The sequence below is a fragment of the Oryx dammah genome, unplaced genomic scaffold (genome assembly GCF_014754425.2).
Source record: "Oryx dammah isolate SB20612 unplaced genomic scaffold, SCBI_Odam_1.1 HiC_scaffold_29, whole genome shotgun sequence".
NCBI classification, from domain to species: Eukaryota; Metazoa; Chordata; class Mammalia; order Artiodactyla; family Bovidae; genus Oryx; species Oryx dammah.
Window position 1 is genome coordinate 38223350 of NW_024070213.1, and position 234611 is coordinate 38457960.

The 234611-nt window shown below is 39.3% G+C and overlaps 2 protein-coding genes and 1 pseudogene across 3 annotated transcripts; 2 read left to right on the forward strand and 1 right to left on the reverse strand.

The window, feature by feature from the left end:
- Window positions 1-51663: 51663 nt before the first annotated feature.
- Window positions 51664-229719, forward strand: LOC120858522 (fatty acyl-CoA reductase 2). 2 transcript variants are annotated; one of them, XM_040234625.1, is made up of 12 exons: window positions 51664-52081; window positions 172718-172947; window positions 192563-192738; window positions 197366-197545; window positions 207584-207761; window positions 209034-209078; window positions 211019-211137; window positions 212238-212305; window positions 214973-215144; window positions 219894-220023; window positions 226424-226551; window positions 227729-229719. In XM_040234625.1, the coding sequence occupies exons 2-12, from the start codon at window positions 172759-172761 to the stop codon at window positions 227889-227891; spliced, it is 1548 nt and encodes a 515-aa protein (XP_040090559.1). In that variant the 5' UTR covers window positions 51664-52081; window positions 172718-172758; the 3' UTR covers window positions 227892-229719. The 2 variants fall into 2 exon arrangements, with proteins under 2 accessions (XP_040090559.1, XP_040090558.1); XM_040234624.1 differs by lacking the exon at window positions 51664-52081 and adding an exon at window positions 138924-139110.
- On the reverse strand, window positions 103308-111874 carry LOC120858006 (annotated as a pseudogene).
- Window positions 126693-128216, forward strand: LOC120858523 (solute carrier family 25 member 39-like). Its single transcript, XM_040234626.1, has one exon. The coding sequence runs from the start codon at window positions 126793-126795 to the stop codon at window positions 127846-127848; it is 1056 nt and encodes a 351-aa protein (XP_040090560.1). The 5' UTR covers window positions 126693-126792; the 3' UTR covers window positions 127849-128216.
- Window positions 229720-234611: the final 4892 nt, after the last annotated feature.

A 234611-nucleotide genomic window follows, 5' to 3' on the forward strand; every position in this document is an offset into this window, starting at 1 on the left:
CCCATTTTTTGAAGAGTTTTAATCATAAATGGGTGCTGAATTCTGTCAAAGGCTTCTTTTGCATCCACTAAAATTATCATATGGTTTTTATCTTTCAATTTGTTAATATGGTGTATCACATTGATTGATTTGCTTAGATTGAAGAATCCTTGCATCCCTGGAATAAACCCATCTTGATCATGGTACAAGAACTTTTTAATGTGTTGTTGAATTCTGTTTGCTAAAATTTTGTAAAGGATTTTTGCATCTATGTTCATCGGTGATGCTGGTCTGTAGTTTTTTTTTGTGTGTGTGTGTTGTCTTTGTCTGGTTTTGGTATCAGAGTGATGGTGGCCTTGTAGAATGAGTTTGGAAGTGTTGCTTCCCCTGCAATTTTTTGAAACAGTTTCAGAAGGATAGGCATTAGCTCTTCTCTAAATGTTTGATAGAATTCACCTGTGAAGACTTCTGGTCCTGGGCTTTTGTTTGTTGGGAGATTTTTTATAACAGATTTGACTGCAGTTCTTGTCATTGGATTGTTCATAATTTCTATTTCTTCCTGGTTCAGTTTTGGAAGATTAAACTTTCAAAGTAGAGGATTAGGACTCCAACTTTCTTTGGCTTTCCCTTTGCATTGAATATATTTTCCATCCTCTCACTTTCAGTCTATATGTGTCTTTAGGTCTGAAGTGGGTTTCTTGTAGACAGCATATATATGGGTCTTGTTTTTGTATCCATTCAGCCAGTCTGTGTCTTTTGGCTGGAGCATTTAATCCACTTACATTTAAAGGAATTATTGATATATGTGTTCCTATTGCCATTTTCTTAATTGCTTGGGGTTTGTTTATGTAGATCTTTTTTTCTCTTGTATTTCCTGATTATATAAGCCCCTTTAACATTTGTTGTAAACCTAATTCGGTGGTACTGAATTCTCTTAACTTTTGCTTGTCTGAAAAGCTGTTGAGTTCTCCATCAATTTTGATTGAGGTCCTTGCCAGGTAGAAAAATACTGGTTTTAGATTTTTCCCTGTCAGTACTTTAAATATAACCTATCATTCCCTTCTGGCCTGCAGAGTTTCTGCTGAAAGATCAGCTGTTAAAGGTACGGGGTTTCCCTTGTATGTTACTTGTTGCTTTTACCATACTGCTTTTATTATTCTTTCTTTGTGTTTCATCTTTGATAGTTTGATTAGTATGTGTCTTGGCACATTTCTCCTAGGATTTATCTTGTATGGGACTCTTTGCACTTCTTGTACTTGATTGATTATTTCCTTTTCCATATTGGGGAAATTTTCAGCTATAATCTCTTAAAAAATGGTCTCATACCCTTTCTTTTTCTCTTCTTCTGGAATCTCTACAATTCAAATTTTGGTGCATTTAATATTGTCCCAGAGGTCTCTGAAACTATCCTCACTTCTTTTCATTCTTTTTACTTTATTCTGCTCTTCAGCAGTTATTTTCACCATTTTATCTTCCAGCTCACTGATCCATTCTTCTGCTTCAGACATTCTGCTACTGATTCCTTCTAGAGTATTTTCAATTTCAGTAATTGTGTTGTTTGTCTCTGTATGTTTATTCTTTAATTCTGCTTGGTCTTTGTCAATTTTCTTGCATTTTCTCCATTCTGTTTTCAAGGTTTTTTAGTATCTTTACTATCATTATTCTGGATGCTTTTTCAGGCAGTTTGCCTATTTCCTCTTCAATTACTTGGACTTCTGTGTTTCTAGTTTTTTTCTTTCATTTGTGCAGTATTTCTCTGCCCTTTATTATTTCTTTTAAGCTTATTGTGTTTGAGGTCTCCTTTTCCCAGGCTTCAAGGTTGAATTCTTTCTTCCTTTTGGTTTTTGCTCTCCTAAGGTTAGTCCAGTGGTTTGTGTAAGCTTCGTATAAGGTGAGATTTGTGCTGAGTTTTGTTTTGTTTTTCTTCTGATGGACAGGGCTGAGTGAGGTGGTGATCCTACCTGCTGATGATTGGGTTTGTACTTTTGTCTTGTTTGTTGTTTGAGTGAGGCATTCTGCATGGGGTGCTAGGAGTTCTCTGGTAGTCTGTGGTCTTGGAGTCAGTGCTCCCACTCCAAAGGCTCAAGGCTTGATCTATTTTGCAGACATTTCCTCCACAAAAACCTATGGGATATTCACAGAAGATTGGGGAAAATTCAAGAGAATTTCTTCTTGTGGTGGTGGAGGGGAAAACCAGCTAATGTGGAAATTTGCAGAGAAGAGTTTCTCTGTCATCCCTTCAGATAACAAACCTTAATTAGGCCCAGTACTTCAGTTCTAAGAGGGTATATAGGATATGTGAAATCTACAGCTATGGAGATGCAGAGACCCATTTCAGCCCAAGACTGAGGTTAACTCAGAACAAAGAATGCCCCCACCTCCCCAAAACACTTTTAACTGGTGAGGATATAGAGAAATTGGAACTCTCATTCATTGCTGATTGGAGTGAAAAATGGCACAGCCATTTTAGAAAACAAATTGATAGCTTCTCACAAAATTAAACATATACTTACTTTGCAATCTAGCAATCATGCTCCTTGGTATTTACCCAAATGAGCTGCAAGCCTAAATACACACAAAAAAACTAAATACACACAAGCCTAAATACACACAAAAAGGAATATTTACAGAAGCTTTATTTTTATTTGCCAAAATTTGTAAGCAATCACTATGTACTTCAGTATTAGGACAGTAGAATATTATTTGGCACCAGCAAAGAAACCATCTATCAAGGCATAGAAAGACATGGAGGAACCCTAAAATCAGATTCATAAGTGAAAAACTGTTATATACTATCTAATTTCAAGTGTATATATAAAAAGTCAAAATTATGTAGACTAAAAAATTCTGTGATTGACAGAGGACAGGGGACAGAAGGGATGAATATGCAGAGCAAATAGTATTTTAATGGCTATGAAACTATTCTGTTGGATATTATAATGATGGATATATATCATTCAGCTCAGTTCAGTTCAGTCGCTCAGTCGTGTCCGACTCTTTGTGACCCCACGAATCGCAGCAGGCCAGGCCTCCCTGTCCATCACCAACTTCCAGAGTTTACCCAAACTCATGTCCATCAAGTCGGTGATACCATCCAGCCATCTCATCGTCTGTTGTACCCTTCTCCCCCTGCCCCCAATCCCTCCTAGCATCAAGATCTTTTCCAATAAGTCAACTCTTCACATGTAAAGAAAAGTATTGGAGTTTCAGCTTCAGCATCAGTCCTTCCAATGAAAACCCAGGATGATCTCCTTTAGGATGGACTAGTTGGATCTCCTTGCAGTCCAAGGGACTCTCAAGAGTCTTCTCCAACACCACAGTTCAAAAGCATCAATTCTTTGGCACTCAGCTTTCTTCACAGTCCAACTCTCACATCCATACATGACCACAGGGAAAACCATAGCCTGGACTAAATGGACCTTTGTTGGCAAAGTAATGTCTCTGCTTTTCAATATGCTGTCTGGGTTGGTCATAACTTTTCTTCCAAGAAGTAAGCGTCTTTTAATTTTATGGCTGCAATCACCATCTGCAGTGATTTCAGAGCCCCCCAAAATAAATAAAGTCTGACACTGTTTCCACTGTTTCCCCATCTATTTCCCATGAAGTGATGGGACCAGATGCCATGATCTTCATTTTCTGAATGTTGAGCTTTAAGCCAACTTTTTCACTCTTCTCTTTCACTTTCATCAAGAGGCTTTTTAGTTCCTCTTCACTTTCTGCCATAAGGGTGGTGTCATCTGCATATCTGAGGTTATTGATATTTCTCCCGGCAATCTGGATTCCAGCTTGTGCTTCTTCCAGCCCCGCGTTTCTCATGATGTGCTCTGCATATAAGTTAAATAAGCAGGGTGACAATATATAGCCTTGACATACTCCTTTTCCTATTTGGAACCAGTCTGTTTTTCCATGTCCTGTTCTAACTGTTGCTTTCTGACCTGCATTTAGGTTTCTACCTTGACAAAACACATGGAATGCACAGCAAGAGTGAACCCTGGAGTAATGATGATAATGATGTGGTGATAATGATGTGTCAATGTAAGTTCATCAGTTATAACAAATGTGCCACTCTTGTGCAGGGTGTTGGCAGTAGGATAGGCTGAGAGGAAGAGCACAGGAGGAATATGAGAATTCAATACTTTGCCCTAGCTTTTTCTGTGATCACCAACCATCCTAAAAATAGAGTCTATTAAGAAAAAAAAGAAAAATACTTTGATGCCTGCTACAACATATGAACCTTGAAAACATTATGCTCTGTGAAATAAGCCAGACAAAAAGAACAAATAATGTATGATTCCACTTATAAGAAGTACCTAGAACAAATAAATTCATAGAGACAGAAAATGCAGCAGTGATTACCAGGGGTCAGGGGAAATAAGAAATTGTTATTCAATGTGTACAGAGTTTCAGAGAGCCAACTCATTGGAAAAGACTGTGATGGAAATACTGAAGGCAGAAGGAGAAGTGGACAAGAGGATGAGATTGTTGGATGGCATCACCGACTCAATTGACATGAGTTTGAACATACTCCAGGAGATGGGGAAGAACAGGGAAGCCTGGCATGTTTCAGTCCATGGAGTTGCAAAGAATCAGACATGAGGGACTGAACAACAACGGAGTTTCAGTTTGAGAGGATATAAAAATTCTGAAGGTGGACAATGGTGATGATTATGCAACAATGTGAAACTTCTCAGTAACAATGACTTGCACATTTAAACTTGTTAAAATAATAACATTATTGTTGAATATATATATTATCAAATTTTTAAAAAGCAAAGAAAGGAAAATCTTTGTTTATATGTATTTTTAGAGTACTTTTAATTCAGTAATTGTGTTGTTGTCTCTGTATCTTTATTCTTTAATTCTGCTAGGTCTTTGTTAATTTATTCTTGCATTTTCTCCATTCTGTTTTCAAGGTTTTTGATCATCTTTACTATCTATCATTATTCTGAATTCTTTTTCAGGTAGTTTGCCTATTTCCTCTTCAATTATTTGGACTTCTGTGTTTCTAGTTTTTTCCTTCATTTGTGCAGTATTTCTCTGCCTTTTCATTATTATTTTTTTAAGCTTATTGTCTTTTTGGTCTCCTTTTCCCAGGCTTCAAGGTTGAATTCTTTCTTCCTTTTGGTTTTTGCCCTCCTAAGGTTGGTCCAGTGGTTTGTGTAAGTTTTGTATGACAGTGAATTCGCTCAGTCGTGTCCGACCCATGGGGTATAGCCCACCAGGCTCCTCTGTCCATGGAATTCCTCAGGCAAGAATACTGGAGTGGGTTGCCATTTCCTTCTCCAGGGGATCTTCCCAACCCAGGGATCAAACCCGGGTCTCCTGCATTGCAAGCAGATGCTTTACCCTCTGAGCCATCAGGGAAGCTGTGCTGAGTTTTGTTTTGTTTTGTTTTTCTTCTGATAGACAGGGCTGAGTGAGGTGGTAATCCTATCTGCTGATAATTGGGTTTGTACTTTTGTCTTATTTGTTGTTTGGGTGAGGCATTCTGCACAGGGTACTACTGGTGTTTGGGTGGTGCTTCAGACATTCTGCTACTGATTCCTTCTAGATTTAGCTGAGTTTCCAATATGGGCTTCCCTGGGTGGCTCAGATGGTAAAGAATCTGCCTGCAATGCAAGAGACCCAGGTTCAATCCATGGGTCAGGGAGATCCCATGGAGAAGGGAATGGCAACTCACTCCAGTATTCTTTCCTGAAGAATTCCATAGATGAGGATCCTGGTGGGCTATAGTCCATGGGGTCACAAAGAATCAGACATGATTTGACTCTTTGTTTCGAATTGTGTTTCCAATGAAGTTAATTCACAACCAAGTTGAACAATTTACTGAATGATCCTTGTCCGAGAGTATTATGGTTGCATCTGACTTAAGATTAGGCAAATAATTGGACTTTCTCTTTTTCTCAGTTTTTATTTGTTCTTAGTGAGGTAGGATACAGTGGGCCTCTGGGCCAGACACCTGGTATTTGTCAAGTGGAGTAAAATTCAAACTTTGTTCTCACTCAGACAATCCAAATTTAGTGGTAAAAGCTGAGCTCTGCCAAAAGAATGAAATAAGGTGCCCTGTCTGCACATGCACAGGAAGGTTTCTTGGGGATCGAAAAGGGAGGGGGCAACATCCCATAATCTGTGGACACGCACCCATAGGCCTCTGTGGTGGGATCAGTTCAGTTCAGTCACTCAATCGTGTCCGACTCTGCGACCCCATGGACTGCAGCATGCCAGGCCTCCCTGTCCATCACCAAATCCTGGAGCTTACTCAAACCGATGTCCATTGAGTTGGTGATGCCATCCAACCATCTTCTCATCCTCTGTTGTCCCCTTCTCCTGCCTTCAATCTTTCCCAGCATCAGGGTCTTTTCCAATGAGTCAGTTCTTCGCATCAGGGGCCAAAGTATTGGAGTTTCAGCTTCAGCATCAGTCCTTCCAATGAATATTTGAAGGGATCGGAAAGGGAGGGTGCCCCATCCCATAATCGGTGGACACGTACCCATAGCTTCTGTGGTGCCCTGAAAGGACTGTCTTATATAAGGGATTTACGAACCTTCTTACTGTGCCTCTCCTCATTCAGGATGCCAGCACTCCTCTCTGGCTATTTGTCTCTGCCTAGTTTCTGCTCCTCCTCATCCAAGATGCCCACATTTCTTTCTGGATGTGTATTTCTTCTCCACTTCTGAGTTGGATAACAAAATGTTTTCCTGTATATGCTCTCCCCTACATTGTGCTGCGTATCTAATAATAAATTTTGTGCTTGTTTCTATATTTTTTTCCCTCCTTTGAAACATTCTTGCTTTCAAACAGGGGCAAAAGCCAGGGCCACTTTGACTCTAACCTCTAGCCCCTGGTGGTCTAGTTGCGAGGATTCTTCATTTTAATCCAGGTTACCCAGGTTGAATTCCTAGGAAGGGAACTAAAATTTCTCTCAGGGACTGCTCACTGCTCTCCCTCTGAGATCAAAAGGCCTAAGATTCTACATGAGATGTTTTCTATCACTGGACAACCTGCAACTCTCTTAACATGCTTCACGGGTTTAAAGCTGGAAAGTTCAAAAGACATCATATTATGTAACAGAATTTATGTTGCTCCTGGGATAATTGGGTCCACAGTAATATTTATAAGACTAGGGATAAGATTATACTAACTTCAGTACAATATCATGTGATCAGCTTTTCCTCAAACTAGAACTACTTTCCTTGTTCTGACACATTAAAAATTAACTCATCCTCCAATAATAGAAAGAAGTTGGAGCACCCTAATGTATTAGCCAGGCCTCTTTAGATTCTAGAGTGCAGAACCATGAGTGAATAAAATGTTATACAAATTTTGCTTTGTCTTCAGATTTAAAAAGAACCTGTGTTTCTATACTTTCTTCATAGGTGAAGAAACCAGTGCATACATAACTAGCTGAAGTCACATTTAAATATTTTCCCTAAAAGCTGATGTATCTTTCCCTCCATTCTGTATAGCCTAAGTGTAGAAATATAGCATTCAAAAGTCATTTTAAGTACATTCAAGATATTAGTGATAGAGGATGGTGATAAATAAATAATGTATTATTTAACAGTATTTTTTATGTACTTATTATATGACAGGCACTGGAGTAAACATTTTACTCCATTTTAGAAATGCCACATTTACTCCAGGGATTACCTGCCAAGATGGTTACATGGCAGGCTCCTGAATTTCCCTTCTCCCATGAATCCACCAAAGGTACACCTGTATATGAAGCAATTACATATGAGAGAATTCCAGAAACTAGATGTTGCTCATACACATCAGGTGACTAAGAAAATTCCCACAGCAAAATGAACAGGAAAGGCTGAGACACACTCTCACCATAAATCCAGCACCCACATAGCACTGTACAATGTAAAGGCATTACCTAACTTCCAGCTTATACCTGACATGGGTAGGGTTTGGACCACACATCTTACATCTTAATGCCCAACTTTTAAGACTCCTACTCAAAGGATGTGCCCCCAAAACATCTGGCTCTGAAGACTAGCGGGTCTTTATGTAAAATGTAAAGGAGTCATTTTATCAAGATGTGAATACAAAGACTTGAATGTAAGACCTGAAATCATAAAACTCCTAGAAAAAACAGATAGTGAGATCCTTGTCATTGGTTCTACTGATGATCTTCTGGATGTGACTTCAAAAGCAAGGCAACAAAAACAAAAACAAACAAGTGAGACTATATCAAACTAAAAAGTATCTGCGCAGAAAAGGGGGTCATATGCAAAATGACAAGAAAACCACTAAATGGGAGAGACTATTTGCAAATTATATAAATATATGATAAGAGGCTAATACCCAAAATATATAAATAACTAATACAGTTCAAAACAAACAAAAAATAACCCAATTTAAAAAGTGGACAAAGGATCTGAATAGATATATTTCCAAAGAAGATATGTAGATGGTCAACAGGTACATGAAAAGATATCTGATGTCACCAATCATCACAGAAATGCAAATCAAAACTACAATGAGATATCACCTCATTCCCATCAGAATGGTTATTATCAAAATGATAGGCAATAGCAAGTGCTGGAGAGAATGTGGAGAAAAGGGAACCCTTGTGCATTGCTGGTGGGAATGGTAATTGGTGCAGCTACTATGGAAATCATTATGGACATTCCTCAAAAAATCAAAACAAGAACTACCATATGATCCAGCAATTCCACTTCTGGGTGTCTGTCTGAAAGAAATGAAAACACTAACTCAAAAAGATATATATACCCCTAAGTTCATTGCATCATTGTTTACAACAACCAAGATATGGAAATAGCCTAAATGTCCATTAACAAATTTAGAGCAGATGCAGGATAAAGAAGATGTGGTGTACATATATACAAAGGAGTATTATTAAGCTATCAAAAAGAATAAAATCTTGACATTTGCAGAAACATGGCTGGACCTTGAGGGCATTATGCTGATTGAAATAAGTCAGATATGCATGTATGTGTGCACATGTGAGTGTTCAGTGATATCCAAGTCTTTGCTACTCCACTGACTATAGCCCACCAGGCTCCTCTGTCCATGGGATATTCCAGGCACAAATACTGAAGTGAGCTGCCATTTCCTTCTCCAGGGGATCTTCCCAACCCAAGTATCAAACCCACATCTTCTATGTCTCTTGCACTGCAGGCAGATTCTTTACCACTAAACCATCTGGGAAGCCCAATAAGTCAGACAGAGAAAACCAAATACTGTAAAATCTCACTTATATCTGGAATCAGGAAAGAAAGGAAAGGAAAAAGAAAAAAATATCATAAATACAGAGAACAGACTGGTGTTTGCCAGAGATGTAGGGTGGGAAGTGGATGAAATGGATTAATGTATTCAAAAATTACAAACTTCAGGTATTCAGGGGATCAAAATGGCAGAGTACAAAGATCCTGAGCTCACCTTCCTCCATGAAGACATCAAAACTACAACTTACATAGAGCAACTGTCCCTGAGAATGATATGAAAACTAGCAGAATGGCTCTTCTCCAACCAACACGATAAAGAAAGAACCATATGGAGTCTGTTAAGAGGGGAAGAGAAGTAATCTAATCAAGTCCTATATCCCTGGTGAGTAAACCAGAAAAATAGGGGGATATCACAGGCTCAGGTATCCTTCCTAAGGAGCAAGGGGTTCTAGCCCAGCATGGGTCACCATAGCCCTGATGTTCAGCCCTGAGAAACAAACCTCTTGGCTGGTTTGAAAACCAGTGGGGCTTAATGGAGGCTTGTAGGAAACTGAGACTGTGCTCTTGAAGACCACTCACACAGACCTACTTGTTGCGAGTCCCAGCACAGAGACAGTTGATTGACAGTGGCCTGGGCTCTAAAATGAGAAAAGGAATATGTTCCACATTAGAAAACAAGATAAAGTCCTAGAAATAAACCCTAATGAAGTGGAAATAAGTAACTTATGAATAAAGAATTCAAAGCAATAGTCATAAAAATGCTCAGTGAGCTCAGGAAAATAATACAAGAACACTGTGAGAACTTTGACAAAGAACTAGAAAAGATTTTAAAAAATAAGTAATCAGAGCTGAAGAGATGGTAACTAATATTAAAAGTATACTAGAAGGAATTTAGAACAGATTAGGTTATACAGAAGAATGCATAAGCAACTGGTAAGAGAATTGTGGAAATCACTCAATTAAAACAGCAAAAAGAAAAAAATTGTTTAATGAAGATAGCTTAAGGGACATCAGGGAAAATATCATGTATAATAAAATTCACAATCTAGGGGAAGAGACAGAGAAGAAAGAGAAAAGGGGTAAGAAAATGTATTGATTAAATTGACTGAAAACTTCCCTAACCTGAAGAAGGAAGCAGATATTCAGGTAGAGTAAACAAAGAATTCCAAACAAGATGAGACCCACCCCAAGACATATCATAATTAAAATGACAAAGTTAGAATTTTATAGTCAGCAAGAAAAAAACAGAGTTATATACAAGGGAACTCCCCACCCATCAAGACATAAGCTGATTTTTCAGCAGAAATTTTGTAAGCCAGAAGGGAGTGACATGATATATATAGAATGCTAAAAGGAAAAGATTGCAATGAAGAATACTGTATCCAGAAAGGTTATCATTCAGAACTGAAGGAGAGATAAAGTTTTTTCCAGATAAGCAAAAACTTAAAAAATTCAGCACCACTAAACCAGACTTACAAAAAATGTTAAAGGATTTTTTAAGTTAAAAAAAGTGCTGTAACAAGAAATAAGAAAATATATAAAGAAAAAATATCTCTGATAATGGTAAATAAATAGTAAGGACAGTGGATCAAAAATGCAAAAAGCTAGTGTGAAGATTAAGCAAAAAATTATAAAATCAGCTGTAACTTCAATCAACAGTTACAATAAAAGCATAAAATATCAAAGCATAAAATATGAGGACGGGAGGAGTAAAAAGTGTAGAGTTTTTTTAACATGTTTGACCTTAAGTGACTATATATACTCATGGTAACCACAAATGGTGCTCAGACAGTAGAGAATCTGCCTGCAGTGCAGGAGATCTGGGTTTTATCTCTAGGTCTGGAAGATCCCTGGGGAAGGGAATGGCTATACACTCCAGTATTCTTGCCTGGAGAATTCCATGGACAGAGGAGCCTGGTGGGCCACAGTCCATGTGATCAAAAAGAGTTGCACATGACTGAGAAACTTTCACTTTCACAACCACAAATCAAAACCTACAATAGATACACACACATACATATAAAGAGAAAGGAACCCAAATATAATGTCAAGGAAAATCATAACACCACAAAGATCAGACTAAGAAATGAAGAAAAGAACAAATAAGAACTCCAAAACAGCCAGAAAACAAGTAACAAAACTGGAATAAGTACATACCTATCAATAATCACTTTCAATGTCAGTGGTCTAAATACTCTGACTAAAAGAAAAAGAATAGCTGAATGGATACAGATATAAAACCCATATATATACCCCTACAAGAGACTCACTTCAGAGCTAAAGACACACACAGACTGAAAATGAGGGGATGAAAAGAGATAATTCATGCAAATTGAAATGACAAGAAAACTAGGATACCAATATTCATATCTGAAAAAATAAACTTTAAAATAAAGTCTACAACAAAAGACAAGGAAAAGCATTATATAATGATAAAGGGATCAGTTTGAGAAATAGATATAAGTTGTAAATATATATGTACCTAATATAGGAGAACCAAACATACATAACAAAAATTAACAGACATAAAGGGAGAGATTGACCATAAAGCAATAACAGTAGGGGACTTTAATTATCTATATATGTTCATGAATAGATCATCCAGGCAGTATATCAATATGGAAACAGTATCCTTAAATAACTTATTAAGTCAGATGAACTTAATAGATAACTACAGAATATTCCATCCAAAAGCAGCAGAATACATTCTTTTCAGGTGCACATAAAACTTCCTTCAGGATAGATCACATGCTAGACCACAAAATAAGTCTCAATAATTTTAGGAAGACTAAAATTATATAAAGTATCTTTTCTGACCACAACCACATAAAACTAGAATTACAAGAAAAAAACTAAAGAAAGACACAAATATGGAAACAAAACAACATACTACCAAAAAGAGAGAGAGAGAGATGACTTGAAAATATGAAAAAAAATGAAAAATCTTCAGTTAGACTCATCAAGAAAAAAAGAAAAAGGTCCAAATAAATAAAATAAGAAATTTAAGAGTAAAAGTTATAACCAATATAATAGAGATACAATCATAATTTGCATAGTTATATGCCAAAAAACAGGACAACCTAGATGAAATGGATAAATTCCTAAAATACACAGTCTTTCAAGGCAGAATCAGGAAAAAAAAGTAGGAAATCTGAACAGATCACTTACTAGCATTGAAATTAAACTCCCCAAAACAAAATTCCAGGGCCAGATGTTTTCACATGGGAATTCTACCAAACAGTTAAAAAAGAGTTAATACCTATCTTTCTCATAAGTGAAAGTGAAGTCGCTCAGTCGTGTCCAACTCTGCAATCCCATGGACTGTAGTCTACTAGGCTTCTCTGTCCATGGGGTTTTCCAGGCAAAAGTACTGGAGTGGGTTGCCATTTCCTTCTCCAGGGGATCTTCCTAACCCAGGAATTGAACCCAGGTCTCCTGCATTGCAGGCAGATGCTTTATCCCCCAATCTTTCTCATAACTATTGGAAAAAACTGAAGAGGAGGTAATACCAATCCTACGAGACCAGTATTACCTGGATAACAAAACCAGAAAAAGATACTATAAGAAAAGAAAATTATAGGCCAATATCACTGATGAACATAGATGTAAAACTATTTAATAAAATATTAGCAAACTGAACTCAACAATAAATAAAAGGAATTATACAACATGATCAAGTGGAATTTATTCCTAAGGTACAAGGCTGGTTCAATATCCACAAACCCATCAATGTTATACACCACATTATCAAAGCAAAGGGTAAAAATCAAATGATCATTTCAATAGATATAAAAAAGCATTTGACAAAATTCAACAACCATTCATGATTAAAACTTTCAAAAAAGTTGGTATAGAGGGAACAAAACTCAAATTAATAAAGGCATTTTTGTGACAAACCTACAGCTAACGTTATACTCAATGATGAAAAGTTAAAAGTTACTCCTCTAAGACAAGGCACAAGACAGGGATGTCCATTCTTATTGCTTCAATTTAACATAGAATTAGTATTCCTAGGTAGAGCAATTAGATAAGATAAATAAATAGCATCCAGATTAGAAGGGGAAAAGTCAAACTACCACTATGTATAGACAACATGATACTATATAGAGAAAACCCTAGATTTTCCACCAGAAACTACTAGAACTAATAAATTAGTTCAGTAAGGTCATAGGATAAAAAATCAACTTACAAAATTCTGTTGCATTACTATACAATAATGATGAAACATCACAAATAGAAATTTTTAAAAATCCCTTTTAAAATTGAATCAAAAAGAATAAAATATTGAGGAATAAATATAATCAAAGAGGTGAAAGATCTGTACTCTGAAACTTGTGAGGTGTTGATGAAGGAAGTTGAATAAAATAAAATAAATGGAAAGATAACCTGTGTTCAAAAATTAGAATTAATATTGTTAAAATGTCCATACTATCCAAAGAAATCTGATGTAATCCCTATCAAATACCCATGACATTTCTAATAAAACTAGAAAAAATAATCTTAAATTTGTATGGAACCACAAAAACACCAAATAGCCATAAAAATATTGGTGGGGTCGGAGGGAAGCAAAACGTATCACACTTCCTAACTTAAGACTATATTGCAAAAGTATAGTAATCAAAGCAGTATGATACAGACACAAAAACAGAGATATGGATCAATGGATCAATGTAACTGAATAGAGAATCCAGAAAATAAACCAAGACATATATGATCCATTAACCTATAACCAAAAAAAAAAGGCAAGAATATACAATAGGCAAAAGGCAGGCTCTTAAGAGTAATGTTGGGAAAACTGAATAGTATCTTGTAAACAAATGAAACTAGAACATCTTCTCACAGCATTTTAAAAACAAACTCAAAGATTTAGGTATGAGGCCTGAAACTGTAAAACTCCCAAAATTAAATCTAGGTAGTATGATCTTTAATACTGAGTCTTAAGAATATTGTTTTGTATCTGTACCCTCAGGCAAGAAACAAAGGCAAAAATAAACAAATGGGACTTAATAAATCTTAAAATATTTTGCATGGAGAAGGGAACCAACAACAAAATGAAAAACCAACTTTCTGAACAGGAAAAATATTTGCAAACATTATTGTCTGAATAAGGAGTTAATATCCAAAATATACAAAGAATTCTCATAACTCAATACCAGACAAAACAAAATAAAAACAAGCAACTTTTTATTAAATTAAAAATTGGACAGAGGACCTGAATAAGCATTTTCCAAAGAAAACATACAGATGGCCAATAGGCACAGGAAAAGATACTCAACATTACTAATCATTAGCAGAATGAAAATCAAAATCACAAAGTATCACTGGACATCTGTTAGGATGGTTATTATCAAAAAGTCAAATGATAACAACTGTTGGGACAGTTGTAGAGAAAATGGAATCCTTTTGTACTATTGGTAGAAATATAAATTGCCACAGTCACTATGGAAAACAGTATGGAGTTGTCTCAAGTTAAAAATAGGACTAGCATATGATTTAGCAATTCTATTCCTGGATATATATCTGAAGATAATAAAACCACTATCTTAAAGACATATCTTCACCCCTATGTTCAGTGTAGCCAAGATATGGGCAACGACATATCTGTAAGCTGACAGGTGAAAAGTAAAAACACTGTGATATATGTGTATAATGGAATATGATTCAGCCTTGGAAATTCTGTTTTTTTTGTCACAACATGAATGAACTTCGGGAGAAGGGAATGGCACCCCACTCCAGTACTCTTGTCTGGAAACTCCCATGGACACAAGAGCCTGGGGGGCTGCAGTCCATGGGATCACTAAGAGTCGGACACAATGGAGCGACTTCACTTTCACTTTTCACTTTCATGCATTGGAGAAGGAAATGGCAACCCCCTCCAGTGTTCTTGCCTGGAGAATCCCAGGGACGGGGGAGCCTGGTGGGCTGCCGTCCATGGGGTCACACAGAGTAAGACACGACTGAAGCAACTTAGCAGCAGCAGCAGCAGACTGAACCTAGACACCATTTTGAAGTGAAATAAGGCAAACACAGAAAGACAAGTACTCCTGTGATATCACATTTATGTGGAATAAAAGAAAGTCAAAGTTATAGACACAGGAGAATGATTGTTGCCAGGGGCCAGGGGGTGTGGGACACACAGAGACTAGTCAAGGGGTATGAACTTTCCATTGTAAGATGTATAAAGTCTTAGAATATAATGTATAACGTGGTGACTCTAGTTTATAATACTCTATTATATAACTGAAAGTTGCTAAGCGAATAAAATTGAAGTATTCCCATCCAAAAAAAGTTGAATATGTGGTGATAAATGTGTTAATTAACTCAATGGTAGGAATCCTTTCACAATGTATATGTATATTAAATTATCACATTGTACACTTTGTATTAACATTTTACTTGATAATATCTCAGTAAAGCTGTTGGGGGGGGGGGCGGCGCAGAGAGAGCACATTTACTTCTCACAATGATCCCCTTAGGTAAATACAGCTATAGATTTTCTCTGAGTGAAAGAACCTGAAGCTTAAAGGATATTAAGCAGTTTGCCTGAGATCAGTAGCCAGTGGCAAAGTGAGGATTAGAAACAAGGTCTAATTTCAAAGCTCATGCCCTGAATCATTACAGAATTTGTAAGCATTTCCATATGGTCCATATTACAACATTGAAAGTTCATGTATATACGGATTTTTGTTTTAAAGTTAAAAGATATGATAATGAACAACAAAATGCATGATTTTCTCTAGTCTTAAACTTTACATGTCCCTTTCATGGTTCAGCATTAGTTCAGTCTGATGCCTAAAATTCTCGTCTATCCTGCCTAGCTCCCTCTAACTTGGTGAGAAGAAGTAGAGTATCTGTGTATATACAAATTTATCTTTTAACCAAACACAGAAATGATAGAAGCAGAATTAAAGTTTCTGACTTCACCACCACAAACTCCAGGAGCTCAGTGAACTAAAGCTTGGAATTATATGTGGTCACTTAATATGTGTGCCTAGCTAGTCTTATTCCTGACCTGTGGACCAAGATAATATCTACCAATCTTATTTAATATTTTCTCCCATAAACATCTCAGAATCCTTAAGGATGACATTGTAAAATGTCTAGACACCAAAAGTCTTTATTTAGGCTGTGCCAGTGAATAAAATGTCACATGGAAATCTGGGCAATTCCTAGATATGTAATTAAAATTTTTAAAAATTTGATTTCTTTAAATTAATGGACTTTATCTTTTTAGATGATTTAGGTTTGAAGAAAAAAATTGAGCAAAAAATCAGAGCTTGCATTTACTTATCATCTCCCTCTAACTTAGAACTGACTTTATTTGTAACAACTTGCTTTAGTATAGTACATTTTCTACAATTGATGAGCCAATATTGATACAAGCATACTTTGTTTTACTGTGCTTCACTCTACTATGCTTCACATATACTGTTTTTATAGTGAAAGTGAAAGTCGCTCCGTGATGTCCAGCTCTTTGTGACCCCATGGACATCAGCCCACCAGGCTCCTTTGTCCATGGAATTCTCCAGGCCAAAATACTAGAGTGGGGAGCTGTTCCCTTCTCCAGGGGATCTTCCCAACTCAAGGATGGAAGCCAGGTCTCCCGCATTACAGGTAGAATCTTTACCATCTGAGCCTCCAGGGAAGGTTTATGACAATCCTGCATTAAGCAAGTTTGTTGACGTCATTTTCCCATCAGCATTGTCTCATTTTGTGTCTCTGTGTCACATTTTGGTAATTCTCATCAGTTCAGTTCAGTTCAGTCGCTCAGTCATGTCCGACTCTTTGCAATCCCGTGAATCGCAGCACGCCAGGCCTCCCTGTCCATCACCAATTCCTGGAGTTCACTCAGACTCACGTCCATCGAGTCAGTGATGCCATCCAGCCATCTCATCCTCCGTTGCTCCCTTCTCCTCCTGCCCCCAATCCCTCCCAGCATCAGAGTCTTTTCCCGTGAGTCAACTGTTTGCATGAGGTGGCCAAAGTACTAGTATTCCCAATTTTTCAGTTATTATTTCTTGTCACAATTGTCTGTAAACAGTGATCTTTTATGTTACTATTGCAACTGTTTGTGGAGGCCATAAATTGCATCTGCAAGAGACAGTGCACTTAATCAATAGAAGCTGTATGTGTTCGATTGCTCCATTGACCAAGCATTCTCTGTCCTTCTCCCTCTCCTCGGGCCTCCTTATTCCCTGAGACACAACAATATTTAAATTAGGCCAGTTAACAACCCTGCAATGACCTCTAGATGTTAAAGTGAAAGAAAGAATCACATGTGTCTCTCTCACTTTAAATCAAAAGCTAGAAATGGTTAAGCTCAGTGAGGAAGGCATGTCAAAAGCCAAGACAGACCAAAAACTAGGTCTCTTGCACAAAACAGTTAGCCAACTTATAAATGCAGAAGGAAATTTCTTAAAGGAGATCAAACATGCTACTCCGGCAAACACAAGTGATAAGAAACAGCCTTACTGCTGATATGTAGAAAGTTGTAGTGGTCTGTATAGATGACTGGACAAACTACCCCATTCCCTTAAGCCAAGGCCTGACCCAGAGCATGGTCCTAACTCTATTTAATTCTACAAAGACTGAGAGAGGTGAAGAAGCTGCCAAAGAAAAGTTGAAAGCTAGGAGAGTTTGATTCATAAGGCTTTCAAAAAGAAAATACCTCCATTAACACAAAAGTGCAAGATGAAACAGCACCTGCTGATGTAGAAGCTGCAGCAAATTATCCATAAGATCTATTCAGATAATTACTGAAAATGACTACATTAAATGACAAATTTTCAGTGTAGGTGAAACAACCTTCTGTTGGAAGAAAATGCCATCTAGGACTTTCGTAGCTAGAGAGGAGAAACCAGTGCCTGGCTTCAAAGCTTTGAAGGACAAACTATCTTGTTAGAGGCTAAAGCGGTTGGTGACTTTAAGTTCAAACCAGTGCTCATTTACCATTCTGAAAATCCTAGGGCACTTTACAGTTATGCTAAATCTACCTGCCTGTGCTCTATAAAGGGAGCCTCAAAACCTGGATGACAGCACATCTATTTACAACAAGGATTACTGAAGACTTTAAAGCCACTGTTGAGACCCACTACTTGGGGAAAAAGATTCTTTTCAAAATAGTTCTGGTCAACGACAATGCACCTGGTCACATAAGAACTCTGATGGAGATGTAAAATGAGATTCATGCCATTTTCATGCTTGCTAATGCAACATCTGTTCTGAAGCTCATGGATCAAGGAATAGTTTTGGCTTTCAAGTCTTATTCTTTAAGGAATACGTTTCATAAAGCTAAATCTGCAGTAGACAGTTATCCCTCTAAAGGGTCCTTCTGTAACAGATCTACCATGGTTTATGATCATGATTTATGATTTACCACTTGTGATTTATAGTAAGAGTCAAAATATCAACATCCACAGGAGTTTAGAAGAAACCGATTCCAAACTTCATGGACAACTTTGAAGAATTTCATGACTTCATTGGAGGAAGTCACTGCAGATATGATGAAAATATTGAGAGAACTAGAGTTGGAAGAGGTGCCTAAAGATGTGACTGAATTACTTCAGTCTCATGATAAAACTTTAATTGATGAGGGGTGGCCTCTTATGAATGAGCAAAGAAAGTGGTTTCTTGAGATGGTAAAGACACTGTGAAGATTGTTGATATGACCACAAAGAATCAATAATATCACATAAACTGAGTTAATAAAGCAGAGGTAGGGTTTGGGAGGCTTGTCTCCAAATTTGGAAGAAGTTCTAGTGTGGGTAAAATGCTATCAAATAGCATTGCAAGCTACAGAGAAATCATTTCTGAAAGGAATAAATGTGGAAAATTTCACTGTTCTCTAATTTTGAAAAGACCCCACCAACCACCCTGCTTTTGCCATCCATCACCCTGAGCCATCATCAGCCATCATCATTGAGCTAAAACCTTCTATCGGCAAAAATATTGATTTACTAAAGGTTCAGATGATGGTTAATATTTTTTAGCAATAAAGTACTTCTAATTAAGGTGTGACATTGGCTTTGTTTCTTGATTTTTTACACATAATGCTATTGCACACTTAATAGACTATGGTATACTGTAGACACAACTTTTTAGATAAACTGGAAAACCAAAAAATTTGTGTGACTTTTTTTTAAATTTGCTTTATTGTGGTGGTCCAGAACAGAATCCACAAAATCTCTGCAGTATGCCTATACATTATTATTAACTAAAGCTCATAGTTTACATTGGGTTTCACTCTTAGTGTTGTGCATTCTGTGGGTTTGACAAATGTATAATGGCATGTATCCACCATTATAGCCTCCTAGAATTTCACTGCCCAGAGTACCCTCTGTGCTCTGATGACCCTCTGATGACCCTCTGTGTTCCTCCTAGTCAAACCTCCTTCTCCCTTTATCCTCTGACAACCATTGAACTCTTCTCTGTCTCCAGTGATTTGCCTTTGCTGGAATGTCATGTAGTTGGCATTAGATAGTTTGGAAACTTCAGATTGGCTTCTTTTTCTTTATACCTTTTTATACTTGATAGCACATTTCTTTTTCGAACTAAATAATATTCTGCTGTATGTTTATAGCAGTTTGTGTATATATTCACCTATTGAAGGACACCTTAATTGTACTAGTTTTGGTAGTTGTGAATGAAGCTGCTATAAACATCCTTAGGCAGCTTTTTGTGTGAGTAACTTGCCTGACTCACATAGTGGTGAGCCAGACCCGGCCACCTGGTTCCAGAGCCCATGTTCTACAGAGTCTCCCTGCAATGTTTTCTTAGGAGTATAACAAAACTGAAACTCTGATTTTTTCATAAGGTCTCCAGATGATTCCAGGTCTCCAATTGGTTTCTTGATTTCAGACTTGATCCTCTCAAAATTATCCCACACATAGCTACCACTGCAGTTTAACAAAAATGAAACTTACTCAAGTTATTTTCTGCCTCAAAACTTCTTCATCCTCCTGTAAAAGAAGAGCTAGGTCCCTTAGCACAACATCCAAGAGACTTTATGTGAGCAGGTCTCTGCTTCATAACTTCTGTACGCCTTCCCACACTGGCATTGCAGCAACAATTAACAGTCTATGGTTTCTTACACACACTGCATAATCTCTAATTAATTTCTGCCCGCGTGACTATATGGGCAGTTCTTACACCAAGTCTCATTCCATCAGGGAAACACCTATCAACCCATGGCCAAGAATCCTTTCCATACCAGACACTCCTCTTAATTCCACACACTTCACTGGGGGTGTGCACTCCTCTATACTTGTCAAATCTCCATTAGAATTTTATTTATGGATTCTGTATTAGAGTCATAATACAGGGGTCAACCTTTGCCTTTAGACTACAGGTTTTTTGAAGGCAGAATAGACCTCATTCCCTTCTTTTCATATATAAACATCATATAATTAAAAAATTTGACCAACAATGAGGAATGGAAGAGTGATCTAGTGGTTAGCCCTGGCCCCTAAATAATTCTCCATTACCATTTATCAGTTCAGGTACTTTTGAATGGAGTCATCACTACTAAAAAAAAAACTCAGGAGTGGAAAGAGAGAGGCACAGGAGCTCTGCTCGGGACCTGAGCCTAGTCTGAGGCCTGCAGCTCCTGGGAGCTCACCAAGCCTCTTGACCAGTTTGGGGTAAATGGGAGAGAGCCTGAAAGGAGGGGCATGGAGAATAATAAAGCTGAGTATTCTGTCTCGAAATAGGACCAGAGACTAGGAAACACATAGATCAAAAGATGCTGAGTCAGTGTTAGTGAAATTTCCCAATTGCATCATGGCTTCTTTAGAAAAGTTTTAACTGAAAATATCCATGTGTTATTTCACATCATGCCCTTGCACATAACTGCCAAGCCATAAACCTTAACACAACAAGCTTCCTGTTTTTATTCAAAGCAGTCTAGTGAAGAACACAGTTGCCGTGTTTTATAAGATAGAGTTATTTTTCTCCCTCCAATTCTTTTCAGCATGCAGTGTGATTTAATGCCACTCTCTCCCTTTTTGAAAACCTAACAATGCTCATTTATTTCTTGGTTATAACAAGTCACTTGCTTTAATGTGTCAGTTTTCTCAGAAGGCTGCCTATAATAGAACTGTCTTGATAACTTCAAAATAAAGCCTAAGAAATCAATTTTAAAGGGTAAAACCCTGCTATTGCAAGTTCTTTGTAGGTGTGTGTGCCAAATCAGGCTATTGACATTAAACTAGCTGACTTTAACTTCAATTCATTCACTCAACAAGCAAGTACTGAGTCCTACATTTATAATATTACCTTAAAATAGATTGAAAGCCTTGTCAAAGAACTTGCTAAATAATCTCCTAAGCTTGTTGACATGAATAATTCCTGATTTATGTTGAATGAATAGAGTTTTTGGTATTGAAGTGTTTATGCATCTTCCTTTTTATCAACCAGGGAAAAAAATTAACCCTCTAGAGAGGAAAAAAAAAATTACAAAATATAGTATAATGCAGCTAGAAAGGGAAATAAACATCAGACTAGCTCAGTTCAGTTCAGTTCAGTCGCTCAGTCGTGTCCAACTCTTTGCAACCCCATGAATCACAGCACGCCAGGCCTCCCTGTCCATCACCATCTCCCAGAGTTCACTCAGACTCACATCCATCAAGTCAGTGATGCCATCCAGCCATCTCATCCTCCGTCGCCCCTTTCTCCTCCTGCCCCCAATCCCTCCCAGCATCAAAGTCTTTTCCAGTGAGTCAACTCTTTGCATGAGGTGGCCAAAGTACTGGAGTTTCAGCTTTAGCACCATTCCTTCCAAAGAAATCCCAAGGCTGATCTCCTTTAGAATGGATTGGTTGGACGTCCTTGCAGTCCAAGGGAATCCCAAGAGTCTTCTCCAACACCACAATTCAAAAGCATCAATTCTTCAGTGTTCAGCCTTCTTCACAGTCCAACTCTCACATCCATACATGACCACAGGAAAAAACCATAGCCTTGACTAGACGGACCTTAGTCGGCAAAGTAATGTCTCTGCTTTTGAATATGCTCTCTAGGTTGGTCATAAGCCTTCCTCAAGATATTGAAATCTGAAACCCAAGTTTTCCCTGAACTCATGCCAAAACTCTCATAGCAAGAGAAGGCTGGGCTGTTTAGTAAGCGTTTTCATTATTTTGTTACAGTGAAGTCACAAATATAAAATGTATCATAGTTAAACATCAGTGTAAGTCTCAGTTGTATCCAAATCTTTGCCACCCCAAGGACTTCAGCCCACCAGGCTCCTCTGTCCATGGAATTCTCCAGGCTAGAATACTGGAGTGGGTCACCATTCCCTTCTCCAGGGGTTCTCCCCAACCCAGGGATCAAACTCAGGTCTCCTGTATTGCAGGCAAATTCTTTACCATCTGAGCTAGCAGGGAAGTCCAAACATCAGTTGAAGAAAGTATTTAAGAGCATTATTTTAAATAAATTGATTCTAAATTAATTACTCTTTTAGATTACCCATGTTTCTCATCTTCTGTGAAATAAGAAAAGTTGTTACACCATTTTCCAAGAGAGCAAGTATGTCAAAGCCATGGATACAGAGATGCAGTTTTGTTCACAGTGACACACACATACACAATTTCAGGTTAAGGTACTACTACTATTCTTTACTGCCATCAATTCTGAATACTTTTCCTAAATGCAATTTACTCCAGTTAATATCTTAATCATTTCAGCTGTAAAGTAGGGACAATATTAGTGCCTACCTCCTGGGTTAGTTGTGTGAAATGAATGAACATATATAGATAGATAGATAGATAGATAGATAGATAAAGCACTTACAATGATGTAGCACACAGCTGGTTTTTTTAAGGGTTAGATATTATTATTCATTCAAAAGCTGTGATATATTTAGAAGTTAGACATGTCGTCTAATTTGTGTTCACAATTCAGATAGCATGAAAGTATGGGCTATAAGAAACCCAACCAACCTCACCAGTAACAAATAGGAGTATGAGGAGTACAAAGAAAACTCACCTCCATAAAAAGATGATTATGTAAGAAGGTTAGAGTTGTCTAGGTTGAATTTTAAATGTGCTTGAGGAGTAGCCTTAGCTAGTTTTGAAAGTGGCAGAAAGCTATTTGTGTTGCTTTACAAATGAAGATGTGTGCTATCAGGAGGATACTAAAGACATAAATGGCCTAGATTCAGTTAGGCTAGTTGGAGGCCTACAGCAAAATTAGAAGCTGGGGAATAGACCAAGAGCTGAAGGACTGCGGAACAAGGAAGAAGGAGACAGTGGAAAGCATTAGCTGGGCAGAGACGTGCAGAGGTGGTATCATAGGAAGGGAATTTTAAAACATCAAAAATGAGGAAAAAAAGATAGATGACAGAAAACTGAGAGGTGGCAGAAGGGCAAACCTGTGGGCAGGAGGTAGAGGGAGGACCTGGACACTGTGAGAGAGTGCTCTGAACTCATGCAGGCTAAGAGCAGGCTGAGAGCGGGGCCTACGGCCTTACAATATCAGGAAGGTGAGAGCAGGAGGGACTGCTCAAAGCTTAATATCTGAGCCACCTCTGTATCCCCAATGGGCTCACTGAGTGCTTTTCAACATGGAGAAATTGCCTGAACTATATGAAACTTTAACACATTAAATTCTGTCAATAGTGCCTGTTTCATACCACAGTACTCACAAAGAATAACATGTGACTGTGCATCAAAGTTTTCCCTAGTGGCTCAGACAGTAAAGAGTATGCCTGCAGTGTGGAGGACCTGGGTTCGAACCCTGGGTTGGAAAGATCCCCGGGAGAAGGGAATGGCAACCCACTCCAGTATTCTTGCCTGGAGAACCTTATGGACAGAGGACCCTGGCAGGCCCCAATCCATGGGATTGCATCAAAATCCTTGTTGCATCTTATTTAATGGAAGCTGGCAGAAAGAGAGCCTAGCAGTGTACCCAGGACAGAAAGGGGCTGCTGTCTGCTATCACACAAGTGGAAGTCAAGCTGGGATGGCACAGGTGAGAAGTAGAAGCAAGGTGTCCTGGTGATGGGGTGGGGGGAACTGGGACAGCAATGCCAAACTTAGCAACAGTGGGATGTTGAGACAGGCATGGAGCACATGTTCACAGAATTTATCCCAGGCTGGTGGGGTTAATTTGAGGATTTCCTTTGCAAAATGTATTTTTCAAATTTTTCAAACATAAATATTTGATTTTGATGATTAAAAAGACAGTTTTCCAAAAGCAAAGAAAAAAAAAAAAGTAAAAGCTGCTGAGGATGGTGCTCCCTGGGCAAACCTGTATTTCCTGCTCACACATTGTAGTTCCTGCTCACACATTGTAGTTCCTGCTCCCATGTGCCTTCAAAGTACTCTCCACCATCTGACAACTTGCTTTAGGGGCTTGGCATCTCAGGTTGAGAAGGACTGCCCCCACCTGGCAGCAATACCATCTTATTCTTACCATCAGCTCCATTATGGCGCAAAATTTTTCTGGGGTATAATTTTGAGGACACAGACCTTGAGATGTATCCGCAAGCCCTCATCATCAGTAGAAACTTTAAGCTGTTACCCTTCTGAATAGATACACTGAGTAAAATTGTTTTATAGGAAATATATGTGATCTTGAGCCAGAGAGTTTGGAAGCTGGCTCCATCATTTATTAGCTGTATATTAGTTAATCCCTTTGTGTTTTATTTCCAAAATTACTGAAAAAGGGTAAGAATCTTACTCTATGCATTATAAGGATTAGACAGGCAATTTTAAAGTGTCTAGTGTATGACAGATATAAGGTGTTCAACAACAACAGAAAATAGCTGTTATTATTGTTAAACCGGGGAGGTGATTATGGCTGATTATGCACTTAAAGAGTATACCATTTAAACAGACAGGTAAGCTAATGATTATACAGAGTGTAGAAAGTGCGCTGATAGAGCTATGTTCTAGGAACCTGGAGGTGGGCACACATATTAGATTGGGAGGGGACAGGTTTCCTAAGTGAAGTGTGCTTGTGCTGAATCTCAATGAGAAGTAGAGTCTACCACAGGGACAGGCTTAGGGTGGAACAGAGAGGCACCAGCCTCAAGCACAAAATTTAAAAGGGGAGAGGGCAAAATACTCAATAATCAATAGAAATAATATTTTGATGCAATACTTTAAAAGTTGAATTAGCAAACTGCAGCCTGCAGGTTGACTGCTTGTTCGTATAAAGTTGTGTTGGAGCAGAGGCTGCCCTTTAGGTGAGGGAAGGCAGGGGCACAGAAATGCAGAATCAATTTCGGTCTTTATTTCAAGTTTGAATTTTTTGTTTATTGTAGATTTTTAAATTATTTTTTAACATTATTTTTCTTGATCACTGCACTTACTGGCACCTCCTTAGATTTTCTGCTTCAGAGGAGTGCCTTACCCTGTGATGGGAAGATAACAGAGATGGAAAAGTTAGGGGATACATTCCAGAAGGGAAAGAAGCCTTGTGAAGACCCTGGGGTCAGGCATGGAATGCTATCCTCACACCAAATGAGAAGACGGCTCCGCGGGGCTGGAACAAAGAGAGCAGGAGGGAGAATGGCAGGTGAAGGGTCAGAGAAGCTGGGCAAGGCAGATCTTGAGGAACTGTTAAGTACAAGCTTAAAATAACTAAAATTCTAGTGAAGCATCAACCATTTTCACTAGCAGATTGATGGGATGACATTTTTGTTTGAGGGAAAACAACTGTTGGAGAGCCAAGACCAAAGGATTTAAGAGGCTATTTTAGTTACAGGTAAAAGGATGGTGACATGAACTCCAGAGCAAACAGTGTGGGACAGCAGAAGGGCCTAGGTTCACAGACATCTAGAAGGAGGGAACCTTGAATAAGCATTGACAATAACTATCCTAAAAGTTTCTCTCCCCTCTCTGCTAGAAAGATGGTAATGCCATTCACCTGGATAATTCATACAGGAGGAAGAGTAAGTCTGGGAGGAGATGATGATGGGGTTGGTGTGGACACAGGAAATTCAGGGTTCAGGTAAGAAGTATAAATGGAAATAAATCACAGGATGGTTACAATCACCAGGAGAGTTTCCAAAACTCCACTGGAACAATAGACACTATGTGACCAGGCACCAAACTCAGTCCTTTTTCTTGGAAAAGTCAGCTGGGCAATGTGAGGCTGTGGAGACCTGCCTTGTGCAGGGGTCTGTGAACCTCTAATACTCAGAGTTCCCCTCAGAGAAAAACACTCATTGGTGTGTCTTTGTAAAGTCGCAAAGCCTGTCCCTCTAGTCATTACTGAAGGAACCAGGAGTTGGTGCCTAAGGGAAGTCAACTACAAGAGAGGTGCTTTGGTCCCAAATACACTCTTATGATCCCTTTGTATGGGAAGTTGATAAAATGCCCTTAGTGTAATCTACCACAAGTAAGTGTATCCAAAAAAAAGTGGCAGGGATTAATGGATGCCTGTTCTGAAGAAACAATAAAATGACCAAAGCATGTGGGGAGCTGTTATATCTTGTTTAGCAATGAGCTATTGATACTTCTCCCTGATACTGGCTGTCTGCATTGTCTGGCCAAGGATTCCCTGGGACTCATCCTAAACCAACAGCAGCCAAGATGGGTTTTGGTGCATGGGGTCACAAAAAGTTAGAGATGACTGAGCGATTGAACAATATTTTGGGGGTAATCCCTATAAGCCCCTGACATGTCGTTAACATGTGTAGGTATTTTCCATGTAACCTAAAAAAACTATAGGTGAAGTAAGGCCCTTTTCTCTTGGGAGAGCCAGAAAACCAAAGTCTGACGGCAAGGTTGTGACAGAAACCAGAAGCTCATAGCTAAGAAGGTTAGGACATAGGCAAATTCCGGAGCAAAACTGAGTCACGAGCCAGCACAGGAATCAGATCCTGCAGACTGACAATGGGGAACCTAGGGAGGAGCCCCAACAAAACTCATTCAACAGTGACCTGGCCAAGTCAGTTCTCTGCGCCTTGTTTTTCTAATCTGAAAAATGGAGTTAATCTTGGTACTTCTACATGAGGTTGTGATGAGGATTAAATGAATTAAATGTGCAACGTCCTTATAGCCAGGAATAAAGTTAACATTATGTAAATGGCTGTCAAAAATACACTATTTGCTTTTATAAAAATTGACTTGTATCAGCCCTTTTCTCCCTTCTTAGACATTGTGTAGCTTCTGACACACATCACAACTAAAGTTAACCAATTGTCAAATGTACACCAAGGTCCTGGGTCAAGAAGATCCCCTGGAGGAGGGCACAGCAACCCACTCCAGTATCTTGCCTGGAGAATCCCTTGGACAGAGGAGCTTGGCAGGTTTCAGTCCATGAGGTCACAAACAGTCAGACACAACTGAAGCAACTTAACACAGCACAGACACACATCAAGGCCAACAAATTGCTTGATTCAGCTTAGGGTTAAACTTTCTCGATTTTGTTTATTTAGCAGCTGTATACAAGACTGCCAGGAATATTAATACATTCCCCAGTGAATCTGAGGAAATAAGCACTTGTGTCTACACTGGATATTTAGTTTTTAAGGTTACTTGTAGGGGGAAAAAATATCATCCTACTCTGATGTAGTTCCTAATAAGGCCGCCAATAAACAGTAAAAGAATGTCTTTCAAAGTGAAGAAATAGCAGTTAACAAAGTCAATTGCTGTGAATGTCCTTTATTTCCAGAATCTAATTTTCCTGTTTGATAATAAGCATCTCCTTTAATTTTTTTTCTATAAGATATGCTTTTTCTGATTCTACAGTAATTCTTCTAATTGATATATATGCAATTCATTTTATACAATTTTCAATTGGCTAGAAAGAAAAGAAAGGGCAATTTTCATTGAGAAGCTACTATGGTTTATGTACTATTCTCTTCACTGTTACACATTTTTCTCATTCACTTCTCATTGCACACTTATAAAGTTAGCAATATCATCCTCACTTAAAATGTGATTAAAGAAAGAATCTAGAATTGTTTACTTCTCTTATTATATTGAATCCAGAAAATCATATTAAATTGTAAACACTTTTTTGTTCATATTTTCATAAATGATGAATTAACACTGAAAGAAGATAATACAGTCCTTTGTATTGTATTTTATTTATTTATCTATTTTGCCTCTCTTCACAACTTGAGGAATTTTTAGTTCCTTGGCCAGGGAGTGACCAGGGGCCCTTGACAGTGAGAGCTCAGAGTGCTAACCACTAGACTGCCAGGGAATTCCCATGGCTTTAGCCTTCTAAGAACTGCTCACAGGGAGTATTCACTCTGCTTCCCTCTAGTAAATGCTTGACATGTGACATCTTCCCTTCCCTCTAGACATCCCAAATCTTCCAAGAATGAGGGTACAGGACTGCCAAAGAGCAAAGATTTAATACTGTGCTTTAACTTGACTTAATTCTAACAATTTGGAGCCCGTTAACCTAAGGTTTAATGGATTTCTCCAACTGGCTTAGTGATAAGGAATCTGCCTACAATACATGAGACTGGGGTTCAATTTCTGGGTTGGGAAGATCCCCTGGAGGGGGAAATGGCAATCCACTCCAGTTTTCTTTACCTGGAAAATTCCATGGACAGAGGAGCCTGGCAGACTACAGTCCATAGAGTTACAAAGAGTTGGACATGACTGAGCAACTGAGCATACACACACAGTCTTTATGGGAGATGTGCCTTCTTGTTTGAAAATACTCAGAGCTTCTTATTTAAAAACAAAGACTTTGCTACTCTTCTGTCATAGCCAGAAATCTCACTGTAGTGACAAAAAGAGGAGAAGGGAAAGTTATCCAATTTTTAAGCTTCTTCTTTAACTTTCCAGATTTAATTGAGTGGTATCCTTTTTTCTTAAGGATCTAAGTGTATCAACTGAGAAGAGTTTCTCCTTTACTCAGCAAAAGAAGAGCTTCAAATCTTCTTTATTTAACAAAGCAAAAATGGCAATCAGACATATCATCAAAATTATTATCCTCTCAACTCATCTTCCTTCTATATTTATTCTTTGGTTTAGCCTTCTAAAAGCACTAACAAAATACAAGAGTAGCCACTGCAGAAAATTACCAACTGATAAATTACATTTATAGTTAAGGGATTTTTTTTATTGTTGTTTGTTTTGTTTTTAAATAAAAGTCCATGAAGTCTACTTGAGCAAAATAACAACAATAAATAACTTTATGGGAAGACTGGGATATTTATTAGAATCCAAGAAAGAGTGAAAAATGCCTTGGAAAGGACAGGATCTTAGGAAGTTCTGGGGACCCAGTAGCAGAAATTCATGGATTTTCTAGTATGCTGTCTAGAGTTACTGAGCTTCTAAAAACTTTCAGAGCCTGTGTCTTTTGAGTCAATAATTCCAAATCCCTGGAAAGGAAAATCTAATTGACCTCACTAAAGTCAGGTAATCACCCTTGGATTAGCCCTCCAGAAGTTTCCACATCTCTCTCTCTCTCACACAAACACACACACACACACACACACACACACGTATGCAAGAATGTTTCTGTCATGGGAGACAGTGGCAATGTGATACATCATCCCAAACAGCCACTTTCATGATTAATACCAATTATGTCCTAGGAAATGCTGTCTCCTTGCCATGTATCCTCAAAACACAGTGTAAGTGCATCTGAATGAATGCCAGGAAGGTTTGAGGTTGTGCCATTGTTAGTGTCAGGGAGAGGCGCTACTTTGGAGTATGAAGAGGGTTTGAGTGGCAGAGGCACATAAGCAACAAAGGAAAAGGCTAAATAAAAAAAGAAGCAAAATAATTAACATTGAATCCTGCCCCTCAGATATTGTGAATACAATAAACTCCTGCATGATAAAGTGCTTTTCCTTAGTGGTGCTGAAAGTCAAGTGTCTTGTTTCTCTTTGTGTTCCAGTCTGATTCCAGATTAGTGATTTCAAATTTGCAATAGTTGCTTTTCACGGCTCAAGACCATTTTGCCATAGTAAACAATTCATATTACTCTTTAACTTGTATATACCTAGATCTTAATGTGATACTATGCAACATGCTCAATTTTATTAATTTAGTTTTGAATTGGAAACTAGAGGAATCTTGAACACTAGAATTGAAAATACTGATAAATTTATTTATATAAAAGTTCTTAATGTGATGCATTAAATTTTTTCAAAGCAATTTCATTTTTATTTAAAACTTTGATATTCAATAATTTAACTTGTAGTTTGACTTTTCTTTAAAAGATCATTTAGATGCTTTAGTAAACAGTATTAAAAATACTTTCCTTATTTTCAAACTTTGCATTTAATTCTCATTAAAAGATAAACACAAACTTTATCCCTTTTAAATATAATTTCACTTTATTAATTGATTCTAAGCATATTCAAAAGCAGAGACATTACTTTGCCGACTAAGGTCCGTCTAGTCAAGGCTATGGTTTTTCCAGTGGTCAAGTATGGATGTGAGAGTTGGACTGTGAAGAAGGCTGAGCGCTGAAGAATTGATGCTTTTGAACTGTGGTGTTGGAGAAGACTTCTGAGAGTCCCTTGGACTGCAAGGAGATCCAACCAGTCCATTCTGAAGGAGATGAACCCTGGGATTTCTTTGGAAGGAATGATGCTAAAGCTGAAATTCCAGTACTTTCCCCACCTCATGCGAAGAGTTGACTCATTGGAAAAGACTTTGATGCTGGGAGGGATTGGGGGCAGGAGGAGAAGGGGAGAACAGAGGATGAGATGGCTGGATGGCATCACTGACTCGATGGATGTGAATCTGAGTGAACTCCGGGAGTTGGTGATGGACAGGGAGGCCTGGCGTGCTGCGATTCATGGGGTCACAAAGAGTCGGACACGACTGAGCGACTGAACTGAACTGAATCTAAAATTGAATGCAATTTATACTATTGTCTTGGTATTAGTAAGGAGTACGTCAAGGCTGTATATTTTCACCCTGCTTATTTAACTTCTATGCAGAGTACATCATGAGAAACGCTGGACTGGAAGAAGCACAAGCTGGAATCAAGATTGCCGGAAGAAATATCAATCACCCCAGATATGCAGATGACACCACCCTTATGGCAAAAAGTGAAGAGGAACTAAAAAGCCTTGATGAAAGTGAAAGAGGAGAGTGAAAAAGTTGGCTTAAAGCTCAACATTCATAAAATGAAGATCATGGCATCTGGTCCCATCACTTCATGGGAAATAGATGGGGAAACAGTGGAAACGGTGTCAGACTTATTTTCTGGGGCTCCAAAATCACTGCAGATGGTGATTGCAGCCATGAAATTAAAAGATGCTTACTCCTTGGAAGGAGAGTTATGACCAACCTAGATAGCATATTCAAAAGCAGAGACATTACTTTGCCAACAAAGGTCCATCTAGTCAAGGCTATGGTTTTTCCAGTGGTCATGTATGGATGTGAGAGTTGGACTGTGAGGAAGGCTGAGCGCCAAAGAATTGATGCTTTTGAACTGTGGTGTTGGAGAAGACTCTTGAGTGTCCCTTGGACTGCAAGGAGATCCAACCAGTCCATCCTAAAGGAGATCAGTCCTGGCTGTTCATTGGAAGGACCGATGCTGAGGCTGAAGCTCCAATACTTCAGCCACTTCATGCGAAGAGTTGACTCATTGGAAAAGACCCTGATGCTGGAAGGGACTGGGGGCAGGAGGAGAAGGGGACAACAGAGCATGAGAAGGCTAGATGGCATCACTAACTCAATGGACATGAGTTTGGGTGAACTCCGGGAGTTGGTATTGGACAGGGAGGCCTGGCGTGCTGTGATTCATGGGGTCGCAGAGTCGGACACGACTGAGTGACTGAACTGACTGACTGACTGACTTGGTATTAATAACATAATTTGTGATTTCTTTAAACTCAGGCAAGAAAAATCATTTCTGGGAATAAATGATAAAGAATTTTTGAATTATGTGCATCTTTATTTTTTTATTCACCTTACCATTGTCAGTCCATCAAGAGTGCATTCATGTATATGCAATAATTATATTGAGTTATCTTGTTATTTTGGCAACTTTTAGTCATATAAAAGTCCAGGATTTACAGATTTGTCATTATTTTGTTTTTGAAGTTATATTTGTTGAGATAGAAGGTTAGAAGATATATAACAGTGCATTAGCTTGATTTGTGATTTAAATGTCTAGACAATAAAAGCTAGTCAATATTCAGTCAAACTCCACTTGACTCTTGCAACAGGTTTCTTTAATATTATAAGCAGAACTACATGTATGATTTTCTCTTTATATCTTTCCCCTTCTCATTCATTTTTTCCCTCTGTTACTCTCTGACTCTTTAATTACAGAACTGGCCATAAGCCTTGCTAGCAGATCCAGACAAACAATGGGAACAAAATAAAACCCTACAGAACAATCATGCAATATTTGAAGAGATCTGTCCTACTGGTAAGAGCTATACTCATGTACAGCATTTTCACATGGAAGCATCATTGATTTAAGGTTGCACAGATACAAAGCAGCATGTACATAATTATTTGTTCTTTGGGGTGTAGTCATTTTCACATTCTTTTGTCCCATGACATGTAAGGCAAATCCCTTCAGTGGCCCCATAACCATCTGATTCTAGCTACTATTACAAGGTCCTTCTCTGAGAATTTAAAGCATCTCATCACTGAACTTTTTACTCTTCACAGGCTTACCTTTTCCAGATTGTTGTATACTTGAAATCATAGAGAATGTAGCTTTTTCAGATTTTTTTTCAGGTAGTAATATTTATTTTGGATTCATCTGCATTTTTTTTACTGGCCTAATGCCAAAGCCTTTGACTGTTTGGATCAAAATAAACTATGGAAAATTCTGAAAGAGATGGGAATACCAGACCACCTGACCTGCCTCTTGAGAAATCTGTATGCAGGTCAGGAAGCAACAGTTAGAACTGGACATGGAACAACAGACTGGTTCCAAACAGGAAAAGGAGTACGTCAAGGCTGTATATTGTCACCCTGATTATTCAAATTACATGCAGAGTACATCATGAGAAATGCTGGGCTGGAAGAAACACAAGCTGGAATCAAGATTTCCAGGAGAAATATCAATCACCTCAGATATGCAGATGACACCACCCTTATGGCAGAAAGTGAAGAAGAACTAAAGAGCCTCTTGATAAGAGTGAAAGAAGAGAGTGGAAAAGTTGGCTTAAAGCTCAACATTCAGAAAACTAAGATCATGGCATCCGGTCCCATCACTTCATGGGAAATAGATGGGGAAACAGTGGAAACAGTGTCAGACTTTATTTTTCTGGGCTCCAAAATCACTGCAGATGGTGATTGCAGCCATGAAATTAAAAGACGCTTACTCCTTGGAAGGAAAGTTATGACCAACCTAGACAGCATATTCAAAAGCAGAGACATTACTTTGCCAACAAAGGTCCATCTAGTCAAGGCTATGGTTTTTCCAGTAGTCATGTATGGATATGAGAGTTGGACTATAAAGAAGGCTGAGCGCTGAAGAATTGATGCTTTTGAACTGTGGTGTTGGAGAAGACTCTTGAGAGTCCCTTGGACTGCAAGAAGATCCAACCAGTCCATCCTAAAGGAGATTAGTCCTGGGTTTCACTGGAGGGACTGATGTTGAAGCTGAAATTCCAGTACTCTGACCACCTGATGTGAAGAGCTAACTCATTTGAAAAGACCCTGATGCTGGGAAAGAGGGCAGGAGGAGAGGGGGATGACTAGGATGAGATGGTTGGATGGCATCACCGACTCAATGGACATGGGTTTCGGTGGACTCCGGGAATTGGTGTTGGACAGGGAGGCCTGGCGTGCTGCAGTTCATGGGGTTGCAAAGAGTCGGACATGACTGAGCAACTGAACCGAACTGACTGAATATCTCATTTATTTTTATCACTAATTAATATTCAGGGCAACCCAGGTATCGTTAGTGGTAAAGATCCTGCTTGGCAATGCAGGAGACATAAGAGACTGTGGTTCGACCCCTGGGTCAGGAAGATCCCCTGAAGGAGGAAATGGAAGCCCACTCCAGTATCTTTGCCTGGACACTCTCATGAAGAGAGGAGCCTAGCGGGCTACAGTCCATGGGATGACAAAGAATTGGACATGACTGAAGCGATTTAGCATGCAAATAATATTCATTGTATGGTGGGATGTGCAAGTTTATCTTATCACCAATTGAAGAACATTTTGATTAACTCCAGGTTTTGGCAAATATGAATAAAGCTGCTATAAACATCCATCTTCAGGTTTTACGTGGATATCAGTTTTCAGCTCCCTGGTTAAAAATTGAGGAGCATGATTCCTGGATTGCATGGTAAATGTGTATTAAGCTTTCTTCAGTTCAGTTCAGTTCAGTTGCTCAGTCGTGTCCAACTCTTTGCCACCCCATGAATCGCAGCACGCCAGGCCTCCCTGTCCATCACCAACTCCTGGAGTTCACTCAGACTCACGTCCATTGAGTCAGTGATGCCATCCTGCCATCTCATCCTCTGTCATCCCCTTCTCCTCTTGCCCCCAATCCCTCCCAGCATCAGAGTCTTTTCCTTTTAAAAAAAATTTTTTTTAAATTACTTTACAATACTGTATTGGTTTTGCCATACATTGACATGAATCCACCACAGGTGTACATGAGTTCCCAACTCTGAACCCGCCTCCCACCACCCTCTGCATATCAACTCTCTGGGTCATCCCAGTGCACCAGCCCCAAGCATCCTGTATCCTGTATCAAACCTAGACTGGTGATTCGTTTCTTACATGATAGTATACATGTTTCAATGCCATTCTCCCAAATCATCCCATCCTCGCCCTCTCCCACAGAGTCCAAAAGTCTGTTCTATACATCTTTGTCTCTTTTGCTGTCTCACATACAGGGTTATCATTGCCATCTTTCTAAATTCCATATATATGTGTTGGTATACTGTATTGGTGTTTTTCTTTCTGGCTTACTTTACTCTGTATAATCGGCTCCAGTTTCATCCACCTCATTAGAACTGATTCAAATGTATTCTTTTTAATGGCTGAGTAATACTCCATTGTGTATATGTACCACAGCTTTCTTATCCATTCATCTGCTGATGGACATCTAGGTTGCTTCCATGTCCTGGCTATTATAAACAGTGCTGCGATGAACATTGGGGTACACGTGTCTCTTTCAATTCTGGTTTCCTCAGTGTGTATGCCCAGCAGTGGGATTGCTGGGTCATAAGGCAGTTCTATTTGCAGTTTTTAAAGGAATCTCCACACTGTTCTCCATAGCAGCTGTACTAGTTTGCATTCCCACCAACAGTGTAAGAGGGTTCCCTTTTCTCCACACCCTCTCCAGCATTTATTGCTTGTAGACTTTTGGATAGCAGCCATTCTGACTGGTGTGAAATGGTACCTCATTGTGGTCTTGATTTGCATTTCTCTGATAATGAGTGATATTGAGCATCTTTTCATGTGTTTGTTAGCCATCTGTATGTCTTCTTTGGAGAAATGTCTATTTAGTTCTTTGGCCCATTTTTTGATTGGGTCATTTATTTTTCTGGAATTGAGCTGCATAAGTTGCTTGCATATTTTTGAAACTAGTTGTTTGTCAGTTGCTTCATTTGCTATTATTTTCTCCCATTCTGAAGGCTGTCTTTTCACCTTCAGAGTCTGTTACAATGAGTCAACTCTTCACATGAGGTGGCCAAAGTACTGGAGTTTCACCTTTAGTATCATTCCCTCCAAAGAAATCCCAGGGCTGATCTCCTTCAGAATGGATTGGTTGGGTCTCCTTTAGCTTTCTTCAGTTCAGTTCAGTTCGGTCGCTCAGTCGTGCCCGACTCTTTGTGACCCCATGTATCGCAGCATGCCAGGCCTTCCTATCCATCACCACATCCCGGAGTTGACTCAGACTCACATCCATCGAGTCAGTGATGCCATCCAGCCATCTCATCCTCTGTCGTCCCCTTTTCCTCCTCCCCCCAATCCCTGCCAGTATCAGAGTCTTTTCTAATGAGTCAATTCTTCACATGAGGTGGCCAAAGTACTGGAGTTTCAGCTTTAGCATCATTCCTTCCAAAGAAATCCCAGGGCTGATCTCCTTTAGAGTGGACTGGTTGGATCTCCTTGCAGTCCAAGGGACTCTCAAGAGTGTTCTCCAACACCACAGTTCAAAAGAAACTGCCAAACTGTCTTCCAAAGTGGATGTGCCATGTCCTCCGCAATTAATGAGAGCTTCTGTTGCTCCACATTTTACCAGCATTTGGTGTAGTTAGCATTCTGAATTTTGGCCATTCTAATCGGTATGTCATGATATCTCATTGTTTAACTTGAAAATTCTTTAATGACATACGATGTTGAACATCTTTTCATATGTTTATGTACTATTAATATCTGGATGTATGCTTTGGTGAGATGTCTGCTGGGTCTTTTGCTCATTTTTTAATTAGGTTGTTCATTTTGTTACTGTTTAGTTCTTTGTACATTTTGGATAACGGTCTTTTATTAGATGCGTCTTTCATAAATATTTCTCCCAGTCTATGTATTACCTTCTCATCTTCTTGACATTGTCTTCTGCAGGGTAGAAGCTCCAATTTAATGAAGTCCATCTTACCAATTATTTCTTTAATGAATTGTGCCTTTGGTGTTGTACCTAAAAGTCATTGCCAAACCTAAGGCCATCTAGGTTTTTCTCCTACTTATCTTCTAGAAGTTTCATAGTTTTGAGTTTTACATTAAGGTCCATAATCCATTTTGAGTTAATTTCTGTGAAGTGAATAGTATCTTTGTCTAGATTGCTTTTTAAATGTCCAGTTATCCCAGCAACATTTGGTAAAAAGATTATCTTGGTGCCATTGTATTTCCTCTGCTCCTTTGTCAAAAATCAGTTGATTATACTTGACATTTATGTGGGTCTCTTTCTGGGCTCTCCATTCTGTTCCATTGATCTGTCTGTTCAATATCACACTGTCTTGATAACTGTGACATCATAGTCAATTTTGAAGTTGAATAATGTCAATCCTCCAACTTTATTCTTATTAATATTAAGTTACTTATTCTTGGTTTTTTGCCTCTTCATATACTCCTTGGAATCAGTTTGTTGATACCCACAAAAATACCTTGTTGAGATTTTGATTCATATTGCATTGAATGTACAATCAAGTTGGGTAAAACAGACATCTTGACAATATTGAATGATCATAATCATGGATATAGAAAATTTTTCTAGTTAGTTATTTTTCAATATCTTTCACCAGGGGTTTGTAGTTTTCCTTATATAGATCTTATACATATTTTTATTAAATTTATACCTACTTATGTATTTAATTTGAGGAGGATGCTAATATAAACGGTTAAATGTATTTTAGCTTCAAATTCCATTTGTTCATTGCTGGTATATAGGAAAGGGATTGACTTTTGTACATTAATCTTGGATAGTGCAACTTTGCTATAGTTACTTATTAATTCCGGGAGGTTTTTGATGATTCTTTTGGATTTTCTACCTAGACAATCATTTATTCTGTGAAGACAGCTTTCTTTTTTTTTAGTCTGTTTACATTTTGTTTCCTTTTATTGTATTCTTCCCTGGAGAATCCCATGGAACAAAGAGCCTGGTGGGCTACAACCCCTGGGGTCGCAAAGAATCGAACACAACTGAAGTGACTTAGCACACAAGCACGCACACGGTGAACTACAATAATTGATTTTTGCATGTTGAACCAGGATTTAACACCTGGGATAAATCCTACTTGGCTGTGGTGTATAATTCTTTTTATAAATTGTTGGATTAAACTTACTGATACTTTGTTGGGGATTTTTGCATCCACATTCATGAGAAGTATTGGTCTGTGGGTTTGTTTTCTTTTTCTAATATGTTTGCCTGCTTTTTATTATTATTAGAGTATTAGAGTAATGCTGGTCTCAGAATGATTAAGGAAGTGTTTTCTCTACTTTTATCTTCTGGAAGATGTAAAGAATTGGTACACTTTCTCTCTTAAATATTTGGAATTCTACCAACTAGTGAACACATCTAACTGGTGATTTTGTTTTGGAAGATCATTAATTATTGATTTGATATCTTTACTAGTTACAGGTATATTAAGATTAACTATTACTTCTTTTGCTAGTTTTGACTAATGTTGCCTTTCAAAGAATTGGTCCATAGGAATAAATTACATTATTAAATTTGTGTGCATAGAGCTGTTCATAATATCCCTTTATTTTTGTTTTTATAGAAAGAGATCTATTGTGATGTCCCATTCTTAATTTCCAATATTAGTAATTTGTGTTGTCTCTCTTTTTTCTTAGCCTGGCTATTCTTTCAGTTTTATTAATCTTTCCAATTTTTATGATTTTTCCTATTGATTTCCTGTTTGCAATTTCATTGATTTCTGCTTTAATTGCTATTAGTCCCTTTCTTCCACTTAATTAAATTTAATGTACTCTCTTTTTTCTAGTTTCCTAATGTAGAAGCCTAGATAACTGATTTTAGAGCTTTCTTATATTCTAAAAATATATATTTAATGCTTTAAAATTTTCCCTAAGCTCTACTTTTGCTGCATCCCACAAATTTTAAGTTGTATTTTCATTTAGATAAAATCTCCTCTGCGCTATGTGTTATTTAGATGTGGGTTGTCTAATTTCCAAGTATTTGGTGATTTCTCAGCTATTTCTGTTATTGATTTCTAATTAATTCAACTGCTGTATGAGAACAGAAATTGCATGCTTTCTATTCTTTTAAATTTGTTAGAATGTGTTTTATGCCCAAGTTTGCTTCCCAAACTCTCTTGGTTTTACATGTAAACTTAAGAAGGATATATATTCTGCCATTGTTGGATGTAGATAATTATATTCAGTTGATTGATGCTGATGTTAAATTCAGCTATTTCCTTACTGATCTTTTGCCTGCTGTATCTGTCCATTTCTGATAGAAGGATGTTAAAATCTCCAACTATAACAACATACTGATATATTTCTCCTTGTAGTGCTATCAAGTTCTGCCTCATGTATTTTGATATCCTCTTGTTAGATTACTATGTCTTCTTAGAGTGTGACCCCCTTAGGGGTTAAAGATCATTATGTCTTCTTAGGTTATTCATCTCTTTACCTTTAACTTCATTAATGTTCCCTCTTTATCCCTAATAACTTCCTTTGCTCTAAAGTCTGATCTGTCTGCAATTAACATAGATAATTCTGCTTTCTTCTGTTTAGTATTAGCATTGTATATCTTTCTCCATCCCTTTCCTTTTCATCTCTCAGTACAATACAGTTGAGTGGCTCAGTCATGTCTGGCTCTTTGGGACCCCGTGGACTGCAGCACACCAGGCTTTCCTGTCCATTACCAACTCCTGGAGCTTGCTCAAATTCATGTCCATCGAGTGAGTGATGCCATCCAACCATTTCATCCTCTGTCGTCTCCTTCTCCTCTTGCCTTCAATCTTTTCCAACATCAGGGTCTTTTCCAATGAGTCAGCTCTTCGCATGAAGTGGTTGAATTATTAGAGTTACAGCTTCAGCATTAGTCCTTCCATGAATGTTCAGGACTGATTTCCTTTAGGATGGACTGGTTGGATCTCCTTGCCATTCAAGGGACTCTCAAGAGTCTTCTCCAACACCACAGTTCAAAAGCATCAATTCTTTGGTGCTCAGCTCTTTATAGTCTAACCCTCACATCCATACATGACCACTGGAAAACCATAGCTTTGACAGGACAGACCTTTGTTGGTAAATTAATGTCTCTGCTTTTTAATATGCTATCTAGGTTGGTCATAACTTTCCTTCCAAGGAGTAAGCGTCTTTTAATTTCATGGCTGTAGTCACCATCTGCAGTGATTTTGGAGCCCAAGAAAATAAAGTCTGTCACTATTTCCACTGTTTACCCATGTATTTGCCATGAAGTGATGGGACCAGATGCCATGATCTTAGTTTTATGAATGTTGAGTTTTAAGCCAAATTTTTCACTCTCCTCTTTCACTTTCATCAAGAGGTTCTTTAGTTCTTCTTCACTTTCTGCCATAAGAGTGGTGTCATCTGTGTATCTGAGGTTATTGACATATGTCCCAGCAATCTTGATTCTAGCTTGCATTTCATCCAGCCTGGCATTTCACATAATGTACTCTGCATATAAGTTAAATAAGCAGGGTAACAATATACAGCCTTGACATACTCCTTTCCCAATTTGAAACCAGTCTGTTGTTCCACATCAAGTTCTAACTGTTGCTTCTTGACTTGCATGCAGATTTCTCAGGAGGCAGGTAAGGTGGTCCGGTATTTCCATCTCTTGAAGGATTTTCCACACTTTGTTGTGATCCACATAGTCAAAGGCTTTGGTATAGCCAATAAAGCAGACTTCGATGTTTTTCTGGAACTCTCATGCATTTTTGATGATCTCTGAATCCTCTACCTTTTCTACGTCCAATTTGAACATCTGGAAGCTCACAATTCATGTACTGTTGAAGCCTGGCTTAGAGAATTTTGAGCATTATTTTGCTAGCATGTGACATGAGTACAATTGTGTGGTAGTATGAGCATTCTTTGGCATTGCCTTTCTTTGGGATTGGAATAAAAACTGACCTTTTCCAGTCCTGTGGCCACTGCTGAGTTTTCCAAATTTGCTGGCATATTCAGTGCAGCACTTTCACAGCATCATCTTTCAGGATTTGAACCAGCTCAATTGGAATTCCATCACCTCCACTAGCTTTGCTCGTAGTGATGCTTCCTAAGGCCCACTTGACTTCACATTCCAGGATGTCTGGCTCTAGGTGAGTGATCACACCATCGTGGTTATCTGGGTCATCAAGATCTTTTTGGTATAGTTCTTTGTATTCTTGCCATCCCTTCTCAATATCTTCTGCTTCTCTTAGGTTCATACCATTTCTGTCCTTTATTGTGCCCATCTTTGTATGAAATATTCCCTTAGTATCTCTAATTTTTTTGAAGAGATTTCTAGTCTTTCCCATTCTATTGTTTATTTCTTTGCATTGGTCACTGAGGAAGACTTTCTTATCTCTCCTTGTTATTCTTTAGAGCTGTGCATTCAAATGGGTATATCTTTCCTTTTCTCCTTTGCCTTTTGTTTCCTTTCTTTTCACAGCTATTTGTAAGGCCTCCTCAGACAACTATTTTGCCTTTTACCATCTCTTTTTCTTGGGGATGGTCTTGATCACTGCCTCCTGTACAATGTCACTAACCTCAATCCATAGTTCTTCAGGCACTCTGTCTATCAGATCTAATCCCTTGAATCTATTTGTCACTTGCACTGTATAATCATAATGGATTTGATTTAGGTCATACCTGAATGGTCTGGTGGTTTACCCTACTTTCTTCAATTTAAGTCTGAATTTGGCAATAAGGAGTTCATGATCTGAGCCACAGTGAGCTCCTGATCTTACTTTTGTTGACTGTGTACAGCTTCTCCATCTTTGGCTGCAAAGAATAAAATCAGTCTGATTTCTGTATCGACCATCTGGTGATGTCCATGTGTAGAGTCATCTCTTGTGTTGTCAGAAGAGGGTGTTTGCTATGACCAGTGCATTCTCTTGGCAAAACTGTGTTAGCCTTTGCCTTGCTTCATTTTGTACTCAAAGGCCAAATTTGCGTGTTATTCTAGGTATCTCTTGACTTCTACTTTTGCATCTCATCTCTATGTGTCTCTATATTTAAATTATCTAAATCCTGTGGACAACATATGGTTGGGTCTTGGGTTTTTTTGATCCATTCTTATAATCTTTTCATTACATATTTATACCATTGACATTTAAGAGGACTACTGATATGGCTGTATAAATATCTCCCATATTTGTGATTGGTTTTTATTTTTTATTTTCTTGCCCTTATTCTTTGTTCTCATTTTCGTGTTTTGCACTTTTTCTGTTTTTTGTAGTTTTTAATTAAGCATTTTATATGGCTCTTCTATATATTTTACTTCTAATTTTTTATTCACTGGTACTCTTCTTTTCTCTACAAAGATACAAACTTCTGACCAGTTTCATTTTCTTTCTCTCTGAAGAACTTCTTTTAATATTTTTTGCTAAGTAGTTCTAATGGCAACAAATTTCTTCAAATTTTATTAATCTGAGAAAGTCTTCTTTTCTCTTTCACTTTTGAAATATAATTTTATGTGGCACAGAATTCTAGGTTGGTGATCTTTTTTTCTCTCAACAGTAAACATTACATTTCATGCTATTCTTTGAGTATTTTCTGAGGAGAAATTGGGTGAACTTAAGAATTCTTATTTTTGTTTCTCTATAGATAAGGTGTTTTATTCCTCTGACTTTTTTCAAGATTTGTTTTTCTTTACCTTTGATTTTCTAAAATTTGAATATGAAAACCTTAGGTATACATTTGTAGATTGGTGGGTTTTTGGGGTTTTGTTTTTTATTTTTGTTTGTTTTTGCATTTATCCTGCCTAGTTTTTCTGAGATTTCTGGATGTGTGGTGTGGTGTCTAAAATTGATTTGGATTTATTCTCAATAATTATTGCTTCAAATATTGCTCTTTCTTTTATTTCCTCTGGTATTCTCATTATGCACATATATTTTGTAGTTGTCCCATAGTCTTTGGATATTTTTCTTGCTTTTTTCTTCTTTTTTCTTTTTACTTTTCAGCTTTGGAAAGAATGCTCAGTCTACCGCACAATTGCACTCATCTCACACGCTACTAAAGTAATGCTCAAAATTCTCCAAGCCAGGCTTCAGCAATACATGAACCGTGAACTTCCAGATGTTCAAGCCAGTTTTAGAAAAGGCAGAGGAACCAGAGATCAAATTGCCAACATCTGCTGGATCCTCAAAAAAGCAAGAGAGTTCCAGAAAAACATCTATTTCTGCTTTATTGACTATGCCAAAGCCTTTGACTGTGTGGATCACAATAAACTGTGGAAAATTCTGAAAGAGATGGGAATACCAGACCACCTGACCTGCCTCTTGAGAAATTTGTATGCAGGTCAGGAAGCAACAGTTAGAACCGGACATGGAACAACAGACTGGTTCCAAGTAGGAAAAGGAGTACATCAAGGCTGTGTATTGTCACCCTGATTATTTAACTTCTATGCAGAGTACATCATGAGAAATGCTGGACTGGAAGAAGCACAAGCTGGAATCAAAATTGCTGGGAGAAACATCAATAACCTCAGGTATGCAGATGACACCACTCTTATGGCAGAAAGTGAAGAGGAACTAAAAAGCCTCTTGATGAAAGTGAAAGAGGAGAGTGAAGAAGTTGGCTTAAAGCTCAACATTGAGAAAACGAAGATCATGGCATCCGGTCCCATCATTTCATGGGAAATAGATGGGGAAATAGTGGAAACAGTGTCAGACTTTATTTTCTGGGGGACTCCAAAATCACTGCAGATGGTGACTGCAGCCAGGAAATTAAAAGATGCTTACTCCTTGGAAGAAAAGTTATGACCAACCTAGTTAGCATATTGAAAAGCAGAGACATTACTTTGCCAACAAAGGTCCGTCTAGTCAAGGCTATCGTTTTTCCAGTAGTCATGTATGGATGTGAGAGTTGGACTGTGAAGAAGGCTGAGCGCCGAAGAATTGATGCTTTTGAACTGTGATGTTGGAGAAGACTCTTGAGAGTCCCTTGGACTGCAAGGAGATCCAACCAATCCATTCTCAAGGAGATCAGCCCTGGGATTTCTTTGGAAGGAATGATGTTAAAGCTGAAATTCCAGTACTTTGGCCACCTCATGCAAAGAGTTGATTCATTGGAAAAGACTCTGATGCTGGGAGGGATTGGGGGCAGGAGAAGAAGGGGAAGACAGAGGATGAGATGGCTGGATGGCATCACTGACTCGATGGACGCGAGTCTGAGTGAACTCCGGGAGCTGGTGATGGACAGGGAGGCCTGGCGTGCTACGATTCATGGGTTGCAAAGAGTTTGACACGACTGAGCGACTGAACTGAACTGAACTGAACTGATTGTCATAACCTCAAGTTCAGAGATTCTTTCCTCAGTGATATCTGGTCTATCAATGAGCCCAGAAGGCATTCTTCATTTCTGCTACAATATTTTCCATCTCTTGCATTTACTTTTTATTCTTTCTTAGAATTTACATCTCTCTGTTATGTTATCCATCTGTTCTTGCATGTTATCTGCTCTTTCCGCTAAAGTCTTCAGCATCTAATGATAGTTTTAAGGAAATTCTGGGTCTTATAATTCCAACATTCCTGCTATATCTGCCTGATTTGGATACTTGTTCAGTGTTTTCACACTGCATTTTTTACCTCTAGTATACCTTGTAATATTTGTTGTGGTGGTGGTTGTTGAAAGCTGATCTGGGTAAAAGTAATCACAATAAATAGGCATTTAGTAATGTAATGGTTCTATATGAAGAAGGGAAGCATTGTATAGTCCTATGGTTTTGTCTCAATCTTTGGTAAGTCTGTGCCCCTGAGCTGTGAACTTCACAGATTCTTCTCAGTTTTTCCCACGTTAGATGTAATGAGACAGGGGAGGGGGCTGGAGTCAGGTGTTTCCCTTTCTGCAGTTATGTTGGGTTCTGATAAAATCTCTACAGTTTAGGCTGTAGCAAAATAATTTCTCCTCATGGCAACCTTGTTAAGAAGAGCAGAATATTCTGGCTTTTAAAAAGTGGTTCTTTCCCCTCTCCCACTGTGGAAATACTAGGGGATTTTTCACTTTGAGAACTTGTGAGATGCTAGAAGTAAAACTCACAAAAGCATGTCCCCCTCCTGTCTGATTACTGCGTCTCCCTGGTGACTGTAACTCTCAGCGTTGTCCACACTGAGCCTCCAGCAATTCATCTGCTGCAGTTCAGGCATTCCTACTGGCACTGATAACATGAAGGTTTCTGCTACGGGTCAGTTTCTCTTTCCGTCAGTTGTGATTTTCTGTACCCACTCATTTGTTTCTCCACTTTTGGTGGCAGTAGTTTGCCCTGTGACTTCATTTCTCTGCCAAATCTAAAAAGAATTATTTTTTTACTTTGTTCAGCTTTTTCTTTGTTGGAATGGTGTGGTTACTCATAGCATTTTAAAAAGCAAACATTTTAATATAATTTAAATAAAGACATAGACATGAGCATATGATGTCTTAATTTTTCTTTTTCTTTTTCCATCTTTGCCTGGCACTCCTCTCTCATATTTCCCCTTCATGCATTAGTGCTTCTCCTTCCCCAACCAAGGTAACATGTTAATAACCTAGTATGTATCCTTTGAAGGATACATGTATCTTTTTTCCCCAAGCTTTCATAGACCTATAAATCTATATATATACACATAGCAGTGAAGTCGCTCAGTCGTGTCCGACTCTTTGCGACCCCATAGACTGTAGCCTACCAGGCTCCTCTGTCCATGGGATTTTCCAGGCAATAGTACTGGAGTGGGTTGCCATTTCCTTCTCCAGGGGATCTTCCCAACCCAGGGCTCGAACCCGGGTCTCCTGCATTGTAGACAGACGCTTTACCGTCTGAGCCACCAGGGAAGTCCATATATATACACATACATATTCAGTTATTTGACATTGATTCAATATGAACAAAATCACATTATACATGTTTTCAGCATATTACTTTCTTCATAAACTAAACCTCTTGGAAATTTGTGCAATTCAACTGGCATAGCTTGAATTTATTCTTTTTAATGTCTTCATAATAGTCAGTAGAGAAGATATGCTTTTAGTTAATTCAGCTATAACCCTATTATGCTCTATAACAGTTCTCCAAAGAACTCTCAATGGCATCATTCTCATAAAACTCTGGATGTTATGACTCAGGGTTTGAGAAAACACTTGAATACACCTATATTTAAGTCAGAATGTATGAGTTTAGTCTCCACCTGATACACTTTCACAATGGTCAATAAAGGAGTTACATAACTTTTAAGGACCTATATATCTCCATAAAGAAAAAGAAAACAAGAAAAAATTCTGTAAAATCCGTATGAGATTAAAGCCCAGGTTGACATTATGATTTCTGCCTTCTTAATCCTGAACAAAAAACCTGTTATCTATGTTAGAATGAGTGCCATTTGGGACTTTGATAACTATAAATAGGTATTGTTTCAAAACACTAAGGTTACAATAATTGGTTATACAGCAACAGAAAACTAATTAAGTGATCTTATTCAAGACATAAGTCCAGTCTTCTATACTCTAAAATAAGAGTGGGCCCAAAAGATGAGCTTTCTAGTTGTAGAACATTACATTTTTATGATTTGACTGTACATCAAAATCAATGTATCAGTTTCCATGATACTCTTGATTAACAGAAACATGGTTTGTTTGTTTCAGCAGCATTTAGCAATGACACCACTTTGGGAATACTTGGGTAAATACAGTCTCCAACTTTGAGGTGTCATTAGAATGCTTAGACATATTATTTTAGATCTGTCATATTTTAAAACTATTTTGCATATGAAATTAAAAAGCTCCAGGCAGATTAAGAGAAAAACATTTATTTTATGGGGTTGAATAGAATGGTAAGTCATTAAGCAGTAGTTAGGGAGAGAAGACTGAAAACAGAAGTTAGTTATTTTAATAATCTATTTCTCAACATTGACCATGAACAGCCACAGTTTTAAGATACAACCCTGGAGACTACTCTCTAACCAAATCGGCATGGAGCTGAATTGTCTTGACAAGAGTTGTGTGTACAACATGTGTGAGGATGCAGAACCCATTTCATAAAATCAAAATCCTTTGCAGTCTTATCAGCACTTGTGCCCATTGGAGAGCAAGATGATAAAATATCTAGCAAGACTTCTGTCCATGACTTCAAAAGTGGATGAGAATTTTAAGATTTCTAGTAAAATACTTGAAATGGTCTTGAATTACAGATACCTCTCTCAAGAAAAAAACAAAAAAGTAAATAAGCAAGTTTCCACCCCAAATTGCCTGAATTTATTTTCTAGAGCTGTAGTAATAAATTACTGGGTAGCTTAAGCAACAAAGTTTTATACTGTCACAGCTCTGGAGGATGGAATTCTGATCTCAAGGTGAGGGCCTTGCTCCTTGTGGAGGTTCTAGGGGAGAATCCTTCCTTGTCTTCTGGCTTCTAGAAGCTGTCCACATTCCTTGGCTTTCTTTCCTTGCCCCCCACATTGCTCCAATTTCTGTCTTGTCTTCAAATCACTTTATCCAACATGTGGCTCATATGGTAGCAGTGCAGGAGACCCAGATTCAATCCCTGAATCAGAAAGATAGCCTGGAGAAAGGAATGCCTACCCACTCCAGTATTCTTGCCTGGAGAATCTCATGAAAAAAAGAGCCTAGTGGGCTACTGTCCTTGGGGTCACAAAAAGTCAGACATGACTGAGCAACTAAGCATGCTATCACTCTATGTGTTTCAAATGTCCCTCTGCCTTTTGTTTATAAAGGCAATTGACATTGGATTTAGGGCCCATCTGGACAATCCAGTAAGACCTTTTCTGAACCCTTTTAATTTCACTGCATATGCAAAGACTCTTTCGTCCAAAGCAGGTAACAGTCATAGGTTTCAGATATCTGCACCAGGACATATATTTTAGGAGCCACAATTCAACCTACTATGTAATAGGGAAGAATCTTTGTATTCTGTTAAAAGTTAATCACTAAAAAGGTGTTGCCTATAAACTTAAAATATACATAATAGCCCCTCTCTGGAAACCCTGACTCTCAGGTAATGAGCACTAAGCTAAAATAACTTTGCTTAGCTCACAGGAAACATCCTTACCAGGCCCACTTTTGAATGACTGCAGGAAGGAAAAAACACATCCCCTTCTGAGGCTGACTGGAGCCAGGAAATGTTTGACTTTACTCTCTCCTCATTTAGTATAAAAGAGGCCTGAATTCTAACTCACACAAGTTGGCTCTTTGGAACATGAGTCCACCATATTCTTGGTCTGCCAGCTTTCTGAATAAAGTTGCTATTACCTTCCCTACCAATTCACTTTTTCGATTTATTGGCCTGTTGCAGGGTGAGTAGTATGTGCTTGGAGGCAATAATGACTACATGGTTTCTTCTCGCTGTTATATGCTTATGGGTTGATTTATGTCTTTCTCTACATTTCTCCAAAATTCATGTGTTGGAGTCCTAACCCTCAGTACCTCAGAATGTGACTTTATTTGGAAATCTGTTGTTGTTCAGTTGTGTCATACTCTTTGCAACCCCATGGTCTGCAGCACGCCAGGCTTCCCTCTCCTTCATCATCTCCCACAGCTTGTTCAAATTCATGTTCACTGAGTCAGTGATGCCATCCAACCATCTTGTCTTCTGGTGTCCCCTTCTCCTCCTGCCTTCAATCTTTCCCAGAATTAGGGTCTTTTATAATGAGTCAGATCTTCACATCAGGCGGCCAAAGTATTGGTGCTTAAGCTTCAGCATCAGTCCTTGTAATGAATATTCAGGACTGATTTTCTGTAGGATAGACTGATTTGATCTCCTTGCAGTCCAAGGAACTCTCAAGAGTTTTCTCCAGCATGACAGCTGAAAAGAATCAATTCTTTGCATTCAGCCTTCTTTATGGTCCAACTCTCACATCCATACCTGACTACTGGAAAAACCATAGATTTGACTAGATGGACCTCTGTCAGCAAAGTGATGTCTCCACTTTTTAATATGCTGTCTAGGTTGGTCATAGCTTCTCTTCAAAGGAGGAAGTGTCTTTTAATTTCGTGGCTGCAGTCACCATCTGCAGTGATTTGGGAGCCGAAGGAAATAAAGTCTGTCACTGTTTCCATTGTTTCTCCATCTATTTGCCATGAAGTCATGGGACTGGAAGCCATGATCTTTGTTTTTTGAATGCTGAGTTTTAGGTCAGTGTTTTCACTCTCTTCTTTCACCTTCATCAAGTGGCTCTTTAGTTCCTCTCTGCTTTTTGCCATAAAGGTGGTGTCATTTGCATAGCTGAGGTTATTGTCATGTCTCCTGGTAATCTTGTGCGTCATCCAGCCAGGCATTTTGCCTGATGGGAATAGTATTGCAAATGTAATAAGTTTAGATGAGGCCGTTAGGATGAGACCTAGTCCAATATGACTGGTGTCTTTATAGAAAAAGAAAATTTGGACACAGACATATACATGCACATAGAGAATACAAAGTGAAGATGGAGGTAATGATCAGGGTTATACTTCTGGAAGTCAAGAAAAGCCAGAAAAATTGTCAGCAAAAAACTGGAAGCTAGGTAGGTGGCACGAAACTGATTCTCCCCCACAGCTTTCAGAAAAAGAATCCTGTCAACACTTTGATCTTGAACTTCCAGACTCCAGAACTGTGAGATAGTTTCTGTTTAATTCACCCCTCCATGTGCTTTGTTAAGGCAGTCCTAGCAAATGAATACATTATCCATTAAAAAAAAATCATTTTAAATAGTGAAAGTAAAATTATGGTTTAGTAACCTATACTAATGTCAAGTACGGATGTGAGAGTTGGGCCATAAAGAAGGTTAAGTACCAAAGAATAGATGCTTTTGAACTGTGGTGTTGGAGAAGACTCTTGAGAGTCCCTTGGACTGCAAGGAGATCAAACCAGTCAATCCTAAAAAATCAACCCTGAATACTCACTGGAAGAACTGATGCTGAATGAAGCTCCACTACTTTGGCCACCTGATACAAAAAGCCAACTCACTGGAAAAGACCCTGATGCTGGGAAAGACTGAAGGCAGATAGAGGATAAGATGGTTGGATGGCATCACTGATTCAATGGACATCAAGCTGGGCAAACTCCAGAAGATGAGGGACAGGGAGGCCTGGAGTGCTGCAGTTCATGGGGTCACAAAAGTTGGATGCGACTTGGTAACTGAACAATAACAACTAATGTTTTGTCAACACTCCATTGAAAGTATGTTATTTTACTTCTACTTATAAATAATGCTATAATAAACATGTGAATTTGTCCATATGGCATTTTCCTTTTTGTGATTATTTTCTTTGGTTATGTTCTAAAGAATGAGAATCCTATTTCAAAAGATTCAGAACAATAAAAAATGTTTGAAGGACTCCCCTTGGAAAATTCTTGCAAATTGTTTTTCAGAGTTGTAACAGTTTACCTTTATCTGCTATGTGATGAATGATTTCAACACCTCTCACCACCATTTGACAGTATCATTTCAAGTGCTGTCATACCAGCTGTTTTGGCAACACATTTAGAGTTATTTTTCCAGTTGTGGGGGGGAGTAACAAAGTATATTTATGTGGTCCTAAGGCTATGGTTTTTCCTGTGGTCATGTATGGATGTGAGAGTTGGGCTGTGAAGAAGGCTGAGCGCTGAAGAAAAATTGATGCTTTTGAACTGTGGTGTTGGGGAAGACTCTTGAAAGTCCCTTGGACTGCAAGGAGATCCAACCAGTCCATTCTAAAGCAGATCAGCCCTGGGATTTCTTTGGAAGGAATGATGCTAAAGCTGAAACTCCAGTACCTTGGCCACCTCATGCGAAGAGTTGACTCATTGGAAAAGACCCTGATGCTGGGAGGGATTGGGGGCAGGAGGGGATGGGGACAACAGAGGATGAGATGGCTGGATGGCATCACTGACTCGATGGACGTGAGTCTGAGTGAACTCCAGGAGCTGGTGATGGACAGGGAGGCCTGGCGTCCTGCGATTCATGGGGTGGCAAAGAGTCGGAGACGACTGAGCGACTGAACTGAACTGAACTTTTTCTGCCTCCTTGCTTTCAGGCAATCACCAGAGAAAATTAGTCACAGGGTCTTTAGACTACATTTTGCTTAATACATTTAATTGTAGAGAGCTAATAGAAGAGAATTCAAAATGAGTGTGATCTTTTTTAAGAATGCAAAAAGTGGTTCATATTAACTTCAACTTGCATGACTTAAATTTTATTTATTTGCATGCTGATTGTTGTAATGAGGAAAATGAAGACAATTTATAGGACAATATCCTTTTTTGGCTTTTCTTATCATCTTCCACATTGTCCAAGAAATGAGCCTGGGCGTTGACTGCTTTTTTTGAGCACGTCCTGGCTCAGAACTGTGACAGCCCTGTCTGTCCCCTTAAAAGTCTTCCCTGATGAAGGCTTCAGTTTTTCCTTTCAAAACGTATCAGAGACCAAACCAAATCTCCCGCCGCCCCTCCCCCAAGCTACTAGGCTTATGAACAAAACCTCTCTCATTCTCTTTTCTTAATCTTAAGAAGTGCTGCAGAGCAAAGCTGACCGGCTGCGTTTTAGCAGCCACATCTCTGATCCTCTCTAGTCTCCTATCCACCTACCTACTCCCACCTGACGCAGATAGAGCCTGCTTTGTGCCCTCCGCACCCCGAGCAAGAGTAAACCTCTTGCCTCCGCCCAGCACGAGGGGCTCCGTGAATCCAGCCCCTCCTGGATTTTTAAAAGGACACTGCGCTGGTCGGTCATTGCCAGGAGCCTCCGCAGAGTTTGGGGCCGATAAGAGAGCATCCCTCCCACTGGGCGTGCAGTACGGACAAGCTGAGTACACTCGGATTTTTGGCTGCCTCTTCTGCTAGGGTGGCTGGGGGAAAGGTGCGTCCTCCAAGCGTTCACAATAGAACCTCTGACCCTCTGTCTCCTTCTGTCTCCGTCTCTCCCTTCCTGCTCTGCCTCTCCTCCTCCCCTTTCTCCCACCCCCCCCGCCCCCTTTCTCTTAAGATGTGGGAGCTCCCCTTCTTTTCCAGACCAGAGAGGGGCGCCTTTCCTGCTCCCTCTCCCCCCTCACCCACCGGTTTTAAAAAGAGAAAAAAATGAGGGGAAAAAAAATCCTACCCGGGAGTAATAGCGAGCGGATCTGCTCGGCGCTGAATGAATGGAAGCTGCGGGGCGGGCCCGCGCGCACTGCCGCCCTGCCCACCATGAGGTCGCCCGGCGGCCTGTAGGGCCCTCGCCAGCCCCTCGCCCTCCTCCCGCCCCGGGTAGAAGCAGCAGACGGCTCCGCGCCCGACGCCCAGGCCGCGGTGGCCGCGGGGAAGGTCGGAGGGAGGGTGGTTTCCTCCCGCCCCACACCCAGTCTCCGAGCCGGATATATAGAGTGTCACGTTTGGGAGCCAAAAGACGAGAGCAGCTTCCTTGAGACTGGAGCACTTCCCGGAGCCCCGGGGAAGGACTGGGATTTCGAGGTCCACTAGTTGAGCACCCCCGCACCCCGGAGAAGCAGGTACTCGGGGTCGCAGTCCGGCCACGCGAGCGCCCACGCCTCTGCCAGCGAGAGCCGGCCGGGGTGGCCCGCAGGCAGGGCGCGGCGGGGTCGAAAGCGAGGGCGGGGCGGCCTCGAGGCCCCGACCGAGGGTGGGCGCAGGGCCAGGCGGGAGCAGTGGGATTTCCGCGGCTCTGCCCTGGAGCTGCCCTCGCAGTCCGCAGTCAATCGCCGGCGGGTTAGCGCGCTGGGCGCCGGCATCACGAGCCGAGGTGGGGCGCGCGGGGGCGGGAAGGGCGCGCGACGGGAAGGGCACGGTTGGGTTAACGCTGGAGTCGCGCCGTGGCCGCGGGCCCATGGGGCAGAGGCACCGACCAGGTCTCGCGGAGGCCTCCTCTGCCCCCCGGGCTGTTCCTGGAGAGAGCAGGCCACGTGGGGCGTGGCGGCTGCCCTCTTTGAGCGCTAGACAAGTCGGGGCGCGCGACTCCGAGCCCTACCCCGGGCTGTGGCCGCACGAATCCTCCTACTCGGGCCTCGCTGCTTACCGACCCCTAGACTGCAATGGGCCTGGGCGGCGTCTTACACCATCAGGTGTGTTCCACCTCTTCTTGCTGGGCCTGGGCGTCTTGGAGAGAGCAGGTAAGCGGGTACCAGATTACCACAGGTGCGGATGGGCTTGAGGGAAGCTGCTCACTCACCCTTGGCGAGTATGATAACCCGCAGGGCAATTCCATGCAATTAAAAGACTAAATGACCATCTTCCTCCTAGAAACCCTAGAAAAACGTCCCACCTGCCAGCCTCCTACTCTTTCACCTCTCGGGATGGGTATAGAATTATGAACACTTATTCTTCCATGGATGGACTACTAGGTGTGAGCAAAAAAGATTCTTTCTGGACCTGCCAGAGCTTTGGCGGCTGGTTGAATTATGTATTGCCCTATTGTGACATGAACAGGGACGAGAGTGGAGACAGCAGAGTGACCAAAATCTCAAGTGAATCGTGTTTTCCTACTTGTTAGAGGCTGCATCAAGAAGTGTTTGACGTGCTGGGCAAAAGAAAATTTGAGAATTACCCTGAGGTTTCAATTACCCATATCTCAGTATCCCTATTCATATGAATTGGAGTTTGGCTGAGATGCGTTTTTTTTTTTTTTTTTTTTTTTTTTGAGATGCGTTTTTAATGAAAAAGGGCAAAGAGACTAAATACAGTTTTAAGTCAGTCACTCAAACGGAAGGAGCAGGTCTTAAAGCAAAATCCATTTTAAGGGCTATTTGTGTGTGAATCTTCTAGGAGATGGGATCGGTTTTTACCAGCCAGACTCAAGACTCACAGCATTTCTTCTGTTGTATTTCTCAGGGTACAGGTCTTTAGAGTACTCGTTTCCCTTTTCTGAGGGCATCTTCTACACCTGTTCTGTTAACAAATTCCTACCTTATTCCTATTTCTGAGTTATAGTTATCTATAAAATTGATATAAATCAGCATGAGTTGGTAAATCTTACAATGAGACATTTCTCCTTAAAAGACGGAGTGTGACGTCTAATTGCAGAAGAGGGAGAAGCTTCTGTTAAGGTGGTGAAAATAAATAAAATACCTCATATCAGAGTCATGGGTATCACTTTGGGGTTTGTGAAGAAAGTCATCTTGAATGTCTCAACATCACCTTGAATGTCTCATCATTTGCTTTACTATCCTCTGAAAATGCAATCAGATGTTACTTCTTTCTGGCAACATCTGGGCAGCCCTAAGAACTCTTTGTGTTAATACTTGTGTGCCTATGAAAACGTACGCATGAACAAGCACAACCTCTGAAGGAACATTGGTGTATCCTGACAGCAGCATGCCGCCTCTGCCAGTCTCTTGTGACATTGTGTTTGGTCTCTTTGAGGACATTCATTACTCTTGAAGAGGAATTCTTAATGCTTTATTTTATTTTCTTAACAGAGCACTTAAGGATCCGATAAAAGCTACAAAATATGAAAAACAAACTTATGCATATTAGCATAGAATTTTATCTACAATTTCAGGAGCTCACAGCCTCTTGGATACCCAGTCACCCAGATGATAGAGGTCCAGAGACCCCAGGCTAGGCCAGCTCACAGGGTCCAGTACCTAGAAGGGCCCCATACTTGGCTTAATGTTCTGCTGTCACTGTCAGCTGTCTTAGTAATTTTTAAACAGGAGCTTCAGATTTTCATCTTATAGTTGCTGCTGCTGCTAAGTCACTTCAGTTGTGTCCGACTCTGTGCGACCCCATAGATGGCAGCCCACCAGGCTCCCCCGTCCCTGGGATTCTCAGGCAAGAACACTGGAGTGGGTTGCCATTTCCTTCTCCAATGCATGAAAGTGAAAGTGAAGTCACTCAGTCCTGTCCAATCCTCAGCGACCCCATGGACTGCAGCCTTCTAGACTCCTCTGTCCATGGGATTTTCCAGGCAAGAGTACTGGAGTGGGGTGCCATTGCCTTCTCCCATCTTATCCTAGACCCTGCAAGTTCTGCAGCCAGTGCTGAGCCCAGGTTCATAAGCCTATTCTGTTACTTCCTGAATAACAGCACTGTTTCAGCAATCCTACGTGACTGGTAAATTCTCTGATACAATCTGAAAGTTAGCTGCCGAAGGCTTCTATCACTAAGTCCTTCTACACCCAGTCTTCTCATTGATAAAACATGACAGACAACATCTACTGCTGTAATCATCTTAACAGGTTGTTGTAAAAACATACAGGTAAAAAGAGCTAATAATTGTTAAACTGTCTACTTACCCTGAACAGTTGTATACTAATAAAGATGGTATTATTACAGACTTACTTTTCTACTCCATGTTTCAGAAGTAGCTTGAGGAAATCTGGTTAAGTACATCAAAAGGGTTGCGGAACTTTTATAACCATTATATTTTGGTGGAAGAAGAAAATAAAAAGTAGCTATGATTTTTAGTATTTTAAGTATTCCTTAAAAATCATTATTTGAGCAAGATTGGAATTGGCAACTAAAAGTACAGAATACCTTTCTGGATCCCAAACATACTTCTAGAATTAAATTGATATTTGGGGAAAGTTCATCCAAAACTGAACAATGAAAAACTGAGTCATTGATTGAAATTTTTTGAGAAGGTAATCCTTTCTGCCTCATTTAACGTTTAGATACTCATATTTTCAAACCCTTGAGCAAAGCACTCTTTTTAAATGTTCTGGGAGATACCTGGCAATGTAAAGTACACCTAGTCACTTAACAGGTTATCTTCGCTTCCGGTACCACTGCGGGAGGAACTGAGAAACCCTGGACAAGTCCTCTGTCCCCACATTCCTCCCTTAATCATTTCCCTCTGACCTCAGAACTTATCCTTACCACAGCTTTCATTCCCAGCATGATGGCAACACACTGGTTGAGGAAGAAATAGACTGAAAGGAAATGGGTCCTTTCTGAAAGAAAGGAAATGGCAACACACAGGGTTGAGAAAGAAAATAAACCGAAAGGAAATGGGTCAGACTTCCATATTAAAGTCTTAAAGTTGAGGCATTAAAAGAAGGTGGATGGGGACTCTTTCATTCAGCTACTCTGTGCAGAGGCATGCTGTGAACTTTAGAGTATTAAGTAACCAAGTCCTGTACTCCATAGATTTATGATATCATTGGCAAGATCGCATATGTAAATATAAGTTGTTTATTAACACACCTGATAAGTTGTTACAAGTCAATATGAGATTAGGCACCAAATGAACGGTACAGAAAATAAATACAATAAGTTCCTAAGAAGAGAGTAAAGTAAACCAAACTGGTTGGTGAAGTTTAAGAGTTACATGAGTTGGTCCTTAAAGTTCCCCTTCTAATAGAGATGAATGAATGAGGCTTTTGGATGATAAGTGTGCAAAAAATGGAAATCTGAAAGGGTGTAAAGTTTCACATAAGAAAAAGGCAGGAGATAAAAAGAACTTTCCACTGGCTAGTTTTAATCATTTAATATGTAATCATTAAGCCCATTCTGTGACCAGACACGGATGACAATTTTCCTGCATTTAGTGTGGAATAAAGCAGATGTGTAAGATCTTTTGGATCTTACAGACATTAAAAAATAAATACATAATAACACATGTTAGAAGTAGTATGGAGAAGAGCAAGGGGCTGTGAAAAAAACGGGCTGATTCCGATTTGGTGCTCTGTGAAGGTCTCTGAAAAGGAAAGATTCAAATTGATATTTGAAGGAGGCACAGGGATTCACTTGGCACAAAAGAAAAAAGGAGGGAAAAGCAATTTAGGTAGAGGAAATAGCAAGTAGGAAATCTGTAAAGCTTGGAAGTGTTCAAGGGATAAAAAGAAGGCACGTGTATTGGAAAAGGGAGTTTCTGAGAGGCTGGACATGAGTGTGTGAGTGTGTGTGTGTGTTGTGGGGGGTGGGGAGGCAGGAGCCTGATCATGCAAATCATCACAGATCTTGATAAAGATTGTGAATTTTATTTTAATGAGAAGCCTTTGAAGACTTTGAAGCCAGAGGGTAATTTACATTTTAAGGATATCTTTGTAGCTGAAATAAGGAGAATGGACTAGCGGGATGAAGAATGAAAAGTAGAATACAGTTAGGACACAGCCACAGACTGTGCTGACAGGGGACATGGAGAGAAGTGGGCACACTAGGGGAAATGGAGAGAAGTGTACACACTTGAAGTGCATCTCATAAGTCGAATTGATAGACCTTGGTGAAAGACGCGGTGAGAGGTGGGGGAGGAAAGAAGCGTAAGAAGAAATTCCTTCAGTAGATACTACTGAGTTTTTATAACTCAAAACTATTGTCCCTGATGCATAGAATTTAGAGTTTTCACAGAAGAACTGAAAAGTGACATGGAAACTGATAATACTGCCTGGTACCTCTGAAAAACACGCCAGGCTGTTGGAAAATGGGGTGAGAGAGAAGAAAATAATATGCTTTTCACTGTATCCTTTGTAATTTTGAGATTATTTATGAAATGTGCACACACTTTATAATTTTCTAAGAAGTTACCACCACAACAAATATGACTGTTGCTTTTCTGACTTGAATACATGTATAGCAACTAGGATAGTCTAAAATGACAAAAACCCAGATAGAAAGGCCTGATCCTTATGAAAGTGATTGCTCTATAGCATAACGTACTCCCTTGCTTAGAAGCTTTCCATTTTTCCACCTTTTTTTGTATCAGTGTTTCCCAGAAATGTAGTCTATGGATCATTAGTTTCGTGGGATGTTGATAATAGTCAGGTAGAGAAAAAGAAACGCTTCCTGATCATGTAAGTGTAAGGAACAATTTAACCCAATTAAGCAGTTTTATGGCAGGAGTCCTCAGAGCCTTTAATACACTAATAATGCACTTTAAGAATCATCAAGAAAGAAGAGGTATTTTATGCCACATTTCCTAAACTTATTTGACCTTGAAATGCTTTTTTTGGCAGAACATCTGACAGAGTCAGCATTAGCCTAACACGCTTTGGGAAATGCTGCCCTATATTAACAGATTAAACCTCTTAACATCCACAGCTTTCTATTAACCATCAACTTCTCTTATCTCTTTCATGCAACTTAGTTGGAAGAAAGCAGAAGACCAGAATTGAATTGACTCTGTTAATAAGCTCAAAATTGATGATGAAAACAATTCCACTGTATGAATCAGTGATAAAATGATATTCACAAGCAAGATCTGCAGTGTGACTAAAAACAGTTTTAAAAAATTTAACTTCTACTTTCCTGGCAAGGCTATGCTGGACCTCTTGAGGGTACATTCTGTCAAGTTTAGATGTACCCATGAAGAAGCTGATGCATAAACAGTGGGTAAGGGCCTCTCATGTCCCATGGTAGTTCTGAGCCTTAGTTTATGTTTGTAGTATATCCCCAACAGGGTACACAGTGTGAACACATAGGATGTCTGCAGGAACAGTGATTTTGCAGTGAATCTCGTTCATCTTTGTTCCTGCTTCCCACTGTATTTGCATGGTGGTGGGCTGGAGGCAGAAGTGCAATTTATGACCAAAGAACAACCGACAGAGCAGAACAGAAGAAATAGTTCACACAGCTATGGACTCTGGCCAGGGCTTCATCCACTCAGTTCTCTAGCCAAGGGGTCCGCAAACAGTGACTCGAGGGCCAATTTTGGCTCCTGCCTATTTTACTATATCTATTGAGCTAAGAATTGTGTTTATATTTTTAAATGGCTTTTAGAAAAGCAAGAATAATGTTCCATGGCACATGAAAGATTTCATAAGTTCACATGTAATATGCATAAATAAAGTTTTATTGGAAATCAGCCAGTGCCGTGCACTAATTCATCCTGTTATCCCATTGCAGCTGCTTTGGTGCTCCACATAATAAGTAGCTGTGATCTGCAAAGCCTAATATATTTACCATCCAACCCTTTATGTAAAATATTTGTCAGCCCTTACTCTAGGCTGTTAACTCATTGGCTGTCAAAATTTTAATAGACTTCTTTTATATATTAGGGGGTAGTCAGTTCAGGCTCAGAGAAGGCAATGGCACTCCACTCCAGTACTCTTGCCTGGAGAATCCCATGGATGGAGGAGCTTGGCGGGCTGTAGTCCATGGGGTCGCTAAGAGTCGGACACGACTGAGCGACTTCACTTTCACTTTTCACTTTCATGCATTAGAGAAGGAAATGGCAACCCACTCCAGTATTCTTGCCTGGAGAATCCCAGGGATGGGGGAGCCTGGCGGGCTGCCGTCCATGGGGTCACACAGAGTCAGATACGACTGAGGCGACTTAGTAGCAGCAGCAGCAGCAGCAGTTCAGGCTGCTATAATAAAGTACCGTAGGATGGGTTGCTTATAAATAACAAGAAAAAACCTGTATTTCTTACAGTTCTGGAGGCTAGTGGTCCAAGATGAAGGCACCAGCAGATGTGATGTCTGGTGAGGACCACTTCCTGGTTCACAAATGTCCTTCTTTCCATCGTAACTTCACATTATGGAACTTCACAAGGGAGTTCTTAGGAGTCTCTTTTATAAGGGCACTAGTCTCATTCACCCGGAGAAGGCAATGGCACCCCACTCCAGTACTCTAGCCTGGAGAATCCCAGGGACCGGGGAGCCTGGTAGGCTGCTATCTATGGGATTGCACAGTCGGATACGACTGAAGTGAATTAGCAGCAGCAACAGTCTCATTCACCAGAGTTCTCTCTTCGAGACATAATGACTTCCCAGAGACCCCACCTTCAAATACCATAAGGTTAGAGACTAGATTTCAACATAGACATTTTGGGAGGATTCAAACATTTCAGTCTATGTCAAAGCTGGAAATACAGATAGGTAAATTGATGGACTAGAAGCTCCTCAAACATTATTGTCATTGGAGTCGTGACAATGTCATTTATTGTGGATAGCTAGTATAGCTAGTCATTGGAAATGGCCCTGATTCTGGGAAAGATTGGGGCAAAAGAAGAGGGCAGCAGAGGTGGAGATGGTTAGATAGCATTACTAACTCAGTGGACATGAATTTGAGCAAACTCTGGGAGATAGGGAAGGACAGGGAAGCCTGGCCTGCTGCAGTTCATGGGGTCACAAAGAGTCAGACACAACTTAGTGACTGAACAACAACAGGATAGTTAGTGTTACCTGCCAATGTAAAGAGCAGAAGGTAGTTTTGAGGTGATAGCTCTTGAAAGTTACTCAGACATTTAAACTCATATGTAAAGGATGGGCTGTCAGATAAACATACCCAGGGTCCAAGAAGTTTAGGGGGTAATTAACCCCGGTATTACTTAGTTGTTGAAGTCTGCTGCTGCTAAGCATGGGTTTCTTGTGAGTAGTCACCTTTGATTATTATTTCAGTAAAGCAAATCTGTATTTTATTAATGCATCCTTTTTGTGAAGAGTGATGGTTTAAGGGTGACAGTCTTAAGTTTGGGATGACAACTATACCTTTCATTATCCCTACCCTGCACTTATTGAGTAAGGATTTTTGGTACAAGACTCCCCAGGTACCTTCATTCATAACCATCACAGCACAGGTACAAATGTGAGAACAGCTGGTCCAGTTGCTTCTGTGGGACTTAGAAACAGAAGATGGAGATGGAGGCTTGTACTTAGGTCTGTCACTGTGGTCACAGAGTCTATCCAGAGGTCAGTATTCCAGGGGAATCAATCAAATAGAATGAAATATGGGGCTTCTTGCCAGCCACATTCATCAGGGTACTTTGCATGACTAATTCAGAGACCTGGCTCTAAAAAAAGGATTGGTTTCAGGTGAGATCTTCATTCAACAGCCAATTTTTCCACTTAAGTCAACACTGTATCAAAGCAAAAATAATATATATATTTTTTTGTGGAACCAACAATATGATTAAGTAGACAGTGAAAAAAATCATCTTACTTTAATCAACAGACACTGAGAATAGCATATATCTATTGTTTTAGTCATGGTTTATTTTAGAACTCCTAGATAATTCTGTATCCTTTACCTCTGAAGTCCAGCAAAAGCCCTTTCTAGCAGCAGCTGGCAATGTATCTCCTCTGGCTTTTGGACATGCTTTCTAATGCATTTTAACTTCACAAGCTCCTCCAGAGATGGCCCCCAATTGTTGAAGCACACACTTGAGGGAAGGACAAGAAGCTCTGCCTTGTGAATCTGTAGAAAAGGCAAAACTCTGACCTGTCCTATCCACTTACCCACCCATTCACCTCAGCGGAGATGCTGGGTCAATAACATTCACTGGTGAATAACAGGATGACCACAGGAGGCAAGAATAATATTTTCTGAGCCAAGAAATGAGAAAAAAGTCATTGTGAAAATGCTCCACATTTTAGATCATTTCAGAAAAATGGTGCTTTATTTATCACAGGTCACATTCCACAAAAGTCAGTGCAAGTTCCCAGTATTTTTGAAGGTAAGATAGTTGGAAATTAGAAAGACCATTAAATTATGTGTCTGGTCCCAATATATTTAAAACCACTAAAGCATTTCAAACAGAATTAGATTCTCCTATATTGTTAAGAAACTGGAATAATCTGCCCAGAAGAATTTGATAATCTGAACGAAAGAAGCTCTGTATAACAATTCACTATGTGTGCACGTATTAAAGTTTTTTCACTATTGTTTTCAAGAAAGAACATTTAATACTAAATAGTGTGTTGGTAATAGCATAATTTTATCCAATAATAAAAGCATTTTAGAGATAGATAATACTCATTTAATAAAAATGGAACTATTTGTCTAAAAATTAAGAGAAATTGTCCACTTAATTCCACATGAAACATAAATGTACATAAGATACCCTGATAAATATTAGTGAAATCAACTTTATGTCTGTGCATTTTTAGTTCTATTATGCTGTAACTGTTGTCTCTTTCTGAATTGACTCACTTCCATTGTGTTTTATTTACACAAGATCTTCAGGACATATCTGTTCTGAAGATAACTGTGTCTTCTGAAGGATGGACTCTTATTCTCTCACCAAAATGCTTTGAGAACATTAAAATCTACTTACAAAACTTCTCCAAGCTGCAGGAGAGTTTGAAAGAGTTAATAGTTCTTGAACTGAGCAGTTTCCTTCTTTCTCAGTAACCTGGACTTGTCAAACCTCTCTCCTTACTAGAATTTTGACATTACTTCTTTCTTTTCTTCTTACTATTTTGGTCCAGTCCTGCCTGAAGCAGTGGTTATGCAAGTGCCACTGAGTGCACTGCTGATCACAGGATTGCACTTTAGGTAAATTTAGGTCTCGGTTTCTTTTAGGACAGTGAAACTTTCTCAAATTAGCCTTCCCCTGAACTCTTAGACATACTATATGTTAGCACATATGCCATCTAATCTTCCATACATAATGGTGAGCAAACGGCTTTGCCTTAACTAACTCAATTCATATTCTAAGTTGTAGAATGTTCAAGTACCATATCTATATTTGATCTAAATTTGTCATTTTATAATGAACAAGCCAGTCCAAAAGACCTGAAGTGACTTGTCACATATCTATTTAATGAATAAGTGTAGAATATTATCCAGATCTTATGACTGCAAATTCCATGATTATTCTGTTTATTCATTCATTCAGTTTACTGAGCATCTACCATGTGTCAGATTGGGTATTCAGTTCAGTTCAGTCGCTCAGTCATGTTGAACTCTGCGACCCCGTGAACTGCAGCACGCCAGGCCTCCCTGTCCATCACCAACTCCTGGAGTTCACTCAGACTCATGTCCATCGAGTCCGTGATGCCATCCAGCCATCTCATCCTCGGTTGTCCCCTTCTCCTCTCGCCCCCAATCCCTCCCAGCATCAGGGTCTTTTCCAATGAGTCAACTCTTCGCATCAGGTGGCCAAAGTACTGGAGTTTCAGCTTTAGCATCATCCCTTCCAAAGAACACCCAGGGCTGATCTCCTTTAGAATGGACTGGTTGGATCTCCTTGCAGTCCAAGGGACTCTCAAGAGTCTTCTCCAACACCACAGTTCAAAAGCATCAACTCTTCGGCGCTCAGTCTTCTTCACAGTCTAACTCTCACATCCATACATGACTACTGAAAAAACCATAGCCTTGACTAGACGGACCTTAGTCAGCAAAGTAATGTCTCTGCTTTTGAATATGCTATCTAGGTTGGTCATAACTTTTCTTCCAAGGAGTAAGCGTCTTTTAATTTTATGGCTGCAGTCAACATCTGCAGTGATTTTGGAGCCCCCAAAAATAAACTCTGACACTGTTTCCACTGTTTCCCCATCTATTTCCCATGAAGTGATGGGGCTGGATGCCATGATCTTCATTTTCTGAGTGTTGAGCTTTCAGCCAACTTTTTCACTCTCCTCTTTCACTTTCATCAAGAGGCTTTTTAGTTCCTCTTCACTTTCTGCCATAAGGGTGGTGTCATCTGCATATCTGAGGTGATTGATATTTCTCCTGGCAATCTTGATTCCAGCTTGTGTTTCTTCCAGTCTAGCGTTTCTCATGATGTACTCTGCAAAGAAGTTAAATAATCAGGGTGACAATATACTGCCTTGAGGTACTCCTTTTCCTATTTGGAACCAGTCTGTTGTTCCATGTCCGGTTCTAACTGTTGCTTCCTGGCCTGCATACAGATTTCTCAAGAGGCAGGTCAGGTGGTCTGGTATTCCCATCTCTTTCAGAATTTTCCACAATTTATTGTGATCCACATAGTCAAAGGCTTTGGCATAGTCAATAAAGCAGAAATAGATGTTTTTCTGGAACTCTCTTACTTTTTTGATGATCCAGCGGATGTTGGCAATTTGATCTCTGGTTCCTCTGCCTTTTCTAAAACCAGCTTAGGCTCTGCAAATATAGTGGTAAGCTAGTTATAAGCTGCCATTAAGCTTTAGTGCCCTCTATTCATTGAACATTTTTTAGCCAGTTAAAACTTTGGAGTTTGTGAAACCTTTCAGCAAAGACCCTCAGTGTAAAAATATAAGATACTCATATATTTTTATTTCCTGTTTTTTCCCCTCCTAACCAGCTTCAGCAAATGATTTAGCTTCCCATGACCCTGAGCAGTTAACACCAAGAAGAGAGTGATGGGATTAAAATAGAAATGGAATTAAAATGAATTAAAGTCCACAGGAAAGATAATGAAAATTTTCCCCAAGGAACAGTGTTCTCCTGTATCCACCAAAAGTCCTGAGGATTAACTAGCCTGTGTCACCTTCCTCTTAGTCACTCACTCTTTCCCCAAATTGCCATGGATGGAGATCATTCTTCATGCTTCCTCCTTTCCTTTCTGCCCTTTAAGATAGGTAACACAATCTCTTTGTGTTTTAAGTAGTTAACTGTTAATCATAGTGGAAAAAAGAAATGGAAGAGCAGAAACAACCAATGTGGGCAAGTTATAGTTTTAGAATGATACTTTTGAGTCTTGATGGAGGGCCAGTAGTTAGGCACTGACTTCCTGTGTGATGACATGTGGACACCCCATTATCTTCAACCATCCAACTTTATTTCTACAAGTGAGATCAAAAGCCAATCCTCTGTTTGAAATAATCCTCACCTATACTCTTAAGTACTAACCTCATAGTTCAGTTGGTAAAGAATCTGCCTGCAGTGCAGGAAACCTGGGTTCAATTCCTGGGTTGGGAAGATCCCCTGGAAAAGGAAATGGTGACCCACTCCAGTATTCTTGCCTGGAGAATCCCATGGACAGAGGAGCTGGCAGGCTACAGACCACGGGGTCACAAGAGTCGGACACAACTTAGCAGCTAAACCACCATCACCATACTCTTAAATCTGGATGAGGGTATTTGCCTGATGGGGACATTTATAGTTTTCAACAGATTTTCAAAGGGGTCATAATCAAAGCAAGATGGGGAACCACTGCCTTAGGAACAATCAAATGACCATTTTACCTCCCTGAAGACCTCCAGACTCAGGAAAGATCCCTTCTGAGAATTTCTCACAAGGACCATAGAGCTGTTCTGGATGCTTAGGTTTTCTTGATCCATTTTCAGTGTGTCACACAATCCAGAATGTTCCATTGTTCCAAAACAGAAAAAGGATCATGTCATTCCCTTGCCTAAACCTTCTGTGTTCCCCATTCCCTAGAGCAGCCTTTCAAAGTATGTGAGATGCTGGTTGAAGTAGGTGTGGGTGGGAGGCCTCCCTAACGCAGAAGCACTTTGAGCATCACCCGTCCTTCCTGCATCTCAGAAATCTGGAGCCTCGAAAAAGCAAGGAGTTGAAAGGTTGGTTCCTTCCCAAGACTATGAGAGGAGCAACTATTTTAAGCCTCTTCTCGGCTTGTAGGTGCCATCTTCTCTCTGTATCTTCACATCCCCTTCTCTCAGGTATGTCTGTGTGTCCAAACTTCCTTTTTCATTAGGATACCAGTCATATTGGATTAGGGACCCATTCTACTTCAGTACGGTTTCATCCTAATAAGTTACCTCTATGATAATCCTATTTCTAACTTATGTCACATTCTGAGATACTACAGTTGAGGATTTTAACGTTTGAATTTTGGAGGACACAATTCAACCCATAACACCCAGGAAAATGTGGTGATGAAGCTCTGTCTACAAGGCACTTTAGTGTTACTCAAACAAAACAAAACCTCCACAAAAAGCAAATAAGAACAAACAACATGAAACCAACACCAAAACCAAAAACAGAAAAAGAAGAAATGAACACTTCAAAACTATACATTTTAGATATGGATTAATAATGAACACAGGTAATAACTATTCTCTTCTTTCTTCTCGTGTTTTTAATTTTTTTTATGAGATATAACTTATATGTGAAAGAGTGAATGTGTCATAAATACAGCAAGCAGTTCTCAGATTTCAGTTTCCAGATTATAAAGAAAAACACTACCAACTTTCCACACACTGCCATCCTGTCATCACCTGCTGCTGCTGCTAAGTCACTTCAGTCGTGTCTGACTCTGTGTGACCTCCTAGATGGCAGCCCACCAGGCTCCCCCGTCCCTGGGATTCTCCAGGCAAGAATACTGGAGTGGGTTGCCATTTCCTTCTCAAATGCACGAAAGTGAAAAGTCAAAGTGAAGTCGCTCAGTTGTGTCCGACCCTCAGTGACCCCAGGGACTGCTGCCCACCAGGCTCCTCCATCCATGGGATTTTCCAGGCAAAAGTACTGGAGTGGAGTGCCATGTCATCACCTATTGCCCCCCAAAGTAACCATTACACTGACCTGTAAGTCATCGGTTGATGAGTGGTGGTGGTTTGGTCACTACGTTGTGTCCAACTCTTGTGACTCCATGGACTGTGGCCTGCCAGGCTCCTCTGTCCATATGATTCCCTAGACAAGAATACTGGAGTGGGTTGCCATTTCCTTCTCCCAGGCATCTTCCTGATCCAGGAATCGAATCCACCTCTCCTGCTTTGCAGGTGGATTCTTTACCAACTGAGTCACCAGGGAAGCCCAAGTCATTGATTAACAAGATTCAAAGATAGATTAGTTTTGCTAGGTTTGGAGTTTTATATATAAGTAAAATACAGTGTGAGTTATTTTGTGTCCAGCTTATTCACTCAACATTATGTTTTTAAGATTCTTTCAGGGCTTTGTGTATTCATTCACATTGCTGTCTATTATTCCGAATGTGAATATACCACATTTAATTTATCTTCTACTGTTGATGACAAGTTGGGTAGTTTCCACTATAGAGTTCTTGGGAATAGTGCTACTAAGAACTTTCTTATGAATGTCTTTTGCTGAACAAATGTACAAACTGCAGATGGGAATACCTCTATATGGAACTGATTTATGTAGAGAGCTTTAATAAAAACTGCCAAAGGGTTTACCAAAGTGGTTTTACAGTGTATACTCCCAGAAGCAGTAGTCAAGAGGTTCTACTTGTTCCATCTGTCAATACAAATTGACATTTCTTCATGTGTCCTTTGCCTGTTTTTTTCATTTTATCCATTTCAGTGGGAGAATAGTTGTATGACATAGTACCTTTGCTTATATTTTTCTGGTGACTGACAGTGGAGCACCATTTTGTACATTGGCCGTTTGGATATCTTTTCTTGAGATGTGCCCACGTTTTTCCCCATTTGTTTATCAGGTTTATTATTTATTGGGTAATTTTTTCATGACTTGTGCATATACTTTATCTATCTTGGTGCAATTCCTTTATTAGATGTATGTAATTTGAACACCTTCTTCCAATCTGTCACTTGCCTTTTTTTCCACTGAATTTTCAAATATGTAATTTGAATACCTTCTTCCAATCTGTCACTTGCTTTTTTATACTCTCATTAAAGCTTTAGTGAGCAAGGCTTTGCCCACTGGAGCAAAACCCAGTTTTCACCACCCAGTCCCTCCCACCAGGAAGCTTACAGAAGCCTCTTAGCCTCATCCACTAGAGAGCAGATTGAAGAAGCAAGAAGAACCACAATCTCACAGCTAGAACAAAAACCACATTCAGTTCAGTCAGTTCAGTCGCTCAGTCGTGTCCGACTCTTTGTGACCCCATGAATCGCAGCACGCCAAGCCTCCCTGTCCATCACCAACTCCTGGAGTTCACTCAGACTCCCATTCATCGAGTCAGTGATGCCATCCAGCCATCTCATCCTCTGTTCTCCCCTTCTCCTCCTGCCCCCAATCCCTCCCAGCATCAAAGTCTTTTCCAATGAGTCTACTCTTCGCATGAGGTGGCCAAAGTATTGGAGTTTCAGCTTTAGCATCATTCCTTCCAAAGAAATCCCAGGGTTGATCTCCTTCAGAATGGACTGGTTGGATCTCCTTGCAGTCCAAGGGACTCTCAAGAGTCTTCTCCAACACCACAGTTCAAAAGCATCAATTCTTTGGCTGTCAGCCTTCGTCACAGTCCAACTCTCACATCCATACATGACCACTAGAAAAACCATAGCCTTGACTAGATGGACCTTAGTTGGCAGAGTAATGTCTCTGCTTTTGAATATGCTATCTAGGTTGGTCATAACTTTTCTTCCAAGGAGTAAGTGTCTTTTAATTTCATGGCTGCAATCACCATCTGCAGTGATTTTGGAGCCCCCCAAAATAAAGTCTGACACTGTTTCCACTGTTTCTACATCTAAAAACCACATTAGAGAAAGTTAATCAGGATGAAAAAGCAGAGAGTTATGTCCCAGATGAAGGGACAATATAAAACCCCAGAAAAACAATGAAATGAAGTGGCGATAGGCACCTTTCAGACAAAATAACTCAGAATAATGATAGTGAAGATGATCCAGGATGTCAGAAACAGAATGGAGAAGATGCAAGAAATGTTTACCAAAGACCTAGAAGAAATAAAGAATAAACAAACAGAGATGAACAATATACTAGAAGGAATCAATAGCAGAAAAACTGAGGCAGAAAATGGGTAAGTGACCTGGAGGACAGAATGGTGGAAATCACTGCCACAGAACAGAATATAGAAAAAAAAAAAAAAAGACAGCCTAAGAGACCTCTGGGACAACATTAAATGCACCAACATTCATATAATAGGCTTCCCAGAAGGAGAAGAGAGAACCTGAGAAAATATTTGAAAGCATAATAGCTGAAAACTTCCCTAACATGGAAAGGAAATTGTTGTCAACCAAGTCTAGGAAGTGCAGAGAGTCCCAGGGAGGATAAACCCAAGGAGGAACACAACAAGACACATAGTAATCAAACTGACAAAAATTAAAGACAAAGATTAATATTAAAAGCAACAAGAGAAAAACAACAGATAATATATAAGGGAACTCCCATCAGGTTATCAGCTGATTTTTCAACAGAAGCTCTATAAGCCAGAAGGGAATGGCATGATATATTTAAAGTGATGAAAGGGAAGAACCTACAACTAAGAATACTCTACCAGCAACACTCTCATTCAGATTTGATAGAGATATCAAAAGCTTTCCAGACAAGCAAATGTTAAGGAGAATTCAGTGCCACCAAACCAGCTTTACAGCAAATGCTAAAGGAACTTCTCTAGGCAGGAAGCACAAGAGAAGGAAAAGATCCATACAAAATAAGCCCAAAAGAATTAAGAAAGTGGAAATAGAATCATGCATATCGATAATTACATTAAATGTAAATGGATTCAATGCACCAACTGGCTGGGTAGGGAAAACATGTACATGTATGCATTTCCACTTACTGCATCACTCAGCTTAACCCCCCAAATTGTGTGTTAAGTGTTTCATATTGGTAGGTTAACAGTGTTCCCATTATGGCTTTATTTTTTGTCTGGCTACTGATTGTGAAAACTGATAAACATCTTTTCCTATTGTGATCATGTAACTATTATTCACTTAATCCTGTTATATCATGATTGGTCAATGGAAAAATAATAGAATTTTATATCTCCAAAATTACAATTTAATAGAAAACTTGCAATTACTTTTTAAAATCCAAATGCATATCAGAATTATCTTGAAATTTTTTGAAAAATACAAATGCCCAAGTATTGCCATTTTTTCTCCAGAGCTCCAGATATGTTTCTAATGAGCAGTCATGTTTAAAAACAACTGGACTATATGATGATCTTTTACTTTTGTGTAGTTTGTTTCACTTTTTCTATTTCATATTCAGTGCCCTCATTTCATTTGGTGTATGTTTTCCAATTTCATCATCTCTATTTTTTTTTATGTTCTTTCTCAAGCCTTTATCAAGTATAGTAGAAAAGCTTGTGTGTGTGTGTGTGTGTGTGTGTGTAGTATGTATAATATATATATTTTAGAAATCTTATGAGTTTTTGTCTAAGAAATTTATGACATTTTGATTCTACTTGTTTGACTTAGTATGGATAGAATGCTAGATTTCTTATTTTTTAAAAAATAGATATGCAACAAGCAGCAAAAATTTACTGTATAGCACCAGGAACTATAGTCCATATCTTGCAATAATCAATAATGCAAAATAATCTGAAAAATAATATGTGTGTATGTATAATGGAATCACCTGAAATATTATGTCAACTATACTTCAATCAAATGTATATATTAAGAAAAAATGAGTCAAAGTATAAAATTTAAAACAAATTGGGCCCTAGATATAGTGACTATGGATGAAGAAAATTGCTGTCTTAATAGCATGATGAGTTCATCACCAAACATGGAGAACAACAATCAAAAGGCTTGTCTTTGGTTTTTAAGGCAGATAAACAAAGGGGTTACGAGCCTCCATGAAACCTATACACTAATGTCTCACTAGTTTCCCCGGTTCACTTCTATATGGAAGAGAGATGAAGTAAGGAGAAATCAAAGATAGAGAGATTTAGTGGGCCTGTCATTCTTTCATGAATTCAATCAACATTTTTAAGTTGTTTGCAAACCAGTAGACAAAACAGACAAATAAATAGCCAATTCCATGTAAGCTGATGTTTCCTGGAGGCTCAGAGAGTTTGGCCGGTCTATATCTCCAACAGAGTGAGGCAACAATCGGGAACCGCTTCCCACAAGAAGTCAGTCTGTGCTTTGGACAGGACAAAGGCATATGGTTGGGTGAAGGGGGCATGGCCTCTGGCACTAGTCTACAAACTATGTGAACTAGGGTAAATCACTTTAATTTTTCTGTGCCTTGGTTCCTACTTGTAAAATGAGGTTTATAATAGTAAGTATTGTTAAATTGTGCTGACTCCTAGGTTAATACAGGTAAACCATTTAGAAGAGTGATTGGCTCAATGAGTTGAGCTATTGTCACGTGGGAGAGTTAGAGAATTACATGGGCCCTGCAGAGAAACAAAGAGGTATTATCTATAGTAGTGGCTCCCAACTTTTCTCGCATGAGGGACCAGTTTTGTGGAAGACAGTTTTTCCACAGACTGGGGATATGGGATGGCTTCAGGATGATTCATGCACATTACGTTCATTGTGCACTTAAACTCTATTATTATCGAGGTGTGCTCAGTCGCTCAGTCATTTCCAACTCTTTGCAACACCTTGGACTGTAGCCTTCTAGACTCCTCTCTCCGTGGGATTTTTCAGGCAATGATACTGGAGTGAGTTGCCATTTCCTTCTCCAGGGGATCTTCCTGACCCAGGGATCGAACCTGCATCTCTTGCACCTCCTGCATCGCTGGCATATTCTTTACCACTGAGCCATCAGGGAAGCTAACTCATTTCTTGTGCACTTTAATTGTCTTATTACATTGTGATATATAGTGAAATAATTATACAACTCACCATAATGCAAAACCAGATCATCAGGCACTCAATTCTCATAAGAAGCATGCAACCTAGACCCCTTACATGTGTAGTTCACAATAGGGTTTGTGCTCCTGTAGGAATGATCTGACAGGAGGTGGACCTCAGACAGTAATGTGTGTGATGGGGAGCAGTTCTAAGTACAGATGGAGCTTTTCTTGCTTGCCTTCCCCTCACCTCTGCTGTGCAGCCCAGTTCCTAACAGACCATGGACAGTTACCAGTCCATGACTGGGGGGTTCGGGACCCCTGATTTATAACAGATAAGTCCAATGTGAGAAGAGAGGAGAGAAGAGCAGACCAGGGCTCAGGAGTCTAAACTATTGTCCTGATTCTGCCCCCTGCTCACTTAGTGTCTATGTCTGTATTAGAAAATGACTGGATTATCTCCAAAGTTCCTCCCAGCTCTCAAACTCTAGGGTTCTGTGGCTCCTGCTGAGGTAGGCTTAATAAATATCATTTGGGTTCTGGTTTGTTGTTGTCGTTCAGTTGCTCAGTCGTGTCTGACTCTTTGCAACCCCATGGACTATAGCATGCCAGGCTTCCCAGTCCTCCACTACCTTCAGAATCTGCTCAAACTCATGTCCCTTGAGTCAGTGATGCCATCCAACCATCTCATCCTCTGTCAACCCCTTCTCTTCCTGCCCTCAATTTTGCCCAGCATCAGGGTCTTTTCCAATGAGTCAACTCTTTGCATCAGGTGGGCAAAGTATTAGAGCTTTAGCTTAAGCACCAGTGCTTCCAATGAATATTCAGGGTTGATTTCCTTTAGGATTGACTGGTTTGATCTCCTTGATATTCAGGGGACTCTCAAGAGTCTTTTCCAGCACCACAGTTCAAAAGCATCAATTCTTTGGCACTCTGCCTTCTTTATGGTCCAGCTCTTATATCTGTACATGACCACTGGAAAACCATAACTTTGACTATATGGGCCTTTGTTGGCAAGGTGATCTCTTCTCTTTTTATACTGTCTAGGTTTGTCATAGCTTTTCTTCCAAGGAGCCGGTGTCTTTTCATTTCATGGCTGTAGTCACCAGTGGTAAAGAAATTTAAAAAAGAAAGAAAATTCTATTATGAGATTTCCAGTTGAGTGACTAGGTGAGCACTGATTCATTTCAAAAGAAATTGCAAGGCATGAAGAGACTGGTGTATGGAGACTGGGAATGATGTAGCACAGATTCATGGATAGAATTTTTAGGTTGAAAGAAACCATTTCTATCATTTTAATTCAGGGTGGTGGAGAGGCAGTGCGTTTCAGTGGCTCACAATGATTATAGAAACAGAAACTCAGTGGTCAGGGCCCAGGCTTGACTCTTTCTGGAAGGTTACTTAAGTGCTCTGTTTCTTCATCTTTAAAATGCAGATAAAATGCAGGCTGAACTGTGCACAATGGCCATTTGTAGGTCACGATGGTTGACTGTTGGCAATTTCTCATCTTCAACCTAATAATAGACACAAGTAAAGAATCTGCCTGCCAATGAAGGAGACGTACGAGGTTCAGTTTTAACTCCTGGATCAGGAAGATCCCCTGGAGCAGGAAATGGCAACCCACTCCAGTATTCTTGCCTGGGAAATCCCATGGACAGAGGAGCCTGGCGGGCCACAATCCATCGAGCCACCAAGAGTCGGCCATGACTGAGTGACTGAGCTCTCAACACACTGAGAAATAAAAAAATTGAACAATCTAAAGGCAGCAGTTAATACAGGATAAGGTGCCATAGAAATAATGTCCTCATTAGTAAACCTATTTTACTTGTTTGGCATTTATTGCACCAGGTTTTATTTGGTGAGAACAATAGGCATTGCATAATGCCTCTATTTAAGCCTCTTTTCCTTCCTTTGATATAGGCCTTGGTTAAGCAATTAGTCTGTCAAAGTACCACTGTATTCACTTTCAGGATGGCTACCACTACCAGTTTGCTTGTTTCTAGTGCTTTCATCAAACAGGCATGTAACTACTCCAAAGGGAATTTTAACATCAAAGCTCCTGGGTTGAAACTAGCTTTCTCTACCTCTTTTCCTCAAACCACCCACTCCCTCCCCATCCCAGCCGTTGGCATCCTCAGGCATAGTTTCTACCTCCCTCAGAGTGTAATGCCACACATCATCTGAGGACCCTCAACATTACAGTCACCAGACTGGTCCTCAGGGAGGTGAAAGGAGCAGGGGTTTCTAAGAGTGGTCCTGCATGGAAGCCCAAAGGAGGAGCTAACTGAGGAATACGAGAGAAGTAACAAAAACAGAACGTTTTCTATTTGAACAGGAAGAAGAAAATATGTCCTGAGTAAAAGCAGTATACCAGCTACAGTTCCTTACAAAACTGTTTACTGATCATTGCCTGGCATCATTTGTGTATTAACCATGATTCATGGGGTTGGATTGATGTAAGCCCTGCCATGTGATTTGTCTTCTTACTTTCTTTATTGTGTGTTTTGAAGAACTCTTCATGTCAGTAAATTTACCAAGTGTTTTCTCTTTGTCCTAGACTTTTATGTCTTGTTTAAAGACATCCTTCCCTATCTGTTTTGGTTTTTAAGTAATCAGTTTGTAAACTTCTTCCTCAGTGAGACTGTGATTTAAGACTCAAGGTTTAATCAGTTCAGTTCAGTCGCTCAGTCATGTCAGTCTGTGCGACCCCATGGACTGCATGGACAGGCTTCCCTGTCCATCACCAACTACTAGTGATATCATCCAACTGTCTCATCCACTGTCGTCCCCTTCTCCTCCTGCCTTCAATCTTTCCCAGCATCAGGGTCTTTTTAAAGGGGTCAGTTCTTTCCATCAGTTGGCCAGATAATATTGGAGCTTCAGCTTCAGCATCAATCCTTCCAATGAATATTCAGGACTGATTTCCTTTAGGATTGACTGGTTTGATATCCTTGCAGTTCAAGGGACTCTGAAGAGTCTTTTCCAATACCACAGTTCAAAAGAATCAATTCTTTGGCACTCAGATTGCTTTATGGTCCAACTCTCACATTCATACAGTTCAGTTCAGTTCAGTCGCTCAGTCGTGTCTGACTCTTTGCGACCCCATAGACTGCAGCACGTCAGATATAGCTGTCCATCAACAACTCCTGGAGTTCACTCAAACTCATGCCCACTGAGTCGGTAATGCCATCCAACCTTCTCATACTCTGTTGTCCCCTCTTCTCCACCTTCAATCTTGCCCAGTATCAGGGTCTTTTCAAATGAGTCAGCTCTTCGCATCAGGTGCCCAAAGAATTGGAGTTTCAGCTTCAACATCAGTCCTTCCAATGAACACTCAGAACCGATCTCCTTTAGGATGGACTGGTTGGATCTCCGTGCTGTCCAAGGGACTATCAAGAGTCTTCTCCAACACCACAGTTCAAAAACAATAATTCTTAGGTGCTCAGCTTTCTTTATAGTCCAACTCTCACATCCATACATGACTACTGGAAAAACCATGGCTTTGACTAGATGGACCTTTTTTGGCAAAGTAATGTCTGCTTTTTAATATGCTGTCTAGGTTGGTTATAGCTTTCCTTCCAAGGAGCAAGCATTTTTTAAATTCACAGCTGCAGTCACCATCTGCAGTGATTTTGGAGCCCAAAAAATAAAGTCTGCCACTGTTTCCACTGTTTTCCCATCTATTTCCCATGAAGTAATGGGACTAGATGCCATGATACTTGTTTTTTGAATGCTGACATTTAAGACAACTTTTTCACTCTCCTCTTTTACTTTCATCAAAAGGCTTTTTAGTTCCTTTTCACTTTCTTCTGTAAGGGTGATGTCATCTGCATGTCATCTGAGGTTATTGATATTTCTCCTGGTAATCTTGATTCCAGCTTGTGCTTCATCCAACCTGGCATTTCACATAATGTACTCTGCATATAAGTTGATTAAACTGTGTGACAATGTACAGCCTTGACAGACTCCTTTCCCAGTGTGGAACCAATCTGTTGTTCCATGTCCAGTTCTAACTGTTGCTTCCTGGCCTGCATACAGATTTCTCAGGAGGCAGGTAAGGTGGTCTGGTATTCCCATCTCTTGAAGAATTTTCCACATTTTGTTGTGATCCAAATAGTCAAAGGCTTTGGCATAGTCAATAAAGCAGAAATAGATATTTTTCTGGAACTCTCTTGCTTTTTCAATGATCCAGCGGATGTTGGCAATTTGATCTCTGGTTCCTTTGCCTTTTCTAAGTCCAACTTGAACATCTGGAAGTTCACGGTTCACATACTGTTGAAGCCTTGCTTGGAGAATTTTGAGCATTACTCTGCTAGCGTGTGAGATGAGTGCAGTTGTGCAATAGTTTGAGCATTCTTTTGCATTGCCTTTTCTTTGGGATTGGAACGAAAACTGACCTTTTCCGATCCTGTGGCCACTGCTGAGTTTTCCAAATTTGTTGGCATATTCAATGTAGCATTTTCACAGCATCATCTTTTAGGATTTGAAATAGCTCAGCTGGAATTCCATTACCTCCACTAGCTTTGTTTGTAGTGATGCTTCCTAAGGCCCTCTTGACTTTTGTCTTCCAGGATGTCTGGTTTTAGGTGAGTGATCACACTATCATGATTATCTGGGTCATGAAGATCTTTTTTGTATAGTTCTTCTCTGTATTCTTGCCACCTCTTCTTAATATCTTCTGCTTCTGTTAGATCCACACCATTTCTGTCCATTATTGTGCCCATCTTACATGAAATGTTCACTTGGCATCTCTAATTTTCTTGAAGAGATCTCAAGTCTTCCCCATTCTATTGTTTTCCTCTATTTCTTTGCATTGATCACTGAGGAAGGCTTTCTTTTCTCCTTGCTATTCTTTGGAACTCTGCATTCAGATGGGTATATCTTTCCTTTTCTACTTTGCCTTTTGCTTCTCTTCTTTTCTCAGTTATTTGTAAGGCCTCCTCTGAGCATTTTGCCTTTTTGCATTTCTTTTTCTTGAGGATCATCTTAATCACTGCCTCCTATACAATGTCATGGATCTCCGTCCACAGTTCTTCAGGCACTTTGTCTATCAAATCTGTCTGATTCAAGGTTACAATTAGTCTGTTTCCTCCTATTGGTGTCAATGCAATGATACAGTTCACACAAAGGAAGGGAATACACCAAGTGAATTGCATGCTAGTAAATCATGGCTGATTAAAATCACTCTTATTTTCCTGAATGTTTAACAAGTTGAGGTACTATGCAATATACTTTATAAAATCCATATCCAATCAATCATGGAGGTTACACATTTTGCAGATAAGGAAACTAATATCTACAAAGTTTAAAATAGTCATTAGGCAAACATTAACACAAAAATGCAGTTATTGTTGAAGCATAATCATTTAAGAGAGCCAATTCCAACTCAAAAATCTATTTTGAGAGTGAGTAAAAAGAAGCCTTTGGTATTGAAACACTCATGGTTTAGATACAGTAGATATTTGTGTTGAGAGTAGCATCCTACTTTCCTGAAAATCAATACAAAATTATTCTATATTCATTTTTGATGAACAGTGTCTAAGGCATAGAATTGTGAGTTTTTCTTCACTCTCAAGAGAGAGTTTGGAAAATAATTGTATCAACAGGTAAATATGCAAAGTCTCAGAAAGGAAATTGGCTGTTGAAGATAGAATCACCTTGCAAATTCAATACACTTGAACCTTTAAAGTTCTAATATACTGATATGTGGTGGCTAAGAAAAAATAGAGAACAGAGAGGCATTGGGTATGCATGTATCCTAGATGTTATTCTATAGGGAAAGCAGGAAGCAAATGAACACTTCGTAAAGATTTTTTTTTTCTCTCATTACCTTTGGGAGTTAGACAACTTCACTTTCTTTTAGTAAAAAAAAACAAAAACAAAAACAAAAAAAAAACTTGGCCTTTGCCAAATCACTTGGTGTCTGTCTCTTCAGTTTTCACATCCATGGATAATTGTATCTACTATTTACCTCCCAGGATTGTGGTGAGAAAATACTGAAATGTGCATATTTGAAGAACTGTTAAGATAAAGTGCAAGATATTATAATAAGAGTTGCTAAAATGTTAATAGTAAGTAGTATTGATAGCATACAAGACATAAATTTGTATGCATGTGGATAGATTCCAATATCCATGTCTATATATAATTTTGTACACAAATAGTAATAATAACACCCTTAATTTAAATTACATTTTATACCCCATGAAGGATTTTTCCATTGTTTCACATCAGCCTCCCATGTGAGTTGGGCCAAGTGTCATCCTACCTTTCCATGTTGCTCAGGCAGGTCTTTGTTTTCTCCCCAAAGGCAAACCTCTCCTCTTGTGCAATTTCTGCAATTTCTGCCAGTCCTTGTTGCCATTACTTTTCACCTCCAGATCATTCTTCAATATCTGTCAGACATGCAGCTCACAAATGTCCATTCCTTTAAAACTTCTGTCAACTTTCATATCAAACACTAAATAAAGCACCTTGTTTTTAGAAACCTACTTCCTAGTCTAACCTTTGCATGTCTCACACACACACACACACACACACACACACACACACGCTTTCTCCTACTCATCATGAGCTTCCTCCTGGTTTTACTTCCTTCTCTGAGCACCAGGTCTGCTACTTTACTCATCTGCCAGCTGCTGACCTTTTCCATTTGTTTTCCCCAAGTCCATTGTTTATACCCCCAAATCTGCATGTTGCCAACAATCTATTTTTCCTGCTCCAACTTCAGGCACTCAGATGTTGCTGGAGAAAACCATGTAAGTATTTGTATGAAGTGGTAGATAGTATAAATCTATCTTTAACCTCTGCTTGACACTCTGCAGCTTCAGCTTCTTCACTGGTTTCTGGTCTGTTTTCTTTCTTACCTAGAGCAATGATTATGAATATTTATCCCTTTCCAGGAACACTTTCCCTTAGCTCTTTAATTGGCAAAATATGATCTTGCCCTATACTCCTTAGAGGAAAAAATAAGTAACCAAAGATCTCACTCAAGTTCTGTTCTGACCTCCATTTATCTACCTCTTTCCCCCCTTTTCAGAGGATGAAATGACCTTGCTATGTTCAGTGTTGATCAGTCTGTCTTTTCTACTAATTTTATGCCCTCTCAGCTTCTCTAAAACCTCACCTACATTTATTTTCCTTCTCTCTCTTTTCTGTCTAATTCCTCTCAGGTTCTGCATATGCTCAAACATCTCTGTCACCAATAAATGAACTTTCCCCACTCTTCCTTATTTGTATGTCCTTCTATTCTTCTGTTACTACCTAGTCACCTACATTACTTTTCTTTCTTTTCCTACTCACTTTCTCCCAGAGGTAATTTACTCTTCCTGTTCTAATTAAGTGAACTGTCCAGAGTTGTCATATAAATACTATGATCGAAGCCAGTTCATGCATTATTCTGACACAATTTGATGCTTTATTTAGTCACTTTTTTCTTCTATGTTGACATTTTACCTTACTCAATAAAGATGCCTTCTTTGGATGAGTATGTGAATGTAACTTGCTGCTTTGACCAATGACTGGGAATGGTATCTGGGGACCAAATGTAAGACCTCATGTAGGAAATGAGGACTTTAAAGATAGTGCTGGGAATTATGGGGAAATACAGATCCCACATTATCACTTACTGACATGACGTTCTTAGAGAAATGGTACGTCAAAAATAAAAAGTGTAGTCAAAGTAAATGTGCATATCCTCATCAATTAATTATAAATAGGTTTTGCACTCAAAGTTCCAGAAAATACCAGAGGGTGAGTTTGTGATAATGTGTCACTTAAAAGTAAACACAGATGTCAAGGGAAGTCTTTTCTGTATGGTTTATCCTGGCTTGAAACCAGAGACCAATTGGGAGTTGTTGAACTTTGGTTCTTTCTCCATAAAAGAAGAGCGTGTGTAATTAGATGAACCTGCCTCTGTTGACAGAAATTACTAAGATTTATGATGCTGTGAGGGACTATAGGGAAACTTTTACTGTTAGCAAGTGTCAAGTTACCTCAAATGAGTTCCTGGTCAACTCATTTGTAGGAGTAGGGAATGGTATGTCTGCTGATGGATGAGGACCCTTAGGGATACTAAATTTGTGCATGTCTAGATGCTACAGAAGCTAATTCCTGAAGACCAAGCTCAGAAAGAAATGAAATGAAATGAAAAGAAAAGAAATGAAAGTAATTCAATAATAATAACATAATATTCCTCTTAGTATATATAATAATATATATAATATGTTATATATAGTATTATTCCAATACTTTGGCTACCTGATGCAAAGAGCCGACTCATTGAAAAAGACCCTGATGCTGGGAAAGATTGAAGGCAAAAGGAGAAGAGGGCGTCAGAGGATGAGATGGTCAGATATTATCACTGACTTAATGGACATGAATCTAAGCAAACTCCAGGAGATAGTGAATGACAGGGAAGCGTGTCATGCTGCAGTGCACTGGGTTGCAAAGAGTCGGATACGACTTAGCAAATGAACAACAACAAAATTCCTCTTATAAAAATGGTGGAGTAAAAAATTGAAAACTAAAACAAAATACCCAAATTAATATGATGAGTAAAAATTAGATGACTTCAGTTTGTGAAATTTAAAGGATATTAAGTTTAAATATTATACTTTTTAGTTTTATAAAATTATATACATGTTGCTTAAGTTTTCAAAAGCACTAACTGTAGGCCATTTTTATGATCTTCATTATCAAATTTTAAGCTCCCCAAATTGTTCTTTCCCCATATGAAAATTTTGGGAAAATGTTTACCAACTTTGTTAAAGTGAAGATTTAATTCCTAATAGATTGTGGTGGTGTTTTAGTCTCTTAATTGTGTCTGACTCTTGTGATCCCATGGACTATACCTCACCAGGCTCCTCTCTCCATGGGATTTCCCAGGCAAGAATGCTGGATTGGGTTGCCATTTCCTTCTCCAGAGAATCTTTCCCACTCAGGGATGGAAACCACGTCTCCTGCATTGCAAGTGGCCTCCTGCACTGCAGGTGGATTCTTTACCACTGAACCACCAGGGCTATTTATTTTTCAATAATTTCAAAAGTGGTAAATGACAATTGCTAATGAATCAAGGTGTGCATTTTTTTTCCCCCCTCAGCCAGTTTGCTAACGTGTGCATCATCTCTCTGGGGCCATTGGCCTGCAGCTTAAATGCTCTGATATACCAGTTATCATAATTCTAGCTGTGTTTGGGTAAGAACAGCAAAACAGACATTTAATTTGCCATTGGCAAAGACAACATTTTGAATATTTTTATTTAGTTTGCGTTACTTTCTTTTACCTAGAAAAGAAAAGGTAATTTCAGAAAAAAAAATTGAAGTATAGATAAAGCAATTCAAAGATCATCTAGAGAAAAATGAAATAAGAACTATAGCTAAAACTATCATAACATTAACAATTGTTATAATTGAACAGAAAATCTGAAATATATAATCACAAAACTGAGGAAATAATGCTACAGATGTTATGTATATAAAATACAGATGTTTGGCCCTTGCCCTCAATTATAAATGGTCATATGTAATCATTTAGGCTGTTTTGATTCTGCCTTAACCACTCCGTGTTCACTTGGGCTTTTACCTATGTCAACGCACAGAAAATGGCAAAAGGGAAGTTTTACATAACTCAATCAAATACTTTTTCAGAGAAAAAGTAATAGTTTTGGTTGTGGAAGGGGCAGAAACTATAGGTTAAATTATTCTTTAACCGATGACTAGTGAATTGTATTTAACCATGCTGCGCTCCTATCATCCATCAACTTACTTAAGCAAGATAAACCTACACATAGGGCTTACTTCATAAAATGAAGCAATGGTGAACATTATTGAGAGCCAATCTGCAGTCAATTGAAAAATAACCCAAGCTAAAAGCCTGAGGATGTTTATGTTTGGTGTAACAGTGAATGAAGTCAGAGCATTTAGATATAAAGTTTGACTGCCTTCATTGGGCACTCAGACCTTCAGATATTTGATGCAAATTTCATCAGTCTTGTTTTAGCTCTTCTTTTTTTTTGGGGGGGGGGCTGCATTGAGTTCACAGTAACAATACAGGTGGAGATGAGCTGCATAAATTTCAAGGAATCCACAGAGCAAATAACAGAGCTAGTTGGGGTTGTGGTCTAGATTAGAGATTCTTAAGGGAGGTTCTTTTCTGCTTCTGTTTTTGCTTTTACTAGAACATCTTATTGTACAAAGGCTTCTGTGGAGAAACATGGATGGGAGAATGATGCCACTGAGATCTAGACCAGGGATCCTCTTAACTTCATGGTGGCATCTTTTCAGACACAAACTGGGATAGAATCAATTGTTTCTGTGACTCACATAGGAAGGGCTATTCTAGGGTTTTCTCCTACAGTTGGATAAATAGCAAAGTATTTGAAAATGATAAAAATGGAGATTGGGTTGAATAAAGCATTGAAATGGCATTACTGTGACACAGTAGCTGACCTAGCATCAAATTCACTGACTCGTAGATCTCAGTGCTGGACAAAACCTCAAGTGGGCACTTGCTCTGACTTTGGAAGGTATAATTATGCTCACCTTGTAGCTCTGTTGCAGAATTTCCCCCAGATTATGTGTAATCATTAACTTTATTGTTAAATAGCAATTGTAATGTAAGTCAGAAAAATTCAACAACCGTATTTCTGTCCAGGAAACCAATTGCCTTTATAAATAAGAACCATGCAAGAAGAAGTAAGGAAAATTGAGTTTATCTGTACTGCTGATGTAAAGGGGCTATGTGGCATAGCAAGAACAGTGGTTAGTTTCCATGTTGCCTCCAAAATTTCAAGTGATGTCCATTACATCTATGAGACACATTGCTCATGGTCTGCAACTTGGAGGCTAAACGAATGTTTTTTATCTGGTGATCGGTATAAAATTAATGACCCTCAGAAATAGTGGCCTAAGTCTGTCCTAATAATTATAACAATAAAAATAACTATAAAAGACTTCTCAATAACATTAATTTCCAATTCTGTCACTCTTTTTTTGTTCTTAAAATTTGTCAGGAATTCTCCTCCTCCCCTCCCTTCTCTCCTCTCTTCCTTCTTCCTTTTCTTCCTTTCCTCTTCTCTTTCTTTCTATTTTTTAAAAAGTTAGGGACTGTGTTGTTCAGTCATGTCCAACTCTTCATGACTCCAGGGACTGCAACATGCCAGGCTTTGCTCCCTCATCATCTCCCTGAGTTTGCCACAGTTGATGTCCATTGCGTCAGTGATGCCATCCAACCATCTCATTCTCTGTTGCCCTTTTCTCCTCCTGCTGTCAATCTTTCTCATCGTCAGGGTCTTTTCCAATGAGTCGACTATTCGCATCAAGTGGCCAAAGTATTAGAACTTCAGCTTCAGCATTAGTATTCATGCTTCCAATGAGTATTCGGTGTTGGTTTCCTTTGAGATTGACTCATTTGATCTCCTTGCTGTCTAAGGGACCTTCAAGATTCTTCTCCAGCACCACAGTTCAAAAGCATCAATTTTTCAGTGCTTTGCCTTCTTTATGGTCCAGCTCTCACAACCACACATAACTACTGGAAAGACCATAGCCTTGACTATATGGACCTTTGTTGGCAAAGTAATGTCTTTGCTTTTTAACACACTGTTCAGGTTTGTCATAACTTTCATCATCTTCTAATTTCAAGGCTGCAGTCATCATCTGCACTGATTGTAGACCCCAAGAAGAGGAAACTTGTCACTACTTCCACATTTTCCCCTTCTATTTACCATGAAGTGATGGGACCAGATGCCATGGTCTTAGTTTTTTTAATATTGAATTTTAAGCCAACTTTTCACTCTCCTCCTTCACCCTCATCAAGAGGTTCTTTAGTTCTTTGCTTTCTGCCATTAGAGTGGTAGGGGCTGTACATATCACCAAATGCACATATTCAAAAATATATTCACCTCTGGCTATTTTGCTAGGGATACCATAATAAAACAGCAAAACCAGGTGGTTTAAATGAGAGACATTTAATTTCTCATAGTTCTGGAGGCTGGAAATCCATGGTCAGGGTGCCAGCAGGTTTGGTTTCCTCTGAGGCCTCTGTCCTTGGCTTGCAGAGGTGGCCTCCTCACTGTGTCCTCACATTGTCTTTGTTCTGCATGTGCACACTTGTGCACACACACCCACACACAGGTGTGCACACACACCCCCGATATTTAAATTTCCTTTTCTTATAGGGATATCAGTCAGAGTAAATTAAGACCCACCCTAAGTAACCCAATTTTAATTTAGTCACCTAGTTAAAGATGTCTCCAAATACAGTTACATCTGAGGTGCTGGGGGTTAGAGTTTTAACATCGCAATTTGGCAAAGGGGGAAGACACAATTCAGTCCATGACAATATCTTAACTGTATTGCATCTGAAACCTGATGCCAAAATTCAGGTTGTAGCTGAGATATATAATGAGAAAAGGAAATGGGAAGGAAACCGACACTGATTTTTTTTATACTTCTCTTGTGTGTGGAGCACTGGGCTAGGTAGTTCAGAGGCTAATGCCTCTATAGCCACCTGCCGCATACTCACCCTGTACCAGGATCTTTATGTTCATCCTTTTCAGCCCTCACAATGAAGCTTCAAGCCAGACATGATCTCCACTTAACAGAAGACAGAACTGAAGTGATTGGTGCTTTTCTGAGCTGAGATTCACACCAAGGCATATCAGACTAAGAATCCCTTGCTCACTCTTCATGACACCAGAGTGATACCTGTATACACTAGATCCCTGAGAAGCAACCCATGGCCATTCCAACTTGTATGGTCTAATTTCAGAAACATTTTCCTGTTTTGAGTGGGAAAACTGAGGGCTAAAGAGAACAAAACCTCTCCTGGCCCCTCTGACTCCTCTATGTTGGTGATCTGTCATCCTAAGCAAGTAGTCAATTGTCAACTACAGTTGCCTCAGTCAGACATGGAGTTTTGCAGCCGGGAGCATTGCTGATGGGAATGAAATGGGTTCTTTTCCACAGAAAATTTAAAACTTTGCTATGGCTACTGCCAAGAACAGAAAAGTGGGTGATAAAAAATCATGCCTTTCAAAGTAGGTGGGCTAAGGAATGTTAATATTAAAGATGTTGCTGTTTATCCCATATTTCAATGAAAAATTCTCTTTAAGAGGAATCTGGGGACAATTCAATACTTTCCAAGATCAGTCAAGAAAACTTCTGAAGAATCAAACAACAAAAACTGCCTTTAAAAGGTCAGCATTACTGGTGAAAATGTAGTAGGTACAGCTAACCCAAAGGCAGATGCACTGCTGGTGAAATAAGAGGATGTGAATGTGAAGCTGAAATACCACTTTTCTCGAAGAAAAGAGCTATCACTTCCAAATACAGGAAATGTTCACTGAACCCTAAATGTTTTGCAGAGTAATAACGAATAATTAGGGCTTCCTCAGTGGCTCAGTGGTAAAAATCTGCCTGCAATGCAGGAGCTGCAGAAGACATGGGGTTGATCCCTAGGTTGGGAAGATTCCCTGGAGGAGGGCATGGCAGCCCACTCCAGTACTGTGCCTTGAGAATCCTATGAACAAAGGAGTCTGGCGGGCTATAGTCCATAGGGTTGCCAAGAGCTGGACATGACTGAAGCAACTTAGCATGCACACAATGAATAATAATTGTATTAAGAAGGCATCTCTGTGAGAGCCCAGGACCACCAGTTATAGATTAGCTCATAAAGACAGTCAAACCTATTCAGAATGCTCCTGAGTTTTTCTTTCACGATGGGTTTCCAGTGCCCTCCTGCTGCTCTGGGTCAGGTCTGCCCAACTATCCTCTTCCAATGAAGTCTTTGACGTCACATCCTTGGTCTTGAGGAAATTCCTCCATCTTGATTTGTCTAGTCACTCCTGGTCCTACTGAATTAGTTTCTTAAATTGGAGAGAGGCCATAACCAACTGATATGTGACCACTTCTAGAGCACATATATACAGTTTAACCCCAAATTTCATTGTCTTCTAAGTGTTTTAAACCCCGTGGAGGACTTCTAGGAGAGAGATACATGGCCTGGAGAATCTTTCCTCTCTTCAAACTGAATGTCTTTTCCTAAGCTTACATATTCTATTCAGTGTGTCTATCTATCTATCTATCTATCTATCATTATCTATGTGTAAAAACCACTCACAAAATACAAAGGGCCGGAAATCTCTGGATTTCTTGAGAGAGCATTTGGCTGATAAAACACCAGCTTGTGATATATCTTCTCTCTATCTTATTGATGTCAGAGTGGGAAGACAGCTCCTTTTGCTCTTTTCTAAGCATATATGTTTTTACATCATCAAAGCCTATTTATTACCCTTAAATATTCATTAATTCTTATGTACTTATCTATAAATTATGTAATTGCATGATTTTACTTGCCTCAATGAGCAGTGTTTACCTTGCCAGTGCTTAACATTTTTCAACTATATCATGTAACAGTTGGCAAACTTAGAGGGGGATATAGGAGACTTAAAAGATGCAGGTTCCATCCCTGAGTTGGGAAGACTCCCTGGAGAAGGAAATGGCAACCCACTCCAGTATTCTTGCCTGGAGAATCCCATGGCCTGAGGGGCTTGGTGGACTACAGTCCAGGGAATTGCAAAGAATCAGACACGACTGAAGTGACTGAGCATGCATGCAGAGGGATATAGAGTTTTTTTTAATTAGTTTTTCTGAAATTCATTCACAAAATTACCCATTAAAGATTGATTTTTCTATAGCTACAGTAATCAAAATTTAGTTGAAATGTGCCTTTTGGAGTATAGTACATTTTTATATTTCTCCAGAAGCTAATTAGCAGAACACTCCAATTAGCATTTTACGTTAACCACTAGCAATCTAACTTATTTTTTATTTATCAAGCACAAACAGGAATCATTCATGTATCAAGTGACTGTTTTAATTCCAGATGGAAATTTACTAAAACTCCTCAGATTGCTAGATTCTGTACCATGTTATTGTATTATGAAACCTCAAAAAGAAATACACAAAAGACTGCCTTAACTGCAAATATCCACACAAATTTGGAACTTTATCAACGTGATGGTTGTGTACCATTCTGAATGTATTAAATGCCACTGAACTGTTCACATTAAAAAGGTTTGTTTTATGTTATGTGAATTTCACCTCAAAATAAAAAAAAAAAGATAGAAAAATCTCCAAGAAGCTCACCTCTCTCCTTTATAAAAAAAAAAAACTTATATAACTCCACTAGGATAAGTGTCTCTCCAGGCCACAGAAATCAATTTGAACCTGCAGTTCTGAGAAAGATTAGATCAGGCTTTAAATAAAGAAGTTGTAGGCAAGTTAAGTTGTCACTGAATTCTTAAATACCACTCAAGTGTCTAAGAACTGTACTTCCTCCAAAATATTTGTTCTCATCATGACAAACTGTGTGGCCTGGTTCCTGAGATCCATTATAAAAGTTGAGCTATCATCCTTGTTCTTAAAAGTCCCTGAAGAGGAAATATTTTTTAACATTTGGCATTTGTGGCATTTTCTATTATTTTGCTCTGACTCTCAAAATTTGTATGGCTCAGTTAAATCTCTCTGCTTTTAATACCCATTTCTCTTTTAAATTCTCAATGGGAATAGATAACAGCTGAACAGGGTCCAGTAGATACCACTTCAGAAACTTCAATATTGTTACTGATCTTCATTTTCCAAGTTTAATAAGCTTTTCCTCAAAGATTTGAAAACAAATGCTAAACTATCTCTATTATTCACCTCTTGTCTCTTTTCAATATTTCCATTTCATGTATCATTTCATAGGCTCCTAAATAAGATAAAATTTTTACCCAGATGTATGATGGAAAATTAATTTCTTCTTCTAACATATCCTCTTGTCCTCTGGACACATAATAATATCATCAAATGCCACTGGTGCAATGAATTGAAATGTGTGTTCACATCTGTATCTCATTTGCTCTGTCAGCCATATTCTCTTTATTTAAAACAATGACACTGATAATGTGTCATTATGCTATATTCTGCATTAGAATTCAGTCTGTATTCAAAATCTTTAGCTATTACTGATGGCTCTTGTCTCTCTGAAATGTTTTATGTGTTCTACATGTGTTTGCTATTAAAGTTCACTTTGTATACTTCCTTTCAGTGCTTCCAACTCTTTTTGAATTCTAAAGCTATTTCCAAAATATTCATCCACCTGAGTCCAACCTGGAAAGGCCAATCTTCCAATGTCTTATTCAGATGGAAATGGGATATATTTTCTATGTGTGGCTGCGAGCAGTACTGGAACATAGCAGAACAGGTGGATGAGGGGCAAAAACAGAAAGATGATGAGGACAGTGCAGGTGATTCATGGGTCAGAGCCCCTAGCTAGGGATCTTGAGTTGACAAGGAGACCATATGAGAACCATGAGTACAGAGTGTGAACCTCTAGTACAAGTACTCCAGCTTATTAACTCCCTGGGAGAAAGCTTCTCAAGCATGATGTATTCATTTGCTATTGCTCCAATAACAAATTATCACAAACTGGGTGGCTTAAATGATAGACCTTTATTTTCTCATAGTTCTGGAGGGTAAAAGTCCAAGGTCAATGTGTTGGCAGGTCTGGTTTCTTCTGGGGCCCTCTCTCCTTGGCTTGGTTGCATTCTTGTTGTGTCTTCAAATGATCTTTCTTTTATGTGCACATCCCTGATGTCTCTTTGTGTGTCCAGGTTCCTTCTTTTCACTAGGACACAACCAATTGGATTAGAGCCCACTCAAGCATGCTTATTTTAGCTTAATCACCTCTGTTAAGGCCCTATCTCCTAATGCTCCAAATATCTTCACTTCCAGGGTTTGCTGAGAAACTGAGGCCTCTTTTCATAAGTGTGTGCATGCTCGGTCATGTCTGACACTTTGAGACTCCATGGACTGTGGCCTGCTAGGCTCCTCTGTCCATGGAATTCTGCAGGCAAGAATACTGGAATGGGTTGCCATGCCCTCCTCTAGGGGGTCTTCCTGACCCAAGGACTGAATCCATGATACCTGAGTTTCCTGCACTGGCAGGTGGATTCTTTACCACCTCACTGACTGGGAATATAGTGACTTAATTTCACTCCTCACTGGGTGCTTTTCACATCCCTGCTCCTCAAGTGTCCCTTGCACATGCCCAAACTTCTACTCAAATCTTTTTACTCAGGATTAACTTCTGTGGAAAGCCAGACTAGGACAGATACAAAGGAAAGTATGTTACAGTGTTGTAGAGTAACACAAAAACCATCAGCCCAGCATCAGATGACCTGAAGTCAAGTTGGGTCTTCAAATCCTGGCCATTCGGCCATCAGGTTTTCAATCTCCTTAAACCTCAATTTACTCTTCAGTAAAATGGAGATGATAATGTCTACTTTTAAGGGCTCTTTCAATTTATAAATTAGAAAATGAATATGATACCATAAAGTTATTTTAAAATATTGCCATAGTATTAATAGCACATATCTTCTGTTCTAAAAGAATGTGTTTAATTTGGACAGTCAAATTTAAATCTATGAATTTTTATACTGTATCTGGCAGTGTATGGTTAAGATCAAATGAATGACCATCATAGTCACTGCTGAAAATGTTAAATAATAGCAGATTCAAACTCAATCCCGAAAGCTATCCTGACTTCTGGATCCATTTGCTTCGTGATATCTATTATTCATTTGCTCTGGGAGAGAAAGGTTATATAAGAAACTTCCTGCCATCAGAGCTTCTGATCCTATTTGGAGCACAAGACATGTACACAAATGAAATAAAAAAGTAGCAGGTGTTAAGTGCTAGAATATTAGATGAATAAACCTCATACAAACTTAGAAAATTATACAGGGTAAACACTAAAAATGGTTGTGTGTTCATCCCTCATGTGGGCTGTCATTAAACACTGCGTTCATATGTTAACAAAAAGAAATTTTCATAAAACTAAAACAAACAAAAAAGGAGTTTTCTAAAAATCACACTGCAGACATAAAAATTTAGTACTGAAAAAGACCCTGTGAACAATTTCCTAGCCCACTGGCTTTTAATCATCCTAGGGGCAAGACCATCCCAAAGAAAAAGAAATGCAAAAAGGCAAAATGGTTGTCAGAGGAGGCCCTAAAAATAGCTGAGAAAAGAAGAGAAGCAAAAGGCAAAGGAAAAAAGGAAAGATATACCCATCTGAATGCAGAGTTCCAAAGAATAGAATGGAGAGAAAAGAAAGCCTTTCCCAGTGATCAATGCAAAGAAATAGAGGAAAACAATAGAATGGGAAAGACTTGAGATCTCGTCAAGAAAGTTAGAAATACCAAGGGAACACATCATGCAAAGATGGGCACAATAAAGGACAGAAACGGTATGGACCTAACCGAAGCAGAAGATATTAAGAAGAGGTGGTAAGAATACACAGAAAAACTATACAAAAAAAGATCTTCATGATCCAAATAACCATGATGGTGTGATCACTCACTTAAAACCAAACATCCTGGAATGTGAAGTCAAGTGGGCCTTAGGAAGCATCACTACAAGCAAAGCCAGTGGAGGTGATGGAATTCCAGTGGAGCTATTTCAAATCCTAAAAGATGATGTTGTGAAAGTGCCTCACTCATTATGCCAGCAAACTTGGAAACTCAGCAGTGGCCACAGGACTGGAAAAGGTCAGTTTCATTCCAATCCCAAAGAAAGGCAATGCAAAAGAATGTTCAAACTACTGCATAATTGCACTCATCTCACATGCTAGCAAAGTTAATGCTCAAAATTCTCCCAAGTGAGGCTTCAACAGTATGTGAACTGAGAACTTCCAGATGTTCAAACTGGATTTAGAAAAGGCAGAGGAACCAGAGATCAAATTGACAAAATCCGTTGGATCATTGAAAAAGCAAGAATTCCAAAAAAAATATCTACTTCTACTTTATTGACTATGCCAAAGCCTTTGGCTGTTTGGATCACAACAAAGTGTGGAAAATTCTTCAAGAGATGGGAATACCAGACCACCTTACCTGCCTCCTGGGAAATCTGTATGCAGATCAAGAAGGAACAGTTAGAACTGGACATGGAGCAAAAGACTAATTCCAAATTGGGAAAGGAGTACATAAAGGCTGTACATTGTCATCTTGCTTATTTAACTTATATACAGAAAATATTATGTGAAATGCAGGGCTGGATGAAGCACAAGCTGGAATCAAGATTGCTAGAAGAAATATCAATAATCTCAGCTATGCAGATGAGACCACCTTTATGGCAGAAAGTAAAGAGGAACTAAAGAGTGTCTTGATAAAAGTGAAGGAGGAGAGTGAAAAAGCTGGCTTGAAATTTAACATTCAAAATAACTAAGATCATGGTATCTGGTTCCATCACTTCATGGCAAATAGATGGGGAAACAATGGAAACAGTGACAGACTTTATTTTGGGGGGCTCCAAAATCACTGTAGATGGTGATTGCAGCCATGAAATTACAAGACGCTTGCTCCTTGCAAGAAAACCTATGACCAACCTAGACAGCATATTGAAAAGCAGAGACATAAAATCAGAAGTAAATGTCCATCTAGTCAAAGCTATGATTTTTCCAGTGGTCATGTATGGATGTGAGAGCTGGACCATAAAGAAAGCTGAGTACCAAAGAATTGATATTTTTGAACTGTGGTGTTGGAGAAGACTCTTGAGTCCCTCGGACTGCAAGGAGATCTAATCAGTCAATCCTATAGGAAATTAGTACTGAATATTCAGTGGAAGGACTGATATTAAAGTTGAAGCTCCAATATTTTCTGGCCACCTGATGGGAAGAACTGACTCATTTGAAAAGACCCTGATTCTGGGAAAGATTGAAGGCAGAAGGAGAAGGGGATGACAGAGGAAGAGATGGTTGGGTGGCATCACTGACTCAACATGAGTTTGTGCAAGCTCCGGGAGTTGGTGATGGACAAGGAAGCCTGGTGTGCTGCCGTCCATGGGGTCACAGAGTCGGACATGATTGAGTGACTGAACTGAACTGAGGATATTTGAAACCATGAGAAGGATGGCTTGGGCTGTTATGACTAGAGTTGGGGAAGCATGAGTGGTGGAGCCTAGAAATGCTGGACTACCCTGCAGGAGAGGGTAGCCTAATAGCCCAACAAGGAACTCCTCTGCCCCATCCTCCCCACCAATCTCCCAGTCTTTTCATCCTCTGTTACATAGGATAAAGTGATGCTCACACAGGACAAAAGATTCTCCACACTGGGTTTAGTGTTCATATTTCAGACAGGGCTATATGGTTGAACTACATTTGAACCACAGATGGAAACTACGTGTACTTTTAAGTTTGCTAATAGTCACACTTAAGTATTTTAAAACTGGTGAAATTAATTTTATAATGTATTTTATTCAACCCAGGATATATAAGACATTATCATTTAAATATGTATTTAAAATGTAATTATTAATGAGATGTTTTATGGTTTTACTAAATCTTCAAAATCTGTTATATATTTACACTTAAAAACATGTCTCAATTCAGACTAGCCACATTTCAAATGCATAATAGTCACCAGGAGCTAGTGGCTTCCATATTGCAGCTCCTGGAGAGTCTGTGTTTTTCCTAAACCATTTTTGCCTTTCTTACAGTATATATGTCATAAGCAACTGAGTAAAAGACCTCAGTTGACTCCGTCTACCATTCTTGCCACTGTATCGTAGAAAGAAATGAGATTTGTCTGACTAAATGTGTTTGTCAGAAAGCTAAAGCCATGTTGGTTGTTATTTTGTACCTCCTGATCATCTAAGAAGTTGGAAATTGATTTGTGTATGAGTCACTTGAGTATTTTTTTTTTAAAATATTTGAAGGTAAATCAACTGTTTTATAATTCCAGGCTTAATTTTTTTCTGAAGAATATGCAATCATTTTGCCATTTGCCATAACTGCTTTCATTATTCAGAATATTACCAGCCTTTCTGCCAGAGTGTTTTATAGCTTGATTGTTCTTAGGGCTCTGTTTTTCTTTTTTAATAGTAGTTTGTCTAAATTCCTCTTACTGAAACTTCCACAAATATTCACACATTTCCTCCAGCTAATAAAACTATTTATTTCTTGTCCATTTTTTTTACAAGATCAGTTTTGCATGTCACTAAGTTCCTTCTAGCATTTTTTCATTCTATATTGAATATAACTATTTTGTCCATTCTTCCTCTCACTTCTCTAAAACTTAGCTATTAAATGATAAAAATTTTTGCTTGGGGTATTATATAATTATTTTTCATAAAAATTCTGTTTCTACTTGACTTTCAATAAAGATACCCCTGAAGTAAAAAATATAAATATAGTTTTTATTATTTGGATTTCAAGTGCAAGACATTTGAACATTAAATGTTTAAATCCAGCAAGACATAGATTTTATATCAATGGTTAGATTATGAAAAAGAGGCACACGTATCAACTTTTCTCAGGATTCTTAAGGGATGATATATCCACATTTTAGTTGGAATTTGGTAATTTTATTGTCAGAAAGTGGACAAAATAAATGGTCATTTCTAGTCTATACATTGTGTGGGTGGGTGTGTGTTTGTGAACTTCTCAGCCAAAATACAGAGAGTTGTATATTTCAGGGAATGGAATTTTTTCCATTATTTTATTGAATTATTGCTGATTTACAATTTCATATTAATTTTTGCTGTACAGCAACATGATATACACACATTCTTTTTCATATTCTTTTCCATTATGGTCTATCAGAAGATATTGAATATAGTTTCCTGTGCTACACAGTAGGGCCTTGTTGTTTATCCAGAAAATGGATCTTTACATCTGCTTTTATTTAAGTTTTTTGGCTGAATTTTCTATAGAAGTCCATATTATAAGCATTTTAAGTATAAGTATTCCCTTCTCTTGGTTTCCCAGGTGGCGCTAGTGGTACATAACTCAGCTGCCAATGCAGGAGACAGAGAGATGCAGGTTTGATCCCTGGATTGGGAAGATCCCCTGGAGGAGGGCATGGCAACCCACTTCAGTATTCTTGCCTAGAGAACCCCATGGACAGGGGAGTCTGGCCAGCTACAGTACACAGGGTTGCAAAGAGATGGACGGGACTGAAGCAAGTTAGCACGCACACGTGCATTCCCTTCTTCAGGGATCAAACCCTGGTCGGCTGCATTGCAGGCAGATTCTTAACCATCTGAGCCACGAGGGAAGCCCATAAGTATTTTAGGCTTTGCTAACTCAATGGTATCTGTCATAATCACTCCATGTGCCTGTCACAGCCATAGATGATATGTAAAAGTACAGGCTTGACTGTACTTCAATAAAACTACAAAAATAGACATCAGGCTGTATTTGGCCTACATGCATGCCAGGTCACTTCAGTCATGTCTGACTCTTTGTGACCCTATGGACTGTAGCACTCCAGGCTCTTCTGTCCATGGGATTCTCCAGGCAAGAATTCTGGAGTGAGTTTCCATGTCCCCCCTCCAGGGGATCTTGTTGGCCCCTATTCTAGATATTCTAGAATCACTCACTTTACTCTGACTGTATAAACTAGCCATTCAGTCTCCCATCCTGATTCTGGCATAATGTTGAGTTGTTACACTGAGCTTTGAATACAATGAAGACAATTTCAGACTAACTAATTCTCATCTGACTATGAAACTGTATTTGATGTCTTTATTTTCCTGCTGTGTGTATAATAAAAAATTATTTATACCCCTGCTTTTAAAACTTATCCGATGTTTACATTGTTGTTTTATTTTGGTAGTTCCATAAAAATGCATCCCTCAGCTTTGTTTGAGGCTTACTGGCTTTAGCCCTTAAGTTTTAGTTATTTCCCACTTTGAGTTCTTTTACTATATGGTGTGTGTGTGTTTGTGTGTGCACGCATGTGCGTGTGCCCTCTCTCAGTAGCTCAGTCATGTCCAAATCTGTGTGACCCCCATGGACCAAAGCCAGCCAGGTTCATTGGTCCATGCAAATTTTCCAGGCAAGAATACTGGAGTGGGTTGACATTCCCTAATCCAGGGGCTCTTTCTGACCAGTGGATCAAACCTGTGTCTCTGGCATGTCCTGCATTGGCCAGAGGATTCTTTACACTGCTACCTAGGAAGCGCCTTGCTGCGTGGTGAACACTCTTAAATTTTCTGATGTATTGTTGTTTTTGTTTAGCCACTAAGTCATGTCTGACTCTTTTGCAATCTCATAGACTGTAGCCCACCAGTCTCTTTTGTCAATAGGATTTTCCAGGGAAGAATACTACAGTGGATGCCATTTCCTTCTCCAGGGAGCTTCCTGACCTTGGAGTCGAAAGCACATCTCCTACATTGCAGGTGGATTCTTTACTGCTGAGCCACCAGTGAAGCCTTTCTGACTTATGCTATAGCATAAAAACAGCCTTCCAAGGATGGTTTATCATAAATATCTCTTCATAAAAGTACAGGGATGGATTTATAATGCTCCTGGCTGAAATGGACAACAATTTCAGGATGAATGTGGCTGAAGCCATCACCCCTGAAAAATGAGGCAAAGGTTTTTTGAAGAACATTCAATAGTAGAACTTAAATGTGATGCTTTTGAAATCTTAATGTGAATAAACACTCCAAAACAAATGCAACATAATAGCCAAAAGTTTTCAAAGATGGAAAGGCCTAGAGCCACTGAAGAAATGTTTCCTCTGGTTGTGGATACTCTGGGTTGCTACATGTGTTAGGTGGCTAAGTTACAATTGCTATGGGAACTGAAACTTGACCTTTGATATATTTACATATTTACCCCTAACATTGTATTAACAAGCTTTTGAATTTACCCTGTGTTTGTAAATGGCTTTGTTTTAGGCTTTCAAGGAGATTAATTTGAAAAGATCCTTTAGGATGTTGAAAGCAGAAAGCTTGATTGCTTTCAGTCTCATTCACTGCTGCTGCTGCTGCTAAGTCACTTCAGTCGTGTCCAACTCTGTGCGACCTCATAGATGGCAGGCCACCAGGCTCCCCCGTCCCTGGGATTCTCCAGGCAAGAACACTGGAGTGGGTTGCCATTTCCTTCTCCAGCGCATAAAAGGGAAAAGAGAAGGGGAAGTCGCTCAGTCATGTCCGACTCTTCGCGACCCGATGGACTGCAGCCTACCAGGCTCCTCCGCCCATGGGATTTCCCAGGCAAGACTAGCATCAGAGTTTACTTCTGTAGAATCAGTGCATTGATGATGCTTTTTGAGGACAGACAATGAATTCTCATATAGAGAGTACTCCTTGCTTGGCTATTTGTGTAGGTTGATTAAAACTTTGTCTTCACAGCTTCTAAGCAGGTAGATTTTCTATGGTTTGTCAGAAAGCAAGAGAAGAAAAGCAGTAGTTCAGGGAGTAGCCGTAAGTGAGAAATAACCATCGTTGATTCTTTCACCTTCTTCATTACATCAAGTTCAAATATGGGTGCATCAACACACTACTGTAATTCCTACTACTGTTTCATCATTGTGCTTCTACAAGTTAAATCAATTAAGCTATTCTTTATGATTATGAAGATTTGAATATTCTGTGTAAATATGAACCGTTAGGCTTATGAAACCCCTACAAGATTTCAGAGTACCAGAACTCAAAAGGACTCACATAGACAAACTTGGAAATGAAAGGAATTGACATTTATGAAGCATTTCCTGTTCTGGGCTGTATGGTGGATGCTTTATATATGCAATCTCACTTAATCCTCACAAGATTCTCCACAGGATAGATGAGGTTGATGAACTTTCCCCAGTCCCACAGTTAGTTACTAATTATTTGAACCTAGCTCTGAATAACTCTAGAATCCCAGAATTCTTTTTTTTTTTAAGCTGTTTTTGCAGATTTCTAGTTCAGCAAATAGTTGTTACATTTTTATCAAATCACTCAAAGTTTCCATAAAATATTCCATGAAATTTTGACTTTGGTATTTTCAAAAACATCTGGAAATACTGAAATTACCATCTGGATATACTTCAGGAGTGAAGTCCATTTTTATCATATTTTATAGCAATTAATGAAATATAAGGGTCTGGTCAGAATAAAGTAAAAATGAAAGTGGAAATGCAAAGCAAGAGAGTTGAAATAAAGGCCTTGGTTCCTTCAGTGGCATTTTTCTCCCATTTATATACATTCCTGTAAGTTGGTGTCTACATTGCAGATACCAAAAGCCTTTTGTTTTTATTTCTGTTTGACAACAAAGGGATTAAAATGCTAATATTTCTATTTTGCAACTTTTCACATGAGCAGTTACAGTACAGGGTCAAAATCTGGCTGCAATGCCTTGTTAAAGCACAGTAAAGAGTTTTAATAGGAAATGTAATAGGGCCAGATAGTTCTGCGTTTTAACACAACGCTTAGGTCTACTCTCTTTTGCCTGCTCCATTTAAGTTACCTACTGCCCCCTGCAGGCATTTAAGTTTTCCTCCCATAAAATAGAATTGTTCCCTTCAAATGAAATGTGCTTTATTTCTTAGAGGAATAAAATTGTGTTTCCATATAATAAATAAAATAAAAAGAGAAATTATATAGTACTGATTTGTTGGAGGGGTTACCAGATTCCAAAGACTAACCTTCAGCTTCTCAGTTTCTGAAACTGAGTTGTAATATCATTTTAACATTGATTAGATTCAATGGAATGAATTTCCAGTATATAAACTCATAAGAAATTGATCTGTGAACTAGAATCCCTGTTTTATGTTTCTGTTGGATGAAGATGTTTTCCTAGGTACTAAAATTTTTATGTCTTCACTGCAAGGAAACCTCCTTCCAGTATCTTGGTGACTGGATGCTATGGTCAGTCCAAAGAGTTGAGAGGGATCCCCACTCAAAATTTGATTTGAATTTCCAAACTGATCATCACACACACACATACACACACACCAAGAATGTATGGAAAGGTTTATTATTCCCATAATGAAGCTTTCTAGAGAGAGCAGTGCAGGTCTCTCAAGCTGATCTGAAGTGTCTTGAAGGAACTGTGAAAGGAGGGAGCCCAGCGTTTTGGTGGTGGTTAGGGGCTGAGGCTGCAGTGAGGGTTTTAGCACATGATTTACACTTACTGTTGGTGACGAAGCACCTAGGCTTTCTTATCGGCATGCCCAGCTGAGAGACAGAAGGGGAAGAGGGCGGGGTAAGACATAAAAGAAATCTGTATTCAAACATGAAGCAGACTGTTAGGTTGGGTCCAAACAAAGATTGTTTAGTGAACATGGAATTAGTGCAACATGCAGTGAATCCTTGTGAAATGGATCATGCAAAATGAGGCAGTGACGTCTAAGCAGAACCCTGTCCCACAACAGTACAAGCCCTTCTGGCTTCCATAATGTCAGGGTTTTATGTCTCTATCTTTTGGTCACTGTTGGAAGGTAAAAAAATCTACGAACTCTTGTTCTTTTCTTCTGTTCATGATATTTTCCCTGAAAACATTCTTTGATATTAGAAAATTTGGTAAGCTTTCTGACAAACCCAGTCCTTCTTGATTTTTTAGCCTGAGATTCAACTTACCTTTTTGATGATTTCTTCAGATCAATAAATTTCATCTTTGGTGGAGATAAACTGTCTTAACTCATAGTATTTTAAGAAAATGTTACTGTTCGTTCACTATCCACAATCACTTTCAATTATTTTTCTAAACTGGATGATAGTGAATCTTCCTTCTATTGTTTATAAAGTCTCATCTTCTGTCCAGGACACTGACCTTATTCTTCCATTTCATCATTTAAAAGGAACATAATATGAATAAGGTGGCATATTGGGCACAGCAGAGAAAATTGCTATAAATGATGGTTTAATGGATGGATAGGACAGTAGCAAAGTTGAGATCAGTTCTGAATGACTGTGGACAACAGTTCTGTGTCTCTGCTGAGGAGAGATCAAAAGAATATACACAGAGAGAATATTCAGAATACATCTGGAAAAACAAGGAGAATTGGGAGAAAACCTTTTAAAAGTTTATTTTTAAATTTGCTTATAAGAAGAATAAACTACCTTTTATGCTTGCAGTAGTCTAGGTCAGTGATTCTTGATATACTTGGAGTCACAGGTGGGAGAGCTTATGAAAATACTTGATGGAGAGAAAAACTCACGTGAAACAACATTTATTTGCCTTGGACCTATAATGTGAACTATTATTCCATACTAACCTTATCCTGCATGGTAGGCCAAAAAATATTCCAAAGGGCAAGAATTTGTTTCATATGCTATGTGGTCTGCAGTGTTTCCTTATTGGCTGGCTAGGTTTGTTTAGAGTTTCCAGTTTGTCTCTGAACCTGGCTTTGTGTTTTGTTACTCATGGCAACCCACTCCAGTATCCTTGCCTGGAAAATCTCATGGACAGAGAAGCCTGGTGGGCTGCAGTCCATAGGGTTGCAAAGAGTCGGCACAACTGAGCAACTAACACTAGCTAACTACCTCAACTATTAGCCCATTTATGGAACTGAAATATGAGATGCACAGTCTTAGATTTTTATGACTGTGTTGAAGATAAAATAGCCCTTTAACCAGGATCAGATATATACATAATAATAGCAACCTTTGATTGAATGGTTACTGTGTACCGGACACAGTACAAAGCATAATCTCATGTAATCCTCCAACAACTTTTGATGTGAGTATTAATCCCATCTCTTTGATGAGTAAAAATGAGACTTAGAAGGTTTAATGATTTGCCTAAGCATTTATTGAGCATCCCTTGAATGTCTGATACTGTAGAGGAATATACAAATTAAACAAAACGTAGACTAAGGAAACTTTCAAAAATAAAAGTTTTCTTTTAATTAACTGCATTTTATTCATTTTTTCTTTTTATTTTTTTATTGAAAGATAATTGTTTTACAGAATTTTATTGTTTTTTGTGAAACCTCAACATGAATCTGCCATAGGTATACATATATCCCCTCCCTTTTTAACCTCCCTCCCATCTCCTGCCGCATCCCACCCCTCTAGATTGATACAGAGCCCCTGTTTGAGTTTCCTGAGCCATACAGCAAATTCCCATTGGCTATCTATTTTACATATGGTAATATAAGTTTCCATGTTGCTCTTTCCATACATCCCACCCTCTTCTCTCCCCTCCCTTAAGTGCATTTAAAAATATCTGTGTTTGAAATTATGACATGTAGTTCCCAGCCTTATGGTTTAATTATAACTAGTGGTGTGGACAGTCAACTTCTTCTAAAAGTCTAGGGGTGTTCATTTGAACAATGATATATTCAATCATAAGGCTCTGTTGATGATGGCAAACAAAGTTGGTGAATTTGAAACAAAATAAAATCTCAGACTTAATGCAAGCTAATTTTTACAAGCCCCAAATTCATCTCCCTTGTTTGTACATATATGAAGTAATTGATACAGCATAACTGTGTTGAAAAACAGAGTCATTACTCAGCCAACATTACCCTGCCGGTCCCTATAGTCAAGGCTATAGTCTTCCCAGTGGTCATGTGGTTGTGGTTATGAGAGCTGAACCATAAAGAAGGCAGAGCACCAAAGAATTGATGCCTTTGAACTGTGGTGCTGGAGGAGACTCCCAAGAGTCCCTTGGACAGCAGGGAGTTCAAACCAGTCAATCTTAAGGGAAATCAACCCTGACTACTCATTGGGAGGACTGATGCTGAAGCTGAAGCTCCAGTATTTTGGTCACCTGATGCGAACAGCCGACTCATTGGAAAAGTCCCTGATGCTGGGAAAGATTGAGGGCAGAAGGAGAAGAAGGTGTCAGAGGATGAGATGGCTGGATGATGTCACCAATGCAATGGGTATGAACTTAGATGGTGAGGGACAGGGAGGGCTGGCGTGCTGCAGTCCAGGGGGTTGCAAACAGTCAGACACGACTGGGTAACTGAACAGCCACAATGGTGACATTAAATGTACTTCAAATAGATGTCACACTGCTGCCTCTTTATAGATGTCACATTGCTGCCTCTTTATAGATGTTACATTGCTGCTTCTTTATAGATGTGAACACCTATGTACTTTCAAAACAACAAACTTTAAAAGAAACAGAAGAAAAAATAATGTTTAGAGAGTTTCCTATTTATGTTTCAGTTCAGTTCAGTTCAGTCGCTCAGTCATGTTCAACTCTTTGCAACCCCATGGACTGCAGCACACCAGGCTTCTCTGTCCATCACCAACTCCCAGAGCTTGCTCAAACTCATGTCCATCGAGTCAGTGATGCCATCCAACCATCTTATCCTCTGTCATCCCTTTCTCCTCCTGCCTTCAATCTTTCCCAGCATCAGGGTCTTTTCCATTGAGTCAGTTGTTCACATCAGGTGTTTCAGCTTCAGCATCAGTCCTTCCAATGAATATTCAGGACTGATTTCCTTTAGGATTGACTAGTTGGATCTTCTTTCAATCCAAAGGACTCTCAAGAGTCTTCTCCAACACCACAGTTCAAAAGCATCAATTCTTTGGTGCTCAGCTTTCTTTATAGTCCAACCCTTATACCCATACATAACTACTGGAAAAACCATAGCTTTGACTAGATGGACCTTTGTTGGCAAAGTAATGTCTGTGCTTTTTAATATGCTGTCTAGGTTGGTCATGGAGAAGGCGATGGCACCCCACTCCAGTACTCTTGCCTAGAAAATCCCATGGATGGAGGAGCCTGGTAGGCTGCAGTCCAGGGGGTCGTGAAGAGTCGGACACGACTGAGCAACTTCACTTTCACTTTTCACTTTCATGCATTGGAGAAGGAAATGGCGACCCACTCCAGTGTTCTTGCCTGGAGAATCCCAGGGACGGGGGCGCCTGGTGGGCTGCCGTCTGTGGGGTCGCACAGAGTCGGACACGACTGAGGCGACTTGGCAGCAGCAGATTGGTCATAGCTTTTCTTCCAAGGAGCGAGTGTCTTTTAATTTCATGGCTGCAGTCACCATCTGCCGTAATTTATGCTTACTGATTTGAAACAGCATTGTGTAAAGACAATTTGGATTCTCTCCATTATTCTTTTACATTCTTTTATCATAGCACCTTTCCTTTAAGTATTATCATCAATATCTACCCATAGCTTTGATACAGGTTTTAGCATATTAGTGCTTTGTAGTAATATGTCCTCTTTTGAAGATTAAAAAAAAAGCTGAAGCATAAAAATGTTAAGTGTCTTTGTGAAATAAAGATGCAATCAGTGCTACACTTCTACCTACTTGGTTATAAAAGCTGAGTGATTTTGAAATCTAAAGATATGGACTGTATTACAGCCACTATTTTCTTTCCTACCTCTTTATGCTCCTCACCTTTCCTGATCTTTCAGAATAATTTAAAGTTCATAATACCCTCCCTTTCCTTTCTCTTTGACCTATGTATTCACCCATCTACTTGTCAAACAATTATTCTGAGTAGCAAACACTAGAGATACAAAGATAAAATCATATCCCCTTTCTCAAGGTACTTAAATTAAATTCTAAGGGAAAGACAGACTTGGTATTGAAAAGTCCCCTGGTAAATACACTGAAGTTCCAGGAAACACCATTGACCCAATCTGAGGGGTTGAGCTGGGCCTGTTAAGGAAGCCAAAAATAATGTGTGTGACTGAAGTGTCTGGTATGTTAGGACAAATGGTAGAAGTTGAAAATAGAATAGCATGCCAGGATCAGCTCACTTATAGTGCCTTGTTATATACCACAATTGAGAGTTCAGATTTCATTGGGAATCAGATGAACAGGATATAAAAACTGAAGAAGATTCAATGAGAGTGACCTGGTAATATATGCAAAGATCCCACTGGAAGCTAGGTAGAGGCACAATGTACCAGATTAACAGAAAAGGTGACAAGGAATTGGAGGGGACCATTGAGGTCCCAAGGGGCTTTACAGATGGCTCAGTGGTAAAGAATCCATCTGCAGAAGACATGGGTTCAATCCCTGGGTCTAGAAGATCCCCTGGAGGAGGGCAAACCACTCCAGTATTCTTGCCTGGAGAATCCCATGGAAAGAGGAGCCTGGCAGGGTACAATCCATAGAACCAGAAAGAGTCAGACACAGCTGAACATACACACACACATCTAATATGAAAGCTTGATGTTAATAGCCAATAAACACATGAATAATTCTCAACATCTTTAGTTGTTAAATTCAAATTGGGCTTCCCTGGTGGCTCAGTGTTAAAGAATCCACCTGTCAATGCAGGAGATGCAGGTTCAACCCCTGGGTCAGGAGGATCCCCTAGAGAAGGAAATGGCATCCCACTCCAGTACTCTTGCCTGGGAAATCCCATGGACAGAGGAGCCTGGTGAGCTAACAGTCCGTGGGGTCACAAAAAGAGTCAGACATGACTGAGGAACTGAGCACAGCACACACTAAGGTCCCAAACAGCTGCACTGAGAATGTAGCAGGGACATACATGAAAGAGGTTAATTGAGGCAAAATCTCCAGGATTCATAGATTGATGTTTTGTGGGGAGTAAGTGACATAGAGATAATTCTCACATTCTGGCTTGAGTTATCAAGTGGTGGTGGTGCTGTTAATCAGGATTGAGAATCAATTCATCTCTTTAATCTTTTGTGTTTTTGGTGCCATTGAACCATCGGAGGTGAACTGTGTAAAACCCAATTAGAGATGAGTCTGGTGCTCGGCAGAGAAGTCTGGTTGTAGATAATATAATGATTTAAGACCATATAGGTGGTGGTTGAAGCTGTGTATATGAATGAGGTCATCAGTTTCTATATGAAAAATGAAAACGGCAAAGGGCCTAGGGTCTCCCCCAAGGAAGTACTACAAACTCAGAATCAAACTGCAAACTCAGGTTTATCTGGTCCAAAGTCTATATTTGATGCCTTCTGAAAATCATCTCATGGTTACAGTTTATTTTCTCCAAGTAAAAGATGGGTGAGCATTTTAGTGCCCACAGATGGTAAAGACTGACTCTTGATAAATGTCTGACTCTTTTTGTGACCCCACGGACTGTTAGCTCACCAGGCTCCTCTGTCCATGGGATTTCACAGGCAAGAATACTGGAGTGGGATGCCATTTCCTTCTCTAGGGGATCCTCCTGACCTAGGGATCGAACCTGCATCTCCTGCATTTTGGTGCACACAGATTTGAGACCATTCAGGGAGCTATTTGTATTCTCAAATGAACATTTATTTATTTAGCTGATAAATATATTGGTGGTCAATACTCTTGAGAACTTCATTTATTTTGAAAGTGAAAGTCGCTCAGTCGTGTCTGACTTTTTGCGACCACATGGACTGCCCATGGAATTCTCCAGGCTAGAATACTGGAGTGGGTAGCCTTTCCCTTCTCCAGGGGATCTTCCCAACCCAGGGATTGAACCCAGGTCTCCTACATTGCAGGCAACTTCTAGCTGAGCCACAAGGGAAGCCCAAGAATACTGGAGTGGGTAGCCTATCCCTCTCCAGCGGATCTTCCCAACCCAGGAATCTAACTGGGGTCTCCTGCATTGCAGGCGGATTCTTCAGGAACTGAACTACGAGGAAAGCCCTCATTTATTTTCTTACAATCAAAAACCAAGTTCTGACATGAGCTATCCATAGCCTTCTAGTGAAACAATGATCCCAAATCCATTCTAGATAAATCTTCATGGAAAATCTGAAAAGCATAAAAGAAAGAAATCTCAGTAATATTTTTCCAGAAAGTGGATGCTCTTTTGGTTAAATTATACATTAGACCCTGAGAATTCGTGGGGACAGATAGTAGGAATGACTCTGTAATTGATTTCAAAGATGACTTTTGAAGAAAGAACTGATATGTGATATTCAGTACTCTACACATAAGAGAAATACTTAAAATTTAGTGTTGCTGAAGTTTTGGTCTAAAGCTGTGGCCTTTGGTTTCTATGAATTCTATTCTGACAAGCCAGGAATCACCTTTTTTTTGTCGAGTTTTATGGTTTTATTAACATACACAAAATTGCGCAGTAGCCCTCTCTTCATTTTCTTTGCTGCGCAGCCTGGCGTTGGGATTGCTGACTGATGGCCAGTAGGGCTGCTCTTTCCACACTGGCTTTGGCATTCTTGGAGGAGATGTTGTGAGCAGTCCCGGCACCGGAAGACATTACACATCAGCAGTACTTCAAGCTCCTTGAGGTTTGTGGACCAGGAACTTCCGGAGGCCACTGGGCCACAAGCACTTTGTTTTCTTGTTGCTCCCCTAACCAGGTTGGAGATCAAGGTCTTTGGCCCTTGGATCTCCTGCCCACCCTGTTTCAGTGCCTCTGGGTTTCTGATGGTTCTGTTTAATTTTGATATTATCAGTCTGACTGGTGCTGGATGAACTCCTTGGTCCTCTTTTTGACCCTGATTTTGGGCTTCAAGAGGGTCTAAGAGTGGCAGTGACGCCAAGCAGGAGATGGCTACCACTTCCTAGGCAGCTCCGAGAAAGAGGAGAAATCTCCTCTTTGAACCACAGAAAAATAAATGGAAGTATAGTTACTCTTTTACAATTGTTTCACCTTTATCATTTTTTCAGGAAAGTAATTTATGCTGTACATCTATCCTCTTTTGCAAGGAATTATTACCTAGGCAAAAAGTTTCCTTGGTTTTTGGGTTGCCATGAGGATATCGCCCAAGAGTGAAGCTCCTAGTGTGAATAGAAGCTCCTTTTGTGGGAAGTGTCTGCAGACTTAACCCTTGGGCCCCATGACAATCTCTAAGTTATGGTAATTGCATTAGGTTTATATGACCATTCACCTCTGAGATTACTAAAGTCATTGCAGTTCCCACAATATATATATTTTTAAACTTCATGAAAACTGTGTCAATGCAGGAATAAAGGTTATAACAGGGTGGAGTCTTGATCACCATCAGCACCTTACAAATTTCAGAAGACTTTGAGTTAGAAAATACATCAGAGGTAAAATATAATCTTCTAATAGGATCTAGAGTGGTAAGGCCCAGCTTAATTTTGTAATCAGTGACTTGACAAACAGTGCAGTCAACTCACAGCAACTTGTTTCTTGGGCATGGAAGCAAATGGGAAACATCTGTGGATAAAAAAAGAAATGAATTTGTTCTTCATATAAAAACTAGGTCTTTTGCTTTTCTCCCTCATTTTTTTCATAAGTGTCTCCTCTAAGCTAGGACTATGTTGGCACTGGAGAGACAGTGAAGACCTGATATTCTAGTGGAATATCTGACAAAGTATATACACACTGAAACAGCTGAAAATTATCATAAGTTTTGTGAAGGAAATTTACATGAATCCACGTAAAGGAATCCATGAAGGAAACAGACTCATTACTATTACATGGGGTGTCCAGAGGGCTTCTCTGGGCATGTGGCATTTAATCTGACACTTGAAGGGTAAGACAGGAACCAGCTTTGTGAACTGTGTGCTCCATGGAAGGAACAGTCTGTGCAATGGTCCAGGGATGAACTTGTGTAGCTATATAGCTGCTGTGGGCTTTTACAAAGTCTCTCTTTTTTTTTCTTGACAGAATCATACCAATGACTCCTTTATAATATTATATTAATTATAAATATGGGTACCTGGGATTGGGTAGTAAAAGTTTATGCGTTTTACTGCCTTCAGGAAATGTTGCTCCTGTGTCCTCTCCTAGACCTGAATCATTATATCATTACACAGATTTCAGGGGTAGTGGAGAGAGATCTGTAAAATTGGAAGAAAATTTTATTTTTTCTATTCTCAGCACAGAACAGGCCTGGTAATGTTCAGTGCACTGATGTGCTATACAAATCTTTGCCCTTTTTTGAGGGAAGGGTGTTAATTAATCTATATATTTTAATTGGCAGATAATTACTTTATAATACTGTGGTGGTCTTTGCCATATATTGACATGAATCAGCCACAGGTGCACATGTGTCCCCCCCATCCTGAATCCCCCTCCTACCTCCCTCCCCACCCCATCCCTCTTGGTGGTCCCAGAGCACTGGCTTTGAATGATCTGTTTCATGCATTGAACTTGCACTCATCATCTATTTTACATATGGTAATATACATGTTTCAGTGCTATTCTCTCATATCATTCCACCCTTGCCTTTTCCCATTTAGTCCAAAAGTCTTCTTTACATCTCTGTTTCTTTTGCTGCCTTGCATATAGCATTGTCTTTATTGTCTTTCTAAATTCCATATACATGCCTTAATATACTATATTGATGTTTCTCTTTCTGACTTACTTCACTCTGTATAATAGGCTCCAGTTTCATCCACCTCATTAGAACTGACTCAAATGCGTTATTTTTTATATCTGAGTAACATTCCATTGTGTATATGTGCCACAACTTCCTTATCCACTTGTCTGCCAGTGGACATCTGGTTGCTTCCATGTCCTAGCTAATGTCAACAGTGAACATTGGGGTACATGTGTCTTTCAGTTCTGGTTTCTTTGGTGTATATGCCCAGCAGTGGGATTGCTGGGTCATATGGCACTTCTGTTTCAGGTTTTTTAAGGAATCTCCACAGTGTTCTCCATAGTGGCTATACCAGTTTGCATTTCTACCAGTGATGTAAGAGGGTTCCTTTTCTCTACACCCTCTCCAGCATTTATTGTTTGCAGGCCTTTTTGATAGCAGCCATTCTGACAGATGTGAGATGGTACCTTATTGTGGTTTTGATTTGGATTTCTCTAAGAAGGAGTTATGTTGAGCATCTTTTCATGTGTTTATTAGCCATCTGTATGTCTTCTTTGGAGAAATGTCTGTTTAGTTCTTTGGCCCACTTTTTGATTGGGTTGTTTGTTTTCCTGGTATTGAGCTGCATGAGCTGCTTGTGTATTTTGGAGATTAATTCTTTGTCAGTTGTTTAATTTGCTATTATTTTCTTCCATTTTGAAGGCTGACTTTTCACCTTGCTTATAGTTTCTTTCATTGTGCAAATGATTTTAAGTTTAATTAGGTCCTATTTGTTTTCTGTTTTTATTTCCATTACTCTCTGAGGTAAGTCATATAGGATCTTGCTGTGATTTATGTCAGAAAGTGTTATGCCTATGTTCTCCTCTAGGAGTTTTATAGTTTCTGGTCTTATATTTAGACCTTTAATCCATTTTGAGTTTATTTTTATGTATGGTGTTAGAAAGTATTCTAGTTTCATTCTTTATAGGTGTGGACCAGTTTTCCTAGCACCATTTGTTAAAGAGATTGTCTTTTCTCCATGGTATATTCTTGCCTCCTTTGTCAAAGATAAGGTGTCCATAGGTGTGTGGATTTATCTCTGGGCTTTCTATATTGTTCCATTGATCTATATTTCTGTCTTTATGCCAGTACCATACTGTCTTGATGACTGTAGCTTTACAGTATAGTTTGAAGTCAGGAAGATTGATTCCTCCATTTCCATTCTTCTTTCTCAAGATCGCTTTGCCTATTCAAGTTTTTTTTTTCTTCCCATACACATTGTGTAATTATTCTAGTTCTGTGAAAAATACCATTGGTAGCTTAATAGGGATTGCATTGAATCTATAGATTTCTTTGGGGTAGTATACTCATTTTCACTATATTGATTCTTCCGATCCATGAACATGGTATATTTCTCCATCTAGTTGTGTCATCTTTGATATCATTCATCAGTGTTTTATAGTTTTCTATATATAGGTCTTTTGTTTCTTTAGGTAAATTTATTTCCAAGTATTTTATTCTTTTCATTTCAATGGTAAATGGGATTGTTTCCTCAATTTCTCTTTCTTTTTTTCATTGTTCAGTTCAGTCGCTCAGTTGTGTCTGACTCTTTGTGACCCCATGAATTGCAGCATGCCAGGCCTCCCTGTCCATCACCATCTCCCAGAGTTCACTCAGACTCACGTCCATCGAGTCCGTGATGCCATCCAGCCATCTCATCCTCGGTCGTCCCCTTCTCCTCCTGCCCCCAGTCTGTCCCAGCATCAGAGTCTTTTCCAATGAGTCAACTCTTCGCATGAGGAGGCCAAAGTACTGGAGCTTCAGCTTTAGCATCATTCCTTCCAAAGAAATCCCAGGGCTGATTTCCTTCAGAATGGACTGGTTGGATCTCCTTGCAGTCCAAGGGACTCTCAAGAGTCTTCTCCAACACCACAGTTCAAACGCATCAATTCTTCGGTGCTCAGCCTTCTTCAAAGTCCAACTCTCACATCCATATGTGACCACAGGAAAAACCATAGCCTTGACTAGACGGACCTTAGTCACAAAGTAATGTCTCTGCTTTTGATATACTATCTGGGTTGTTCATAATTTTTCTTCCAATGAGTAAGCGTCTTTTAATTTCATGGCTGCAATCACCATCTGCAGTGATTTTGGATCCCCAAAAAATAAAGTCTGACACTGTTTCTACTGTTTCCCCATCTATTTCCCATGAAGTGATGGGACCAGATGCCATAATCTTTGTTTTCTGAATGTTGAGCTTTAAGCCAACTTTTTCACTCTCCACCTTTACTTTCATCAAGAGGCTTTTTAGCTCCTCTTCACTTTCTGCCATAAGGGTGGTGTCATCCGCATATCTGAGGTGATTGATATTTCTCCTGGCACTCTTGATTCCAGCTTGTGTTTCTTCCACTCCAGCGTTTCTCATGATGTACTCTGCATATAAGTTAAATAAGCAGGGTGATTGTTAGTTTATAGGAATTCAAGGGATTTCTGTGTATCAATTTCATCTCCTGCAACTGTACTATATTTGTTGATTAGCTCTAGTGATTTTTCTGGTGACATCTTTAGGTTTTTCTATATAGAGGATCATCTCATCTGCAAACCATGAGAGTTTTACTTCTTCTTTTCCAGTCTGGATTCCTTTTATTTATTTTTCTTCTCTTATTGCTGTGGCTAGGACTACCAAAACTATGTTGACTAATAGTGGTGAAAGTGGGCACCCTTGTCTTGTTCCTAATTTTAAAGGAAATGCTATTAGTTTTTTGCCATTGAGAATAATGTTTGCTGTGGGTTTGTCATATATGGTTTTTATTACGTTGAGGTATGTTCCTTCTATGCCTGCTTTCTGGACAGTTTTGATCGTAATTGGGTGTTGAATTTTCTCAAAGGCTTTCTCTGCATCTATTGAGAAAATCTTATGGTTTTTATCTTTCAATTTGTTAATATGGTGCATCACATTGATTGATTTGCAAATATTGAAGAATGCTTGCATCTCTGGGATAAAACTCACTTGGTCATGATATATGATCTTTTTAATATGTTGTTGGATTCTATTTGCTAGAATTTTGTTGAGTATTTTTTCATTTATGTTTGTCAGTGATATTGGCCTGTAGTTTTCTTTCTTTGTGGCATCTTTTTCTGGTTTTGGTATTAGGGTGCTGGTGGCCTCACAGAATGAGTTTGGGAGTTTACCTTCCTCTGAAATTTTCTGAAAGAGTTTGAATAGGATAGGTGTTAGCTCTTCTCTATATTTTTGGTAGAATTCACCTGTGAAGCCATCTGGTCCTAGGCTTTTGTTTGTTGGGAGATTTTTTTTATTACAGTTTTGATTTCCATGCTTGTGATGTTAAGCACTGTTAAGATTTTCTATTTCTTCCTGGTTCAGTTTTGGAAGGTTATAGTTTTCTAAGGATTTGTCTATTTCTTCCAGGTTGCCCATTTTATTGGCATTTTATTGCTCATAGCAGTCTCTTGTGATCTTTTGTATTTCTGTGTTTGTTGTGATTTCTCCATTTTCATTTATAATTTTATTGATTTGATTCTTCTCCCTTTTTTTCCTTGATGAGTCTGGCTAATGTCTTGTCTATTTTATTTATTTTCTCAAAGAACCAGCTTTTAGTTTTGTTGATTTTTGCTATAGTCTCCTTCGTTTCTTTTTCATTTATTTCTACTCTGATTTTTGCCCTTTTTACCCTAGTTATTTTGCTGATCTGAAAGGAATAAATTTTCTCTTTGTAGTAGTCCTCACCCTTATGCCAAATTGGACCAAGATTTTTTTTCTTTCTACACATTTTGAGTCTTGGATCTGAGCAGCTTTTATGGCTTACTGGAACTCTTTCAGGTTGTTGCAATGTTTCTACAAGGTTTGATACTTAGTGTTTACTGAATGAATCCTCCTCCTAAGTCACGTCAGTCATGTACGACTCTGTGCAACCCCATAGATGGCGGCCCACCAGGCTCCCGTCCCTGGGATTTTCCAGGCAAACATACTGGAGTGGGTTGCCATTTCCTTCTCCAGTGCAGGAAAGTGAAAAGTGAAAGTGAAGTTGCTCAGTCGTGTCTGACTCTTCGCGACCCCATGGACTGCAGCCTACCAGGCTCCTCATCCATGGGATTTCCCAGGCAGGAGTACTGGAGTGGGTTGCCATTGCCTTTATTGAATGACTAGACAAGGGGAAAAAAGATGAATGAAATGTAGATACCAAAATCTATACCATATTTTAAACTCTCACTATTTTGGTAAGTACATAGAGAAAGAATAGCCAAGTGATACCAAAAAGTACAGGGAAGGCTCTGAAAAAAGGGGGATCAATGAAATGAAGAAGCCCCATATGATTCTTTAAATCTGAATGAAATAATGATACTGGCCAAACACAAAGGATCTCATATAGAAGGCAGAACACAAAGCATCCTTAGGTCTTCAAGGGCCTCAGAGACCCATGGTATTCTCATAAGTCTTAGTCTCTAGGAAAGAGCAGCTATACCATAGCTGAACACTAAAGGAGGTTGCAAACAGAGACTTAGAGGTCCAGAACTTCCTGATTCTTATTTTGATTTGTCTTAAAAAGAAACCTGTATTCTGTTTTACTGACTTGTGGTTACCAAATGTCCATTATAAAAAGCTTATTTAAAAAAAAATATTCCCTTTGCTTTGATTAGAGCCAAGGATGGTGTCTTAATGATAGCACATCCTGAAAGTAGAAGCCTAATAAAGATGCAGTTTTATAAATGATAGTGCTTCCTTTAAGTTTATACTGGGAGGCATCACTGGGAAGCATGTTTCATGAAAGCACATTTTTACCCAATGAGAACAGTCCCACACCACCTGTTTGTCTGACTTGTTTCCTAAAACCTGGGAGTGGATCACTAAAGGATCTAGTGGTCTTCACCCTTGTACAGAATTGGACCAAGTTGTCTTTCTTTCAACACAGTTTGAGTCTTGGATCTTAGCAGCTTTTATAGATTGCTTGAACTCTTTCAGGTTGTTGCAATATTTCTATAAGGTTTGATACTCAGAACATTAAGACACAATATTCAAAAAGTGACACCTAAGTTTACCTAATGCATATTCTTGCCTCATCAGAACTAAGACTGATTGAGAAACTGTGCTGAATTTCCTAAACTCTGGTTTGTATGCAACTTGGCAGGAGGGCTTGGACTCTGAGAGCTGAACCACAGGGCACTGTGGGGCATGCAGCTCTCCTGCAAAGCTTGTCTTTGGCTGTGTGGATTAAATAATGGTTTGGCTTTGCTTTGGTGTCTCTGACCTCTCTCAGGCAGTTAACATATTTCTTGATCCCTAACTAAAAGGAAAACACAGTGGGATTCAACTCTCATTGTTTTCGCCTCTAATTGGGGGATTAAGACACACAGACATTTAAGGAAGGGAAAGAACAGTGAAGGTGCTAAGTAAGAATAAAAGGAGATTATAAGATGAAATGACATGAGGGAATCAATGATTATGTGCCAAGGACTGACATAAACTGTAGCTGAGGGGATGGGTAGAGGGAGGAGATGTGCCAGGATCCCAGAGTAGCCCGGGCAGGTGTCATGGATGAAGTCAAACTTGATTTGGGCCTTGAGTAGGCCAGTAGTTTGCAACCTTTCGTGCTCATCAGGGCCATCTGGGGAGGTTCTAAAGAAGGCCAAGTAGACAGGCATAAAAGAGGAGAGAGGGTGCCTCTGAGAAGGAAAGAAAGTTTAAAGAATCAATGTTTATTTGGTTGCTGTAAAAAGTTAGTGTAGGAGGAGAAAAAAGAGAGAAGGCAGAAAAGTCAGGTTTCATCTGATTTTTAAGTAACCTTGTGTGCCAGGCCAAGGAATTATGGAAACGTATTTGTCTCAGAATAGTAGGGTATTTTCAGCCATAGCATCTGACTCTCACAACTGGACAAGGATATTAGAATTCCTCTGTATCACATTGCTCCTCACTTCCCACTTCCACTCCCTGCTTGGAAGCTTAACAGAAATTAGGTGTAGATATGTGCTAATATGAGCTTCCCCGGTGGCACTAGAGGTAAAGAATCCTCCTGCCAATGCAGGAAACATGAGACATGGGTTCAATCCCTGGGTCAGGAAGATCCCCTGGAGGAGGGCATGGCAACCCACTCCAGTATTCTTGCCTGGAGAATCCCGTGGACAGAGGAGCCTGGTGGGCTACAGTCCATCAAGTCACAAAGAGTCATACATGACTGAAGCGACTGAGTATGCACGCATGCATGTGCTAATACTTCACTACTTTCTCATTCTCTCAGATGGCGGGATTCCAGCTGTTACTGTGGGGATGTGGGGATTCATACAAAAGTAGTGCTGTGTGGGAGCCCCTGAGTAACAGCCAGCAGGGGGCACGCTTGAGGCAGCAAAGCTAGCACCCCCAACGCCGGGCACTTGCATCCTGTTTACCTAGGATGAGGGGACTCTTGCATTGGTCCGTCCTGAATCTTTTTTTTTTTTTTTTAAAGAAGCCCATCTAATGAGAAGGAAATGATTCTGTTTCCACCTGGCATTTCATAAGATTCTTTGCAAATAAAATTCTATTAGATCTTAAGATAAATGTTACACTGTCCATGTGTGTTAAATTGCTTCAGCTGTGCTTATTTCTTTGTGACCCTATGGGCTGTAGCCCACCAGCCTCCTATGTCCATGAGGTTCTCCAAGCAAGAATACTGGAGTGGGTTGCCATGCCCTTCTCCAGGGAATCTTCCTGACCCAGGGATCCTGCCATCTACTCTCACTCAGCTTCTTAGCATTGAATAGCCACAAACTAGACAGGGCAGTCTTTTGCCCAGACCTCAGTGATGTGAGGGCTTGAACCCTGCTACTTTGTCCATTGAAATAGGGAATCTAGGATTTATTAGAAACCAGGAGTCAAACAACATTTCCTCTAACTTTTTGTGTCATCCTTGAAAGGATGGTTTGCCATTCCCTTCAACAGTGGACCGTGTTTTGTCAGAACTCTCCACCATGTCCTATCTGTCCTGGGTGGCCCTACATGGCATGGCTCATAGTTTCATTAAGTTAGACAAGACTGTAGTCCATGTGATCAAATTGGTTAGTTTTCTGTGACTGTGGTTTTCATTCTGTCTGCCCTCTAGTGGAGAAGAATAAGAGGCTTATGGAAGCTTCCTTATGGGAGAGAATGAGGAGGAAACTGGGTCTTGTTCTGATGGGTGGGGCCATGCTCAGTAAATCTGTAATCCAATTTTCTGTTGATGGGCAGGGCTGTGTTCCCTCCCTGTTATTTGACTTGATGCTAAACATGGTGGAGGTAATGAGGATAATGGCGACCTCCTTCAAAAGGTCCCACGCACACACTGCTGCACTCAGTGCCCCCAGCCCTGCAGCAGGCCACCACCGACCCACGCCTCTGCCAGAGACTCCTGGACGCCCCTGGGCAAGTCTGGGTCAGTGTCTTGTGGGGTCGCTGCTCCTTTCTCCTGGGTCCTGGTGTGCACAAGGTTTTGTTTGTGCCCTCCAAGAGTCTGTTTCCCCAGTCCTATGTAAGTTCTGGCGGCTCTATGGTGGGGTTAATGGCGACCTCCCCCAAGAGGGCTTATGCCTTTCCCAGGTCTGCTGCACCCAGAGCCCCTGCCCCTGCAGCTGTCCACTGCTGAGTTGTACTTCCACAGGGGATACTCAGAAACAGTTCTGTCTCAGTCTCTGTGGGGGTCTCTGGGTCCTGGTGCACACAAGGTTTGTTTGAGCCCTCTGAGCTTCTCTAGTGGATATGAGACTTGATTCTAAATGCAATTTTGCCCCTCCTACTGTCTTTCTGGGGCTTCTCCTTTGCCCTTGGATATGGGGTATCTCCTCAAAGTCGCTCCTGTGCTATGCAGCCGCTGCTGCTACTGATTATATTCTTTGCAGCCAAAAATGAAAAAGCTCTATACAGTCAGCAAAAACAAGACTGGGAGCTGACTGTGGCTCAGATCATAAACTCCTTATTGCCAAATTCAGACTTAAATTGAAGAAAGTAGGGAAAACCACTAGATGATTCAGGTATGACCTAAATCAAATCCCACACAGTTATACAGTGGAAGTGACAAATAGATTCAAGGGATTTGATCTGATAGACAGAGTGCCTGAAGAACTATGGATGGAGGTTGATAACATTCTACAGGGGGCCATGATCAAGACCATCCCCAAGAAAAATAAATGCAAAAAGGCAAATGGTTGTCTGAGGAGGCCTTACAAATAGCTGTGAAAAGAAGAGAAGCTAAAGGAAAAGGATAAAAGGAAAGTTATACCCATCTGAATGCAGAGTTTCAAAGAATAGAAAGGAGAGATAAGAAAGCTGACCTCAGTTGCCAATGCACAGAAATAGAGGAAAACAATAGAATGGGAAAGACTAGAGATCTCTTCAAGAAAACTAGAGATACTAAGGGAATATTTCATGCAAACATGGGCACAATAAAGGACAGGAATGGTATGAACCTAACAGAAGCAGAAGATTTTGAGAAGAGGTGGCAGGAGTACAAAGAAGAACTACACAAAAAAGACCTTCATGACCCAGATAATCACGATGGTGTGATCACTCACCTAGAGCCAGACATCCTGGAATGTGAAGTCGAATGGGCCTTAGGAAACATCACTACAAACAAAGCTAGTGGAGGTGATGAATTCCAGTTGAGCTATTTCAAATCCTAAAAGATGATGCTATGAAAGTGCAGCACTCAATTTGCCAGCAAATTTGGAGAACTCAGCAGTGGCCACAGGACTGGAAAAGGTCAGTTTTCATTCCAATCCAACAGAAAGGCAATCCCAAAGAATGTTCAAACTACTGCACTATTGCACTCATCACACACACTAGCAAAGTAATGCTCAAAATTCTCCAAGCCAGGCTTCAACAGAACATGAACCGTGAACTTCTAGATGTTCAAGCTGGATTTAGAAAAGGCAGAGGAACCAGAGATCAAACTGCCGACATCCATTGGCTCATCAAAAAGCCGAGAGAGTTCCAGAAAAACATATATTTCTCCTTTATTGACTATGCCAAAGACTTTGACTGTTTGGATCACAACAGTGTGTGGAAAATTCTTCAAGAGATGGGAATACCAGATCACCTTACCTGCCTCTTGAGAAATCTGTATGCAGGTCAAGAAGCAGCAGTTAAAACTGGACATCGAACAACAGACTGGTTCCATATTGGGAAAAGTGTATGTCAAAACTGTATATTGTCACCCTGCTTATTTAACTTATGTGCAGAGTACATCATGAGAAATGCTGGGCTGGATTAAGCCCAAGCTGGAATCAAGATTGCCGGGAGAAATATCAATAACCTCAGATATGCAAATGACACCAAACTTATAGCAGAAGGCAAAGAAAAACTAAAGAGTCTCTTGATGAAAGTGAAAGAGGAGAGTGAAAAAGCTGGCTTAAAACTCAACATTCAGAAAACTAAGATCATGGCATCGGGTACCATCACTTCATGGTAAATAAGTGGGGAAACAATGGAAACGGTGAGAGACTTTATTTTGGGGGGCTCCAATATCACTGCAGATGGTGATTGTAGCCATGAAACTAAAAGACACTTACTCCTTGAAAGAAAAGCTATGACCAACCTCAACAGCGTATTAAAAAGCAGAGACACTACTTTGCCAACAAAGGTCCATCTAATCCAAGCCATGGTTTTTCCAGTAGTCATGTATGGGTGGGAGATTTGGACTATAAAGAAAGCAGAGTGCTGAAGAATTGATGCTTTTGAACTGTGGTGTTGGAGAAGACTCTTGAGAGTCCCTTGGACTGCAAGGAGATCCAGCCAGTCCATCCTAAAGGAGATCAGTCCTGAATATTCATTGGAAGGAGATGCTGAAGCTGAAACTCCAATACTTTGGCCACCTGATGCAGAGAACTGACTCATTGGAAAGACCCTGATGCTGGGAAAGATTGAAGGTGGGAGGAGAAGGGGACGACAGAGGATGAGATGGTTGGATGGCATCACCGACTCAATGGACATGAGTTTGGGTAAGCTCCGGGAGTTGATGATGGACAGGGAGGCCTGGCGTGCTGCAGTGCATGAGGTCGCTAAGAGTTGGACACGACTGAGCAACTGAACTGAACTGACTGATAGGATAGGGTGTGTTGCCATGCAAATATCACAGCTTTTGCCTTTTTTACTGTTCAATCATGCTCCTGCCATCCACTTTTACTGACAGGTTCACTATGGCCAGTTTTGTAAGAAGATATGCAGTTGTCTGGTTTTCAGGTAGCACCTCTCAGGTGACACTGGTGGTAAAGAACCTGCCTGCCAGTGCAGGAGACATAAGAGATGCAGGTTTGATCCCTGGGTCAGGAAGATCCCCTGGAGGAGGGCATGACTACCAACTCCAGCGTTCTTGCCTGGAGAATTCCATGGACAGAGGAGCCTGGTCGGCTACCATGCATGGAGTCGAAGAGAGTTGAATGTGACTGACCACACACACACAGTAAGAATTTATGAACTGTGGTCTTGGGCAAAATGCTGGAGAGAAGAAACAGAGAAATTTTTTTGGACATTGTGGCTCAAAAGACAGACTTATAAAATATGAGCCAATTAAAGAATAAATGAATGCTAAAGTGAGAAGTGCTTAAAACAGCTGCACTACCTGTTCTGAAAAGGAAATGATGATTGTGTGCTTTGGAGTGCTTATCTGAAACATGGGACTTACTTATGAGTGGGATTTAATTTCCAGGTCATGGGAGAAAAATGAGCAACATCATGGGAGAATGTTCCAATAACAAAATATAACGTTGGTGTGACAAAATAGAAACGACTGTGGGAAAAGCACTCTGCTTTAGGCATTTTAGTCTGGAGAGGATACACACAGGACTCTCTAAAGGAGAACAGATCTAGCTAGAAGATAAGCTAGAAGGCTGTTGCAAAAATTCAGTTCAGTTCAGTTCAGTCGCTCAGTCGTGTCTGACTTTTTGCGACCCCATGAATCGCAGCATGCCAGGCCTCCCTGTCCATCACCATCTCCTGGAGTCCACTCAGACTCACGTCCATCGAGTCAGTGATGCCATCCAGCCATCTCATCCTCAGTCGTCCCCTTCTCCTCCTGCCCCCAATCCCTCCCAGCATCAGAGTCTTTTCCAATGAGTCAACTCTTCGCATGAGGTGGCCAAAGTACTGGAGCTTCAGCTTTAGCATCATTCCTTCCAAAGAAATCCAGGGCTGATCTCCTTCAGAATGGACTGGTTGGATCTCCTTGCAGTCCAAGGGACTCTCAAGAGTCTTCTCCAACACCACAGTTCAAAAGCATCTGTTCTTCAGCGCTTAGCCTTCTTCACAGTCCAACTCTCACATCCATACATGACCACAGGAAAAACCATAGCCTTGACTAGACGGACCTTAGTCAGCAAAGTAATGTCTCTGCTTTTGAATATACTATCTAGGTTGGTCATAACTTTTCTTCCAAGGAGCAAAAATTCAGACGGGGTAATTTGGACCTGAACTAAAATCAAAGATCTGCACAAGAAAAAGAAGATCCAAGAAAAATCTCATTTTCTGAAAGGGTATAAAATTGTATAAACTTTCTAATTTAAAAGAAACCTTAGAGAACATATAGTTTAATGAATAACAAAATGTTTTCCTCTGGTATCAGTGTTTTCAGCAAAGATTTTTGTCTTTAGAAATGCTTTTGATGTTACAAGTATGTTCCTAAAAAGCCTTCTCTCACTGCCTTTCTTCTTTTTTCCCATAGATGAGGTTAAAGTGAAAAGTGAAACACAGTCTCTCAGTTGTGTCTGACTCTGGGACCTCATGGTCTATAGCTTGCCAGTCTCCTCTGTCCTTGTCATTTTCTCGGCAAGAATACTAGAGTGGGTAGCCATTCCTTTCTCCAGGGGATCTTCCCAACCCAAGGATTGAACCCAGGTCTTCTGAATTGCAGGCTGACTCTTTACTGTCTGAGCCTTCAGGGATGGAGTAGAGCCATCAGGATGGAGTAGAGTAGATCAGTCATCACTGTATTTGTTTTGAGAATCGGACTAGCCTGTGTTCTAGTTCATCTGAAACTGAACCTGTACATTTCATCAAGTGATGCCTTCCTTTAGGATGAATAGGTTTTTTTAGTAGTTTGCTACTGCTGCTAGGTCGCTTCAGTCGTGTCTGACTCTGTGTGACTCCATAGATGGCAGTCCACCAGGCTCCCCCATTCCTGGGATTCTCCAGGCAAGAACACTGGAGTGGGTTGCCATTTCCTTCTCCAATGCATGAAAGTGAAAAGTGAAAGGGAAGTCGCTCAGTCGTGTCCGACTCTTCGCTCCCCCATAGACTGCAGCCCACCAGGCTCCTCTGTCCATGTGAATTTCCAGGCAAGAGTACTGGAGTAGGGCGCCATTGCCTTCTCCCTTTTAGTAGTTTACAAAAGCTAAATTGGTCTAGGGGTGGGAGCAGTGATGTCACCAGCTCAGACTGGGAAGAAGGCATCACTGCCAATGAACTTTTAATCCTGCTGGTGGAAAATATAGAAGTTAGTGTTGCTAGGCAGTCTGGGTAGAAATGAATAGTATAAGACTGCCTCCTTGCCACTAGTTTTTTTTTTTTGAACATATCAGGACTTTTCTGCAACAAAGAACACACACACATACAGTAAAGTGTAAAAGAAAAAATGATGAATTCAATCAGACAAACTAATGTCAAACTCAACCCTGTCCCTACCTCCTCATTCACATATACTAATTTTGTGACATTGGCAAGTCACTTAATTTCTTCTTGTTTCCTAAACTTCTCTTGCTTCATCTCATCAGCATCAAAACAATTGTTAATATATGGTAGGCAGTTTATAAATATTTTTGTGAGACAAATAATCAGAAAAAATTACATTTCCTTGTAATCAAGGATGAAGAAATACAAAGAGTTGTCCACAGAAGGCACTTGTTAGTTTGTTCCAGGACTGATTTCAAAGCCCAAGCTCTTTACGCCACCTCACCCCAGTGGTGCACGTGGTCAAGTAGAGCTTATGCTATGTGTGGTCATTTCTGCCTCTAGTAGTTGTTTGTCCTTGTAGGTATATAAATAAAAAATGGTAGAGCCTGGGTGCGTCAGCTGTGACAACAAGAATGGCTGACTTTTCTGTGGCTAGCTGGGCTTTTTATTAAATATTCAGTTTTGATGCCAGTTAGCAGAGTATTATGCTAGCCAGCCCAAATTTGACTTACTCTTATAAAAATGTGTATTCAAATTAGAAAAAAAAAAAAAAAGTTCACCAGTCTCCCAAGACACAGTACTGCAGTACTGGTAACCCTTTACGGACACCACTGTAAAAGTTTGCAAATCCCTTTAAACACAAAGAATAATGACAAAAGACACCAGCCCACCAACCACAGTTCAGCAGAGGTGGAAAGTCGACTTCAAATGTGCTGGTATTTTTTTCTTTATCAACTTTATTGAGGAATGACTTATACATGATAAGCTACGTCTAAAATGAATGAATTCCAGCCATCATATACACTGATAAAATAACCAGTCAATACCTAGAACAATTCCACAAACCTAGAATGGTTCATCATTCCTTTTTAAATGTCCATCCGTTCCTCTAACCTTGACACCAGGAAACCACTGTTCTATTGTTGACACCATAGATTAAATTTTAATTTACATAAATTGAAAACTAAAGTAAAAATGTATCATTCATATAAGTATGGAAAGGCATTCACTACTTTCATGTCTATATTGGTTATACACACATTTTTATCCGTATATGAAGCAGACTGGTGTTGATGGGGCTAATCTTTAGCTCTGCAGAGTCACATTCTTCCTACAGATACTCTTGAATAATCCTGGCAAAGAATTGGATAAGCCCCTTCCATCCTCTTTCTAAGACTTTTCCCAAGCGCTTCACATTTACCAGATGCATGCACATCACTGTATTTGACTGATAAGAACCATGTCATGTATTTTATGGCAAGGTCAGTATATCTACACATTGAGAAAACTATATTCAGAGAGACTGACATTTCTAGTGAGCGGCTGACCAAGAGAGAATCCAGTTTTTCCTCTCCTTTTGCAGTAGTCATGTCATCATGAACAAGGGAACCTATAATAATAATAAATCCAGCCGTCACATGAATCCCTAGAGAACTATTAATAACTCCTGTATAACTTTCCAATCATAGAGTTAGAAAATTAAATTGGAAAAGATGGAGTTGTGTGAGTGTTCTGAGTTGAACTGTGTCCCTTCTTCTCCCCTGCAAATTCACATGTTGACGTCCTAACCCCAGAGCCTCAGAATGTGACCACATTGGAAAATAGGGTTGCTGCAGATGTAGTTAGTTAAGATGAAACCATACTGAAGAAAGGCAGGCCCATCATCCAGGGTGACCAGAGTCTTTATAAAAAGAGGAAACTTTGGACACTGATACCCACAGGGATAAAAGCACATGAAGACTGGAACTATATAGTCACAATCCAAGAAACCACCAGAAGCTAAGAAAGAGGCCTGGGAGAATTCATTCTCTGTCATCTCAGGGGTAGTGTGGCCTTAGCATCACCTTGGTTTTGAACTTCTGGCCTCCAGAACTATGAGACATCTTCTCTTGTTCCAAGCCACCCAGCTTGTAGTACTTTGTTGCAGCAGCCCAAGGGAACAAATCTAATAGAGCAATGAGTGAGCAACAAGAAAACACAAACTATACTACAACATGAAGAAAGTATATATTTTATAAAGTACACTTAAGATCTTTTGCTGAACGTTAATGCTGATTAAGATTGCCCAGAAAGTTAATTGATAGACTCAGACACTTTGAAAAGATAAAGAAATTCCAGGTTGTCCCAACATTGCTCTAACTTGCATCATAGATGAATACACTTTCATGTCTGGAAGAAATAATAAGGTCACCATGCTCAGCCTTTCAGTGGATAATTGAGTGTCTTTGACTATATACTAGCTAACTGGTTTTTTCAGCCTCTGCTTGGATACATCTGCTAACTCCTAGGGCTGCTGCTGTTGCTAAGTAGCTTCAGTCGTGTCCAACTCTGTGCGACCCCATAGACGGCAGCCCATCCGGCTCCCCCATCCCTGGTATTCTCCAGGCAAGAACACTGGAATGGGTTGCCATTTCCTTCTCCAATGCAAGAAAGTGAAAAGTGAAAGTGAAGTCGCTCAGTCGTGTCTGACTCTTCAAGACCGCATGAACTGCAGCCCACCAGACTCCTCCGTCCGTGGGATTTTCCAGGCAAGAGTACTGGAGTGGGTTGCCATTGCCTTCTCCAAACTGCTAGGGCAACCCACTCTATCTTTAGAAGCTCTGATTAAAATAGGATTTCTTAGGTTAAACTGAACTGTATCTATCTATAGCTTTTACCCATTCATTATAGTTTAGTTTCTTAAAGCAAGAAAGAATGCATTTAATTTCCTTTTCACAGGTCGGGTCCTTTCAGTGTTTCACATCAATCGTGTCACTCCTCAGTCATTTGCTCCCTGAAATAGCCCTTGAGTTCTTTTTACTATTACTCACATGACACAGTCTGATCAGCTCCATAGAGTGGTCTAGTTTATCTCATTTCTTTTAGAGTGGAACATATAGATCTTGATAATGGTCACAATAGTGGAGATTAGAATTAAGTTAAATATACTATTATTCTAGATAATACCCTTCAATTAATGGTGGCTCCATGATAAAGAATCTGCCTGCAGTGCAGGATCTGCCAGAGACACGGATTCAATCCCTGGGTTGCAAAGATCACTTGGAGGAATAAATGGCAACCCACTCCAGTATTCACACCTGGAGAATCCCATGGACAAAGGAGCCTGGTGGGCTATAACGATAAGGTCCCAAAGAGTGAGACATGACTGAAGTAACTTAGCTAGCAAGATTATATTAACTTTGGGGAGCATCACCGTATTCAGTTGTTGTTGTTATTGTTCAGTTGCTCAGTCCTGTCCTACTCTTTGTGACCCCATGGACTGCAGCACATCAAGCTTTGTCCTTCACCATCTTCCAGAGTTTGCTCAAACTCATGTCCATTGATTGAGTCAATGATTCCATACTACTGTCTCATCCTCTATTGTTCTCTTCTCTTCCTGTCCTTAATCTTTTCCATCATCAGGGTCTTTTCCAGTGAGTCAGCTCTTCGCATCAGGTGGGCAAAGTATTGGAGCTTCAGCTTCAGCATCAGTCCTTCCAGTGAATATTCAGAGTTGATTTTCTTTAGGATTGACTGGTTGGATCTCCTTGCTGTCCAAGGGACTCTCAAGAATCTTCTCCAGCATCACAGTTTGAAAGCATCAATTCTTCCCAGTACTCCACCTTTTTTATTGTCCAGATCTCACATCCTACACGTCTAGTGGAAAAACCATAGCTTTGACTATATGGACCTTTGTAGGCAAAGTAATGTCTCTGTTTTTGAATATGCTGTCTAGGTTGGTCATAGCTTTTCTTATAAGGAGCAAGTGTCTTTTAATATCATGGCTGCAGTCACCGCCCACAGTGATTTTGGAGCCCAAGAAAATAAAATTTGTCATTGTTTCTATTTTTTCCCCGTCTATTTGCCATGAAGTGATGGGACCAGATCTTCATTTTTTGAATGTTGAGTTATAAGCCAACTTGTTCACTCTCCTCTTTCACCTTCATCAGGAGGCTCTTTATGTTCAGATATTGCATAAAATTAACTAAAGTTCCTGAGTCATTTTTTCCACCAAATAAGCTGCATGATGATAGGCTTTGGCTTGATCATCAAGAACCATAAGTGGTCTGGTGCTTAGATAAGTCATCAAATAAATGAATGAATATATGTGTATACACACACACACACACACACACACATACATACACACACACACACACATATATATATATACACACAAATGCTAAACAATGCATTCCCTCCTGAACTTACACCATTTGGGAGGAGGGGGTTTTTACTTTATTTTGTTAAGCTCCACCAGAAAAGAAATACCTTCTAACCAGTAAAGAATCCTATCATTTATCACGTATCTTCCAGATAGCAAGAACCTTCCATGTGTTCACAAATTGTTTCTTCTGCACACTTTGATAGCATTGAGGAAAACAGACATTTTAAGACTTGGTCTATATCTGTACTTCAACTTAGACTTGCTCTGTATTCCAGACAAGTATTAAAACCTGTTTTCTCCAGCAGTAAAATGGTACTAATATAAGATATTGTGTGTGTAAATTTAGTTGATTGTGTGTGCATGTGTGTATGCATATTTATAGATGGCTGCCTCACCAGGATTTTTATGCTAACAAAAATCCTGGGGCTTCCCTGCTGTCTCAGTGTTAAAGAATCAGCCTGCTAGTGTAGGAGACATGGGTTCAATCTCTGATCTAGGAGGATCTCACATGCCACAGGGCAACTAAGCCTGTGCGCCGCAACTATTGAATCTGTGCTCTAGAGCCCAGGAGCCAAACTACCGAAGCCCTGGTGCCCCAGAGCCCATGCTCTGCAACAAGAGAAGCCATCACAGTGAGAAGCCTCCGTGCCACAACTAGAGAGTAGGCCCCGTTTGCTGCAACCAGAGAAAAGCCTGTGCAGCAGTGAAGATCCAGCCCAGCCAAAAAAATAAATAAACAAAATTATAAAAACTCTATTTAATCCTTTAATAGTTTTAGTTATAACATAGTGACTTATGGGATCACTTTGCCTTCTGTGTTTATATAACAATCCCAGACTATAACTTTATGTCAAGGAGGAAAGAGTGTGAACTGCATTCTATTCCATTTTCCAAATGAATAATTCAATCTTATAAAATAATTGACTCTATCTCTTGTGCTAGATATTCTGTATATTGAATGAAGAAACATGTTTTCCTTGACTTGCAGGGATGTTAAAGACTGATGAGATATATTTACAAAGTGCTACACAAGTTAGAGGAAAACTAACTTTGACAGCATCTTGATAGAGACATGAATGCTATGTATATCAAGAAAAATCAATATATCAAAAAGTTCTGTTTCAGAAGATATATTTTGAATAGCTTGAACTCTCTATTTGATATACTTTGGCTCTCTTAGTTACCTTATTGTCAAACTAATTTAACTATAGTCATTTTCATGAGGAACAGTTTCATGTTAGTTTTTCTTTTTAAATGAAGCATAACTAAATCTTCAATTTTCTGTTAAATTTCAATCAAAAATTATAAAACAATTCAGAAGGTTTTTATTTTAATGACATATGATGAAATCACATTAATCAACCAAGAGTATATATAGCCCATATAATGATAATGAACACTGATCAAGGGATTCACATTATGCCTTTGTCAGAAGAGCTACTAAACTTTGCTAGTGAAAGAAAAATACCAGTGTGATTCTGTTTTTAAATTTCCTAATGGAAGATCCAAACTTTGTGTTTGGATATGACATTCCCTATAAATCACTCAAAGGACAGAGAAATGAAAAGTGATTCATACATAGCCATTTGTTAGCCAATTACTACAGCATATTGCTTAAATGGTTGTATATTTTGGAATAATATGGAACTCCCTGTCCCAGACTGTTTTACATGATACTTATGACCATATGTTAGTTACAGGTAAACCCAACCTTAAATATCCTATTCTACTGTTGCTATAAGATTGTTTTTATTTTATGAACTAGAAATGCAGGTCAGATGTGTTTTTCACTTAATACATTGACTTTTTTGTGTTAATTATGCCCAAACATTTTTCCAGTTGTATTAAGAAGTAATTGACATAATTGACTGTATAAGTTTAAGGTATACAACATGATGGTTTGATTTACATATATTGTGAAATGATTATTAAAATAGATCCCACTAACATCCATCTTTTAATATAGATACATAGATAAAGATAAAATATAGATACATATATAGAGAAAAGAAAGAAGAGAATGAAGGGAAAACCTTGTGACAAGAACTCAAGATTTACTCTCTTAAGAACGTTCCTATATATTGTACACCAATGTTAGCTGTAGCCATCACATTTTACATTATATCCCTAAAACTAATTATCTTATAACTGGAAGTTTGCATTATTTATACCTTCCTCCAATGCCCCTATCCCCAGTCCTCACCATTAATAACCACAAGTCTGATCTCTTTTTGTATGAGTTTTTAACTTTTTTTCTATACATAAGTGAGATCATACATTATTTTGTCTTTATCTGATTTCACTTTAGCATAATGACTTCAAGATCCATCCGTGTTCTTGCAAATGGTAAGACTTCATTATTTTTATGGAATTAAATAAATAATGGAATAACATTCCATTTCATATCAGTTCAGTTCAGTTCAGTTCAGTTCAGTCGCTCAGTTGTGTCCGACTCTTTGTGACCCCATGAATCGCAGCACGCCAGGCCTCCCTGTCCATCACCATCTCCCGGAGTTCACTCACACTCACGTCCATCGAGTCCATGATGCCATCCAGCCATCTCATCCTTGGTCGTCCCCTTCTCCTCCTGCCCCCACTCTGTCCCAGCATCAGAGTCTTTTCCAATGAGTCAACTCTTCGCATGAGGTGGCCAAAGTACTGGAGCTTCAGCTTTAGCATCATTCCTTCCAAGAAATCCCAGGGTTGATCTCCTTCAGAATGGACTGGTTGGATCTCCTTGCTGTCCAAGGGACTCTTAAGAGTCTTCTCCAACACCACAGTTCAAACGCATCAATTCTTCAGCACTCAGCCTTCTTCACAGTCCAACTCTCACATCCATACATGACCACAGGAAAAACCATAGCCTTGACTAGGCGGACCTTAGTCACAAAGTAATGTCTCTGCTTTTGAATATACTATCTAGGTTGGTCATAACTTTTCTTCCAAGGAGTAAGCGTCTTTTAATTTCATGGCTGCAGTCACCATCTGCAGTGATTTTGGATCCCAAAAAAATAAAATCTGACACTGTTTCTACTGTTTCCCCATCTATTTCCCATGAAGTGATGGGACCGGATGCCATGATCTTCATTTTCTGAATGTTGAGCTTTAAGCCAACTTTTTCACTCTCCTCTTTCACTTTCATCAAGAGGCTTTTTAACTCCTCTTCACTTTCTGCCATAAGGGTGGTGTCATCTGCATATCTGAGGTGATTCATATTTCTCCCAGCAATCTTGATTCCAGCTTGTGTTTCTTCCAGCCCAGCGTTTCTCATGATGTACTCTGCATATAAGTTAAGTAAGCAGGGTGACAATATAGAGCCTTGACGTACTCCTTTTCCTATTTGGAACCAGTCTGTTGTTCCATGTCCAGTTCTAACTGTTGCTTCCTGACCTGCATATAGGTTTCTCAAAAGGCAGGTGAGGTGGTCTGGTATTCCCATCTCTTGAAGAATTTTCCACAGTTTATTGTGATCCACAGTCAAAGGCTTTGGCATAGTCAATAAAGCAGAAATAGATGTTTTTCTGGAACTCTCTTGCTTTTTCCATGATCCAGTGGATGTTGGCAATTTGATCTCTGGCTCCTCTGCCTTTTCTAAAACCAGCTTGAATATCAGGGAATTCACGGTTCACGTATTGCTGAATTCTGGCTTGGAGAATTTTGAGCATTACTTTACTAGCATGTGAGATGAGTGCAATTGTGCGGTAGTTTGAGCATTCTTTGGCATTGCCTTTCTTTGGGATTGGAATGAAAACTGACCTTTTCCAGTCCTCTGGCCACTGCTGAGTTTTCCAAACTTGCTGGCATATTGAGTGCAGCACTTTCACAGCATCATCTTTCAGGATTTGAAACAGCTCAACTGGAATTCCATCACCTCCACTAGCTTTGTTCATAGTGATGCTTTCTAAGGCCCACTTGACTTCACATTCCAAGATGTCTGGCTCTAGATTAGTGATCACACCATCATGATTATCTGGGTCGTGAAGATCTTTTTTGTACAGTTCTTCTGTGTATTCTTGCCACCTCTTCTTAATATCTTCTGCTTCTGTTATGTCCATACTATTTCTGTCCTTTATCGAGCCCATCTTTGCATGAAATGTTCCCTTGGTATCTCTAATTTTCTTGAAGAGATCTCTAGTCTTTCCCATTCTGTTGATTTCCTCTATTTCTTTGCATTGATCGCTGAAGAAGGCTTTCTTATCTCTTCTTGCTATTCTTTGGAACTCTGCATTCAGATGCTTATATCTTTCCTTTTCTCCTTTGCTTTTCGCCTCTCTTCTTTACGCAGCTATTTGTAAGGCCTCCCCAGACAGCCATTTTGCTTTTTTGCATTTCTTTTCCATGGGGATGGTCTTGATCCCTGCTCCTGTATAATGTCACGAACCTCAGTCCATAGTTCATCAGGCACTCTGTCTATCAGATCTAGACCCCTAGAGCGCGCGCGGAGCCCGCACCGGCGGCGGAGCCGCTATGGGTCCGCCCGGCCCCGGGCACCACGCCGCTCCAGCACCGGCCTAGAGCCAGAACTGAAGCTACAAGATGGCTGACCAGGACCCAGGGGGCATTAGCCCCCTCCAACAAATGGTGGCATCTGGCACGGGGGCTGTTGTCATCTCCCTTTTCATGACCCCCCTGGATGTGGTGAAGGTACGCTTGCAGTCTCAGCACCCCTCAGTGGCCAGTGAGCTGATGCCTCCCTCCAGACTCTGGAGCCTCTCCTACGCCAAATGGAAGTGCCTCCTGTACTGCAATGGTGTCCTAGAGCCCCTCTACCTGTGCCCAAATGGTGCCCGCTGTGCCACCTGGTTTCAGGACCCCACTCGCTTCACTGGTACCATGGATGCTTTCGTGAAGATCGTGCGGCACGAGGGTACCACGACCCTGTGGAGCGGCCTCCCAGCCACCCTGGTGATGACTGTGCCAGCCACTGCCGCCTACTTCACCGCCTACGACCAACTCAAGGCCTTCCTGTGTGGTCGAGCCCTGACCTCTGACCTCTACGCTCCCATGGTGGCTGGCGCACTGGCTCGCCTGGGCACCGTGACTGTGATCAGCCCCCTAGAGCTGGTGCGGACAAAGCTGCAGGCTCAGCACCTATCATACCGGGAGCTGGGCACCTGTGTCCGAGCAGCTGTGGCTCAGGGTGGCTGGCGCTCACTCTGGCTGGGCTGGGGTCCCACTGCCCTTAGGGATGTGCCCTTCTCAGCTCTGTACTGGTTCAACTATGAGCTGGTGAAGAGCTGGCTGAGTGGGCTCAGGCCAAAGGAACAGACCTCTGTGGGCATCAGCTTTGTCGCTGGCGGCATCTCGGGGATGGTGGCGGCCACCCTGACTCTACCCTTCGATGTGGTGAAGACTCAGCACCAGGTCGCGCTAGGAGCAGTGGAGGCTGTGAGAGTGATGCCCCCACACACCGACTCCACGTGGCTGCTGCTCCGGAGGATCCTGGCCGAGTCAGGCACCAGGGGCCTCTTTGCAGGCTTCCTCCCGAGGATCATCAAGGCTGCCCCTTCCTGTGCCATCATGATCAGCACTTATGAGTTCGGCAAAAGCTTCTTCCAGAGGCTCAACAGGGAACAGCTTCTGAGCCCTTGAAAAGAGCGAGGGGACAAGGATCCTACCTCTTCCATGGACAGGGTGGGGCAGGAGGAGACTGAGCCAAGTGCCTTTTCCTTCAGCACTGAGTGGAGGGGCCTCCTTTCTCTTTCCTCCCCACTCAGCCTCAGGGGTAGGGGAATGCCCCTCTGCACCCACCCAGAGCACCCCACCAACCCCTGACTGCTTCCTGCTGTTCCCCATTCCCCGGCCCTGAGAATCGTCACTCTCTCCCCTCAAGTTCAAGACCAAATCTGCTCACTTCTCCCCTCATTTCCCTGTGGGTTTGCAAAACCCTGGGCCTGGCGTAGTCTGCACCCTCTCCTGTTAATTTGTTGAGTCTAAAGATGATAAACTTCTTTCCAGTGGAAAAAAAAAAAAAGATCTAGACCCTTAAATCTATTTCTCACTTCCACTGTATAATCGTAAGGGATTTGATTTAGGTCATACCTGAATGGTCTAGCGGTTTTCCCTACTTTCTTCAATTTAAGTCTGAATTTGGCAATAAGGAGTTCATGATCTGAACCACGGTCAGCTCCCGGTCTTGTTTTTGTTGACTGTATAGAGCTTCTCCATCTTTGGCTGCAAAGAATACACTCAATCTGATTTCGGTATTGACCATCTGGTGATGTCCATGTGTAGAGTCTTCTCTTGTGTTGTTGGAAGAGGGTGTTTGCTATGACCAGTGCATTTTCTTGGCAAAACTCTATTAGTCTTTGCTTTCTTTCACTCCACATTCCAAGGCCAAATTTTCCTGTTACTCCAGGTGTTTCTTGACTTCCTACTTTTGCATTCCAGTCCCCTATCATGAAAAGGACATCTTTTTTGGGTGTTAGTTCTAAAAGATCTTGTCAGTCTTCATAAAACTGTTCAACTTCAGTTTCTTCAGTGTTACTGGTTGGGGCATAGACTTGGATAACTGTAATATTGAATGGTTTGCCTTGGAGACGAACAGAGATCATTCTGTCGTTTTTGAGATTGCATCCAAGTACTGCATTTCAGACTCTTTTGTTGACCGTGATGGCTACTGCATTTCTTCTGAGGAATTCCTGCCCGCAGTAGTAGATGTAATGGTCATCTGCCATATTGTTTTTATTTATCATTCATCTATCAATAGACACAGGTTGTTTCCATGACCTGGCTATTGTAAGTAACACTACTATGAAGATAGTGTGCAGGTATCTTTTGGGGTCAGTGTTGTCATTACCTTTGGATATATTCCTAGAACTGGAATTGCTGGATCATATGGTAGTTCTATTTTTAATTTATTGAGGATCCTCCATACTGTTTTCTGTAGTCCAGACATTTCTTAAATAACCTTATAATATTTTATTGCATGGCTAAATGAATTTCTTTATTCTTCTGTTCTTTATTCTTTATTGTAAGATTTTTTTTTACAGTTTTTTTTCCCCTTATTATAAGTAATGCAGTGATGAATAGGGGCAATATTTTATTAGGAAAAGTAGAAAATTATAGAGTGTGGAAATCAGCCTTCACATGTCTAAGGAAATAAAGAATAAAAAAAGTCTGAGTGATAATGGGGGAAGACTTAGAGGTATAAAAATGAAAGTAAGGGTGCACCAGAAAGGGCGTGAGAAGGTCCAAGATATAGTTTACTTGCCAGTGTGATCCCAGAACCATCTTTCTACTTGTTTGAAAGTGCCTGGCTCTAACAGAAACCTGGAATACTTATCAAGACTTCACTTGATCTAAGTAGAAAATGTATTTTAACTACAAATCTGTGGTTAACATACCCTATATATTAGTGGTATTTGGTTAACCACTTAAAGAATATAATAGTTAGAAATTCCCAAAGTATGTTTAGAAATCTGTTTACTGGAAATAAATACATACTCATCAATAAAAAATATGAATCTGAACCTGAATCTGTTATAAGGCAAATACTTTAAAATCTGACATCTACTTCCTCTGCCCTAAAAATAAAACAAATACATTCTCTTGAAGAAAAAGGAGTCATTGCTAATTCTAGTAACCACTTTCCAGTCCTCATTCTTGCTGACCTGCCTATTCTGTTTACCACTGATCACCACTGTCTTTAATAGTTCCTCTTCATGATTGTGACCTCTACTCTTCATTTCTACTTTTACTTCTCTAGCTGATTTCTCTCTGACTCATTTTTTATGTTTTACACATAGAGTTACTCGGGTGCTCTCTTCTCTTCTGTATTCTTTACTATCACTTGCAAAGTTATCTGTTTATTCTATTCCACATGCATTTGACCCTCAAATTTGTGTCCAGCCCATATCTATTTTCAGATCCTCAAAAAGGATGAATTTTTAAAAAAATAACATCTAGAAAATTGCTGAAAAACAAGGATAAAGAGAAAAATGTTAAAAAGTAGCTGTAAGGGAGAAAAGTTATATTCAGGAAAACCACAGTAAGAAAAACAACTGACATCTCAGAAACAATGAATTTATATCTAAGATAGTTACCACTATTACCTACTAAATGCTTCCCAGGTGGAAATAACAGGAAAGAGTCTGCCTGCCGTTGCATTTGCTGCAGGAGACTTGGATTTGATCTCTGGGTCGGGAAGGTCCCCTGGAGGGAGAAATGACAACACACTCCAGTATTCTTACTAGGAGAATCCCATGGACAGAGGACACTTGGATGCTACAGATCATAGGGTTGCAGAGAGTCAGACATGACTGAAGCAATTTAGCATGCACAGGGCTTATATGAGAAATTAAATGGGTTAATATCATTAATCACTTAATAATAGTGAACAGTATCTGGCACAAAGTAAATTCTAAATAAATGTTTGTTATGTAAAATAAAAGCTACATGGTAGTTGGTATTGTAAGTTGTTAAAATATCCATTGGGAAAAAATTTCTGGAAACAAATGAGACAATACCAAATACTGTAACTTATGTGGCATTTACTTTTTCCTTCATACTTTCTATAATCATGTACTACTATTATTATTGCTGCTGCTGCTAAGTTGCTTCAGTGGTGTCCGACTCTGTGCGACCCCATAGATGGCAGCCCACCAGGCTCCCCCGTCCCTGGGATTCTCCAGGCAAGAACACTGGAGTGGGTTGCCATTTCCTTCTCCAGTGCATGAAAGTGAAAAGTGAAAGTGAAGTCGCTCAGTCTTGTCCGACTCCTAGTGACCCCATGGACTGCAGCCTACCAGGCTCCTCGGTCCATAGTATTTTCCAGGCAAGAGTACTGGAGTGGGTTGCCATTGCCTTCTCCAACTAGTATTATTACAATACAATTTTGATACAAGGTATGATCCATAGAAACAGAGACTTTATATAGTTCACTGTGTACCTCAGCACCTAGAACAGTACCTACTCCTCTATAAATTAGCTCATACCTTGAAGATGAGAAAATACTTTTTGAAAATAGTTCCTAATATATATGTTGCAACTATGTATACAAGAAAGAAAAAGAGCACAGATAAATAGAGTTTAGACCCATTTAAGTTCTTAAAAATTGAAAGTGGGTTATTTAGAAAAATATAAATAATTTTGCAATTACTTATATCTGTAGTGCAGATAATCAGCCCTTTCATTTTCAAAAGACCCCAAGGAGGAATATGATAGCATCATTTAGATTCCCTTTTTCTAAAAGCTTTAGTGTTTCTTATTCAGATATAGAAAACTTTTTTTTTTCCTTTTGGAGGATTGTGTTTAGGATCAAATCATTTATTATTATGGTACCTTACTGCATGCTTGCATGCTAAGCCGCTTCAGTTGTATCTGACTCTTTGCCACCCTATAGACTGTAGTCCATGAATCTCTTTTGTCCATGGGATTCTGGAGGCAAGAATACTGGAGTGGGTTGCCATGACCTCCTCCAGGGGATCTTCTTGACCCAACGATCGATTCTCAACCCAGCGATCTGTTACAGCTCCTGCATTGCATTCTTTACTGCTGAGCCACTGGGGGAGTCCATGGTACTCATTACGATTGAAGACAATTTTAGCGCTTCGGGGATGATTTAGAGATCATCCGTGCGTATTACAAATGAGCAAACTGAGCTCATTGAGGTTACAGGGCTAATCAGTCACAGAGCTGGAGCTAAAACCCAGGGCTTCTCTTTGACATCCAAGGTTAGTTTTTAATGGACTCTGGCCTTGGCAGCTCTTATATAGTTTCCTTCAGTTTTTCACATTCGCTGTTAGATTTTCCTTGCTAATGGATGTCAGTTATACTGTTAGATCAAGAGCAGTATTCTTTGGGGGAATACAGTGGAAAGCTTAGCTCGTATCTTACCATAAATTGAAAGCAATAGGAATCCTATGGGTAAATAATTTTTGAGTATATAGGAAAGATTTTTAATTTACAGTAATCCTAAGGAAGATCCCCTGGAGAAGGAAATGGCAACCCACTCCAGTACTCTTGCCTGGAAAATTCCACGGACAGAGGAGCCTTGTAAGCTATAGTCCATGGGGTCGCAAAGAGTCAGACACGACTGAGCGAATATTGGAATTGGAATCCTAGAGAGAGGTAGTTTGTTCTCATAAATGAGTTGTTATATTTCTCTATTTATCTAATGGATGACTTTGACAATAATATGGAAAAATCTACAATTTGATCTTAAAGTCAAGGACTTTTTACTATTTATTAGTACTTCCCTTAGAAAATGGTGATTTACCTATTTACCTATTTATGACTAGTGTAAGTGCACATTTTTTTCTCCATGCACCAATATTTCCTCTCTTTATCCTCTGTCCTATCTCCTAATTAGGATTTTTGGAGACTGATATATTTTGAAAGCAAGTGACTGTTTTCAATTAGAAAAATGCAAATATCCTAATTATTATTGGTTCCTTCTCTTCAAAATATATTCAAGCTGAGCTGAAATTTAACTGCTATAAATACCCCTTCTATTTAATTTATTTTGGGGAGTTTGCAATTTATCAAGTTATTTCAAATATTTTGTTTCTATTGCATGATCTACTTCCAGTTTTTTCCCCTTTCTAGCCCTACTATTGTGCTGTATGCCTACGAATGTTATGTCATTATTATTACCACTAATGTTAGAAAATGAGTTTGTTTTAGGATTAATGTGAATAGTAACTTTTATTTTAAATGAAAAAAAAAAAAAACAAACCTAGAGATGATACTTAGGGAAGTATTTTAACTTTTCTATGTTTGCTTGTATGACCAGCCCCTCTTCACCTTTATTAACCAACTGTCATAAGAAAACGTATCTCTGATCATTACAAGCTCTTTTATCTTTGAGAATTTTTTTCACAAATGCCCTGTGTAGAGTCTGAATCATAAGTTAACCATCAGTTCGGTTCAGTTCAGTTCAGATCAGTTCAGTTCAGGGGCTCAGTCGTGTCTGACTCTTTGTAATTCCATGGACTGCAGCACGCCAGGCCTCCCTGTCCATCACCAACTCCCAGAGTTTACTCAAACTCATGTCCATTGAGTTGGTGATGCCATCCAACAATCTCATCCTCTGTCGTCCCCTTCTCCTCCTGCCTTCAATCTTTCTCAGCATCGGGGTCATTTCCAATGAGTCAGTTCTTCTCATCAGGTGGCCAAAGTATAGGAGTTTCAGCTTCAATATCAGTCCTTTCAATGAATATTCAGGATTGATTTCCTTTAGGATTGACTGGTTGGATCTCCTTGCAGTCCAAGGGACTCTCAAGAGTCTTCTCCAGCACCACAGTTCAAAAGCATCAGTTCTTCAGCACTCTGCTTTCTTTATAGTCCCACTCTCACATTCATACATGACTACTAGAAAAACCATAGTCTTGACTAGATGGACCTTTGTTGGCAAAGTAATGTCTCTGCTTTTGAATATGCTATCTAGGTTGGTCATAACTTTTCTTTCTTCCAAGGAGTAAGTGTCTTTTAATTTCATGTCTGCAGTCACAATCTGTGGTGATTTGGGAGGCCAAAAAAATAAAGTCTGTCACGCTTTCCACTGTTTCCCCATGTATTTTCCATGAAGTTATGGGACTGGATGCCATGATCTTAGTTTTTTAAATGTTGAGTTTTAAGCCAACTTATTCATTCTCCTCTTTCACTTTCATCAAGAGGCTCTTTAGTTCTTCTTCACTTTCTGCCATAAGGGTGGTGTCATCTGCATATCTGAGGTTATTGATATTTCTCCCTGCAGTCTTGATTTCAGCTTATGCTTCATCTGGCCCAGCATTGCTCATGATATACTCTGCATATAAGTTAAATAAGCAGGGTGACAGTATACAGCCTTGACGTACTCCTTTCCCAATTTGGAACCAGTCTGTTGTTCCATGTCCAGTTCTAACTGTTGCTTCCTGACCTGCATACAGATTTCCTAAGAGGCAGGTCAGGTGGTCTGGTATTCCCATCTCTTTAAGAATTTTCCAAAGTTTGTTGTGATCCACACAGTCAAAGGCATTGGCATAGTCAATAAAGCAGAAATAGAAGTTTTTTCTGGAACTCTCTCAGTTTTTCAATGATCCATCGGATATTGGCAATTTGATCTCTAGTTCCTCTGCCTCTTCTAAATCCAGCTTGAACATCTGGAAGTTCATGGTTCATATATTGCTGAAGCGTGGCTTGGAAAATTTAGAGCATTACTTTACTAGCATGTGAGATGAGTGCAATTGTGCAGTAGTTTGAGCATTCTTTGGCATTGCCTTTCTTTAGGATTGGAATGAAAACTGACCTTTTCCAGTCCTGTAGCCACTGCTAAGTTTTCCAAATGTGCTGGCATATTGAGTACAGCACTTTCATAGCATCATCTTTTAGGATTTGAAATGACTCAACTGGAATTCCATTTCCTCCACTAGCTTTGTTTGTAGTGATGCTTCCTAAGGCCCAGTTGACTTCACATTCCAGGATGTCTGGCTCTAGGTGTGTGATCACACCATTGTGATTATCTGAGTCTTAAAGATCTTTTTTGTACAGTTCTGTGTATTCTTGCCACCTCTTCTTAATATCTTCTGCTTCTGTTGGGTGCATAATGTTTCTGTCCTTTATTGAGAGACTAGAGATCTCTTCAAGAAAATAGAGATACCAAGGGAACATTTCATGCAAAGATGGGCTCAGTAAAATAGAGAAGTCAACCATAGTAATATTTCATTCCATTGTTCAGTTCAGTTCAGTTGCTCAGTTGTATCTGACTCTTTGCGACCTCAAGAACTGCAGCACACCAGGCCTCCCTGTCCATCACCAACTCCCAGAGTCCACCCAAACCCATGTCCATTGAGTTGGTGATACCATCCAACCATCTCATCCTCTGTAATCCCCTTCTCCTCCTGCTCTCAATCTTTGCCAGCATCAGGGTCTTTTCAAATGAGTCTGCTCTTCATATCAGGTGGCCAAAGTATTGGAGTTTCAGCTTCAACATGAGTCCTACCAGTGAACACACAGGACTGATCTCCTTTAGGATGATTGTTAAGCAGAAGTTATTCTGATACTTGTTAAAAATGGCAAGGAAGACTTTATTCCAGACTATTGTGATAGCGGGAGAGGTTGAACTCAACTCCAAGTACAAACAGGGATGAGTAGGACTTTATAGCTGACAGGATGAGGACGAGCATGGCAGATACTAAGAAGGGCTCCTTCTGATATTTATGATATTAAGGTGAGGATGAGGAAAGGAACTTGATTAGATACCAAGGTGGAGGAAGAGGAGCTTGATTGGATTTCTAGAGTGGGAAAGATTCTTAATAAACTGACTAAGGAGAGTTCTTTTCTAAAAATGGATTCAGCAGGTCAAGGTTGAGACATTGTCAAGAAGAGGGCTCAAAGGAACCTGACTAAAGTTTGGTCAAGAAGGGAGTCTTTGTGACCGTAACCTTTCTACATTTGGATTTACTCTCTAATATGAATGATGATCTGACTGGCACTCAGATTATCAGCTCCTTATTGCAAAATTAAGGCTCAAATTAAAGAAAGTAGGGAAGCCCACTAGGCCATTCAGGTATGATCTAAATCAAATCTCATGAGTATACAGTAGAGCTGACAAATAGATTCAAGGGACTACATCTGATAGAGTGCCTGAAGAACTCTGGATGGAGGTTCATAACATTGTACAAGAGGTGGTGACCCAAACTGTCCTCAAGAAAAATAAATGTAAGAAGGCAAAGGGGTTGTTTGAGGAGGCCTTACAAATAGCTGTGAAAAGAAGAGAAGCATAAGGCAAAGGAGAAAGGGAAAGATATACCCAGGTGAATGCAGAGTTCCAGAGAATAGCAAGGAGAGATAAGAAAGCCTTAAGTGAACAATGCAAAGAAATGAAGGAAAACAATAGAATGGGAAAGAGTAGAGATTTCTTTAAGAAAATCAGAGATACCAAGGAATATTTCATGTAAAGATAGGCACAATAAAGGACAAAAATGGCAAGTACCTAACAGAAGCAGAAGAGATTAAGAAAAGGTGGCAAGAATACACAGAAGAACTGTACAAAAAAGTCTTAATGACTCAGATAACCAATGGTGTGATCACTCACCTAGAGCCAAACATCCTGGAGTGTCAAGTCAAGTGGGCCTTAGGAAGTATCATTACTAACAAAGCTAATGGATGATGGAATCCCAACTGAGCTACTTCAAATCCTAAAAGATGATGCTATGAAAGTGCTTCACTCATTATGCCAGAAAATTTGGAAAAACTCAGCAGTGGCCACAGGACTGGAAAAAGTCAGTTTTCATTCCAACCCCAAAGAAAGGCAATGCCAAAGAATGTTCAGATTGCACTCATTTCACATGCTAGCAAGATTCTGCCCCAAATCTTTCAAGATAGGCTTTAACACTGCATGAACCAAGAACTTCCAAATGTACAAGCTGGATTTAGAAAAGGCAGAGGAACCAGAGATAAATTGCCACAATATGCCACTGGATCATAGAAAAAGCAATGGGATTCCAAAAAAACATCTACTTCATTGACTGTGCTAAAACCTTTGACTGTGTGGATCACAACAAACTGTGGAATATTTTTAATGACATGGAAATACCAGATCACATTGTCTGCCTCCTGAGAAACCTGTATGCAGGATAAAAAGGAACAGTTAGAACTAGACATGGAACAACAATCTGGTTCCTAATTGGGAAAGGAGTACATCAGGGCTGTATATTTTCACCCTGCTTATTTAACTTACATGCAGAGTACATCAGGTGAAATGCCAGGCTGTCTGAATCACAAGCTGGGATAAAGATTGCAGGGAGAAATATCAACAATCTCAGATATCCAGATGATATCACCCTTACAACAAAAAAATGAAGAGAAGCTAAAGAGCCTCTTGATGAAGGTGAAAAAGGAGAGTATGAGAAAGCTGGCTTAAAACTCAGCATTCAAAAAACAAAGATCATGGTATTTGGTTCCATCTCTTCCTGACAAATAGATGGGGAAAATGTGGAAACAGTGGCAGATTTTATTTTCTTGGGCTCCAAAATCAATGTGGATGGCCACTGCAGCCACAAAATTAAAATACACTTGCTCCTTGGAAGAATAGCTATGACAAACCTAGACAGCGTATTAAAAAGCAGAGATATCACTTCGCCAACAAAAGTCCTTATAGTCCAAGCTATGGTTTTTCCAGGAGTCATGTATGGATGTAAGAGTTGAACCATAACAAAGGCTGAACACTGAAGAATTGATGCTTTCAAACTGTGTCATCGGAGAAGACTCTAGAGTCCTTTAGACTGCAAAATCAAACCAGTCCATCCTGAAGGAAATCAACCCTGAATTTTTACTGGAGGGACTGATGCTGAAGCTGAAGCTCCAATACTTTGGCCACCTGATGTGAAGAGCCGACTCACTGGAAAAGACCCTGATGCTGGGAAAAACTGAGGGCAAGAGGAGAAGGGGGTGACAGAGAATGAGATGTTTGGATGGTATCACTGACTCAGTGGATGTGAATTTTGGGAAATTCAGGGAGATAGTGAAGGACAGGGAAGGCTGGTGTGCTACAGTTCATGGGTCACAAAGTGTCGGACTTGACTTAGCAACTGTCTTCAAAAAAACAATGGCCCAATGTGAGCTTCCCAGGTGGCACTAGTGGTAAAGAACCCACCTGTCAATGCAGAAGACATAGAGATGGGTGTTTGATCTCTGAGTTGAGAAGATCCCCTGGAGGGGGGCATGGCAACCCACTCCAGTATTCTTGCTGGAGAATCCCATAGATAGAGGAGCCTACTGGGCTGCAGTCCATGGGGTCATAAAGAGCTGGACATGACTGAAGCGACTTAGCACACACACTCACATGGCTCAATTTAGAATGCTAGAGATACTGTCCTAGTTCTACATCTGTGGGAGATAAGCTCTGTTATCACTCATAATGATAGTTGAGTAGAATCAAGGTCTTTATCAGCATGAAGTCTTTTAGCCCAACTGTACCCACACTGATGATATCTTCCAAGTGAAATCCAGGAAATCCATTCAAACTCAGAGAATGATGAGAATATTTGTAGTATTTGTATTGAACTATTTGCCAGGCACTACCCTGGATAGTTTATGTAAATTAATCATGCAAATCCTTACTGCAATCTTCTGATATAAGTACTATTATAATATCACCCTCATCCCAGGATTTCAGGCAGATTAACTAAAGCATATAGCACTTACAAAACATGTCCAAAGTTACTTAATTAAAATATGTCAGAGTTGCAATTGGAACCTAAGTGATATAACTTTTGGAATACTGCTCCTAATCGTTGTACATTCCTGCTTCTGTGAAATCTCTAGCCCTCCTTTTTTGCAAACAAACACAGACAACTGGGAGTTGAGTGAAGGGGCAGTGGAAGAATATATTAAGTCCATGTATTTTGGCACATTCTTCACATTTAGAGCTCTTTCTTTCTATTACCTAGTGCAGTACTTTAGATAGCAGGTCACCAGTAATTTTGTTTTGTTGGATGAATGATAAGTGAATAAATTGCTACATGATATTTGGTTCCTGATCACCAGTGAGATAACCAAATTAATGTTTCTCAAAATCTCGCACACTGAGGAAGGCTGCAATGGCAATATTTTAAGACAAGAAAGCATTATGTGCATTTCACAACACACAGGTGATTGCAGCAGTTCCTGGGGGCCGCACCCATAGAGCCCTCCTGTCAGCTTGGGCTGAGCTGGACCTCTGTCACCTGGATATAACAGTGCATGAGCCTTCCTCTCCTGAGCTTTTAGATCTCCACTGGTGAGAGGCTGTTGGGTCATGGGATGCCCTGGACGCCCCTATCATTGCTTCTTAGGCCTGATTTAAATTCTTCTGCTACATTTCCTGCTTGACTCTTACCTTCCCTTTTTGTCCAAGAGAAACCCGAAGCCTGAAAAAAAGAAAGACAAAAGGTAAGAAGAAAACAAGAAATGAACAGAGTCCTAGACATTGCTAAAGTTATTAGTAGGAGTGACAAGCTAAATGAGCCTTGGGGTGACAGACGGGTTCTTTATTTCATTTTCACTTTTCCATGGTCTCCACTATAGCTCGTCAGAACTCATTTATCCTAAGAAATCAAATACTTTCTGTGAAGTAGAATCAATAAATCTGCAATGTTCTAAATTGCTTAAAAATGAGTACTTGGTTCACCTGGGGCTGTGACGTATAAGCCAAATAATGGTTGTGAGTTATTTAAATGTTTGAATGAAGAAAAATTGCTTTTTGCTATGACTTCATGACATGAAATGCTGAACTTTTGTTTCATACAATAGTATGAAAGACCTAGGAGGCCAGGGACCAAGGGGGTTGGGTGGAAGGTGGTTGTTGGTGATCTCTGAAATTCAATTCTGCCCTGAGTGTGCGCATTACCAAGTGTCACTTCAGCATGTCTGGTAGAGGCTGACAGTCTAAGAGTTTTTATATGGGGTTCAAACATAGACTACAGTAGCAAGGAACTTGAGAGCTCCAGGGAGAAATATGATATTTCAGGTGCATTTGGTTATTTTATTGAATTTGCCTGGAAAAATCCATTTAAAATTTTAATTTGCATACTCAGAGCAGAGGTTAATCATTCCATCTCATGCCTGATAATAGATTTGTGTGCTTTTGTGTGTATGTGTGTGTTTTTTCATTAAATAAGCAGCTTCAAAGTGTTCAAAAGGCAGCTTGTTGTATTTCACTGGACATGGGAGTATTGGACTGGGACATTCATTCTATAAATATTTTGCCAACATTTTTGCTTCACCTGGCACGTGTTCTAAGTGTATAAATACCAAAGTAATGATTTGTTAGACTTAGGCAGTGTTTTTAAAAGATATTAATAGCACATTTAAATTGCAAAGTGAAATTAGTACAATAGTATGAAAGACCTAGGATTGTATAGACTAACTGAAAGGTCACTACTCTGTGCTTAATTGACTCATGTTCTTTTTTGAAGTAAATGGATACAAAAGTAATGCTAATTAACTTGTAGTCAGTTAACTTCCCAAATAAAAAACACTTTCAGACTAGTTGCTTATCCTCTCTGAGCCTCAGTTTTCTCATTTGTAATAATCATGCTTGCCTCAAACGATTGTTGTAGGAGTAAGTAGGATAATACACATGAAACCCTTACCAGAAGGTTTAGGACAGAAGGTCCTGGCTATTATTGTTTTTGCTGTTGTTAGTCCAAGTTCAGAGCTGTAGGACAGCTCCAGTTATGTTTTACTCTAAACAATTAGCATAAATTTTTCCCAGTGGGAAAACTGAATGGAGAGACTCTGGACTGCCCTATAATAACAGTGCCAGTGACAACTTATATAGGACTCTGGCCTTTCTGGCTATCTAATAGGAATGTAGAACAAAGGCTGATGTGGAAATTTTAAGATAAACAGCAAGAGTTAAGGAAGCGATCATGCTCTCCCTGGCGTGGGGCCACCACAGCTTTGCTCAGCAGTTGTCACCTTGAGTGCACTCAAGGCCTCAGCTTGAGTGAACTCCCCAAATAATTCCAGTTTCCCTTATTTTCAAACTGAACAACTTATAGGAGTGAAGAGGCACACTGTTTACCCTGAGCATATATATTTAAGAGCCTCTCACTAGTTTTGTGCAGAAGGAAACAAGCTCTGGAGACAGAATTCCTGGGTTCAAAGTCCTGTTCTCATCTTGCCATCAGACTGGCATAGGTTACTTAAGCTCCCTGAGAGGAGAGGCTTCGTTAGTCACCTCATGTAGTGATTGTAAGGATTAAATAAAACAATTGTATGCCATGTGGGACACTTTCTGCAACTGTTGTGCATGCTAAGTCACGTCAGTCATGTTCTACTGTTTACAACCTTATGGACTGTAGCCTTCCAAGTTCCTCTGTCCATGGGATTCTCTTGTCTAGCATACTGGGATAATAGTCTCAATAAATAATAGTGACCCATTTATTCCTTTGGTTCGATGATATTTTCACTGAGAAGTGTTAAAAGAGAAACTGAGGCATATTAAGACTTTCAAGAGTTTATGTGAATGAAAATCAGTTAGAATGAGGCAGCACCAAAGCATAAGAGATTAGAAACCTTCTGTTAACAGAGGTTAGAGGAAAGACTGATCGAGAAGAGGTGGAAGCAAAGCAAGAATATTATTTGATTGACTGTGGCTTATGCAGTTGCATTATTGGAGAAAGCCTAGTTGACTGTGATTGGTTGTCTTTGTGTGTGCGTGCTAAGTTGTGTCAGTCCTGTTGGACTCTGTGCAACTGTAGCCCACCAAGCTCGTCTGTCCGTGGAATTCTCCAGGCAAGAATACTGGAGTGGGTTGCCATTCCCTTCTTCAGAGGATCTTCCCTACCCTGGGATTGAACCCGAATCTCTTATATTTCCTGCACTGGCAGGTGGGTTCTTTACCACTAGGGCCATTTGGGAAGCCCATGATTGTCCTTAGGTTTTGCTTTTTAAAAAATTAATTAATTAGGCTATGGTGGATCTTAGTTGCAGCATGAGGGACCTAGTTCCCTAACCAAGGGTCGACCTGGTCCCCTGTATTGGGAGCCCAGTCTTAGCCACTGGACCACCAGGGAAGTCCCAGTTTTATTATGTTTTAACTTGGAGGCTAAAGTCATAGGCTAAAATTACAGGCTAAATTTTGATTTGCTTATGCAGGTTACTAAACCATTAAAGCCACCTCAGTCTAATGGCCTCCTTGTTTAGTAAATTTAACAGGTATTAGAGATACTTCTGATTTCATTGTATGGTTTCCTCTATGAGTTTTGACTCAAGAGTAAAGGAATTTGGAGAAAGAGGAATTAGAAGTCCTGTTCTCAAAACCCATAGACAACTCTGTACTTGCTTCATTTATTATTTATGAAGACGTTCAGTAACTGTCTTCAGGATTTAAATGGTGGCTCTTTTCACTTCTAATAGTGAAGGTTTAGAAAGTACCAAAACAAGATCTTTTTTACTAAAGTAGCTGTAAGGTGTTTATTAGCAAAGGTTCATATGCAAATATTGCTCCAGAAAAAGATTTAAACTTTTCCAAATTATTTTGGGAACACAAGTGGTGAGTTTTTTCCAAAATGAAATTCTAATACCTTCAAAATCATTTAGATTTTGTTGGGCTTCCCTGGTGGCTAAGTGGTAAAGAATCCACCTGCCAGTACAGGACACACATGTTCTATCCCTGGGTTGGGAAGATCCCCTGGAGAAGCAAATGGCAACCCACTCCAGTATTCTTCCCTGGGAAATCCCACAGAGAGAGGAACCTGGTGGGCTGCAGTTCATGGAGTCACAAAAGAGTCGGACATGACTCACCAACTAAACAACACCAAACTGTGGAATAAACATTCATTTTTTGCCTATCTTGTCAGAGAGTTTGGATATATGTCTAATTTTCACATTTTGTTCATTTCACTTTGAAATCACATTAGTCTTAGTTGCATTCTGGTTTGGAGCCAGTGTGTGGACCCTCTAAATTCTTCTAAAGAGATATTTTGAATAATAATACAGAGAACTACTAAATTATTTTAGAGGAAAAATGGCAAAATTTGGGAAGATGGGAGAGCTAACTTTGCAGAGCTCCATACAAAACCATGATGAAGTGGTTTATTTGAAAGAACATAAGATGCTGACTTATTTTTGAAAACTTATTTTTCTTAGATCTTTATAAAATAATATTCAAAAATAAAATTTAAAGCAAATACCACTTCCTCCTTTATAAAAAAATTATTTTTTCTATCTTGGTGAGGACTGCAAGATCTCTTAGAGTGTGGAGGTAGCCAGGTTTCTTCAGAGCACCTTCTCTGCTGTAATAGTTATAAATTCTGATCATCTGGTGTTTGTCAACAGACTTGGCCTCTTGTTTGCTAAGCATTGAAGACATTTTGATTGGCAGTATTAAAAAGAAGCTAATAGAAAAGTTTAAGAAGAGAATTTAAAGAAGAAATAGAAATGTTATAATGAGGATCTCTGAAACAAAACATTGTCAATATAAGTGGATAATGATCTATCTATTATCTCAGATATTATAGTTTCTTAATATCTATTTAAATCCTGATAATTAACATGCATTCTCCCTTTCATCTTTTCAGGGCTAATGAACAAGGAATGTATAATTTTAAATTATGAGTAAGAAGTAGTAGAAATTATTTCACAATTGATTCTCTGTTGAGTAGATACTCTATGTATTTATAACATATGCTCCAAGACATTCTGCATCATCCTTTTTGTTTTCTTGCCTTTTATACAGAGATATTATGACTGGTTGTCTCCAGACAGTTTTATCTGCACAGATTGCTTATTAAACAATCAATTTTTCAAAAACTCTATGAAATAAGACCTTTTAGTGTCAGCCAAGGAAACATCTAAAAGAGCAGCATTTTCTTGACTACAGAAAAAAATAATGTCTTTTCCTAAGAATTTTTATGTTGCATTTAATTTCCAAGGGCAATTAACATCTACTCTATTTAAGACGTTAACACTAGGACAGAATAATAGCCACAAATTGGTATACTTTTTCACTGGTATATTTTGCTAAGGTCAATAAAATTGGTTTCCATTTTGTTTTTTGCTTTTTTTTTTAGGGTGGATTTGACAAGTCTTATTACCTTTACCAATGTAATTTACATTCTCCTCAGAAAATATTGTCAAAGTTCTACTTTTCAGACTTTGATACTGGTTATTTTGTTTCCAAATGTTTTTAAAATATAGAATTTTTAGTTTTAAAAATATAGGGGTGATATCTGTTTTATTTTTCTTCTGAAAAGTAGAACCCTTTCTCAGGATTACATTTATTTTAAAGATTTAAATTTTAAACAAGTTATTATGTTTTAAGTATTATAATATCAGAAACCTTAGAGATACTTGCTATAAAATTGATTGTTTTTATAGTGATTTATTCCAATATCTTTCCATCACATTCTGGCAGAAAATCTTCATTTTCTCTGAAGAGTGAATATCTCTGGTTGGCATATGAAGTATCTGAGAGTTAAAGTCATAAAAGAATGTCTTTATCTTGAGCATAAGATAAACACAGAGACTATTAAAGTTTATTTCTTCATTTGCAGAAACTCAGCAATGTTCTTTCTGTAGCTACTTTAGTTTTTACATTCTTTGCAGTTAGGTCAACAATATTGTTTTTAGAAACATTTCTACCCATGATGGAATATATTCTAAAACCCATCTTCCCCACTGAGTATCAGTTCAGTTCAGTCGCTCAGTCATGTCCGACTCCTTGCGACCCCATAAATCACAGCATGCCAGGCCTCCCTGTCCATCACCATCTCCCGGAGTTCACTCAGACTCACATCCATCAAGTCAGTGATGCCATCCAGCCATCTCATCTTCTGTCGTCCCCTTCTCCTCCTGTCCCCAATCCCTCCCACCATCAGAGTCTTTTCCAATGAGTCAAGTCTTCGCGTGAGGTGGCCAAAGTACTGGAGTTTCAGCTTTAGCATCATTCCTTCCAAAGATATCCCAGGGCTGATTTCCTTCAGAATGGACTGGTTGGATCTCCTTGCAGTCCAAAGGACTCTCAAAAGTCTTCTCCAACACCACAGTTCAAAAGCATCAATTCTTCGGCACTCAGCCTTCTTCACAGTCCAACTCTCACATCCATACACCACAACAGGAAAAGCCATAGCCCTGACTAGACGGACCGCAGTCGGCAAAGTAATGTCTCTACTGTTTCCCCATCTATTTCCCATGAAGTGATGGGGCCAGATGCCATGATCTTCGTTTTCTGAATGTTGAGCTTTAAGCCAACTTTTTCACTCTCCTCTTTCACTTTCATCAAGAGGCTTTTTAGTTCCTCTTCACTTTCTGCCATAAGGGTGGTGTCATCTGCATATCTGAGGTGATTGATATTTCTCCCAGCAATCTTGATTCCAGCTTGTGTTTCTTCCAGCCCAGCGTTTCTCATGATGTACTCTGCATAGAAGTTAAATAAGCAGGGTGACAATATACAGCCTTGACGTACTCCTTTTCCTATTTGGAACCAGTCCGTTGTTCCATGTCCAGTTCTAACTGTTGCTTCCTGACCTGCATACAGATTTCTCAAGAGGCAGGTGAGGTGGTCTGGTATTCCCATCTCTTTCAGAATTTTCCACAGTTTATTGTGATCCACACAGTCAAAGGCTTTGGCATAGTCAAGAAAGCAGAAATAGATGTTTTTCTGGAACTCTCTTGCTTTTTTGATGATCCAGTGGATGTTGGCAATTTGATCTCTGGTTCCTCTGCCTTTTCTAAAACCAGCTTGAACATCAGGGAGTTCACGGTTCATGTATTGCTGAAGCCTGGCTTGGAGAGTTTTGAGCATTACTTTACTAGCATGTGAGATGAGTGCAATTGTGTGGTTGTTTGAGCATTCTTTGGCATTGCCTTTCTTTGGAATTGGAATGAAAACGGACCTTTTCCAGTCCTGTGGCCACTGCTGAGTTTTCCCAATTTGCTGGCATATTGAGTGCAGCACTTTCACAGCATCATCTTTCAGGATTTGAAATAGCTCAACTGGAATTCCATCACCTCCACTAGCTTTGTTCATAGTGATGCTTTCTAAGGCCCACTTGACTTCACATTCCAAGATGTCTGGCTCTAGATTAGTGATCACATCATCATGATTATCTGGGTCGTGAAGATCTTTTTTGTACAATTCTTCCGTGTATTCTTGCCACCTCTTCTTGATATCTTCTACTTCTATTAGGTCCATACCATTTCTGTCCTTTATCGAGCCCATCTTTGCATGAAATGTTCCCTTGGTATCTCTAATTTTCTTGAAGAGATCTCTAGTCTTTCCCATTCTGTTCTTTTCCTCTATTTCTTTGCATTGATTGCTGAAGAAGGCTTTCTTATCTCTTCTTGCTATTCTTTGGAACTCTGGTATGCTGAGTTTTCCTTTATAGTTTACCTGAGTATGACAATTGATATATTTTGGAATTGTAGTCTGTTTTTAATTCTTCTAAGGATGAGAAACAAAATAAGCTGTGAGGTTCCTGAGAGGTATCTGGCATATTTTAACAGACTCAAATGAAAAACTCAGGTGTTCAGTTCAGTTCAGTTCAGTCCCTCAGTCATGTCCGACTCTTTGCAACTCCATGGACTACAGCACACCAGGCTTACATGTCCATCACCAACCCCCAGAGGTTGCACAAATTCATGTCCATCGAGTTGGTGATGCCATCCAACCATCTCATCCGCTGTCATTCCCTTCTCCTCCCGCCTTCAATCTTTCCCAGCATCCAGGTCTTTTCCAATGAGTCAGTCTTCACATCAGGTGGTCAAAGTATTGGAGTTTCAGTTTCAGCATCAGTCCTTCCAATGAATATTCAGAATTGATCTCCTTTAGGATGGACTGGTTGGATCTCCTTGCAGTCCAAGGGACTCTCAAGAGTCATCTTCAACACCACAGTTCAAAAGCATCAATTCTTTGGCGCTCAGCTTTCTTTATAGTCCAACTCTCACATCCATACATGACTACTGGAAAAAGCATAGTCTTGACTAGATGGACCTTTTCATCTGCTTTTATGTCTCTGCTTCTCAATATTCTGTCTAGGTTGGTCATAGCTTTTCTTCCAAGGAGCAAGAGTCTTGTAATTGCACGATGCAGTCACCATCTGCAGTGATTTTGGATCCCAAGAAAATAAAGTCTGTCACTGTTTCCATTGTTTACCTTGAAACGATGGGACCAGACACCATGATCTTAGTTTTCTGAATGTTGAGTTTTAAGCCAACTTTTTCACTCTCCTCTTTCACTTTCATAAAGAGGCTTTTAGTTCTTCTCTTGATGCCATAAGGGTGGTGTCATCTGAATGTCTGAGGTTATTGATATTTCTCCCAGCAACCTTGATTCCAGATTGTGTTTTATCCAGCTTGGCATTTTGCATGATGTACTCCACATATAAGTTAAATAAGCAGGATGACAACATACAGCCTTGATGTACTCCTTACCTGATTTGGAACCAGTCTGTTGTTCCAAACTCAGGTGTGAGGCTTGGGAATCTGATTTTTAAACGAGTTCTACAAGTGGTCCATATGGGCATCACTATTCTAGCAATTCTACTTTAAATTCATGATATACCTGCTGACAACTTCATCTCTCAAATTAAAGAAAACACTTATATGAAAAATAAAATAGTCTTGAGAAGCAAAAAGAAATTGTTTGCTGAAGTAAAGGCGTCAAAAGTTTATAATATAAACTCTGAGGATTTTATTTTATTTTGTTTATTTTTTAATTGAAGTATAGTTGATTTACAATGTTGTGTTAGTTTTAGGTGTAAGCACAGTGATTGAGTCATATATATATATATATATATATATATTCAGATCCTTTACCTTTTATAGCTTATTATAAAACATTGATTTCCCTGTAGTCCTTATTGGCTATTTATTTTATGTAGAGTGGTGTGTATATGCTAATCCCAAAAGGGTGAAGATACAAGAAGATTTATTTGTATGCTTTGTTCATTCAACAAACACAGATTATACACCTATCACCTATCACAGCTCAAATTGCTGGGGATACAAAAATAAAAAGGAAACAGCCTTCCCTATCAAGGATTTCTCAGTCAAACAGGAGAGATAATACTTGTGTAACAACAGAACAGAGTTTCTGAGAGCCATGGGAGTACAGCCATGGCTAGATGTACACCCTGACACTTTGGGAACCTAGATTTTCACAAGTCAGAGAAGAGACGGGTATGTTATTATGGCCTTTGATGCTGTAAAAGAGCATATTTCAAGGTGGTTTAGAATCCAAATCTAAGAATTCAGATTTTATAGTTTATCCCTGAGAAGAGACAAATTCTGACTTCCCTGATAAGATTGGCTATGATATTAACAAATATTATTTCTAATAGGATATAATGAAATGTGTAACTATTTGGAAGATCTGCATAATTCAGTGAATTGTTATTTTCCAAATGACCAATCATTATACTATAAAATTATGCATGAGTAAAAGAGCCACCTAAACAGTGAGATAGGCCAGTGATCTTAGTGCAACAGAATATGAGAAGTTCATTGATATGGTCCACATTGTACTAAACTTTCATTTCAGTTCAGTCGCTCAATAGTGTCCAACTCTTTGCAACCCCATGAATCGCAGCACACCAGGCCTCTCTGTCCATCACCAACTCCCAGAGTTCACTCAGAGTCGTGTCCATCGAGTCAGTGATGCCATCCAGCCATCTCATCCTCGGTCGTCCCCTTCTCCTCCTGCCCCCAATCCCTCCCAGCATCAAAGTCTTCTCCATTGAGTCAACTCTTGTCATGAAGTGGCCAAAGTACTGGAGTTTCAGCTTTAGCATCATTCCTTCCAAAGAAATACCAGGGCTGATCTCCTTTAGGATGGACTGGTTGGATCTCCTTGCAGTCCAAGGGACTCTCAAGAGTCTTCTCCAACACCACAGTTCAAAAGCATCAATTCTTCGGCACTCAGCTTTCTTCACAGTCCAACTCTCACATCCATACATGACCACTGGAAAAACCATAACCTTGACTAGACGGACCTTAGTCGGCAAAGTAATGTCTGTGCTTTTGAATATGCTACCTAGGTTGCTCATAACTTCTCTTCCAAGGAGTAAGCGTCTTTTAATTTCATGGCTGCAGTCATCATCTGCAGTGATTTTGGAGCCCAAAAGAATAAAGTCTGACACTGTTTCCACTGTTTCCCCATCTATTTCCCATGAGGTGATGGGACCGGATGCCGTGATCTTCATTTTCTGCATTTTGAGCTTTAAGCCAACTTTTTCACTCTCTTCTTTTACTTTCATCAAGAGGCTTTTTAGTTCCTCTTCACTTCCTGCCATAAGGGTGGTGTCATCTGCATATCTGAGGTTATTGATATGGAAACTGTAATTTGCCAAGTTTTTGGCATAATATAAAAAACAATATCCGTAATTATCTAGAAAGGCTTATAAAATATCCCTCCCTTTCCAAATACATATCTGTGGAAGGCCAGATTTTCTCCATATGTTTGACAAAAATATTATAGCAGATTGAATACAGAAACAGATATGAAGTCTAGTTGCTTCTACTAAGAGATATTAAAGAAGTAAAAATGTAAAATGGTGCCAACCTTCTCAATATAGATTTTTTTTTTAATTTTGGAAAATATTAGTCACTATCAAAACAGTCACTTTTCAAAAAAACATGTTATTTCTGTTAACATTTAATTAGCTTATAGTTTTAAATGATAAGCAAGTATTTTAAAATCTCAGTTTTATTTTCAAATATGTGAAGTATTGGTAGGCATGATAACATAAAGGCTGTTTAGGCTATTCAATAATTTTGGGTATAAAAGGTTCTGAGACAAAAAAAGTTAGAGAACAGGTGGTTTAGCTGATCCTAGCAAGACAGAGACTATTTTACTTTTGCTAAACTCTAGGTACATAGAAATAGCATATTTTGTGACATTTAATCGTAAGAGGAAGGTAATTGGTTTTGTTGCTTATTGATTAAAATATGCTTCACAGATTGCAGCCAAGGAAGTTTTCAGGAGATCTAGCAAGTTTTATCAGTCAGAGTCCTTTGGTTGAAAGCAACAGAAACCAACTAAGACAACTGGGTTAGTTTTCTATTTTTGTGTAACAAAGTCCTCAAAATAAAACAGTCTAAAACAACAAGTAAGAATCATCTCATAGTTTCCATGCAGTTTTAAAACTCAAGAAACTTGTTTTTCAAAATCAGTAGAATCTCTTTCTTTAGGAAAACAGTAATTCTTATAAAGGAATCACTGATTCGATTAGGCCCACCAAGGATAATCTCCCTTTACACTTAACTGAGGAAATTAATTACAATAAAGCAAGGGTGAACGTTGACATTCTAGGAATCAGCGGACTAAAATGGACTGGAATGGGTGAATTTAACTCAGATGACCATTGCAGCAGGAATCCCTCAGAAGAAATGGAGTAGCCATCATGGTCAACAAAAGTCTGAAATGCAGTACTTGGGTGCAATCTCAAAAACGACAGAATGATCTCTGTTCATCTCCAAGGCAAACCATTCAATATCACAATTATCCAAGTCTATGCCCCAACCAGTAACACTGAAGAAACTGAAGTTGAATGGTTTTATGAAGACCTACAAGACCTTTTAGAACTAACACCCAAAAAAGATGTCTTTTTCATTATAGGGGACTGGAATGCAAAAGTAGGAAGTCAAGAAACACCTGGAGTAACAGGAAAATTTGGCCTTGGAATGTGGAATGAAACAAAGCAAAGGCTAATAGAGTTTTGCCAAGAAAATGCACTGGTCATAGCAAACACCCTCTTCCAACAACACAAGAGAAGACTCTACACATGGACATCACCAGATGGTCAACACCAAAATCAGACTGATTATATTCTTTGCAGCCAAAGATGGAGAAACTCTATACAGTCAACAAAAACAAGACCAGGAGCTGACTGTGGCTCAGATCATGAACTCCTTATTACCAAATTCAGACTTAAATTGAAGAAAGTAGGGAAAACCGCTAGACCATTCAGGTATGACCTAAATCAAATCCCTTATGATTATACAGTGGAAGTGAGAAATAGATTTAAGGGCTTAAATCTGATAGATAGAGTGCCTGAGGAACTATAGAATGAGGTTCGTGACATTGTACAGAAGACAGGGATCAAGACCATCCCCATGGAAAAGAAATGCAAAAAAGCAAAATGGCTGTCTGGGGCGGCCTTACAAATAGCTGTGAAAAGAAGAGAAGTGAAAAGCAAAGGAGAAAAGAAAAGAAATAAGCATCTGAATGCAGAGTTCCAAAGAATAGCAAGAAGAGATAAGAAAGCCTTCTTCAGCGATCAATGCAAAGAAATAGAGGAAATCAACAGAATGGGAAAGACTAGAGATCTCTTTAAGAAAATTAGAGATACCAAGGGAACGTTTCATGCAAAGATGGGCTCGATAAAGGACAGAAATCGTATGGACCTAACAGAAGCAGAAGATATTAAGAAGAGGTGGCAAGAATACACGGAAGAATTGTACAAAAAAGATCTTCACGACCCAGATAATCATGATGATGTGATCACTAATCTAGAGCCAGACATCTTGGAATGTGAAGTCAAGTGGGCCTTAGAAAGCATCACTATGAACAAAGCTAGTGGAGGTGATGGAATTCCAGTTGAGCTGTTTCAAATCGTGAAAGATGATGCTGTGAAAGTGCTGCACTCAATATGCCAGCAAATTGGGAAAACTCAGCAGTGGCCACAGGACTGGAAAAGGTCCGTTTTCATTCCAATTCCAAAGAAAGGCAATGCCAAAGAATGCTCAAACAACCACACAATTGCACTCATCTCACATGCTAGTAAAGTAATTCTCAAAATTCTCCAAGCCAGGCTTCAGCAATACGTGAACCGTGAACTTCCTGATGTTCAAGCTGGTTTTAGAAAAGGCAGAGGAACCAGAGATCAAATTGCCAACATCCACTGGATCATGGAAAAAGCAAGAGAGTTCCAGAAAAACATCTATTTCTGCTTTATTGACTATGCCAAAGCCTTTGACTGTGTGGATCACAATAAACTGTGGAAAATTCTGAAAGAGATGGGAATACCAAACCACCTAACCTGCCTCTTGAGAAATCTGTATTCATTCCTCTTCTTGTTTGCTCATCACTTGTTGTGGCTACTCTTTCCCTACCACTTCTGATGGCAGACAAGGCTGCCTTTACGAAGAGTATCACTAACATAAATATATAGCAGGGACTTCCTCACGGCATGAGCTAACACAGAGAGACTATAGCACAAAATCTAAAAAAAAATTTTTTTTACTTCACTGTACTTATCTCACTGCTTCATTATTCACAGCACAAATCTTTATTCACATTCCTTTTCCCCAGAGAGCTCCCACTATTGCAGTTAGGCCCTCTCTCTTCTCTCCAGAATATTTTTTTTCCCTCTCTTATATAATGTATATACTTCCTGCCATGTGGAAGGGGTGAGATGTGATGGTTATCATGACTGAACATGCCGGTAGTTGTAAAAGAAATGATCTGTATAACAGAATTTCTCCCCTCCTCGTAACTTTGAATTGTAAATCTCTATGTATATCATCACTTTACATTTTATTAGTATTATCGTTTTTTTTCCTTTGTAACCTTTTCCTGAGAAGAGAATATATCTGTTAAAAATGTTTCCAGGCATATCTGAGCCAACACCAATTCCAGATACAATTTTTTTGGTGGGAGGAGTGGGGGAGATGATATAATTAAAAAGGGTAATTAAACTGTAAAATTATTCACTGAGAAAATTTATACATTTTCTTAAAGTGCTAGAAATTTTATTGAATTTTTAAAGGACAGTTTTGAAAATGTCATTCTGAACTTGTACTAAAGAAAGGTTAAGGTCAGTATATGCCACATGTATGATATGTGTATCTGTGTGTGTACATGTATAATGTATGGCTATTTATATATGTGTGTAAACATGTGCTAAGATGCTCCTCCACTTCTCTGTCATTTTTGTCCTTTAGTAGTGCTATGACTTTTCTCTTTAAATTTTATACAAATCTAAAAATACTTTCTCAAGAAAAGGAAGGAGGAATTTCTGAAATTTTTTATTAATTTTACCTACATAGCCTGCAAATTCTGGTTTCTATTTTTATGTGTCTTTACTCCATTTCCTTTTCTTTTCTTCAGCTGTTCTCCCTTTCCTCTTGTCTCTCCAGATCTATGTATTTATTTATTTTTACTTTCACATACTGAGGTATTTTTTGCAGACTGCCCTGCCATCTGACAGTGTGTCCTTTGATATATTCTGAGTTGCTTTTCCAAAAAAACTATGACATATAAAATCCCTCCTTTCCTTCCTATGTGAACATTTGACATAAAAACCAGTCTGCTTTCTGCTGCTGCACATCCCAGGAGTGGGACTTGTGTTGCTCACTGCCTATCTCACCTTTCATGCCCCAGGAGGTACCTCAGCTGCTCCAGGGAGTGGCTGATCCTGAGAGAGTTGCTGATGGTGGGCAGTGTTCCCTAGAGGTAAGGAGCCCCGCTTTGGTCCCTCCAGAGAAATCACTTGCATTTCTTCACTCCACGACGGTGAAGGATGGCAGGCATGGAGGCCACCTGGCTTCCTAGCATCCTGAGTCTGAACACTCAGCATGAGCCTTGCCTCTCCATATATTTTTTGCACACCCATTTCAATGCACAGTATTTCACATTACACAAAAGGATTCACACAGGCTTTGACACAAAACTTCAGGATTTCTGTGGAACCAGAGAGCAAAGTTTCTGTGAGTTTTGAAGCCTTACCCTTGACACCTTTATTTCATTTAGAACTGAGTTGGGGAGATCCCTGGAAGGAAATGGCAACCTATTCCAGTATTCTTTCCTGGGAAATCCCAAGGACAGATGAGCCTGGTGGGCTACAGTCCATGGGGCCACAAAAGAGTCAGACACGACTAAATAAAAAATAATCCAAATGACGAAATGTAACAACTAAAACAAAAAACTTATTTTCTTTAAAATTTTATTGTCCTTAATCAACTCCCTTTCTTGACCTCTGAGCATTATTATACAAGTAAGTTTACCCTGCACTCTAAATTAGTGAATATACAGATGCTAAAAATCTGCATCATGGAGGTAGCAAGTTATTTTTAAGTTACATAGAGGCCCACACTCAGTACAGTAAGTCCCCTAGGAATGAGTTCTGTTCAGAAAGCACATTCGTAAGTCCAGTTTGTTTGTAAATTCAAGGTTAGCCTAGGTACCCAACTAACACAATTGGCTATTACATATTATATTGTAATCGGTTTATAATTCTTTTCACACAAATAATACATTAAAAAACACAAAATAAAACATATTAATCTTACAGTACAGTACCTTGAAAAGTAGAGTAGTACAGTACAACAACTGGCAGACAGGAGCTGGCATTGGGTGAACAGGCAAGAAGAGTTACTAACTAGAGGAAGGAGAGGTGGTGGGAGATGGAGCGGAAGGATCGTCAGCAATAGGAGATGGAGGTCAAGCTGCAATTTCATTCACGCCTGATGTTGATGGCAAAAGTTCTGTTTCCTTGCTGGATTCAGTTCTGTCTATCCTCTTATAAAAATAATCCAGTGATGTTGGGTAGTAGCTCTTTTTGTTTCTTGTCATAGATGACATTCTGGGCTTGAAATAAAGATACTGTATTACTGTACTCTTTACAGCACTATACAGTAAAGTACACAAAAGCATAATCACCTGTAGAGGATGTAACACATTAACAATGTACACCAGACACATGGACTAACTTACATGATTAGACATGTGAATGCAGATTTGCATCTTTGAAAGTTTCCCACTTGAAGGTTCGTATGCAGGGAACTTACTGTAAATGAAATGTCCTAATTCAGCCATTGACATGCAGCAGATGTGGGCAGCACTGGTCCCATGAGTCAGAGACAACACAGAGGGTTCTTTCCCTATGAACAACTCAAGTCTCTTCACCTGCTGGGCTCTAGACCTGTTCATACTTTCAATTCATTATAAAAAATATGGAATTAAGTTTACCATTATAATCCGAGGTAGCTCCTTAAACTCTTAACAGTGCATCTAAATTGAAATTTTTGGCTATACCAGCAGACCCATAGATGACTGTCAAACTACTTGGAGTCACTAAAGGAAGTGACTTAAAAGGATAAGGAAAGATAAAAGTTATCGCAAAATACAAATTAGGTTTAGCAGAGGACAATAGAAGAAAAACTTCTTTTATCTACATTTGGATAATGGTTAATGGAGTTACTATGGAATTAATGAAACCAGATTCAAAGCCTAGCTCTGCCACTCATGTGCCCCCATTCAGAAGTTAATCTCTGTAAAGATCCCTTACCTGTAAAGGGAGTAGAATAGTTTTGTGGAAATAAATGAAGGCCTACCAAATGAGAATAAGCAAAGTCTATTTATTCTGAGCTGGCAATAGCTAGAAAGTAAACAACTGTCACCTGTATTTTGGCATAGACTCAGAAGCAGGTGCAGAAGCCAGGAAGGCATTATAGGAGAAAAAGGGAAGCTGCAGTTGTGCCCTGACTGGGGGCTACTGAGGAGTCTGTAGGCCGACTCGCTAGGAGTGGGGCATTCTGCATGATTGATTAATGCTATGTATTTGGCTGTCTCTGGTTGGTGCTAAGTGGAAGGAGGGACAAAAAATTAGGGGAACTGTTGACTATGAATCAAGCCCTGACTCTTTGGGGCCAACTGTTAGAGAAGTTATTGTTCAGCTTCCTGGATCGTCCCTAGAGATAGCAGTTTGACCTTCTGAAAACCTGACTTCTAGCTGGCTGGCTTTCCAGGTTCTTTGTTATAGATAACGGGTTGGGCTTCTGGGAAGGTTGCTGCCGGTTATGAGTCAAAGTTCTGTTTTCTTATATTCTCTGGCCATGGTCCATTGGTGTATTCAGTTTCTCAGTTGTACCCATGAATGGCATTCGTCACAAGGGGACCACATAGCAGACGCTCAATAAATAGAAACTCAGTCTCTGCAAGTGTTTGAAACCAGTGCTGTCTGTGCATTTTCCTTGATGTCAGTGTTAGGTAGATGTGGGAGAACTCAGATGATGCTGGTGTAAGAAGGCCCTTCTCTGGAGAGTTACGTCAGAGTTGGCAGGTACTTTATCACTTGTGGGCAAAACATCTGTGAATACCTTAGGAGGACCTAAAAGCTGTACATTCCATCAATTTAATTTCTAGGAACTGTCGAAGCCCAAAAGGAACTCCAGGATCCTAACAGGTCTCTAAATTCATCCCGAGTTTAAGATGTGTTCTGGGGAAGCCATTGAGCTTAAAGACACTTGTGACTGTTAACAGTTCAATAATAAAAACACTCTCATTTGAAGAGAGACTTATTCTGAACAGGTGGGTATCATGTCCGTCCTTGTATCCCCAACATCTGGCACAATACCCGGAACACTGTACACATTTATTCAGCAGCTGAATGAACGGATAAATTTCTCAACTTAGATCAAGTAGCTATTGCAAAGATAGTATGGGGTCACCTTGCCTGTTATTTCCTATGTAATTTAGATATTCCTTATGTTTTATTCTTCACTAGAACACTTAAACTCTGATTGAACTAAAAATAATCAAATAATTGATTACATAACTTATAATGATAGAAAAAAATCATTTTGGTCACTTTTTGGTCACTTTCTTCCCCACAAATGCTGAATTCTGGAAAGAATGTGCCAATGAACACACTAAATGGAATTTTAAATCCCTGTTCAGTGAACTGAAGTAGCTTAAAGTAGCTTATTAGTGACTTAATTAGTCACTTATTAGTGACTTAAAGTAGCTTATTAGTGTCCATGTGAAATGGTACCTAATTTGAACTTTAAATGCTAAACTTATTCAAATGATTTCACAAAAATATATTCCAAGACAGTTGGTTCACACAGCCTCTTGGGAACTGTTCATCTCAAAGTGACAGGCAGAACAACTTGCATTTTGTGTGGCAGAGTCCCCAGAGACCAGGATTTCAGACATAAGAACCTGAATTACCCTCCAGCCGTTATTAGTGTGCACTTCATCCTCCGCACATCAATTTGTTCATTGATTCATCACTTAAATAACGTTGATTGAGCACCTTGAGTTTACTAGGCACTAGAGATAAACAGTGAAGCCACTGTCCTTAAAGAGTTCAAGGGTATGATATAAAATCAATGATGAACATAAATGCAGCTAGAGTCAAGAGCAGACTGAATTTATTCATTCAGTTATAGTATCTGGAGCACACAATGATGACTAAGATTTCTGCCCTAGAAGAACTCTAGTTCCTGTACAGCAGAAAATTCATGTACACAAATATGAGAGTGAGAACATGGTTACTTAGTAAGATAAATAACAAAATATCCTTGCAGTGTTTCTGCCATTTATCCCTTCCCTTCCAGCCTCATTGACCCAACAGTAAAATGTGTCAGGTTTTGTCCAACCTTTCTTTAAATTAAATCCCCCCCCTCAAAAAAATATTCCCATTTTATAAATGAAAAACCAGCATCTAGTGATGTCTAAATCATGGCTAGTAAATAGTGGAAATTGAAACTCACATCTTACCTATTTAGATGTTATTACTCCTCTAATTATGTTAAAGTTTTCCACATATAACCAGTGGAAGAATCCCACCCAGATCTACTGAGTCAGAATGGGAAGAGGGGGTGGGGTGGAGAGAAGACTGTGGGTCTGCAGTTTGAATAAAGAATACCATGTGAGAACTGTACTCTCTTGCCCCTCATTGAACTCTTCCTTACCTTCAGCCATTGAAATAGATTGGACCATTGAAACAGACTCCATTCTCAGACCCTCTTATGCATTATAAGTCCCTTGTTTAAAGTCTTCTGCCCTTGTAGAGACCTACCTCTTTATCTGGGTACTGATTTTCCCACAATCTGTTGTCAGCTACTCTTTTGGCCAAGGATTCCTTGAATTCTTTTTAGGTAATATCTCCTACAGCCATGCTAGTGTGCTGATGTACATATCAGACTTTCTCATGTCCCTCTGCTGTATTATCATCACTACCTTAAATACCTTCTGAATTGCTGCATCTCCTATCATACCCCTTATTCAAAAACCAATTTCACAGTACATAAATGATTTACTGTTCACCCTCAAAAGAAGTAAAAACTCCTTCCTAAAGTCATCTTAATATTTTATATTATTGTATATGAATAACATATAGTATCTTATACTTTATATAGTATTATATCTATGCCAGACTTTGCCTTTTACCATCATGGTATATGAATTTGTTTCCTGATTGAATTCAGGCCCTTAGAAGATAGGCCAGAGTCCAGACTCAGGAGTTCTTTTGTTTGGGTTTTTTGGTCATGCCTCATGGCAGGTACGGAGAAGGCAATGGCACCCCACTCCAATACTTTTGTCTGGAAAATCTCATGGATGGAAGAGCCTGGTAGGCTGCAGTCCATGGGGTCACTGGGAGTCGGACACAACTGAGCGACCTCATTTTCACTTTTCACTTTCATGCATTGGAGAAGGAAATGGCAACCCACTCCAGTGTTCTTGCCTGGAGAATCCCAGGGATAGGGGAGCCTGGTGGGCTGCCGTCTATGGGGTCGCACAGGGTCAGACACGACTGAAGCGACTTAGCAGCAGCAGCAGCAGCAGCATGGTGAGTATGTGGGATCTTAGTTCCTTGACCAGGGATCAGGCCTGTGCCTCCTGCAGTGGAAGCCCAGATTCTTAACCACTAGACTATCAGGGAAGTCCTCAGACATTCTTGTATCTTCCCCTTTGCCCCACATTATTATCATAACTTAAGGTGGGGTACATAGAATTCAAAAGGAAATAAAAATTCATTTTTGACTGATAAGTACACATTAATGTGTACTAGATACAAAATGGTTAATAATAAATTGCATTGGCCTATAAATGCTGAAATAATGGTTCTAATTTAGAACTAGATGGCAGAGGGTAGTCTGTGAAACAGCAGCTTAAAAGATATGAAAAATATTCTATCCCTGTCCATGGTGAAATGAACAGAGTGGATTTTACAAGTCCTGTACATACTATGAAAAGCATATGAAACAGGTTATTTGGATAGGATATGTTAATCAGCATGATAAAGGAGTTAGGTGTTATTCACTCAATCATGTCCAGCTCTTTGCAACCCCATGGGCTATAGCCTGCCAGCCTCCTCTGTCCACGGGATTTTCCAGGCAAGATACTGGAGTGGGTTGCCATTCCTTTTTTTAGGGGATCTTCCTGACCAGGAATTGAACCCAGGTCTCCTGCATTATAGGCAGATTCTTTACCATCTGATCCACAGTGATTTAAATAACATAGAAACTGGAGAAGGAAACAGAGTGTTTTTATTTCTTTTATTTATTTATTTATTTTAATTGGAGGCTAGTTACTTTACAATATCATGGTGGTTTTTGCCATACATTCACATGAATCAGTACATGTGTTCTCCATCCTGAACCCCTCTCCTACCTCCCTCCCCATCCCATCCCTAAGGGTCATCTCAGTGCACCAGCCCTGAGCACCCTGTCTCATGCACTGAACCTGGACTGGTGATCTGTTTCACATATGATAATATACATGTTTCAATGCTATTCTCACAAATCATCCCACCCTCGCCTTCTCTCACAGAGTCCAAAAGTCTGTTCTTTACATCTGTGTCTCTTTTGCTCTCTGGCATATAGGGTCATCATTACCATCTTTCTAAATTCCATATATATGTGTTAATATACTGTATTGGTGTTTTTCTTTCTGACTTACTTCGCTCTGTATAATAGGCTCCAGTTTCATCCACCTCATTAGAACTGATTCAAATGCTTCTTTTTAATAGTTGCATAATATTCCATTGTGTATATGTACTACAGCTTTCTTATCCATTCATCTGCCGAAGGACATTAGGTTGCTTCCATGTCCCAGCTACTGTAAACAGTGCTGCGATGAACATTGGGGTACACGGGTCTCTTTCAATTCTGGGTTCCCCGGTGTGTATGCCCAATAGTGGGATTGCTGGGTCGTATGGCAATCTTGAGAAAGAAGAAAGGAACTGGAGGAATCAACCTGCCTGACTACAAAGCTACAGTCATAAAGACAGTATGGTACTGGCTTTTATTTCTTTGTTCAAGTTACCATCAAAGAGTCTGCATAAGAATTTGCCCCAAATGCAGCTTTTATGGATGGTGTCTGTCTGATAGCTTGTACTTTGTTGTATAAAACCTGTATTTTTCTTCTCATGTTTTATAGCTACTACCCATGGCTTAGTACAAATATGAAGTATATGATTTTTTCACATCTCTAAGTACATTCTCTTAAAGACAAGTACCTAAAATCTTTGTGATAAAATTCGTTGCACATTGTCAGAGAAAAATAGGAGTGCTGTTTGTGACTTATTGTTCTTCTGACGTGGGATAAATTCCTATGGAGAGAATTGTAAAAGAGAAAGTGTTAGCTTTACTTCAGAACTTAGTTCTTCATGAAGCCCTAGCTGTGTATTTCCAAATGCATAGGATAATTACCTTTATTCAGATGTTTCCTGTCAATTTATTGGCACAGGTTATGATCAGGAGCTTCAATGAAGAAATACGGATTTCTGATTTAGTGTATCATATCAATGTACATATAATCAACTAACCTTTATATTAACCTTTAAGAAAGATATAATTTACCGTGAGGTTCAAGAGTAGTTGAATTCAGTCACATCTTTAGGGTCCACTCTTAACTGTAGATCTCTTGCTATTTCTACCACATCTGCAGCTCCTTCCTCCACTGAAGCTTCAAACTCCTCATTATCCTTTAAGGTTGGAATCAAATTCTTCCAAACTATTTTTAGTGTTGAGATTTTTACCTCCTCCCATGAATCACAAATGTTTTTAATGGCATCTAGAATGAATTCTTTCCAGAAGGTTTTCAACTTATGTTGCCCAGATCCATCAGCGTAATCACTGTCTATGGCAGCTATAACCTTCAGTTCAGTTCACTTCAGTCCCTCAGTCATGTCTGACTCTGCAACCCCACAGACTGCAGCATGCCAGGCTTCCCTGTTCATCACCAACTCCCAAAGCTTACTCAAACTCAAATCCGTTGAGTCGATGATGCCATCCAACCATCTCATCCTCTGTTGTCCCCTTCTCCTGCCTTGAATTTTTCCCAGCATCAGAGTCTTTTCCAGTGAGTCAGTTCTTCACATCAGGTAGCCAAAGCATTGGGGTTTCAGCTTCAGCATCAGTCCTTCCAATGAACACTCAGGACTGATTTCCTTTAGGATTGACTGGTTTGATCTCCTTGCAGTTCAAGGGACTCTCAAAAGTCTTCTCCAACACCACAGTTCAAAAGCATCAATTCTATGGCGCTCAGCTTTCTTTATAGTCCAACTCTCACATCCATACATGACTACTGGAAAAACCATAGCTTTGACTAAACAGAATTTTGTCGGCAAAGTAATGTTTCTTCTTTTTAATATGCTATCTAGGTTAGTCATAGCTTTTCTTCCAAGGAGCAAGCGTCTTTTAATTTCATGGTTACAGTCACCTTCTGCAGTGATTTTGGAGCCCAAGAAAATATAAAAAATCTATGTCAATCTATGTCATCCCCTAAAAGAAATAGTCTTTAATTCTAAGCAGAACATGAAAAAGTGTGTTGATTTACTACTCATTTGGTTAGGTTCCTTTTTCCATTGGGTTAATAGATCAACCATTCTTTTATTCATAACCAAACTCAGTTTTTACTTCACCAAGAGGAAATAGGAAGCATCAAGATTTACATTTGATTGTGATTCTCTTGGTATGATTTTGGAATCATCACATGCTGACTGATGTTTATTTACCTATAAACAATAGTAACAATATCATGTACTTTTATAATACTTTACCATTTAGCAAGAGTATTTGCATATTAATTATCCACACTTAACAGGGTATAGCACCACAGTAGGTACAACATACATCTACTGAATCAATTGTGATGAAGTGATGTTTTAAAATTATATCTTTCTCCTTTTTTATATCTGTTAAAATTGCAGGTTTTTTTTTTTTTTTTTTAAGACTTCCTAAGGAGTTAAGAAGAAGCAAACTAGGAAGAATGTGTTGAGGTGATTGCTAAGTTTTGTGTTTTTAAGCCAGTCTGGACCATCCTTCCCCAGCTGGGATGGCTTCCAAATTGGTTTCTCTTGATGATGGAGCATTGCTAATTGAATTAGTGAGGCCTGTGCCGCAACACCCCTGGGGGTTATTAATTCCTCCATCAAGATTTTAAAAGTTCTCCCAGAAAAACTTTACATAACAAGCACACAGTGAAAAATATCTAAGTTCATTGCTGAATTACATAATGGAATACACTCAGGAAACCAAAGTTATAAAAAAAAAGAGCTTTCTGATGAAAACTTTTCTTTCACTAAGTTCTTGACAAACAGATATGTGACTTATATATGGATTTTTTTCATTGAGACAGCATATTTAATTTTCCTGATTTGTACTAAAATAAAATCATACTTTTTTTCTGGGGGGAAGGGAGCTTTTTTCTCTTCCTCTTTTACATAGATGGATATCCAAGTAACTAAGAATAGATGACTTCCCTGTTTTACTTAGGAGATCTTACCCAAGTAAGAAACTATTTGATTATGCAAACATTCCTAGTCCTTCCAGATGTCACTTTTCTCTTTATATTATTTTATATATTGTGTTTGGTTATATATTGTGTTTGGTTAGAAATTTACTGATTTCTTTAAAATTGTTTCTAAGCTGTTGAGAGAGCATAGCAGTTTGTATATTTCCTCTTCTCATGTAAAAGATATTCCTTGACTCAGAAATTGGAAATCATTGCCTTTCATAGCTATTACTTTTTGCCCTGGCTTTTGTGCCTCTGTGAGTGTGAATAGAATGGACTTGGGCCGTGTAACTCATGTAAAGCCATGGGCTCTGTGCTGTGCTGTGCTTAGTCACTCAGTCGTATCTACTCTATGTCATCCCATGGACTGAGTGTAGCCTGCCAGGCACCTCTATCCATGAGGATTTTCAAGGTATGAATCCTGGGGTGGGTTGCCATGCCCTCCTCCAGGAGATCTTCCCAACCCAGGTCTCCCCCATTGCAGGCAGATTCTTTACCAGCTGAACTACAGGGAAGCCCCCATAGGCTCTGACTAGAATTTAATTAGAGCCCTTTTAACACTATGTTGTCCTTTCACTTATAAGATGAATATTTGGGGGGGATTTAATATGCAGATAGTGATTATGGTTAACAGTACTGTATTATATATTCAAAAGTTGCTAAGAGAACAGATTTGGAAATGTTCTCACCACAAAAAAGGTAATTATGTGAGGCTAAGAATGATGTTAGCTAACACAATGAGGTTAATTATTTGATACATTTGTAAGTGTATCAAATGAGAACATTTGTATGCCTTAAATTTACACAGTATTATATTTCAACTGTATCTCAGTAAAGCTGAGAGGAGATAGGGGAAGAATTATGTATTCCTGAGAATAGAATTTTATGAATCCTGATAAGGTGGAACATACATTTACTTAAGATCCAAATAAATACAAAATCAATTAAGAGACCAGCAGGATGGACTACAGATTGGGCTGCATAAGCCCATGGATGGAAGAGATTGAAATAGGCTATGAGACTTGTAGGTTCAGTGACTTATATATGGATTTTTAAGGCTTGAATTATTGAGACCTCTGTTGGCTATCATAAAAGATCTGTCCATATTTTCACAAATGTATGAAAATCAAGAACGAGTATCCCACCTCTGTGCCGCAAAGGTGGAACATGGTGACACACATATTTGTTCCATTATAGAGGTTTACTCCAGGATGGAAAAGGTAGACATAGATTATTGTTGTGTGACTTTACACACTTCACCAAAAATGTTCATGTCACTGTCCATGCATGTTTGTGTGTGTTGGTCTGCTCAAGTTGCTGTAAGCAAAGACCACAAACTGGATGTCATAAGCTGCAGATGTTAATTTCTCATGGTTCTGAAGACTGGAAGTCCATGACCAAGGTGCCGGTAAATTCAGCTTCTAGTGGAGCTCTCTTCTTAGCTTGGAGACAACTGCTGTCTCACTGTGCCCTTATGTGGTCTTTCCTTGTGGCCGTTGCAGGAGAAACTGTTCTCTGGTGCCCCCTCCTCTGCTTATCGGGAAACTAGTCCTATCCAATGTGCACCTCATTCTTGTGATCTCATTTAACTTGAAATACCTCTCAAAGGCCTGGTCTGCAAATACCATGACATTAAAGACAGGGGCTTCAACATAAGAATTTGGAGGGGACACAGTTCAGTCCATAACACTGTAATGTCAGTTGAGCCACACCTTTAAAAACACTTTAAATACATCTTAAACTAAGGAAGTTTGCTTTGCAAGTTTCTTTGTGTTTCTAGTGCCCACAAAAAAGAGACTATAAAAATGCCAGCTGCTATTGCTTCCTAAGCACTTTTTGAAAGTATTTATTATTTAATATTTATCATTAAATGCCCTTTTAAATCATGGGGAAAATTACAGACATGAAGCAGAAGTCTTTATCATTAATCCCATCACACTGTTATACAATCACTGTCATTTATTTCCTTCAGTCTTTCAATGGGGATTTGTGATAAACATCATGGTGCCTTTACAAGTTCTTGTTCTCCTTTGTTTTCATTGAATATTATTTTACAAGTGCATTTCCTTAATTCAGATACTTATTGAAAGAATTTCAGTGTTTGATTTTGATGAAGCAGACCAACTTTCATTTACTGAGTTTTACAAGATTTTTTTTTCAATGGACTAGCCTTGCCCAGTGAACTAGTACTCCTGCCTGGAAAATCCCATGGATCGAGGAGCCTGGTGGGCTACAATCCATGGGGTCGCTAAGAGTCGGACACGCCTGAGCGACTTCACTTTCACTTTCCACTTTCATGCATTGGAGAAGGAAATGGCAACCCACTCCAGTGTTCTTGCCTGGAGAATCCCAGGGACGGGGGTGGTGGGCTGCCGTCTCTGGGGTCACACAGAGTTGGACACGACTGAAGTGACTGAGCAGCAGCAGCAGCAGCAGCGGCCCATATTACTATGCAGATTGTCAACTAAAACCCCACTTGCCTACATGAGATCTCTCCTATTAAACAACATACTTGAATCTTCAAAAAAAGGCAACAGAACTACCAGTAGATGAGACTGATTTGATTGTTCATAGAATTATTACTATTCAGCAACCAATGCTAAATAGCTTTATGTTTCTCAGTCAATCTCAGGCTGGTCTGATTGTCATTCTTTTTCTTAAATGTTCCCAGATAGGTCTAGATGAATGAAGTTGAAAGGCTCAATCTGTGTGAAAAGTGGGATTAATAGTCTAATTTATAGCACAGAGGGGCTGCCCAGGTGGTGCTAGTGGTAAAGAACACACTTGCCAATGCAAGGTAGGGGTAAGAGATGCAGGTTCGACTGCTAGGTGGAGAAGATCCCCTGAAGGAGGGCACAGGAACCCACTCCAGTATTCTTGCCTAGGAAATTGCATGGACAGAGGATCCTAGCAGGCTATAGTCCATAGGGTCACAAAAAGTTGGACATGACTGAGGCAACTTAGCACACATGCACACAGAGCACAGAGATCGAAGGGAATTTGGTTAAATAAAAAGCAGAGGATCTTTATCTGGAGTAACCTTCCTTCATCTTCATTTTGAGTTCAGTCAAGATTAACCACATGTGTAATTTGCTTGGGTAAATGTAATTAATTGTGAATGATTCAATATAGATAAAATAGAATGTAAAAGTGGATTATATTTCTACTTAGCTTCACAAATAGAAATTTAAACTTTGAATTTTGACCCTTTAATAGGATGGACAGAATATTATAAACTGAGAAATTTTAAAAGTACTACTAAGCAGTGGCTCTCTGAAAGGGGAGGCAGGTTTTCCCCCAGGAGCCCAGTTAGCAAAGCCTAGAGACATTTTGGGGTTCCCTGGTGGCTCAATCAGTGAAGAATCTGCCTGCAATGCAGGAGACTCGGGTTTAATTCCTGAGTCGGGAAGATCCCCTGGAGAAGGGCATGGCAATCCACTCCAGTATTCTTGCCAGAAAAATTGCATGGACAGAGGAATCTGATGGGCTACAGACCAGAGGGTCACAAACAGCTGGATATAACTGAAGTGATTGAGCACGCATGCAGAGGCATGTCCGACTATCACATCTGGCTGGGGACAGAAGGATGTTATGACCCTCTGGTGAGTAGAGGCCAGGGTGCTGGTAAACACTCCATATTGTCCTGGAGAGCCCGCACAACAAATATTTATCCCTCCCAAAATGTTAATACTGCAAAAAACACAAAACCTTGACAAAGTATGATTCCTGAGAGGCAAAACACCTGTTTCTTTTTTAAAAAATTTTTCCTTTCAAGGGCTACCAAGAAATATGGATTGTCTACCTTAAATGCTTTCTTGAATCTTAAGCTTTTATTTTCCAGAGGAACCACCCAAAGAATAATTAAAGTCCCCATATGCTTAAACCTGCAAAAAATGTTTAACTTGGCACAACTGTTTGTGATTCAATATTGTAACACACATTTTCTAGAAATGAGAATAGCCTCACTTCTAGAGAACAAAAGGAGAGTGATAACTATGAAATCCCACTCATTACCATGGAGAGCTGGTAATCTTAAGGAGAAAAAAATGCTCCAGAATGTAGGAAGGAAGAATCTAAGCTGCATAAGGCCTGTTCACTATTAGTCCCAGTGCCTGGACAGTGCCTGGCACATGCAGACAGTCATTGAAAATGTATTGGCTGACTCTCATGTCAGCCTTGTCAGCCTATTTGTCACTTAGCCTTGCATTATACAGGCTGGTTCCGATATTGTCAAAGTAGATTACGCTTCTCACAAACTGTTATAAGCATGAGGAATAGGAAAGTGGCCTTTGTTTTCTGCATTAGTAATCTGAGACTATATGAAAGGTAAGCCATGTTCTAAACATGTTCTTCCTTCTAACGCATGTACACCCGTGGTGGATTCATGTCAATGTATACCAAAACCAATACAGAATTGTAAAGTAAAAAAAATAAATTATATAATTAAAAAAAAAAAACATGTTCTTCCTTCTAGAGTTATATATCTTCCATTTCTGAGTGTAAAATTATTTTCATTTTTGAAACAATTTGTTTTTTAAATTATATGTATGAGGATATAAGATGTTATTGGAGGAAGCTGAAAGAAGGTTACACAGACCTCTCTGCACTCTATTTTTAAAATACGTGTTTTTGAAGCATTTATTTGTTTGCTTGGCTGTGCTGGGTCTTAGCTGCAGCATGTGGGATATTTAGCTGAGTCGTGTGAACTCCTTCTTGCGGTGTATGGGATCTATTCTCTAACCAGGGATTGAACCTGAGGGCACCTGATTGAGAGCATGAGTCTTAGCCCCTGAATCACCAGGGACGTTCTGAAACAATCTAATTATTTTAATAAATTATATTGCGCTCAGTCATTCAGTCCTGTCCAACTCTTTGGCTTGATGATTGACCCCCTGGACTGTAGCCCACCAGGCTCCTCTGTCCATGGGGATCCTCCAGGCAAGAATACTACAGTGGATTGCCATGCCCTCCTCCAGGGAATCAACCCAACCCAGTGATCGAACCCAGGTCTCCCACACTGCAGGTGGATCTTTACTGTCTGAGGCACCAGGGAAGTCCAAATGAATTATATCAGGAATTAGCAATTCCTGGACCTTGCAGATCTATGACATGTAAAATGGGGCTTCCAGGGCCAATTTTTATATGGTAGTTTCTGGGTTCAATAACCAAGCCAGTAGCTTGAGAGCAGAAGCAAAAGTTTAAAGAAACAACTCTGATGCAGCTTTGATTTGACATTTTTCAGAATCACTTGCTTTAATTGGAGTCTTGACCACTACTCCCCTGCCACCTGCTTTTGCCATTTGGGTACTGAGTGCCAGGAGATACTGGCTTATGCTTTGTTTTCCTCTCAGAGCACTCATTATACTGTGCTATGGTTTTTGTTGTGTTTGAGAAATGCTTGGACTTGGACTGTGGGCAGAGCAGGCACATTCCATTCTTTGGGGACACATCGAGTTTTCCTTTGTCCCACAAAAAATTGGTTCATCAGAGATATGCAACCTGCTCTCTAAAGTTTTTCCTTACACATTGCAAACTTGTCTGGGACCAAAAATCTTAACAGTATCTTTGCATTTCCAGAAAATATGACTCCACTAAAGCCAACATTATTACAAAACAAGCACATAACATCTTCAGAACCAGTGAGGGTGGGAAGTTGCACTTTCCAAGTTCAGTTTCCCATCTATATTTTCCTGCCAACCATGCTCATTTATGCCTAATAACATAAACATTTTTATATGTAAAGGAGTTGGAAAGATTTATCATTAAGTACAGTTGCATTTGGGGAAAGCATTTTATTTGGCTTGATGATTGAGTGTAAATTATCTCCTCATATTTCCAAAAGAAGGCATATAAAATACATGTCAAAAGGAAAAGCCAGGAACCATTAAGATGAAAAATGTGGAAGCAATGACAATACTAATAGACAGTACTAGAGGTAAGTTGTATTTTTTAAGTGTTTTACATGTATTCATTCACATAATTCTTACCACAGCACTAGTAACTGGATACTTTATCCCCATTTTAATAATGAACAGACTGCAGCACTGAGAGATTAATAATTTGCCTGAGATGACACACCTCGTAAATGGTAGATCTGGGATTTGATTTTAGACAGTCTTGCTTAGAATCTGAATGCTAAACTAGAATATGCGCTGTCTTCCAAACTTGATGACATCACTCTTCTGAGCTTCAAGGCAGGCAAGGCAAGAATATTCAATACTTTCCCCGCATGCTACATTCTTGAGAAAATAATTGGATAGACTGTAATATGAGCAACCTTATGTAATATGACAAAAAGTATCTTTCATTGCTCTTTTGCACAAGGTCCAAATGTATTCTTCAAAATTATTCTCATATCAATCTTTAATAAACAGAATTTAAATAACTCAGTGAATGTAGCTAATATTTGAAATCTGCAATGGTCCCTAGAGTGAATGACATTGATGATTGTGACTTTTGTCATTGATCCTTATTATATTTATGTTTGTAACAGTCTGTAATTAACTTGTCAGTGTATTTATTTATCAGTATATCTCTGGCTTCCTCTGTTTGAGTGACAGCAAGGATTTATTTGCTTTATCCAACTGTTTATCTTAAGAACTTAGAGTCTGGCATAGCAGGTGCACAGAATTATTTGAAATCCATCAATGAATGAATCCTCCATAGGCAAAGAGTTCTGCCCAAGAACATAGACTCAAGATGCTCAAAAGTATAAATTACAACTATAATTTACACCATATTGAACAATAATTTATACCAATTTGGACCATAAAGAAGGCTGAGCACCAAAGATTTGATGTTTTCAAATTGTGGTGCTTGAGAAGACTCTTGAGAATCCCGTGAACAGCAAGAAGATCAAACCAGTCAATCCTAAAGGAAATCAACCCTGAATATTCACTGGAAGGACTAATGCTGAAGATGAAGCTCCAATATTTTGGCCACCTGATGTGAAGAGCCAATTCATTGGAAAAGACCCTGATGCTAGGAAAAATTGAAAGCATGAGGAGAAAGGAGTGACAGAGGATGAGATGGTTGGATTGTATCAGCAACTTATGGACCTGAGTTTAAGCAAACTCCTAGGGGGAAGGACATGAAGGACAGGGAAGCCTGGCATACTGCAGTTCATGGCATTGCAAAGTCAGACACGACTTAGTGACTGAACAGCATGAAAAGTCACTATTTGTTACGGAGTCACTGGAGTTAACTTGGCTAGAGCTAAAGAGGCGGGGTGTTGACCTTTTCACTTGTTTTTGTTCTTCTTTACAAGCCCTGATGTCCGGGCCAGTCCCTGGAGTTGTATTCTATCAGATACACACAAATGGCCACACTATGGCCGTTCCTTCAAAGCTCCACTGCTTCCAATCAACAATCTTGAGGCCAGGCTTAAAGACCAAACACTTCTGGTTGCATTTCTATAACGTGGAGTGCTTTTTCTCAGAAGTCACAACATCCGAGTGCTGCATCTGGCATCCCATCACCAGACTTGCTCCTGGAAATGATTTTCTCTAAATAAATGAATAACAGACTGGTTCCAAACAGGAAAAGGAGTACATCAAGGCTGTATATTGTCACCCTGCTTATTTAACGTCTATGCAGAGTACATCATGAGAAACACTGGGCTGGAAGAAGCACAAGCTGGTATCAAGATTGCCAGGAGAAATATCAATCACCTCAGATATGCAGATGACACCACCTTTGTGGCAGAAAGTGAAGAGGAACTAAAAAGCCTCTTGGTGAAAGTGAAAGAGGAGAAGGAAAAAGTTGGCTTAAAGCTCAACATTCAGAAAACGAAGATCATGGCATCTGGTCCCATCACTCCATGGGAAATAGATGGGGAAACAGTGGAGACAGTGGCAGACTTTTTTTGGGGGGGTTCCCAAATCACTGCAGATGGTGATTGCAGCCATGAAATTAAAAGACGCTTACTCCTTGGAAGAAAAGTTATGACCTAGATAGTATATTCAAAAGCAGAGACATTACTTTGCCGAGTAAGGTCCGTCTAGTCAAGGCTATGGTTTTTCCTGTGGTCATGTATGGATGTGAGAGTTGGACTGTGAAGAAAACTGAGTGCCAAAGAATTGATGCTTTTGAACTGTGGTGTTGGAGAAGACTCTTGAGTGTCCCTTGGCCTGCAAGGAGATCCAACCAGTCCATTCTAAAGGAGATCAGCCCTGGGTGTTCTTTGGAAGGACTGAGGCTAAAGCTGAAACTCCAATACTTTGGCCACCTCATGCAAAGAGTTGACTCATTGGAAAAGACTCTGATGCTGGGAGGGATTGGGGGCAGGAGGAGAAGGGAATGACAGAGGATGAGATGGCTGGATGGCATCACCGACTCAATGGACATGAGTCTGAGTGAACTCCGGGAGATGGTGATGGACAGGGAGGCCTGGTGTGCTGCAGTCCATGGGGTCACAAAGAGTCGGACATGACTAAGCGATTGAACTGAACTGAAATACAACTGCAACTGAGGGACTTCCATGGTGTCCAGTGGTTAAGACTTCACCTTCCAATGCAGGGGGTGTGAGTTTAATTCCTAGTCCGGGAGATAGGATCCCACTTGCCTTGCAGCCGAAAAACCAAACTGTAAAATAGAATTGATACTGTAATAAATTCAATAAAGTCTTTTAAAATGGTCCCCATTTAAAAAAAATTTAGTGTATAGGAATGCAAGGGATTTCTGTGTGTTGATTTTATATCCTGCAACTTTACTATTTTCATTGATTAGCTCTAGTAATTTTCTGGTGGAGTCTTTAGGGTTTTCAATTTAGAAGATCATGTCATCTGCAAACAGTTTGAGTTTTACTTATTCTTTTCCAATTTGGATTCCTTCTATTTCTTTTTCGGCTCTGATTGCTGTGGCCAAAACTTCCAAAACTATGTTGAATAGTACTGGTGAAAGTGGGCACCCTTGTCTTGTTCCTGACTTTAGGGGAAATGCTCTCAATTTTTTCACCATTGAGGATAATGTTTGCTGTGGGTTTGTCATATATAGCTTTTATTATGTTGAGTTATGTTCCTTCTAGTCCTGTTTTCTGGAGAGTTTTTATCATAAATGGATGTTGAATTTTGTCAAAGGATTTCTCTGCATCTATTGAGATAATCATATGGCTTTTATTTTTCAATTTGTTAATGTGGTGTATTACATTGATTGATCTGTGGATATTGAAGAATCCTTGCATCCCTGGGATAAAGCCCACTTGGTCATGGTGTATGATCTTCTTAATGTGTTGTTGGATTAAGCATACACACCAAGGAAACCAGAATTGAAAGAGACACATGTACCCCAATGTTCATCACAGCACTGTTTATAATAGCCAGGACATGGAAGCAACCTAGATGTCCATCAGCAGATGAATGGATAAGAAAGCTGTGGTACATATACACAGTGGAGTATTACTCAGCCATTAAAAAGAATACATTTGAATCAGTTCTAATGAGTTGGATGAAACTGGAGCCTATTATACAGAGTGAAATAAGCCAGAAAGTAAAACACCAATATAGTATACTAACGCATATATAAGGAATTTAGAAAGATGGTAATGATAACCCTGTATGCAAGACAGCCAAATAGACAAAGATGTATAGAACAGTCTTTTGGACTTTGTGGGAGAGGGAGAGGGTGGGATGATTTGGGAGAATGGCATTGAAACATGTATAATGTCATATAAGAAATGAATCGCCAGTCTAGGTTCGATGCAGGATACAGGATGCTTGGGGCTGGTGCACTGGGACAACCCAGAGGGATGGTACAGGAGGGAGGAAGGAGGGGGGTTCAGGATGGGGAACACGTGTGGATTCATGTTGATGTATGGCAAAACCAATACAATATTGTAAAGTAATTAGCCTCCAATTAACATAAATAAATTTAAATTTAAAAATTTTGTTTAAATAAAATACAACTGCAGCCAAATTTAAAAATTACATCATAAGTTGTAAAGTTTGATAATTGTTCTCATCTTTGGTGTTGCAGGTTTGGGGCTACTCCCAGCCTTATGAATTACATTCTCCTACACTGAATTCCTTGTATTATTCCTCCATACAGCATCCTACACCACACCTTGGACCTTTGCTTTTGATCTTTCCTTGGTCTGGAATGCCCTTACCCTGGTCCTTATCTCTTTTCAAGTTTGACCACTCTTGTCACCTTCTATAGGGGCCTTCCTGAAATTTCCAGATCCTGCTATGTACCCTTTCTTTGTGCTTTCTTTGGTTTTAGAATTACCATATAATATTTAAGAGTTTCTAGGAATCTGTCTCCTCCATTAGACTATAAGCAATTCCTTGAGAGCAGGAACCACATCTTACTCATTTCTTGCCCACAGTTGCTGGCATGATGTCAGGCATAGAGATTAATCTCAATAAATATTGATTGAAATGAATTGTGTTGCCAATAAACCATGATGCTATCACTCCATCTGACCCTTTCCTGCCTTCAACTCCTGGAAATGCCAGCAACCTTTTAAATGACTGCATTTTAGCACTTCTGAGAATGTAATCTTTTGTTATTTCTCTTTCTTTTCAGGAACCTCTTTCTGAAGCTATCGAAGACAAAAGGGAAGAATCATGTCCATGATTGCAGCTTTCTATGGTGGCAAGTCCATTCTCATTACTGGGGCCACAGGCTTCTTGGGCAAAGTGTTGATGGAGAAGCTATTTCGCACCAGCCCAGACCTGAAAGTCATTTACATCCTGGTGAGGCCCAAGCAGGGCCAGACACTGCAGCAGAGGGTTTTCCAGATCCTAAATAGTAAGGTATGCCTTATGGGAAGAGTCTTGGGGGATGGTGACTCACTGCAATGTTCCCTTATAGCCCCAGATGCAGATGGGACCCAGAAGTTCTGGGCAGATAGAGGAGAGGAGACAAAACAAGAGAGCAACCAACAGTTCATGGAAATCTATGGTAGAATGCAAGCAACATCTTTCATTTCTGGAAGGTGTTTAATTGGAAAAAAGAACCTTGAAAAGCTTTTTCACTTCACTTTGAAAGAGCCATTGTGCCCTTTCCCTAATTTGCTGTATGTTGAAACCAGCTCTTGATTGGATTAGAATATACTGGTGGAATAAAGGAAAAAATGAGGTCAAATTTGAGATCCCTTGGGGGAGGGAGGCTTTGATGAAAAGTATACTGTAACTGAATAAACCTCCTGAAGGAAAAAAAAAAAGAAATCTGTGGTGTTTTCCCTTAAGAGGGGAAAGAGTGCTTAGACCCTGTCCAGGGCAAATGAGCAGATAACGTAAATATATTCTGCAAATTACCAAGTAAGAATCAAAATGCTAAAACTCTCCAAGTGGACTCAGTTCAGTTCAGTTCAGTCGCTCAGTCGTGTCTGACTCTTTGCGACCCCATGGACTGCAGCACGCCAGGCCTCTCTGTCCATCACCAACTCCCGGAGTTTACTCAAACTCATGTCCATTGAGTTGGTGATGCCATCCAACCATTTCATCCTCTGTCATCCCCTTCTCCTCCCACCTTCAATCTTTCCCAGCATCAGGGTATTTTCCAATGAGTCAGTTCTTTGCATCAGGTGGCCAAAGTATTGGAGTTTCAGCTTCAGTATAAGTCCTCCCAATGAATATTCAGGACTGATTTCCTTTAGGATGGACTGGTTGGATCTCCTTGCAGTCCAAGGGACTCTCAAGAGTCTTCTCCAACACCACAGTTCAAAGCATCAATTCTTTGTTGCTCAGCTTTCTTTATAGTCCAACTGTTACATCCAAACATGACTACTGGAAAAACCATAGCTTTGACTAGATGGACCTTTGTTGGCAAAGTAATGTCTCTGCTTTTTATTATGCTGTCTAGGTTGGTCATAACTTTTCTTCTAAGGAGTAAGCACGTGGACTCACCAGGCCTTCAAATCTATCACAAGTTCATCCAAACTCTTCCTTAATTTTCTTCTAAATTGAGGGTAGTTTTCCTCAAAATTTTTGGAGAGTCATTTACATATTATATCATATCATATTATTAATATAAACAGATATGATTACTAAGTAGCCATGCAGTAATACTTTCAGTTGTCTAAATGCTGCAAGTTGTATACTTTATCTATGATAACTTGACATTTCTCTTACCCCACTTCTGTTATCCTGTAAATTCCTTTAAGGGAAAAACTGCAAATGAAATACATGTGTGAATGAGCAGTTGAGTCTCAAACTCCCTTCCCAAATTATGAATATATCACCTCATGTCTTAATTTATATATTTGAAAGCTTTGGTATGAAATGCTTTATCAATTTGCTGTCAGTTTATACATCTTACCCTTCAGCTTGCAATGTTTAAAAACAATGACCTCGTAGGGTTGCCATAGGAGATAAATATATGTGTCTGGAATGTACAAGGTTAGCAAAAGGAAGATTTAAATAAGAATTTTCTACAGTCTCCTTTCCAGTGTTTAGGCCCGCTGACATCTAACAGAGATGTGTATCTGATAGCACAGCACATTATAGACACCCAGTAAGCTTGATGACTATATTTTATCTGCTGGTATCAGCATGAGGTTTTGTATAAACCATTATCAAGAGAAGCACAGAAGTCTCTCCTGTATCTCATGGCCTAACTCAGCTGTGGGACAAGTAATAATGGCTGACACTTACTGGATACTTAGTACGTGGCAGACATTACTCAATGGCTTTTTCATGACTTGCGTGCTCAGCTACTTTAGTTGTGTCTGACTCTTGCCACCCCATGGACTGTAGCCCACCAGGCTCCTCAGTCCATAGGATTCTCCAGGCAAGAATACTGGAGTGGGCAGCCATACCCTCCTCTACGTGATCTTCCCCACCCAGAGATCCAACCCATGTCTCTTGTTTCCTTCATCAGCCAGCAGATTCTTTACCACTGGCACCTCCTGGGAAGCCCCTTTCACGTCTTATCTGATTGATTTTTCAACAATGCTGTGAAGTGAGAATTATTAATATCCAAATTTGATAGATGAGATAAATGAGACCAGAAGTATTAAATTACCAAAAATCTGTGCTTAGTCACTCACTCGTGTCCAATTCTTTGTGACTTCCAACCCAAGGATTGAACCCAGTCTCCTGCATTGCAGGCAGATTCTTTACCATCTGTGCCATTAGAGAAGCCCACCAAAGGTCACACAGTCAATAAATAAGCTCACCAAAGGTCACCCAATTAGTAAATAAGAGCATTAGACTTTAGAGACCCTACCCCAGTCTGCCTCCAGGGCAAGTATGCCTGCGTTGTAACTAATGGTCCTTAAGAATAAAAAAAAAAAAAAAAGGCTGATGTGGCATAAAACCAAAATCTAGAAGAAACTCACATATTTCTCTTCTTATACAGCTTTGCTCAGCTATACATCCCTGATGGACTTTGTTTTCATCACACATTTAGCTTTGTAGTCAGCTTATGAATTTCTAGATAACTATTGTGACAAAGAATCTTGTGGTCAGCCTAGTCTCCACCTCCTGTTACATTCAATGTGCTGTATTGAGACATTACTTTTGTTATGGAACTCTTGATTATATTATTAATATCATTTGTGAAACTGATTTGCAAACCTTTAGCCCTGTTTTCACTATTGGGCTATTTATAACTGTCAGCTGTTAACTTTTATACAGAGTGGTTCTCAGACTGCGGTCTCCCAACCAGCAGCATCAGTATCACCTGGGGACTATCTGTTGCTATCGGATGGTGCTTAAGAGCATGGGCTTCAGAAGTAGATTGATCTGTGTTTGAATCTCAGCACCACTGATAAACCGTGGGACAGTGTGCAAGATATACACTTTCCTGATCCTTAGTTTCCTTATCTGTAAAATGGGATAATAATACTTTACTCACGTACATGTATGACAATCTTTGAATGAGGAGAGCTGGCTCTCCCTAAAGCTGTCTTTTGAGATTGATGGAACTTCTTTTCTGGAAACCCTCAGCAAAATTTGCCTTACATCTCATCAGTCAGGGTTAGGTTATGTATCAATTTCTGAACCAACCTGTGTGGCCTGAAGTATGCCATATACTGATTTGTTCAGAAACTCCAGATCTTAGCCTATCACTGTCCATGTGGAAATTCTCCATAATCTCACAGAGAATCTTAAATTAGGGACATAAATCAATTATAATTTATTAAGTTTATAGGGAGATCCAAGCTGACATATGGGTTGACAAGGAAAAATAAATTTCTCTGTGTTTTGTTAATGTAAAATATAAAGTCATCAGCTTTGTGGTACTTTTTAATTTTTAAACATTTATTTATTTATTGGCTGTGCTGGGTCTTCACTGCTGCAGGGGCTTGTCTCCAGTTGCAGCAAGCAGGGGCTGCTCTCTAGTTGCCGGGCACAGGCTTCTCACTGCGGTGGCTTGTCCTTGTGAAGCACGTCTCCGGGGCATGCAGGCTTCAGGAGTTGCAGCACGTGGGCTCAGTAGCTGTGGCTCCCAGGCTCTAGAGCGAAGTCTCAATAGTTGCGGCTCCTGGGCTTAGTTGCTGCAGTGCATGCACGATCTTTCTGAATCAGGGATCCAGCCTGTTATCTCCTGCACTGACAGGCGGATTCTTTACCACCGTACTACCAGGGAAGCCCCTCAGCTTTGTATTTTAACTGATCCAAAGCACACCCATAAATTTGTCATCTCCAATGCAGAGAGAATGTAGTGTAGTGTCAGTCGCTTAGTCGTGTCTGACTCTTTGTGATCCCATGGGCTGTAGCCCACCAGGCTCGTCTGTCCATGGGATTCTCTAGACAAGAATACTGGAGTGGATTGCCGTTCCCTTCTCCAGAGGATCTTCTTGACTCAGGGATCGAACTCAGGTCTCCTGCATTGCAGGCAGATTCTTTACCATTTGAGCTACAGGGAAGAGAGAACTTGGTAATATCTTAAAACCAAGAAAACTACATTCAGCAGCCATCTGATAAATTCCTCAATGCTCGGGACTTTCCATTTCTAGTCCAGCAGTTGTGTTCCAGTTGCAATTTTAAAACATTTTCTCCAAATCTTTCAAGATAGCCCTAATAGAATCAAATCCAGCATAGGAAGTTAGTTTCCTATAAGCAGTCTCATCTACCTATCACCTTGCTAAGCCTTCCTTCACACAGGCTCCTAAATTCAACATCAGAATAAAAGGTATTTTTCCTTTGTCACTAAAAAAATCTTTCCTTTGTCTCAAAGAGACTTTGCTGTTACAGTAACACTATTGAAGATATTTATAAATGAGTAGAAAGTGAACAATTACTGTAGCACCAAAATGCTCAAGAAATTGAAATATTGAAATATGGACATTTCTTTTTTTTTTTTTTTTTTTGGACATTTCTTCTTACATCTCTATTTCTGGTTTTGTAGCAAAGGCATTAATTATACTTCCACAAATTTTGACTTATATGGTCAGATAGAAGGACAGGGCCTGGGCTTCATAAAAAGATGTAGTTTAATACTTTTGCAGCATTTCACTAAAAGGTGAAAATATTCCATATGAAGTCTAATCTTCCTCTATTTGGTTAGACTTTGGAGGGAAACAGTACAAGTTGGTTATTCCAAACATTTGGGACCCCACAACCAACTTTCCAATATAGGGTTATATTTAAAGGAATATACACAGACAACTTTGGTGCAGGAGACCTGGATTTGATCTTTGGGTCAGGAAGAGCCCCAAGAAGACAACTCACTCCAGTATTCTTGCCTGGAGAATTCCGTAGCCCATACAGTCCATGATGGGGTAGCAAAGAGTTGGGTGTAACTGAGCAACTAACACTTGCACTTTCACTTGACACTTTGCAGGTAATCAACCAAATTTGTTCAATGAATGAATTTAATGTATTCCAGTTCTTCAGACCAGTCTTTTACTTCTATTGTGTGACCACTCTTACCCTAGGTTTTTACTAAGAAAAGTTTTCCTGTATGGGATAGAATTTCTTCTGGAAGGCCTCTGATTTTACAAATTTTTATTAAATATCTTCTATGAATAAAGAAAGACCCAGTCTAGAGTCTGCCATTGAACTTCATTTGGACATAGACAGAGTGATTTAAATGTACCCATGCCTTATTCCCAAGAAAGATCTGGTATCACTTTTAAGCAATACTTGTCTCCTGTCACACAACAGTGATGCATGAATTCTTACCAAGCTGTATTAATAGTAATACAGTGTGCTTAAAAGTAGATTAATGGTATCCAGTGTGCGAGGTTTGGAAACTTTTCTTTAATTATAATAAATAAAAATGTTACCAGTTTGTCTTTAATTCCCATTGTATTCAGAGGAAATATGATCGAACCTATCTATTAAAAGCCTGTTCCTCTATCTATTAAAATTCGTTCATCAGTTTCATTCCTTTTCTTTTATGGTACGGATAGTAACCACCTCTCACTTCCTTTTTCCATGCCTTCAGTTCAGTTCAGTTCAGTTCAGTCACTCAGTCGTATCCAGCTCTTTGCAACCCCATGAATCGCAGCACGCCAGGCCTCCCTGTCCATCACCAACTCCCGGAGTTCACTCAGAGTCATTTCCATCAGTCAGTGATGCCATCCAGCCATCTCATCCTCTGTTGTCCCCTTCTCCTCCTGCCCCCAATCCTCCCAGCATCAGAGTCTTTTCCAATGAGTCAACTCTTCACATGAGGTGGCCAAAGTACTGGAGTTTCAGCTTTAGCATCATTCCTTCCAAAGAAATCCCAGGGCTGATCTCCTTTAGAATGGACTGGTTGGATCTCCTTGTGGTCTGAGGGACTCTCAAAAGTCTTCTCCAACACCACAGCTCAAACTCAACAATTCTTCAGCGCTCAGCCTTCTTCACAGTCCAACTCTCACATCCATACATGACCACAGGGAAAACCATAGCCTTGACTAGACAGACCTTAGTCAGCAAAGTAATGTCTCTGCTTTTGAATATGCTATCTAGGTGGTCATAAGTTTTCTTCCAAGGAGTAAGCATCTTTTAATTTCATGGCTGCAATCACCATCTGCAGTGATTTGGGAGCCCAAAAAATTAAAGTCTGACACTGTTTCCACTGTTTCCCCATCTGTTTCCCATGAAGTGATGGGACCGGATGCCAGGATCTTGTTTTTTGAATGTTGAGATTTAAGCCAACATTTTTACTCTCCACTTACACTTTGATCAAGAGGCTTTTTAGTTCCTCTTCACTTTCTGCCATAAGGGTGGTGTCATCTGCATATCTGAGGTGATTGATATTTCTCCTGGCAATCTTGATTCCAGCTTGTGCTTCTTCCAGTCCAGCGTTTCTCATGATGTACTCTGCATATAAGGTAAATAAGCAAGGTGACAATATACAGCCTTAGACATACTCCTTTTCCTATTTGGAACCAGTCTGTTGTTCCATGTCCAGTTCTAACTGTTGCTTCCTGACCTGCATACAGATTTCTCAAGAGGCAGCTCAGGTGGTCTGGTATTCCCATCTCTTTCAGAATTTTCCACAGTTTCTTGTGATCCACACAGTCAAAGGCTTTGGCATAGTCAATAAAGCAGAAATAGATGTTTTTCCAGAACTCTCTTGCTTTTTCCATGATCCAGCGGATGTTGGCAATTCGATGCCTTCACAGGGAGACAATTAAGTGGGAATGCTTTGGAAAGAAGGTTATTTTTAACTGTTTGGTCACAAAGGACTGGAACTTAAGACTCAAAAGAGAGGATCAGTTTCCTCATATGTGACTAAGATCCTTGAGTATTTTCAGAGCACCTAAAGGAACACATCAATTGAGATAAATCTATCTGAATTAATGGCAGATTCTTGAGGACTTTCTCACAAAGATAAGGTGGCACTCTAAAAAAACAACCAGACATATATGTAAGTACTATAAAATATATATTTATTGTAGTGTTATTTACAGTAGCAAACGTGGAACCAGTCTGAATGTTCCACAGTTGAGGAAAGGTGCACAGACGTGTTGGACTATTATGCAGGCACTAAAGTTTATATTTTATAAAATATTAAATATTAAAAAGTGCTTATAATACATTCAGAACCCAAAAAAATATGCAAAATAACATCCAGTGTAATCTCAAGTAATGACCCTAAATAAATGCTGATAGGATCTTGGATTAATTTTAGTTTCAGATTATAATGAGCATGTTTACTTTCATGGTGAGGGAAAAAAGTGCTGTCTTTTGTAGTGGAAAATCAGAACAATAATCATTCTCCAAAAGAGTTCTCTAAATTCAATCACAATGAAGATGTTTTATTTTTATGGTGGGAGAAAAAAGTCCACTTTTTAAGATGGTAAATAAATGAGGCAGCAAAGCAATCACAAATTTCTAAGTTCAGCTGATGTTTAGTTTTGAGACTGTATCAAAATAAACTAGTTTGATTTACTTTTGATTAAAAATATGATTCTAGGTCTATAACATTGTTTTTAAGAAATATCTCCTAATTTCTTTTACAAAATCTGTGGAGTTCCTAGAGGAAATAAGCCAAATTTCTAGTGTTGACATGTGAACATGCTTACCACAGACCCATTTATGGGTTGCCAGGAAGCCCAAGCTGCCTGCTTAGTCTCTTATTATGAAAATTGCCCATTTGCCTGAACCAACCAGCTTTCCAGCTAGGAAAAACAATTTTCAGTGGTGAAATTCATTTTATGTTACTATCTAGAATATGGCTTTGTTTAACAAGACATGATTCTTTCCCACTACAACAGATAATTGGTTGCAAATAAATCATTCAGTTGTGAAGTTCAAAGTGTTGAGAGCATTTTGAGGTTTTTTAGTGCCTTAAAGATGTGTTTCTTTGTATAACAATGATATCCCATTTATATCCATTTAGGATCTTAAGTTGGTCATAACCTACTCTGAATAACTCTTTAAAAAAACATCAAGAAGACAATATCCATATCTGAAAAATAAAACCACAAGTAGATGAATTTATATTGAGTGAGGTAGTTAATTAAGAGTGAGGTCAGAATCTAAAAAAAGAAAAAAAAAGATGTTTGAGAGAATATCAGAAATGGTTGGGCTTTTCCTCTTAAGCTATAGTAATTAGGTAAGGCAAGGGTTACGGTGAGATGTTGCCAGGTTTAGAATGCAGCATGTGAGAAGACCAGGCACAATTCAGGGTTTTATAGGGAAAGGCTATCCTGTATTATGCCACTGGGAAGTGGATTTATAAACAAAAGCAGAGCCTGGCAGGTTGCACTAGATATTTCAAGTCAATTTCTCTGGAAAAATGTGAATTACTCAATAAGCTTGCAGTACCTTTAAGATAAACCTACTTTGAAATACCCTGGAGAGCTTTAGATAGTGAATTATGCTGGGACACACATGGGGCCCTCGGTTCATAGAACTGATTAGATTTAAGACAATAGAAGATAGCAACATTCCATGAAATAGTTTATTGAATCCTTTTGCAAAACTATCACTGTTTGGTAGTTTTTAGAAGACATTAGATCCCTCAGGGGAAAAATAATGTATTTAAAGAAATTAACTTCTACCAAATAACATCTGCAAAGAAAAGACCAGCATTCTGACATCACTATTAAGAAGCACCCAACAGAAAAGTGGGCTTCCCAGGGGGCACTAGTGGTAAAGAACCCACCTGCCAATATAGGAGATACAAGAGATGCAAGTTTGATTCCGGGGTCAGGAATGGGTTGCCATGGGTTGCCCTGGAGGATGGCATGGCAACCCACTCCAGTATTCTTGCCTGGAGAATCCCATGGACAGAGAAGCCTGGTGGTCTATAGTCCATAGGGTTGCAAAGAGTCGGACACGACTGAAGCAACTTGCACAGCACAGCACACACACTGTGGCTCCACCCTTCCTTCCTACAACAGAAAAGTTAATTTCATATAATATAAAAGTTCCTTGTTAGTTTGCATAGAATTTCATAAGGAAGAATAGCATTTTCATATTTGGTTCAGGCTACCCTGTGTAAAAGTTGCTTGTTCACAACTTCCAGAACATGAATTTCTGATTGATATTAATGATTGTGTTAGATCTCTATTTAAGGCAAAGGCAATTAAAAAAAAAAGTTTGTATTTTAAATTCCCAAAGTCAGTTTTGTTCCATTACTATATTTTATTTTTCCTAAGAAACTAATGATCCTGCAAAAAGCAAGAGGGTTTTATAAATTTGGGACAACTAGAGGGAATATAACCTTTCCAGGAATTAAAATTTCCCCATGTTTAACAGACACATACTTTTTAAAGGGTATAACTGGTTCTCAGTTTGACAGTTACTCAACTTAAATTAGTTGAAGCATGTTAAGCCTCCCTTCTATGGGTGATTTCTTTCCTTTTAAGAAAAAGAAAAACCAAAAAGCCTTTTAAAATTGATTTTGTCTTCTTTAAGGTCCCAGAAACAGAAGTAATTTATTTCTCAATCTCTTGTTTTCTTTTACAATACCATTCACTAGTTCATTCAATCACTAGCATGATTTCACATGTCCAACTTCTTTCTTTCTTTTAAAATTTCTTCCAATCATATTGTCTTTTTCTTAGAAGCTTCATATTGCCTATACTGATTTCACTCCAGAAGTTACCAAGCCACAGGATTCAGCATGAGTCTGAAATATATTCAGTTTTTAGAGATACATGGATCACATGGCATAATCAGAAATCTTGGGTGACCCAACACACACAAATACACATGCATACTGTCTGATTAGCACATTTTGGAAATGAAGTATTCCTGATGGAAACAGAAGAGAAGTTCTATTATTAGCAACCTACTAAGTGGTAGCCACTATGCTAGGCATCCGACTTTTATTACCCTATTTAATCTTCACAAAACCCCATGGTATGCCTTATTGCTGCAACACAGATAAGAAATTAATCCAAGAAAGTTGTCACCTATCCAAGGAAGTACCAAGGAAGTGGCAAAGCATATTTTAAATGCAGTTCTCTTATCTCTAAAGCCTATTTTTTTCCTCCACTGCATTGCTTTACCACCCCTAGGAAATTAATTCCTCTAACCAGGTACTTATTCTGAAAGAACTCTGTGAAAGTGGCCTTTGATGTGGGAACAAGATGATGAACTGAGTCACCTCTAGCATTTATTACAGATTCTTAAGTGAATTATAATTTTGCTAAATACAAAATTATTTTCAATGATAGCAGAATATGTGCGATATGGACATTGTTAACAGTAAATTCTAAGGGTTCTCACCACAAGGAGAATATTTTTGTTAATTTTTTTTCTTTTTATTGTTATCTTTATGAGGAGATGGATAGTAATTGAACCTATTGTAATCATTTCACAATATATGTAAATCAAATCATTATGCTATACCTCTTAAGCTTATATAGTGATGTATTCCAATTATCTCTCAATAAAACTGGAAAAAAAGAATAGTAGAAAAGAAAGAATAGCAGAGTGTATACAAATTATTAGTTCTCTGAGATCATAGAGTGTTACAGTCCTTTGATTGACATTTTAGATAAACATGCACACGAAGACACCAAGACCCCAAGAAATGAGTAACTTACCCCAGTCACACAGTTAATAAATGGCAGAACTAGGCTTCAAACTCTGGCCTTCCTGAATCCAAAGAGCAAAATCCAAATTAGGATCTTTCTAATACACTGGTGGTTCTCATCTTCAGTGTGGATCAGTGTCCCTAGTGAGCCTGTACAAAGTACAGTTGCCCAAGCTTCAACTCAGAACTGAGTCAGAATATCTAAGAGTGGTACCTCTGGGTTTTTGTCTTTTTAAACAACTTCTCAAACAACCCTACTGTATGCTAAAATTTGATAACCATAGTACTACATTTAAGACTGCTTTGTGGTCCTAGAGAGTAGTTCTCATGAAAGCAGTAAAAACTTCTAGGTTAATCTTTTATATCTTATGGAAGTTAGCAGTGAACTAGCAAAATTCTAACATTTTGTGAATCTTTACATTAGGTATGATGGTTTTTTGTCTTAATTTACATGTACTTATTTGTATTCAATTATACTCAACTTAGATTATATATATCCTTTTAAATAAGTCTTTCTTGCTCAAGAGCTGACTTGTAAAATTCATTGACTTGTTTTAACTCAGCACTCTAAAATTTCAATGATAAATGTTCCAGGCTCTCCTTTTCATTGGGATATCAGATATTTCATAGAGATTGCCTTTTATTTTAAGAGACTCACCCCTTTTTTTACAAAATAAAAATGTTAAGCAAATTTTGGTGGGTTATTGTGATTCAATAATAGTTATATTTGAAGAGAGGAATCAGTAAACTGAATAAAGATCAGAACCTCTCATGATTAGAAAAGAATGATAACCTAAAGTAGCCTTTAGAAGGTAGTAACCTCCTAGATGCCTCCCAAGTGAGATCATGTGGATAACAAATTGACTTTAGAAGTCCAAGTTCAGGGCTTCTACATTGTTTCAGAAGCATTATATAAATGTTATGCCCCTCAATTTTTGCCCAAGTCCTGTTTTTAATAAAAATGTAGTCTTAGTATTTGGCCACATAAGTCCTACCTCAGTTTATTGAACCCCCAAATTTCTCTTTTTGTGAATTTTTTTCTTAGGATTTTCAAGTTTGTCTCTTGCATCTGGGCTATAAGTAACTATTGCCAAAATAGTCTCTTATGTTTAAAAAACAAATTGAAGGAGAAATACTTGTCTGTGTAACGTCAAATCAATGAAACACTCCTAAACTTTCTAAGAACCAGAGTGAAGTAAGCCAGAAAAAAAAAAAAAAAACACCAATACAGTATACTAACGTATATATATGGAATTTAGAAAGATGGTAATGATAACCCTGTATGCGAGACAGCAAGAGACACAGATGTATAGAACAGTCTTTTGGACTCTGTGGGAGAGGGAGAGGGTGGGATGATGTGGGAGAATGGCATTAAAATATGTAAAATATCATATATGAAACAACAAAAAAAGAAAGATGTATTGCTTTATTATCAGTTCAAAATGTTTAGATCATCTCCCAGCTATTATCTTTCAGTGACCACAGAAATGTATCTTCTCTCTGTCAAGAGCATGGTTTACTAAAATAAAAAAGCAGCATTCTTGAGTGTTCAAACATAGCAAGTAGTTATTCAACTCTACCTTCTTAGTCCTGTGCCATTAAATAAAGAATATATGAGAAGGAAGATGATGAACTCTTAGAACCTAAAATAATTATATTAAGTTCTTTATTAGTGGGCCTTCAATGAAATTTATGAAATTTTATTTTTTAGCTCATTTTTATTCCACCTATTTTTTGCCTTTAATTGATGTTTTGTTCCCCACCCTACCCCTGCAAAAAACAACAACAACAACAACTTTCAGATGAGTTAATATCTATTGAGGATCCATTTGTATCATTTTGTCTGTCCTTTAGTCTTGTCATCATTACAAAAGAAAAGGGTCTGTCTGAGCCTTTCCATATCCCCTACTCTTGGCAGTTAATACAGAGGACCCATAGATCACTTTGAGTATTCTTTTAGCAGTAGTTACCTGCTATCTTTTATCCCACCAACACAAAAGAGCTGGTAACCAATTTTAGGAATCAAACTCTCATTTATGGTTCTATTACTGTTCTTATGGTGAAGAGTGAAAGTGTTAGTCGCTCAGTCATGTCCAACTCTTTGCAACCCCATGGACTGAGGCCCGCCAGGCTTCTCCATCCATGGGATTCTCCAGGCAAGAATACTGGAGTGGGTTGCCATTTCCTTCTCCAGGGGAGCTTCCTCACCCAGGGACTGAACCCAGGTCTCTGGCATTGCAGGCAAATTCTTTGCCATCCTAGCCATCAGGAAAGCCCGTTCTTAGAGTAATTACTTTTAATTTAACAAAGAAAATTTGAGTTGTTTCAATGAACTGGGTGCTGTCAAGCATAAAGTGATAAAAGAAGAATCAAGGAGTTTACAAACCAGAGGGTGAAATTTAAGTGCAGAATTTTAAAATGGAAATGAATTTTTGGAGTTGGTGTTTCTCTAAGTATGGTATTGGACCATCAGACCTATCTATGGAGATGGTTAAGAAATACAGCTCTTGGTTACATACCAAACTTACTGAGTCAAGATCTCTGGGGGTGGAGTAAGGGCATTGTGGGGAGAGAGTAAATTAGCCAAGATGGCACGTTCAGGCCCTCTTGCCCCATATTTTGTAAATAATGACTATGGAACAGCTGAGATCGTTTATAACACTGCCCATGCGCAACACAAGGCACTCGCTTGGTCATGAGCTACTGTGTGCTGTAGGCATATATGAGCTCTACCTCGAATGTGGCGGCTTCCCTGGGGGTTCAGACAGTAAAGAATCTGCCTGCAATGTGGGAGACCCAGGTTTGATTCCTGGATGGGGAAGATCCCTGGAGAAGGAAATGACAATCCACTTCAATATTCTTGCTTGGAGAATTCCATGGACAGAGGAGCCTTGTGGGCCACAGTCCATGGTGTCCCCAAAAGCTGGACATGACTTAGCGACTAACACTTCATTTCACTAGAACATGGTGGCATTACTGCTGAATCACAGCTGTCTGTTGTGTTGGGTCAGCCACGAGGGGCGACAATGTGGCGTGTCTACTGCTATGTCTGCAGCATCAGCCAGGACAGAATAAATGTGTCTGCAGTTTCTCTGGCCCCTCGAGTCTTCTTCCAGCCTCTTAACTTGCACCTTGCCTACCCTGGGTTCAGTGAACAGTTTAAACAGTGAGACAGTTGGCACTGTGAGCAGGATCAGAAACAGAGGCATCATTTTTAACTGGTCCCTAGAATTTTCTTTTGCCTCTACAGTTTGAAAACCATTGATGTCTTGTAACTGCCCTGGGCTGTTAAAGAGGGAAATGAGTCATACACAGTTGTTCATCAGTTATTTGTGTTAACAATGCCACTAAGGAAGTTCTCAGCTTGGGATTAGTTAAAATCAATTTGAAACCTGATGTGAAATGCAAACTCCTGGGCAGAGCCCAGTAATTTCTTACTTTGTGAGCATGGTATGGGGTTCAGGAATTTTTTAGATGCATATCTACTGATTTCAGTGCAGTTCACTTGGGGACAACATTTTGAAAAGCACTGACCTGTTGCATGGCAGTTGGCTGCAATCTCTAGCACTCTAGGCTTTGCCAACATTTAATGAGTATTATTTTGTTAGAAGCTACAGCCATATGCTGAGATTCCAGATTAAAAGTTCTTTTACAGTCTGAGCCACCAGGGAAGCCCATGCCATTCATATTATCAGTTCAGTTCAGTAGCTCAGTCATGTCCAACCAGCCCCATGGACTGCAGCATGGCAGGCCTTCCTGTCCATCACCAACTCCTGGATTGAGTCGGTGATGCCATCCAACCATCTCATCCTATGTCGAGCCCTTCTCCTCCTGCCTTCAATCTTGCCCAGCATCAAGGTCTTTTCCAGTGAGTCAACTCTTTGCATCAGGTGGCCAAAGTATTGGAGTTTCAGCTTCAGCATCAGTCCTTCCAAAGAACATTCATGACTGATTTCCTTTAGGATGGACTGGTTGGATCTCCTTGCTGTCCAAAGGACTCTCAAGAGTATTCTCCAGCACCACAGTTCCAGGGCATCAGTTCTTCAGCGCTCAACTTTCTTTATAGTCCAACTCTCACATCCATACATGACTACCGGAAAAACCATAGCTTTGAGTAGAAGGACCTTTGCTGGCAAAGTCAAGTCTCTGATTTTGAATATGCTGTCTAGGTTGGTCATAGCTTTTCCAAGGAGCAAGTGTCTTTTAATTTCATGGCTGCAGTCACCATCTGCAGTGATTTTGGAGCTCCCCAAAATAAAGTCTGTCACTGTTTCCACTGTTTCCCCATCTATTTGCCATGAAGTGATGGGACCAGATGACATGATCTTAGATTTCTGAATGTTGAGTTTTAAGACAACATTTTCATTCTCTTCTTTCAGTTTCATCAAGAGGCTATTTAGTTCTTCTTCACTTTCTGCATATCTACGTATCTGAGGTTATTGATATTTATCCCAGCAATCTTGATTCCAGTTTGTGCTTCATCCAGCCCAGCATTTCACATGATGTACTCTGCATATAAGTTTAATAAACAGGGTGACAACATACAGCTTTGATGTACTCCTTCTCCGATTTGGAACCAGTTGTTGTTCTATGTCCAGTTCTAACTGTTGCTTCTTGACCTGCATACAGATTTCTCAAGAGGCAGGTCAGGTGGATGGTATTCCCATCTCTTGAAGAATTTTCCACAGTTTGCTGTGATCCACACAGTGAAAGGCTTTGGCATATTCAGTAAAGCAGAAGTAGATATTTTTCTGGAAGTCTCTCGCTTTTTTGATGATCCACTGGATGTTGGCAATTTGATCTCTGGCTCCTCTGCCTTTTCTAAATCCAGCTTGAACATCTGGAAGTTCAAGGTTCACATACTGTTGAAGCCTGGCTTGGAGAATTTTGAGCATTACTTTGCTAGCATGTGACATGAGTTCAATTGTGTGGTGGTTTGAGCATTCTTTGGCATTGCCTTTCTTTGGGGCTGGAATGAAAACTGACCTTTTCCAGTCCTGTGGCCACTGCTGAGTTTTCCAAATTTGCTGGCATATTGAGTGCAGCACTTTCACAGCATCATCTTTCAGGATTTGAAATAGCTCAACTGGTATTCCATCACCTCCATTAGCTTTGTTCATAGTGATGCTTTCTAAGGCCCACTTGACTTCACATTCCAGGATGTCTGGCTCTAGGTGAGTGAACACACCATCATGATTATCTGGGTCGTGAAGATCTTTTTTTGTACAGTTCTTCTGTGTATTCTTTCCACATCTTTTTAATATCTTCTGCTTCTGTTAGGTCCATACCATTTCTGTCCTTTATTGAGCCCATCTTTGCATGGAAACTTCCCTTGGTATCTCTGACTTTCTTGAAGAGATCTCTAGTCTTTCCCATTCTATTGTTTTCCTCTATTTCTTTGCATTGATCACTGAGGAAGGCTTTCTTATCTCTCTTTGTTATTCTTTGGAACTCTGCATTCAAATGGGTATATCTTTACTTTTTTCCTTTGCCTTTCACTTCTTTTCATAGCTGTTTGTAAGGCCTCCTCAAACAACCATTTTGCCTTTTTGCCTTTCTTTTTCTTGGGGATGGTCTTGCTCACTGCCTCCTGTAAAATGTAATGAACCTCCATCCGTAGTTCTTCAGGCACTCTATCAGATCTAATCCCTTGAATCTCTTTGTCACTTCCACTGTATAATCATAAGGGATTTGATTTAGGTCATACCAGCATGTTCGAAACATATATTCTAAACTGCAGAACAAAAATTTTAAATTCTTAGTAATACTGGTAGTAGTCTAGTAACAGGAGAAGGCAATGGCACCCCACTCAAGTACTCTTGCCTGGAAAATCTCATGGACAGAGGAGCCTGGTAGGCTGCAGTCCTTAGGGTTGCTAAGAGTCAGACACGACTGAGCGGCTTCACTTTCCCTTTTCACTTTCATGCATTGGAGAAGGAAATGGCAACCCACTCCAGTGTTCTTGCCTGGAGAATCCCAGGGACAGGGGAGCCTGGTGGTCTGCCGTCTATGGTGTCGCACAGAGTCAGACACGACTGAAGTGACTTAGCAGCATGTTCTAGTGGTCTTCCCTACTTTCTTCAGTTTAAGTCTGAATTTGGCAATAAGGAGTTCATGATCTGAGCCATAGTCAGTTCCCAGTCTTGGTTTTGCTGACTGTATAGAGCTTTTCCATCTTTGGCTGCAAAGAACATAATCAATCTGATTTCAGTGTTGACCATCTGGTAATGTTCATATTACCAGGCCTGGCTAATATAGTAAAATAGGACCCTAATTATTACTGTGGCTTCAGTTGATGCACCCAATTCATTGATTTATATCAATGGATTGTAATCAATACCACCTCAATCAGAATACTTAAGCTTCTTTTTAAATTACATTATGTTCATTCAGATATCCCCTCTTATTTGAAAATATAAATCCATAAATAGGATGTTGATTGGGACTTTATTTCAAAAGTCCTTTATTTCAAAAGGACTTTATTTAGGAGAAATAGTAATTATCTCCTAAAACAGTAATGTTGTAAATGTATCTTTGTGCTGTTCAACATTGTACAGGTGGTCTGAAAGTATAGTACAATTTAATAATATTCTCTGACTTTTAAAGTCACAAAAACCCAGGACTTTCCTGGTGGTCCAGTGGTTAAGAATCTGCCTTCCAATGCAGGGGACCTAGGTTCTATCTCTGGTTGGGGATTAAGATCCCACAACCGTGGGGCAACCTGAGCCCAGGTACAACAGCTAGGGAAGCCCCTCCATTCCACAACCAGAGAAAGCCTGCACACCCTAACAAAGACCCAGCACAGCCAAAAAAAATTTAAAAAATAAAATCATAAAGGCCAAAGGCAACAGAAAATGTTTGCATGGCAGCTTGCATCATCTGTGATCAGCCCTATTGCTAAAAGAGTAGGCACTGAGGTCATCTTCCACGTCTTGCTCTCAAGCAGCCAGAAGTCTTCACAGGCCAAAGTCAGACTCAACAGAACCCCAGATAGATTTCTTATGAATGAAATCTATCATAACTCAGAAAGAGCCTCCTATAAATTCAGTTGTTAAAAAGGAGTATAACTGTATAAATGTGGCATAAACTTATCCAAAAATATCCAACCTGTGTCTGTTGTATAATTAACATGAACTACAAAAGAAAATTGTGATGCTGGAGAAGACTCTTGAGAGTCCCTTGGACAGGAAGGAGATCAAATTAGTCAATCCTAAAGGAAATCAACCCTGGTTATTCACTGAAAGGACTGTTGCTAAAACTGAAGGTCCAATACTTTGGCCACCTGATGCAAAGAGCCGACTCATCAGAAAAGACCCTGATGCTGGGAAAGATTGAGAGCAGGAGGAGAAGGGGGCAACAGAGGATGAGATGGTTAGATAGTGTCATGGCCTCATTGGACATTAATTTAAGCAAACTCCAGGTGATAGTGGAAGAGAGAGGAGGCTGGCATGCTGTAGTCCATGGGGTTGCAAAGAGTCAGACATGACTTAATGACTCAACAACAACAACGACACAAAGGAAAAACATTTGACTGAAAGCAAATATTAGCATGCTTATGACCCATTATGACTGGAGAGCTATTAAATGTCTTTCAAAAGAATTTGAATGACCTTTGTTGAGAATGTCCCTGAGATGCTTTATCAATCTTAGATGTCAAAAAAGCATTGAAGAGTGGCCTAACTTTTGAATTATTTTCAGGATTATAGTAACACAATACTAAAAAGGCTGGCCCTACAGTGCAGGAAAATAGTAGCTTGGAGACAGATGTATATTGTTCTGCCAGGTCAGTATGTGGATTTAATTCCCTTTCCTAGTTGGCTTCATTAAATTTCCAGGATGTCCTCTGAACGTGATCTTACCTGATACAAATGAGACATGATTTCTGTAAATATCTGAAATCAGCTTCTTACTACCCAACAGGTAATAAGAAGATTTACCTGGGGTAAATCTCTAGCGGGAAGGAGAAGCCTACTGCTCAGGATCAAGGAACAGATGAAAACATTCTTTTGGAGTTAAAAGGGAGAGGAGGATTATCTGTCTCCACTACTATATTAGTATTAAACCACATCCTAATTTTCTCTGCTCCTAACCTTTCTAAACATTTAACCTTACTTTTCTTGCCCTTACTTTTCACATACCAAACCATTACTATGATAAAGTTTTATTTTATCAAAGTAGATTGGAACCAAGATGATTTCATTAAAATTGTTATTTTCTGAGAAAATGGGAAATACCAATTCAACCTGAGAACTTCTATGTGGAAGGGAAAATAGAGGCTGTGTTTTACCTGAATAATTGTAATAAAAGCTATATCTGCCAGTATTCTTTCCTTTTCCCTTTATAAATAAATTAGAATATTAAAAAATCAATTAAAATCTGATAAAAAGTACACGAGCTCATGTAATCCTCTTACTAGACAATAACTGCCATTTATATATTAAAATGAGATTATATAAAAATTTTATTTGTTTTACCCATTACAAATTTGCTTAATTTGTTTTTTTTTCTAATTATCTTTGTGCTTCTAAGTCCTCTTGTTAATCTGATCCAATTAACCAAGTTGTTGAAGCTGCGCTTATGAGACCTTCTTAAAGGCTGGTGATTTTGCTGGTAATTTGTCAAGGTATATAAAGGCTAGTGAGTTTGCCCCGAAACAGTATCTCCCAGGCAGAAATGGAAATAATCACCATGTTTAAACACGAAGCTGTCTTGGAAGGGAAGAGAGGACGGTGCAAGATATGAAAGACTTACTACCACTCCTTCACCCAGGAAAAGTTCAAAATACACTCCTTACTGGTCACTGGAACTTCTTCCGAATTCTTGCTCCAAAGTAAGAGGAGCAAGAATTATTCTAAGCTGACCTTGAATTCCATGAAATATAGCAGATGGCTGGCATATTCTAACTAATAACCAGTTTTTGTGAATTAAAATGAAATAAGTCAGTGAAAATAAGAACATTATTGATGATGATCTTTGATGATTTATATGTTTTAGCTGTTTGAAAAAGTCAAAGAAGTTTGTCCAAATGTGCATGAGAAGATCCGAGCCATTTCTGCAGACCTCAATCAGAATGACTTTGCCATCAGCAAGGAGGACATGCAGGAGCTTCTTTCCCACACAAACATCGTCTTCCACTGTGCCGCGACCGTGCGCTTTGATGATCACCTCAGGTACAGTCCCAGTCCCCTTTCAGGACTTGTATTAAACGTGTGTGTGCACACGTATGTGTAAGTGTCTTCATCATTTCTATTTTTAAAAAGAGATATTCTCAATGAAAACAAAGCAGTAAATCTTTTCCAGAATCTTACCATCCACAGATAACCATTTAATATTGTTAAGACCATCCATTTCAACTTTTCTTCACGCATCTGTAATATAATAGACTTATGTTCAGTTTCTCCAAAAAATGGAATGATGTTTTTTGCAATCTGTTCAGTTTTATTTTTAGATATCTTTCATTGTCAATTGATAATTTATTATAATTTGTAGTGACTATATGGCATCCCATTGTACACGTATATAATATACTCAGAGGGACATTGCTTAGATGTGTCACTGTTATAAACAGCTCTGCAATGAGCACCTGTGTATATACATTTTTCCCCTTCGGGTAAATTCCCAAAAGTGGAATTATTAGACACATGCCAGACATGTCCAGGTTATTAACAGTTTATATATTTTGACATATAATGCTAAGTTGCTTTTCAAAAAGGTGGTATGAACTTACACTGTTCTTGGGGATATGAGTGCTCATTTCTAACACAGTAGTACCCTATTACAATTCTTTAACTCTTTTTATCATTGTCAATATGAAAATGGAAATAGTATTGCATATTTTGTTTTTTATTTTTGATAATCAGAAAGGTTGAGAATGTTTAAATGCTGATTGACAGTTTATTCTTTTGTGAAATGTTTGTCTGTGTTCCTCACCTATTTTTCTCTTGAAAAAAATTTTTGGGGGTATATTTTAAGACTTCTTGGAAGATTTAGCATATTAACTCTTCATCTTTTATTAGGCTCAAAATATTTTAACAGTTTATAATTTGTCCTCAGCTCTGTTTTTATTATTTACAGTTTTCATAATTTCTTCTAGTATTTTAACTGTTTCATGTTTACATTTAAATCTGACTCATTTAAAATTTACTTACCTCTAAAGAATAATAGGAAAATTCTATAAAAATAAGTGTTGTGTGTGAGGTACAGTATTTTTTTAATATTAACAGATAGTTATTTTTTAAACAACATATATTAAATGATTTATTTTCATTTTTGTTTAAAAGAAAATAGTATATTAAATGCCTATTTCTAAATCATTTTTAATCTCATTAATTAGACTTTCTTTTCCAGTACCACAATATTTTAATGACTACTATTCTTATTTTATTAGGCAAGTATACACACATTTTTCTCTTTTTAAAGAATTTTCCTGACTATTCTCACCTCTTGATTAAGCTTAGAATAAATCTGCCAAGTTTGTTTAAGGGTTGTGAGTTTGATGGATATTACCTTGACTATGTAGATTGATTTAGAAAAATAGCATGATTTAGATATTGACTTTTCCTACCCAAGAACAATGTATATCTTCATTCAATTTTTCTCTTATAGTCCTTAATGAAGTTTCATAATTTTATTCATATAGAGCCTACTTATTAATTTGATATCTTTTAAATGTTCTTTTTTGAATATGTGCCGTTCTTCCACTGTAGACTCTAATTTTTGTTTCTATACAGGAAAGCTAGTGATTTTTTTAATGTAACTTTTAGAAGTGAACACCTTATTGAATTATTGTTCACCCCTGTTTTTTTCAGCTGCTTCTGTTTTTTCTCAGATATACAGTTATATAATCTGATAGTGATTTTGTGGTTGGCTTTGCAGTGATGGTATTTATTAACTATATTTTCCTCTCTAATTATAAGGCTGGAACTTCAGAGCAGTTAAGTAGTAGTGATTGTGAGCATTTTTCTTGACTCTGCCTTTAAAACCAGTGCTCCTTACTTATCACCATTAAGCATGACACAAGCTATCAAATTGAGGTATATATATTTTTAAATAATTTTCTTCTTTTAGTGAAATTATAAAAATTGAACCGGAAATGGGTATTGAATGTCATTTTAAATTTTTTCTATATATATATGTACACATGATCACATATTTTTTTTCTTTTATTGAGTTAGAGTAATAGGTTTCCTATTTGTAAGGCCTCCCCAGGCAGGCATTTTGCTTTTTTGCATTTCTTTTCCATGGGGATGGTCTTGATCCCTGTCTCCTGTACAATGTCACGAACCTCAGTCCATAGTTCATCAGGCACTCTATCAGATCTAGTCCCTTAACTCTATTTCTCACTTCCACTGTATAATCATAAGGAATTTTATTTAAGTCATACCTGAATGGTCTACTGGCTTTCCCTGCTTTCTTCAATTTAAGTCTGAATTTAGCAATAAGGAGCTCATGATCTGAGCCACAGTCAGCTCCCGGTCTTGTTTTTGCTGACTGTATAGAGCTTCTCCAACTTTGGCTGCAAAGAATATAATCAATCTGATTTTGGTGTTGACCATCTGGTGATGTCCATGTGTAGAGTCTTCTCTTGTGTTGTTGGAAGAGAGTGTCTGCTATGACCAGTGCGTTCTCTTGACAAAACTCTATTAGCCTTTGCACTGCTTCATTCCGTACTCCAAGGCCAAATTTTCCTGTTACTCCAGGTGTTTCTTGACTTCCTACTTTTGCATTCCAGTCCTCTATAATGAAAAGGACATCTTTTTTGACAGAATGTGGTCCACTGGATAAGGGAATGGCAAACCACTTCAGTATTCTTGCCTTGAGAACCCCATGAACAGTATGAAAAGGCAAAATGATAGGATACTGAAAGAGGAACTCCTCAGGTCAGTAGGTGCCCAGAAAAACATCTATTTCTGCTTTATTGACTATGCCAAAACTTTTGACTGTGTGGATCACAATAAATTGTGGAAAATTCTGAAAGAGATGGGAATACCAGACCACCTGACCTGCCTCTTGAGAAACCTATATACAGGTCAGGAAGCAACAGTTAAAACTGGACACGGAATAACAGACTGGTTCCAAATAGGAAAAGGAGTACGTCAAGGCTGTATACTGTCAACCTGCTTATTTAATTTCTATGCAGAGTACATCATGAGAAACGCTGGACTGGAAGAAGCACAAGGTGGAATCAAGATTGCCAGGAGAAATATCAATCACCTCAGATATGCAGATGACACCACCCTTATGGCAGAAAGTGAAGAGGAACTAAGAAGCCTCAACATTCAGAAAACGAAGATCATGGCATCTGGTCCCATCAATTCATGGGAAATAGATGGAGAAACAGTGGAAACAGTGTCAGACTTTATTTTGGGGGACTCCAAAATCACTGCAGATGGTGAGTGCAGCCATGAAATTAAAAGACGCTTACTCCTTGGAAGAAAAGTTATGACCAACCTAGATAGCATATTGAAAAGCAGAGACATTACTTTGCCAACAAAGGTCCGTCTAGTCAAGGCTATGGTTTTTCCAGTGGTCATGTATGGATATGAGAGTTGGACTGTGAAGAAGGCTGAGCGCCAAAGAATTGATGCTTTTGAACTGTGGTGTGGGAGAAGACTCTTGAGTGTCCCTTGGACTGCAAGGAGATCCAACCAGTCCATTCTGAAGGAGATCAGCCCTGGTGTTCTTTGGAAGGAATGATGCTAAAGCTGAAACCAGTACTTTGGCCACCTCATGCGAAGAGTTGACTCATTGGAAAAGACTCTGATGCTGGGAGGGATTGAGGGCAGGAGGAAAAGAGGATGACAGACGATGAGATGGCTGGATGGCATCACAGACTCGATGGATGTGAGTTTGAGTGAACTCCAGGAGTTGGTGATGGACAGGGAGGCCTGGTGTGCTGCGATTCATGGGCTCGCAAAGATTCGGACACGACTAAGTGACTGAACTGAACTGAACTGTTTTCCTAATTTTGTATGAAACATATATTTCTAGAAAAAGAATTACTTCAATGTCATCATATCCTTATGTTTATGCAGCTTTGTGTTCTATTAGGTAAAATTTAGAGTTTTAACATTTTTTTAACTGAAGTATAGTTGATTTACAATGTTGTTTTAATTTCTGCTGTACAGCAAAGTGATTCAGTTTTATATATATATATACATATATATGTATACATTCTTTTTTATATTCTTTTCCATTAAGGTTATCATAAGATTGAATATAGTTCCCTGTGCTTTATTTTAGAAACTTGTAATTTATCCGTCCTATAAATAATAGTCGGCATCTGCTAATCCCAAACTCCCATTTCATCCCTTCCCCACCTCTCTCCCCCTTGGCAACTTCATCTGTTCTCCATTGACATCAATTTTATATCTGACGTATACCTTTGCAATAGAAACATATTTATCATTCTATATTAATTGTTGCTCTCCTCTAGTTTATTTGAATTTTCTAACTTAAGGTAGATGCCTACTTTATGTTTTTTATTCTTTTAATGGCTGCTTAATAAGTCCCTTTATAAATTCAGAGGATTGTGATTTTTCTTTCCTTCCAGTTGATTTAGAATCAGATGACTTCTCAACATGTATCACAGGATTAATATGCACAAAAGGCATCATCAACATATAACATATTCCAAGTATCATATAACTGTATGGCCATGACTCATACTTTTCTTCCTGGTCCTTCGATGCAGCCACAAAAATCAGATGGATATGCCAGTTACTGCAGTAGGTGCAGCTCCAGCAAAACGGGATGTGATTTGCCTCACTGTATTTCCTTTTGCCTAACCTTCTCCAGACACGCTGTGCAGCTTAACGTCACTGCCACCCAGCAGCTTTTGCTCATGGCCAGTCAGATGCCGAAGCTGGAAGCCTTCATACACATTTCTACTGCCTTTTCAAATTGTAACCTGAAGCACATTGATGAAGTCATCTATCCATGTCCTGTGGAGCCAAAAAAAATCATTGACTCTATGGAGTAAGTTGGGTTCCATGGGTGGTTGGGGGTGAAGGGAGATGGACTTTTGTTCATTTATAAGGTAGCACAGTGAGATACCCTGGGAGCAGAATGCTTTGAAAAGGTGCCAGCTTCAGCTCCCTGACCTTGCTATTCTCTGTCCCCAGTGGGGAATAGAGTGCTTCTTGATGGAGGAGAATGGGGATAGAAAAGCTGTATTAGGTTGCTTAGAATTCCATGAGGTTCTTGAGAATACTTTACATGGAGGTGGTTTCTCACTTCTTAGTGAACTAAGCTTTGCTACTAGATTTATTTTTTTCAAGGGAAGTATCGGGGCTTCCCAGGTGGTGCTAGTACAGGAGACACAAGAGGTGTGGATTTGATCCCTGGGTCAGGAAGATCCCCTGGAGGAGGGCATGGCAATCCATTACAGTATTCTTGCTTGGGGAATCTCATGGACATAGGAACCTGGTGGGCTACAGTGCATAGGATTGCAAAAGAGTCAGACACAACTAAAGCGACTTAGCATGCACACAAGGGAAGTTTGCATACATAGTATGTAAACCTCCAGAAGAAAGGTTTTATCATTAGACTGGCAAAGGTTCTGTGACCTTGAGCAAATTTTTGGCCTCTCTGAGCCTTAATTCCTTCATGTGTGAAATGAGGCTAATAATAGTGCCTGTCTTTATAGCTGTGATGATAATGTGAGTTATACAAACAAAGCAGTTACTACAGCGCTTAATAGCAGTTAATCAAAAAGTTAATAAAGAAGAACTAATAGGGAAGAGAAATTTCTTCCAAGTCTGGCAGAAACTGTCGGTTTCTTGATCTGTTCAGCTGAGAGACACTTTCCTTACGATCCTATTATGCAGGAGAGACAAAAGTCTAGCATTTTTCTCTTTGGCCAACTAACAGGAACTATTTTCTTTTTAGGCCATCACTCTGATCTCAAAATAAGTGTTTTTCTGTTCTGCCTCTTCATTCTTGTGTTCCATTTACCAAATTTGCCTTATTTTGTTTGCTTTTTAAAAGACTCTGCATAAAACATATTATAGCAGAGAAAATATACTCTCACGGTGGATTTGTCAGATTTTAATTTTTTATAATACTGTATTTCTATTTTAGATATACTCTTTAGCTTTAGCTAAATCAAGAGTTTATTCCCTTCAGGGCAAACATTTTTATCTCATACAGCTCTGAGAACAGATATTTTTACCTGTCATTTAAAAATAACCAGGACAAAAGTAAAATGAAAGTCATTTAAAGGAGACAGAGGTTGCTTAAAGTTGCTAATAAATGATGATTTGCTTAACTGGTGCAAAGGAACCTTTCAGAGTCCAGAATTTTTCAGGATAGTTGGAGAAAAGGCACTGTGATGCCAAAGTCGGTGCAGGAAAGTTAAGGTCTAAAGCCTTGGCATGTTTTCAGGATGGAAATGATTTGTATGCTGTTTAGCCATCCTCTTACAGCTTCATCTTTTGGTAAATGTGGTGTTTATGGATGTGATAAGCCCATGAAATAAGAAATGGCAACCCACTCCAGTATTCTTGCCTGGAAAATTCCATGAACAGAGCAGCCTGGCAGACTACTTACAGTCCCTAAGATTGCAAAAGAGTCAGACCCAACTGAGAAAATGAGCACACATACTAGAAGCCTAGGAAAGGAGCAGACTTCTTTCTGTCCTTTGATTCTCCTGAGAGGTCACCAAAGAAAAAGGGAGGAAATGGAGATTCAGTTCACCCAGATATTCCATACCACTTTCTCCCTCCCACACTGTGTCCAGATGCTCAAACCCTCCCACACCCCATTTCAAAGAATAAGCTCCCCTCCCAGAGGAAGAGTTGATTTATTAACAGGCATTTTCCACTCCCCAGCATTATCTCTACTGGTAAAGGCAAGAATCAGCTACATGATTGATGACCAAACTGTAATGGACATTAGTACAAAATTTATGTCTGTCTGTCATGTACTCCTCTCCAACGAGAACAGTTATTTTAAAACATACATATATGTAGCCAAACAGAACTAGGAGAAAAATTATATTTCGTCTCAACAAAATACATTTCAATGCAGTTAAGGAACTAAAGCTAACTTTTTTTAAACAAAGAGAACATCATTACCACAGTTTATTTATTTAAATTTTTATACTCAGAACAACCTGTCCAGCACCATCCGTCTCAGTCTTACATTTGTGCCACAGTCACACAAAGTACTCACTCTCGCTCATATGTCTCTGCCTTGGCTCAGGTGGTTCTGTCTCTAGAGGCTACTTCTACCTCTGCTTCCTCTGGTAAGGTCTTATCCAGACATCAAAGCTTTCCTCTGGGAGCACATGGATTCAGGTGGTCATTCCCGTGCTCCCAGAGTGCCCTGTGCTCATCCTCATCATGACATTTAGCACAGGTCATTCTAAATGTCTGATTATTTGTCTGTATCTCCAGTGGCCAATGAGATTCTCAAACAAGAGACTGTCTCTTGTTCCTCTTGTTCTTCAATGCCAGCACAAAGTAGGAACTCAAATATTCGCTGAATGAATGAAAAGTTTTTGATGGAACTGGATGATCATTGTTCATACCACTCTGGCTAAGATGTGTTGTTGCTTGTTTGTTTAGGCAAAGCAGGAATAGACAGAATTTCAAGGCAAGCTGGTATTTGAGAGTGTGAAGCATAAATATAAAGCATACATATAAAATACATATATGCCCTCATCTTATCTGTGTGTTTGGATTGCTCTTTTTTTCTTCTTAAACTTGTAATAAAACCTATGTGTTAAGTTTGGAATAATGCTTTGAATAAATCCCAGCAGCCCCTCACCAACTAGACCATTGTTCATGACTGTTTCAACAATTCCTATATCAGATAGAATTTTCTGAAGTTTTAAAATGACAGCATTAAAGTTATTCTGAATAAATACTACTGCACCTAAATCCAGATTTAGTTGCTCTAAGAAAATATTTTTCTCTGATTTCTTCTCTATTTTGTAATTGGCCCCTGGTTAAAATAAAATTGCCCTTAGAAATTTTTATTAACAATAACCCTATGGGGTCTAACCACTGTCGTTCTGAGTACTGCAGTGGTCCTCATTTTCTACAAAAAATGGAACAAAGAGTTAAACAGCAAGAAAATCTTGAAGCTTTGTGATCAAATAAAATCTCTCATAAAAGAGTAATGAATACATTAATTTTAGATGGGGGAGGGGAAATCCTCTCACAATGTATGTATGCATGCTAAGTTGCTTCAGTCGTGTTTAATTCTTTGTGACCCCGTGGACTGTACAGGCTCCTCTGTCCATGGAATTTTCCAGGCAAGAATGGTCGGAGAAGGCAATGGCAACCCACACCAGTACTCTTGCTTGGAAAATCCCATGGACAGAGGAGCCTGGTAGGCTGCAGTCCACAGGGTCGCAAAGAGTCGGACACGACTGAGCGACCTTCCTTTCCCTTTTCACTTTCCTGCATTGGAGAAGGAAATGGCAACCCACTCCAGTGTTCTTGCCTGGAGAATCCCAGGGACGGGGGAGCCTGGTGGGCTGCTGTCTATGGGGTCGCACAGAGTCGGACACGACTGAAGCAGCTTAGCAGCAGCAGCAGCAGCCGCAATACTGGAGTGGGCTGCCATTTCCTACTCCAGGGGATCTTTGCCACCTAGGGACTGAACCCTCATCTCCTGCAGCTCCTGTATTGCAGGTGGATTCTATACCACTGAGCCACCGGAAAAGCCTCTTCACAATGTATATGTGTACCAAATCATCACAATATGCACTGTCTTAAAATGTTGTTCATCAGTTATATCTTAGTAAAGCTGAAAAAAAAGAAAAGAAAGTCACCCATAAAACAGTAAAATGAACCTTTGTTTTTCCAGAGAAGCAATTTAATGGGAATTACAGTTCTGGGAAATAAAAGAGGGTTTGCACTTTTTTGCCAGGAACTTTCCCAATTGTGCAGGCTGAAGAGATCCTGCTTGGCACTGTTAATAAAGGGAATGGAACTGTGAACCAAACCTGACACCTCTCATTCCTGCCCCGTACTTCTGTCCTTCTCAGCCCACCCCATCTTCTGTCCATCTCACAGCCCAACCCCTCCCTTCCTTCAGCCCATCTCTGAAAATCCAGAGTTACCTTTGTCCCTAACCATTCCCAAAAGATAAATTTTGATTATCTTATTATGGAAACTTTAGTATACATACATTTTCATAATAAATTAAGACTTGATGCTTTTAATTGGCCTTTCGTGTTCAGCAACTGATTATCTGTGCACTTGTCTTCTGCCCCTCATCCCAACAGAGACAATTTATGATGTAATGATGTCACCATTCTTATAATTTCTGCCTTTATATTTCCAGCTTCTACATAGTTGGTAATATTTACCTTTAGAAACTCATGTCTGTAAATGAATCAGGGATGACCAATAAACTCCAGTTTTCCAGAATAAAAGCTTAAGTGGAACGTTTATTTTTTAAAATGCTCATAGCTGACCCACAAGGACAGAAGTTTGGGGCTTATGCTTCCCATACTTTTTAGGCCAAGGTAAATCCTTTTAGGGGGGCTGTGTAGAAGAAAAAAGCTTTTACATCTGTATAAAACCTGAAGTATCTAGAGTTAGGAACCAGAAAAAATGGATCCATAATTACTTAGTGCTTTATTGAGCATGCTTAAAGCAATCTAGTAAATATGCAGTAAGAAGGGAAGGATTCTATGAATCATCATTCAGCAATTACTTGGAACAAAGGCACTTTCACAGACATTTAATTCCTTAACATAACATTGTAGGGTATACTATTATGGCTAATGTATTAACAAAGGAACACAGGCTCAGAAAGGTTAAATAACTCTTCACAAGTCTCTCAGCTAGTAAGTTGCAGAGACACAAGGATTTTCCATGGCCACATGATTATGGTCTTTCTAGTATATGCACAATACTTGGCCATGTGATTAAATGGTGCTTTCTTAAGACAGGGACTGTACTTTCAAGGAGCTCACAGTCAAATGCAAATAGAACAGAGCAGAATTACCTCAGAGGTGTGGTGGAGGAAATGGGATGTAGTAGGTTTGCTGGTGCTGAAGGACTCTAAAGAAAGACAGATGTGGGAGATAGAACTGGAAGAATATGTACAGTGGGGACAGGTCAGATGGGGCACACACTGGGCAGAGCTAGTGAAGGAGGAAAACCTAGGGCTTGCCTGGGACAGAGCTGTAAGCCCATTTTGGCATCACATAGGTTATATGTAGGCAAGCTGTTAGAGGTCAAGCTGGAAACATAGAATGGAGCCACACTGTGGACATTTTGCGTACCATGCAGAGGGTTATGTTTAATTCTACAGACAGAGAGATCTGTTGAGGGAGGAGGACTCTGTGTGTGTGTGTGTGTGTGTGTGTGTGTGTGTGTGTGTGTGTGTGTGAGTGAGTGTGATTTTGGCCCTTTGTTTCATTTTGTTTTAATCAAGGAAAGACTTTGATGAAAGTGAGCTTTAGGAACATGATGGCTATGGAGCAAAAGGCGATATGTTAGCATGGGGAGTCTCCAGAGGCATGGAGACCCATCACCCGAGATGAATGGTGAAGGGGACTAGAACCTTTCTGAATGGCAATACATGTAGAAAACCCCTATGTGTTTGTGGAAAGAAAAACCAATAGGGCATGGCTACTGCTTTGCCTATAGGCTTGCATACACCTTTTTTTGTTGTTGTTTTCATTCAGTTGCTAAGCTCTGTCTAACTCTTTGTGACCCCATGGACTGTAGCCCCCCAGGCTCCTCTGTCTATGGGATTTCCCAGGCAGGAATACTGGAGTGGGCTGCCATTACCTCCTCCAAGGGATCTTCCCAAACCAGGGATCACACCCACATCTGCATCTGCAGCCATATTCTCTACCACTGAGCCACATGGGAAACCCCTGTTTATCTATTCTAGGGGAAAGGAAAAAGCTAATTTTAGCATTTGTGCTTTTATTGTCAGGATTGTATAGCATTAGGATGGCATCTAAGCAGCTGACCAAAAAAAAAAAAAAAACCTGGGAATTCAGTGTACTTTTAATAGCACCAGACTTCAACATGAATCAGAGCAGGGTTAAATTTTTCTTAAATAATTTCCATGTTGTCAGGTCACTGGAACCAGAATATGTGCTCAATAAAAGTCTATAGGGTAATACAGAGGCCAAGTCACCACAAGCATTAGGCTCAGATATACCCTTCTCCCCAAGAAATGGTTCAAATTTACTTTGAAGCCAGTTAAATTTACTCTGAAGTCACCACCCAACTGAAGTTGGCCAACCTTTAGCCTTTCAGCTTTTCAGCACTTTTCACCACTGCCACCGGATACCTTAAGTTCCAATTTTTCTTCATTTCCTCAAAGACATCCCCTCTCTAACTTTCCCACAGTCTCCCCACAACCACACCTCCTTTTGAGTTCACCCATTCTCTCCTACCATTGTCCATCTCAGCTTCCCAAACTTTGGACAGCAGTGGCCAATCATGACTGTCTTTTGAAAGAGCACACATTTAGCTGGTTCCTGGGGAGAGTAAGGTGATTGGACACAGCGATTAAAAAAATATAATCCTTGCACTCCTGGACTCATTGTAAAGTGGGGAAACAGACATGAGCAAGAACTTTTGTGTTCAGTTGCTCAGTTATGTCCCACTCTTTGTGACCCCATGGAATGTACAGGTTCCTCTGTCCATGGAATTTTCCAGGCAAGAATAATGGAGTGGGTTGCCATTTCCTTCTCCAGGGAATCTTCCCCACCTAGGAGTTGAATCCTCATTTCTTGCTTTGGCAGGTGGACTCTTTACCCTGGGAAGCCCAAGCAAGAGCATATAGCATGATAATTGCAGTAATCAAGGGACAAACATACTCCAGGTCAGAGAAAAGACAGCAGAGCTCACCTTGGGGCAGGATGTCCAGTACTTACTCTCCAGAAAGCTTTTCCTGATACACTACTAGGTTGGCCCTGTTTGCTGCACAGGAAAATTGAGGAAAAATATATATTCCTCTTGCTATTTCATTCATAAATACAAAAATTATGAAAATAATGATATAAAAAGTTGAATAAATAAGTTTCAAACCAAAAAAGATGGTAATATTTAGAGGAAATTGTCTGAATTATGTATGTATGTGTGTGTGTGACTTTGCTTCTTTTAAAGCTATTTAAGTAGAAGTTTAGAATTTGGAGCCCATGAGTTCAGACATCTCCTTGAGTATCCCAAAGTGCTTTGACTTAGTCTCAGAAATGTGCTTTGGTTTATATAGTGTCCTTTTTTTTTTTTTTGAAAGGAAAACTTTGTGTATTTTTTAATTGTTTGATGTAGTTAAATATATAGTGTCCTTTTTTCATGCTAGTTTATTTACTAGTTTAAAGACAAGCAACAGCTCCAAATCAAATTTTGATAAAGGAGAACATGAACCAATTTTAGGTCCTGAAAAGGGCATCACTTAACCAATGAATGTCACATTAATCTCTTTGAACTGAAGAAATGGCAGGGTGAAATATGATCTGTTTGGCTATATTAGAAAAGATATTTTAAAACCAACTGTGATTCCTCTTGCTATTCCTCTTTCTAGATACATGCTTCTTGGCGGTTTTACTAAATATGTGTTAGCTCATTTTGTTTAATCAAATAGTTTTAAGTGTAGTTGTGAATGTTCCTATTTGTCCTCATCACTTGAAAATTTAGAACACATGCAATTATTGCTATTTTTCACAAGTGCCAGTGGAGGACATGAGAAAATGATACAGTAGAATATGGCGGAGCTACAAATAGTAAAGGCAGATCATCTACGGAGCACTGCAACTTCTTTTGCTTTGTGTTCTTGTGTTCTTAGTATTTTCCAAGATGAGCTAACTCACCAAACTTGGAGAAGCCTCCAAGTGTTACCTTTTTCATGCACACCAACAGCAGTGATAGCACGTGGTACCAGCCATGGGACATACAATCCGAGGGTATTGCTGGCTTCTGATGCTTTCTTAAACTTGTTTTCTTTACAGCTTTGTTAAAACTGGACTGTATTTGTTCAGACCTAGTTTTTGTAACCTGTATGTTTTTGTAGGTGAAAATAAAAATGGTCTTAGGTCAGTTAATCCACTGCTGACCCACAAATAAGATGAGGTAAAGGTAACAGTATTAGAAAGATAGAGAGGTGCCTAGATTGTCCCTCACTCTCTTCCAACACTCAGTGACCATGTGATTGAAATAACTTCTGTTTTTCTAAGTATTTGGAGTCGTTTTTAATTCTCAGACCTTCTCAGCCTTTGTCTTTTCAGTGTAAGCCAGAAGGCAGTTGATAGCTAGAAGATATTCAGCACTAATAGCTGCAAAGCAAGGAAAACTAGACCATAACAGACAGTATTCACACTCCTCTCCAACATTGAAATTGAGAGTTGTGTTTCTGAATGTCTTGGCATTAAGCACTTCTTAAATACTCAATAATTTGTCGTGAGAGGAAAACGATAACCTCTAATAAGATTTTTCTGCAATCAAAATAATATGATTGTGTTGGGTCCAATAAAATGGGAATAAATGTACCAATCACATTAATTATAAAATCACACTGACATGTCACCTAATTTTTAAAAACTGTATTATATCCAAAGTTTCACCAAATAGATCTACCAGCTAAGAGAAATATTCAATATTTAATCAACAATAATGTCATTGCTCTCAGAGAAAAACAGGTAGACTCTGGGATTATCAAAATGATTTTAACATCTATTTTTTTTTTAAAAAAAAATTAGGTTGGTGCCATGGTAACTCAGTTATTCATGATACAGATCTTCTTGAAGGTAGAGGTATTCAATAGTCACTGTATTAAAGTTGCTTCATTGTGCTATTCTCACCCCACTTGACAGACTATTAATAGCTATTAGAGCACTTTAAAACTCGTTGGAAATCTCTGGAAATGATTACCAAGTTATTAGCATAGACTCTAAACAGATCTTCAAAATACAGTGCGTGGATTCTAAAACAGATTGTAAGTTCTGATAAATGTAGTTGCCTTTCTTTGTTAAGGCATTACTGCTGCTGCTGCTAAGTCGCTTCAGTCGTGTCCGACTCTGTGCGACCACATAGACAGCAGCCCACCAGGCTTCCCGTCCCTGGGATTCTCCAGGCAAGAACACTGGAGTGGGTTGCCATTTCCTTCTCCAATGCATGAAAGTGAAAAGTGAAAGTGAAGTTGCTCAGTCATGTCTGACTCTTCGAGACCCCATGGACTGCAGCCTACCAGGCTCCTCCGCCCATGGGATTTTCCAGGCAAGAGTACTGGAGTGGGGTGCCATTGCCTTCTCCAGTTAAGGCATTACGCAGAATTTTAAACAAAAATCAAAGCTGAAGGTTTCAAGATTAGTGCCAAGGTTCTAACTGGACAATAGTGAATGAGAGGGGCTGCCACTGACACCTCTGATGATAGCCTCTCAAGTCCATGACCAAGGCAGCCAGCCCAGTGTTGGACACCCAACTGGCACTCACAATACATTCACTGAATGTACCTTGATAGGTACATTCCCTCTGAGAGGCTATAATTGAAGATAGAAATTAGCTCTATGTAATCAAGTAGCAGGGAGCTTCCCAGGTGGCGCTAGGGGTAGAGAACCCACCTGTCAATGCAGGAGACATGAGACACAGATTTCATCCCTGGGTTGGGAAGATCCCCTGGAGGAGGGCATGGCAACCCACTCCAGTATTCTTATCTGGAGAATCCCATAGACAGAGGAGCCTAGTGTGCTGCAGTCCATGGGGTCACAAAGAGCTGGACATGACTGAAGTGACTTAGCGTGTGTGCGCACACACACACAATCAAGCAGCAGACTGCATAACAACTGGATACATCTATTGAGACAGAAGGCCATAGGATTCAACTAGTAATGTTGGGCTAAGCAGTGGGGAAGATCTCATCCATCTTGAATCATGTGGATAGGTTCACACTCAAGCCTTGGTGTCCTTTGACAGTTCCGAATTTCAGAACTCGAGCTGGAAGGGGGAAGTTCTGTTTGTCGTGTCTCAGAATTTCTTTTTGGTATGTTGTCTGACACATGCTGACAACGTTCTTTTTCACTCTGACTACCTTTAGGTGGTTAGACGACGCTATTATTGATGAGATCACACCCAAGCTGATCGGAGATCGGCCTAACACATACACCTATACCAAGGCCTTGGGAGAAGTGGTGGTGCAGCAGGAAGGTGGCAACCTCAACATTGCCATCGTACGGCCCTCCATCGTGGGAGCAACCTGGCAGGAGCCCTTCCCAGTAAGCCCACTTGCCTGGATTCCACACTTTGCTTCTGAACCAGCATCCCTCCTGTCCAATTACTCTCTGATGTCTTTTTTTTTTTTTTTTTTCCAGTATAGATAGCTGAGTACAGCAAATGTGAGGACCAAAGTGCACGTTTGTTTCAGGATTTACTCACCAGCGGGCTCCTCTGATGATACACTGACTATCCTAGTTGGGTGGAGTCTTCAGTTAGTTTCTCAATAACTCTAGTCTCAAAATTCCCATGGGAAATAACTTTATTTCTTGGCTTCTCCACAATAGTTTAAATATACAAGAATGTTCCTGCTGGCCAAGTTGATAACATTAACAAATTGCCAGGGTAAATAGGAACAGCAAAGCTCAGAGAAAGTCCTCAGTTTAGGAATAATGATTTTTATCTGCATATATATACTTCTGTATCTTTTTGAAAGTACTTTGAATTATGCCATCTTTTTTTGAAGCAATTCTGTAAAATTTTGTACCAGATAAATCCAAGCTCCATTGCAACCTTTTACATATGAGTCGTCTCATACATAAAACTGGGCTAACCACACCCATTGTGGAGGGTTGATGAAATGAACAGTGTAGTGGTATGTCTACTGCAGTGCCTGGTCCCTAATAAAAGGCTCAACTAATATTAATCCCTTCAAGTTCTCTCTCATTTCCCATCTTATACATTTTGACTTTCAAAGAGAAACAGACATAATGAGGTCAACTGACTTGCTTTGGGCTTAGGAGACAAACTCATAAAGATGTTTTTCTCTAACTGCTCCTAAAGATAATATTTTCTCTACCATCTATAGCAAGCTAATACAAGTTGATCTTGAGATAGAATGAATGAAAGATGCCAAGACTCTTACAATTGTCAAGTAAGAGTCAATTTTCTGCAGACTATGTTTGAAATGTTCCCCTGAGAAGTTAAAATCAGGCCCAAGTAAGGAAAATGAATTGATTAGCAGATTATGATATTAAGATGAGATCCAATTTAGCTCCTAAGATGTCATAGACAGCTTGAAGCTATTCTTGATTCCTGCTATGAAATAAATGCTGGCAGAATTTTAATTTTTCCACAAACCAAGTGCAAAAATATCCAGTGCTTTCTCACTGATCTCTGTTTGTAATTTTGGAAATAGTGGACTAGACAGTTTATCGGCTGGAGTCTCATTGTTCTTGTTTGAAGTTTAAGATTAGACTGCAGATATTCCAAAGGTACTGTGATTTTCTGACATGTGGAACCAACTAGAGATCTTTTCCCTTTTCTCTTTTTAGGGTTGGGTTGATAACTTAAATGGACCTAGTGGGCTCATTATTGCGGTATGTATAACGGTGTGGAAATAATTACTTCAAATGTAGTGGAGGGACAGTAACGAAATGCTAGTATTGGCTTAGCTTTACTGATGCAAAACCATAAGCATTCCTTTACTCACTACAGTTGATGCAAATTATTTCAGTTTTGCTGATTGAAAAATAGAGGCAGAATGAAATTAACTATCTGTCAATATCATTATCAGGAAAATAGAAGTACTGTGATATCATCAATTGCCACTTAGGAGTTTTATTTTTGGATAGAATTTTGAGCCTCTAGTACCATGCTTAGTTAACACAAGATGGGGGTATTTCCTTCTTTTCGCTCTTTAACCATAGCTAGAATTAGGGATGTGATAAAACTCATATCCCCAACGATTATTAAATTTATGTGCATTTGGATAGAAAGTATATAAGTGCATAAATACATCAATATCTATTTCACAATATATCTAAGAAAGAGGACTACCAATTGGAGCAAGTTTTTCAAATATAAAAATTGATGACTATAGGAGACACTTTTCAACACTAATCCTCTCACAGACCAGGAGAAACATCAACCATTCCTTTGGGTCAGCAGACCTTTGTGTGCATCTCCCTGCAGTGAAGACTGATCCTGTGAGCTGCGGAGCTTTCCAGTTCACACTAAGCATTTTAGGCTCAGAACTACAACTCTTCTCTTTCAGACATTGAAATGGACTTCACGTCTTTAAATGAATTTAAATTTTGTTTGGGATCTCATGTTTCAGACTGTGCCTCTGTTCTTCACAGAACTAGATCCAACATGAACTACAATACAAATAAAAGGCAGTGAATTATGACTACTTGTCGAAGACAGCGACAATGAAATTCTTTCTGATTTCTTTCTCTTTCTGTTCCCTACCTGCCTTCAACTCTTGAGGCTTAGTTGGAAGTGAGTGTTCAGTAACTTAGAACATAGCTATTTTAACATGATCCCAGAGTGTTAACAAAGCTGCCACATGTATTCAGATTTTCTAAAATTTTCCAAATTGATTTCCCATATTCTGAAGGACAGGAGGAGAGCATGGCAACCCACTCCAGTATTTTTGCCTGGAGGAATCCCATGGACAGAGGAGCCTGGTGGGCTATAGTCTATAGGGTTGCAAAGAGTCGAACTTGACTGAAACAACTTAGCAGGCACACTTGTCCAAAGGAAGGTTAATCAGTTACAAGAAGACAGAAATTAGGAATATAAGAAAGTGCTGACCACTGCAAATTGATTTTGGAAACATGCAGGGTGTAAATAATCAATTACTTCAAAAAGTCAGTAAACTGGCTCCTTTGTTTATTGACATGGCATTTATTAACATGAACAATTCCTAATTCTTGCATCTATATAGCATCAGTGATCTGTGAGGTAAACAAAGATACTGAACAAAGAGTAAATAACGGTGGCCTTTTCCACAAGTAATAAAAAGTTTTTGTTAAGCAGTGGGATTTTATCAGTTTAAAAAGGTGTTTCTTAAACTCCTAGTTCCTATTATTTCTTGTAAACTAGTAGACTCTAGCTAAAAATGACAACATTTAAGAAATGGTAAGTTAAATTAAAGGGAAATTTGGGAAAACTTAATTCTTAGAATATCTTATGAATTAATTTTTAAGATATTAAATCTTATTCTTATTTTTTCTTTTATTCTTGGTGTTTATTAATTAGCTAAATACATTAAACTCCTCACAAGCTTGAGGAATTTCACTCTGAAGAAGAACCTGAGGATTACTGGTGGTTCTTGGAGATGCTGGCACTGGAACTTAGCTGGGGAGGTTGGATGGCCTGAGAGCAGTCAGTCTTGGCACGTTAACCTAGCAAGCAGTGAATCAGTGTTAGTTATTATTACTACCAGCATTGATACTATCTGTCTGATACATACCTTAGCCCCAGCTGTTACATAACGCCTGGTTCAATAATTTATGTCCTTTTTTCTGTGCAGGCTGGGAAAGGGTTTCTTCGGTCCATAAGAGCTACTCCGATGGCTGTGGCAGATTTGATTCCAGCAGACACAGTGGTCAATCTCACTTTGGCTGTAGGATGGTACACGGCCGTTCACAGGTGTGGAGTGGATACTTAAACTGGCTTTCAAAGATTTGATGAGGAGGAGGGTAACTATGTTGGGCACCTATTCAAAATATATGAATTTTACTGAAGAAGACCCCAAATGTGAGAGGGTATCTGTTTGGATATTTCACAGAGTTCCAATTATGTCATAATATAGGCATCGAGTTGTTTTATAAATACCAGTTAGTACTTGGTTGATCATAAAATAATAAATTCTTCAAATCATTTAACCATGAAATTCTCAATAATTGAAAAGCTTTTCTTTCTATTCAGCAACCTAAAATGCAGCTTCCTTTTTTAAGGCAAAGAAGATAAAAGTAGATGAAATGAGAGCATATTTTTCTTCATTTCTCAGTTCCTAATAAAACTCCAAAGTTCAGATCACCGTGTGTGTGTGAGAGAGGTATTTTCTAGTACAAAAAAAAAAATAATAGGTTGTTTGTATATTTAACTTTGTTAGTAAACAAAATTTTTATTAATTATTTGAAATTAGATATTTAGATGTTGTCCAATCCAACAGCGCTTCATTGGATTTAGGAAAAAACATAGCCCATATTTTTTCCCAGTAAAGACGTCAAGAAATTAGAAATACAATTTGCTTTGTCATCATCATGCTGCCTCCATTTGCTCCATGAATATGTCAGCCTATTGTGATTTTTGTTCTTCATACACATGTACACACACACACATTTGCACTTTTCCTAGTTTTCCATTTTGTTTTTAACCCAAAGAAGGAACAAAAGATGAAAGTGTTGTGTGGAGTGCCTGTGTGTCAGGCTGTGCTTAGTCGCTCAGTTGTGCCCAACTCTTTGTGACGCCATGGACTGTAGCCTGCCAGGCTCCTCTGTCCATGGGGATTCTCCAGGCAAGAATACTAGAGTGGATTGCCATGCCCTTCTCCAGGGGATCTTCCCAACCCAGAGATTGAACCCAGCATTTTAGGAGGATTCTTTACCACCTGAGCCACCTAAGAATGCCTTAGTCATGGGAATTATTGAAAAAAAAAAAAAAAAAACTTGTTTAAGTGTTATTTTCTCTATCTTTCTTTCATTAGTTCTCCATTTTCTTGTATTTACCTAACTTTTGTTTTTCAGACCTAAGTCGACATTGGTCTACCACTGTACATCTGGCAACCTCAATCCCTGTAATTGGGGCAAAATGGGTAAGTGCCTGTAGCAAGGTACCTAAGGAACGATTAGAGAATGCTCATTCACAATTAGCATCTGCCACAGGGAAAAACAAAGTGTCATGGAGCTTTGAGTCTAATGGGGGAAAAGACAAAACATAGGTAAAACCAGAAAAATAATTGCAAATTGTAAATGTGTAGAGTTAATTAGAATGCACTGTGGTATCTCAAAGAAAGGGACCAGTGAAACAGCGACATGATTGTGAGCAATAAGGACTCCATTGGCTATAGAGATTTAAAAAACAAATAAAGTCAAGCCAAAGTCAGTAATTATAAGCAATATCAGTGATAAAATATTTCTCCTGAGCCACTGTGCTCATGCACACAGCCCTCGTCCCCCTGGACATATCACTGAGAATGTGCCATGATGAATGGCCAAGTAGATTTAGAAAAGTCCAATGATACTAATTGGTATCATTGAGTCAGTGATACTCTTTATTAATTTAGGCAGTCAGCCATAGTGTAACCTTGAAAGTAGCCTGTTAAATTGAATTAGAATTAATCCTACATATGACAGAAAATTAGCTAACCAATCTTGTACTCTGCTTCTGATTTTCTTATGAATATCTGAAACTTTTAGATCATCTAATTGCTGTTTAGCTACTAGATGTTGAAAAAAATTAAATGTGCTTAATTTGTTAGAATATCTATTTCCAATTCAGAGCATTCCACTGTGCTATTCTATTTGCAAAGTTATTATTTCAGTAAAAGTAAAATGAAATTATCTATTACCATCATATCCAGTTATTTAGATCATATAGCAAAATAATTCTGGAAATATTTGGAAATAAAAATAAATCTCTATCTTAGTAACAGAATTAAGGTATCATTCATACAAAGAGGCATTAGCAGAAGTAACCAAGATACTTAAATTCTTAAATCAAAAGATGCTACATGTAAATTCCATACCTGGGATTCAAAATAGTCTTCTTCCTTGCTGAAAATTCTTACTGTCTATTTTATGAACATACACAATATAATAGTTGAAAGTGATCTTAAAAATAATCTAATGTGCTTACTTCTTTTGATTATGGTACATATAAAACTCTCATTCTGGTTTTTCTCTCTTTTCCTTGTTTTTAAATTGAAGTATACTTATTTATAATGTTGTGTTAATTTCGTGTATACCGCAAAGTGATTCAGATAGATAGGTAAATAGATATCATTCTGCTCTTAAAATAAATTTTGCTTTGACAGAAATTTCTGACTCAGTGAAAGTCAGACAATCAAATCACTGCAGCTTGTTCCATGTTACAGAGCCACGTATTAACTTTTTTCTTTATTTATATATATATTATTCAACTATAGCTGACTTACAGTGTTTTCGGTGCACAGCAAGATGATTCAGTTATACATAAACACAGATATTATTTTTAAATTATTTTCCATTATAGTTATTATAAAATATTGACTATAGTTCCCTGTGCTATACAGTAAACCTTTGTTGCATATCTAATTTCTTAAAATTAGAAATCTAGCTTTCTATTTGCCACGTACTAACTTTAACACTCAACAAGAAGGATAAAATTTAGAGGAAAGCCTTTCATTCACAAAACCATTAAAAACTTTGTATTTTTGAAATGAAACTATGGTACAATAAAAATTAAATTCTTTAAAAAATAGTCTAGTGTTCTCACTTTATTTTACACACAAAGCCCAGAGAGGGTAAATGATTTATTCATTGCACATGGGGAGCGGGAGCCAGACATAGAAGTAGATGAGGGGTATGAACATGTAATGATCACCCCACTAGGGATTCGTGAAGTCAACATGAATCCCTCTGGGAGGAAAAGACCCAGGATCAGATGTTTCTGGATAATCTTTTCTGTATGGAGTATATATTTTTCATACAGATTTCCAGGTAATATCTTTTACAGAGGACAGTAACCATATTATCATAATAATTGATAACTTCATCATAACTGAGTAATGAACTTACGCAACTTTGAAAATTCTACATAAATAAAATGAAAACTAAGTTCAAAAGAATGAATACCTTTTGAAAAGAAGTATTTGATTTGCAGATGTACATAAAAAGTTTCAAACCAGGTTTTATATAAGTAATGATATACTTTTTAAGATTATTATTTAAGAAAACTCTGGAGACAAGAGTAAAACAATTGAGTCTGACATATTGCCAGAGTAGTAGAAATACCAAAGAAGTAAAAGACTGGTATTTAAAATGAACCAACATGAAGGAATCCTAATTTTATAGTCTCTCTTTTACATAAATCTTTATAAAAGTTTAAGTAAAATGTTAAGAAACTTTCCTGATTGTTCTGCAAGTAATGATTCAACCAAAGAAATAACACCCCCAGGCTCTGTCTTGGGCTTTCTGAATAGACTAGATAACCCTGAAATTGAATTGAAATTTTAGTATTGACTAAAACTATTTTCCCAAGAAGTTGTTTTAGGGTAAAGTTTTCAAGTGAAAGATTCAGTTCTTAACCAATTTACATTGTTTAAATTTGCAGATGACCACTTGCCTGGTGTAAAATTCTTAGTATTATTCTTGACTCTACACAACAGATCCTTACTATTTATTGTTTTGACCCATTGCAAATACCATCCACCACAATGGGTGGCATTTACAATGCTCCTGGACTTAGCACTTAATCTCCCCCACTCTCACCCCTTCTCCAGGACTCCAAGTCTTGGCAACCTTTGAAAAAATCCCATTTGAGAGAGCTTTCAGGAGGCCATACGCTGACTTCACAACCAACAACATCACAACCCATTACTGGAATGCTGTCAGTCACCGGGCCCCTGCCATCATCTATGACTTCTATCTTCGTCTCACAGGAAGGAAGCCCAGGTGAGAAATGGAGACAATAGCTTTAGGAGGGTCTCTGCATGAAAGTTAAGGACTCCAGTCCTTTGCCTTCCCATCCCCTACAGATCAAAGTGACAACTGAATCACAGTTATGACTATATCTCTAAGGGAGTTAACTATATCTCTATATAGTTATGATTTTATCTCTATAGAGGGACAATCAAAGCAGTAGTAGTGGGAACCCCAAGGGAACCCTACCTTAATGTTAAGGAACTTGCTTGATGAATTCAGCAGGTAATCAATCACCTAAAAAGAAAAGTAACTGAGATTCTGTATCTGGGAGTTTGTAAATCGTTAGATTCAATCCCTGGGTCGGAAATTTCCCTTGGAGGAGGGTATAGCAACCCACTCCAGTATTCTTGCCTGGAGAATCCTGTGGACAGGAGAGCTTGACAGGCTACAATCCATAGGATCACAAAGAGTTGGATGTGAACTCAATGATTTAGCAGGGTGGTTAATCTTACAATGTACTACAATGGTAACAGCCTCAAATACACACAAGGGGTGATGCATGACAAGCTCATTTTAATTCTCACAGCAACCCAAGGAGGGTATTCTCATCCCAGTTTTACAGATGAGGAAATGGAAGTTAGAGGAAGAATTTTAAGTAGTCTCAGAGGAAGAGACAGAGGAAAGATCTGGAGAAATCTGAACTGGACTTACTGCCACGTGGAGATGAGTGGAGAGAGTAGAGGGAGCAAAGTGGAGTGTCGATGCTGGGTGACTTAGGGCATGTCCCTTTCTACTCTGGTCTCACTTGAATAATACTTTGTGTGTAATTCCTGCCATCAGAAGCATGATGTTAGCCTCTTTTAAAGGAGAAATTCTCAGTGTGTTTATTTCCATTCTTATTAGTAGAGCAAATGAGTGATGCTTAGGCAATGTAGAGTTTATCCACCCTTTCAGAGATCTTCCTTAGAGTTCATAACTCATTGTCAGTTTCTTCATGAGTAAGGTGAAAAGGGGGACACTATGTTTGTGGGAAAATATTTTTATAAGGGGCTTATTAAATAAAGATGGGAAAAGAAGGAAAACCAAACACTGCTGACATCAACACTGAAGCCTTTAAAATATATCAGGGTTGGAAGGAGACCTGGATGAAGAGCCAAGTTCAGGAAGTAGAAAAGAAAAACACAGGAGGAACAAGGCCAGTAAAAATCTTTATGTATTTTGTTTGTAAGAAATTTAATTGTAATATTCATGGGAAATGATTATTCATTTGGTTATAGGAATCTTAAGAATAATCTTTATGGCAGAAAGTGCTAGAATCCTTCTGGACTCTCTCCTTCCCCAAGTGTGTTTGTGTGTAATCACTTATGCATTTACAACCATATGTATGGTTTTGCTTTGAGGTAAGTTGTGTCTCTATGTAGGTTTAAATCAATCCTACATACTTTCTTTTTCACTTGTATTCCATGAAAATCCAAGTCATTCTGCTAGTACTGTCTTTTTCACCCCCATTAAAAACAATGGGACAAGTATCAGTGCACATGCATCCTTATAGAATGTGCCTTTGGGTCTGTGGAGGATGCTGAGGGGTAGGCTTGCTAGACTGGAGGGTACACTCAACATGGATATTATGACTACTACCAGGTTGCCTTAAAGGCAGCCTCTGTCAATTTATACACTATCACAACAGCATGTGAAAGTATAAATCTGTTCTTTCTCACTCTCATTAATACTTTGCAAAAATCAGTATTTTGGATTGTTAAGCTAATGACAAGAAATAGCATCTCTGTCACTTTGATTTGCATTTTCCTTGATTGATGGAGGGGCTGGGCTTTCATTTGTTTATTGGACATTCATGTTTTCTCTGTTATAAGTTGCCTGCTTCTATTTCTCACCTTTTTAATTTTGTTTTTATTGAAATATAATTTATTTACAATGTTCAGATGTACAGCAGTGATTCATATATATATGTGCATATATATATATTCAGGCCCTTATTGCTTATTTTATATATAGTAATGTGTATCTGTTAATATCAAATTCTAAGTTTATCCCCCCCTGCTTTTCCCTTTGGGAACCATAAGTTTGTTTTCTATGTGATCCTGTTTCTGTTTCACAATAGATTCATTCATGTCATTCTTTTTAGATTCTACATATAAGTTATATCTTATGATATTTGTCTTTGTCTTAATTACTTCGCTTAGTATGATAATCTCTATGTCCATTCATGTTGCTACAATAGCATTATTTCATTCTTTTTTATGGTTAATAATATTTCTATTTTTCTATTTGATTTTACTTATTAATTTATGGAGGCTGTGTGTATATTGTTGTATGTGTAAATATATAGTTTTTAAAGGGGGAATTCTCTCTCAGTGTGTTTATTTAGGGGCTTCCCTCATGGCTCAGTGGTAAAGAATCTGCCTGCCAGTGCAGGAGACGCGGGTTCAGTCCCTGAGTCAGGAAGATCTCCTGGGGAAGGGAATGGCAACCCACTCCAGTATTCTTGCCTGGGAAATCCCATGGACAGAGGAGCCTAGCAGGCTACACTCCACCGGGTCATAAGAGTCAGACATGTTGTAGCAACTAATCAACAACATTTCTATTTTTCTGTTGGGTTGTACTTATTATGGAAGTGGTGTGTGTATGTATATATGTGTAAATATATAATTAATGTGTTTTCTTGAAGTCAGTTTCTTATCCTGTAGCTCTGATTATGAAGTTTTTTTTTAATACAAGGGAAACTACATATAATGCAAGTCTTAAGAGCATGGAGTTTGGTCAGACTTACAGACTTAAATCCTGGCCTTCACTAATTTATCCATATGAGCCCTAAATTACTTAACCTTTCTAAATACTAACTTGTTAAAAAGAGATTGTAATCATACCTATTTTACAGGATTTTACATCAGAGTGCATAGAATAATCACCATTATTACCAAAGAAAAATTTTATATGATAAAATGAATCATTTTTCCTTTATAGCTTTTGCATTGTATGCATTAATAAGATCTTCACTACATGAAAATACTAAGTGTACTCTTTCTTTCTAAAAAAATACTATTTTGCTGATACAGTCCTGTACATACAATGATACACCATTGTATACATTGTATAATCACTTGTACAATGATTATTTTTTAAAAGTAAATTATTGAAATCATATCAATTATTTCAGAGTTGTAAAATGAATAAAGATTGTAAATTTGTTTGGACTGCTGTAACAGAATATCATCGACTATGCAGCTTATAAACAATAGAAATTTATTTCTCATAGAACTGGAGACTAGAAAGCCTACAATCAAGGTGCTGGTGGATCCAGCATCTGCTGAGGGCCCACTTCCTGGTTTCTGACAGCCTATGTTCTCTGTGTCCTCACAGGCTGGCAGGGCCAAGGGAGCTTTCTGGGGTCCCTTTTATAAGGGCTTTCCACATCTGCTAAAGTCTCCTTTTCCAATACTATCACATTAGGAGGAATAGGTTTCAACATGTGAATTGCAGGGGGATATAAATATTCAGTCTATAGCCAAGATGTTAGATAACAAGAGCAAATGGAACCCTACTATGATGCTTGAATTAGGGAATAATGATTCTACAGCCTTGCTTAAGAATTTCCCATAATACAATGAGAGAAGTACCTCATGAGTCATTAGGGATATGGACATGAGGATTTGACCAGAAATAAGACCAAATCCCCAAAACAGCATCATAAGTCATTATGGGGTCAACTATAGTAGTCACTGTTACCAAGATTAGCCTAACTGGTTAAGATAAAAATCAAATGATCTTTAGGCCAGATATGATTTGTAGCCAGAAAATCTAGGTTTGAGCATTAACTATGTGACCCTGTACCTATTAATCCTTCTGCAAAATGAAGATAAACAATATAGACCCTGACTACCTCATGGAATCATACTGTATAAATTAAGAAAGCATGTTTTTTAAAAATATAAATTGTTACAAAATTGGGATGTTGAAACAGCAGGTCCTTACCACGGTGTTAAAAGATATGATCCATTTAAATAAATGAGATCCAGGGGTCCCATTTGCAAAAGCAAAGACTTTTTGAAGTCCATCAAAACTGGGTGGAATTTTGGCTTTGACACATGATATTATCATGGCTACTCAGTCTTTTCTAAGCTAACTTTACCTGTTCATAAAAACACAAACCTACCTAACAGGGATGTTACAGGTATTAGTGGAGACGGTATTTTTTTAAACGTTATCAGCACTGTGCCTGAGTAGATTATTAACAAGTAAAATATATTTGCCCCTTAAATCTGCATTAAGAGCTGTTTTTGGTTCACCAGATGCTAATATAGTCATGACTTCTGCCCAGAGTTTGAGGTTTGATACCTCAAATCAATAAATTAAAAAAAAAATTCAAGAACATACGTTAAAGAAGAGAAATAAGTTTTCTTCTTGTCTACCTCAGAATTCCAAGAACAAAGAGTATGTCATTGAGGGTAGATATGTTGCTCAGCTTTTAAAATACTTGCAACTCTTGAAAAAGAGATGGTAGGAAAGAGACAGAGAAGTGGCTTAGTGGTATTAAAATGCCTGCTAGAACAAGCTCCTTTAGGTTCAGCTGCATCCCTTCTTTCAACAGAGGGTTAATGTGGAAGAGAAAAAAGAATAAGAATTTTAATGAGGAACTGAGGGAAAAGTGGGAAGAAATAACTTTTATATTTTTCAGACCTCATTTGTCATATATCCCTATGCAGTAGCAGGAAAGCCATCTGTGGTGCATTGATATTTGCTCCTATGTGATCTTTACCTCAGAATGACAAAGCTCATGAATCGGCTTTTAAGAACCCTTTCCATGGTGGAGTATTTCATCAACCGGAGCTGGGAATGGAGCACATACAACACTGAAATGCTGATGTCTGCGCTGAGTCCCGAAGACCAGAGAGTGAGTACAGTCCTGACAATCAATGGGAAAACCTTCCCCACTCGGAATTTAGAACTATTTGACTTGGAGAGCTGATGAATAAAGGCAGTTTTATATACACAGAATTTTTTTTCTTTTTGGGCTAAGAAAATCAGTGAATGCTATCAACACAATGGCAGGACACAAGTTTAACATAAGAGATCTAGTTTCTTAGCCTTTGGTCAGCTTCTCCCTGCTATTCTGCAGTCAGGTCTCATAAACTGTTTCATTCCTTTGTTCACCTTTAGTGAGTGAAAGTGAAGTCAAGTCACTCAGTTGTGCCTGACTCTTTGCAACTCTTTGCAACACCACGGACAGTAGCCTGCACCAGGCTCCTCCCTCCATGGGATTTTCTAGGCAAGAGTACTGGAGTGGGTTGCCATTTCCTTCTCTTTTCAACAAATCCTCAGTTCCTCTGTCTTTCCCTCCCAAACATATGCCTTCAATGAAAAACAATAATTTTATGACTCAGCAACTCTCTCATCCACTGTTCTTGTCAAATCAAAATCATTCTGCATCACCAAAGCTACAGTTCCTTTCTTCCTACCTTTTTAAAGCTAACCTTCCACCTCTGCGTTCTAGCCCACCTTAGATCTCCTACCATCAGCATTCCCCTCTCTGCAGGATTGTCATTCTTCCTCCCTATAATGATTTCTCTTTGACCATTCAGACATTTATTTCTCAAGACAGGCCTATACTTTAAATTGTTTAGTGTAAGTACTATTTGGGCTTCCTGGTGGCTCAGATGGTAAAGCGTCTGCCTGCAACTTGGAAGCCTTGGGTTCGATCCTTGGGTCAGGAAGATCTCCTGGAGAAGGAAATGGCACCCCACTCCAGTACTCTTGCCTGGAAAATCCTATAGATGGAGGAGCCTGGTAGGCTACAGTCCATGGGGTTGCAAAGATTTGGACATGACTGAGCAACTTCACTTTACTTTTTACAAGTACTATTTATTTCTCTGTATTAGCTTCTAACCAGTGACAAATGGTTGTCCTGAAATTCACAAATATAGAAAACTGTATTTTATACATGTTCCTAGCTTTGTTTTTCCTCCATTCGTTCCTTGAACACATCCTTGGTTTTCAATTAAGCTTTAAAGTTTTCAGTCTCTTGACTGACATTTTCCACTAAATTTTCTTTAAAAAAAAAAAAAAGATAAATTTCTTCATTTATCTTGTACTTGACAGCATGTAGAAGAAACCAAGTCATGTTGAGAAGTAAATGTTAGATAAATACCCTCACCTGCTATCTACCAGCCTCATAGTGCATGATTCAAATACAAGTCCTAAAATTACTTCCTACCAGGAAACCTATGGATTACTTGCAGTCAGACACAATATTTGTTATATTAAATGTACTAGTTGAGATTTCATTGTTGTTTAGTCGCTAAGTCATGTCTGACAGCTTGTGACCCCATGGACTGTAGCCTGCCAGGCTCCTCTGTCCATGGGATTCTCCAGGCAAGAATATTGGAGTGGCTTGCCATTTCCTTCTCTAGAGGATCTTAGCAACCCAGGGATTGAATCCATGTCTTCTGCATTGGCAGGTGAATTCATTACCACTGAGCCACCAGGAAAGCCCAGTTGAGACTTAGAGGAATATTTTAACTGAAATCATCACTCAGTTCAGTTCAGTCACTCAGTTGTGTCCGACTCTTTGTGACCCCATGAACCCCAGCACACCAGGCCTCCATGTCCATCACCAACTCCTGGAATTGACCCAAACCCATGTCCATTGAGTCAGTGATGCCATCCAACCATCTCATCCTCTGTCATCCCCTTCTCCTCCTGCCCTCAATCTTTCCCAGCATCAGGGTCTTTTCAAATGAGTCAGCTCTTTGTATCAGGTGGCCAAAGTATTGGAGTTTCAGCTTCAGCATCAGTCCCTCCAATGAACACCCAGGACTGATCTCCTTTAGGATGGACTGGTTGGATCTCCTTGTAGTCCAAGGGTCTCTCAAGAGTCTTCTCCAACACCACAGTTCAAAAGCATCAATTCTTCAGCACTCAGCTTTCTTTATAGTCCAACTCTCACATCCATACATGACCACTGGAAAAACCATAGCCTTGACTAGACGGACCTTTGTTGGCAAAGTAATGTCTCTGCTTTTTAATATGCTGTCTAGGTTGGTCATAACTTTCCTTCCAAGGAGTAAGCGTCTTTTAATTTCATGGCTGCAATCACCATCTGCAGTGATTTTGGAGCCTACCTCTAAATTGAAAAGTGAAAGTCACTCAGTTGTGTCCTTGCATCTCCATGGACTATACAGTCCATGGAATTCTCCAGCTCAGAATATTGGTGTGGGTAGCCTTTCCCTTCTCCAGGGGATCTTCCCAACCCAGGGTTTGAACCCAGGTCTCCCGCATTGCAGACAGATATTTTACCAGCTGAACCACAGGGGAAGCCCCAAAATACTGGACTGAGTAGCCTATCCCTTCTCCAGTGGATCTTCCTGACCCAGGAATCAAACCGGGGTCTCCTACATTGTAGGCAGATTCTTTACCCACTGAGCTATAGGGGAAGCTCAGGTAACTCTAAAATGGACATGAAATAGAACCTTTTTCCTAGAAATGTTTACATAGCTTGTATAGACAAAATTCTAAAAAAGCACCTACGTTTAAAATACATGGATCAAACCCGAGTATTTTTAAAAGCCCATCGTGCTATTATAAATTACACGTGACTTATTTTATTGCATTTTCTTCATGGAATTTACACATCTAAATAATGCAAAAGATAATAAGCTTATAGTTTCAATTTTGACACTTTACAAATAACCTAAAATAAAAATTTTGTGAAAAAAAAAAAAGAATCAAAGCTGCAGTGGATTTCACATATACATATGCTTGCAAAATACTTTAGCAAAGGTACTAATAGTCCTGAATACTTGCATAATTGCCAAGCTCTGGTGTGGCTCAGAATTCAGTTTCATTTGCCATATAGAATGAGGATTCCAAATTAGGGCTTCATTGAAATCTAATTTAGAAATATGAAATAGCATAAAAGTCTCTGCATATATAGATGAATATGCAGCATTTGGTGGTACTGTGGAAAATAAAAATATCCAAACAAAGTGATACAGAATTACTTAAGAAAGCAGTTTTTGGATAAGTCTGTGAAGCTCTCTGGAACTTGTTAGTCTTGTCTGCTTTCCTTGTTAACTCCAATTTACTTCACAGAGATTTGCGGTAACTTGAAGTAAATACATGTAGTAAAAGACCAAAGCAGAAATAAAATATAAGCCAGGGAAAATATGTACTAAAATAGGAACTTAACAGCAAGAATGAAAAAAACTGACATTCATGTCTAGTCTGTAAGATCCTACTGTGCTTGCTGTTGCTTCAGTTGTATCCAACTCTTTGCGACCCTATGGATCATAGCCCGCCAGGCTCCTCTGTCCATGGGATTCTCCAGGCAAGAATACTGGAGGGGGTTGCTGTGTCCTCCTCCAGGGGATCTTCCCAACCCAAGGACTGAACCTGTGTCTCTTCTGTCTCCTGCTTTGGCAGGTGGGTTCTTTACCACTAGCACCACCTCAGTTCAGTTCAGTTCAGTCGCTCAGTCGTGTCCGACTCTGTGACCCCATGGACTGCAGCACGCCAGGCCTCCCTGTCGGTCACCAACTCCTGGAGTTCACTCAGACTCACGTCCATCGAGTCGGTGGTGCCATCCAGCCATCTCATCCTCTGTTGTCCCCTATCACCACCTGGAAAGCCCTAAAAGATTCTACTAAGTCACTACATTTGAGGAGGAAATTTGTTAAGATTTTCGGTGGCAACGTGAAAAGGCATTAAGAGGAGGAAATACGCCAGTGTTCTGCATGTTCCACTCGAAACGGTTCTGAAGGGCTCCATCTAGTGGCATACCAAGAGACAGTGGATAAACCTCTCTAAAGCAAGCAGAGAATATAAATCCTGCTTAGTTAGTCCTTAAGGCATTGCTTCTCAAAGTTTACCTTAATCAGCAAAATGAAATAGTGATATTTCAGGAAAGGGTGCTAGGCCAAGGGAAAACAGCAAAATTTATTAATGGAAAGAAAAACATATGTAATTTGTCTTGGTGCCTAATGTATTATTCTCTCTTAAGAAATGATTCTCCTTTACTTGAAATTAAATTAGGTTTCACCAGACTAATATCAGTTCCTTAAAATTTCTAAGACTTCCTAAAAGCCAAATATTTGTCCTTGATCAATGTTTAAATCTAGATCTGATAGACAAGAGTGCCTGATGAACTATGGATGGAGGTTCATGACATTGTACAGGAGACAAGGATCAAGACCATCCCCAAGAAAAAGAAAAGCAAAATGGCTGTCTGAGGAGCCTTACAAATAGCTGTGAAAAGAAGAGAAGCAAAAAGCAAAGGAGAAAAGGAAAGATATACCCATTTGAATGCAGAGTTTCAAAGAATAGCAAGGAGAGATAAGAAAGACTTCCTCAGCGATCAATGCAAAGAAATAGAGGAAAACAATAGATTGAGACAGACTAGAGATCTGTTCAAGAAAATTAGAGATACCAAGGGAACATTCCATGCAAAGATGGGCTCGATAAAGGACAGAAATGGTATGGACCTAACAGAAGCAGAAGATATTAAGAACAGGTGGCAAGAATACAGAAGAACTATACAAAAAAGATCTTTAAGACTCAGATAATCATGATGGTGTGATCACTCACCTAGAGCCAGACATCCTGGAATGTGAAGTCAAGTGGGCCTTAGGAAGCATCACTACAAACAAAGCAGGTGGAATTCCAGTTGAGCTATTTCAAATCCTAAAAGATGATGCTGTGAAAGTGCTGCACTCAATATGCTGGCAAATTTGGAAAACTCAGCAGTGGCCACAGGACTGGAAAATGTCAGTTTTCATTCCAATCCCAAAGAAAGGCAATGCCAAAGTATGCTCAAACTACCACACAATTGCACTCATCTCACACACTAGTAAAGTAATGCTCAAAATTCTCCAAGCCAGGCTTCAGCAATACGTGAACCATGAACTTCCAGATGTTCAAGGTGGTTTTAGAAAAGGAAGAAGAACCAGAGATCAAACTGCCAACATTCACTGGATCATTGAAAAAGCAAGAGAGTTCCAGAAAAACATCTATTTCTGCTTTATTGACTATGCCAAAGCCTTTGACTGTGTGGATCACAATAAACTGTGGAAAATTCTGAAAGAGATGGGAATACCAGACCACCTGACCTGCCTCTTGACAAATCTGTATGCTGGTCAGGAAGCAACAGTTAGAACTGGACATGGAACAACAGACTGGGTCCAAATAGGAAAAGGAGTATGTCAAGGCTATATATTGTCACCCTGCTTATTTAACTTAGATGCCATAGTACATCATGAGAAACACTGGGCTGGAAGAAGCACAAGCTGGAATCAAGATTCCCAGGAGAAATATCAAATACCTCAGATATGCAGATGACACCACCCTTATGGCAGAAAGTGAAGAAGAACCAAGAGCCTCTTGATGAAAGTGAAAGAAGAGAGTGAAAAAGTTGGCTTCAAGCTCAACATTCAGAAAGCTAAGATCATGGCATCCGGTCCCATCACTTAATGGCAAACAGATGTGGAAACAGTGGCTGACTTTATTTTGGGGGGCTCCAAAATCACTGCAGATGGTGATTGCAGCCATGAAATTAAAAGACGATTGATTACTCCTTGGAAGGAAAGTTATGACCAACCTAGACAGCACATTAAAAAGCAGAGAAATTACTTTGTCAACAAAGGTCTGTTTAGTCAAGGCTATGGTTTTTCCAGTAGTCATGTTGGTTGTGAGAGCTGGACTATAAAGAAAGCTGAGTGCTGAAGAATTGATGCTTTTGAACTGTGGTGTTGGAGAAGACTCTTGAGAGACCCTTGGACTACAAGGAGATCCAACCAGTCCATCCTAAAGGAAATCAGTCCTGGGTTTTCATTGGAAGGACTGATGTTGAAGCTGAAACTCCAATATTTTGGCCACCTGATGCAAAGAGCTGACTCTTTTGGAAGGACCCTGATGTTGGGAAAGATTGAGGGCAGGAGGAGAAGGGGACGACATAGGATGAGATGGTTAGTTGGCATCACTGACTCAATGGACATGAGTTGGGGTAAACTCTGGGAGTTGGTGATGTTCAGGGAGGCCTGGCGTGCTATGGTTCATGGGATCGCAAAGAGTTGGACATGACTGAGCGACTGCACTGAACTGAATGTTTAAATATTTCTATATACATGGCAATCAATATTACCACTGCCTTTAAAATAACAGCTCAAATAATCTCATTTGGAGGGGTATCACCTAAATCTTCCAAACCGAATGTCACTTATTTATATAAAAGAAACTTCATCAAATGTGCAAAGTGATCATCCAGCAATTCTGACAATCCATAATCTCTTCTTGCCTTTCAGGTGTTCAACTTTGATGTACGTCAGTTGAACTGGTTAGAATACATTGAAAATTATGTTTTAGGAGTTAAGAAGTACTTATTGAAAGAGGATATGGCTGGGATCCCAGAAGCAAAGCAACACTTAAAAAGGTAAGTATAACAGTTAACATTTATTGAGCACTTAGCATGTGTATCTCATTTTATACCAGGCATGAAATTTGAGGAGAGCAGTTAATATTTTTCCAGCCTTTATACTATATATCCTAGTATACACTGTTTATTTAGACTTCACCACACTTCTGTGAGGCAGATAGTATTTTTGTTATCCCATTTCCATCAAGGAACTATTTCGGTTCAAAGGAGGGAAGTGGGCAAGCTGTACATGGTAAGTGGAGGAGCCCAATTTGTATCTAAGTTTGTTTCTTCTACCATATCCTGTCACAATGTGATATAAAGAATACCCAACAGGCAGGAAACCTGATGATGCTATTTAACACGGGCAAATCAATTAACTGTTCTTCAATAGCTCTGACTGCCTGAAATTTTTTTCAATAATTAATTAATCCCTAAGGAACACAGAATTATAGCAGTCTTGCATAATTCTGGTAGAAGCAAAGGGTTTTTAATGCAGAGATGATCAGGATGGGAAAAGTTGATTGCAAACAGACAGGAACCTTGAAAAGCAAGGTGAGACTTTAGAATTTACCCTCTAGTAAACGAGAATCTGGAGAAGGCAATGGCACCCCACTCCAGTACTCTTGCCTGGAGAACCCCACGGACGGAGGAGCCTGGTAAGCTGCAGTCCATGGGGTCACTAAGAGTCGGACACGACTGAGCGACTTCACTTTCACTTTTCACTTTCATACATTGGAGAAGGAAATGGCAACCCACTCCTGTGTTCTTGCCTGGAGAATCCCAAGGACAGAGGAGCCTGGTGGGCTGCTGTCTATGGGGTCGCACACAGTCAGACACAACTGACGCGACTTAGCAGCAGCAGCAAACGAGAATCAGTGATTTGTGATATACAGTAACATGATCAAAGTGTATTTAAGAAAGCTTATATTAGCTGTGTTTATAAGACAGGTTAACACAGAGAGCTATGAGAAAGGGAAAGTAGTCAGGGGAATATTGTAAAAATATGTTTACTCAGAACGAATGTGGTGGAAATGAAAAATATCCAAATCAAAAGACTATCAGATAGTGCGGTATACCTGAGGACGCTTAATTATTTGCTGGCCATAGCCAGGAAAAGATACATTTATGCTTTAGGTAACATAGTTGGATATTTGATACTGTGTTGACTTTGACTATATATGTCTGTTTCCAGGCTTCGAAATATTCACTACCTCTTTAATACTGCTCTCTTCCTCATCGCCTGGCGTCTTCTCATTGCAAGATCTCAGGTGGCTCGGAATGTGTGGTTCTTCATCGTGAGCTTCTGTTACAAATTCCTCTCCTACTTTAGGGCGTCTAGCACACTTAATGTCTAAGAACACTTGGCAATCTCCCTTTGTCTGGGACCTCTCAGATACCTCTAGAACAGCAACTGTGGCTCTCAAGGTTAGGTAACAAACATGCCCATCACTACCTGTCAAATGTGCTGTCATGCATTCATCCTTATTTCTAAACTATACATTTTCATTTCATTTCAGTAAGAGAACAAAAGTCATATCCTAGCCAATTATACACATTTTAGGAAAAAAAACTGTTTCCAGATTGTTTCTTTGACACTATTCTGTGCTCTTGAATATAAAACACCAAAGGACACCCATCTTCCCTTATTTAGCTTTGTTCTCCTTGAGAGGACTAATGCCAACTCAACATGGAAGGATACATGACAGACGCTGAGATATGCTGAAGAAAGGCAGTTGTCACTGGAACCATTGAGTACAGTGTGCTTAGTATACTTAGCATAAAGGCTGAAAATCAAGATAAGTAGACAAAGGTCTCAACATCGTCATAAATGCTTAAGAGAAACAATTCTCCATGGAGGCTTCTGCTTTCTTTTTGTGCTATACTGTGGAGTCCTGGTTGAGGGCTGGGGAATTAGAAAAGTGGGTTTATATCTAACATTTTCCTTCCTATACCCACATCTGAAACCTGAAGAGAACCAAGAGGTGTAAATAATGTATATAGAGTGAGGGCTCAAGCATATTTTAATTATGGCTGATTATTATGCTTTTAAGTAAAAACTGGTTCTCATAATTTGAATTTGACAACTATTGTTTCTAAATCGTTTGAATCATCAATTTTCCTGATTACCTCCTCTTAGGAGTTTTCCTCTTGTTCATTAAATTGGCCAAATCCCTTATATTTAAGTTTATATTGCCCAAGACTTCGATTAGAGTGAATAATGTTAGAGGAAGGCCCTAGGCTAAAATCACGTAAAACCCATTTTCCTGATCTTTGCCCCTGAGAAAAGCAAAACTGCAAATAAAAAATGAAAATGCGAGTCATATTTTCTGTGGGGAAGTTCACTCTTTCACCAGGACTTACTAGTATCTTGATCACTCCAGTTGCAGAATGTTAACCTGTACAATGTGCAGCAGAAAAGGACAGACTTCATTAAGTGACTGGAAGTTCAGAGAACAGGTGTTGTTTTAAAGATATTTTACGTATAATGCAAATGAATTAGTAAAAATCTGTTATCAAATTCCCATATTAATAATATAACTGTTACCCCAACTTTCCTCATATTTGAGAGATGAGTGCATTTTAGATTGCAGCACTTCATGTTAAACACGTCGGATATGATTCAAATAACAGTACCTGGGGCCTAAGTAACTAAAAATAATCATAACTACTAGAAAATTATATGAGCATAAAACATTCAATGGTAGTTATACATATGGCTCACTTCCTGAGATAATTGGTTAATACTCAGAAAGGCACATTCATGTGGTAGAAGTATACTAGAGCTGTGAGGGCAACTTCTAGCTTAGTATTATTTGAAATTTTTCTGAACCCCATAAAGCACATTTGGGGTCGGGGCAGGGAGACTCTTCTGGGCAGTGTCTTTCTCAATTTCATCTAAGTTATGCAAACTACTTTCCAGGGCAGAAAACCCAGCTCTGAAAGAAAGCACTTGGTTATCTTCAGTTTGAGATTTCTGTGTGAAATGTTTGAGTTGATTAAGATAAAAACTATAGATGATAAAAAAGAAATCAAGATATAATTCAGTGAAATTGGACAAAACATAATAGTTCTAAGAATTTACTATCTTTTGGTTATTTTGTTTCACCAATTCAATAAATTCCACTGATCATTCAGTTTTGATTAAATGAAAATTTGAATTAAAGACTGATTTCCTCTCTTCTAGTATTGTATCTTTAACTGCTGACTACTGCAGTAGATCCTCTCCCTCATCCTTAGGAAAATAAAAAGAAACTACCAGATGAATATGAATTAACACATACCCATAATGCTTTGTTTTTCAGACACCATTAATAGGGTACAGAGCAGAATGAGCACAGCCCTTACATGAGGTAGCCATTGCTGTGCCTCATTACTCTGCACCCTGTTACTAGGCAACAGGTTTTGCTCAGCCATTGGTCAGTGCCTCAGTGGGCCCCACCCACAAGCAGCAAGCTGTTAGTGAGCAACCATTAGTTGTCCTGCTCAGTTATTGGTCAGTGCCACAGTGGGCACGCCCCATAAGTAACTGTCAATTAGGGACGATTAGGGAAGTGATTCAGCCAAGGGTCAGTGGTGTGGTGGTCATCGGGTAAGACAGATTCAGGCCTTCTCTTGGAGGCCCTCCAGTTCATCCAGCCTTAGGCCAGCGAGTGAACTGGAGGACCCAGGGAACAGATTGGGAACTATGTCCTGCAGGGCTCCAGAGCCCTAAAGCCCTCCACTAGCCTTGGCCCAGACCTTGAGGAGCAGTGAACCTCTCCCCAATCCCTGTCTCTGCTACCAAATAGCACAGATATCTACCTTGGTTGCAGTCTGTGAGACCTGGTCTCCTCTCTTTTGGGGCAGCCTGAGGAGACTGAGGGTGAGGTGGGTTGGGCGCGTGGCAGAGATGACAACTTGGCAGGGTTTGGGGATCTGGCCCTGAGGGAGCTGCCAGCTGAAATCTGCCTCCTCTTAGCCAGACCAGGACCTTGGAGGATGCAGGTTGTACCTTGGGACCTTGCCCTTTCTTGACAGGACAGAGAATAACATTGATGTGGTAGAGATTTACAGGAACATCGTTCCCCGCCCGATCATGACCTGACCTCAAGAACAAAGGATCTGATGACCAGAAGTTTGTAACAACTAACCACGCCCCTCCTTCACCTTTTGCTTTTAAAGGGGCTTGTTGAAAGCTTTCACTAACTGGGTTTCTTAAGGCATCAGCCACCCATTTCCTTGTATGAATCTGTAATACACCTTTCTCTGTTCCAAACTCTAATGTTTTAGTATTGACAGACCTCACTGTGCATCAGGCACATGGACTTGCAATTTGGTAACACATGCTGAAGAATATTCTACCTCTGTTATTAGAGAAATGACACAAAGTTCTCGTGTGATGATTAAGCTGTAAAAGTAGGTATCTGCATGAAAGAAAATCCCTAGCTACTTTATATCAAGACCAATTAACAATAATTTGAGTGCCTAATATATACAATCCAGTAAGAACTTCCTACTTTTGATGGAGAAGGGGGCAGTAAGTACAAAGAAAAGGTTACTTTTAAAAAGCTTTGGTAATCCCTATATTCTGCACCCACAAGATATTACAGTAACAAACATTACAGAATTGAAAAGACAACACGAGGCAATTAATTCTAGAAAAAGTTGAGGCAGATGGGCACACAAATCAGAAAAACATTTCTCACAATTTTATACTAACTTAACATCTCCAGCTAGTATAAAACTTATTTAAATTTTTAGCTCATTTAAATAAGTGACTTAGAATCTCACAGTAAAATTGACTTGAGAAGGGACTAATAGTCAAGTAGTATAAAAAACATCTCCAGCTAGTATGAAACTTATTTAAATTTTTAGCTCATTTAAATAAGTGACTTAGAATCTCACAGTAAAATTGACTTGAGAAGGGACTAATAGTCAAGTAGTATATCTCATAGTAAGCATTAACAATTACATTAGACCAACCTAAAGTTTCTTGGATTGTAAAGAGATCAAACCAGTCAATCCTAAAGGAAAACAATCCTGAATATTCATTGGAAGGACTGATGCTAAAGCTGAAGTTCCAATACTTTGGCTACCTGATGCGAAGAACTGACTCCTCAGAAAAGACTCTGCTGCTGGGAAAGATTGAAAACAGGAGAAGGCTACAACAGAAGATGAGACGGTTGTATGACATCACTGACTCGATGGATACCAGTCTAAGCAAGTTCAGGGAGTTGGTGATGGACAGGGAAGCCTGGTGTGCTGCAGTCCATGGGGTTGCAGAGTCAGACACGACTGACCGAATAAACTGAACTGAATGTTTCTAAAAATATCAATATGTTTCAAATTTCACAAGAATCACATGCAAATTTCCACATAACTTTCCCCTGTACATTTTCTCTGCAAATCTAAAAAATTATGTTTTGGGAACCATATACAAATATGGAAAATTCTGAAAGAGATGGGAATACCACACCACCTAACCTGAGAAATCTGTATGCAGGCCAGGAAGCAACAGTTAGAACTGGACATGGAACAGACTGGTTCCAAATAGGAAAAGGAGTATGTCAAGGCTGTATATCGTCACCCTGCTTATTTAACTTCTATGCAGAGTACATCATGAGAAACACTGGACTGGAAGAAACACAAGCTGGAATCAAGATAGCCGGGAGAAATATCAATCACCTCAGATATGCAGATGACACCACCCTTATGGCAGAAAGTGAAGAGGAACTAAAAAGCCTCTTGATGAAAGTGAAAGAAGAGAGTGAAAAAGTTGGCTCAAAGCTCAACATTCAGAAAATGAAGATCATGGCATCCGGTCTCATCACTTCATGGGAAATAGATGGGGAAACAGCGGAAATAGTGTCAGACTTTATTTTCCTGGGCTCCAAAATCATTGCAGATGGTGACTGCAGCCATGAAATTAAAAGACGCTTACTCCTTGGAAGAAAAGTTATGACCAACCTAGATAGTATATTCAAAAGCAGAGACATTACTTTGCTGACTAAGGTCTAGTCAAGGCTATGGTTTTCCCTGTGGTCACGTATGGATGTGAGTTGGACTGTGAAGAAGGCAGAGCGCTGAAGAATTGATGCTTTTGAACTGTGGTGTTGGAGAAGACTCTTGAGAGTCCCTTGCAAGATCCAACCGGTCCATTCTGAAGATCAGCCCTGGGATTTCTTTGGAAGGAATGATGCTAAAGCTGAAACTCCAGTACTTTGGCCACCTCATGCGAAGAGTTGACTCACTGGAAAAGACTCTGATGCTGGGAGGGATTGGGGGCAGGAGGAGAAGGGGACAGAGGATGAGATAGCTGGATGGCATCACTGACTCAATGGACGCAAGACTGAGTGAACTCTGGGAAATGGTGATGGACAGGGAGGCCTGGCGTGCTGCAATTCATGAGGTTGCAAAGAGTCGGACACGACTGAGCGACTGACCTGAACTGATACAAATATGAAAAAATGCTCACTACATAGATTACTTCTTAAAAATATAACAAATTGCTAGAATTGCTGATTTTAAGATATAACTGACTTGAGAGAGAAGAATGCCCTGTGAGGTGAAGATACAATCATGACAACAGATACTTAACTGAAATTGTTAACAGCTAGAAAGAGCTCTGACATAAAATAGATTAATATTTTAGGTGTATCCCTACCTTATTTGTGGAGAAGGCAATGGCACCCCACTCCAGTGTTCTTGCCTGGGAAATCCCGGGGCCAGAGGAGCCTAGTAGGCTGCTGTCCATGGGGTGGCTAAAAGTTGGACATGACTGAGCGACTTCACTTTCACTTTTCATGCACTGGGGAAGGAAATGGCAACCCACTCCAGTGTTCTTGCCTGGAGAATCCTACGGACGGGGGAGCCTGGTGGGCTGCCGTCTATGGGGTCGCACAGAGTTGGATACAACTGATGCGACTTAGCAGCAGCAGCTACTTTATTTGAAATATCATTTCCAAGCTGGAATTGTAAATGGGTTGGAAAGATGTGGAGTTGGGTCAATTTCATCAATTCTAGAAAAATATCTTAAAGAAATCAAAGGTAAGTATAATACAAGAAATCACCCAATTAATTTGTATAGTTGCTTGAAAACAGAATTTATAAAATATTTACTACATAATTATATGCCATGTTGTTGAAGGTCTGCTTTAGTATGTAGTATGTATCTTACATCAGTGTATACCTTTTGCCACACCTCCTTATTCTGGGGTTTACATTGAAATTATTATACAAATAGCATAAATGAATTTGGAAGAATTGTTAATGTCTTTTGATAAATACAAGTTGCAGTCACTGAAACAAAACCATTAAATGTTTTGCTGATTATAATCTGTTTACAGGTGTATAAATTGGAGTCAACTCTTTTCCTCACTCACTCGTAACACGAAAAATATAGAATGCCATATGATACAGCAATTTAGCTCCATCTGAAGCAAAAGGAAAGCTACTGAATGATAAAGATTGCTGTAGTTTTCCTAGGAGGAAAAAGAAGCTTAAATATGAGGAACTAAGGCTTATTTGGGGGTACATGATCGTAAAAGGACAAAAAACATTATTGTACAATGTATTTTATTGAGTCCAAATCTTTAGAATTGAGACCCTGAATGAGTCTTGTGTTTCTTTCTTTTAAAACAATTTTAAAAACTACAAGAAAAAAAATCCAAGGCATTTTGTTTCCTACTCTTAAAATAATGCTCATTTAATCACTAAAATATTCCAAAAGGGGTAGGAGGAATTACAATAAATAAATAGTACTTGGATATTACTCCAGGCTTCATACCATAAGGTAGTGAACAAGTAGTGATCTATTTGGATAGTGCTGACATAGGGTGACTCATTTTGGCTTAAAGGTTTGCTAGACCTCCAAACAGACAGGGAAGAGCTTAAGTACGAGGTTAAAGTCCTGATGAGATTGGAAAGATCCTAAGGCTCAGGTTAAGTAATTTAAAAAGTATACACATCTCAAACTTAACTTTAAAGGTTTTAAATTGTGAAACAAAGGAGCTGCATGTACATTTAATTTTTGGTACCTGAATTACTAACCTAAGACATAAAAAGACAATGCACAACATGTGTCCTTTATATCATTA

Excerpts from the sequence above, each read along its gene's own strand:
- LOC120858523 (XM_040234626.1), top strand. The coding sequence starts at position 126,793 with ATGGCTGACCAGGACCCAGGGGGCATTAGCCCCCTCCAACAAATGGTG.
- LOC120858522 (XM_040234625.1), top strand. The coding sequence starts at position 172,759 with ATGTCCATGATTGCAGCTTTCTATGGTGGCAAGTCCATTCTCATTACT. Across the intron at positions 197,546-207,583 it reads AAAATCATTGACTCTATGGA|GTGGTTAGACGACGCTATTA; the intron begins GTAAGTTGGGTT and ends GACTACCTTTAG. Across the intron at positions 215,145-219,893 it reads CTCACAGGAAGGAAGCCCAG|AATGACAAAGCTCATGAATC; the intron begins GTGAGAAATGGA and ends TCTTTACCTCAG.